The 225,720-nt window shown below is 52.5% G+C and overlaps 20 protein-coding genes, 1 long non-coding RNA gene and 1 pseudogene across 45 annotated transcripts; 13 read left to right on the top strand and 9 right to left on the bottom strand.

Moving 5' to 3' along the window:
• Positions 1 to 18,639: 18,639 nt before the first annotated feature.
• Positions 18,640 to 29,529, top strand: TMEM219 (transmembrane protein 219). Of its 6 annotated transcripts, none has more exons than XM_019754659.2 (6): positions 18,640 to 18,789; positions 19,825 to 20,023; positions 20,111 to 20,300; positions 26,338 to 26,567; positions 28,298 to 28,467; positions 29,426 to 29,529. In XM_019754659.2, the coding sequence occupies exons 2-5, from the start codon at positions 19,859 to 19,861 to the stop codon at positions 28,433 to 28,435; spliced, it is 723 nt and encodes a 240-aa protein (XP_019610218.2). In that variant the 5' UTR covers positions 18,640 to 18,789; positions 19,825 to 19,858; the 3' UTR covers positions 28,436 to 28,467; positions 29,426 to 29,529. The 6 variants fall into 6 exon arrangements, with proteins under 6 accessions (XP_019610218.2, XP_019610217.2, XP_019610220.2 ...); XM_019754658.2 differs by having other exon boundaries at positions 18,657 to 18,789; positions 19,822 to 20,023; XM_019754661.2 differs by lacking the exon at positions 18,640 to 18,789 and adding an exon at positions 18,796 to 19,234 and having other exon boundaries at positions 19,822 to 20,023.
• A 4,572-nt stretch (positions 29,530 to 34,101) lies between these two features.
• TAOK2 (TAO kinase 2) lies at positions 34,102 to 48,535 on the top strand. Of its 3 annotated transcripts, XM_019754652.2 has the most exons (18): positions 34,102 to 34,235; positions 34,405 to 34,476; positions 34,570 to 34,671; positions 35,192 to 35,237; positions 35,369 to 35,465; positions 35,615 to 35,728; positions 35,835 to 35,926; positions 37,872 to 37,965; positions 38,067 to 38,148; positions 38,942 to 39,109; positions 39,245 to 39,505; positions 39,609 to 39,767; positions 41,201 to 41,566; positions 41,647 to 41,850; positions 42,066 to 42,305; positions 45,419 to 45,631; positions 47,053 to 47,235; positions 47,320 to 48,535. In XM_019754652.2, the coding sequence occupies exons 1-18, from the start codon at positions 34,104 to 34,106 to the stop codon at positions 47,839 to 47,841; spliced, it is 3,147 nt and encodes a 1,048-aa protein (XP_019610211.2). In that variant the 5' UTR covers positions 34,102 to 34,103; the 3' UTR covers positions 47,842 to 48,535. The 3 variants fall into 3 exon arrangements, with proteins under 3 accessions (XP_019610211.2, XP_019610212.2, XP_074178987.1); XM_019754653.2 differs by lacking the exons at positions 47,053 to 47,235; positions 47,320 to 48,535 and adding an exon at positions 46,813 to 47,013; XM_074322886.1 differs by lacking the exons at positions 45,419 to 45,631; positions 47,053 to 47,235; positions 47,320 to 48,535 and having other exon boundaries at positions 42,066 to 44,222.
• Positions 48,536 to 49,304: 769 nt separating this feature from the next.
• On the bottom strand, positions 49,305 to 52,309 carry HIRIP3 (HIRA interacting protein 3). Its single transcript, XM_019754654.2, has 7 exons — positions 51,802 to 52,309; positions 51,604 to 51,724; positions 51,371 to 51,488; positions 50,224 to 51,134; positions 49,952 to 50,123; positions 49,772 to 49,870; positions 49,305 to 49,692 (listed from the first exon to the last, which is right to left on the bottom strand). Exons 1-7 carry the CDS (start codon positions 51,864 to 51,866, stop codon positions 49,532 to 49,534), a joined length of 1,647 nt encoding a protein of 548 aa, XP_019610213.2. The 5' UTR covers positions 51,867 to 52,309; the 3' UTR covers positions 49,305 to 49,531.
• A 71-nt stretch (positions 52,310 to 52,380) lies between these two features.
• On the top strand, positions 52,381 to 61,259 carry INO80E (INO80 complex subunit E). 4 transcript variants are annotated; one of them, XM_019754667.2, is made up of 8 exons: positions 52,381 to 52,621; positions 52,776 to 52,846; positions 53,053 to 53,105; positions 56,548 to 56,626; positions 56,720 to 56,831; positions 57,179 to 57,295; positions 60,091 to 60,181; positions 60,691 to 60,828. In XM_019754667.2, the coding sequence occupies exons 1-7, from the start codon at positions 52,541 to 52,543 to the stop codon at positions 60,160 to 60,162; spliced, it is 585 nt and encodes a 194-aa protein (XP_019610226.2). In that variant the 5' UTR covers positions 52,381 to 52,540; the 3' UTR covers positions 60,163 to 60,181; positions 60,691 to 60,828. The 4 variants fall into 4 exon arrangements, with proteins under 4 accessions (XP_019610226.2, XP_074179016.1, XP_019610223.2 ...); XM_074322915.1 differs by lacking the exon at positions 60,091 to 60,181 and having other exon boundaries at positions 57,230 to 57,295; positions 60,691 to 61,259; XM_019754664.2 differs by lacking the exon at positions 60,091 to 60,181 and having other exon boundaries at positions 60,691 to 61,259.
• DOC2A (double C2 domain alpha) lies at positions 60,943 to 66,734 on the bottom strand. The gene is made up of 12 exons (XM_074322901.1): positions 66,550 to 66,734; positions 66,138 to 66,249; positions 65,216 to 65,489; positions 64,797 to 64,876; positions 64,519 to 64,593; positions 64,286 to 64,395; positions 62,680 to 62,806; positions 62,532 to 62,591; positions 62,295 to 62,458; positions 62,086 to 62,167; positions 61,909 to 62,005; positions 60,943 to 61,815 (listed from the first exon to the last, which is right to left on the bottom strand). Exons 3-12 carry the CDS (start codon positions 65,478 to 65,480, stop codon positions 61,670 to 61,672), a joined length of 1,206 nt encoding a protein of 401 aa, XP_074179002.1. The 5' UTR covers positions 65,481 to 65,489; positions 66,138 to 66,249; positions 66,550 to 66,734; the 3' UTR covers positions 60,943 to 61,669.
• Positions 66,735 to 71,248: 4,514 nt separating this feature from the next.
• LG18H16orf92 (linkage group 18 C16orf92 homolog) lies at positions 71,249 to 73,020 on the top strand. Its single transcript, XM_074322920.1, has 2 exons — positions 71,249 to 72,230; positions 72,512 to 73,020. Exons 1-2 carry the CDS (start codon positions 72,173 to 72,175, stop codon positions 72,865 to 72,867), a joined length of 414 nt encoding a protein of 137 aa, XP_074179021.1. The 5' UTR covers positions 71,249 to 72,172; the 3' UTR covers positions 72,868 to 73,020.
• Positions 73,021 to 73,161: 141 nt separating this feature from the next.
• TLCD3B (TLC domain containing 3B) lies at positions 73,162 to 79,861 on the bottom strand. The gene is made up of 5 exons (XM_019754766.2): positions 78,994 to 79,861; positions 78,006 to 78,089; positions 75,131 to 75,365; positions 74,582 to 74,677; positions 73,162 to 74,275 (listed from the first exon to the last, which is right to left on the bottom strand). The coding sequence occupies exons 1-5, from the start codon at positions 79,116 to 79,118 to the stop codon at positions 73,988 to 73,990; spliced, it is 828 nt and encodes a 275-aa protein (XP_019610325.1). The 5' UTR covers positions 79,119 to 79,861; the 3' UTR covers positions 73,162 to 73,987.
• Positions 74,677 to 89,420, top strand: LOC109459868 (uncharacterized). 2 transcript variants are annotated; one of them, XR_002139448.2, is made up of 4 exons: positions 74,677 to 74,857; positions 81,766 to 82,471; positions 82,880 to 82,947; positions 85,037 to 89,420. It is a non-coding gene; the product is annotated as an uncharacterized LOC109459868 (long non-coding RNA). The 2 variants fall into 2 exon arrangements; XR_002139447.2 differs by lacking the exon at positions 85,037 to 89,420 and having other exon boundaries at positions 82,880 to 83,050.
• A 174-nt stretch (positions 89,421 to 89,594) lies between these two features.
• On the top strand, positions 89,595 to 96,582 carry LOC141569484 (uncharacterized). The gene is made up of 6 exons (XM_074322917.1): positions 89,595 to 90,518; positions 90,761 to 90,797; positions 91,608 to 91,751; positions 92,002 to 92,157; positions 95,759 to 96,168; positions 96,430 to 96,582. Exons 2-5 carry the CDS (start codon positions 90,792 to 90,794, stop codon positions 95,870 to 95,872), a joined length of 420 nt encoding a protein of 139 aa, XP_074179018.1. The 5' UTR covers positions 89,595 to 90,518; positions 90,761 to 90,791; the 3' UTR covers positions 95,873 to 96,168; positions 96,430 to 96,582.
• Positions 96,583 to 96,668: 86 nt separating this feature from the next.
• Positions 96,669 to 101,777, top strand: ALDOA (aldolase, fructose-bisphosphate A). 2 transcript variants are annotated; one of them, XM_019754747.2, is made up of 9 exons: positions 96,669 to 96,809; positions 99,137 to 99,263; positions 99,350 to 99,561; positions 99,998 to 100,052; positions 100,156 to 100,316; positions 100,666 to 100,749; positions 100,849 to 101,023; positions 101,186 to 101,385; positions 101,475 to 101,777. In XM_019754747.2, the coding sequence occupies exons 2-9, from the start codon at positions 99,152 to 99,154 to the stop codon at positions 101,568 to 101,570; spliced, it is 1,095 nt and encodes a 364-aa protein (XP_019610306.1). In that variant the 5' UTR covers positions 96,669 to 96,809; positions 99,137 to 99,151; the 3' UTR covers positions 101,571 to 101,777. The 2 variants fall into 2 exon arrangements, with proteins under 2 accessions (XP_019610306.1, XP_019610307.1); XM_019754748.2 differs by lacking the exon at positions 96,669 to 96,809 and adding an exon at positions 97,656 to 97,820.
• A 2,121-nt stretch (positions 101,778 to 103,898) lies between these two features.
• PPP4C (protein phosphatase 4 catalytic subunit) lies at positions 103,899 to 111,511 on the top strand. Its single transcript, XM_074322905.1, has 9 exons — positions 103,899 to 104,010; positions 104,220 to 104,381; positions 108,178 to 108,229; positions 108,718 to 108,768; positions 108,966 to 109,067; positions 109,659 to 109,832; positions 109,922 to 110,048; positions 110,791 to 110,980; positions 111,059 to 111,511. Exons 2-9 carry the CDS (start codon positions 104,284 to 104,286, stop codon positions 111,186 to 111,188), a joined length of 924 nt encoding a protein of 307 aa, XP_074179006.1. The 5' UTR covers positions 103,899 to 104,010; positions 104,220 to 104,283; the 3' UTR covers positions 111,189 to 111,511.
• A 445-nt stretch (positions 111,512 to 111,956) lies between these two features.
• TBX6 (T-box transcription factor 6) lies at positions 111,957 to 116,179 on the bottom strand. The gene is given in 8 exon segments (XM_019754650.2): positions 111,957 to 112,514; positions 112,597 to 112,780; positions 112,859 to 112,932; positions 114,109 to 114,179; positions 114,257 to 114,403; positions 114,485 to 114,752; positions 115,632 to 115,902; positions 115,905 to 116,179. Coding segments are annotated over 8 exon segments (1,380 nt in total). The 5' UTR covers positions 116,059 to 116,179; the 3' UTR covers positions 111,957 to 112,303.
• A 1,497-nt stretch (positions 116,180 to 117,676) lies between these two features.
• Positions 117,677 to 120,930, bottom strand: YPEL3 (yippee like 3). 3 transcript variants are annotated; one of them, XM_019754685.2, is made up of 6 exons: positions 120,771 to 120,917; positions 120,266 to 120,410; positions 119,925 to 120,107; positions 119,778 to 119,821; positions 119,471 to 119,579; positions 117,677 to 118,162 (listed from the first exon to the last, which is right to left on the bottom strand). In XM_019754685.2, exons 3-6 carry the CDS (start codon positions 120,039 to 120,041, stop codon positions 118,073 to 118,075), a joined length of 360 nt encoding a protein of 119 aa, XP_019610244.1. In that variant the 5' UTR covers positions 120,042 to 120,107; positions 120,266 to 120,410; positions 120,771 to 120,917; the 3' UTR covers positions 117,677 to 118,072. The 3 variants fall into 3 exon arrangements, with proteins under 3 accessions (XP_019610244.1, XP_019610245.1, XP_074179020.1); XM_019754686.2 differs by having other exon boundaries at positions 120,360 to 120,410; XM_074322919.1 differs by lacking the exon at positions 120,266 to 120,410 and having other exon boundaries at positions 120,771 to 120,930.
• A 1,182-nt stretch (positions 120,931 to 122,112) lies between these two features.
• On the bottom strand, positions 122,113 to 127,367 carry GDPD3 (glycerophosphodiester phosphodiesterase domain containing 3). 4 transcript variants are annotated; one of them, XR_012493184.1, is made up of 11 exons: positions 127,005 to 127,367; positions 126,713 to 126,755; positions 126,360 to 126,495; positions 126,229 to 126,274; positions 125,988 to 126,106; positions 125,819 to 125,908; positions 125,364 to 125,497; positions 124,039 to 124,098; positions 123,878 to 123,929; positions 123,218 to 123,425; positions 122,113 to 122,293 (listed from the first exon to the last, which is right to left on the bottom strand). XR_012493184.1 is itself a non-coding variant. In XM_019754677.2 (10 exons), the coding sequence occupies exons 1-10, from the start codon at positions 127,141 to 127,143 to the stop codon at positions 122,168 to 122,170; spliced, it is 945 nt and encodes a 314-aa protein (XP_019610236.1). In that variant the 5' UTR covers positions 127,144 to 127,361; the 3' UTR covers positions 122,113 to 122,167. The 4 variants fall into 4 exon arrangements, 3 of the variants coding, with proteins under 3 accessions (XP_019610236.1, XP_074179005.1, XP_019610238.2); XM_019754677.2 differs by lacking the exon at positions 123,218 to 123,425 and having other exon boundaries at positions 127,005 to 127,361; XM_074322904.1 differs by lacking the exon at positions 123,218 to 123,425 and having other exon boundaries at positions 126,616 to 126,755; positions 127,005 to 127,109.
• Positions 127,368 to 127,788: 421 nt separating this feature from the next.
• MAPK3 (mitogen-activated protein kinase 3) lies at positions 127,789 to 134,283 on the bottom strand. The gene is made up of 9 exons (XM_074322902.1): positions 134,096 to 134,283; positions 132,901 to 133,083; positions 130,903 to 131,092; positions 130,611 to 130,727; positions 130,238 to 130,352; positions 129,716 to 129,847; positions 129,473 to 129,582; positions 129,230 to 129,384; positions 127,789 to 128,353 (listed from the first exon to the last, which is right to left on the bottom strand). The coding sequence occupies exons 1-8, from the start codon at positions 134,263 to 134,265 to the stop codon at positions 129,262 to 129,264; spliced, it is 1,140 nt and encodes a 379-aa protein (XP_074179003.1). The 5' UTR covers positions 134,266 to 134,283; the 3' UTR covers positions 127,789 to 128,353; positions 129,230 to 129,261.
• A 21,976-nt stretch (positions 134,284 to 156,259) lies between these two features.
• Positions 156,260 to 161,671, top strand: CORO1A (coronin 1A). Its single transcript, XM_019754676.2, has 11 exons — positions 156,260 to 156,419; positions 157,882 to 158,080; positions 159,220 to 159,342; positions 159,437 to 159,566; positions 159,650 to 159,834; positions 160,003 to 160,122; positions 160,360 to 160,464; positions 160,563 to 160,708; positions 160,824 to 160,881; positions 160,992 to 161,207; positions 161,455 to 161,671. Exons 2-11 carry the CDS (start codon positions 157,883 to 157,885, stop codon positions 161,557 to 161,559), a joined length of 1,386 nt encoding a protein of 461 aa, XP_019610235.1. The 5' UTR covers positions 156,260 to 156,419; position 157,882; the 3' UTR covers positions 161,560 to 161,671.
• A 2,132-nt stretch (positions 161,672 to 163,803) lies between these two features.
• On the bottom strand, positions 163,804 to 164,665 carry BOLA2B (bolA family member 2B). Its single transcript, XM_019754687.2, has 3 exons — positions 164,442 to 164,665; positions 164,256 to 164,353; positions 163,804 to 163,946 (listed from the first exon to the last, which is right to left on the bottom strand). Exons 1-3 carry the CDS (start codon positions 164,502 to 164,504, stop codon positions 163,847 to 163,849), a joined length of 261 nt encoding a protein of 86 aa, XP_019610246.1. The 5' UTR covers positions 164,505 to 164,665; the 3' UTR covers positions 163,804 to 163,846.
• A 17-nt stretch (positions 164,666 to 164,682) lies between these two features.
• SLX1A (SLX1 homolog A, structure-specific endonuclease subunit) lies at positions 164,683 to 169,696 on the top strand. Of its 4 annotated transcripts, none has more exons than XM_074322903.1 (7): positions 164,683 to 165,155; positions 165,622 to 165,673; positions 165,778 to 166,116; positions 168,007 to 168,134; positions 168,304 to 168,391; positions 168,474 to 168,552; positions 169,520 to 169,696. In XM_074322903.1, the coding sequence occupies exons 1-6, from the start codon at positions 164,683 to 164,685 to the stop codon at positions 168,501 to 168,503; spliced, it is 1,110 nt and encodes a 369-aa protein (XP_074179004.1). In that variant the 3' UTR covers positions 168,504 to 168,552; positions 169,520 to 169,696. The 4 variants fall into 4 exon arrangements, with proteins under 4 accessions (XP_074179004.1, XP_019610240.2, XP_019610239.2 ...); XM_019754681.2 differs by having other exon boundaries at positions 169,431 to 169,696; XM_019754680.2 differs by lacking the exon at positions 169,520 to 169,696 and having other exon boundaries at positions 168,474 to 168,605.
• Positions 169,697 to 170,099: 403 nt separating this feature from the next.
• On the top strand, positions 170,100 to 174,699 carry LOC109459870 (sulfotransferase 1A1). 4 transcript variants are annotated; one of them, XM_074322908.1, is made up of 8 exons: positions 170,100 to 170,693; positions 171,296 to 171,511; positions 171,611 to 171,736; positions 171,823 to 171,920; positions 172,401 to 172,527; positions 172,627 to 172,721; positions 173,182 to 173,362; positions 173,504 to 174,699. In XM_074322908.1, the coding sequence occupies exons 2-8, from the start codon at positions 171,364 to 171,366 to the stop codon at positions 173,614 to 173,616; spliced, it is 888 nt and encodes a 295-aa protein (XP_074179009.1). In that variant the 5' UTR covers positions 170,100 to 170,693; positions 171,296 to 171,363; the 3' UTR covers positions 173,617 to 174,699. The 4 variants fall into 4 exon arrangements, with proteins under 4 accessions (XP_074179009.1, XP_074179011.1, XP_074179008.1 ...); XM_074322910.1 differs by having other exon boundaries at positions 170,101 to 170,693; positions 171,440 to 171,511; XM_074322907.1 differs by having other exon boundaries at positions 170,101 to 170,693; positions 171,306 to 171,511.
• A 168-nt stretch (positions 174,700 to 174,867) lies between these two features.
• Positions 174,868 to 191,805, bottom strand: SGF29 (SAGA complex associated factor 29). Its single transcript, XM_019754760.2, has 10 exons — positions 191,743 to 191,805; positions 182,956 to 183,031; positions 182,375 to 182,464; positions 182,141 to 182,213; positions 177,615 to 177,679; positions 176,391 to 176,520; positions 176,176 to 176,322; positions 176,039 to 176,074; positions 175,782 to 175,944; positions 174,868 to 175,072 (listed from the first exon to the last, which is right to left on the bottom strand). The coding sequence occupies exons 2-10, from the start codon at positions 182,972 to 182,974 to the stop codon at positions 174,956 to 174,958; spliced, it is 840 nt and encodes a 279-aa protein (XP_019610319.2). The 5' UTR covers positions 182,975 to 183,031; positions 191,743 to 191,805; the 3' UTR covers positions 174,868 to 174,955.
• Positions 191,806 to 208,544: 16,739 nt separating this feature from the next.
• Positions 208,545 to 208,725, top strand: LOC141569485 (translation machinery-associated protein 7-like; annotated as a pseudogene).
• A 5,997-nt stretch (positions 208,726 to 214,722) lies between these two features.
• On the top strand, positions 214,723 to 216,155 carry NUPR1 (nuclear protein 1, transcriptional regulator). Of its 2 annotated transcripts, XM_074322918.1 has the most exons (4): positions 214,723 to 214,980; positions 215,113 to 215,248; positions 215,380 to 215,529; positions 215,864 to 216,155. In XM_074322918.1, exons 1-4 carry the CDS (start codon positions 214,869 to 214,871, stop codon positions 215,865 to 215,867), a joined length of 402 nt encoding a protein of 133 aa, XP_074179019.1. In that variant the 5' UTR covers positions 214,723 to 214,868; the 3' UTR covers positions 215,868 to 216,155. The 2 variants fall into 2 exon arrangements, with proteins under 2 accessions (XP_074179019.1, XP_019610208.1); XM_019754649.2 differs by lacking the exon at positions 215,113 to 215,248 and having other exon boundaries at positions 214,774 to 214,980.
• The last annotated feature ends 9,565 nt before the right edge of the window (positions 216,156 to 225,720 follow it).

Here is a 225,720-nt window from a genome sequence, read left to right as displayed (position 1 = left end):
GGCCGCGTCCCATCCAGCAGACAGAAAGGCGCTCCTCGAGCTGTGGACAAGAAAAAGTTTTAAAATCAAAGGCCGACAGCCAGCGGAAGAAAAGGGAAATTCTTAGCAAAAAATGTGTGGCTTCAGGCAAGGTTGCCCTCCTAAGGGGGCCGAAGGAAGGGGGCTATGAGGCGGGTTACCCCACGCGTGCCTACCGGCTCATTCCATGCCTTTAAAAAAAAACAAAACATTTTGGGAACTCTGTTTTTATTTATTTATTTAATTTAATTATTAATTTGGGGAAGGGGAACAGGACTTTATTGGGGAACAGTGTGTACTTCCAGGACTTTTTCCAAGTCAAGTTGTTGTCCTTTCAGTCTTAGTTGTGGAGAGTGCAGCTCAGCTCCAGGTCCAGTTGCCGTTTTCTAGTTGCAGGGGGCGCAGCCCACCATCCCTTGCAGGAGTTGAACCAGCAACCTTGTGGTTGAGAGGATGCGCTCCAACCAACTGAGCCATCTGGGAGCTCAGCGGCAGCTCAGCGGCAGCTCAGCTCAAGGTGCCGTGTTCAATCTTAGTTGCAGGGGGCAGAGCCCACCATCCCTTGTGGGACTCGAGGAATTGAACTGGCAACGTTGTGGTTGAGAGCCCACTGGCCCCGTGGGAATCGAACCGGCAGCCTTCGGAGTTAGGAGCATGGAGCTCTAGCCTCCTGAGCCACTGGGCTGGCCCTGTTTCTTTTTAAGAAGGCCAAAGGGGGTGGCCTCCCAGGGCAGATGGCAATAGTGCTAGGGCACGCTGGCTGTAAGTAAGGTCGTCAAGGAGGGCCTCTCTGAGGAGATGGTACTGAGCTGAAGCTGAGAAGAAGAGGCCACATGGAGGGGTGAGGGCAGAGTTCCGGGCAGAGGGAAGGGCCAATACAAAAATGCTCAGGCAAGAAAAGGCTTGGTGAATTGAAAGAGCAGAAAGAAGGCCAAGGATGGCTGGAGCAGCTCAACAAAGGTCTTAACATCCTGGCTAATGTGAGATACCCAACCTGGAAAGAAAGAAGAAACAAGATAGACACACTGTTGATGAGAAAGTGTTGATGTAGCGCCCTGGCTCAGTGTCTAGCAGGGGGATTTGCTGGAGTGAAAGCTGAACACAGAGTTGTGGAATGGTGGGGGATCCGTGGTGGTTGCTCATTTTTGTGGTTTGGACAATGTGTTCAGACATGATTATGGAATAGGTGTTCTCTCAATCCGTTAGAGAGGACTTGGTCGGATGTTGGAAATTGTTTCTGCTCAACAGGACAACCTCAGGTGTTACGAGTTCCCTGGATGATCCTGGGCAAGTCACTTGTCTCTGGGCTTCTATGGTTCCTTTACTGCTTACTGAGGGGCATGAATTTGAATGTCTGCAGGCAGCAAGTAGGAGTGTAAATGAGTGGGGTGGGCCAGTTGTTAGATAAGAGGAGGCCTGTGGTGACCTGTGAAGAACTCATGTTGTACCAAGAGGGGTTGCCAATTTTGATTTTTCAAGTGTAGTTGGTTAAAAAGAGAAGCCGCTTGTGGCCTCTGGGAGTTGATTAGCCCTCTCCCTCTAGAAACCTTGGTGTTGCTAGCAGTCTGCCTGATACTTACAGCTAGGCTGCTGTGTTGTCCTGTCAAGCAGAAACAGTTTCCAACATCAAACAAAGTCACTCTGGTGAATTGAAAGACCATCCCACAACCATGTCTGCACACATTGTCCAAACCATGAAAATGACGAAACATAACCCCCGCCCCAAGTCAGAATGACTGCTGCGTATTTATAATACCAAGTAGAGCTTTAGCCCTGATCCATGCCTCCTCCTGACTTGTAGGTAAGAATTATTAAGATAACCGAAAAGAATTATCCCCACCCCCTGACAGCAGCCAACCTGGAGAAAATCTCCCCTTTCTCAAACCCCCCTGGAGAATAACCTAACACAAGCCCAAATCCTACACTAAGTCTTTCTAACACGTGCTTGCTGAGATGCCCAAGATGGGTTCCCCATGCTGTATGCTCTACCTTGTTCAACTGCAGATGTGTTCCTGGTGGCCTTTGGCTGGAGGGCCTTGTCTGAAACGGGGGCTCCACGGAGATGAGCTGAAGCCCTCACTGCTGGGACTCTCATAATAATGGGTACATCTGAGACCACCTTGTGTCTAACTGGGGTGCCGTCCTGCCCATGATTTGGAGGGAAGCCTGATGTTTTGTTGAGACCCTTAAGCATTGGAATTATTTTCTTTGTTAGCCTTGGAATAACGTTCTGGAGCTTTTGGTTATTCAGTTTCTCCTTGGTAAAATTGTTTTCTGGCCTTCCACACGTGCGCCTATGGTCCATTCTCTAGTGTGTTGAATGTGTTTGTCTGTAAGAGAAAGAGGCGAGAGCGGAAGGATGACTGTGCAGCCACGGATATCTGAGGGCATCACAAACCTGTTACTGCTCAATCTCTAGTGCTGAACACTACTTCTCAATCTAAAGAGTTGGGAACGCCAAACCGCTTGGCAGTCCTGTTACCAGGTAGCATGCTGGTGTCTCTTTTGTTAACAGAATTGACCAGGCAAATTTCTGTGTCAACCAAGGCCTGATAAGTGTGTCCTACAACCAGCCCCAAAGACTGGAATTCAGAACCTATCCTCAGATTCATGTGCTTTGGATACACTTTGCCTTGAGTCACCATTTCAAACCTTTATGAGGACTTCTTCCTGGGTTTCGTCTGTGTCCCTGAGAACTGTTTTGTTTCGTTTCTTCTGCCCAAAATCAGGACATTTCCTCTGGCCCCTGATCAATGACAGTTGGCCTTTGGCCAAGTTCTGGAGATAGAGGTTTACATGGCACCGTCCTATGGCTCCTCGTACCAACTAAACCTGGGCCAAATACCTGCTTCCTTCACTTTTTATTACTATTACTCTAACTGTAACCCTTATCTCTCTAACTGACACCATTTTACTAGGGACCATTTAGAATTGTGTTGGCCATTTTGGGGAACTGTTGACAAGAATAAGATTGTTTATTTCAGGGGTACCTCAGAACAAAAGGGGAAAAAACTCTCATTGAGGAGATTGTCTTGCTTGTCAAAAAGAGAGATTATTTTAACATAGGCAATATTTCACTTCTGTACTTTGTAGATTAATAAATGCTGCTTTTTAATTGTATGACTGTATTAAATTGTCGTTATTTTTAAGATAAGCTGGAAGGCCACTCTTTTTGTGCATGCGTGTATATGCCAAAATCTGTTTTTCTACGTTTAAATTGTCTTCCCTTTGCTTGCAGAGGGAACACTGATTAGCTTTTTAGAGTGTAATTTCATATTTCTCTGAAGTAGCTCCCTCTCATCTTTTTTGCTGTCCCTTTCCCTCTCTTGGCAAACTTTAAAGATTGGCTATCGAAACCTATTCTATTGTATGTGCACACTCTAGGAATAACCAGTCCACTTAAACAGTTAAAAATGTCTTGAAGAATTATTCAACTATGTATGTTTCCTTTGTGGGCACAGAAAAGTGTATTTGTGTCATAGGCTTTGTTATTATAGTTACAAGATAAGAAAAGGCCTTAGTTCCAAGATAAAAGAAGAACTTTTTAAATTTGCCATGAAATGTCTTTAAATTTGCCATGAAAAATAATGCCAGCACAATATTTTGGTCTGTACAAGATTGGGGTTAATTTTCAAATGATTTAAACTTTTAAAAACCTTTAAAATTTTTATATTGATTTTATAAGTTAGGTAAGTTATCATGTATTTTGTATATTCATCCCCAGATCTTATTTATAATTGGAAATTTATACACACACACACACACACACACACACACACACACACACACTGGGGGTGCCAAAAAAATGATACACACATTTTAAGAGTGTATATCATTTTGTTTGGCACCCTCTGTGTGTGTGTGTATTTGTGTGTGTGTGTGTATTTGTGTGTGTGTGTATGTGTGTGTGTGTATGTATGTTCATATATAACTGGAAGTTTGTACCACCTTCACCCATTTCCCCCAAAGACCACTCCCCCCACCTCTGGCAACCATCTATCTGTTCTCTGTTTTTGAGTTCAGTTGTTTTAGATTCTACATATAAGTGATATCATCTGGTATTTGTCTTTCTCTGTTTGACTTATTTCACTTAGCGTAATGCCCTCAAGGTCCATCCATGTTATCACAAATGACAGGATTTCTTCCTCTTTTGTGGCTTCTGTATGTGTATATATCACATTTTCTTCACTGATTCATCAGTTTATTTCCATGCCTTGGCTATTGTAAATAATACTGCAGTGAACATGAGGGTGTACATATCTCTTTGAGATAGTGATTTCGTTTCCTTCAGGCAGTGGAATTGCTGGATCATATGGTAGTTTTATTTTTAATTTTTTGAGGAACCTCCATACTATTTTCCAAGGTGGCTGCACCAGTTTACATTCCCTCTTTCCCCACATCCTCACCAAACCTTGTTATCTCTTGTCTTTTTGATAACAGCCATTCTGACAGGTGTGAGGTGATGTCTCACTGTGGTTTTGATTTGCATTTCCCTGGTGGTTAGTGATGTTGAGCATCTTTTAATGTACCTGTTGGCCATGTGTATGTCTTTAGAAAAATGTCTATGCAGTTCTTCTGCCCTCTTTTTAATCGGATTGTTTTTCTGCTATTGAGTTGTATGAGTTCCTTATATACTTTGGATATTAACCCCTTATCAGATATATGATTTACAGATATTTCTCCCGTTCCACAGGTCGCCTTTTCATTCTGTTGATGGTTTCATTTGCTGTACAGGAGCTTTTTAGTCTGATGTCATCCCGCTTGTTTCTTTTTGCTTTTGTTGCCTTTGCTTTTGGTGTCAAATCTAAAAAATCATTTCCAAGACTTATGTCAAGGAGCTTACAGCCTATGTTTTCTTCTAAGAGTTTTATGATTTGAGGTCTTACATTCAAGATGTTAATCCATTTTTGAGTTGATTTTTGTGTATAAGATAGAGGTCCATTTCCATTCTTTTGCATGTGGCTGTCCAGTTTTCCCAGCATCACTTATTGAAGCGACTGTCTTTTCCCCATCGTATATGAGGCCAGACAATTAAGTTTGTGAACTTGCCACTATGCGCTTACATTGGCAGCTCTGTACAAACAGCTCGGTAAGGTTTCATAACCTTGGTATATCAGTGTCTCACAGCTGTGTTCGTGTCGACTTGTGGCGGTGTCTTGCTGAGTGGCATTCATTATTGTTGTTGCATGTGTTTGTGTGCCATCATGAGAATGTGTGAGCTTGATTAGTGCAATGAACAAACGTTAAATTTCTTGTTAAACTTGGCAAGAGTGGAAGTGAAATCAGGGACATGTTGGTCCAAGTTTATGGGGATAATGCCAGGAAGAAAACAACAGGGTCCAAATCGATTAAACATTTTTGTAACGGGAGAGAACGCGTCACTGATGAAGAGAGGGCACGGTGGCCAGTAACAAGCAGAACTGATGAAAACATTGCAAAAATACATCTAATTGTGCTTCAGAATTGTTGGCTGACTGTGAGAAGCACAGCAGACCAAGTAAACGTCGATATAGACACAGTTAGGAAAATCTTAATTGAAAATCTTGGCATGAGAAAAGTGTGTGCAAAAATGGTCCTGAAGGGGCCGGCCTGGTGGCTCAGGCGGTTAGAGCTCCATGCTCCTAACTCCGAAGGCTACCGGTTTGATTCCCACATGGGCCAGTGGGCTCTCAACCACAAGGCTGCCAGTTCAATTCCTCGAGTCCCGCAAGGGATGGTGGGCAGCGCCCCCTGCAACTAAGATTGAACAGGGCACCTTGAGCTGAGCTGCTGCTGAGCTCCTGCTGAGCTCCCAGATGGCTCAGTTGGTTGGAGAGCATCCTCTCAACCACAAGGTTGCTGGTCCGACTCCCTCAAGGGATGGTGGGCTTTGCCCCCTGCAACTAGAAATGGCAACTGGACCTGGAGCTGAGCTGCGCCCTCCACAACTAAGACTGAAAGGACAACAACTTGAAGCTGAACGGCACCCTCCACAACTAAGATTGAAAGGACAACAACTTGACTTGGAAAAAAGACCTGGAAGTACACACTGTTCCCCAATAAAGTCCTGTTCCCCTTCCCCAATAAAAAAATCTGGAAAAAAAAAAGAAAACATCCTGAAGGACCTCACCAATGAACAAAAGCAAAGGACAGTTGAAATTTGCCAAGACCTTTTGGAGAGACAAGACAATGTTTTGGGCCATGTTATCATTGGTGATGAAACACGAGTGTACCAATATGACCCTGAAACAGTCAAAGTGCACAATGGAAGTCAGCCACTTCTCCACAACCAAAAAATTTCCATCAGTCCAAATCAGGAGTCAAAATGATGTTGCTAACCTTTTTTTATATAAAAGGAATTATTCATTATGAATTTGTACCAACTGGACAAACAATTAACCAAGGTTACTATTTGGAAATGCTGAAAAGGCTGCGTGAAAAAGACAAAAACAACCTGAACTTTTCCCCAATAATTCATGGTTCTTGCATCACGACAATGCACCAGCTCATACGGCACTGTCTGTGAGGGAGTTTTTAACCAATAAATAAATAACTGTATTGGAACACTCTTCCTACTCACCTGATCTGGCCCCCAGTGACTTCTTTCTTTACCCAAAGATAAAGAAAATATTGAAAGGAAGACATTTTGATGACATTCAGGACATCAAGGGTAATATGACGACATCTCTGATGGCCATTCCAGAAAAAGAGTTCCAAAATTGCTTTGAAGGGTGGACCCTGGCTTTGGTGCATAGTTTCCCAAAGGGAGTACTTTGAAGGTGACCGTAGTGATATTCAGCAATGTGGTATGTAGCACTTTTTCTAGGATGAGTTCACGAACTTAATTGTCACACTTCATATGGCAATTTCTATCAAATAAAAACATTATGGTGTGTCCTCATCCACCTTATTCAGCAGATCTGGCACTGTGTGACTTCTGACTGTTCCCCAAAGTCAAAATGACCATAAAAGCTAAACGTTTTGAATCAATTCAGGACATCGAGGCAGCCACCACAGTGCAACCAAAGACACTCACGAAAGAGGACTTCCAGAACTGCTTCAGAAAGTGGCAAGAACAATGGGATAAGTGTGTTCGAAGTGAGGGGGAGTATTTTGAGGGGGATTAATGGCAATGTGTCTTTTACTGTAATGATTCTTTTAAATTTAAATAATCACCATATTTTTTATCACACCTCTCATACATATCAAAATAAAAATAAGACCACTCTGTCATCACCTCTGAATACAGACAAAAACAAGCGCATTATCCGAACAACAGAATTGACCACCTATCCCTACCCTGACTAATATAAATGACTTCTGCTTCTTTATCAAAGATACCAAATCATAAAACTATCCCATTTCCTAACAGCACAAAGCCAGAGCAGAGCCCCTTTCCTTGAAGCCTCCCCAGAAACCTAACACAAGTTCAAGTCCTATGAGAAGTCGTTTATAACATCCTCTCACCGAGATGCCCCCCAGTTTCCCATATTGTGTGATCCCTCTCATTGCACTGAGTCAATACGCCTGACTTTGTTCAATTACAGGTGTGTTGTGGTAGTTTTGATGGGAAGACACTTGTTGTCACACAGCAGTCTAGCAGACTGTCCCCCCGTGTCTTTTCTTAAGGAAAGAAGAGTCTGTGAGACTGCATCCCTGGGACTGTATATTTCTCTCTATTTAGTCTCCAAAAGAGGGTTTGCAGCCAATGACAAGTAAGATCCCCCACGGGGGGGGTGGGTGATAACTTAAGCCAGGTGGAACCCCGTGGAGACCCCCGATGAGCTGCCTTAAAAAGATTTGGGAAGGGGCCTTGTCTCCCCTTCCTTCTGCCTGAGAAAAGCGGCTGCTGGCTCTGCCTTTTCCCTCTCACCTAATTGGGAGAAAAGTCTTGAGAGTGATAAGATTAAACTCTCTCTGCTCAGCTCTGTGAAACAATTTCAACATGTGATATATGTCCCTTAAAAGAGGTACATACCTCACCTCAAGGACTTTCTGCTCCAGCTGTTTGAAGATCAACATAATTGGTTTGGGTTGTTTCTATAACGTGATAAGTGAGTCTCACAAACCATGCCAAAAACACTGCTACTCCCTTGTATACTTATCAATAAAAACCTCCAGTCGGCTCAAATCTGGGCTCCAGTCTTTCAGAACTGTGAGACCCCTGGCCTTCTGAGATTTAAACTGCGTTAGGTCTCTGTTTCTTTCTTTCTTAAAAACTTAACCCAAAGCCGCCCCTTCTCTCACCCTCACTGCCCGTGTTGCGCTGGACATGACAGGCACTGACCCTGGAAATTGGATTTTTTTTACTGAAAGATACTGGTGTTTTTAAAGGTGACTCAAAACAAGTTTTCAACATTCTGAAATGATATGAAACAGGTGCATAGGTTCAATGTGGCCTGAGGGCCACCAGTTTTCAACCTTGTGGTTGGATGATTTTCTTATCAGACGTAAAGGTTAATGCTGTTATGAATGGTTAACAGCTATTCCGTACCTAAGCTGAACCGGGGGTTAGAACACATGTAGTGTTTTAGTTAATGTTCTTTGCTACTGAAGTCATCCAGAGCTCTCTGAACTCTGTTCCTGCTGTGCCATTTGCAAGGTTCCCTGCTTCATGTTTGTCTATAAACCAGGTCAAATTCCTTTTTATGGGAAGATGCTGATGTACCCCCATTTCCTTCTCACGGTGAGCCTGTAGCCATAGGAACTGTGACCGAGTACACAATAACACCTGCACGGACAAATCCTCAGGGAACAAAGTCCATTTTTAACGAAGCTGGCCTGACCACAGCGGAGTCTGCCGGACTTCCTGGGCGTCTCAGCTTCGTGTTCTGGAGGAGGAGAAAGTGAGCCATCTCAGGTATGGGTTTCTTCCTGGGAGCTGGGACTTGGGCCAGGCTGAGAAGGGCTATGGGAGAAATTCTTCCAGGCCTGCTTCTCCCGAGGAGAAAGTAGAAGGGCCTTGTACACCAGTTCTCACAGTCTCCGAGAGCTTTGCGAGGTATGAGACTGTGTGAATGGAGCCCAGCATATGGAGGATTCTAGCATGGCCCAGGGCACGGGACCCTTTAGCCCTAGAATCACAGGAGCAGAGGCTTTAATTCTGTGATCGGTGCCTTGGCCTGTGAAGATGGAGGGAACAGGAGAAGCATTAGGCTAAGCGATGGAGTTCCTGCCTCACCAATTCCCTTCCTGCATCCTGCCGTGTCCCACACAATATGGCATTCACTCCGTTCTCCCCAAAGCCCAGGCACCGCTCCTCTGATGGCCTGAGATGATCTCCGGAACCCTTATGCCCACCAAACCCATCTTTCCCCTTTCCTCTGCTCTGTAAACCAAGGTTTCTGCCTCAGTTTCCTTGCATGACTAAACAATTTCCCTGGGACTGGAGCCATCCCTGACCCTGTGGCGTCACAGAGAAGACAGTCTCCTATGCTCAGTGTCAGGCAGGGCCTTGCTGTGGGAGAAACCGATTCCTCGGAACGTCCATTCTGCATGTAGCCACTCCAGGGAATCTCTGAGTGCATCTCGTGAACTAGATGGAACTTACTTAGCAGCCTGAGTGAAGATGCTTTGACATGGTCCAGTGGGCCCTGGCCACACCTGTCAACGGGTTGCTCTGTGGCAAGATCACGTTTCCATTCCAGCTCTCCAGTCTGGTCCCCGTCCTCACTAAACCATCCTCCTGAGATCCCAGGGTGCTTCTCTGGCCCAACTACTCATTTTGAAAGACGTGATCAAAAAAGATAGGTGAGAGAAAAAGAGAGACAGAGGCAGGCAGACAGAGACAGAGAGAGAGACAGCAGACAGATAGGCAGACATTGAGGACAGCCTCCTAAAAAAGATCTGACATTTTTCTGTCAATTAATCAATCACCTAAGTTATAATGGAGGGCTAAATCTCTTCCCCATCCCTGCCTAATGGGCACCTTTGAGGCTTCTTTTATGATTTAAAATTTTTTAATTATTGAAAAGGTAATATACATGATTGAAAAATTCAAACAGTAAGAGTATAGAGTGTGAAATAAGTTGTTCCCCCACCTTGACTACTAGTATTCCAGTTCTGTCTAAAAGCAGCAGTTGCCCAGTTTCTTGTTTATCTTTCCAAAACATTCTATGCATATATTAGCATGTGTGTATCTAATCTCCACCCTTTTGTAAAACACTAATATTAGCATACTATATATGTTTTGCTATATTATACTGTTATCACTTGATATGTCTTGCAGCTTATTCCATGTTTGTACATGTAGATGTCTCATCTTATTTAGCAGCTGCGTACTATTTTATTACAATTATACATAAGTTAAGGCCCTAATGATGAAACGATTAGGTTGTCTTGTGTCCTTTTATTATAAACAATGCTGCAACTAATGTCTTTTCAATACTTCGTGGAATACATAAATGAGTAGGTTTGTCAGATAAATTCCTAAAAGTAGAATTTCTAGGTCAAAGGTTATATTCAGCTTGATAGATATTTTTACTTTGTCCTGCAGAGAGCTCAAATCCGTCTACACTCCCAGTAACACTGTGGGTGGGCCTGTTTTCCCACAGCCTCCCCAGCAGAGTATTCCTAGACTTTTGGTTTTGGTGTGGTTTCAGAGTATATTCATCAAAACGATTCACGTGTATTATGTGCCAGGCCCTGAACTGAGCACAAGGAGTGTAGACGTGAATCGGACAGGTCCTGACCTTCGGCCCCGTAATCTAGACATGCAAACTGCAATATTATCTAGAAAATGCAATGCTGGTACAAGGTACAAAGGTAGCACAGAGACCAGAGGGGTTCATTTCCTCTGTTTGTTCATAACAGGGGAAAACTTTGTGACGAGCTGATATCTGAGATTAGTTCTGAGGAATTCCTTTATTTAACAAATATGTGTTAAGTACCTGCTATGTGCCAGATACTGTTCTGGTATTTAGGATACATTAGTGACAAAACAAAGATCCCTGCCCTCACGAAGCTTCTAGTCTAATGAGGGGGTGGTCACTGAACAGTAGCTATAATAAATAAGTGAATGATACGGTATGTGCCAAGGTGATGAACACTACGGGAAAACAAAAAGCAGAGGAGGGCAGGGCTCAGCAGTGCCTGTGATGGAGGGGAGGTGAAGAGCAATTTTAAGTAGGGTCGTCAGGTAGGCCTCCTTGAAAAGGTGGCTTTTGAGCAAAGACTTGAAGAAAGCGAGCGAGTTAGCCAAGCGGATAGCTAAGAACAAGCTTTCCAGGCACTGAGAGCAGCCAGCACAGAGGTTCTAGGGTGAACGTGGGCCTGACACCTTGGCAGAGCAGCAAGGAGGCCAGTGGACTGACGGAGGGAGAGGCTAGTGGGAGATGGAGTCAGACTGATGATGGGGGCCAGAGCTTGGAAGGCTTTACAGGCCATTGAGGCAGCTTCGGCTTTTATTCCAGGTAAAATTGCACAGTTTTAAGCAGAAGAATACAATGATCTTCCTTTTCTCTTTAAAGTCACTCTGGCTGCCATATTTAGAACAGATTATAGTGGAGGACCAGGGTGGAAGCAGAGAGACCAGCAAGTCAGGTGTGAGATGATGACAGCTTGGAGGAGTGGAGGTGGTAAGAAGTGATTTTGGATATGTTTTAAAGGCAGAGCCATAGAATTGGAAGTGGCCTGAGAGAGGAAGAAGGGGTTCAAAATGACCTCAGGGTTTTTGGCTTGAGCTGCTGAACAAAATGGGAGTTGCCATCAACTGAAATAAGAAACCTAAAGGTACAGGACATTTCAGGGGGCAAGATCAAGCATTCAGTGTTGGACATGTTATGTTTCTGAGACCCATTAGACATCCAAGGGGCGGAGTCAAGTAGGCAGTGAGATGTATGAGTCCGGAGTTTGAGAGAGGTCAAGACCAGAAATACAAATTCAGCACGTCAGTGATAAATAGGAATTTGTCAGGCAGAGGAGGGTGGGAGCCATCCAGGTGAAAGAAACCGCCTGAGAACAGGCACAAGTATTTGAAACCGCTGCTTCTGTTTGGGGAACTATCGTTCAGCTTTCATTGGAGGGTGAGAGCAGGAAGGGAAGATCCTGCAGAGGGCAGCTGGGATCTGACCACCCAGGGCTTCATGGGTCAAACCAAGAAACTTCCACTTTACGAGGAAAGCAGTGGGAGACGAAGGACCAAACGGAGTCCTCTGAATGATCATTCTGCATCTGAGAAAAGGAATTCTGGGCAACGGCTTGGAGATGGTTTCAACGGTCTGGGCAAGGGAAATGTGGAGGGTCTGCAGACGGGCAATGGCCGTGGAAAAGGAGAGGAAAGAATGGACTTGAGAAGCATCCGTCAGGCCGTGAAGTTTCCGTGACTGCCTGGGTCTGAGGGATCAGGAGTCAGGGAAGGCAGGAAGGTCCTGGGGTGGAGGTGAGGGTGAGCGGGCGTCTGATGCTGTCAACCAAGATGCGGCCGCGGAGTGGGAAGCAGCCACTGCAGCGGGGACGTGGCTCGCCGAGCCACCTGACTCCGCCGAGGTGGACGTGACCGTAGCCGGTGCACCAGGCAGCTGGATACATTAGCCAGAAGGTTCGCTCCAGCGGTTGGGAATCCATTGTCATTAGTCGGAGGAGGATAGTTAAAAATGTGGGTATGAGTGTGTTTTGGAGAAAGGAAAGGAAGCAGTAGAGAAGCAGCCTTGGTCTCTCCCTTTCCCTCCATCGCTGAGTCCTGTTGGTTCTGGTATCTTCACTTCATCCACTTTTCTCCAACCCCGTGTGATGACCCTGGGCCTTGCCCATCTTATCCACCCCACACTATGGGAATTGTTTCCAATTAATTTCCCCTTTCTCACTTTTGCCCCCTTTCAGCCTATTCACCATCTAGTAGTCAGAGGGATTGCTTTAAAAATGCATATATTATCACGTCATCCTGCTCCTTGTAAATGTCCATTAGTCAATGCACATTTGACTGATGGACATTTCTAATAAACTCCAACCTCTTTACCATCCTTTACCAGGCCCTGGCCCTGGAGGAGCTCTCCAACCTCTCTTCACACCACCCTTCCCTCACTCATGTTCCGTCACCCTGGTGCCCTACAAGCCAGTCCTTTCCACTCTGGATCTTTGCCCTGCTGTTCCTTCTACGTGGAATCCTCCTCCCCCAGAGTATCATACAGAAAACGCATTGACATCCCTCAGGCATCAGCTCCAATGTCACCTCCACACAAAAATAAATACAAATCTCTGACCTCCTGAAAGTGACCTGTCTCTTATTCCCTATGTCTTCATATTCTTTTCCTTCATGTGCATTTCAGCATCACTTGTTAATTATCTGTCTTTCTCATGACAATGGGAGCTGTATGAACTATGGAATATCTAACTCATCGCCAGTGTAATCCCAGCCTCCAAGCACATAGAGTTGCTCTGTAAATATCTGTTGAATGGATACAGGTGGAAAAGGAGAAAAGGATGATGGAGGAAGCCCTGAAGAGACGAGAGAGGATCTGAAGCACAGTAAAAGAATTGGCCTTGAGCTGTGAACAGAGGCGAGGAGGAAAGTTTGGATGGGTATGCGGGGAAGTGTGCGTGTGGGGTGCAGGGTGTGTGGCAAGGTCAGGAAGTACAAGGACTTCATGGGTGATGGCCTCTTTCTGGTGAGGTCGTCTGCTGACAGTTCAGATGGAAGTTTCAGAGGTTGGGTAAAGGATTGGAGGGGAAGGAGAGAGATTTACGGTGTTTCCCCGAAAATAAGACCTAGTCGGACCATCATCTCTAATGTGTCTTTTGGAGCAAAAATTAATGTAAGACCTGGTCTTATTTTAATATAATAAGATAACAATAATATAATACCCAGTCTTATTTTAATATAAGATCGGGTCTTATGATATGATATGATATGATATGATATAAATATAATAATACAATACCAGGTCTTATATTAATGTTTGCTCCAAAAGACACATTAGAGCTGATGGTCCGGCTAGGTCTTATTTTCGGGGAAACACGGTAGGACAGTTGCTAAGGGGAATGGGAGAGGAAACTCATCAATATTTTGAGGTTACCACGTGCCAGGTACTGTGTTGAATGCTGAGGTTATAGAGATGAGGAGGATGTGACACTGTCGTTGCTTTTCAGGAATTCACAACCTAAAGGAAATAGACTTTCTCCAAGAAAGGTGAACATGTAGGGTGCTCTGTACTGTAATGGATGGAGTGTTGCAGAGGCATGATGGAGGCTCAATTCTGAGAGTAGGGGACCATTACAGAGGCTGTGACCTTTGAGGGTGGGGTTGAAGAAAGAGAATGTGTGCATAAGGTAGAAGTACGTGCGTTCCACAAAGAGAGAATGATGGTACCCCCAAAGATGGTGGTGTGGAATGGCTAGAACTGCAACACGTTTGTGTAGCTGCAGTGAAAAATGGGAGATGATGCTAGAAAGGAGGGTTGAGGTGAGGTAGTGAAGGATCTCAGATGTATCAGGAATTGGAACATTCTCCTGAAGTCAGCAGAGCAGCAGATTCTTGACATAGCTTCTCAAGAAGCTAACTCAGTAGGTGACGTGGATGATGGACTGAAGGGAAGAGAAACGGCGCAGTGGGCAGGGTTAGGAGATGGCTGTAGAAGTCCTGAGGAGCGGTCATGAGAACCTGAAGTAATGGAAGGCAGTAGGCGTGGAGAGGAGGGGAAGGCTTCCAAAGAGAGTTCTGATGATGGATGGGGTGAGGCGAGAGGGTGGCGTTCACACTGCCTCCGGCTTCTTGCTTGGGAGCCCGGGTGGATGGTGATACTGTTACCAGAGATGAAAATACAGTATGAAGAGTATATATCAAGGAAAAGGAATAAACTCAGTTTTTTAAAAAATTGTGGTAAAAGACACATAACATATAATTTACCATTTAAACCACTTTAAAGAGCACAATTTAGTGACATTAAGTACATTCAGAATGTTGTGCAATCATCACCTTTATCTAGTTCCAACATATTTTCATCACCCCAAAGGAAACCGCAGTTCCATTCAGCACTTCTTCCCTAGTCCCTGTTCCATCCATCTCCAGGCAACCACGAATCTGCTTTCTGTCTCTGGATTTGCCTGTTCTGGACATTTCATATTGATGGAGTAATACAGTATGTGACCTTTTGTGCCTGGCCTCTTTCACTTAGCGTAATGTTTTTTTGGGGGTTCATCCATGGCGTAGCCCGTATCAGTATTTCATTCTTTTTTAATCCATTTTTTTATAGTAGTAAAATATACATAACAGAATTTCCCATTTTCACTATCTTTACGTGCCTAGTTCAGTGGCATTACATACATTTATATCATGCAGCCATCACACGATTATCGTTTGCCCCAGGTGGCACTGGCTCGTTCACTTAGCTTTTACTATTTTCTAGGAACGGCCTTCATGGAGCTGCTTCTCTGCCCTGACAGTGTTCTGAGTGAGGCATCAGGCCTGCAGGGAACCCATTCGGAAGTCAAAACAGGCCCCGCTCTGTTCCCTCTGGGACTATGTACCCACCCTAAGAACACAAACTGCTGTATTTCAGACCGCCCTGTGCCACAAGGGAGACGGAGCAAGGCGTCCATGAGAACAGCACAAAGCCCTCCCTGTTTCTGTGACCTTTCTCTTGGTTAAGCATTCACCTGTAAACTTTTAACTGTCTTCCAAAGTTCTGGTACGTATGTTCACTCTGACAGTTTTTGCCAGGTTTTTTGACACTTCTGGCAATGGAGCGGCTGCTAGCAGTCCCTACTCTGCCCTTTTCACCGATGTCACCAAGAGCTCAGTTGGGAACAAGCAGGATGCCTGTAGGACACCAAGTGTGGGCAGGGTGATAAACTCTTGAGGCCAGAGACCTGTCTGCCATGTTCACCACTGGGTCCTGGCACTTAAAACAGTCCATGGCACACACAGGACACACAACAAATGTTTGTTGAGTGAATGGAGCTTGTCAGTAGACCTTTGAAAATAGGAACCTTAAACTTGATTTCAGTGTATGGCCTAGGTAATAGGGATTTTTGCATCATCAGGGTACAGATGATAATTGAAGCCATTGATGAAGAAGAACTTGTTTTCAGATTATGTTAGGAATAAATAAATTCCTTTTTAGGACAAAGCAGAATTATTGCTGCCACCTGCCCCCCTCAAGTTAATGACTGGCCCTGTGTGTTCTTCCAGACCATTTACTATCTATTTTTACTATATATGTATATGATTAAAATTTTATATACGAATACGAAGGCCAGACAATTATGTTCGCGAACTTTCCACCGTGAACTTACGTGATGGAAAGTTCGTGAACTTAATTGTCCATTCTTCCGTATACACATATAATTTTTTTACTGATAGCTTTTTAATATATACGTATAGTGGAAATCTTTCCATATCAATAAAAATCTATACATAGTCATTAATATAGCCAAGATATTATCCTGAACACAATATACTATGGAACTTAAAAGCACAGACTGCCTTAGTTTAAATGCTTGCTCCACCACTTATCAGATGTGTAACTTTTGCAAAGTACTCTCACTTTCTTCATCTATAAAGTGGAGCAGTGATAATAAACAGCGTGTTTCTTGTGGCATTTTTATTTGAGATTTAAATAAAATAATCCCTGTAAAGCCCATAGCACCATGTAAGCACATAAAACTCATGGAAAGCTTTCATTAGAAGTTGACTATTTGGAATGAGCAATCCAAAAAGGAAATTAGGAAAACAATGCCATTTACAATAGCATCAAAAAGAATAAAATACTTACGAATAAGTTTAACCAAGGAGGTGTATACAACTTTTACATTGAAAACTACAAAACATTGGTGAAGGAAATTAAAGAAGACCTAAATAAATAGAAAGACATCCTATGTTCATGGATTGGAAAACCTAACATTGTTAAGATAACAATACTAATCAAAGAGGTCTCCATATTCAATGCAATCTCTGTTACATCCCAATGGTATATTTTTAAGTGGAGAGGCCAATCCTCAAATTCAGGTAGAATCGCAAGGGACCCCAAAGAGCCAAAAGAATCTTGAAGAACAAAGTTGGAAGACTCATACTCCCTGATTTTAAAACCTCCTGCAAAGCCACAATAATCAAGACAGTGTGAAACTGGCATAAGGATGGACATATAGGCCAAAAGAATAGAATTAAGAACTCAGAAACAAACCTCTGCGTCTATGGCCAACTGATTTTTCTCACACTGTCCAACTTTTTATTTTTGTATGTTTTACACAATAAAGAATGCATTAGTAGTGCAATATCATAGAAACTTTACAAGTAAATAAATATGTACATATCAATTGTATAGGCTCAAAAGTTCTTCCTGGTAGAAGTGTCCAGTAAAAAAGATTTGGACATTGCTGCTGGCAAGGTTGTTCTCATAGGAGGAATTCAAGGTTGCTTGTTTTCACATTGTTAATGAAGAGAGATACATATTTCTATGTAAATTAAATGAAGCCAGTGAGAAACAGGAAAGACAAGAAAAGACTTTCTTGGATTAAAAAAAAAAAAAGTTTCTGAAAAATGATTAGATCCATATTTTGCAAGTCTTGAACACTGTGCATTGGCCACATTTTGGTTGGTCAGTTGATTTTTGACAACGGTGTCAAGACCATTCAATGAGAAAATAATAGTCTCTTCAAGAAATGGTGTTGGGAAAACTGGATATCCATAGACAAAAGAATTAAGTTCGACCCTTACCGTATACCATATACAAAAGTTAATTGAAAATGGATAGGGTAATACGATGACAGCTCTGATGGCCATTCCAGAAGAAGTTCCAGAATTGCTTTGGCTGGTGGATTAGGCGCTGGCATTGATGCATTGCTTCCCAAGGGGAGTACTTCGAAGGTGAGCATAGTGATACTCAGCAATGAGGTATGTAGCGCTTTTTCTGGGATAGTTCTCGGACTTAATTGTCAGACCTCATAAATGACATGCTCTCTGCCTTAAGGAAGCCTCAGTAGAATTGAATACTCAAATTCAGTTTCAAACAGTATTTCTAGAACGCTGGTTGTGTGTGTAGTGAGCACTGGGCCCACGTTTTCCCACACTCTAAGCTTCCCATCCAACCAGTGAGGTATGTTGGCTGATCCTCTTTCACAGGGGAGTAAGTCTCCAGAAAAGAACGGGTATGGCTAATACAGCGGCAGGGACAGAGTCAGGATTTGACCCAGGGTTCCTGGCTCTGTGTGTCCTGCTCATTTCAGATAAGATGAACCTCTGTGTTCTCATCTCTCAAACGCGGGCAGAAGGGGAATGAGATGGTATCTATTGAGCAGCCTTGTAGCTTGTAGGACCCTATGCATTTTTCAAGGAGTTGCTAAAAGCCAGGGGCCAGGCGTCAGGTGTAGACAGTAAACAGGATTAGGCTGCAGAGAACAGCGCAGCACCACGACCAGCACAGCTAGCGTTCTAGGCTGGAGCCCCACCCGGAGCCGACCCAAAGCCGGTACCCGGAACCTAGGCGCGGCTGGGCTGTGCTATCGGCGCGGGTGGGAGCCGAGCAACAGAAAAAGGCTTGCGACGAGAATCTCGTTGAAATGTCCCCTCGGTCTCCGCGGAGGGAGAGTTCACAGTTCTAGTAACGTCTCTAGGACTAGCTCCCTCGTCTCTCTCCCTTTTCCTCACCTCCCGCGGAGTTCTTTCTTCCCCGTGGCCCCTCCATGGGCTTTCCCCTTGGTACGCCCTCCCCCGGATTCGAGGCCAGGCGACCGCCCGCTTGGACACTGCGCATGCGCATCCCCTGCCGCGGGAGTGGGGGTGGGGAACACGGACCCCGCCCCTTCGCGGCTCCACGCGTGACGTCGCGGGGGGCGCCGGCCTCCGCCCGGCTCCGAGCGGTGAGAGCGAGCGGTTGGCGGACTCGACGCCGCTAGACCGGGAAGGATGCGGGTGTAGAGTTCCTGCAGGGGGTCCTGGGGCCGGGGGGTGGGGAGGCCCAGGGGCACCACCAGCCGCTGACCCTCTGGCTCTGCCCTCTCCCTTCCTGCCTTTTCCCCATTTCTAGAGGTGCTGGGACGGGAGGCAGGGCAGGGACTGAGCACTTGTGACACCTGCGTTTCCCTGGAGCCCTCCTCCCCCACCCCCCTTCCAGGTGCCCTCTACATCAGGCTGGGAAGAGGGCACCCCACCTGGAAGTAGGAGATAGATGGCTTTCAGACCTCGGCCCTACCGTTCCTATGCTAAAGTACACGAGCCTCAGTCCCCCTTCCCCCCAGTATTTTTGCCTTGCCTCATCTGGTTTTGAAGATCAATATGGCACAGAAAACTAGAAAGGAAATGGAGGTTTGTTGAGTTCCTGCAAGGTCAAGTTATGCAGACTGCTTTCTTGGCCACACGTAGTCCTCATTCCGCGGTGTTCTTAGAACTCCCATTTCACAGATTGTTAAACGCACAACGCTTGGCCGCTTTGCTGTTTCTCACATAGCCAGTAAGTGGCAGAGGATTCAGCTTGAGCAGTTGAACTCCAAAGTGGATTTTCTTTCGTCAGACACTTCCTTTGGGCTAGTGGTTGGAGCTGTTCTGCAGCCAAACCCGAGCCCCAGCACAGCTGTTTCCTGACTTTTCTACCCTTGAGAATTCTCGTTTTTCAGGTTCCTTTTTCCAGCGCAGTGTGCTCTGCTCTGCTTCCGCCTTGATTACTTCAGGAATGAAACGCAGCAAACATTTGAGTGGTGTAGGGAAATGGTACTGGGAGTCCAGAGCCTTGGATCCCCGTCCTGGCTCTGCCACTAACTGTGGCTTTGGGCAAGTCCCTTGTCTTCTTGGTATTCAAAAGCTTCTCGTATTAAAAGCTTCCGTTTGAATACGATGGGTAAGTGTCTTCTGACAGGTGGCAAGCTGTTGTCCACTTCTCCCTCCCTGTCCTCCAGCAGGCTCTCCGTGGAGGCCCGGACCCCTCTACTCCCCATGGGCAGCTGCCAGGCAGGGCACAACCTGCATTTCTGTCTGGCCCACCACCCCCCTCTGGTCTGTGCCACTCTGATCCTGCTGCTTCTGGGCCTTTCTGGCCTGGGCCTTGGTGGTTACCTGCTCACCCCTAGGACGACCCTGCGTAGCCCTGACATTCCACAGGTGAGTGCCCTGCTGCTCGTCCTTCCCACGCAGGCCTGCTCTTGCTGCTGACCTCTCATTTCTCTCCCACCTTCCTTCTGCACACAGGACTGGGTCACCTTCTTGAGGTCTTTCAGCCAGCTGACCCTGTGCCCTGTGACTGAGCCAGTCACAGGCCAGTGGCATGGGTCTCACGTCGTGGGCTTGGTGACCACCTTGAATTTTGGAGATGGTCCAGACAGCAACAAGACCCAGACATTCCAAGCCCAGGTCCAGGGTAGTCAGATGGGATTGAAAGGTGAGATCAAGGGAGATGGTGGGGTTAGACGTGAAGACACTCGGGGGCGGGCCTGCCTCTGACCTCACCACCCTGGTGACTTGGGCACATCCCTGGTCCTTAGTCACGTCTGCTGTAATAAGAATTAGATACTTAGGGTGAAGATGGTACCCCCTGTGCAGGCTCTTTATAAGTGTTTTCTCTCTCCCCTTCCAGCTCTGAGGCTCTTTGATTCTATCCTTGGAGGTGTGAAGAGATGGGCTAGATTTGACCTAATGGTCTCTCTCATCCATGCGGCCTTCTCAGAGAGGCCCCTTCTTTTCCCCTGGGGAATCTGAGAAGCATGTTCTGTTCAGCTAAACTAGTGTTTTTGGTGCCTACCACGTGCTTGGCACAGCTCTATCTGCCGTGAAGGATACAGAGAAATAAAGACATCATCCATTCCCAAAGCACTTAGAGTGTTCTGGGAAAATGATGAGAGAGAGGCAGTGGGTTCCATATATTCATTCCTGTGTGAGATTTGGCCCCGGGTTCCTTATCTAAAAAATTGAGAGATGAAGAGGGAGGACAGACAGGTAAAATTCTCTGACTCCTGAGGTCGTTTTCAACAGTGTCTAAGATTTCCCTGTTAATCACATATGTTTATGTGTGTAGAGGGGGGTAGGTCTCTGTATCCGGGTGTACATGTGTGATCGAAGAGCAAGAATAAAGGACTGTGTCTGATACATAACAGTTTTGTTTTGTTTTTAAAGATTTTATTGGGGAAGGGGAACAGGACTTTATTGGGGAACAGTGTGTACTTCAGGACTTTTTTTTTTTTTTTCAAGTCAAGTTGTCCTTTCAATCTTAGTTGTGGAGGGTTCTGTTCAGCTTCAAGTTGTTGTTCTTTCAGTCTTAGTTGTGGAGGGCGCAGCTCAGCTCCAGGTCCAGTTGCCGTTTTCTAGTTGCAGGGGGCACAGCCCACCATCCCTTGCGGGAGTCGGACCGGCAATCTTGTGGTTGAGAGGGCATGCTCCAACCAACTAAGCCATCGGGAGCTCAGCAGCAGCTCAGCTCAAGGTGCCGTGTTCAATCTTAGTTGCAGGGGGCGCTGCCCACCATCCCTTGCGGGACTCGAGGAATTGAACTGGCAACCTTGTGGTTGAGAGCCTGTGCTCCAACCAACAACTGAGCCATCCGGGAGACAGCTCAGCTCAAGGTGCCGTGTTCAATCTTAGTTGCAGGGGGCGCTGCCCACCATCCAACTCGAGGGATTGAACTGGCAACCTTGTGGTTGAGAGCCCACTGGCCTATGTGGGAATCGAACCGGCAGCCTTCGGAGTTAGGAGCATGGAGCTCTAACCGCCTGAGCCACCGGGCCGGCCCCTGATATATAACAGTTTTATTGAGATATGATTCCCATGCCGTAAAACTCACCTATTTAAAATGTACAGCTCAATGGCTTTTCTTATATTCACGAAAGTGTGCAAGTATCATCACAGTCAATTTTAGAACATTTTCATGACCAGTCAAAGAAATCCTGTACCCATTAGCAGTCACTCCCCTTTTTCTCCTAATCTCCTAGCTCTAGACAACCACTAATTTACTTCCGGTCTCTGTAGATTTGCTTATTCTGGACATGTCATGTAATATGTGGTCTTTTGTGGCTGGCTTCTTTCACTTAGCATAGTGTTTTCAAGGTTCATGTGTGTTGTAGCACTTACCAGTACTTCGTTTCTTTTTATTCCTTAATAGTAGTCACTGTGTGAATATTCCACATTTTGTCCATTCATCATTTGATTGACATTTAGATTGTTTCCACGTTTTGGCTATTATAAATGATGCAGTTATGAACAGTAGTATACAAGTTTCTGTGTCATCATGTGTTTTCATTTCACTTGGGTATGTAACTAGGAGTGGAATTGCTGGGTCATATGGAAACTCTATGTTTAAACTTCTGAAGAATTAACAGACTGTATTGAAAGTGGCCGTACCATTTTATATTCCTACCAGCAGTGTAGGAGAGTGCGAATTTCTCCACGTCCTCACCAACACTTGTTCTTATCTGTCTTTCTGATTACAGCTGTCCTAGTCAAAGTGAAGTGGCATGTCACTGTGATTCTGATTCACATTTTCCTGATGGCTAATGATATTGAGCATTTTTTATGTGTTTATTGGCCATTTGGAGAAATGTATATTCAGAGTCTTTGCCCATTTTTAAAATGGGGTAATTTGTCTTAATTATTGAGTTGTAAGAGTTCTTTATGTTTTCTAGATACAAGTCTCTTATCTGATGTATGATTTGAAAATATTCTCTCCCATCTTCTGGGTTCTTTTTGTTGATGGCATGCTTTGAAACACATTTTAGGTGAAGTCCAGCTTATCTAATTTTTTCCCTTGTTGCTTATGATTTTAGTATCATATCTAAGAAGACTTTGCCTAAGCCAAGGTTACTAAAATATATTTTCTTCTAAGAATTTTGTAGTTTTAGCTCTTACACTTACGTCTATGACCCATTTTGAGTTAATTTTTGTGTATGGTGTGAGGATGTCCAACTTCATTCTTTGGCAGGTGGTTATTCAGTTGTTCCATCACGTTTTGTTGAAAAGACTATTCTTTTCCCATTGAATGGTCTTGGTTGAATAGTCTTGGCACCCTTATTAAATATCTGCCCCATGTGGGAATTAAACCAGCGACCTCGGCATTAAGAGCCACTGGGCCCTACCACATCATTTTAAGAGCCACTGGACCCTACCACGTCATTTTGATCACTGTAGTTTTGTAGTAAGTTTTGCAATCAGAAAATGCAAATCTTCCAACTTTGCTCTTTTTTTAACATTTGAATTTCCATATGAATTTTAGGATCAGCTTTTCAATTTCTGCTTCTGCAAAGAAGCCCTGTGTTTTTGTTTTTGTTTTTAATAATGGTTAGAAACAAAGTAATAACATCAACGATTATTTTATTTTGACCAAAATAAAAAATGAGCACCTATTGTGTACCAAGCATGGGGACCCCGCATATCCGGAAGACATGGGCCTCAAGTTGCCGGTAGTCTAGCAAGGATACAGATGTGAACAGAAATAAACACCTTTCAATGTGTGACGTAGAACACAAGGTATCGTGGGAATACTCAGAGGTCAGTCGGGAATAGTGAAAACAGGCTTTTCATGCCTGAACTGTGGCTTGAGGGAGGCTCAGGAGTGTTCTCTTCCAACCAGAGGGAAGAGCATATGCAGAGGTACGCAATTGGGGATCATGATGGCATGTTTAGGAAACTCCAGGGGTTACGTTGACTGGCTCAGGGGAAGGATTGTTGAATGAGTGGCAGGTAGTGACCTGAAGAGGCAGGCAGAATGCCGTGGATGGTCTTGTGTGCCAAGCCAAGGTAGTCAGAGTTTATACAGTGCATTGGGCAAACTCAGATATTTTTTTTTTTTTTTTTTTAAGATTTTATTGGGGAAGGGGAACAGGACTTTATTGGGGAACAGTGTGTACTTCCAGGCCTTTTTTCCAAGTCAAGTTGTTGTTCTTTCAATCTCAGTTGTGGAGGGTGCTGTTCAGCTTCAAGTTGTTGTCCTTCAGTCTTAGTTGGGGCGCAGCTCAGCTCCAGGTCCAGTTGCCGGGGGCACAGCCCGCCATCCCTTGTGGGAGTCGAACTGGCAACCTTGTGGTTGAGAGGACACGCTCCAACCAACTGAGCCATCCAGGAGCTCAGCGGCAGCTCAGCTCAAGGTGCCGTGTTCAATCTTAGTTGCAGGGGGCAGAGCCCACCATCCCTTGCGGGACTCGAGGAATTGAACTGGCAACCTTGTGGTTGAGAGCCCACTGGCCCATGTGGGAATCGAACCAGCAGCCTTCGGAGTTAGGAGCACGGAGCTCTAACCGCCTGAGCCACCGGGCCGGCTGGACATGGACCCTTTTTTAATAGACAAATTCCTTTTGTTGTGGATTCAGATCACACAGAAGTACACAAAGCAGATGTAAACGTCCTCCTCCCTCACTTGCAGAATCTACAGTTTATTGAGCATCCTCTTCGTCCCTCTCTGCACCCATTTAAAATTACAACAGGTACAGCGAGATTTCCTTCTAGAACGTGTCGCCAATTGAGAGTGCACATTTCCCCACATCTTCAACAACTCTTGTTACTATCATTTCTTTTCATTTTTTACAAATTTAATGGGCAAAGGAATTGCCTGATTGTTTCAATTTACTTTTTCCTATTGCTAGTGGGGTTGGGCATCTTCTTACAAGCTTATTGGCCGTTTTCATGTCGTCTCTGAATTTCCTGTTCATATTCATTATTTTTCTTTTAAGCTATTGTCTTTATTTTCTTGATTTTTAGAAGATCTTTATACATTCTGGAGAGTAAACCTCTTTGCCAATTAAATCTGTTACAGGTATTTTCAACCAGTCTGTTACTTGTTTTTTTAAACTTACCTTTTATTGTACATAGAAGTCTTTCATTTGTTACGAGGTTAAGTTTGTTGTTCTTGTCCTTTGCTCAAGCTTTTAGATTTTGTGTCTTTTTAACGAAGGCCTTCCCCACTTTAAAATTAGAAAATATTCTTCTGTATTTTCTTTTAATACTTGCTTAGGTTTTCGTTTTGTTTTGTTTTAGTTGGTTTGTATGGCTCTTTAATACATCTGGACTTTATGGTGTGAGATAAGAGTCTAACTTTTTTTCCCAAGTGGAAATTGTCCCAAGGCCATGGACTGAATAGGCCATCCTTTTCCCACTAATTTGAAATGGGGTGTGAACCTTTTCATCGATTTTTGGTACCTAGTAGAAACTGCTTTCTTAAAAAAGGACGAACTACCGTATTTTGCCCTGCATAATGCATACTTTTTTGCCCAAATTTGTGAGGGGAAAATAAGGATGTGCATTATACATGGGTAATATTAATTCCATATCTATATAAAATTTTAATTCTTTTATTTATGTTTATGAGTGAAAAGTGTAACTTTAGAAATCAATAATGATATCCCTATGCAAAATAATACCCTGGAATAGAATGATCGGTTTTGTTGAACTTTCGACAAACTTGGAATTACAAGGAGTTCTTGGCCCTCTATGATGTGTAAATATCGTAAATTTGTTACTGGTACATAAAACTTCTTGTACCTTGTATCTATTCTTGTGTTTTGTAATTATTTGTTACATAAAATTTCTTGTACCATAATATGTTAAAAAAATAAATGCTGAAATTCATTTGTAATACAAAAAACAAGAACTTGAATGTAAACAAATAAAAATTTGAATTAAAAAATTAGGTTTTTTTCCCCCTGAAAGTTTTAGCCAAAAACGTGGGGGGCTGGTCCAGTGGCTCAGGTGGTTGGATCCCCGTGCTCCTAATGCCGAGAGGTGGCTGGTTCGGTTCCCACATGGGCCAGTGAGCTGTGCCCTCTACAGCTAAGATTGTGAACAACAGCTCTCCCTGGAGCTGGGCTGCTGTGAGCAGCTGGAGGTTGGCGTGAGCAGCCGTGGGCTGCTGTGTACTGCCATGAGCAGCCGGTGGCCAGAGTGAGTGGCCAGCAGCTGGCAAGAACTGCCATGAGCTTCTGTGAGTGGCCGACTGACAACTGGAGACTGAATGCCTCAGCTGGGGGTGGGGCGCAAGGCTCATAATACCAGCATGGGCCAGGGAGCTGTGTCCTACACAACTAGACTGAGAAACAAGGGCTTGAACCAGAGTGGGGGGGGAGGCAGGAGAAAGTGGGGGAAACATGGGTGCGCATTATACCCTGGAGCGCATTGTACACGGTAAAATACGGTGGTTTATACAAACTGCCTCGGCAGTGTGTATCTACCCCAGTTTCACTGCGCCTTGCGAATGAATATTGGTGTGTTTGTCTTATTGATTGTAAGCTAATTTAAATTGATGTTTGTTTATATCGGTACACAGTTATTTTCATTTCTCAATGATGTAAATGATGGTATGTAGAGTACTTCACTGAGTAGAATCAGTGCCAAAACAGCTGGTACTGTAGGAAGCCTTCGAAATGAATAGAAGTCTGAAGATAGATGGCTCCCGCCCAACCTTTCATTCTCCTCCATCTCCTCTCCTGTGCCTCTCATAGGGTCTTCTGCAGAAGAGCTGGTCCTCGTTACAGCCCGGGTGACCACAGAAAAGACCCCCAAAACCTGCCTGTATTTCAGTGCTGATCCAGACCTCCTGCCCTCCAGCCAGCCACCCATCTCCTGCTCAGAGGAGGGAGTTGGAAATGTCACCCTGAGCCGTAGGATGGCCGAGGAGTGTGTCAGCGTCCGGAGCCAGGAAGGCCTTGTGCTCACCAAGCTGCTCACCTCGGTAAGAGCCTCAGGTTACCATGGTTTCATAGATGGCCATGCTGCATGCTGTGTCTCCAAGGCAATTTTACCTAGTAGCTAAAATGCTGGCTTTATAATCCTGACTAGGAGTCTGTGTGACCTTGAACAAGCACCTGAGTGTCTGAGCCTCAGTTTCCTCATCTGTAAAACGGAAAACATGATACTATCTCCTAATTCCAACAGATAAATGAGAATGAATGGAAAGTGCCCAGGGTGATTCCTGGTACATAATAGAGATTTGGTAAATGACAGCTATTACTATTAACTGTTTTCTTTAAATGCAATAAAACGCGATCTCTACCTCACAGGAATTCAGAAGCTGGACTAAGGCAGGTTAGGCTAATTGCTGTCACAGAGATGTGAGCAGAGTGTTACCCAAGCACAGTAAGGAGCAGTGAACTCTTGAACTCTTAACTTGAACATTTATGGAGACTGTTTTACAGCGATTGTGGCACTTAAGAAAGGGAATTATGGGGGGCCGGCCCGGTGGCTCAGGCGGTTGGAGCTCCGTGCTCCTAACTCCGAAGGCTGTCAGTTCGATTCCCACATGGGCCAGTGGGCTCTCAGCCACAAAGTTGCCGGTTCAACTCCTCCAATCCCGCAAGGGATGGTGGGTTGTGCCCCCTGCAACTACAATGGCAACTGGACCTGGAGCTGAGCTGTGCCCTCCACAACTAAGATTGAAAAGACAACAACTTGACTTGGAGAAAAGTCCTGGAAATACACACTGTTCCCCAATAAAGTCCTGTTCCCCTTCCCCAATAAAATCTTAAAAAAAAAAAAAAAGGAATGTGTGTAGTAGTTTATAGTGTACAAAGTGCTTTCAGAGTCATTATCTCATTTGATCTTAAAATAACCTTTGGAGGTAGTTGTTATTTATCCCATTTTACAGATGAGGAAACAAGTTTAGAGACAGGGAGTGAATTGTGCAAGGCCACTGGTTAAGTGGCATTTCAGGATTGCAACCTGGGCTTTCCAACTCTGAGTCCCAGGCTTGTTCCGCCCTGTCAGGATGATCCCTGAAGAATGAGGAACATTTGGGCAGTGAATGCAGTAGAGGGGGTTCAAGAAAGGAAATAGCATTCCAGGCAGAGTGGCCAGCATGAGCAGAGGCCTAGAGGTTGAAAAGTGTTCAGCCTTTGGGGACAGTCCGTGGGGCGGGGCTTAGGAATGGCTTAAAGGAAGAGGCAGGAAAGATGCAGGAATATCTGATGGGGGGGCCTGCGATGCCAGGCTAAGACGGTACGACTTGACACTGCGGGCCACAGGGGCCACTGGTGCTGGGTGGAAGATACTGGCCTCGTGGGGGAAGAGACCGGTGAGCACGCTGCTGCATACTCTTCCCGCGCATTTGCAGAGGCTGAGGAGGAGCACCACCCGGGCGCTTGGAATCAGAGAAGATGTCGGTTTCCAGACGTGGCCCTGCTTGCACATCTTTAAAACAAGGAGAATAGTGAACTCTCGTAGAGTCATTGTTAGGGGGTTTAGTTTGATGGTTGGGCCAGAAAGCAGTGTGTAGACCATCGAGACGGCGCATTTGTATAGAAGTAACATTTCCCCTTTAGCTGCTCCCTGGATGTGGAGAGCCCTCTCCCCCCATGGGTGCTTCTCTCTATCGCCTTGGGCTGGGGTGAGATGTCTTCCTAAGGGAAGATTCTGCATTCTTCCCATCTCATTTATTTCTCCTTCCTTCCTGTGCCCACCCCCTAGGAGGAGCTGGCTCTGTGTGGCTCCAGGCTGCTGGTTTTAGGCTTCTTCCTGCTTCTTATTTGTGGCCTTCTCTGCCTTCTCTCTGCTGTTTGCTTCCATCCGCGCCGGGAGTCCCACTGGTCTAGAACCCGGCTTTGAGAGCACTGGCCTACATCCTCTCGTGTTCTCAGGTAAGGTTCTTTGCCCCAGTCCTGTGGGAATGGGGGTTTGGTGGGGGTGGCAATTGTAACTGAGACAGAATCATTCCTAAACAATATGGTTTGGTTGTACTTATTTTTTTTAACTTTATATAGATGGAATCATACATATTCTTTTGTGACTGACTTCTTTCGGTTGACATTCTGATTTTAAGATTCATTCACAGCTCTAGTTCACATCCAAGAAGATTTTTGGTAACAGTGGTGAATTAAGAGGGTTCAAAATTGATGATGTGTCCTGAATATGAATCATGTATGTCTTGCTTTTGTCCTGAAATTCTGATACTCAGTTTTATGACACAAATTTTATAAAATTCATCTTGAACAGCTCAAAAGAATTGATTGATGATGCCCATTTACTGGGCATATACTGTGTGCCCAAGCCCTTTCCATGTACTTTCTCTTTTCCATTAGCCATTATTGCCTTTAGAAAAAGTTGATTCTGCTATTAGGGTCTTTGGAGCCTCATAAAAGTAGCAGTAGGTGGGGGATGTAGTGGCTAAGTAGTTTCTGTGTCAGCTCATTAAGGAAAAAATATTTTTGTAAAAAATTCCGAGTCAGGAGGATCTCATTCAATATGTGCACCCAGCTCTTAAATTGTTTTCAGCTTCCGCTGTGCCCTAGAAAATAATTGTGGAAGTGGAAACATAACCGTGGAAGTTTAGGCCCAGGGAAGGGCCAGAGGAACTAGACATTCACGATCAACCAACTTCTTGAGACAGGAAATGGTGGGACCCACTCAGCCTTTCTTAGATCTGAGCAGGCTGGGAAGGAATACTTTTTGGCCTCAGGTAAATCCTGGAGTCCTAAGGCCATCCCAGTTGGAATGAGTACCTGTACCTACCTCTAGTTTTCATTTCCTCTTTTTCTGCAGCCATCCCAGAGCTTCCCCCAAGGACCCTTTGACCTGCCCTGTATTTTTTTTCTCCAGGTATGAATCAACTTCTTGGGCCTTAGTTCTGAGTTGGAAGAGATGTGACAAAAAGTGGAGAGCTGGAATGTGGGGGGAAATAAAAGGCTGTTTTGCCCAGTGTTGCCCAGGGTGTTTATTGGGGATTGCATTGAGGTGGGAATTTTAAGGTAGACAGGCTGTGTAGGTTTGGAGGATTTTTGTTTTTGACTCTTTAGTTTGGGGTACAGGTTGGCCATAGACATGGATTACTACAGCTCTTCCCATGGTTGTACCTTGGCTTTGGAAAACACCTGGTTTTAATCCCAGTTCTGCCACTTTATGTCTTGTTTTCGTCTATGAAATAAAATCAATAATTTCATCCAGTTGAGAGTCAGGTGGGTATGGTCATGGCAGTGCCTTGACATAATGCAGTATGACCTTGGGCAGGTCATACAACTGTAAAAGGCCTCAGTTGGCTGAAGGGATTTGACAGATTGAGTTTACCCAGCAAAGATTCCTCGAATTTAGGAGCCCATGTCCAGGCTGTCTGGTTACTAACCAGAGCGGTCCATTTTCCCGCCTTTTCTGCGCCCAGCATCAGCCTTCCCTTACCCCTCCCAACCTCTACCCTGTACGCACGCGCAGATCACAGCTGCTTTCTTTCCACCAGCGCCCCCTCAAAGCTTCCCCTAGCAACAAGCGCCGGCTCACCGCTAAGGCGGGGCGAGCGCATGCGCCGCAGCCCTCTCAACCGCCAGTTGGACCGTACGCTGGGCTCCGCCTCCTCCCTCCCAGGGTCCGCGTGGCGGGGCGCGCGCGCACTCTGGCTCCGTGGCTGCCGGCCTCGCTAGCCGCGGCAGTAAGGAAGAGGGGCGGGGCTGTTCCTTGGGGGCCACGCCCCCTTTGGCCCGGCGTCCCTACAGCGCCTGCGCGCTCCCGCCCGGTCTCCATCTTGGAATTGGGAGGAAGAGGGAGAGGGAGACCGGGACGAGACCCGGGTTGTGGTGCGGAGAGGCTGAGCCTGAGAAGAGGACAGGGAGAGAGGGCGCCGGGACCGCCCTTAGCTGCAGTCTTTCAGCTCCCCTCACGAGAGAGAAGGGGAAAGGGAGGAGGCCGGGGCGGGAGTGGGGGCTGTCACCCTCGTACCCTGACGTGAGAGGGGCCGTTTGGCCGGACGTCCTAGGGGTGGGTCCCCTATCGGTGCCCGAAGACCTGGGGTTCAGGCCCTTCGGTTCCGAATTTCCGGGCTTGACCCCTCGTTTCTCAAATACCCGGTTATCAGCCCCACAGATTCCAGATATCCGGGACCCGGGTCCCAATCTCTCTAAAGCTGGGGCTCTGTTTTATAGGATTTCAAATATCTGGGGTTCAGGCCCCTGCGTGCACGAGTATCCGGGGTTCATTCCCCCACGCGTTCAAATATCAGAGCCAGCCTCCCCCCCTTTCAAATATCTGGGGTTCAGACCCCACAATCAGAAATCCGGGATTCAGCAACTGTCGCCCTCGAGGAGGAGGAGGAGGACTGGACCGCGAGGTCAGATCAGGTTGTCACCCCCTCCCCTCCAGGGGAGGCTTCCCGGGCCCACCTCTGAGGAAGGGCAAAAGCCGAGGAAGAGGTGGCAAGGGGAAAGGTCTCCTTGCCCCTCTCCCTGCGTGGCAGAGCCGCTGGAGGACCCCAGGAGGAGTCGGAAGCGCTGGGGCCACCATAGTGACTCCTACCAGGTGAGACACGGGGTGCAGGGGCGCGGGTCCCTGTGTCTAGCATTGAGAAGAAAGGGTGCTGGGCCTTGGGAGGCCCTCTCAGGATGGGGAAGCCCAGCTGGGCCAGTGGTCAGCCTTTGGCTAGCTCTGCCTGCTGCGGCCACCCTCTTCCCCTTTCTCTTCCCTTCATTAAGTCTGGTTGAGGAGGCACCTCAGGTGACAGGGTCTCTGATGTCACCGGGGGTCACGCCCTAGGTGCTTGAGCTAACCAAATGGTTTGCACCAGTCTGATCTCCGCTGCCCACTTTACCCTCAGAGCTACCTCTTCCCTATGATTATAACCCTTTTTCCTGATTGCTCTGGTGTGTTGATTCCCCTGCCTCTGATCCCCATGGTGGGTCAGTGTATCTGTTTTTTAGGCATGGTCTTGTTGGGTTTCCTGCCCTTTCAAGGAAATGTGTGTGTGCATTTGTGTTTGGGGGTGCCTGGCAATGTTTCCTCCCTGCTATATAAATACCTTCCAATCTCTTGCTGTGATGATATAAATAGTCTCATACGTTTGTCAATTGACCTATCATTTACAAAATGCTTTACATCCACTTCTCTCATGTGCCCCCCCCCCCCGCCCAGTCATTCATCCTGTGGTGGGGGGGCTCTTTTATTGCTATCTTCCCATTTTACAGTTGAGAAGATTGAGGCCCAGGGAGGTTACCCAAGGTCACTCACTGACAGAATCAGGATTTGAGTTGGAGTGAGGTTTAAGAAGGGGTGGAGAAGAGCTTCCTTTTTAGGAGGGCTATGCTCGGGCTTTTCCTGATAGGAGGTTCTGGCTCCTGTCTTCTGCCTCGTGGATTTTTCTCTCTGTTGTGACCTTCATCTTTACCGTGATCCCAGCTTTTGGCCTGGGTTCCTGAGAGGGCTCTGTCTTCTGACAAATGATAGCCACAGTGGCTGGTGTCTCTTCACAGTTAAAGCCAAGCTGTTGGGGTAGGCTGATCCCCAAAGTAGTAAAGCGTTGTGGGGACCCTGGAGGCCAGGAAGGAGAAATCCCTATGCTGAGTGTCTACGTAGTGCTCCTAAGTGCGGGCTCCCCTTAAAAATCTCACAGCAGTCCAGTGCTGTTATCCGTTTCACTGAGGAGAAGACCAAGGAACTTGCTCAAAGCCCTGTTGCTGTGCGTTGCTGATGAAATGTGCTCTGGGCAGTGTAACAGGGACAGACACACTTGGATTTCCTCTCTGCAGGATGGAGATAACATTGTCCATTTTGGAAGGTGCTCATGGTTTAGTGCAGACCTTGGTGATCTCTCAAATGTTAGTTCTTATTTGAGGAAGAGGCCCCATGTGACGTTTGGCTGGTATCTTTCACATGTGGCCTGGGGTCCTGGGTTGACATTTGTGGCTGAGTGCTGGTACAGAGGTCTGGAACGTTCCTTTTGCAATTGTGGGCACCTGCCTTTCTGTGTGGGTGTGTGGTGGGGGTGAGGGGTGCTTGGCAGGGTTGCTGGCAGGGGAATGGAGAAAGGGGCCTGCTCTGAGCAGCCTGGGAGCTGTTGAGGGCAATCAATCTCCAAGGCTATTCTGAGTCCTCTGCGCCCTGGGGGCCCACTAGTGAGCCGGGCCTGCTCCTGGCCCTCCCGCTTTCAGTTGGGCTGAGGAGACAAAATTAACAACACAATCCGAAACAATGCACGACAGAATATAATTACATGCTAGATTGTTAGGCGCTTTTATGGAGCTAGAACTCTGCCCTGGGAGGCCAGTTCTGTTGAAGGTTCCTTTGTGCCTGAATTCCAACAAGTGCTTAGTCAGGAGCCTGGCCTGGAACCCCCTCAGGGTCTTGGCTCTGCTGTACTGCAGGGGCTTCTCTGGGGTTTTTGGCCCGGTGCTTGAAGAGCTCTCCCCTAGCCCCACAGTGGTCAGAGGAGCCTCCCTGCAGGAGGGGACTGAGCTGGTGGTGAATTGATGAGAGAGGAACGAGCACACAGGCCTGACTGGCGAGGAGAAGGTCCTGGTCTCTGACCTTGGAGAATTCCTCGTCCCTTTCTCTGCCCCAGTGATCTCGTCTGTGAAATGGTGATCGCGATGCTGCCCTGCTTGTTGCATCGGGCTGTTCTGAAAGCACAGGGGTTGAGGACCAGCTCTGGGCAAATCTCTTAACCTTTCTGAGCCCGTTTCCTCATCTGCAACATGGGGGTAATAGCAGTAACCTCCTGAGGTTCTGGTGAGGATCGAAAGAGAGAGAATGCATGGAAGGTGCTTGCTCTACAAGCCCAGCAGTGTGATCTGTCCACTGCAAACGTCCTGTCCCTGTGTGTGACGCGTATGCAGTTGGGACTGGACCAGCCAGGAGGCCCAGGTCACAGAGAGGCCCCCAGAGCCAGATGCCCTTCTATCCCTGGCCTTCCTGTCCTCGGTCTCCCCCCTGCCACCGTGTCCCCAGCCCTTTTGGAGAGCAAGTCTGCTGGCCCCTCTGGGCCAGTACCCACTTCTAACAATGGCCGGATTTCCACTGCCTCCGGCCTGGCCATTTCCTGCTCTCTTCCAGGGTGTGAGAGGTTGAGGGAGGAGGGGGCCTCCACGCCAAGGGGACAAGAAGATGCCTGGAAATGTTTGGGGTATGGGACGTGGGACAGGACACTTGGGGAACCTGGGTTGTGGCTGGGAGGCAGAATCTTTTCCTCTTGCGGGGAGATGCAAGGGGTGCAGGGAAGTGAGGGCTGCGGATGGAGGTGAGGGTGCTTAGCTCACAGGCTTCCCGGCACTTTTAGGGACTCTGGGGACTCGGCCCCCGTGCTCTGGTTGCCAGGGCAACTTCATTTTTTTTGGATCTTTGATGTTGTTCCTAATCCCCCCCTGCCCTTCCTCAGCTGTGCCTCCCCCTCACCAGGGAACGAGGGGAGAAGGCAAAAACTTGAGGGGCCTCTTCCTCTCTCTCGAGGGCCCCATCCTTGCTCTAAGGGTCCCATCTCCATTCTCCAGGTCAGGCCCCACTCTCAGGGCCCTCAGGGGCCACCATGCCAGCTGGGGGCCGGGCCGGGAGCCTGAAGGACCCTGATGTGGCTGAGCTCTTTTTCAAGGATGACCCCGAAAAGCTCTTTTCTGACCTCCGGGAAATTGGTCATGGCAGCTTTGGAGCCGTGTACTTTGTGAGTTGGGGCTTGGGAGGGTGGGGTAGGGTGGGGACTGCGTTCTTCCCCTCTTTGGGCCTCCAGACAGCCCTCTGCACTCTCCACGCACCAGCCCTTTCTGCCCCCTGTTGTGCCCGCTGCTTGGTTCTCATGGAGGGTCTCCCCCACCCCTGGTCTGGTCCTCTAGGCCCGGGATGTCCGGAATAGTGAGGTGGTGGCCATCAAGAAGATGTCCTACAGTGGAAAGCAGTCAAACGAGGTGGGTCAGGCTTGACAAGACCAGGTTGGGGGGCAGGAGACCCGTCTCAGGATGCAGGCTGAGTGAGCCTCTCCTCCCCCGGCTGCCCCCCAGAAGTGGCAGGACATCATCAAGGAGGTTCGGTTCCTACAGAAGCTTCGGCACCCCAATACTATCCAGTACCGGGGCTGTTACCTGAGGGAGCACACGGCCTGGGTGAGCGCCCCACCCCCACCCCCACTGCGGCCCGGCCGTTGCCCCTGCTCAGGCCCATCCATACCCTGGTCTGGTCTCCTGGGCGGGCCCTGGGGACAGCGTGGTGGGGGGATCTTGGGAAGGAGGAAGTCTCCCTGCTGCTTTAGTTCTCGGACAAAGCCATGAGCGGCAGTGTCCGTCCAGAGGAGTGAGATGCTGGTGTGAGGAGTGAGTGCCATAGACTCTTAGCAGTTGGAAAGGGGCACGTACACGGGCTGGAGGAGAGGGAGATTGAGCAGGGCTCTGAGGGGATTCCCATGGCAGTGGCGGCACTACTGTGGGCTCTTTCTAGGGGAAGCCGTGGCTCTAGGGCCTCTCCCGCCACCCCCTCGCTTTCTCAGCTGCCTTTCTGCCAGTCATTACCCTGGGGGCATGGGCTGAGTGGAGGCTAGAGCAGGAAGCCTCTGTTTCGGATCTTTGCCCAAGGGCCATGGCCGGGGTGGCCAGTTCTGCTGACCTCTGACCCTTGACCCTTCCTTAGCTGGTGATGGAATATTGCCTGGGCTCGGCTTCTGACCTTCTGGAAGGTAAGTAATCCTTTGTCCAACAATTGAGAGAAGGGAGAAAAGCAGAGAAGCTGTAGGGAAGGGGGAAGGGGAGCTTGTTCCAGTCCCAGCCTTGAGCTCCCTCAGTTTACTATGTTTCCCTCCCTCCCCAGTACACAAGAAGCCCCTCCAAGAGGTGGAGATCGCTGCCGTGACCCACGGGGCTCTTCAGGGCCTGGCTTACCTGCACTCCCACAATATGATCCACAGGTACAAGCTGCTGTGATGATGGTGGGCGGGGGGCTCTCTCCACCGCCCCTCATTCAGCTGGGCTACAACCTTCTTGTAAACGTGGTGCTGGAGCCCCCGCCCAGCCTTCCTGAGATGCGCGTCTCATCCCTGTGCTTTGCTTCTGGCAGGGATGTGAAGGCTGGAAACATCTTGCTGTCAGAGCCAGGCTTGGTGAAGCTGGGGGACTTCGGTTCCGCATCCATCATGGCACCTGCCAACTCCTTTGTGGGCACCCCATACTGGTGAGTGGGCATGGCGGTGAGTAGGGCGAGGCTGCAGCATGTTGGGAGGAGGAGTTGGGAGGGTCTGGGCAGGTGGGTAGCCTCTTTATCCCAACCGTTCTCCCAGGATGGCTCCGGAGGTGATCCTGGCAATGGATGAGGGGCAGTACGACGGCAAGGTGGATGTCTGGTCCCTGGGGATCACCTGCATCGAGCTGGGTGAGCGCTCCCTCCCTTCTCCCTCCTCCTCTTCTCGCCACTGTCCCCAGACCAGGCCGTCCTTCAAGGTCTCCGAGCTCTTACCCATTTTGACTCGACCCTTCGTCTCCAAGTCAGGCAGTTGTCAAACCCGCTCGTTCTTGGAGCTAAGACTTCATAGCACTCGTCTCTCCTGCCCAGCACTCTAGTTCTAAACCTTTTCTGAGTGCCGGTCGTGTGCCATGTGCTGTACTGGTAGTTTCTGGGGGTACAGCAGTGAACAAGGTGCCTGCCCTCGTGGAACTTAGATTCCACTTGGGCAAACAGGCCTGTTTTCTTCAATGTGATAAATACTGAATGAGGGAGTTAAAGGGATCGGACAGCCCTGACACAAGGGACTTGGCCTAGTTCAGAGACTGGGGAAGATGTCTCAACGGGAGCCCCAGACAAGGGAGAGGCAGCTGTTGGAAGGCTGTCAGCGGGGAAGAGCACACCAGACAGGGAAGAGCAGGCCGGGAAGCCAGGGCGAGCTTAAGCTGTTTGGAGTATGGCAGTAATGCGAGGGGCAGAGTGATAAGGCCAGGGGGTTAGGCTCCAGTGAGTTCACGAGGCCCCAAGCCTTCGAATGCCTCGTCTTTGCAGCCTGCACTACTGACCCCCCTGTTTAGTGAGAGATGTCCGCAAGGCCAGCACAGCTGTCCTGCAGGAGGTGCTGGAGTTCCTCTGACCAAAGGCAGTGGTCTTTCCTCCCGACTACTGTAGTCTGTCCTCGCACCGAGACCTACCCCAGCTCTGTGCTGTGGCTTCTGCCCCCCCCCCCCCCCCCCCCCGCCGAGCCATCGTGGTTCCCCACTGCCCTTCGAGACAAGCCGTCTCCACCTTTCCTTACACCCGGAGGCTCTGCTTCCTATAGGCTGCCTGGCATCTTCGTGAGCTCCGCCCCGAGTGTGCCATGAACCTTCCCACTTTCTTGCCTTGGTTTGTATTGTGTCCTCTGCCAAGGGCAGAATGCCAGGCACGCCCCTTTGCTCCATCTCTGCGTGTCTGCCTTCACCATTTGGGGCGCAGCCAGACAGGTGACGCACATGTGTGAAGCAGGCCAGGTATGAGAAAAATCTAGATCTGTCCATTTGATTCCTCGTGTTTGGTAGACACCTGGAGAAAGGAAGTATTTTTCTACTATAAAAAAAAAAAAAAAATCTCTCAATCCTGGTAGTAAATGGCAACTGGTGCTCAGGATCAGAGATCAGTACAGAGAAGACTGGTCCATTGTTCCACAGGAATGGGGGCTCCGGCTTGCCAGAGCTTATTTTTTGAGACTGGAGGTTTCGATTATTATTCAATTGTCATGTTGGAATTTAATTATAAAATCACTGTTCAGGCCAAAACATAAATGACACAAAACATTTATCTGGGCCGCAGGGGGCTCCTGGCTTGCAGCTTCTAATCTGAGGCCTTGCTCCTCCCTAAGTCCCCTGCGAACGTACCAGCGTGAAGGCCACGCACACCCAGTGTCCCCGCCATTTACCTCTTGTGCCAGCTCACAGTTTGAACTTGTTATTACTTGATCAGTCTATTTAATCTTTCCTGTTGGACTAGAAGTTCCTTGAGGGCCCGGTCTGTCTCTTCTTTATCTTCCTCGTAACAGTTGGCAAGGTTTTTGTTCTCATTTGGCGCCTAATAAATATTGGGCTGATAACTGCTTCCTTCTACCTTCCTTGGTGTTTTTGCGTATATGTTATTTTCTTTGCTCCCTTTCTTTGCTCCCTGCGGTGCAGGGGGCAACAACTAAAATGCAATTCCTGTGCATTTCACAGAGGAATACGTCGAGGTTGTCCGTTGCTCAGGATCACGCAGCAAGGAAGCCCGGGAGCCGGAATGTGAACCCAGGTCTTCTGATTTCCATTCCGGTCTCCTCTTCGCACCTGCCACCTCTCACTTTCTTCCCTCTGACCTTTCTCTGCAGCGGAACGGAAACCACCGCTGTTCAACATGAATGCAATGAGTGCCTTATACCACATTGCACAGAATGAGTCCCCTGTGCTCCAGTCGGGACACTGGTAAGGACTGGGGCTCCTGGGTCCCAGGTTTTGGCCACAGGCTGAGGCTGAGGCTTCTGGGCTCAAGCCCTGCAAACCTTTCCTGACCCTGTGACTTCCAGGTCTGAGTACTTCCGGAATTTTGTTGACTCCTGTCTGCAGAAAATCCCTCAAGACAGACCAACCTCAGAGGTTCTTCTGAAGGTGAGGGCTCACTGGCCCAGCATTCTCCTAGGTAGCTTGTTAGAGCTGCAAGAAACCCCTCCATGAAATTAGCGATTCCCAGTTCTCCTTCACCAAGCACTTCATGTATGAATTCCCACCCCCATCCCAGTGCCCCGGGCACTCTGAGTTTTGCAAGATTCTGTCTTACCAGCCTGCCTTTATTTATTAAGTGATAAATTGTTTTCCCATCTTTTATTAATCAAAGATGTGTAATATTGCCAGCCAGAGCTTCTGGTCAGCGTGCGATAACCAGGGTTACCGCACTGATCTGGTGTAATTCAAGCCAAAAGCCTGTGTAGCCTTGTCATGGGTAAACATATGATTTCCCTTAGGTGTTTTTTTGAGTTATCAAAAGTAGAAGGGCCCCCAATCCCTTCACAGATCCTTGGGGGGCCAACAGAGGCCTAGTTGGGGCCTGACGTAGATTGTCTAGTTGGACCTGCTTGTTTTATCATTGTGGGATCCCCTGTGAGTTGCAGAGAGCCCTGGGGACACGTCCAGGGGCACATAACACTTTGATGGAGAACCTGAACTAGAATCCAGACCCCCTGACTGCTCTTGCCTGTCAGCCATGCCTGCGGGAACAAGAGCCTGCGCAGTAGAGATGGGAGGTGAAAATGAATGTGGGAGGAGGGGTCGGGACAAGGCCAGCATCAGCCTGTGCTGGGCACGGGCCCCGCGGGAGAGCCTCAGGCCAGAGAGAATTCCAGGACCCAGAGGGCACCGAGGGGCAGGGGCGCTTGGCGGGGGCCTCAGCGTTCTCGTCCCCCAGCACCGCTTTGTGCTCCGGGAGCGGCCACCCACCGTCATCATGGACCTGATTCAGAGGACCAAGGACGCCGTGCGGGAGCTGGACAACCTGCAGTACCGCAAGATGAAGAAGATCCTGTTCCAGGAGGCGCCCAACGGCCCTGGCGCTGAGGCCCCAGACGAGGAGGAGGTGACTGACCGCTGGCTCTGCCACCCTCCTTACCACAGGCCATGCCTGCCTCCGGGCTGTGCTCGGGCCTCCCCAGCCCTCCTCACACCCCCTGCCCTTCCCTTTCCCTGCCCAACGCCTGTGCCCTGTCCACAGGAGGCAGAGCCCTACATGCACCGGACTGGCACACTGACCAGTCTGGAGAGCAGCCACTCCGTGCCCAGCATGTCCATCAGCGCCTCCAGCCAAAGCAGCTCAGTCAACAGCCTGGCAGACGCCTCAGACAATGAGGAGGAGGAGGAGGAAGAAGAGGAGGAGGAAGAGGAGGAGGAAGGCCCTGAAGCCCGGGAGATGGCCATGATGCAGGAGGGGGAGCACACGGTCACCTCACACAGCTCCATCATCCACCGGCTGCCGGTACGCAGCGCGCCCTGGGGAGGCAGCTGATGGGTCTCCGGGGGACTCCCTTGGGGCCCAGTGGCCTGAGCCTGGGGCATCCTTTCCACCGTCCCTGCTCTAGGGCTCAGATAACCTGTATGATGACCCCTACCAGCCAGAGCTGACCACGGGCCCCCTCCAGCTGCCCGCAGCCCCCGCCCCCACCCCCGCCTCTTCCACCCGTCGCCGGGCCTACTGCCGCAACCGGGACCACTTTGCCACCATCCGCACCGCCTCCCTGGTAAGTGCCACCGGCGCCCTGGGCCTGGAGCCTCAAGCTCTCTTCCTATGTCCCGAGTGATTTTCTCCTCGGTCCCACCCTCAATGCCGGTCACTGTCTCTCCTTCTCCTCACCTCCACCCTCCCTCCTCCCTTCTCCCAACAGTCTGTTATGGTCACACTGCCCAAAACAGTTGTTCCTCACTTTACGGACTCACTCCACTTTCGGGGCTGGGCTTACATAGCACCTGCTGGGCGCCTTCCCAGGCTCCTGGCCGGCCAGGTGCTTCCCACCTGTGTGGTGTGGCGCTCCTGAGCAGCATATGACAGGTGCGCCAGGTCCTGTGCTCCTGGAGGGCAGGCGTGGTGTTCAGGTGCCCCCCCCCCATGCTCCTGACGGGCTTGCAGACCCCGCCACACCTGCACTTAATTCTTCCCGCCCCTGAGGGGACGACCCCCTCTGAGGTGTGCAGCTGTGACTCGTGCAGCTGTCTGCCCAGGCACCTTAGGTGGTTCTCAGATGCTGTAGCAGGATCTTGGCCCTTTTTTTAAAGTGAAGTCATAGCAGTGTTTTTCTCAGTTGACAGGAAAAAGTGGGTAGACTTGCCATGAAACATAGTTTTTCACGCACACCTGTAATAAACCTTTAGATTGCATTCCTGCCAGGCTGTCAGCACCGACAGTCCCCTTAGCGGCTACTGGTTGGTCACGTATGTCCTTGTGGTCTCTGCTTGAGCTGCTTGTTCTGCTCAAACAGCTTTTCAGACCCTGTGATGCTTGTTGCTTTGTAATTCTGTGCTAGGAGGTTTGTGACTTCCCGGGGACTGGCCCCTGGACTAATTTGTTGTCCACTGACCTAGCCCCTTGACAGTGGGACCTGAGCTCATCCTCAGACGAAGCTATCCAGGCCCAGTGTTCTTGTCATTCTAGCATCTCATGGCCCCGATCCCGCTCCATGCGCAGGCTGTAAGGGGTCCACACTTACAGGGTTAGAGTGTTCTAGACACTATTACATGTGTATGTGTCAGACTTCATCTCCACAGTCCCCTATGAGGCGGGATTATTGCCCCATTTAACAGATGAGGGAACTGAGGCATAGCGACCTTAACTTGCTTACAGTCACTTGCAGGTCAGTAAGTGGTAGAGTTGGGGTCCGGCCCAGGTCTGTCTGGTTCCTTTCCTCCTTGGAACTAATCTGAACTGTCCCTACTTGTATGCCAGGGCCTGTGCTCAGCGCCTTTTATATCTCACTCAGGCACATCAGCCTGTGAAGTAGATTATGTCCCCACTATCCCATTGAGGTGGGTGGCCCCGAGAGGTTACATGTGAGGAAGGAACCAAATGAGGATTGAACCCCCGAGTCTCAAGCCCGTACTCTCTGTCCACGGAGCATGGAGACCGTGTGTTACCAAAGCGGGGCCCTGGCTGAGCCCTGGTCGCCCTCTGTCCGCCCAGGTCAGCCGCCAAATCCAGGAGCACGCACAGGACTCAGCGCTGCGGGAGCAGCTCAGCGGCTATAAGCGGATGCGGCGGCAGCACCAGAAGCAGCTGCTGGCCCTGGAGTCTCGGCTGCGGGGGGAGCGAGAGGAGCACAGTGCACGGCTGCAGCGGGAGTTGGAGGCACAGCGGGCTGGCTTTGGCGCCGAGGCGGAGAAGCTGGCACGGCGGCACCAGGCCATCGGTGAGAAGGAGGCACGTGCTGCCCAGGCCGAGGAGCGTAAGTTCCAGCAGCACATTCTCGGGCAGCAGAAAAAGGAGCTGGCTGCCCTGCTGGAGGCACAGAAGCGAACCTACAAACTGCGGAAGGAGCAGCTGAAGGAGGTAGGCAGGTGGCACAGTGGGTGGAGCCCTGTGGTGGGCAGGCGGGCCCTGACGGCCTGCTGTCCCCCGCGCTCGCCCAGGAGCTCCAGGAGAACCCCAGCACGCCCAAGCGGGAGAAGGCCGAGTGGCTGCTGCGGCAGAAGGAGCAGCTGCAGCAGTGCCAGGCGGAGGAGGAGGCGGGGCTGCTGCGGCGCCAGCGTCAGTACTTCGAGCTGCAGTGTCGCCAGTACAAGCGCAAGATGCTGCTGGCTCGGCACAGCCTGGACCAGGACCTGCTGCGAGAGGTCGGCCTCCCCCAGACACCTACCCGCTCCCCACCCCACCCTCCTTCCTGTTGGGGCTCAGCGTCCTGGACACTGCTCTAGCGTCTCGTGCCCTTCAGACCCTGCTCGCGTTCCCTCTGTCCGCCAGGAGCTTGGCTTCTCCTGCCGAGGGGTCGTGGGGCACTCACTTGCCGACACCAGGGCCCCTGACGCTGGGCCTTCCCTCCTCTGCTCAGGACTTGAACAAGAAGCAGACACAGAAGGACTTGGAGTGTGCGCTGCTGCTGCGGCAGCACGAGGCCACGCGGGAGCTGGAGCTGCGGCAGCTGCAGGCCGTGCAGCGCACGCGGGCGGAGCTCACCCGCCTGCAGCACCAGACGGAGCTGGGCAACCAGCTGGAGTACAACAAGCGGCGGGAGCAGGAGCTGCGGCAGAAGCACGCGGCCCAGGTTCGCCAGCAGCCCAAGAGCCTCAAAGTACGTGCAGGCCAGCGTCCCCCCAGCCTCTCGCTCCCTGATCCTGGGGCTCTGGGAGCACCCAGCGCAGGCACCCCTAGAGAGGAGCAGCCCTGCCCATCGGGCCAGGAGGCAGCCCTGGACCCAAGAATTCTGGGAGAGGAGGAGGAAGCAGTTCCAGAGAGGAGGATTCTGGGACAGGAGGGGGCCACCTTGGAAGCCGAAGAGCAGAGAATGCTGGGGGGAGAAGCAGGAGCCCCTAGTCCCAGCCCACAAAGTCATAGGCATTGGGTTGATGAGGAAATCTGGGGTCTTCATGACGAGGACATGGAGGAGTTTAGAGTCCCATCGCTGGCACCTCAGGAGAGGAGCATTGTGGGCCAGGAGGGGATTGGGGCATGGAGATTGTGGGGGAAGGAGGAGGGATGCCTCCTGGGGGAGGAGTTCGAGTTTGGCTGGGTCCAGGGCCCACCACTGACACCAGTCCCTGAGGAGGAGGAGGAGGAAGATGAGGGCTCTCCAATTAGGACCCCACGGGATCCTGGCGATGGCTGTCCCTCACCAGATATCCCCCCTGAACCCCCTCCCACACATCCGAGGCCTGGCCCTGCTAGCCAGTTTTCTGGACTCCTGTCCCATGGCCTCCTGGCCGGCCTCTCCTTTGCAGTGGGGTCGTCCTCTGGCCTCCTGCCCCTGCTACTTCTGCTACTGCTCCCCCTGCTGGCGGCCCAGGGTGGGGGTGGCCTGCAGGCCTCGCTGCTGGCCCTGGAGGTGGGGCTGGTGGGCCTGGGGGCCTCCTACCTACTTCTTTGTACAGCTCTGCACCTGCCCCCCAGTCTGTTCCTGCTCTTGGCCCAGGGCACTGCCCTGGGGGCTGTCCTGGGTCTGAGCTGGCGCCGAGGCCTTCTGGGTGTCCCTCTGGGCCTTGGGGCCGCCTGGCTTCTCGCCTGGCCAGGCCTGGTTCTCCCTCTGGCAGCTGTGGCCGCCGGGGGCAAGTGGGTGCGGCAGCAGGGCCCTCGGATGCGCCGGGGCATCTCGCGACTCTGGTTGCGGGCTCTGCTGCGTCTGTCGCCCCTGGCCTTTCGGGCCCTGCAGGGCTGTGGGGCAGTGGGGGACCGGGGTCTGTTTGCGCTCTACCCCAAGACCAACAAGGATGGCTTCCGCAGCCGCCTGCCTGTCCCTGGGCCTCGGCGGGGTAATTCCCGCGCTGCCCGACACCCGCTAGCCCTGTTGGCAAGGTTCTGGGCCCTGTGCAAGGGCTGGAACTGGCGCCTGGCGCGGGCCAGCCAGGGCTTGGCCTCCCACCTGCCTCCCTGGGCCATCCACACGCTGGCCAGCTGGGGCCTACTTCGCGGGGAACGGCCCAGCCGTATCCCCAGGCTGCTACCACGCAGCCAGCGCCGGGCAGGGTCCCTTGCCTCCCGCCAGCCACCACCAGGGACTCTAGCCGGGCGGAGAGCCCGAACCCGCCAGTCGCGGGCCCTGCCTCCCTGGAGGTGAGCGACTCGCTCTTCCCAGCCCAAACCGAAAGCATCGAGCACTTTATCTCCCACCACTCAGTGACATGGTCCAGACCCGGGCCTCTCCTCCCTCTCACCCTTCCTTCCTCAGTATGCTTCCCACCGCCCCCCACCCCAGCCCTGGGCACCTCTAGACAGGCAGCTTCCTCCACTGTGGCGTCCGGAGGTTGCACTTCGTGTGCTCCTGACTCCCCTCCCTCCCCCTAAGTTATTGCTGTTCTCCCGCTGTGTGTGTGCTCATCCTCACCCTCATTGACTCGGGCCTGGGGCCAGGGGCCGTGGGAGGGGGTGGGGGGGACAGTCATGTTTTTTTTTCTCTCTTTGATTTTGTTTTTCTGTCTCCCTTCCAACCTGTCCCCTTTCCCCCACCAAAAAAAGAAAAAGACAAACACAAATAAAATATCTGAGCGGAACTGTACCTTTGGCCCAGGCTGCCTCTGTCTGCTTTGTCCTGCCGCCTAGCCTCCCCGGTATGCCCCCAGCCTGGACGCTTGGTCCCCAGTTCCATGACCTCTTCACCCACCTCCGTTATCTCAACCCCTTTCACTCAGCCTCATCCTCTCTGCCTTCATAGCTCCGTTGCCTCATGACCACCACCAGCTCAGGGGACCCCGTTGAACTTCCACAGCACTTGTTGGTCCCGCTAGTTGCCCTGTGTGTGGATTCCTTCCAGAGAGTCCTTGGGTTCTGGGTCCTTTTGTTCTGATCCCCTGCTTTGTCTCCCAACTTCTTCCGTGTGGTTCACTTCTTCCTGGGAGCGGAATTTCTCTCCTGACATCAGGCATTACCTTAGAGGACTGGGGGATGGGACTAGAAACCCTCCACAGTAGGGGGTGGTGAGTTTGGGGACCAGGCAGAGAATGTGGGGGCCATGGAAATGGGATTGGTCGTGGGCTTGGCGTGGGAGCTGAGTGCATAAGGGGAAGGCTGGAATGTGGAGACCTAATCAGGATGGCAGCTGCTGGCCCACTGAACTTGTCAGGCCCTTTCTGGCCACCTCCTTTGTCCCTTTCCCTTCTGTGGCCCGAGACGGGGCCACCCCTTCTTATCCATTTCTCAGCTCAGTGCTTATCCTCCTTCCCTCCCTCCCACCCTGAGGTGCGGAACCTGGGCCTTCCTGTCCAGCTGTGGTGTTCTCTTCTGTGGGTGTGTTGTCTGACTTGATTTTCTCACTCACTCTTGTGCACGTCCTTTGTCTGCTCACAGGCTTCTTTCTCTAGTCATACTTCTCCCTCTTTGCATGGTCAGACTTCTCGTGTGCACTCCGTGCTCTATAAAGAGTCTCAGCTTCCTGTCCGTGAACTCCTGCTGTTCTCTTGTGAGTTTTCCACCCGACTCTGAATGTGCTCTTGGAACCTATCTTGTTTTTCTTGCATCTCTTGCCCATCAAGAATCTTCCTGACGTCTCTCAACACAGTCCCATCTCTGCGTGTCTGTCTGTATACAGCTCCCCCCGCCCCCTCTGTCTAACATGTTTTCTGTTTCTCTCCCTCTCCCTGTCTCTGCTCTGTCTCCTCCTCCTCCTCTCTCTCTTCTCCCCCTCCGCCCTGGTCGTTCCTCCTCCTCCTCCTCCCCCCCCCACCCCCATCTCCCCTCGGTCCATCCACTGCACAGTCTAAGGAGCTGCAGATCAAGAAGCAGTTCCAGGAGACGTGTAAGATCCAGACCCGGCAGTACAAGGCTCTGCGGGCTCACCTCCTGGAGACCACGCCCAAAGCCCAGCACAAGAGCCTCCTCAAGCGGCTCAAGGAAGAGCAGACCCGCAAGCTGGCCATCCTAGCCGAGCAGTACGACCAGTCCATCTCGGAGATGCTCAGCTCACAGGCGGTGAGGCCTGGGGGGTCCAGGGAGGGAGCGAGGAGGAGGCCGCCTCTGCACTTCTGTCCTAGTTCCCGGCAGTGGGAGGGGGGGTGGCGGGGGGGGGGTGGACAGAGACAGGGCTTTTTGTTGCTGGGAAACTCAGAGACCCCCACTATTAGTGTTCTCCACAATGCTTTTATTCTGTTTCTTAAGTGTTTTCTTAAGGTCTTGACAAAGCCAGCCTGCCTACTCTACCGAGAACCACCAAGGCAATAGTGGCTACAATTTTTTTCTTTTTTTTCCCCCTCTTCTTCCGCCTCGCCCCCACTCTCTGGTTCAAGCCATTGTTTCTCAGTCTAGTTGTGTAGGACGCAGCTCCCTGGCGGGTGCTGGTGTTACGAGCCTTGCGCTCCCCCCAGCTGAGGCAGTCAGTCACTGGTTGTCGGTCGGCCATTCACAGCAGCTCAGGGCAGCTCTGGCTGGGCCGGCTGCCGGCCACTCACCGGCCACTCACTCCTGCCACCGGCCGCTCCTGGCAGCGCACAGTAGCCTATGGCAACATACAGCAGTCCACACCCACCTCCGGCTGCTCAGAGCCGCCCAGCTCCAGGGAGAGGGAGAGCTGTTGTTCACAATCTTAGCTGTAGAGGGCGCAGCTCACTGGCCCCTGTGGGAATCGAGCCGCGACCTTGACTTTAGGAGCACTGCACTCCAACCACCTGAGCCACGGGCCCGCCCATAATTTTTTTCTTGAGCTTGAGTTAATGTAATGTGTGAACAGGGAGCAAATCAAAATGCTTGTAGCCCTCAAGCCGATTTACTCAGACTTCTGGAGGATTTTGAAAGTTGCTGTTGTAAAAATGATCACGTATAATACTGGAATGGGCCACTTAAAATACACACATGGTGTGAAAAGTACAAGTACCCTGTTCGCTGTCATTTTCTCACCCAGTCCCACCTCTCAGAGGTAACTGTTGTTAATTCATTGTACTAGACTTTTTTCTTTACACATTTGAAAAGTTATATAAAATTTTTTAAGTAAAAAATGGTATCATACTTTACGTACTGTTCTCTTTTTTTTCCACCTAGTATTTCTTGGACGTCTTTCCATGTCAGTACACTATCTTATTTTTTTTAACAGTGTAGAATTTTCCATGGTATGGATGCACCATGTATATTTAACCCATCCCTTATTGGTGGACATTTAGGTTTCCAGCATTTTGCTGTTACAACGCTTCAGTGAGCACCTTCGAGCACATGTGCTAGTATACCTGGGGCATAAATTCCTGGAAGTGTAATTGCTGTGTCACAGGGTATGACGACCTTTCATTTTCATAGATGTTGAGACTGGCTGCTGCTTGAAACCTTAGGGCCCAGGCCTACCTGGGGCAGGGGAGGATTGTAGGGGCGGGGGAGAGGCCCCTGAAACGCGTCCCTCCTCTTCCCAGCTGCGGCTTGATGAGACCCAAGAGGCAGAGTTCCAGGCGCTTCGGCAGCAGCTTCAGCAGGAGCTGGAGCTGCTCAATGCCTACCAGAGCAAGATCAAGATCCGCACGGAGAGTCAGCACGAGCGGGAGCTGCGGGAGCTGGAGCAGAGGGTGGCTCTGCGGCGGGCGCTGCTGGAGCAGCGGGTAAGGGGCTCTGCCTCCAGGACGGGCTGGGGAGGGCGGGGCCCCCGCCCGCACCGGACTCTGCTCTCTCTTCCGGGCGCCCAGGTAGAAGAGGAACTGCTGGCCCTGCAGACGGGGCGCTCTGAGCGGATCCGGAGTTTGCTCGAGCGGCAGGCCCGTGAGATCGAGGCTTTCGATGCCGAGAGCATGAGGCTGGGCTTCTCCAGCATGGCTCTGGGGGGCATCCCAGCCGAGGCTGCCGCCCAGGGCTATCCTGCCCCGCCCCCTGCCCCTGCCTGGCCCTCTCGTCCTGTTCCCCGGTCTGGGGCACACTGGAGCCACGGCCCTCCTCCACCAGGCATGCCCCCCCCAGCCTGGCGTCAGCCCGCTCTGCTGGCTCCCCCAGGTCCCCCAAACTGGTTGGGGCCCCCAGCACAGAGTGGGACGCCCCGTGGTGGAGCCCTGCTGCTGCTGAGAAACAGCCCCCAGCCCCTGCGGCGGGCAGCCTCGGGGGGCAGTGGCAGCGACGCCGTGGGCCCCCCCGCTGCCGCTGTGCCCGGGCCTCTGAGCCGCAGCACCAGTGTCGCTTCCCATATCCTCAATGGCTCCTCCCACTTCTACTCCTGAGGTGCCAGGGGGACCAGCAGATGAACGGGGCAGGGGTGGGTGGAGCCTGATCCGAGGGCTGTAAGCTTTAGGCCCACCCATGGGGGGTGGGGGGCCAGGAGGTTGGTTCCAGCTCCCCACAAACGTCCTCATCTCATGAGCTTCTTGGGCTGGCCAGTGGCCCGGGGTCAGCTTGGGCGTAGGTGCCTCAAGGCTGACCAGGAGCCCCGGCCCGCCCACCATGGTGCCAGGGTCTCTCTCCACCACAGCCTGGGAAAGGAGGGAGACAGCGTGCGTGTCAAATATTCATCTAGTCCCCTGGGGTGGGGAAGGGTGGGTCTAGATACATTATATTCAGAGAACTATACTACCCTCTGCAATGGGGCCGCGGACCCCTGGACTGGGGTCACCAGGCCCCCCGGACCTGGGGTGGGGAGAACAGGAGGAAAGGCCTGCCTAGGAGAGGGAGCAGGAGGGGGTCTTGGGGTCGGGATGCCTGGGCCCCTTCATTCCCTTCGCCGTCTGACGTCCTGTGCCGTCTCGTCTTTTTTTTTTTTATTATTATTTTTTTTTATGGAGATCAGAGCTGGGGCAGGGGAACAAGGAGAGGGGCTGCTCCCAGGTCTGGGGGCAGTCATGGGAGTCCCTCCCAGCTCTGGGGCTAGCACAGAGCCCCATGGCAAGCTTTTAATAAACTGTTGGTTATTCTAACAGACCCAGGACTCACCCTTTCTGCCTGAGGTGTATATGAAGGGCTGTTACGTGGCTGGTGATACTGTTAGCATGTATTAAAGAAGAGAATTTACTGGGCTGTGTAACTGAAAATTGCAGTGATTTTAGTGGCTTCAGGCATGACTGGATCCAGAGCGTCAAAGGAGGTGATCAGTCTTTTGACCTCTGCTTCCCTTTGCTTTGGCTTCAAAGATTTTCAGAAAGTTTACTTCATGCCCAGGCCCCTGGCATCTCCAAGCTTACATCCTGCCACAACCTCAACAGCAAGAATCACCAAGACCTGAAGACACTCCACTGGCCCCACCTGTAGCCAGAGGCCTGGGGTGGTGCTGATTGGCCAGGTGTAGGTCCTAGACCCACACCTTAAGGCCGAGGCAGTGGCCCATGGATGAAGTGGCTTTTCTGTAAAAAACGGGAAGGAAGACAAACACCAGCTGTCCCCAAGTTATTTCCTTTTTGTGCTTCACATTGTTCTGAAGGCCAGGTATTCAGATCCTCTTCACAACCAGGCGTTAGGTTATCAGATAAGCTAAAAGCAGGGGGATCAGAGGGGCCTGCAGGTCAGGCTGGAGGAAGGATAAGAGCCACCTTCTCTGGCAGCCTTGTGGCAGAAGGGATGGCAGGGTCTGAGGGCTGGGACTTCTCTGGAGAACCTGGAGATTACAGGGAACCAGATGGGGACAGGCAGCCGGGTACTGGCCCCTCCTCGGCTTCCTGGCCCCAAGCACAGGGGAATGAGAATGGGAGACTGGTTTCGATGAGGTGATTCAAATACTCCTTTATTGAGTCTCAAAATAGAAACCCCTGTAAACATTTTAAACTGAGAAGTAGGATCCCAACAACTGCGTTCCTGAGGGTTGCGTCTTGGAGGAAGCCACTGCTCTGTACAGGCAGAGGTGGGGGTACGGGGGGGTGCTCTATGTATACATATATATGTGCTTTCTACAAGTGAAAGTCCCTCCTGGGGGATGGGGGAAGCTCAGTTACTCTCGCCATCACTGCTGATGATACCACGCATGTGTGACCAGTCCGGGGGTGGGCGGCGGGGCCGCTCTTCGTCTGAGTCCAGGGTTCGGCGGTACAGCTCCCCAGGTGTGACTGCTTCTGAAGGGTTCCAGGCCGTGCATCTGCGTGGTCGACCTGGGGGGAAGGAATGGGCCAGTCATCGTCTGGGAAAGCCCAAGCCCCACGTGTCCCTGGGGAGTGTGAGAAGCCTCACCTGAACCACTGATGATGTTGGAGACGTCCAAGGCGGCTACCTCGGCTGCCTCCTCACGCTGCACCTTCAGGGCCCGACACTTCTCTAAAGAAGGGTTACCTGGGGCAGAAGAGGCTCATGAGCCTCTTCCCCAGCAGCCGAGGCCCTGTCCTGCAGCCCCCCAGCCACACTCGACCTCACCCTTCATGCCCAGAGCTTCCAACTCTGCCCGCAGGACACTCAGGCACTCCTTGCGTGAGCAGCAGGAGCCCAGCAGCTTCTTGTAGTTGCGATAGGCACCACAGGCTCGGATGTAGCGCTTTAGCCTCATCACAGCAGGGTGGTCTTCACTTTGGCGACCAGAGCCCCTGGCCTGGCAAGGGGACAGCAGCTGAGGCCAGGCCTTCTGGGCTCCCATCAAGGTCCCTCCTCCTGTGCCTGTGGCCCCCCAGCCCACCTCCGTTCACCCTCACCTTCCTGCCTCTGAGTTCTGGGCTGCTGTCTGCGGAAGAGGAGCTGCGCGTCCTGCTTCTCTTGGAGCTCTTCCTGGACGAGTGGCTCTTCCTATCCCCCTGGGGGCTCCCCCCTGCCTCACTGTCACTCAGCTCCCTCTCCGAGTCACTGGCCTCACCACTGGCTGTCTTTCCAGTACCTTTAGCAGCTGGTGTCAACCTCTTCTCTCTGTCTTCTTCGTCCTCGCTGCTTCCACTCTGCTTTTTGTCCCGCTCCCACTTGGTCCTGTCCTTGCTCTTTCTCTGCCCTAAGGGCTGGTCGTCTCCCTCACTGTCGTCACCACTGCCTGCTGCTGCTTTTTCCTCCTCTCCCTCTCCATCCCCACAGTCTCCCTGCAGGCTCGCTGTCCTGCTTCTCTGCTTAGCACTCCTCTCCTCCCAAGCGGACGCTTCCTCTCTGTTCTCTTTCTTCCTGGCTAGGGTCTTCTCCTCCTCGCTCTCCTGGTGGCTCTCAGCGCCTTTGCTTCCCGTCCTCTGAGCAGGCTCCTCCTCGCTGCTCTCACTCTCCTCCGTGGACTGCCTCCTGCTGCGTGAGGCCATGCCTGGGGCCTGCTCGTTCTTTGTCACAGATTTCCTCTGAGTCCTGCCTTTGGACTCCTTTCCCTCATCCTCTTCCTCGCTGTTCTCTTCCTTCCAGACCCTGCCGGTTCTAGCAGAGCCCTCCTCCTCCTCCTCACCCCTCTTCTGAACTGCCTCCCTCTCTAATCCAATCTTTGCAGTCTGGTCCCTCTGCTGTTCTTCCTCCTCGTTGCTCTCAACTGCCTTCTTGGAGGCTCGCTTTGGACTCTCCTTCGCCGGAATGATGGCTGCTGCCATTCCGTTCTTTGCTGGGGGGCCGAAGCAGTCTGGACTGGAGGCTGCAGAGCTGGGCTCTGGAATGTGGAAAGAGAAGGTTGGGACAAGTTGTTCCTGTCCCTTCTCCCTCCATTTGGGATAGGTTTTCTCGAGTCCTGCTGTGACAGATGGAGGGAAGGACAGCAGGAAACACAGCTGTCAGTCCACCCTGCTCCTGGTTCCTGACGCCTCACGCCCTCAATCAGTGCCTTGGGATATAACACATGCACAAGAAGTACTTCTGGAATAAATCAACTATGTCAAAGGCACTAACCTGACTCCGAATTGAAACGGGACCTTTTTCTCTGTGGGTCACGGCAGGGAGTGGTGGGAGCCCTCTTTGCCTTTTTGGCACGGCGTAGCCCTTCTTTCTTGGCACCTTCTTCATCCACCTGTGTGCACAGCAAGAGAGCAAAACGGGTATCAAGGTGGAGGTCTGCCCCACCCCCTCTCGGGCCCCTCTCGGCAACAAACCCCGCTGCCCGCGGCCCAGGCTCGCGGCCACACCTGCATCTTCAGCAGCTCCTCCTCCACTAGCCGCTTCAGTGCCTGCTTCTCTTCGGGTTCTAGGTGGTCGCGGCCCGCGTGAGACAAAAACCTCCGCCGCACGATGGAGTGCGTGAGCGTGCTGCAGAGACACTTGTCAAGGCAGAGTCCCCGTCCCGCCCCTGCCCTTTCCAGCCCCAACCCCAGCCTGCAGGGCACCTGAGGTCCGGGCGGCCGCGGAAGAAGCTGCGGGTGAACTCCTGCATCTCCTTCTCCCGCGCCATTTTGCAACGACAGGAATTGATGGCTCCCGCCTTTTTTTATCCGGGGCCTCCCGTCAGCCCGTTTGACGAGCCTGCGCGCGCGTGGCGTCACGGCGCGGTCAGGAGGGCCGGTGGGCGGCGGCCCGCGAGCAAACTGCCAGACGCAAGCACTTGCTTTCCCGGCAGTTGGGGCGGGGGGACGCGGCTCCTTCCCTTTCTTAGAACGAATCGTTTTTAAAGTTTCGTTGGAAACCGACTCGGCGCCGACAATCTTTGGGTGTAACGTAATAAACCCGCGACGCTGACTCGGCGGTGACTTTGAAAGACAGAAGAAAAGGGACACACTCGCCTAAAGACTAGAAATCCCCTGGGGGAAACCTTGTCGCTTCCAAACGCTAAGCACAGTTCGAATAAGGAAGAGCGCCCTCCAGCGTCCGCCATCTTTGTGACATCATCGCGTCGCTGCGACGCCACCTTCGGTGTAACCGCTCGAAGTAACTTTCTTTTCCCAGTATTCCCTGAGAGGGCAGCCAGTGCGGTTACGATTCCTGGGCGCGGGGCACGCCGGGAGTTGTAGTCCCCGTGGACACAGACTTACCCAGTCTCCGGAAGTGGAGGCGTGAGAGGCGGGGCGGAGCCGGCTTGGAGGGTCGCGGCTCTGGGCAGGCGTTGGGGCGCTGCTCCGAGGCCCGGTCATGAACGGGCCGGCGGACAGCGAAGTGGACTACAAGAAGAAATACCGGAACCTGAAGCGGAAGCTCAAGTTCCTCATCTACGTGAGTGCTGGGGTGGCTGGGTTGTGGGGGGTGAGGCCTGGCGCTCGTAGGACCTCCGTGTCCCCACGGGTCCAGAATGGGATGGGCTGTCGCCGGCTTCCGGGCCCCTGGACCGACCGCGGTCGACTCAGCGCGCACCTTGGCTGTGATGCAGGAACACGAGTGCTTCCAGGAGGAACTGAGGAAGGCACAGAGGAAATTGCTGAAGGTGTCCCGGGACAAGAGGTGAAAGAGGCTGCGGGGAGAGGAGCGAGGGAGGCCTGCGGGTGATGTGGCTCCGTGGACCCCATCCTGTAATGGGGCCACCCATGCATGGTGCCTGTGTGGGGCTGTGTGCGGATCCCTCGGGCCGGTTAGAAGGGACAGGGGCCGCGGAGAACGTGGCCAAGGGGGGGAATGAGCGCTCTTGTTCTCCCTGCCTCTTCCCTCAGTTTCCTCCTAGATCGACTTCTGCAGTACGAGAACGTGGATGAAGACTCTTCTGGTGAGCAAGGGCATGAAACATGAGTGGAGGTCAGGGTCCCCGACACTTCAGCAGGCTTCCCGCGCCCCTCTTTTAGGCTGTGGAGGCTGACACAGCTGGTGGTGGTTCTTAAGCCTAGTTACTTGCCCTTCCACCTGTACCATTCATTTGTTCACTCACATATTTACTGAACACTTGCTGTGTTTCAGGCACAGTGATAACCAAGAGGGACAAAGTCTCTTGGAATTTGTATTCTAGTCAGGGACAATAAGTAAGCAAGCCCTTAGAATTTCAGATTTGAAAGGGATAAAATCGGGGTTATGTGGTAGTGGTTGGAGTAGCCCAGAGGTTGATAAACTTTTTCTGTAAAGGGCTAGATAACAAATATATTGGGCTTCGCAGAAGGTCTGGTCTTTGTCACAGCTACTCAGTTCTGCTGTCATAGGGCAAAAGCAATCCCAGGTGATACGGAAATAAATGAGCATGGCTTTGTTTCGATAAAACTTTATTTGTGGACACAGAAATTTGAATTTCGTATAATGTTCACGTCATGAAATATTATTTTCTTTTGATTTTTTTTATCCCAACCATTTAAAAATGTAAAAGCCATTATTCGTTTGCAGACCATACAAAAGCAGATGGCAGGCAATGTCTCAATAGAGTGTTCGAGAAAGGTCTCTTTCAGGAATAGTGTTAGAACTGGAACCTAGATAAGGAGAAGAGACCAATCTTGTGAAAATACAAGTGAGAGGTTTCCAGGCAGAGGGAATAATAAATCCAGATACTCTGAAGTGAGAACAGACCAGGTTGTGTGAAGAGCAGAAAGGCTAAAGCATATAAAGCAGTGTTTTCAAACTTTTTTCTGAGCACTATTTACAATCAATTTATTTTACATCACGACCGAGTCCCCACTTACGTACTTACTTATAAAACAAAATTGAGTGAAACAATGTTAAGACTGCAAATACAATTTTTTTCTGATACCGTGTTTCCCCGAAAATAAGACCTAGCCAGACAGCTTGAATGCGTCTTTTGGAGCAAAAATCAATATAAGACCTGGTCTTATAGTAAAATAAGTTATATATGACTTATTTTATGTATAGTAATGTAAGTTTATACATATATAATATTTTATATATAGTAATATAAGTTATATGAGACCCGGTCTTATATAACATGATACAATTAATATAATATAATACTGTGTCTTACATTAATTTTTGCTCCAAAAGATGCATTAGAGCTGATTGTCTGGCTAGGTCTTATTTTTGGGGAAACATAGTAGTTTTTGTTTTTCAATTTTATTGCGGAATATTGGGGAACGGTGTGTTTCTCCAGGGCCCATCAGCTCCAAGTCATTAGCCTTTAATCTAGTTGTGGAGGACGCAGCTCAGCTCCAAGGCCACTCACCGTTTTCAGTCTTTAGTAGGGGCGCAGCCCACTGTCCCATGTGGGAATTGAACCTGCAACCTATTGTTGAGAGCTCAATTTCTAACCAGCTGAGCCATCCAGCTGCCCTTTTCTGATACTTTTTTTAACTGCTTTATCTTTTTTCTTTGAATGCTGGTTGCAAACTAATGAATTGACTTCATAACCTACTAATGAGTTGAGACCCCCCAGATTGAAAAAACCCTAAGGTTGACCTTTGTGCCCCTGTTCAAGCATGGAGCCCTCATAAGCCATGTCACATACGATCCCGTCTCTGTGGTGCCTTTATACACTGGTCTAGAGCAGAGTCAGCAAACAGCCAGGCTGCTTGTTTCTGTAAATAAGCTTTTATTGGAACACACAGCGTTCGTTCGTTTGTGTATCACAGGAGGATAGTAGATGATAGATGAGGTCAGAGAACCAGGTAGGAGCCAGCTCGCGCAGGTTGTGACAGAACATTGGGCTTTTATTCTGGCTTCTCATTACCCGCCTCTTCCTTCCCTGAGGTCCCCCAGTTAACTCCCTGCTCGAGGGCGACTTCAGGGTAGGAGACATGAGAACCAGGAGGCTCGTGGTCAGAGGGGGTTTAATCTAAGGAGCATGAGCCGGAGACAGAAGCTCCCATTCGCAGCCTGGAGAAGCTCCTCGTCTGGTCAGGGAGACGCCCACACATGACACATCTTAGTACAGTGTGAGGAGAGCTGTGACAGGGATAGTAGAGAGTTCTGGAAGAGCCAGCGATGAACAGGGCCTGAGGGATTCCAGAAGACTTCTCAGGTGGCATTTAATTTTCTTTTTTTTTTTCTTTTTCTTTTTTAAAGTGGTGTGGGGTGTTTTTTGTTTGTTTTTAAGGTTTTATTGGGGAAAGGGAACAGGACTTTCTTGGGGAACAGTGTATACTTCTTTCGATCGTAGTTGTGGAGGGCACAGTTCAGCTCCAGGTCCAGTTGCCGTTGTTAGTTGCAGGGGACAGAGCCCACCATCCCTTGTGGGACTCGAGGAGTTGAACTGGCCCATGTGGGAATCTTACCGGCAGCCTTTGGCATTAGGAGCACGGAGCTCCAACCACCTGAGCCACTGGGCTGGACTGCTTTTTTTTCAATTACAGTTGACATACAATATTAGTTTTAGGTGTACAATGTAGTGATTAGACATTTATATTAATTTGCTTCTTAAAGAATACCTGAGCTGAGAGATTGAGAAAGACATGTATCACACGTAGCAGTTATTTGTTAAATGAACACTGGGCCTTCTAGGTCAAGCCACAGATCTAGGTAAGAAATTTCTTTTTTGAAGAAATTGATGGGCATGGTGTGAAGAGTACTGTTTGGTTGAGAGACCAGAAAGGTCGAGGCACATTGAGCAGCATGTCGAATGCTCGCAGGCAGGCCGTGGGGCATCGTCAGAAAGGTTTACGTTTTAGGTCATTCTGGAGTCAGAGTGGACAATGGGCTGCAAGAAAGCTGAGACTGCCCAGTTGATTTTGACAGGGTGGTGGCTTGACCTGTGGCAGTTGGACTGGGGGCAGTGGATCAAGATAGAGATTTGCGAGGTAGGTTAAGAGGACCCTGGAGAGGGAGTGGAGCAGAGGCAGGAGCCAAACGCACCTTAGAGGTGCATAAGGAGAGGGTGACGTAAAACGGTCAAGGAGTCAGACCCCTGGGTTCAAATCCAGCCCCACAGCTTACGCTCAGCTTCAGTGGCCCTCAGTGACCTCATCTGGGACGCGGAGGTGAGGCCCTAAACCTTCCTCCTTGGATGGTTATGAAGACAAGGGGAGGCGAATGTAAAGTGCCCGGTCAGAGGGCCAGAGCCCAGCATGTGCTCGGCAGGTGTGTTACCACGGAGGAGCCCGGGCGGGAAGTCGGGCATAAAGGCCCTTGTAAGAAGCTGGGGCATTTGTGGGCTCCCCAGAACAGCCTGTGCATGCCGACTGGGGGGTCAGATCCCGGAGCCCTTCCACAGAGCTGAGATTGTACCCCTGAGGTAGACAGGACCCCCAGCCACTCCACTAACCAGCCCTCCGCCCTCCCAGACTCAGATGCCACTGCATCTTCCGATAACAGCGAGACAGAGGGGACACCTAAGTTGTCGGACACACCAGCCCCCAAGAGGTGAGAAGAAGTCATCATTTGGGGAGGCGGTGGGGGGGTGGGGGGAGCACGGGTCTCCTGGCTGCTCTGACCTCTTCCCTGTCCTTTCTCCAGGAAGAGAAGCCCGCCACTGGGGGGCGCCCCCTCCCCCTCCAGCCTCTCCCTGCCTCCTTCCACAGGGTTTCCCCTTCAGGCCTCTGGGGCCCCCTCCCCATACCTGAGCTCGGTGAGTTGGGCCCAAGGCTGGGAAGTGGGCGTCCTTGGGGCAGAGGGTCCAGGCTTCAGGGTGAAGCCGGCCTGCTCGGGGACCTCAGTCTGGGTGTGGCCCGCGAGCATCCCTCGGAGGGGTGTGAGTCGGGGCTGCCCAGTTCTCTGTGGTGCAGGAATGGGGGACAGATGCGACTGAGGAGAGCAGCCCCCAGGACAGAGTCCTGCTGCTGTCCCACCCCCTTCTGTTCTCAGGAGCCACACTCATCACCATCTCTTGTTTTCCCATTCTTCCTTTTGCATTTCTTCCTTTCACCCCCCACCCATCTATTCCATTCCCATTTCCACCCCCCACTCCTGCTGCAGCTGGCTTCCCCCACCTACCCCCCTTTCCCTTCTGACTACCTGGCCCTGCAGCTGCCCGAGCCCAGCCCCCTGAGGCCCAAGCGGGAGAAACGGCCCCGCCTGCCCCGGAAACTCAAGGTACCCTGATTTGGGGACATTAGGGAGGGGCCAGGCGGCAGGAGGACAGCCTGTTGAGGGAGGTTCAAGGTGGGCTGGGGCCTGTCCAAGAACTTTGAAGGACTGACTTGGGGCTGCTGGGGGCCCAGCCCAGGGCCAGGTACTAAGGGTTGGGTCAGAGAAGTCCAGGGTCACAGGCTGTATGTGGGACCGGACCCGCCTTGGGGATCAGAGTGGAAATGCCGTGGGTCCTGCCCTCACTGCCACAGTGGTGCTGGGGCCAGGCAGCCTCGAGGAGGGCCGGAGTTCTGGGATCGGGAACCAAGTCAGGGCTGCACCAGCTAAGACGAGGGGACCTGGGTCTCAGCTTCTGTGTTTGTAAAGTGAGCGATCAAACCACGTGTGATGGGCAAGTGTTTCCGGAGTGTCTACTACGTCCCAGGCATTGTCCGGGTGCTGCAAATACAGTTGTGAACAAAACGGACAAACCTCTGCCATGGCGGGGCTCGCGTTCTAGAGAGATAGTTGGAAAATAAAGGAGATAAATAGGTACCAGTATAGGAAAACGGAGTCAGGGAAAGAGGATGTAAGCACCAGGGTGGGTGGGGGTGATACCGGTGGTAGGTGGTCTGGGAAGTCACTTGGTCAGAGACTTAAGGGAAATGAGAACAAATCACGTGGCTCTCTGGAAAAGCATCTCAGTCAGGAACAGACTGTGCAAAGGCCCGGGGGCCGGGAGGGGAGGAAGGAGGTCAGTGTGATGGGAGGAAGGTGAGGCGGGGAGAATGATCAGAGCAGATCAGAGAAATAACTGTAGGGCCTTCCAGTGTGAGAAAGACTTGGGCTTGTGCTGTGGATGAACGGGGCGCCCTCAGAGAGGTGGGGCCGAGTGGAATCTGATGTGACTGACGAGTTAACAAGATCGGGGACACACCTGTGTGGAGAATAGACTGGGGGGAGGGGCTGGAGTGGGGATACAGTGAGGAGGCGTTGCCGTCAACCAAGCAGCAATAGAGAGGGTGGAAGGTGAACCACCAGTCTGTTGCAAAGAATGAGCCCCATAGACCGCTGGGGGCTGAGAGAAGGGGAGTCAAGGAGACTCCAGGGCCTTTGGCCTGAGCAACGGCAGGGTGAGGACTGGGAGGGAAGATGAGGCGTTTGATTGTGGACACGCTGAGGTGCTGTTGGCAGTGCCGGAGAGACCACTGGATCATGGGAGCCTGGGGCTCGTGGGTGCGTACGTGGAAATCACCAGCACGGAGGTGAGAGCGTGGATGGAGAGGGCGAGAGGTCTGCACCCCAAGCCCACACGTGATGGGGACCCAGGCACAGTGCCATCCAGCTCTGAGCCGGAGTGGACAGCCCTCTGGTGGGTGGACTGCAGACATGGCCCTGGCCGGAGTGAGATGGGAAGCCACGCGTGTGGAGGTTAGGAGCGTGGGTTCTGGAGTTCATCCCACTCGGCCACTTCCTCCCTGTGAGTTGGGCCTGTCAACCTGAAAACAGGGAGGTAGTGGGCCCTTTGCGCTACCTAGCGGGGGTTGGCTTCCGGCGTGTAGGGTAGGGTGGTGGGAAAGCAAGGGTCAGAGACGCCGCCTGACACAGACGGGTGGATGTGTGGCATGGCGTGGCGTGGCCATGGAGGGCAGTCGGAGGCTTCCGGAGGTGCTGGGTCCGGAAGTAGAGGAGTGTCAGCAAGCTCCATTCTGGACACGCGGGAGAAGGTCATCTGGGAGGAGGCCGGGGGGAAGGGGCTCACCGGGGGAGGCCTCAAAGCAGAGGTCACGAGTGAGCCCAGGTGAGGGAGGCAGAGTGGATGGAGTCAGGGACGTGGCCGGTGCCGTCTGGGCTGTAGCAGGAGTGACAAGACCTTGCTGTCCAGTATGGGGAGTGGGGGCCACTGATGTGTCTGGGTGACGTGCGGGGGAAACGGGAGGAGACGAGGGGAAGCTGTGGCGACAGCAAGTCAGCAGAGAGCCCGGCCTCCAGGGGACTTGGCTGGGTCTGGGTCCCAGCTCGTCCTGTGCCGGAAGTCCGAGCCTCAGCTGCTTCTCTGCTCATAGGCTCCCTGAGGATAAACTGAGTCCAGGGAGGGAAAACACTTCGCCCAGTGCTGTCTGGTCTCTAGTGAGACCTAGATGCTCCTTAGCTGCCATCGGTCACCAGAGTAGGTTCAGGCAGGGTTAGGATGCGGGGGTTGCAAGGATGGGGACAGTCCTGTGCCACTGTCCTTCTCAGTCATGCCTGTGGATGCAGGTGGGTGCCGGGTCCTGCGTGCAAGGTGCTGTTGAGAGCTGGGCCTCCTGGCCCACTCCTGTACCCCGAGGTAAAAGCCCCTCTTGCCCCCCAGGAGCAGCAGTGGGGGGGGCTCCTTGAGAAGCAGAGAGTAGACCATGAGCGCCGAATGGGCTAAGACAATCAGAAGGGCCACTGAAGACCTCACAGCTTTCCTGCCACCCCCGCCCCAGGGACAGATAGGACACTGCCCCGTGCGGACCGGGCAGTCTGTGTTCTCCTCGGACCCGTGACCTCTCCCTTCCAGCGCGGTCCGGACGCCCATTAGTAGGCACTCAGTCTGTGCCCACAGGCAAAGCGCGAGGCCCACAGAGCTCCGTGGGGAGGATTAAAGGACAGGGGGGGGAGCTGCAGGCGGGGGCAGGACAGAGGCCACTGCCCAGCCACAGAGCACAAGCAGGGCTTTTGACAAACAGCAAAGGACACTCGCTCCCAGTGGAGGGACTGGCCTGTCCCAGGGCAGCCAGGAGCCTGAGCCCGCCCTCGGGTGCACGAGTGACACGCTCAGGTCTGTGTTGTAGAGAGCTCAGTCCGGCTGCAGTTTGGAGGAGGAGCTGGATCTGGGAGAGGCTGGAGGCAGGGAGCCCAGTTAGGAGGCTGGTCCTAGCCCAGGTGAGCTGAGCGGAGGCGGGCATCCCAAGGACGGGCCCCTCCCGCTGTGAGAAGCCTCCCGTGGTGGGGGGCGAGGACCTAGCACACCTTCCACTGAGCCAGTGAGTCCCACGGCAGGAGGGCCAGGACCAAGGGGTATGTGAGGTGCCCTGAGGCGGGCGGGCGGGCAGGCAGGCCGGCGTCCAGGCTGACTGGCTCTCGCAGCAGTCTCGGGCTGCTGAGGGCCGGGCCCAGCCTTTCCCTCCTGGTCTCCTGTAAGCGCCCCCCACCATCACCTCCTCCATCGCTGCCCCTCACCCCCAGGCACTTGCTGCTTTAACGCTGAAGAGGCTGAGGTGGGGCAGGCCCCGATTCCAGCTTGGCTGCCCGGCTGGGTCCACTTCCCCTCCAACGAGCCTTTGCCCCTTCCCCACCCCCCAGAGCTGCCCTAAGGGGCAGTGCCACCCTCCTGGATGTCCCAGGCCTCCCTGACAAGCCCTCCCTGTGTTTCTTCTCCCCTCCTGCTGCAGATGGCGGTGGGACCCCCCGACTGCCCTGTGGGGGGGCCGCTGACCTTCCCTGGCAGGGCTTCTGGGGCCGGGGTGGGGGCCGCCCTGGCCCCCTTGCCCCCCCCCAAGTTGCCCCCGCCCACGATCCTGAGCGCAGTCCCTCGGCAGATGTTCAGCGATGCCGGCAGCGGGGACGATGCCCTGGACGGGGACGACGACCTGGTGATTGACATCCCGGAGTGACGCCCTCTGCCCAGCGCACGAGCCCCCAGCTTCCGCAGAAACGTTTATTGATGCCCAGTTGCCATGCTGTGGCCACTGACACAATCAGAAAAGGCATAAACATGCATAAATGTCCCCTGGGAGGTGGACCCCTGACCAGGGAGGGCAGGGACCTACCCTCATGTCCCGGGCCCAGCCAGGGGACAGTTACGTGAGTGGCGGGGGCATCACCTCAGAGGCAGAGACCCTGCAGTCTGGGCCCCCCGCCCCCCCAAATCCCACCCCCGCCATTCAAAAGGGCAGCTGACCAGGGCTAGGTGGTGTGGTTTTTTTGAACTGAAGATTCTGTATTAAAGGAGTGAGTGGCTCTTTTTTGTTCTTTGTCCTTTTCTTTTATGGAAACTCGCTCCTCCTCCGAACCCCCCCTAATCCGACCTCCTCCCTGTGGGTGGAGGGCCGGGCAGCCTGGAGAGGGTGGAGAGAGCAGCAGCAGCTGGGGCCTTGGGGGAGGGGCACTGGCAGGACCCCAGGTGTGCACAGGATGGGTGTTTGCATATTTGGGGTGTAGCAGCGAGTCAGGCAGAGGAAGTTTGCATATGTGAGTACAGATCCCCATAGCCCTCACAAGCAGACAGACCCACGGCCACAGAGACCTCACAAAATAAGACAGGTAGTGCGGGGCAGGGCATCCACCCCGTGTAAACGTGCAACACACTCGTGCGAAGGTTGGGTGCTAGACCCGGCCCGAGGGGCCTGTGCTGGGCAGCAGCTGTGCGGCTCAGGCCGAGGGCAGGGCCCCAGCTGCAGGGGGCAGCTCGCTGGTCAGCGTGTGCCAGCGCTCCAGCGCCGTGTCTGGCTGCTGCAGACAGTCGCTCCAGTGCCTGCGGGCCTCTCCCCTGGCGCCTGGCCCCAGGGACACACCACCTGTGGAGCGGCAGAGGCAGCATCAGGGCCCAGCCCAGGGCCACGGAGTCCCCCACCCCCACCCATCAGTCCCACCAGCAGCCGCTCCCTCACCGATGAAGTCGTTGGACTTGCCGATGTCGTAGTCCCAGACTGTGACTTCCAGCGTCTTGGTGGCCAGAGCAGAGAGCTCCATCTCATAGAAAAACTCCTGGGACAGGTCAAGCCACACTGTGAAGTGCCAGCCCCCAGCCCTCGCTCCCCTCCATTTCTGGTCCCGGCTGCATTTACCTCATTAAATTCAGGGTTGAGAGTCTTCTTCTTCACACCTGTTTTATGCTTGGATTTCTTATCTGCGTCTGGTCTCAGGTACCTGCAGAGAAGGTGGGGCGAGGCTGGGAGTGGGGTGGGGGGAGATAGGCTGGGCCCCAGGGGGACAGGGCAGGGATCAGGCTCCCTAGGGAGGGGAGGGTGGGCCTTGGCGCAGGGCAAGGGCTCACGTCTTGACATAGGGGTCCGAGTAGCCGTTGACGTCCATGGCAGCTAGGTGGGCACAGCGCACAATGCCCACCAGCAGCCCCCGGCGTGGAGAGCTGTAGCTGAGACTGAGCAGGATGCGTCCACGCTCCTCCAGCAGCCCAGGCCCCTGTTCCGCCTGCTCCAGCTTGGGGCAGACACAGGGGTCAGTCTGCATCCCCACCACCGCCCACCAGACTGGTCCCTGGGCGGCAGCTCACCTCCTTCAGGTAACAGGAGATGCCCCTCAGTGCTGCCGACATGGAAGAGGGTGAAGCCAGCTGGGGTGGGGGGCACAAAGAAGATTCTGAAAACCTGGCCTGTGCAGGGAGCCCTCCCTGGGCACCCTACCGCCCCACACGCACGGACCGGGACCTGGCGTTCGAGGCAGATATTAAAATGCTTCTTCTGTGAAGGCTTGAGGCGGCGCAGGGGTATGCGGGTCTCCCCGATGAATTCGTTGTGGCTCAGCTTGTCCTCGTCACACACGGAGATCCTGGCAGGGAACGCAAGGTCAGGGCCCCCTCGTGTGGGAGAAAGGGCGGGAGAAAGGGCGTCTGCTGGACCCTGAGCCCCTGGGGCTACTCCCAGCTCTGCCCCCAACACGCCGCACCTCACCTGTAAAATGGGCCGTCTCAGGCTGGTGAGCCCAGGCCTGGCGCCTGAGAAGCACGTGTTCACTCATGCTGTTCCTCTGGCCCCCCCTTTCCAGCTGCCCAGGCCCATGAGGACCCGCTCTGCTACTTCCGGAAGCCCTCCCACCTCGGGGACTCTCTTCACCCCCGCCTCCATGTAGGGCCTGGGGATGGATCCAGCTAACAGTGCACAGGGTGTGCACTGGCGGATGTGGGTCATGGGTTCAGGGTGTGAGAGCCAGAAGGGCCTGGAGGGGCCCTGGACCAGCGGACAAGGAACCCACACCTCCCCTGGAGCTCCTGTCCTGCAGGGGGCGGGGAGCCAGCCCGGGAGAGATGCGGGAGCCCAGAGAGACAGGACTGCTTTGACTTCTGCCTTCCCCTTCTGCACTTCCTGCCGCTGTGACACTCCTGAGTAGCTGTCATGTGTGGCTGTTCAAGTCCCAGCTCTGCCACTTCCAAGCAACTGTGTGACCAAGTCACCGCCCTAAGCCTCGATTCCCACGTCTGAAATGGGGGGAGGACTACCCTCCTACAGATCTTACGAGGACCCAGTGAGGATCCAGTGAAGGGAAGAAACGGGAGCACGCAAAGCGCAGGGCCGCGCACTGGTGAGCACTCAGTGGTGTAGGCCGCGTTCTCTAACATCTGAAACACGGGCAGCCTTTTTGGTTTCCCCCTCTGCCTCCCCTCCAGCCCGCCCCCCACCCAGCACCAAGGTGACCTCTGGGAAACAGCCCTGAGCCGCCCCGCGTGCCTCTGCCCCGATGACTCCCTACTGCCCAAAAACAAAGGAGACATTCTCCCAGGAGCCTGGGTCTTGCTGCCCTTCACTCCTCGCCTGGGAGGACGCTCCACAGCTCCACCTCCTGGGATGACGGAGCAAGTTTCCTGTCCCCTAAGATGTCACTCCTTAGAGACGTTGGGGGAACAGAGGCAACAGAATGGACAGGAGTCCGCTGCCTAGGTCTGGCTTAAGTCCGGGGCTCTGAGAAGGGGTGTCAGTGACCAGGGAAAGCTTTCAGGAGGCAGTGCCTCAAATGATGAGGGGAGTTTAGGGTGACAGAAAGAGGGGATGCGGGAGCGCTTTCCAGGTAGAAGAGACAACAGGCACAGGTCAGGAGTAATGGACCCCCATCAATCGGGAGAGGGCAGCCCTCTGTTAGAGGCAGAGCAGGAGATGTGGGGGGCGGGTAGGAAGGCCAGGGGAGTCGTCTGGCCTGTGCCGCCGACGGGGATGGGGGCCTCTAGCTGAGAGGGGCTCATGGGAGGTGGGTTAACCAAAGGCTCCGAGGACAGCGGTCTGGGGGGTGCCGACCAGCAGGGGGCCAGGCCCTCACCTGAGCACCTTGTGGGTGATGTCGTCCTCTGTGATCCCGCTGTACATCAGGTCCTCGTTCCACACGGGATTCAGTGTGTTCCTCTGCGTCTTGGTTTTCAGCTTATTGGCCTGAGGTGTGGGGACAACGAGTTCTCAGAACATGTCCCCTAGAGCCACAGAGGCTGAAAGCAAAGGAAGGCTGGGGACAGACCCAGCAGCTGGGTCAGGCTAGGGGAAGGCAGAAGCCGTTACCTTGCAGGCTCCAGGTAGGAGGTGCAGCTTGACGTAGGGGTCGGCCAGGCCATTGAAATCCATGGGCTTGAGGCCCTGGGGGTTGGGGGGAGGCTGTGAGCTCCCAGTGCCCCCCTCCCTCTGCAGAGTGTGGAGAGCCAAGAAGAAGGGTTCTGGGGTTGTGGGGATGCGTGGAAAGGGGAGCAGGGGTCCAGCGTGGAGAAGGGAAAGGAGGATGGAAACCCACCCCTCCTGGGTGGGGAGCAAACCGAGCTGGGGCTGCGAGGTCAGGCACTCACCTTGGCCCTAAGGATACTACAGTGCAGGGTGCAGGAGGCCTGGTCGTAGAGAAGGTCAAATTCCAGTGTGCCCAGGGCAGCTGGAGAAGAGGGAAGAGGTGGCGTGAGGCAGTGTCACACAGGTGTGTGTGAGAGACCGGTGGGCAGGCTGGCCGTGTGTGCGGGGCTCTGTGTCTGGCCGCCCGCGAGTGTGTGCGTCTGGGTCCCTGGTTGGGCTGCCGCTGGGGCTGTGTGGGTGGTGGAGTGTCTCAGCAGAAATATTGAATCTTGAGCCTTGCTGAAGCTGTAATCTCCACAGTGACTGCAGCTGTGACAACGCCCGCTGCTGCTTCCCCCTCACACACCCAGCAGGGCCTGTCCCCTTCCCACCAGCCAGGAGGCCCCCATAGCACCCTGGGGCCTTCAAGCCCCAGACTCACTAGTATCATCCGAATCATAGCTGTCCATCTCGGTTCCATCTTCGGGCGTGGTGGCCCCCAGGAGCGCTGCAGGGGGTGCCAGGGCCAGGGGGGCCAGCCCGGCAGGGACCTCCCCAAAGCCCCGGCCGCCCCCTTCGGGTCCAGGTCCCCGGCGGGGGAAGTAGTCGGAGATCTGGCGAATGGGCCGGATGGGCCCCGGGCACACGTTGATGGCCATGTGCTCTTGGATGTTGATGCTCATGCGATCACCCCTGCGGCCCCTCATGCAGCACCCCTGGGGGGCGGGGGGGAGGTTCAAGTCCAGAGAGCGGGAGCCAGTCCACTGCCCACTGCTTATACCCACAGTCTGCCGGTGGAGGGCCAGGCAGCAACCTCCCTGGTCTGTGGCCTCCCCTCCTAGGTGTCCAGAGAGAGGTCAGCCTGTGCCAGCTGATGGGCAGGCAGGAGGCTTGGGGCCTCCAGAACCCCAGCCTTGCTCCACTCCCCCCAGATGGGTCCTGGCTGCATCTCAGCCTTGCCCACTTATCTCTAGATTGTCCCTTTGTCGTCTTCCTAGCTCCTGCCCCTCATTCTGGCCTTAGGTCTGCCCCTGGGCCCTGCCTACTCCCTGAAGCCCCTCCTCTGTCTCTCTGAGGCTCTATCCATGCTTCTGCACCAGGCGCCTGTCTGGTCCGGGTGTCGCCCACCCCTCTAGACATTCACTCCCCACTGTCCAATCTGCCCCAGGAGCTGCGTGCGTGCCTGGTCCCCCACCCACTGCAGCCCAAGGTGAGACCTCCCCCCTCAGATGCCTCCTCCTGAGACTGGCTCTCTAGAGCCAGAAATTACAGCCTCGGGAGAGGTTAAAAGCCCCGTGGGCACACGCAGACTAACGCACACACTCCCCTCCCCCTCATGCCCCCGGCGGCCCAGCCCCCTGCACCTGTCTCTGTGCCTCCAACAGGTGCGCAAGCACTGGGGGGACGGCGGGTGCAGGCTGGGCGGTGGCGGCCAGTGATTCCCAGGGTAGCCAGCGAGAAGAGTGCGGAGTCCGGCTGTGCGCGGAGAGGGAGGGAGAGGAGAAAAGTGCGGGAGGAGGGGGTGAGCGAGGTGGAGGCGCTGAGGCTGCGGGCGCGGGAGGCGAGGGGCGGGGAGGGGCAGCCGGGGCGGGGGAGCGGGCGGGATTCTCCGGCCGGCGCCCCCCGGCCACACTTAGAAGCGCACACGAGTGCACGCACACACGGGCACGCAGGCTGGCACCCGCATCTTGCACGGGCACTCGCGCCCACACGCCTGTGCCCACGTGCGCACGCTCACACACATGCACAAACCCAGACACGCGCTGACACACTCACCCCGGGAAACTTGACACACACAGGAGCTCCCGGAGCCACCGGGAACCTGCAGTGATAATTGCCGGGTGTTCCCCAACTCCTCCCCAGAAACCCAGCCCCCACCCCTGCCCCGCGCCGAGCCCACGGCCCCCTCCCTCGCTTTCTCTTTGGTTCCCTATAGAGTCTCCAAGACCCGGCCACCCGCCTAGTTGCCGTGGCGACGCAGGCTGCCCCCCTTTCTCCCCCTGTGCATCCTCACGCTCCCACCCGCAGAGAGCTTGCGGAGGAGGGAGGAGGGCGTCCGGCCCTCGGGTCCTCAAACCTGTGGGTAGGCCCGTGGGTGGGGCGGAGCTTGGAGGTCCGCAGTGACCCCGGCGCAGTGATCCGCCTGCAATCGATCGCTGACCTGGATCTCAGGGTCGCTGAGCCCAGCTGGGGAACCTCACAGTCTGAGCGAGGAGGCAGAGGTCCGAGGCTGTGCGTTTCCCACGCCTCCTTCCTTCCTTTGGCTGTTCAGGCGTCTCTCCTAGTGACCCAACCCAGCCCCCAAGGGCCGGTGTCCCTTTCACAGGGATGGCATCTCCTTTGCAAATCCACCCTCCCTTGACCCCCCCCCCCCCCCCGCTCCAGTTCTGTCCCTCAGGTGGGGAGGGGAGTCAGGCTTTGCTCAGTATTCCTCCCTCAGCTGTCTCCTTTTCTCACCGGAACCCTGCCACCTGTCAGTCTAACTCCAGCTCTTCTTTGCCCCAAACTTGCTATCCCCGAAAGGCGTCCATCCTCACAGGGGCCGCCAAGGCCCTTCTGCCCAACACCCGGACTTCTGTGAGCTCATCACCCCTGCTCCTGGCGCCGGCTCTCAGGAACGTTCCTTGCAGTTCCTAGAACACACCTGGATCTCTTTATTGCGTTTTTCTTTCTTTCTTTTTTAAGGAGGGCGCAACATACAGTGGCCCATGCGGGGATCGAACCCGCAACCTTGGTGCTACCAGCACCACGCTCTAACCAACCGGCCACCCCCACACCTGGATCTGTCAGGCCTCTGGGCCTTCACTCACATCAGCTCCTTCTCCTGGAGGCCTTCCCTTCCTTCAAGGTTCACGTGAGTCCCCTCTTTCTAGGAGCCTTCCGGTAGCATTCCCAGTATGCCCCCAGCTTCCAGTGCTACCTCAGGCTCAGCTCTGGTGACACTTGTTTGTCATGCCTGCTTCCATTTCTATCTCTCCCCCCACCCCCAGCCCCCCACCAGGGAGCAGAGACTGCCCCAAACTGGGCCGGCACTAAGTTAGCATCACTAAAAACTGTGATTTAAAAGTAAGGAAATGCAGTTGTACAACAATGTGAATATACTTTACTGAACCGAATGCTTGAAAATAGTTAAGATATATGTTTTATATGTTTTTGTTTTTGTTTTAAGATTTTATTGAGGAAGGGGAACAGGACTTTATTGGGGAACAGTGTGTACTTCCAGGACTTTTTTTTTTTTTCCAAGTCAAGTTGTTGTCCTTTCAATCTTAGTTGTGGAGGGTGCAGCTCAGCTCCAGGTCCAGTTGCCATTGCTAGTTGCAGGGGGCGCAGCCCACCATCCCTTGCGGGAGTCGAGGAGTCGAACTGGCAACCTTGTGGTTGAGAGCCCACTGGCCCATGTGGGAATCGAACTGGCAGCCTTCGGAGTTAGGAGCATGGAGCTCTAACCACCTGAGCCACCGGGCCAGCCCCAAGATATATGTTTTTAAAAAGACATGCAACATCAAATGACACTGAGAAAGCACTCGTCATCTATCAAATGACAAAATTCCAAGCATCTGGTAACACACAATGTGGGTGAAGTTATGGGTAAATGGAGACCAACTCTTCAGAGGCCAGTCTGACCATGGATCCCAAGATGACAAACACATACTCGCAGACTTGTTGACTCCAAAATGCCTCTTCTAGGATTTTATCCTATAAACATATCGGCCCATGAGCAGAATAATAAAAGTTCAAGTTTATTTGCAGTGACAAAAGATTGGAACCAACCTACATGTCCATGAGTAAGGGACCGGTTCAATCAGTTATGACAGTTTCATACAATGAAATGCTATGCAGCCGTGACAAAGAAAGAGTCCCTTTATGTACTGAAAAAAGTGAGGTATAGAGCAGCATGTGTCAAATGCTGCCATTTGAGTGGGGCCAAAAGAGTTTATACGTGTTTGTTTATTTGTGCATAAGTTATTTCTGGAAGGCTGCACCAGAAAGTGGTAACTGTGGCGACCTCTGAGGAGGTAGCTGTGAGGCAGGGTAAGGCAGAAACAAGAGTGATTTTTCAAGGTACACACTTTGTATCTTTTGAATTGTGGACCATGTGCCTATGTTACCTATTCAAAAGAATATATTATTTTAACTAAAGGCAACCATTAGGTTTCCTTCGGGGCTCTCCAGGATAAGGAAGGAGTCGGGACTAAGGGAGAGGCCATCCACAACCGGAGCTGGTGGCTTTGGTGAGAGGCAGACCTGGGCCTGCAGTGAGGGGAGGGGCAGGCTGGGCCAGAGGCTTACAGCTGGGCATCCTCTGCTGTGGTCTTCCTAAGGGGCTTGGCTCAGGCCCAGTAATGCCCCCCAGAGATCCTTGTCAGAGGTGAAGGGGAGCTGGAGCTCAAGCCAGTTGTAGGGGAACACAGACAGTGGTGAGGCCGGGGTATATCAGCAGGTGGAAAGGCTTTCTGTCCATCCGTCCATCCACTAAGTCAATAAATATGTATTGACTACCTACTATCTCTCGTGCTTCGACTCTGATGAACCAAGGTGAACACTCTCTAGCTTCACAGCCTTGTAGGGAGACAGACAATATGCAGTGAGACTGAGGCGGTAACCTCGGCTGGTCACAAGGTGTGGAAGCGCAGGCATACTCCCCACCCCCGGAAGTGTTGTCTCTGTGGCAGAGAGGAGACAGCCCGGTCAAGTGTGGGCAGCGGTGTCCTGGGCAGAGGTGTATGCCAAGGTTGGAGCGTGCCGACGAAGGAAGAGCCTGGAAAGAGCTGAGGAGGGTAGGTAGACAGGGCTGGGCAAGAGTCTTACAGGTCAGGCTAAGACGTTCAGAACTCACACGGAAGCCATGGGAAGCCATTGGAGGGTTTTCAGTAGCGAATCTGCGTTTTCTGGTTTGTTCTCCCTAGGGGAAGAGTGAATAGAGGGGTTACCCAGTCTGCAGACTGTTGCAGTAATAAGCGGGGTGAGACATGGGCTTGGCTTGAACAAGGGGGGCAGCACTGGAGGGGCCAGGGAGTGGATGAATTTGAGATTGCTATTGGAAACTGAGCCAACAGGTCTTGATAATGAGTTTGTCAGGAGAGAGACAAGAAGAGATCTGAGATGATTCCTGGGCTTTTGTGTTGAATGAAGCATCTAGAGACCATTTGCTGCGATGGAAAGAAGAAGCAGGTTTGGGGTAGGAGAATCCAGAGCTCCGTTTGGGGTCTGTTAAATTCCAGATGTTTGTGGACATGAAACGGGAAGTTGGGTGGAGAAATCTGGAGCTCAGAGGAGAGGGCAGGGCTAGAAATATACATTTGTGAGTCATCAGCTTATAGATGGTATTTAAAGCCATGAGACTGGATGAGATCACCTAGGGAGAGAGAATATAGATAGAAAAGAGAAAGGTCCAAGGCTGAGCTGGTTAGAGAAAATTGGCGAGCATGGCTCTGGAGGCTGCAGGCAGGCTCAGAAAGCTGAGGCAGAATGAACCGAGAAGTAACCATTACGTTTGGCAAGTTATGAGGTCATTGGTGGATTTGGCAAAAGTGGCTTCAGGAGAGTGATGGGGATGAAGCCAGGTCTGAAGGGGCTGAAAAATGCATTCAAAGTGAAGGAGAAGAGACAGCATACATAGCAGTTGCTTAGAGGTTGTTGGTCTGCACTGTAGTGGTACGTACCCAGGAGTTCTCTCCCGAGTGCCCAAGGGCAGAGAGCAGGCCCTGCAGATTCTGTCTAAGCCACCACGGAGCCCAGCACATAGAAGGAGCTCAGCACATTTATTTAATAGTTGGGTGAATAAATGAATGGATATTTCACTGCTTGAGTCAAAAGAGCCTTTTTTGGGAGAGAGGACAGCTGTATTCTGAGGGAACTGCAAACCACGGCAAAGGCTAAAGGCTCCGAACCCCTTCTCCCAGCTAAACCCCAGGAGCAGCTGCACAGGGGCTGGGACTAGAGCACTGGCCCAGAGCCAGGAAGCAGGTGAGTCCCTGCTGCCCCTCACAGGCCTGTGACTTTGGATAATTCACTTCCTCTTTCTTAGAAGAGGTAAGTGTAAGGAGGTGAGGCCCATCTGAGCCAGTCCCCAAGATGTTAGGTTAAGTTCCCTCTTCTTTCCTCCTTTTCTCTCTGGGCGTTTTTCTTATTTGGGAAGCTTGACCGTGGCAAGCGCCTCCCAGTGTTACTGTGAGAATGGGTGGGTGGTCCCTGAGGACAGGAAAGATGAGGGATGGGGAGCCAGCAGAGGAGGGAGCCTCCATCCGTAGGGCTGGCGACCTCACACACACTACAGACACATGTCTGGCTCAGGGGAAGTCATGTAACTGGGACTGTCAGAGGCTGCCGAACAGGCATCTGTGTAGTAAAACCAAGGAGACCCTGGAGTGTCCTTGGGCTTGGGTAGGGCGGGACACACCTGTGACAGACAGGCCTACCTACCAATCACAGGGGAACTAACTCTTTGAAGCTGAAGGAGGCTGCAGGAGTGAAAGTGGCTGTTGGGAAGTGACACAAAAGAGAAAATCGGAGACTAGGAAGGGAAAATGCGATGGCCTGTGGGAGAACCCACCCAGAGAGGGGAGGGAGCCTGCGAAAGCTCTGGGCCTGACCAAAAGACCTGCCTTGAGAGACGGGCCAGAGGGCTTCCTCTGATAACCCCTATACCTGCCATTCCCTGGCAATACTTCCTCCTGAAGCACGTGATGCAACTTGGGGCAAGAGGGCGGTGAAGGGCCAGGAGTTGGGGAGCAGTGTCTTTCTGGGGCAGGACGAAGGGAAACACTGCTGCCACCTAGTGGGAAAAGCCTGTTATTTCTCCTGTTCCCAGCCCCAGGGTCAGCAGCTGGTCATTGAGAGACCCAGTTTGGGGATAGGGGAGTCCCCGAGGCGCCTGTATTAGGGGCCACAAGGCCAGAGGGAGCCTCAGGGAGGAAAATCCACATCCCTGGGAAGTGTGCTTTGCTCACATCACTTTGCCCGTCTGTGCCTTGGTTCCCTCTTTTGTGTAGTGGAGGCTGGAGGACCGACCTCATAGCATTATAATGCCCGTTAGGCGAGTCAATCTATGTAAAGTACTCGGCTTAGTAATAAGTGCTCAATAAATGCTCCTGTGGTCGATCCAAGGGGTAACGAAAGGTGTTTAACCTTGCCCCCCCTAAAAATCCCCATACCTTCTATACAAATGCATATCCTTTAGTGCCACCAAGTTTCTCCTGTTTCTAAATTCTGGGGCTGCCACTGTTCATCCCAAAGGATGAGGCTCTGTGTGTCCCAACCTCTCCCCTTGATTCCAGTGGGGTTGGGGGGAAGGGTCCAGCTCTAGCACCTTCTGTCTCCCTTCCTCTCAGTGTGGGATCAGAATGGCTCGAGGCTGTGACATCACAGAGCTCCCATCTGTCACAGGCGTGGAGGGGTCATGAGGCTGTGGCAGTGGACATGGGTGTGGCTGGTTGGGCTGGGGGCCGTAGAAACAGGTGGGAAGTGGTCCTGGGAGCAGTGGGGAGGCAGAAGCCTTGGGGGGAAGGTTCCCTTAGGGGCCCAGAGGCCAAGCCTCTGCCTTTCTCTTTGCTGTCTGCACTTCTCTCCCATCCTCCCCGTCCAGATGGGCCTTCTCGTGGAGAGCTCAGCTGACCTCTGAGAAGTTCCTGGAACAATTTCAAGCCCCTTTACAGCCACACTAAGGCTGTGTGGCGTCTTGGGGTGGGAGGCAGGGGTCTGCTTGGCCCTTGTCGTAGACTCTGTTCTGGGTCCCCAGCACCCGGCCCGGAGAGTGCCAAGTCCTTGGCCCTGGGGGCAGAGTCTCCACGCTTCATAGACAGATCTGACTTCTTTGATTACTCAGATTCAGACCAAGCAAGGCTCCTGGCCGTGGCACAGTTTATTGGAGAGAAACCTGTCATCTTTGTTAACTCAGGTATGAACCAGCTTAAGAAGGGGGCCTCCTCCTTGCCAGGGCCTGGAGGAGAGCAGCCCCAGGAGACCAGTCCAGGGTCCCCATTTCCGCTTCCTTGTCTGGCAGGTTCCAACCCTGGGCTCTTCCACCACATCCTGGTGGGTGCTCTGGTGGTGGCCTTCTTCTTCCTCCTTTTCCAGTTCTGCACACACATGTAAGGCCTGTCCCCTCGCCCCTTGCCTTGGGAGAGGCTGAAGGACCCAGTGGTGGCCTCCCACCTCTGATTTCCATACCCCATAGGAGCTGCCAGAAAGGGGCCTAAAGAGCCAGACAAGGGCCGTGGAAGCCACCCTGAGTGTCCAGACCCACCCTCGTCTCCTGCTGATGAATAAAAGTGCTTCCTTTTCTCGTCCCTGACTGCTCAGTGACCTGCCAGGAGACCCTGCTCCGTGCTGTGGAGGCGCATGCTTTCCATCCCCAGCCCCAAAGAACTGGGCTAGCAGGGCCTTGGCGGCGTTCAGGCAGGCTGTCTTTATTAGCGGTCTGTAAAGCACCTCCCAGGGCCCCCGACCCCAGACTGGAGGAAGCCTTGAGAGGTCTGTAGCACCAGGGACATGCCAGGGCCCGAGGGCGAGGTGTGCAGCCTAATGGGGAAGGGACTGGGTGCCGCCCCACCTGCCCCACCGGGGATTGCTCAGCACTGGGAACGCTGGGGGATAGCAGCCACCTCCCTCCCCCCACCCCAACAATCCAGTGTGAATTTGGGTGAATAAATAAGTAAGATTCCTCAGGCTGGCTCCCCCTGGAGAGAAGCTGCGGGGGCAACCAGCATTGAGGGAGGCCCACCCGGTGAGTTAGGGTGTCCCCTCCCTCCCAGATGTGAGGAGCTGAGAGGAGTTTGCAGCAGGGGGACTAGGACGGCCTTGGCAGCAGGGCCTCCACCACATTCTTTGACTCCTTGTCCCCTGGAGTCTCCGCCAGCCTCCCCACAGCCCTCAAGCCCTAAGCGGATGAAAAATGGTTCCCCTTCCTCTGCCCCTCACTCTCCAGGGCCCCGCGGTTGTGATAGAAGAAGGGGGTATACAGGAAGGGGTTCGCTACACTCGGCTCCGCCGGCCGGCCGTGGAGAGAAGAGGTCCCCTATCCCTGACTCCCACTTCGCCTGGTCCCTGCCCCTCAGCGCCAGCGGGGATCTGTCCCCACCCCTTCGGAGTCCATCTGTCAGTCCTGGGGCTGTCAAGGCCAGAGGCCCCTGGCTCCCAACCCCCACACGACAGCCCCAGAGCCCTGTACCTGCGGGGATAGGGAGGAGGGTGGGGAGGGTCCCCGGGCCCCCCCTCAGTCCTGGGTCTCAGAGGGAGAGGGCGGCGGGGAGCTCCGGGGCCGGAAGAGGCGGCAGGCCCCGCGGCAGATGAGAAAGAACCAGTAGAGCTGGGGGGCGAGCAGCAGCGCGGCGCCCAGGTTGACGTGGGCCGGGATGGCGAGGGGCACGGCGAGCAGCGGCAGGCCGGCGTGCCGCCCGTAGGCCCAGTACAGGTAGGGGAAGAGCAGCACCCGGCAGCAGAGGAAGCTGAGCAGCATCAGGGCCCCGTTCACCTTGTGAAGCAGCGTATGTTGCTGCTTGTACTGCGGCGGGGGCAGGGGAGAGGGAGGGGGAGGGGGTGAGAGGCGGTGGGTCATGCCCCGCCCACTGACCACGCCCCCGCCCAGGCCCCGCCTCCTCCGCCCGCCCGTGTCCCCGCCTTCCCTTCCCCTCTCTGGACAGGGGCCTGGCTAACGGCCCCAGAACTCGCCTCCCCTCTACCCCAGCCTATAATCACTCCCAGATCTGACACTTCACCTGTGCTTTAAAGAATCCCTGAAGGTCCTTGAAGGTGCCTGCCCTTCCCGTGCCCTCCCGGCAGGCTCATATACCCTCAGGTGCCCTCTCACCTGGATGAGGATCTTGCCAAGGCAGACGAAGGGCGTGCTGACCTCTGCCATCAGCAAGCAGCCTAGAAAGAAATCTCCCTTGCCCTGACGCCACACCTGAGAGGAGAGGGAGGAAACAGCCCCGGCCTCAGCCTGGATTCCCCGGCTGCACCTGCTCTCTCTCTTGCTCTCCCGTGGGTCACTTTTGGGGATACTGAACTCTGAAAGTCGGAACGTGACACAGTAGCAAAGCAGCTGGGAGCATCACTTCACTGTGTCCCTCCAACAATCCCGCAGGTAAGATGGACGCCGTATGTTACATGTGAGGAAGCTGAGGCTCAGAGACGCGCAACAGCAGCCCTAAAGCGCCGCCTGGGGGGTGGCCCTGCCAGGCCAGGCTGACCCACCGCCCTCTGGCTGTCTGGGCTGGTCCGGTGCTCAGTGAACCCTCCGCGGGGCCCGTCCACCCTGAGCCTGCCCTACTGCTGGGACCTGGACCCGGGGCTCCCCGCGCTCCTCCGTGCTGGCATGAGCAGGACAGGGGGCCCTGGCTGGCAGCCGCGGACTCACCACAGACAGCGGGAAGCACACGAGCACCATGGCGGCGTGGTGCAGCACCATCAGGAACTCCTTTTGTAGGTAGCCTCGCGCCACAGCCCAGATGCCGCCCGGGGCGCGGGCCCCCCCTTCGTCTCCTCCGTGCCCCTTGACCTGGTGCTTGTGCCAGTGACAGAGAAACATGGCGTAGATGTCGTAGATGAAGTAGGGCACTGCGAATTGCGTGTAGGCGGAGGAAAGCCAGTGTCTGTGGGGCAGAAAGAGGGGTTGGTCAGGGGGCCGGAGATGGACGGAGCAGCGGTCCCGGGCTGGGGTCGGTGCTGGACGCAGCACGTGAGTCAGATCGCAGCTGACACTCACAACCACCCTGAGAGGGGAGTGACTCTAGAGCTACATGACGGGACCCCAGGTCAAACTTGCCCAAAGTCATGTGGTCACACAGCTGGTAAGGGGTAGGGATGGGATTCAAGCCCCACCCATTTTTCATATTCATTCATTCCCCCTCCCTCCCTCTGTGCAATATGGTAGGAGAAAAAGGAAGAGAAAGAGATCAAAAGACAGCACAAACCAAAGGGCAGAGATAGAGTGAGAAACAAGCTCAAGCAAGGGATGAGACAGCTGAGGTTAGGACAAACAGCAGGAGAGCTCAGAGTGATGGGGAGAGACCTTACTGGCTGACATTGATTAGTTATTACATGTAGGCACTGTTCTAATAGTCTAAAATCTTTTACGTGCATAAATTTATTTACTCGCCCACAAAAACCCTATAAAACATAGGTACAGTTATCACCCCCATTTTACAGATGAGGAAACTGCGACTCTAGGTAATCTAGATAAGGAATAAACATGTGAAGTCTGTCTCCACAGCCCTCACTCTCAGCCCCACTGCGCCCCCCTGGAAGAGTCAAGACAAGTGTCAGAGAACAGGCCCCGTTGGGGAGTTAGTTGGTCATGCTGTCGGTGCTGCTTGTTCTGCCTGAATGTGGCCCAATCGCTCATTTTTTTCAGGTACAGCCAAACATTAAGGAGAAAGCGCTGAGTACAAGGAGCCAAGAGCAGAGCAAGTTCTATGTACTCTGAGAGTAAACAAAAATGAAAAGTGCATGAATATGCAATATTGCATTTTCTGCTCGAGTCAGCACATTGAGTGAGCCCTTTCTCTTAAATCCTACAGTCCTGTGACAGGTCTGGGGGGTGGGGAGGGTCAAAGAGGCAGGCCCAAGGGAACTCACCCAGCAAGGTAGAGGGACAAAAGCAAAGTCAGTCAGGAAGTGACACAGAAAAAAAGCTGCGACCAAATGTGAGTCGCTGCTAAAGGAGAAGTGAGAGAGACCTGGGGGGAGGCCAGGAAGTAAGCTGGGGGTAGACCAGGGTGAGCTGGAAGGAGAAGGAAGGCTGGCCCGAACTAACCGGGAGAGGCAGCCCACGCTAGCGGGGTGATTTCAGGAGAAGAGCAGCTGAGACCTGTGCCGGCGCCTGTGACCAGGAGGGGGAGACAGAGGACAGAGAGCAGGGGCCCAGGTCAGAGACAGAGGGCAGGAAAGTGGAAAGGGGTCCAAAGGCCCCAGAGAAGTTAGAGCAGGAATGTCCGGAGAGCTGGCCAACAGCAGACCTGGTAGGAGGTGGGACTGCTGGCTCATAAGGGTCCAGGACCACCCACCAGGACTTGGGCTGCGATGCAAAAGGTTAAAACCAGACCCACCCTCTGAGCAATGAGGTGTTCAGAAGTAGGAACAGCTGTTGCCCCTAGATTAACCCTGAGCCTCCTCCCCCACCTGAGGATTAAAAGGGGGAGGGACAAGAACAGAGCTGGAGCGGGGTGGGAACATGAGTTGGAAGGTGACCTCTGTAAGAAGGCGAGAGGAGGAAATGTGTGGGGATCCAGGCTCATTTGGGACCCAGGGGCGGGGAAGAGGGGGAGCAGGCAAGAGGAAGCCAAGTTATGGGAGCGGAGTCTGAAGACAGAGTTAAGTAGCCACTGTGTGAACCAGAGCTGTTCTAGGCATTGGACACACACAACTCACTTCCTCCTCGCAGCTGCCCTTCCAGGCAGGTGTGGCCCTCAATCCACAGATAAGGGAGCTCATCTGCAGGGAAAGAGGGGGTGCCTCTAGGTCAGGCTCATCCAGACAATGTCCCTGGGGCTCAACAGCCCCCAGAGAAGGGGAGCAGGGCCAGCAGTTAAGTGTGGGGTGTTATCCGCACCCTTAAAGGGAACTCTGCTGCAGCCCACGGGTCACCTAGAGCTGTCCCGTCAGCACCACGGACAGGGCCCCTCTCCTTCCTCCTCCTGCCCCACCTCTCAGGCCTGGCTTTTTTGGCAAGCGCCAGGCACTGCAGCAGCTGCCAGTGCCAAATTTTGGCCTACACACACACACACACACACACACACACACACACACACACACACACACACCATTAGTAGCTAGTAGCCTTGTTTGTGTCATCTCTGTACTCTCATCTCCCTGGTGCCTGAGGCTGGGTCTGGACTCCCAGATTCCGGGAGGAGGTGAGCTGTGGGCTCAGCATGAGGAGGAGGGCACCCAGGTACGGGTTGGAAATGGGGTCTGAGGGGTGTAAGGGTGGGAGGAGGGAAAGGAGGAAACCACACTCAGAGCCTGACATGAGACAAGAGGCCAGGAAGCCAGGAGCTGCTTTGAGAACCCTCTTTGAGCCCCACTCCCGCTCCTGCTGGTTCTGACCTTTAAGGGCAGGACACGGATAAATTTATTCCTGGGTGTTGAGTTGCAGCTATTGCAGTTAACTTTCTCAGGCCCAAGTGAAGGCAGGGCTTGGGGACCACTGAAGGAGTCCGTGGGAGATCTCAGGGGTCACACATACACACAAGCTGCTGGAACTTGGGCAAAGGTGATTCCGTGGCACTTACTGGTCATCGATGATGTGTTTGCAGGAGGTGGAGACGATGTAGCCAGCTGTGGAGGCCATGACAGCTTGGACAGAAGACACTAGCCTAGGGAGGGAGAGGGAACAGTGGCGGAGAGAGGAGACACACCCCTTGGTTTCTCCTCTTTCCTGTCGGTTCCCATGCTCTGGATTCGGTCACCTCTCAGGCCACTCCCTGCCCATCTTTTCCCAAGTCTGCCTTGCCTGGGGCTCACCCCACCACCTCGGGCTCCAGGGCTTGCCCAGCTGCCACTCCTCAGTTTGCCCCACTCCTCGCTGCCAACTTCCTTCTCTCAGTTGTGGCCACTGAGGCGCCTTGCTCTCTGTCTTCCTGAGGTGAGACCAGGATGACAATGTGTGGCTGATAACAACGCCCCTTCCTGGGGAGGCCAGGGAGGGGACAGCATGGGGTGGCAAGGGGAAGCCCTGCGCCTGTTCTTGCACCCCTCAGCCACCCAATCATCATGCTGGCCATCAACTAGCCCCTCCGCGACCCCAAGTTCCTCCTGGCCACTTTCACCACTGTCCCCATAACTGCCACCACACTCCCCTCCCCAACTCTGGCCCTTATCCCAGGGTGGTACAGAGTTCTACCTTTCACTCCTCTGTCCCTGTCCCCCCCAAACATATGCCCTGAATAAGACACAGCTCTCTGCCCTTTGCCTTGTTCCCTGATATCTTATAAGAATGTTTCAGTCCCATGCTGGCCCTGTTTTGCAGGGTGGTAGGGTGAATGGGGAAAGGAAAGGAAAGCAGTCTGCATACAAGTAGACCAGATGGCTGGGTTTGGATGAGGTCTCCTGGGAGAGAGTAAGGCAGCCAGGAGAGAAGGAAGCTTGGAGGTAAAGCCCACTGACCTTTCAGGAGCCCCCAAGCCCCACTGGACCAAGGGCCAAAGAAGGGCTGGGTCCCATCTGTCCCCATAAAGACTGAAAAGGGGAGAGGGGCTGAGGGGAAAGGATGCAGTTTACCTGGCTGAGACAATGACCGCGTCGGCCTCCTCCCAGCGCAGCTGGGGCAGCCGCTGGAGCGTGTTCTTGGAGAGGAGGAAGAGTCCGGGGAACACCACCCCCCCAGCCATCATTGGGGTCAGCATGGTGGCTCAGACCTCAGGCAGGGAGAGGAGCCGCCGTGAAGGGCCAGGAAGGCCGAGGTGAAGGGAGTTAGAGGTGGAGAAAAGACGCAAAGCCAGAGAAGGGGAGAGAAAAAGAGAAAGGGGCACAAAAGGGACAGGGCGGGAAGGGAGGGGGCAGGGGAGTCAGACCACAGGAAGGGGGAAAGGGAGTTAGATGAGCCGGGGAAAGGGGAGAGACCAGGGAGAGGGAGGATCCGAGAAAGGGAGAAGGAGAAAGCCAGCCAGAGGGAGGGAGAGAGATTAGGAGGGGAGGACTTAGGAGAGGACAGAGAGGGAGAGGGTTCAGGAGGAGGAGGATGCAGATGGGGGAGGAGAGGCAGACGAGGCAGGTGGGGGGGGCTTACGTGGAGAGGTTGGGAGGGCCCAAGGAGGCGGGGTGGGGGGTGGGGGTGGGGCTGTGGTGCTAGCCCTGAGAGGGAGGGAGGGAGGGCGGGAGGGGCGCGAGGCAGAGGAGTGGCCGGCAAGTGGTCAGCGGTCGGCAGTGCTCTCCCGCCTCTGGCTGCTGCCACAGTCCCCGCTGCCCAGTACAAACGCTGCATGGGGCGTTATAGAGAGTTTGTGCCCAGCCCCCTGCCCCCTCGGTGGGGAGGGGGGAGGGGGAGGGGGAGTCACCAGCTTGAGGAGGGCGGGGGAGGGGTGGGGAAAGGATGGCACCGACCAGACACCGGGAAACCGGACCTGCAGCGGCGGCGTCTCCCCATGCAGCTCTGAGCCACAGCCGCGGCTGCGACAGCGATGGGGGGAGCAGAGAAAGAGGGAGGGGGAGGCCCTTAAAGAGACAGCAGCTGCGGTGGGGGGGGGCTACTGGGGCCAAGGGCCAAGGGAGGGGAGGGTCTCCTCTTGGAAGGAAGGTGGCCCAGGGCTCCTTGGCCCGCGGGGAGGAAAGCCTGAGCCCCCAGATGGGCCTGAGCCTGTTTCTCACCAGCGTTTTTGCCAATGCCTGCCACTTCCTCCTGTGCCAGTGTCTCCCGGCACATGTCCTTCACGGGCCTACTGGGGGTCCCAGCTTAGGGGTGCCCCCTCCAGCAGGCATGAAATAAAAACACCCCAACACACTGTCCTCCAGGCTCGGAGACCCCGGGGCCTTCATGGGGGCCGGGGGGAGGAAACTCTCCAGGTGAAACATACGGGGTGCCTCTAGGTCCTGACTCTGCTGCGCACTGTCCCATGGTCTCGTCTCACTGTTGTATCATCAGTGAGTTAACAGCACTTGTCCCCCTTTTTATAGGTCGAGAAATGGTCCCCAGGCCTTCTGACCCTCCCCAAGGACATATAGTTGAGAAGAGGCAGGAACCCTCTTCCACGAGGTGTCTGAGTGGCTGCAGCGTTTGAAGAGGGTGGGGAAATGCGGCCTCCTCTCAGAAAACCCCCCTCGAGCCCCTGGGATGCTCCCGCCCCTGTCCCGCTGCTGTCAGGTCTCCCTGAAGCTCCAGCCCCTCTTTTGCTCCGGGCTCCCCTTCCTCTGCGACTTCACAGAACAGCGTAGTTTCCGAGTGGGAAAGGACCCGGGCATTGACGGGTTCAAGCCCCTCATTTATCCATAAGGAAACCGAGGCCCAGGGACTCGGCCAGGATCACACAGCAGGTCAGAAGTCCAGCCAGAACCACACTGGCCCCTGCCTTGGCGCTGCTGCTCACGCTTTTGTGCGGCCTTCCTGTTCTGAACCCAACAATCCTGTGGACCTGTGGGACCTGCTACCCAAACCTGTGGTTTCCAGGCCTGCCCCAAAATACGCCGCAAGAGGCAGCCCTACAACTTGTCTTAGCCTGGCCAAAGCGCCTTACTCCGTCTCCTCCCCAAGAAAAGTCAAAGGGCTGGGATTCACAATTGCGCACTGCCCTCTAGTGGCAGGATGCGGGAACAGCCTCTGAGTGGTCTCGTCTTGGACAGACCGAGGAAGGGACAATTTTAGAGTTAATGGTGGACTTAGCTTCCTGACCTCAGGAGGAACCTTGGCGGGGTGGGGGTTGGGGGTGGGAAGGGACCCAATTTCCTGTGTATTTACTACATGCTGGGCACGGGGCAAGATGATTTATATTCATTCTTATTTAATCTTCCCAGGTGGTAGTACCCCTGTTTTACAGACAAGAAACAGGCTTAGAGATTTAAAAAAAACAAAAGACAAAACACTTGCCCAAGATAACACAGCATGAGTATTAGCAAAGCTGGATTTCAAACCTATGTTTGCACAACTCTAAAGAGGAGCGAAGCTACAAAAAGGCACAGAGTTGGGGGGAGGGTGGACGATGGCAGCCGTGGTGACTGCCCAGCAGAGGACCGTCAGGGAGTTGTGGCTTCACTTGGGATGATGTGGGTGAAAGGAGGCAGTTTTCTGTCTTCCAGAAACTCACCCACACACCCAGGGAAATTCTGCCCTTCTGCCCTCTCCCTCACCTACCTAAGTTTTGATGATAGCTGACACGTGTAGTAAGCTTTGTCAAATAAGTCAGAAATTGGCAGCACAGGGACCCAATCCAGCTTGCAAACATGTTTTCGTTGATCAGTATGGTGTTGCCAGTATACTATTTCTTTAAATTCTAAGTTATTTGTCAGTGTTTGAAAATTAGGAGATTTCACCTAATAGCGCAACTTTTTTTTTTTTTTAAGGACAGTGTAGCTCACAGTGGTCCATGCGGGGATCGAACCGGCAACCTTGGCGTTATTAGCACCACACTCTAACCAACTGAGCTCATGGGTCACCCCAAACCTCAACTTCTTTTAAGAAAGAACCAGAAGATCAGACAACATTGGACCTACATTCTAACTCCGTAATGTCTGGCTACAGTTGAGCAGCTGCTGCCCCCATTGAATGGGGTGAACAAACACCAGTTCTGCAACTCACGAAGTCCCCACCAAGCCCCCATGCCTCCGGTGACTTGCAGGAGTTTGCAAACGTACTTTATAAATGTGAATTCCCAGACTCTCACATCTCCATGAAGAATGCCACGTGGGTATTCTTATTAAGACCACTTACAAATGAAGTCTCCAAAATTCAGAGATGCTAAATGACTTGCAAAAGATGCCATAACCGGTGTTGACTTTTGAATCTCCCCGTCCCCACCACCACCACCATGCTGTGTCTGCTCTTACCACTATTTTTCTTGAAAGTAAGAAGTCAGCTCCATCAGCCCTGGCCCCAGGAAAGATGCCCTCACCCCGTCCTCTTACTTGGATGCCACCAAAACAGCCTCCGGTCTCTCCATCCTCAGGGCAGAGTGATTCTGCAGGCACCAGCAGAACAGAGCAAAGATCAACGGGAAGAAGATGCAGCCCAGTACAAAGAGCAGGGTCATTCCTGTCTGGGTGTGAAAAGGTGAGAAAAGACGGCCATGAGAATACCTCAGCATAGTGTTCCTCAGACGCAGAGACCCCCTTCACCCCAATAGCTCAGTGACCCATGGGATCCATCCACCTGTAACAATCAAAAGATACCAGGCATAGCTCTTCCCTAATCTCTTTGGGATCCTTACCATACTTTAAATATTCCTTGTCCGGGGTAGCTAGGCATCCGATTTTTTGTTATCAACCCAATTCCAAAAATTTTGTTTTTCCTCCAACCCCTGATACTGGTCTACACCTCCCCGCCCACCTCACACCTTAAAATTCCTTCTTTCTGCTTCCACCCTGCTGCTGTGCCTGCTCTTCCAAACTCCACCCCACCCCATCCTCTACAACCCCACCACCCAAAGCTCTTCATGGCACCTCTCCCTTCTTCTCCTAGGTCCTCACCTCTGAGGTGCAAGCGGAAGCTAGAGAGGGAGGCTGGTTCTCATCAGCATCCAGAACTCGGTAAAAGGGGATGGGGGTGGTGTTCAAATTGTAAAAATATTTGAAATTTAAAAGTAATATTTCTTTTAAAAGAAAGGACAAAAATAAAGCATTATCCCATTTATGCTGGTAGCACCAAGGTTGCTGGTTCTATCCCCGCATGGGCCACTGTGAGCTGTGCCCTCCTTAAAAAAAAAAAAAAAATTATATATATATATATCCCCTGAAAACATATATTTGCATATGTTATTTTGTCAGGAAAAGCCTCACCTCCTGTCCACTCCAGGGAGGGGAGGAGTGGGGAGGGCCCAGGAGGGATGTAGGGAGTTGGAGCCTGCCATCCTGCACTCTTTAAGTGTCTTTGACAGGAAGTCCTGAGGATACAAGTAAGGTGTCAAACTGCAAAGGCACAAGGCCTAGACTGCTCTGCAGAGATAGTTGGGAAGGGCGGGAACATCACCCTTCCATTGGTGGACTGGCGGCAGGTTTGGATTATGCCATCCTCCCATTGGCCCACCTCTTGACAAGGGTGCCCTATCATATGCTTCCTGGCAGAGGGGCATGCTCTGGCGGGGGACCTTCCAGTGCAGAATTGGCCAATTAGAATTTGTTGAAGGCTTGATGGACAGCATTTCAGGGGCGGAGCTGAAAGAGGGGAAAGGAAGAGGAGGGAGGAGAAAAATAAGAACAGTGTAAGTAGTTGTTGCTTTAAAAGGCAGTGTAGGGTAATAGCTTAGGCGGCAGTTTCCAGGGTGGGACCATCTGGGCTTCAAATTCAGACTCTGCAGATAATAAAAGAAACATTCTGTATGGCTCCATTTGGATGAAGTTCAAAACAGGCAAACTATCTTCAGTGAAAAATCAAAACAGCATTTAAGTTGGAGGAAGGTATTGCCTGAGAGGAGACCCTAGGGAGCCTTCTGAGCCTAATATAAAGAAATGCCCTTTTATTGATCATGGATGTATGGATACGTAAATGTTCTCAAGACATACTCTTAAAATATATGCATTTTATTTAAAGTCAGCTAGGATTTTTTTCAATGCTAAAGAAGTGTAACTTCTCCCATTCCCTGAATGATGGTAGGCCAATCTCTATCGGCCTCAATTCTTCATCTATGAAGTTGGAGAAATAATAACATTAAATGCTCCTTATATAGCATTTGCTGTGGGCCAGACCCTGCTCTGAGAGCTTCAAAACATTAAGTCATTTCCTCAAAACACCATTGTGGGTAAAGATTATTATTGTATCCATTTTACAGATGAGAAAACAGAGGCATGGAGAGGTTTGGTAATTTGTCCATGGTTACAGAGTCAGAAAGTGAATGAGGTAGGATTTTTTGCCCATCATTTTTCCCCATCCCACCAATACTAGAGAATGTGTTGGTTTCTATAATATTAAACAGATATAGAAAACTCATAAATTCATTTTCCTAAAGGACTGAAAGGTTAAAAAAATAAAATAAAAAAAGGGAAACAAAACATCATTGAATACACATGTCAGTCACATTTTCAGAGCTTATTTCTGTTAATAGTTCTTGCTTCCTTAGCTATTCCATTCCTCCCTCCCCCCATAGGACTCTGAAAATTAAATTAAAGGTTGTAATAAGATTGTTGAAGATGAGGCCTCTAGTTGCCTAACCAGTATCTGTTCTCACTGTCTTCCTTATTTTGTTGGGGACTGAAATGTGCCTATTTAAAAAACAAACTATATTTCCCAGCCTCCCTTGCTGTTAGAGGTCTGGCCAATATGATGTAAGCAGAAGTCATTATGTGGGGTGCTGAGGCAAAGCTCCTTTTTGAAAGGGAGTCAATGCTGTCACAAAGAAATATAGATATGCTTAAATATAGGAAAAGATACTGAACTGAGGTTTGAAACCAGGCATTCTGTCTGGTGTCTGCCCTGTTACCTTCCCAGCTCCTGTGGAGGCTCATTTCAAGGATTAAACTGAGATAATGTGCACAGACTAGTTTGCACAGGGTTCTCAGCCTGTTAGGTATTATTGTTGTGAGCACCTGCAGTAGAGAAGGTACTAAAATGCTAATACACTTCATATACATTCTCTTGTTTGAGGAGCACTGCAATCTTATGACTAATCTTTCCATTATACAGTTGAGAAAACTGAGGCTCAGAGAAGTGAGACGACTTGCCCAAGATCGCATAGGAAAAGGCAGACGTAGGACTCAGATTGTGTCAACCAACCTACTGCTGCCTTCTGAGTTGGGAGAAGAAAGGAGAGGAAGAAAGGGAGAAACAGAGGAAGGAATGAAAAGGGGCAGCGGGAGTGGGAGACTCTCCCTGTCTGGTGCCGAGGGCGTCATTTTCCTCTGTGCCCCTGGCTTACCCTGGAATATAGGAGGAGGAGGGACAGAGGCTGGGAAAGGGCAGGACCCAGTTTCCTTGGAATCTGGACTCTCTCCTACATTTCCTTCCTTCGTTACCAGTTTTGTCCACCAGTCCAGTCCTACGCGGTCTTGTCTGAGAGAGAAAGGATCAGGGGAGAAAAAGAAAAGTAGTTGTTTAGAGCGATGGCTTTCAAGGTTTTCTCACAGTGACTCCCAAGGGGTACATTTTGTGTCCTGACTCAGCAGGTGCACCCACATTTTCACACACGAGTTACTGACCTTTCTGTGCAGTGCATTGTGGCATTTTCTGTATCACTCTTTTCTCCCCAAATCCATGAAGCCACGTTCACAACTCATTGTGGGTAACAAACCAAGTTGGAAAAAAACCTTGGTTTAGAGCAGCGTTTCTCAACATTTTTTTTTTTCATTATTGCTCTCCTAAGGAAACTTTTTTAGACATTCTGTTTCCTAATCCCCATTCCTCGTGAAATTTTGATGACACAGATATACTGTGCTTGATATATTAAAAAAGTAAGATTTTTTTTGCTCGCCCCCACCCAAGAACCAATTTTTGCCCCCTTGGGTGCAATAGTATCTCTGTTGAGAATGCATTAGAGACATACTGAGTCATCTTCTGAGCCTTTATATACCATCCCAACACCCAAGGAGATGGTATTAAACCCATTCTGCAGATGAATAAACTAGGACTGAGAGGTTACATGAATTATTGAGGATTGAAATCGCTAGTAAATGGATTGGGAATCCAGAGACCTACCAAGATCCTAGCTTAGCTGCTTAATTATCTTTTCCAAAGCTTTGTTTTCTCACGTGGAAAATAGTGGGATTGATCCAAAGATGTATTCTCTGTTGTGTTGGTTTTTCTCTGTTTGACCTAACAATAGTGAATATTTTATATAGTGCTTCCTAGATGTCACGCACCAATCTATACCCTTTACATATCTTAACCAATGCAATCCTCACAATAACCTATGAGGGAGACGCCATTATGAGTTTCCTTTTACAGATGAGGGAACTGAGGCATACAGACAGGTTGTGTAGCTTGCCCAAAGTCACACAGGTAGTAAGTAGCACAGCTGGGATTTGAACCTAGTAATCTGATTTCCAGAGTACCTGCTTTTAACCATGTACTTTTAAAAAGGAAACTTTTTATCACTGTTGAAACTAGAAAAGCAGTATCACTTGTTGTAAATGGGAGGTGACAAAAAATAAGTAAAATGAAAAAAAAAAACTTGTTCTAACATTCTAGCTAGATACTATCTATTGCCTGCTCCAAAGTGTGTCAGCTGTAGGCCTGCTCTCCGTTAAAAGAAAAAGACAAGATAAGCAAGGATAGAGAGGTGTTAAAGGGCTTTTGGCAGCAAAATGAGACTTTCTCCTGGAATAATCAGAAGTGTTGAAAGAGAGTTGGAAAGAATAGCTTTTGTGTGTGCGTGCGTGCTTTCTTGCTGATCCACGTACCACCTAAAATAATCCCAAAACGGCCTGCCTTCTGCACAGCGCGCTCCCTTGTCCGGGCGTTCTAAGAGTATCGGAATATCCCCCGGGCAAGGGAGACAGGACGGCCAGTTTGGCGCCGGGACGCAGCCCCTCGCTCCACCTGCCAGCGGTAAGCAGGCTGCAGCGTCCGCGTGGAGAGGGGTGCCGTGGGGGTGGCGCAGCCCAAATGCCCATCCAGGCTTGCACTGTGGCAGCCTGTCTTCCCGCCCCAGCCTGGTTCCCCAGGTGGGTCTCTCACCCCAACGCGGGCCTCACACCTATCACACAATTCACCCTGGGCCTGAGGTTTACCGTTTCCTGCTACTTCAGGCTCCTCGGTCCAAATGCTGTCTTGTGCATCTTTTTTACCTGGTGCAGCGCCGCTGGGGCCCGGCAGCGGTGTGCAGGTGTGATATCATCGAAAACTGTGAACAAGTAAACAATAAGCAGCCAGAAGTGGCCTGTTTCCCACATGATACCCAGGGAGGGGTCCAATTCCCCCTCCGTGCTCTGGGGAGAGTCCTGGCCAGCGTGCCAGAGCATCTATTATTTAGCGCTTTAATTGTACCTGTCCCAGGTTAGGTGCTGTTCAAAACAAGTCCAGTCCCACCTTTTAGCTGCACAATAGAAAAAGCCAAGGGGCACAACAGGTGACTTGAAGTCAGAAAATGTAAGGTCCAGGCCCTGTTTTTCTCCCATCGATTGGCTGTGTGACCTTGGTCAGGTATCAGAACCTCTCTGAGCCTTAGTTGTCTACACATAAAGTCCCATTGCCCAGGCTCAAATCCTAGTTCTGTCACTCACTAGCCAAGAGAACTTGTGCAAGTGATTTAAAGCCTCTGAGCCTTAGGGTTCTTATCTACAAAAATGGGGACAAGGACAGTACCTCTACATAAGGCTGCTGGGATGGCTGATGAGATATGTGCAAAGCTCTGCTCTTATGTTAATGTAGTGACTACTCCTTGTAATAGTCATTAAGAGCTGTTGTTGTTGTTACACTTTTTAATGAGCCCTTGTTCTATGCCAGGTATTCTACCTACATTTTCTTTAATCTTCACAATAAGCCCTGACAATTGCTTATGGAATTCCCACTTTCCAGATGAGGAAGACTGAGGCTTAGGGAGCTCCATGGACTTGCCCAAGGTCACACAGACACACAGTGGCAGAACGAGAATAAATCAAGATCTTACCCAGCTCTAAAATTCTTTTTCAACTGGACCGTAATTCTTTATCATCTATAAAATGGGAAAAAAAAAAAAGGTTTCTGCCACTCAGGTCTACTGTCAAGATTAAATAAAGATAAAGTCTGTAGAGAGGCCTCTCGCTGCTGCTTGCTGGAGCTCAGCTCAGCTTAGCTTCTTATTCCCCCAGGGTTATTAGCTAAGCACAAGCCTTTCATTTTCATAATGAGGAGGCTGCGGAACTTCGTCTTGTCTCTGGGAGGCAACATTGTCTAATGTCCACAAGAGGGGCTGAAAGTGAGAGATCAGATCGGAACTGCCTGGATTCCTTTCCCACAGCCAACCCCAGGCCTGCTAAGGCTTTTTTCATCTTCTGGGCTTTCCATCATCTCAGGTCTCCCACCCACCCTGTGACGACTGGGAGTCCATACCCCTTTTCCCAGGGGGCAGTGCCAAACCACGTGATGATATCTGTCGTCTCCAGCTTTGAACTCTAGGTAGAGGGAGACCTGATAGTAATCCGGCTATTGCGAAGTCAGTGTCTCCCTGCCTCCGACACAGGGTGTGATGTGGGAAGAAGTGGGGCCCTGGAAAAGTGGGGTGTATACATCACTCCTCTTATTGGCTTGCCTTGCGATGAGCAGGCCTGGTGCACTGTCCACTCTCCTGCATAATGTATGAGCCCATGGTAGGAACAAAATACCATCAGTGTTGAGTCTGACCAGTGCAGGCCGTGGACGTGGCTAGAGCCTCGCCAACACTCACGGCTGGGTGTTGGCAGGAGCTGAAGAGGGGAGGGAGTTGGTGTCACCTGAGGCCTTTCCTGGGGCTGGCCTCAACTTGGGCCTTGGGATTCTGCAAAGAAGATAGGGGTAGACAAGAAGACAGCCTCACAAGGCAATCCCGACCCTGCCTTAGAATCAATCAGTGATGGTAACACTGCGGCAGCTAGACTCCTGTGTTCTGAGCTTGAAGCCCCCTCTAAGGGGGCTGCGGGTGGCATTGGAGGTGGCTGGGACCTTCCAGTGTGGTTGAAGGTGAGAGGGGAGATGTGGGACACAGACCGTGGCAATTTCTGTGGCTGTCTCATGGTGAAAGCCACCTCCAGGGGCGGCAGCCGAGGTGAGGTACACCCAGGTGTAGGACGTGGGCCAAAGCAGGTCTATGGCTGCAGTGCTTTCCGGGGAAAATGCAAGCATGTCTGTGTCAAAGCAAAAAGGTCAGGAACGAACGCAGGAGTTCTGAGTACCTTGGCTGCCTGCGAGCCCCAGGACCTAGGGCATCTGGATAACGACACTTCGTGGCTGGAGAGAGTTGGATTCGACTCATTCATAGATCAGTGAGTACTCACTGGAGGCCCCAAGGCCAGGCCCAGGGGTAGGATTTAGGATATGGAGGTGAATCCAACCCAGACCCTTGCAGTCTTATCGGAGAGCCAGGCACTGAAGTGGAGAATTCAGATACTTTGTGGTAAAGGGCCAGAAACGCAGTATGTATAAGGGCCCTGAGGTTGGGGGGGTGGGGGGGAGACCTCCCTGAGGCAAAACTGAGCAGATGCCTGAAGGATGAGGAAGGAAGAGTGTGTGTGTGTGTGGAGGGGGGAGGCTGGACCAGAACCGTGTTCTAGGCAGAGGGAACAGCATCTGTGAAGGTGTGAGCTGTGAAACCCTACGCACTGATGCAGGAACCTTGAGCAGACCCTCGGTGGAAGCTTGAAAGAACCACGATGGGGCAGAAAACAACCTTATCTGTTTACATATTATCTGATTGCCTCTCCCCCAACACGAGGGAGGACCTTTGTCGGCCTTATTCTCTGCTAGGGACCCCAGGGCCTAGGGCAGTGCCTGGGAGGTGTTTGGGGCGGCATCGGAGGAAATTAGGCAGGGCCCAGGCTGAAAGGTGTTGGCAGTCAGCTAAAGCGCGTGGGCTTTACCCTGGAGTCCGTGGGGGAGCCTTCCAACGTTTAAAAATAGCAAAGGAACAAGATCTGTGGGTGGCAGGAAATCACTTGACAAGGATGTGAAGGTTGGAGAAATCAGAAGATGAAGCCTTCAATTAGGGCCCTGGCAATAAAAATGAGTGGGATCCAGTTAAAAAATAAAAAAGTCGAGGATAATTCCCGACAATTAACACGGAGCTTTGAGTTTTACACTATCCCTAAGGCAGGGGGGTCAGCCTTATACAGAGGAGGAAATGGACTCGGCCAGGCTCAGTGACTCGGCGGAAGTCACACGGCGAGCGAATGGTGGCCCCCGGGGGTTCAGTCTTCCTTTTGAGGCGCCGCAGGAGCCGACCCAGGCGGGTGGCGGCGGGAATTCGCCATTTCGGTTCAGTAACGGCGGGAATGCCGGCGGACGGCGACTGAGAAGCGCTGGTGGCCGCAGGGGACCCGCAGAGAAAGCGAGGCGGTGAGAAGGAATTTGGGTCTCGGCGGCCGCCGTAGGAGCGGCGCCCCGTCCCCATGGCAACAGCAGGAAGCCGCGGGAGGTTTCTGGACTGTGCAGCCGCCGCCTCGGATTGGACCCAACGCGGCGCGGAATCCTGAACTTGCCCTCGGCCCTGAGGGTGCAGGTGATGCGGTTGGGTCGATGGAGGAGGGGCCGGGATGGGGGGACAGCTGAGGGGTGTGGCCTGGGTCAGTCTGGGGCCTGCGAGGGACGCGCCGTCCTCTAATCCAGGATCCCAAGTGTCTGGACTAGGGGCCATCGCTGGGCCTCAGTTTCCCCAAACGGGAAGTGGGAGGAAGAGAGTGGGCACCCCAGTCCAAGGGGCCGTCTCATCCTCTGAGCCCCGGGACTTTCTCTCCTCTGCAGCTCCTGAACTGGCTGGCGCTGCCCTGCCCCCATGGACGTGAGTCCTAGACCCCCTAACCCTTTCCGGAACGGCCCTCTCAGCGCCCCAAACTCACTCTGACTGCCTGCCTTCGGGACGAACTGGAGAGGCGGCTCTTTCCTCAACATAGAGCCTTCCAGCTCAGGAGAAGAGCTTTGAGAAACAATGCCAGGGACGGACTTCCCAGGGGAGGGCACATCCCCCCCCCCCCCCCGACTAGATGAGGGATTTGCCAAATAAGGAGAAAAGGCACTCCAAGCAGAGGGAACAGCCTGGGCAGAGACCTCGGGGTGAGGGAGGGGATAGGGCATTTGGGGACCTTCTGGGACTAAAGTATGGCTGGAGCGTAGAGGGAGAGGAAGGCAGGGCTAGACCCGGGCCTTGGCCACTGAGATGAGAAGTATGGATTGAGTCACTGGGAGCCGTTGGTGGACTGTAAGGAAGGGAGTGATTGCACAAGGACAGTGTGTATGGGAAGGGGCGAAACTGCGGGCTGAAAGACAGTTAAGGGGCAGTCATGTTGACCGACGTTTGAGAGAGAGTCAGAAACAATAGGTCCATTTGGAGAGACATTCTGAAAAGAAGTTCAGGAAGTCTTCGTAAAGTCTAGAACACACACCGTTTATGGTGCTGAAATGGGGATGCGGGGCGGGGGTTGGGGGGAGGCAGGTTTGGGGGACCAGAGGAATGTAGTCCCATTCCGTTGAGTGTCCCCGCCGGCCGTGGCTGCTCCGCCCCTTTTCCCAGCCCCCTCGTGTCCTTCCTGGTATTTCTTTGTCCCTGCAGCCCCTCCCACCGCCTGTCACCCCTTCCTCCTGTGTCATTTAGGTCTCCTCTAGCCTGCGGAATCTACCCCCAGCTCCCGTCAGCAGCCCTTCCCTGCTGCTCCCCACCCCCGCCATCGTCTTCATCGCGGTGGGCGTCTATTTGTTGCTGCTGGGCCTCGTGCTGCTGACTAGGCACTGCCTGCTGGTGAGGGGCCTCGTGGGGCCGAGGGTGGGCTCTAAGGGAAGACGAACTGTGTCATCTGTGCCCTCACCTGCAGGCTCTGACCCTGAGACTCCTTTGCCATTTAGTTCCCGCATCTGTCCCTTCCGTGGGACCAGAAACTTCCTTCTCTGCTGTCCCCTTCCAAACTTCCTCCTGCCCCTCCACCCAAAACCTAACCGTGGCTGTCCCTACCTGCCACCTGGCCCAGAGCGTGAGCCCTGCCATCTTCTAGGCCCAGGGCTGCTGCACCGACTGCAGCGCCCCCTGCAGGAAGCGAGGCGCCTCCAGGCCCCAAGACTGTTGCTGGACTTGTGCAGAAGCCTGCGACTTCCCCCTGCCCAGCTCAGCCCACTGCCTGGATGCCTGCTGCCCCCAGCCCACGGAAGCTGTGAGTTCTAAGCCTGTCGCCTGTGCCCTGATATAGCCACTATCTGTGCATTCATTTTGTGATCCAACATTTATTGTTCAGCACCTGTTCTACACCAGGCCCAATTCCAGGCCATAAACAACATATCAGATACTTTCTAATGATGGAAGCAGGGTGAAAGGAAAACAGGGTGGCAGCTGGAGAAAGGTGATGCATGTAACATGGAGGGCATATAATCACTTCTGAAGACGGTAGTTAAAAACCCAGAACCTCTCGCAGAGCTTTAGTCTGTTTGTTGAGTGAATGCTGTGTTCCAGATACTGTGCTACTTGATTGACATTATTTTCTCAACAACCCTGAGAACTGGGTATTTAAGAAACATATATATATATATATATATATATATATATATATATATATACACACATATATATACATATATATATATATATATATGTTTGTTTTTTCTGATTACAAAAAGCATTGATTACAAAGTGTGCATGTAGAAATGCACAGAAAGCACAAGGCACTTTATAAAGCAGTTCCCTGACCGAGGCTGCTACATTTTGTGTATGTCCCTTGTCTACTAACACACAGCACTATCACCGCTGTTTTACTTGGTAAACGGGTATACCACATCTACTATGTCATCACAACTGCTGCGTGCCCTTTATAACTTGACGTCACATATCCATGCCGGACCATGTAGATAGGTAAGTATTCTTACCCTCCTTTTGCAGGGGAATACGTTGGCTTAGGGACGTTTAATCACTTCTCCAGTGTGATGCCATAGAGTCTGGCAAATGGTTCCATAGTGGTATTGGAGCAGAGTCCTCAGGGAGAAGCCAGGCCCACAGAGGACAGGCCAGTTTTGCATTTGTGGGTTTAAGGACGTGCCATGTGATCGACCACCTTCCTGGGCCATCATTATTTTGGGTTCAGAGATTTAGATAGCAAAGCTGCTGCCCTTGAAGTGATGACCTTCCCAGGAGAGAAGGGTGAGGATAAAAGACCAAGCACATTCATGGTTTGGGCTGGCTGTAGTTGGTGTGTTCAAGTGTCCGTTCTCCAGTTTCCTTCGTAACAGTGACAACCACAAATATTACAATGCTCTCGCTTCCTTCACCGCTGTAGAAACAGAAGCTTACAGAGGCTTGAGTGATTGTCTGAGGCCTGTGCCAGGACACAAATCCAGGCTTCTCTTCCTCTCTGGGGGAGAAACCTGCCCAATCCTGCTTCTTTCACGTGCCTGTCACGAGGATCTAATTCACTCATTCACTTAGTGATTCACTGAACCAAAGATTTGTGGAGTCATTGTTGAGGCACTGTGCTGGGTCCGGGGGGCGGGGCTCAGCAGAAACAAGATGAGACATAGTCCCAAACCTCGCAGGGCTTACAATCCAGTGAAGGACAGAGAGAAATAAGTTGGCAATTATAATAGAGTGTGAGAAATGATATGATGTAGTGCCATGGTTTGTTCTCTCCCTGCATGTGATCAGAAGCAGGTATGAGGCTTAAACAGAAAGCCAGGCATCCAGGCCCCACACTCAGTAGGTCTGGGATGGGATTGGGACTTTTTAACAAGTTCTCACGTGATCCTGCCCCTCACCAGGGTAAAGGACCACTGCTAAGAGGAAAGCTGCGATGACAAGAACAGCTCCCTTTCACTGACAGCTCACTATGTACCAGGCATCGTGCTTAGTTCTTTCCACCGATTCCCCACAATGACCTTATAAATGAGTTCTGAGACAAGGCAATCAAGGCTCAAAATGTGAATGAGCCAAACCTGGGTCTGAGTTCGGTTCAAAGCTGGGCCTGAGCTCTAACCAGTAAAGATGGCTGGCCTTCACAGAATCAAAGCGAAAGAAATCCAAGTGAAAAACTGCAGAGCCGAGAAACATAAGGGTTAACAGCCTTGTGGTGTCGTGTTTAATGTACTTAAACAGCAAATTCCTTCCAGAAGCCACCTGGCTGCCTGTGAGAGTCGGGAAATACATTAGCCAGTTATTAAACCCTTCCAATGGACAGAGCCAAGGAATGCTTTTAATGTCCCCTTCTCTGAGGTGAGGGCAGTGGACAGTGTGGTCCTCCAGAAACCCAGAGCCCAGCTCATCCCTAGACTGGGACTCCCTAGAGACGCCCCAAACCATACCTTCGTCCAACACAAAGAAACCACTCTGTTCCCTCTCCCTTCCACCATGACACATCTAGCCTCCTCCTTGGGAGCCCATTCTGTTGCCACAGAAGCTCCAGCCTAACGGAGACCTGTTTCCCCGAAGAGGCAAGCTCCCCACCTTTCACTAGAGGCCCCCGGGTGATATCTGATCTCACCAATCACCTGACACCGCATTCCACTGGGAAACCTCAGCTGTTCAAAAGGTCATTCCCCTATTCCTGGCTTGGCCAGGCGACTGAGCTGTGTTACTGTGATGTCACTAGCTCAGCCTCAGGCCTCAAGGAGCCAAGCTTCTGTCACACTTCCCGGGCATTCCCCAGCCCAGCCACTTGGCCTGACTCCAGTTCATGCCTGAAGTAGTCTCAGATCATCTCTGCCCCGGTCCCAGGGCAGGAGAGGAGTGGGTTGGTATGGGCCACTCTCCCCATTCCGGCCTCTAAGGACACGCTATTCCTATTCCCTAAGAGACAGACCTGTTTCCTCTGGGCACCGAGGAGCTCTCTTCTTTCTTTGCCTAAAGAGGGGAAAAGTGATGGGCTTTGGTTCATCTATTCGTTGACCATTCATTCATTGCTTAGCATGAGTCCCTGTGCTAGCTCAGTGGAGACGTGAGCTGAACTGCCCTTTCCCTTGCAGACCTAGAAAGAAGCAGAGGCAGTGGGGGGAGGGGCTCAGGACTGAAAGCAGGAGGGCTGGCCAGCCATCTCAGCAGCCTCCCTAGTTGTAATCCTCAGGCAGTCACTTCCCCCTCTGAGCCTCCATCTCCTCTCTTGTAAAGAGGCCCCCTACTCAAGGTTCGGATAATTTAAAGAGATGTAACTTTTTAAGACGTTAAAAACTTTTTAAATATGCAAATGACCAATTCAAAGAAAACTAGAAAGATTTTAAGAACTCGTTTATGAATGCAGCCTGTGCCGTGCACAGAGTAGGTGCCCAGAAATTAATGATGGATGAGCTCCTGCAGTTTGGGCTCATGCCAAGGAAGAAATCTACAAAACCGACAAGTTATTTTCATCATGGTACAGAAAATACATGTGTGCTTTCTCTGCCTACTGACTTTCAATTTCATTTGCACGGGGCCATGAGGATGTCGTAAAACCATTCTTGAGCTGAACATTGGGACCCCCAAATTCTAGGTGGGACCAGGGACAGTCACTCCCTGGTCCCCAGCCTTCTCACCCATTAAATGGGGAGAACGAGAGAACCCCTTGAATAACTTCTACCTGCTCCTGAACTCAGTTGTTTGCAACATTGCCTGCTTGCTGATTTCTCAACACCACAGGGAATTGACTTGTTCCCAGGAAGAGTGGATGGTTCCCTCTGTTCCACTGGGCACGGCACTTTCCAGGCCTCTCTGTTCCCCTCTCCCCTGAGAGGGCAACAGCCTTGGGCTCTGGTCCCCCATCCTGCTGCCCACCTCCCTCACTTCTCTTTCCTCTCCCTCAGGATTGGGCCTCTCACTGCCCTCGGTGCTGCCCACTCTGCGACTGTGCCTGCACGTGCCAACTTCCCGACTGCCAAAGCCTCAACTGTCTCTGCTTTGAGATCAAGCTCCGATGAGGACCCAGAGTTCCTGCCCTCCGGGAGCGGCCAGCCCCCACGGGGCCCACATGCCCTTTTTCCTGAGGGGCCTCAGGACACCTTGTTCCAGGCCACTGGGACCACACATGGCCTGCCTGGCTCACTGGCTTGGGAACCAGCAGTGGAGAGCTTGGCTCCGGGCAGAGCAGGACTCAGAGAACCCTTGGCCAGCCAGACGGCAGCCCCTTTGTAGGGCCGAGAGAGAGGGGGGCTGGTGCTCTGGCAGGTGCCCCCTGCCCACCTCTCCTCCTCCCCAAGTAAACTCATATTTGAAGGTGAGGGTGGGGACACTGCTGACAGCAGTATGGGAGGAACTTGGGCCTTGAGTATCAGGATGTAGGCATACCCCGCACATCTGGTCCATGGGCTCTTGGTTATTTTGGGGTGCGAGTGCATGCTTACATCTGCTTTCCCTCTAAACAAATGGGCTCCAGGGAATTAAAACAGCCCCCATCGGAGCCCAGCCAGGGGAGAATTTCAGAGGAGGAGGCGGGGAGGGCCACAAGGGCTGAGTTCCTTTCCCCGTCTCTCCACAGATCCCTGTCCAAAGATTTATTTCTCTTGACTACCATTTGAGGGCCTCAGTCTAGATTTCCAAGGAAGAAATTTCCTCTGAAGTACCGGTGAGTGGGCAAGGGGCCCTCCCTCCACCCTCAAAATAGGGCAGGCCCACAGCTCCCTTCCTCTGCCTTATTTAGGCCCCCCGCTGGCATGAATGTCAGGAGCTTCAGGTTTCCCTAAATATAGGTCCCTGCCAGGGGATCCGTGGCAAGGAAAGGGCAGGGGTCACTGGAGAAGGTTGGGGACATTGGTTGGGGGGAGGGCAGGAGCTGCCTTATAACCCAGCCCGGTGTGGCCTGGCTCACTCGCTGCTGACCAGGCTCTGCCCGCTCCTTCGGCCTCCTCCTCCTCGCAGGTGGGCACCATCAGGACCGAGCTGGGGTGGGGTTGGGCTGAAGGGGTCCGGATTAGGAGGGGAGGCCGAGGATGGACGGACTCAGAATGTATATAAAGGCTGAGCAGCGCGGGATGGGTTTTATTCTGGAGTGGGTCAGGTCATGGGAGACGTCTCGCAGGGACTCTGGCACCGCAGCCCCAGACTTGCTAGGGCTGAGGTGGGCGGCCCCTTTCTGCGTGGTCGGGCTTTGCAAGGCGGCCGGGGCTTCAGGCCCGGTTGGGGCACCCCGGAACCGTTGCCCTCTGCCGCCTGCCAGCCCGGCTGCCTCCCTGCGCTCTGTGTACGTCCACTCGCCGCCCTAGTCGCCGCTGCTTACGCCTGGGCTAGTGACACAGGAAGAGGAGGCTCTGCGGGCGAGGCCGGCAGACGCCCGAGCTCTGGATTTAGTGACAAAATGACACGCTGCATCAGCGCAGGCCGGAAGCTGGGGTGGGGAGGGGAAATTGAGCCTCGGTCCTCCCGTGCTCGGCCGCTCGCCCCGCTTCCACCTTCTCCGGTGCCCAAAACTGGCTGAGTCAGGGCGCATCGGAGCGCGCCAGGCGGGAGAAAAGGGAGAGGGAGGGCCGGGGACCCGCGGGATGTGGCCCGAGTCACGTCCGAGGGGGTTCCGGGAAGGGCTCGTGCTCTCGCAGCCCCGTCCCCGCCCAAGAGCCGCCTCCGGGCTTCGCCTTTCGGGGGCGGCCGCTCCCACAGTTCCTCGCCTGCGATTGGACGCCGGGCAGCCTCCAGCCCCGGCAAAGGAAAAAACCCAGCGGAGGGAGGAGCGATGTCCTTATAAGGCCGGGCACCACCTCCCTCCGGCCCGCCCGCAGGGCCGCCCCCTCGGGAACTGAATAGGCTGCGTTCCTCTGGAACGCACCGCAGAACCAGGGTGCTGGTGACGACCGCTGCGTTCGCTCCCTCGGTCCACTCGCCAGCCCGCCGCCCTCCACCGCCGCGCGCGGCAAACTTGCCCCTCGACTGCGCCAGGTGAGCGCCCTTCGCCACGTGCGAAGCTTAGGAACCATAGAGAGGGGGCTTGGCGGGTCGGGCGTCGGTGCAGAACCCCCTCCCCACTCCCGCCACCCGCCCCAGCACCCCCACCCCCACCACCACACACAAGCCCCTAGCCGGAGCTCCCTCGGTTTACTGCGCAATGTGGCCGCTCTGCGCGCTGAGTCATGCGGGGGAGGAAGCAGGAGGAAATGCAGGGCCATTCCCTCGCCCCTTTTCTTGCGGGGACGCCTGGTTAAAGGATTATGGCCTCTTTGCCTCTGCAGGGAACCCAAGAGGCAGCAAGGGGTGGGGGCCAGCTCATATACCACCTCAGGGTTCCAGAAGACCGGTGGTTGGTCCCTGCCCTGGGAAACGGGCACCTCTGGCGAGGAGGGGACCCCCTCCTTTGGCAGCGGCTGGTGCCCATTAACGCTTTCCCTGGCTTTCCTTATCGGGTGACCTTGATTCTGAGCCTGGAACAGCTGCAGCCGTGTGAGCAGACAGGAGCATTTTTTAGGGGACGGGGTGGGGCGTTTGCCTCTCCTCAACACTCCCTTATCCTTCAGGAGCAGTGAGATCGGCAAACCTCACCCCATGCTTCTGCCTGGAGCTGGGCTCCCTCTGCTGCCATTTTCTGGGCTTCTCTTTATCTTCTACCGTTTCCTTGACACTCTTTTCCTAAGGCTCTCCCCCGACCCGGGAGGGAGAAGCCTGACCTTGGGGTGTCCTTGAGGCATTGGTGCCCATCCCCGCTCTGGGCTCTTGGGTGGATTGGCAGGATCACCCCTACGGCAGTCAGAAGACCTGGGTTCTAATCTCAGCTCTGACCTGTGGGTTGCTGTGTGACTTGGAGCACAGACCTTTCTTTTCTCTGGGTCTTTTCAGATGAGGAGGTTGGGCCTGTTGCTTTAGGCATGACCTCTAAATTCTAAACTACTCTGGTTCGGTTTTGCTTCTAGGCAAGGTGACCCCATGGCAAGGAGCAAGCCAGAAGGGTCCAGCTTCTGCATGAGCCAACTGTCCATGGCTCTGGCCTATTCCTTTATCCCAGATGCCAGTATGCAACCCCACCCTCAGCTGGGCAACACCCAGCAACAAACAGAGTTAGGAAAGGTACAGGAGGCAGGCCTAGCATAGGGAAGTTGGGTGTAAGGGAGAGCTGGGGACAGGAAGTGCCTCAAGACCTGCTGGGTTTGGGGCAGGGGAGGTAGGGAACCTTTGCTCAGACCTCCACGCAAGGGCCCTGCTCATTGGGAGAGCCCGGGAAGACTCAGCTAACCAATCCTCCCCCATCTGTCTCCTCTGCCCAGGAACTGACTGGCACCATGCCCTACCAATACCCAGCGCTGACCCCAGAGCAGAAGAAGGAGCTGTCTGACATTGCCCATCGCATCGTGGCTCCGGGGAAGGGCATCCTGGCTGCAGATGAGTCCACTGGTGCGGATGAGACCACAGTGGGAGGAGGGCCCAGGGTCGGGGGTGACAGGCTGATCCCCTTATTCCCATGGGACGCTCCCTTCCAGGGAGCATCGCCAAGCGGCTGCAGTCCATCGGCACTGAGAACACCGAGGAGAACCGGCGCTTCTACCGCCAGCTGCTGCTGACCGCTGACGACCGTGTGAATCCCTGCATTGGGGGCGTGATCCTCTTCCACGAGACCCTCTATCAGAAGACAGATGATGGGCGTCCCTTCCCCCAAGTTATCAAATCCAAGGGCGGTGTTGTGGGCATCAAGGTGAGGAGGCTGGGCCGCAGGGTGAGACGAGATGGGTCTGGGGGGAAGACATCCAGAGGAATAGGCTGGGCGACTTGGACGGCGTCTGCCCCAGATCACGTATAAGGAGAGCTAGAAACTGGGCCCTGCTTGGCGTTTGTAATCATCGCAGTTCTAAGAGCTTCAAGCTGTTACGCTCATGGTACAGATGAAAAACCAGAAGCTCAACACAGCACACTGTTTTGCTCACAGAGTTAGGAAGTGGTAGGAGCCCAGGCTCTCTGTCAAATAATAGCCCATGTCCTGTCTCCTAGGATCAGATACTGTAACTAATGAAAACGTTTGCAGACCAGGAGGAGCCACTCGAGAGATTAGGTTGGCGGCAGGGCAGGGTCTCGAGAAGAAAAGGGTACTAGAGATGGCTTCTCCCATCTTCTGTTGTTGCCCCACCCAACAGGTAGACAAGGGTGTGGTACCCCTGGCAGGAACCAACGGTGAGACCACCACCCAAGGTGAGAACTGTTTTGCTCCCTGCTCTACCAACCAACCCACGCAGGTGGGTGTGGGAGCCTGTTGCTCCCTCCTGCCATGCTGACTTCTCCGTCCCCTTCTCAGGGCTGGATGGGCTGTCTGAACGCTGTGCCCAGTACAAGAAGGATGGAGCTGACTTTGCCAAATGGCGCTGTGTGCTCAAGATTGGGGAACATACCCCCTCATCCCTTGCCATCAAGGAAAACGCCAATGTTCTGGCCCGTTATGCCAGCATCTGCCAGCAGGTGGGCCGGCCCCTCCCTGACAGGTTAGCTCCCACCGCGTTCGGTTCCAGGGCATCTGCTAGCCTGCCACCATCTGCCAGGATACATACAGCCTTTCGGGATCTGCACCAAGTGTCAGACTTGGGCCCGTGGAGGACACTCGAGGGCTCTGTGAGCAGAGGGGCTGGCCAGGGCCCGTGTGGGTGGATCTGACATCCTGTCTCCAGCAGCCCTACCACGCTGGGCTGTTGAGGGCTCTGAAGCCCTGAGCCTCTGTCTCCATGGAGATAAGCCCTTGGCCCGTGGCTGCGGGGCTGTAGGTGGGGCTGCAGGTTAGGCGGCCTCACTGCTACCGTCTCTCACTCCACAGAACGGCATCGTGCCCATTGTGGAGCCTGAGATCCTCCCCGATGGGGACCACGACCTGAAGCGCTGTCAGTATGTGACCGAAAAGGTAGGTGGCCGGCCTGCCTGGGCAGTGTGGGGCGTTCGGCCGCTGGGCTGGGGCCCGAGGGCTGACTCCTGTCCCCCGACCCCACTTCGGGTGCTCTAGGTGCTGGCGGCGGTCTACAAGGCTCTGAGTGACCATCACATCTACCTGGAAGGCACTTTGCTGAAGCCCAACATGGTCACCCCAGGCCACGCCTGCACCCAGAAATTCTCTAATGAGGAGATCGCCATGGCAACCGTCACTGCGCTGCGCCGCACGGTGCCCCCGGCTGTCCCTGGTGAGCCCCACACCCTCACCTCGCCCCCTGGGAGACACACAAACTGTCCCCACAATCTGTAGGCCCATTGGCCTGACTTCCAGGTCAGCTTCTCAGGACTCCTACCTGTCCCCAGGGCCTCTGACTACAAGCCCTGCCCCCGTTTTCCTCCTTGTTGTACAGGGATCACCTTCCTATCTGGAGGCCAGAGCGAGGAGGAGGCATCCATCAACCTGAATGCTATCAACAAATGCCCCCTGCTGAAGCCGTGGGCCCTGACCTTCTCCTACGGCCGAGCCCTGCAGGCCTCTGCCCTGAAGGCCTGGGGTGGGAAGAAGGAGAACCTGAAGACTGCCCAGGAGGAATATGTCAAGCGAGCACTGGTGAGGAGGGGGCAGGAGGCGGGCAGAGTGCTGGGGTGGATGGCATCCTGAGAACAGACCTTCTCACTCTGGCTCCTCTCCCCTCTTAGGCCAACAGCCTCGCCTGCCAAGGAAAGTACACCCCAAGCGGCCAGGCCGGGGCTGCAGCCAGCCAGTCCCTCTTCATCTCTAACCATGCCTACTAAGTGGAGGTGTTCTAAGGCTGCCCCCTTCAACACTCCAGGCCGTGTCCCGTCCCACACTCTTGAAGAGGAGGCCTCATTCGGGGCTCCAGGCTGCTCTTTCCCATCACTCTTGCCTCCCTTGTGACACTGGTGCGTGGTGTGGTCTGTGTGTGCTAACTCCATCGCCCTTTCCGGCCCACTGCCAATAAACAGCTATTTAAGGGGGAATTTGTTGTCCCTGTCTGTAGTGTCTGGGCCACGGGTGGGCCTGGGCAGGTGGCAGAGCCCAGAAGAAAGGGCCCTTGTTTAATGTTCTTCCTTCTTGAGTAAGACAAAGGTGAAGGGCGTGGGGTGGGACCTTCCTGCTTTGTTTTATAATTGCCCAGGGCCTCAAGGAGAGTTTGTGAAAGGTTCTTCCAACCACCAAGGGCTCTTACCCCTTTGACCAGCATCATCAGATAAGGCTCATGGTAGGGGCATGCGGGCTGGAGACTGCAGGCTCAGCCTCTTTTGGGCCCAGAACCCACGGGTGCAGAAGGCCCCTGTGACAAACAGCCACTAACAAAAGCCAAGACTTCCTGAGTTTATGAGCCAGGTAACGTAAGTGTCCTAAATGCGGAGGTGCTGTTAACTCGCCCAAGACTACTGGAGACCGCACTGTTTCTCGGTAGAAACGAGACGATTAATCTATCTCTCTACACCGTCAACCTTCTGTCTTCCCACCTTCATAGGAAATGGGATTAGAACTGGCTTCCTAGTCTTCTTGGGCTGTGGAACCCGTCGGAGGACCTGGAATCCTCTCTAATACTCCCTCAACAATGCAGACACATACAGAGAATGGAGTTCAGGTTTCAGGTTAAGAACTGAGCCTCGAGCTGCCGTCTTCCACGAAGCCAGAATGAGGGCTCTGCATTTACCTCAAACCCTTCCCCAGTCACCCAGGCTGGGGTGTAGCCGTAAATACACCAGGTCTCAGCTGTTCAAGATCCTAATCATAGACCTGCCATTTCCCAAACTTCCTGATACGGGCTCTTTCCTGTTTGAGCTCCCTTCTAGGGAGAGAAAAGAAATAACCTTGACCTTTCTGATCTCCACACCTACTACATGCCTGTAGTGACCTGCATAGAACTGACTAACCTAGGACCTTATCAGAGTTGAAGAACTTGGTCCTCTTTGTACGTTGCCTACGTACAAAACCAAACTTCCTAGTTTCCCTCCAAACTTTGGCTCGCACATCTGTGCTTACCCTCAACTCAAACAAAATCTGAAGTAAAGCGAACAGAAATTGAAGTCAATTAGAGATAGTGAAAAGGACATTCCAGAAGGGAGTAGTGTGTACAAAGGTTCAGACACAAAGTTTGCTTAAGGACCAATGGCTTCCTCTGGCAGCAAAAGAGTAGGGAAACAGGGGAACTCAAATACCAGTTTGGGGAATTTTGGACTTCTTATACCGTGTTTCCCCGAAAATAAGACCGGGTCTTATATTAAGGTTTGCTCCAAAAGATGCATTGGGGCTTATGTTCAGGGGATGTCATCCTGAAAAATCATGCTAGGACTTATTTTCCGGTGAGGTCTTATTTTTGGGGAAACACGGTAATGACTAAGTTCCAGATAGTGGTGTGAGAAATGGAGAAACTAAAACACCTTTCCTGGGTTCAATTTTCAACCTTGATTCAAACCCCAAATACTTAGCTATGCAACCACGAGCAGGTGACTTACCCTCTCTGAGCCAGTTTCCTCTTTAAAAAAAAAAAAAGGAATAAAACTGGCAGACAACAGAAACTGACAGGGGTGTCAAGGGGATCATTCTGGAATCAGGGAGGTCATGTGGACAGGCATAGGCTTGCTGTGGCGAAGGGGACTCCTTTCTGCCTCTAACTTCCGAGGTCGCCCATGGCAGAGATTTCTCTGTGGCCGTGGAACTAGATTCAGGCTGGTGGGATTCCTTCATCCATTGAACGAATACTGACGTCTGCCTACTGTGCCAGGCCCAGTTCCAAGCACAGGGGCTGCGAGAGTGAACCCAAGTTCTATCCCTCAGGGATTGTAATGGGGGAAGACAACTAAAACAAATTAAAAAAAAAAAAAAAAGCTAAAATTACCAGGCAAGCCCCCCCCCCCAGCTCAGCTCAGTTTCCCTGGCAGGTGGCAGAGGAGCTGGCGGGCTTCTCGCGCAGCCCTCGCAGCCCCGATCGGCCTGGCGCACGACGACTTCCGCGCGCACGTAGCTGACATCCGGTTCCTTCGGCTCATTTTCCACCCTCCGGCTCGCGAGCGGGGGTTCAGGGCGTTGCGTGTGGGGGGGGGGACGCGCGCGCGGGTGTGTATGACGCAACTTCCGGCGCACGACGGAAGTGGCTTCCCTTTGCTTCCGCGGCGGGGCCGGAAGTAGAAGCGGCCCGAAGCGGAGGGAAGGAGGCAGGCGAGGAGCTCGAGAGCCCCAGTCGAAGTCGCAGCGGCGGTAATCGTCGGGGACCCCCCCTAGGCCACCGTCCCTAGCGCGGGATCGCGGGGTTCGACGGGAGTTAGCCGGGGGCGGCCAGGGCCGTGGGGCGATGTGAGGGGAGGTGGGGGGGGGCCGAGCCAGCTCCAGGATGGAGTTGATCCCCCCCCCCCGACGCCTGGCGCCCCCTACGGACACTGATTTGGGCTCGTCTTCGCCTTTCCCAGGAGACCCCTGTGCGGTGCGGAGGGGGCGGCGGCCCCGGCTCTGACCCGCGCCGGGGGGTGGGCCATGGCGGAGATCAGCGACCTGGACCGGCAGATCGAGCAGCTGCGGCGCTGCGAGCTCATCAAGGAGAGCGAAGTCAAGGCCTTGTGCGCTAAGGCCAGGTGAGCCCGCTGGTCCCGGGCCGGGGGACCCCGCCGCTGCCCACGGTTCCGGCCTGGGGCAGACCTAGCGGAGCACTTGGGGCCTGGCCCATCCCGGAACCGTCTCTCCTCGAGGAGCAATCTGCCTGTGGGGGGGTGGGGGCGATGGAGACAGACCTGGATAAAGACCCTGAAAGTACTTGATGTGTTTTCAGTGGAGTTAGCGAGTTCTAGAAAGTCCTTTGGAAGCGCAGGGAAACAGCCCTATCTGTTGGGGGGACAGAGAAGGCTTCTTGGAGGAGCTGAACTTTGGGGAAGGCCATGAAGAATAAGATGACAAAAGGGAGCGTCTGCCAGAACAGAAGTTCAAAGGCAGAAAGGCTCAAGAGTCTGTGGTTTGTGAAATTCTTTACAATTCCGACAGCAGCCCTTCCAGTTGGGTGGTGGTGTCCCCGTTTTACAGGTGAGGACTCAAGTTCAAAGTCAACCAGCAAGTCAGGGATGGAGTTTGAAGCCAGTTCTCTGTGTCCTGTCCCTTTTCAGGCCATAATGCACGAAGGTGGAGTTGGATCACGCATGTTCTGTGTGGGAGCCTAAGAAACGGTAGTAGATAAGTCAGAGTATGAATATAATCCAGCGTAGGAAGGCAGGCCCAACTCTGAGGTCGGTGGGAAGTGGGATATGTAGTAGTTAAGAGGCCAGGCATTGGAATGATGGCTGTAGGTTGGAGTCTGCCCCTGACTAGCTGTACTGGAGATCTCAGTTTTTTGACCTGTAAAGTGGGGATAATAGGACTTAATAAGGTGGTTGTGAGCAGTCAGTAAGTTGCTGTGTGGGAGGAGCTTAGCATCACGTGTTAGTAGGATGTAAGCGCGCAGCGATCCTTCGGTGGTGTTACTGTGTGGGACGAGGGCAGTGCTGGTTGGACTGAAGTGGTCGGGGAAGGCTTCTAAGAGAAGGGGGCCTTGGAAGATAAGAAGAATTTGGCCAGCCGATGGCAGCAGGCCTGGTGAGGGAGGCATCCTAAGCCGGCTGAGAGTAGGCGTGGAGGCGCCGTCACGTGTCCCCAGTGAGGAGACCAGTTACCTGCCTCCTCTGAGGTACTGTTTGATGGGCTCCCACCATGCTGGAGAATTGTGGGGGAAGAGCCGGCAGAGTGAACAACAGGCCACTCTTAGCCTGGCCTTGTACTAGCAAAGCATTTATATCCATTTCCACAGCCATCTCATGAGGTTGGAATTACCTCCTCCACTGTGTAGAACAGGAGTCCATGACTCCGAGAGGCTTCATGACTTGGCCGAGGTCACCCAGAGAGAAAGTGGCAGAGCTGGGCTCCGACCTTATGGCCATGAGGCTCTTTGCGTGGCTCAGCCCCACGCAGACAGATGCGTAGCAGCCAGAGAGAGCCTGCGTGGCTTTGGCGAGTGGGCAAAGCCCCTTTTTAAATGCTTGTCTGTAGCTCTTTCATGTTTTGCGTGCTTCCTCAGTCTTGACTGGCATTTTTAGGAGTTAAAACTGATTGCTGCCTGGCACTAATCTTTACCCCATAAGTCTTACCTCCCCCCATAGGACCTTAATTTGGTAGTGATAATAGCTGATGCTTGGGTAGCACGGTGGAGTTTCTAGGATAACAGAAGTTACATACTGTCTTCACTGTCCTTTGCCCACTGGCATAGGCAGGGCTGGGGTGTGTAGTTCACAGAAGAGAAAACCGAGCCTCAGGGAAGCTAATGTCTCCCCCAGGACTCACAGCTGGTTGGAGGGGCGCTGGGTTTTGGAGGCAGGTCTTTGTGCTCTAAGCTTGTGAACAGCCAGGCGGACACATGTAGACTGTCAGAGAGGCAGCAGGGAGCTGAGGAGAACTGAGAGGTGGGAGGGTCCAGCCCAGCTGAAACTGAGATGGAGCTCGGAGGGTCTTGCCTGAGGCCTGAGCTGACCACTGTCATTCCAGGCACGGTCTGAGGAAGGGCCAGCTCTAGCACCTAGGGACCCACCCGGTGCCCAGACCAGCAGTGTCAAGAGCTTCGGATCACTTCGAGGGTGTGTAGGCTCAAACCTGTGGGGTTACAGCGGCCTGATGTGTACGAGCTGAACTTGGTCCTGCTAAAAGTGAGCATAGGGGCGGCCGGTTAGCTCAGTTGGTTAGAGCATGGTGTTGGTAACATCAAGGTTGCCGGTTCAATCCCCACATGGGCCACTGTGAACTGCGCCCTCCTTAAAAAAAAAAAAAAAAAAAAAAGTCAGCATATTCGAAGAGCAGAGGGTTTTGAATCAGGTGGTCTTCAGTACGAATCCCAGCTTTGTCACCTGTAAATCACGTGACCCTGGTCAAGTCCCTTTACCTCTGCAAGTCTTTGAAATCCTTAGGATTCTCAAACGAGATTCTGCAAATCCTGCAAATCCGAGGACAGGCCCTGGCACTTTGATGAGCGTGTACAAAAGGCAGTGTTAGTTGTGGGAGGAAAGGTGAGCAGATGTGAACCCTGAGAGGGCGGGTCGTGTGCTGTAAGTGTCAGGGCTGGGGTGGGAAGCTGGGCCTGGTGCCCAGACCTTGCTGGGGTGCTGCTAACACTGAGGCTGGGTTTTGACTCACAGTCTGGCAGAAATTCTCAGAAAGTTGGGCTCCTGGGTTCCAGCTCAGGCTCTCTCCAGTTTTGTGACCTTGACCCTGCCCCTTTTTTCTCTAAGCCTTGGTTTCTTTATCTGTCAGATGAGGATGAAAAGAACCTCCCCGAGTCAGTCGCAAAGGTCGTTGTAAGCGCTTGATGTGGAAGGATGTTGAGCGCAGGTGCAGTACAGGTGGGAGAGCCTGGTAGCTGCATGGCCCCCGGGATCACAGCCAGCACCTCCTCCCATGCCCAGAAAGCCAGGGCACACCTCCAGGAGCTGCCTGTGTCGTACACAGTACCCCAAAGGACCTCCAGGGAACCCTGAGGAGCTCGGGGAGCCCCAGTCTGGTGGGAAGAGACAGGCAGGAAGAGGGCGGGCGGAGCAGGAGCTTGAGAAAAGCCAGACCCTGGAGCCTGCTGCCTTGGTTGCAGTCCTGCGGGGGTCACTGCAGCTGTTCATTCGAGCAGGGGAACCACCTTTGAGGGTGGTGATTTGATTGAGTGTGTCCTCCATGCAACGCTCTTCCTGCAGTCATAGCGCAAGGTGAGAACTGGAACGCTCACCTCTGCAGCTGTCACCAGGATGCAACCTGGAAGCAGGGTGCTCCTTAAATTGGGTGCCTGTCCACCTGACATGCCCACTCAAGTGGAAGGAGACCACTGCAAGGAGGGATGAAAGAACAAAGTCCTCGCTTCATCTAAATAATGAAAAAGAAACGACGTATCACTTTGAAGATCACGCTGGTGCCGACCTTCCCAGGGCACCGGGCTGCGCCTGGGAGAAGGCCCCTGTGATGGGCAGAGGGCCTCTGAGCTCAGCCCGGGGCACAGGCTCGGAGCACCAGGTGGGGGGCGCGGGAGCAGAGGGCTCTGGTGGAGAGGAGATCTGTTTCTTGGGGTGCTGGATGTGTGAAAGGGAACGGCAGGGAGGGGCAGAACTGGGAAAGTGACAGCCTGCCTGGAAAGGCTTTGAAAACTGGAACAAGAGCTTGACCTTTGGCCTGTTGGCAGCGGGGAGCCAGCAAGGGTGTCCAGCAGTGGTCAGTCTCTTTCCTGGGGAGATCGCACACCTCACTCCTGCCCCCTAGAGGTTCAAGGACCACCTCATATTTCCTCCCCCTGCACCCCGCCCCCCGCCCAAAAAAAAAAAAGGTCAGGAATTGGGTTGGGCTGGCCTGGCTGTGGTGACCTTGGTCTTCTTTCTCCAGAGAGATCTTGGTAGAGGAGAGCAACGTACAGAGGGTGGACTCGCCAGTCACAGTGAGTAGCCCTTGTCCCTCCAGAGCCTGGCTTGGTCTTTGGGCTCCAGAGATCTGCCCCTCATCTTGGGGAGCCCCATCTTCAAGGGAGTCTCACTATAAGAAATGGATGTCATGGGAAGGGTCTTTTGATTTGTTGGAGGGATACACTTGACCAGGGCAGAAGGACTCTTAATTTGGTGAGTGATTCTACCTGTGTTTCTGTGTGTTGTGTGTTATTAGTAACTTTATTCCAGATACTTTGAGGGGAGTAGGGTGAGGAGGGGGTCAGGTCCTCCAGGAGCTGCAAGTCTAGCTCTTGCCCCCAGAATAGTTGGCACTCTGTGTGGGATGGAGGTGGACTCCAGGCCAGGCTAACTCGGGGTGGGAGAGATTTGGGGCCCCGAGGAGAATGATAAGGATCTACTAAAGCAGTGGGTGATTTCAAGATAGCCCCTGGGAGCAGAGGCCTTCGGACTGTGAGTTCCCACCCACCTTCTCACTGCCCAGGTGTGCGGCGACATCCATGGACAGTTCTACGATCTGAAGGAGCTGTTCAGAGTGAGTGTGGGGAGCACGGGGCGGGGATGACCCGGGGTCACAGGGAACCTTTGCGTCTGGTGAGTGGAGTGGGGGGGCAAGAGGCCTCTGGTTAGGGGGGCCCTTGGAAAGAAGCGCCTCAGTGTGACTGGAAATGGGCTACCCCAGTGGCTAGAGGACAGTTGAGGACAACGCAGAATGTTTCTCCCTCCCTGTAGGTGGGTGGCGATGTCCCTGAGACCAACTACCTCTTCATGGGGGACTTTGTGGACCGTGGTTTCTACAGCGTTGAAACGTTCCTCCTGCTGCTGGCACTTAAGGTGGGGACCACTGGCGTGTGGAGCCCACCCCTGGGCCCCCTCAGGCCTCACCTGTGGGCATCGTCTCTGCCCTCCTGTCCCACTCCACCCACCCCAAGCTCTGAGCTGTGCTGGTGGTGCTGGCAGGTTCTGCTGGGTGGGGTGGTCAGAGAAGCTTCCTTGGCTTGGGGGTACCTGACTCGGTCCCTGAAGGATGAGGTTAGAAGGGTGGCCTCATAGGGGAAGCAGTGGAGGTCCGCTGTGTTCCAGAAGTGGCAGGGAGCTGAGTTCAGCTGGATGCAGTGTCCACTGGTGGGAGACAGGTGTACAGGGCCAGGGGACAGTGCTGTGAATGTCATCTTAAGGACCGGTCTCTACCTGACAGGTGAAAGAGGAGCCATTGGGTCTGTAGTTGATTGGGGGTCGGGGGTCAGCTTTGTGTCCTCCGGAGGAGGGGCTGGGGGCCTTTGGAGTCAGGGTGCATTCAGGCAAGAGGTGACTGGTAGGAATCTGGGCCGGGGGTGGTGACAAGGATGGAATGGGCCCAGCAGGTGTGAGGGGATCGAGGACAGGGGCAGAACCTTGATCGCGGCCCTGCGTGGTTCCCTGCAGGTCCGCTATCCTGACCGAATCACCCTGATCCGAGGCAACCACGAGAGCCGCCAGATCACCCAGGTCTACGGCTTCTACGACGAGTGCCTGCGCAAATATGGCTCGGTGACCGTGTGGCGCTACTGCACCGAGATCTTTGACTACCTCAGCCTGTCGGCCATCATCGACGGCAAGGTGCGCCGGCCCGGCTCCACGGGGCTGGTGGGAGGGGAGGGCGGGGGGGCTGGGGCTTAGCCTCCCTCCTCTCCTTGCTCTCCCTGTAGATCTTCTGCGTGCATGGCGGCCTCTCCCCCTCCATCCAGACCCTGGACCAGATCCGGACAATTGACCGGAAGCAAGAGGTGCCTCATGATGGGCCCATGTGTGACCTGCTTTGGTCCGACCCTGAAGGTGAGGGCGGGCAGGCGGGGCACGGGCAGCCGGGCAGCAAGAGACTCACGGGGTCCTCTGGTTAAAGCCAAGTGCCATGAAGGGAGAATCAGGCTGGTTGAGTTTGGGGAAGAGCAGAGCGTGCTGGTCTTCACCGACATCTGAGCTTGACTTGTAGACCCCCTGCACCCTTGATCAGGAGCGAGGGAAGCTGGGTGCTTTGCGCTCCGAGAGGGAATCGGGGCTCATATCAGAGGCTTGTTTAGGACAAAAGCAATGGTTCCCTGAACGTGAAGGGGCTTCTGCAGAGGTCAGGTACCTGAGAAACCGTCATCGTGGGGTTCCCCAGCCAGCACACAGCAGAGCTGAGACTGAAAGCCAGGTCTCCTACGTACCAGTCCCGGCTTCTTCTGCTGCAGCGCACAGCCTCCGCCTTCCTGCCAGGCATCCTTGTGCCTGACTGTCCCGTTACCGCTGCTAGACCAGCCGTGTGACAATCCTTGTTCACACCTGCTGTACCCGCCTACATGGTTCTTGTGCTTTCGTGTGTACCTGTTACACGGTCACTCTGGGTATGAGGCGGCTCCTGCTCGCAGGAAAGTCTGTCTCTGGAGCTTGTCTGCGTCAGCATTTGCTGTACCACCGCCCGGACCCCCAGAACACGTTCAGTCCCTGTGCTCTTGCCCCACAGGCCCGATTGGGGGAGGGGGCCCGGATATTCTCCTTTGAGGACACCCGCTCCCCAACCCTCCCTCTGCCTCAGACACGACTGGCTGGGGTGTGAGCCCCCGTGGGGCTGGCTACCTGTTTGGCAGTGACGTGGTGGCCCAGTTCAACGCTGCCAATGACATTGACATGATCTGCCGTGCCCACCAGCTGGTGATGGAAGGTTACAAGTGGCACTTCAACGAGACAGTGCTCACTGTGTGGTCAGCACCCAACTACTGCTACCGGTGAGCTGCCCCGGCCAGAGGTCAGGGTGGGGTGGGGGCTGGGCACACACACTCTCACTGCCGCCCTCTGCCCTCCAGCTGCGGGAATGTGGCTGCCATCTTGGAGCTAGACGAGCATCTCCAGAAAGATTTTATCATCTTCGAGGCCGCTCCCCAAGAGACACGGGGCATCCCTTCCAAGAAGCCCGTGGCCGACTACTTCCTGTGACGCCATCGGCACCTGCCCCCTCCAGCCCCTCTGGCCCTTGGACCACTGTGACTGCCCTCTTCTCCAGACAGGCTAGGCGGGGGGGCTGTCCCCAGCTCTGCTGTCCCCCCAGCGAGGGCACTTCAAGGGTGAGGACTTTTCTCTGGAGAGGCTCAGAGCCTCGACTCCATGCTCCTCCGCTCCTTTCTCCCCACTTGAACCATGAAGTTTCCAATAACTTTTTTGTTTTTCTTTTTTCCTTTTTTTTTTTTTTGTTGTTTTGTTTTTAGATAAAAATTTTGAGAAAAAAACAAAAACATTCTAATAAAAGAAAAAAAAATGGTCGTTGGCTCTGTGTCAGATTTGACTGGGGATGAGCAGCGACGCCGGCCTGGGGCTTGGGGTGGACGTTACAGGCTTCACTGGCCCAGAGCCCCGATCCCACCAGGAAGGTGAGAGGCTCCTGGTCCCCAGCCGCTGACAGCTACCCCTCTTCCTGTGTGCCCTGTAGAGGCCTGGGTTCTCAGAGACAGCCCTGTTTCATTCTCAAAACAGTAAGCGTCAGGACACTGATTCCCCATTTTCCTGAAGAGGAAGCAGGCCCAGAACAGGTGGGTTTACGTGTACGAGGCCAAGCAGCAGGAAAGGGCCAGTCTCAGTCGGGCTGGAGTCTCCCCACAAAACCTGTGCTCACCCAGAACCTCCCAGGACCAAACACCATTCGCCCAATGTTTCCAGAGCACTGATGTCTTTTGAGTTTTATTAACAAAAATACTCTGGTCCTGAGAATAGGCTGGTGTGGCTCCCACTGGGGTGAGGGTAAGGCCCAGGAGTGGGCAATGCTGGTCCCAGGCCCCATTTGGCCAGGCAGGGCCTCCCTCCATTCACACCGAGGTGAGAGCAGGGAAGGGGAAGCTGGCCCCAGCTGGACTCCAGCAGCTTAGCCAGAGCTTTGAAGCCAGAGGGGGTGGGAGTGAAATCAAAGTGTGAAGTGGGGTGGGAGAGGCCCAAGGCAGCCATTTGGTGTGGGGGATGGGGCCAGTGGAAGTGAGGGGGCTACAGGCCTGGGGGAAGGGAACTGGAAATTTGTGATGGAGCACCAGGCGAGGAGGAGAGGCAGCGGGGCCCAGCAATGGTCAGTACATTGGTTTGGAGCCCACATCCAGGTAGGCCCCAGGCCCAGGGTAAGGGAGGGAGAAGGGGCCCCCTTGGAGGAAGTGCGAGGCAAAGGGTGCTGGGGGTGCAGTCGGGTACCCTGAGCCGCCTGGCCCAGACTGTAGTTCCAGGAAAGCAGCTGAGTAGGGAGCCGGGCGCCCAGAGTCTGGAGCCTCAGGAAAGCTGGGGTTCCTGAGGTGGAGAAAGGGGTCAGCACAGGAGTGGGGTTCTCCACACCTGGACTAGCCCAGCCCTGTGCCCTCATCCTACTCACCTGGTTGGAAGGTGACTGGGGGCCCCATGGAAAGCTGCAGGATGCAGAAGGTACGCCTCTGCACTGGGCCCACCGCAGGGAGGCGCTGGGACCGCGGCAGCTTCCTGGGGCGCCGGGGCCTGTTCTGGATCTGACTCACGAATGTCCCCACCCAGTGTGGAGTCGCAGGGACCACCTGGGGCCTCTGGGGAGGCAGAAGAGAGGCTGGCTAAGGAGAACCAGCCCCCCAGGCCTGGCCCATCACCACTGGGGCTACACTCACCTCCACTCCCATAGGCCTCTGTGGCTACTGGCTCTGGGCCCCGAAGTTTCCTCTTCACGCGGGCGTCTCGCTCCCTGGGGAATATGATGGTGGTGGTGGTGGTGATGGTGATAGCACTTACCAGGGGCCAGGCACGCACCCTCCCAGGGACCCTTTCAGGTAGGTGCCACTATTACACCCATTTTACAGATGAAGGAACTGAAGGCCAGATCATTACATACCAGACAGGAGCAGCAGAGCTGGGATTTATTTGCCCCTGAACACTTTCTAGTGGTTTCCTATTGCATTTCAAATCCATAGAAACTTCTTCCCAAGCTCCCAGGCTCATCCCACCTTGCTCGCTCTGGCCGTCTCCACTCGCTAGTGGCCTTTCTGCTCTTTCTCCCCCTCACCTGGTTAACTCATCCTTCTTGTCTCAGCTCAGGCATAACTTCCTCAAGGAAACCCTCCGATCTCCCACAGCCCCACACACCCTCCCTGATAACATTTGTCAAGTTACGCTGTCACATTTGTCAGGGTGATCCTTTGATTCACGTCTGTCTCTTCTACCTTAAGGGCGAGGGCCAGCTCTGAGAGACTGTACTCAGAACAGAAGCCAAAGGCTTAACGAAACCTTTGCTGTCCAGCATAATCTGTCTGGCTGCCCATCCCCTCTCTCACTGCCCTCCAGCCACACACCAGAGGCATGTCCCCACCTAAGGGCCCTCACACACGCTGACCCCACTCCCTGGCATACTGTTCCCAGGTAGCCACACGGCTCTCTCCTGCAATTCCTCCAGGTCTTTTCTCAAACGTCTCTTCTCAGTGAGGCCTTTCCAGGCCTCTTACCCAATAAATCCCTCACTCCAGTTCTTCCTATCTTCCTTCCTTCCTTCCTTCCTTCCTTCCTTCCTTCCTTCCTTCCTTCCTTCCTCCCTCCCTCCCTCCCTCCCTCCCTCCCTCCCTCCCTCCTTCCCTCCCTCTCTCTTTCTTTCTTTCACCTTTAGACCTCATCCCTCACAGACATCATTTCTCTCATTTAGGTGTCTGCTCTGGCCACCAGAGTGTCAGTTCCATGAGGGCAGGGCTTTGGCTTGTTCGTCTCCAGTGCCTAGAACTGTGCCTGGCACACAAGCAGGTGCGACAAAAGGATTTGTCGAGTCAGTGTTTTTACTTACCGTGAGGTTCCTGGCATCCAGCATGGTGCTGGCACACAGTGGGTGATTAAGAAACATTTGTTCAGTGAACGAGTGAGAATGAACGGTGCCCACCTCTTACAGTTTCTGCCATTCTCCCGGAAACCCTTGGCAAAGGGGTTGGCTGCAATCTTCAGTTGTGTGATCTGGGGGCACACATCCATAGTCAAAGCTCCTGTAGCCTGGGCAGGGTGCCACCACCCCCTCAAGCACGGTCACTCACCCGTGGGTTCTGGTAAGCTGTCACAGAGATGAATGTGGTCTCAGGGAAGCGGAAGGAGGCCACGCCCCCCCAGTGTTGGCTGCAAAGCTGGGCGGCCCGTACCAGGTGGATTCGGGGCTGATACTTGTGCATGGAGTGCAAGATCAGCTGGGAGGCAAGAAACAGGAGTGACCCCCAGCCCTGCGCCCCACTCCCACCCCCATCCCGGGGTCCCAGCCTGGGCCTCACGTGGCCATGGGGGTCCAGTGTACTATTGGTGAGCTTGACACGATGGAAAGACACAGGTTGCCGCATCCAGTGGGCACCGGTGGCAGGGGAGTCGGGGTGAATGTAGACCCGGTCAGGGAGGCGGGGCTCTGCCTTGCCACTGGGCTCCCAGCGCCTGCCCTGCCAGCGGTAGCGAGCCCCGTCCACTGGCACGACATCCAGAAGGAACAGGTAACGGGCCTCGGGGTCCAGACCGGTGACAGACACTCGGCAAGCAGGGAACATGCGCCTGGATGGGAGAGAGGATGAAAGAGGCCTGAAGCTACCCACCCGCCAGAGGCGGGCACAGCACCGGCAAGCGGGCAGAGACACCAGCTCACGAAGTTCTGTCGGAGAACATTCGAGGTGGAGTTAGAACTAAGGGCAGGGTCTGGAAGCTTGTTTTTCTCCTTTTTACAGGTAGGAAATAGCACAGACAAGTTAGGTGATCTGACCAGGGTCACGCAGCAGGTTGGAGCGGAGCTCGGACTCCTGACGCCTGGCCCCTCAAAATCCATGTGCAGAAACAGGGGTGACACACTTTTCTCCCAGAAATCTTGCCAGGAGCCTCTTTGCTCTCCACCCTGGTCTCTTCACCTGATCTCCAGCACCAGAATCTATAACTGCTGGACAAACTTGCTTCAGGGAAAAAAAAAAAAAAGCCCTGCCTTCAGTGGGGCAGAAGACCCCTAAGCTCCTGGCTTCGATAAGAACCCCCATGAGCCCACACACTGACTATATCCCTGCCTGCAGAGTGACCGGGGCCCTAGTAGTGTACTGACAAACTCTAACCCTAATCCCGATCCTAGCCAGATGTCCCTGATGGTCACTGGCTGGCCCTTGACCCTTCTCATGGTCTGAACCCCAGCTCCAGTCACAGACTGACCCCTTGCTCTAGGCCACATACTAACCTATGACCCATCCAGACTTACGACCCTGCCCCAGCACGACCCCGATCCAGTCACTGAGTGACCCCTGAACCAGGCCACAATCACACTCTGAACTTAGGCAGAGCTATCGCCCTCCCCTACGAGCCCCCAAACCTAGCCCCATCCCCAGGATCTGCCTTTTCCAAGAGACCCCCCCACCAGGAGCTCTCAGGGTCCTCGGGCCTGGCCCCGCCCCTCACCTCCCAGCTTTGGTGATGATCATCTCAGTTCCCACGGAATTGAACTCTTTCCACAGCTCCCGATTCTCCAGGCTCAGGCTGACTCCAGGGAGTGAATGAAGGGCCTCTGCAGCTGTGGGGGCCGGCTCAGTGCCCAGGACTGGGGGCAGAGGTGGCGGAGCGGCCAGGGTGCGGGGGGCAGCCTCAATCCCAGAGAGGAAGCAATCCAATTTGGGCGTGTCAAGATCTGGAGATGGGGAGACAATGAGGAGGCATCCCAGGTCCACAGCACTTCCCAATCCCCACACGGGAGCTCATCCCAAAGCTCACCAGGGTAGCGGTAGCCCTCTGCCAGGGCTGGCGGGAAGCTGGAATCAGCCCCTGGCTGGGGGGGCCCAAGGCGGTAGCTGGTCCCCAGGGAGGGGTACAGCTCCCGTGGATGGTACATGGAGTAATCCTTGTCTGGCCTCAGGTCACGCTGCCTAGAGTCCCCCGGTGTTGTGAGATGCCCCCTTTATAGCTCACAGCTCAGCCCCTTCCAGACCCAGGATCACAGCCCCTCCCTCTTTGGGGCCCTGGAGTTGGGCTGGGGTGGAGACCCCTGGGGCCTGGAAGGGGTCCAAGAGGGGGCCGGATACCTGGGTACCCTCCCCTTCTCCCCTCCCCCCCCAGGTTTCATTAGCCCCAACCCCCTGCCCCCTCATTACATAATTAACTCCTCGGCCTGATTGATCCCCAGGGCTTGGACAGGGATGCAGTTTGGCGCTTCCGGCCAGCTGGTCCCCGTTCCCACGGGGGGAGCCCCAGCTAAGGATAAGCTACAGAGGGGCGGGGCTTGGACCCTGGGATGGAGTCTGGAGTCCTGGGGCAGACCTTGCCGCTCCAGACTTTTCTGGCAGGCGACACCCCCTCCCCCCCCACACACCCCGTTCACTTGGAGGACAGGGTTTTGGAGGAACGAAGCATTACTGGAGGGAAAAGCTGGGCTGGAGGGAGGCAGCCTGAGCTTATCTGTTATTCAGGGCACTGGAGTCGGCAGCTGAGGGCTGAACCCTGGAGTCCTTCCTGGCTCCCATTCTGAAAAACCTCCATTCTCATTGTAGGGACAGAGTCCCAGAGAGCGGTTTCCAGGCTCTCGGCCTCACGTGGAAAGGTGCTGGCTCGGGTAGTAGATGGCCATCAGCTGTGATTAGTTGGCCATCAGCTGTTACCGGTTAGCCATTAGCTACTGATATAACTGCCATAGCTAAGCTAACGAGCATGGATTGTGGGTTGCGGATTGCAGAGAGGCAGATTGCAGTTACCAACTGAGGCTGGTTGGTAGGCAGAGAGGTGGACGGTTGGTAGGCAGAGAGGTGGACGGCAGATTGCAGATCGTGTGGATCCTACTTCGTGTGTCTCCAACCCAGTGGCCAGCGAGACTATATATAGTGGTATGACTCCCCTATCTATGGCTCCCTCGGTGTTCCGTTTTGGCCTCACCATATCCTGTGTTCTTACGTGGGGAGCGGGACCAGCGACCCTGTATGACACCTTGCATGACTTTCATCCAAGTCTCAAAAGTTCAGAGGTTCCCACAGCTCTACAGTCTGACCCTTGGGCTCATGGGTTTCCCAGAAGGTCCCGGCTGGGGAACCCTGGGAACTACACTTCCCAGCAGGCCCAGCGCCCATTTCGGCGCGGAGAAGACAGACAGATGTCGCTGGGACCGCTGGAAGTTGTAGTTGGAACAAGAAGGGCAGCGGGCTGGTTGCCTCCCAGGAGAGCTGCGCCCCCACCACCCCGGCGGCGGCGGCGGCGGCGGCGGCGGCAAACCGCTAAGGCGGAGAAGACGCACATTAGCAGAGGTCAAGGCCTAAGGCGCCAGAGTGGGCTGGGGAATCACGGGCAGTGAGACCTGTTCTGGGTTCTAGAGACGGCTGAAGCCAGGCCCGAGGAGGGCAGGCTCCCCCATCTTTGATCGCTGTGCCTACCCGCTGCCGCATTGGGGCTCAGAAGCGAACAGGTCTGTAGAGGCAGGAATGTGCATTTGAGTCCCCACTTCCCGATTCCACATGAACCTGGGGCTGTCTCCACTCCATTGTTTTATTATGTACAAACGCTACAGAACAAGGGGAGCAGACACGCGTGCTGTACGAGGGGCCCAGTGGGAGGAGTTCACAGGGCAGACGGTGCCCTGGGGCTAAGAGCGCAGCACACAGGCCATATCTATAGGGTAGGCAGGGCAGGAAGAGGTTAAAAACGAGATCCAAGCCAGCCAGATCGCAGGGAGGTGCGGGGGTGTCGTCCACCTTCTGATCTCCCCCCAAGGTCACAGTGCATGCAATAAAATATATGTACAGGAGCTGGATCCTTCCTCTGCAGGGGCTCTGAGGGTCCAGAGCTCCCTTTGGGCGGAGGGAAGCCAGTGGCGCCCCCTGGCGGCCAGGCCGGGCTGGAGCCACATGTGGCAAGAACAGAGGTCAGTCCCAGCCGTTGTCTTTGATCATGTGGTTGAGCTCAATGATGTACTTCCCCTCTTTGTACTTCTGGCTGCTCTCGAAGGCCTGTTCCTGAAAGGAGGGGAGAGGCCGTCATCCCTGGAGCAAGGGCCTTATCAACAGGGATAGGGGCTGAAGCGTGGATATGACTGGCCCCACTTCACCTATGAGAAACCAAGCCACTGCCCAGACACAGAGCTGGTAAGTGTCAGGGCCAAATTTCTCACTAACAGGAGATAGACGGAGCTCTAAAAATCATGGGTACTTTTAAACTCATGTTGGCTCCAACAATGAGAATATGAAAGTTTCTAAAAGATCCAGGGATTACAAACTTGTAGTCCGAGGGCCAGTTTTGGCCTACATGTTGTGTTTCGTTTGGCCAGCAGAGATGAATAAAAATAACTTTGAAATACTAAAACATAGGCAGCCCACGCTCACTCCAGGTTGCCAGACTGCCCCTTCCCTTGCCCCGGGATCCACAGGATTTGCTTGGCTCTGCAAGCACTTGCATTTTTGACCTCTAAATTAGGCCACCTCTTTATTTCAGAGATCCAAAAGGGCCAAACCACCTGTCCAGAGACACAAAGCAAGTGTGTGACAGGGTCAGGGGTGAAGTCAGGTCAGGGCTGTCGCCTGCCTCTGCCTGGGGCATCCACAGCTCCAAGGGCCTGCAGTTTCCCAAGAATATCTTCTGCTGCATCTAATCTAATCCTGGTAACAATCTTGGGTGCCAGGGGGGGGCTTTCCTTATCCTCCACTGCCAGATAAGGAAGTGAGACTCAGAGTAGTGAAATCAGACTCTGGACAGCAGCAGTGGTAATGGGGGCAGTGGAAAAGCAGGCACATGGACCCAAGTTCCACTTTGCTGTGGGGTCTTGGGCAACTTCTCTGATCCTCTGACTAGAAGCTGGGGTCAAGAGTTTGGAGTTAAAAAAACAAAACAAAAGTAGGATTCTGATCCCTATTCTGTTACTTACCAGTTGGTTGTCTGACCTTGGACAAGGGACCTAACATCTCTGGGCCTTCCTTTCGTCTTCTGCAAAGTGGACATGATAATAGACTCTACCTACAGGGTTGCTGTAATGATTGAATGAGATACTATATGCCAAGCATATAACTGCATGGCAATCAGCATAGAATAAAGGGGAATTCTGATTGTATCCTCATGGCAAAAAGGGGGATGCTGTGCCAGTGAGGAGAGTTAAGAGAAAAATTCGAAAAACTCCTGCAGGATATGAGAGAAGAGAACATTCACAGGGGATGAAAAGACAGTCTGACTTGTGTGAGCGGGGCTGATACACTCTGAACGATGGCCAGATGACTGCTCGTGATGTGAGGTCAGGTCAAAGGCTAGCCTGGGGTCAGAGGGCACTGACTCACATATTTCCAGCCCAGAGTGGTCTTGCAGTTCTCGCAGTGGATGTCAGCGACAGCATGAAGGCCTGTCAGCAGCACCCGTTCCTCGGCTGGCCCGCAGCCCACGTTCACCCTGTGGGGACATGGGGGGCAGTCCCAGGGAGGGTCCCGCCATCACAAAGCCCCCCTCTAGCTTGCATCCAACTGTGTTTGTCTTTAGCATCCAAGAGAAGGGCCATCATAACCTTTTGCTGGGAGTCTCAGCATGATGCCAGCAGTCACAGGTCACAACAGAGGTCAGGGACAGAAATAAGGGAGGCCAAATACTCACACGGAGTTGAAGAGGTAGGCACGGCCCTGGCTTCCCTGGAAAGACTAAAGAGTGGGAGGGAGAGAGGAGGGGGTCAGGGCTGTGGGTGGGGAGCTGACAAGAAACCCCTGTAGCCTTCTATTCCAGCTCCAACTGTGACCTGGTTACCTTAGAGATGAGGTCGTCGTGGTTGGCCAGGTGAGCGCGGCAGTGGGCACAGCTATACCTCCGGTGACAATCATCCAAGTAGGCCTGAAACGTCTTGGGCTTTGAAATCCGCACCATGGCGGGGGCCAGGGGCAGTGGCCCCACGCGGGGAGCGGCCCACGGGGAGCAGAGGGAGCCCAGTGCCTGCGAAGAGGGAGTGAGTGGACTGTCAGAACCCGGGCCACACACACGCAGGCACACCCAGGGCCACAGGGACTCTCTCTGTCACACTTGGCTACTGTCTCCTCTCCCCAGAGCCAGCAGCCTCTCCAGGGGCCAGAGATGTCTCAGTTTTGACTCACTGAAGAGGCCTCAAGTTGTATCAGGTGGGGAAACTGAGGCTAGGAGGAGCCCAAGATGAGTCACCCATCTGCTTTCCGCCTCACCCCTGCTGACCTGGCAATTGAAGCTGGAAGAAGGGGCTTTAGCGTGGATGAGCTGTCAGTGCTGTTTAGGGAGAGCACGGAGGAGTTAGGAATGTGTTCCTCAACCGCGGGGGTAGGGAGGGTCGGGGGCGACTTCACTTAACGTACAGGGAGTCCACCTGGGGCGAGGGTCCGTCACCTGGAGAAGGCTGGAGGTTTCAATGAAGGTGGAGGGTCCCCTAGGAGGGGAGGGGCTCTTACCTGGGGACGCTGAGGCCACGTCTATGCCAAGAGACTCTTACCTGCATCGCGGAGCCTTACCTGAGACCCCGGGGCTCACCTGGGGCGCGGGATGGGGGACGGGCGCCGGGGGAAGGGGACAGTCCTCGCTGGCGGGGCGGGGGCGCGGGGCGACGCGCAGCCCTGACCATGCGGGCCTCACCTCGCCTGGGCGCGCGGGGGCCCGGTCCGCCGGGGTGGCCTGGCCTGGGAATGGGGGGCGCTCCTGGTGGGCGCCGTGCCCCCCGGCCCGGGTTCGTAGCCGCCGCGACTTGTTTACACCGAGACCAGCTGCTGCCGCCGCTGCGACGGGAGGGGGAGGGGACAGGCCCCTGGTCCCGGCGGTCGCCGTGGCCAATCGGTGCGCAGCATGCAAATGAGGGGGCGCGTCACACAGCGGCCAGCGCAGGCCTGGGCTGCCCTTCCCCCCGCTCCCCGCTCCGGCCAGCCCGGAAATGCGGCTGCAGCTCGCAACCCAGTCAGCCGCCCCTCTGGCCTCCCGCGGTCCTTGAAGGGGCAAGGATCAGAGGTACCACTGACCTAGTGTGGGGTTCGGAGGGGGACGGCGTCCGGATGCACGCCCTCGGGATATAAGAGTCACGATCATCTGTGTACTTACCACCCTGCCCCGCTCTTTTAACCCCCGCGCCAATCCTATCAGGCAGCTTCTGCTATTGTTCCCGTTTTGCCCGGAACTCAGGTCCAAAGAGGGCTGGCAGCTCCCTCGCGGTTCCCCAGTCGGCAGGCGAAGCTGCAATGCTCTTTGGTCTGACTGCACGGCCTTTGCCGCGGCAGCAGGGACAGGCTCTTGGGACGCAAGAGCTAAAGGGGTCCTTCGGTGTAGACTTCCGGGAGCCGGAGCCTGGGAACGAGCCTATCCCTACTGCTGGGCATCCCCGCCTCGGACGCCTCTGCCGCCGCAGGCCGAGTAGGTGCCTGCGTGGGCGTCCCCTTCTTTCCCTTCCTCACCTTGGACTGTCTGTTCAAACGCGTCTGCCGTACTGAACTCGGCTGGTTCCCTGCGGTAGCCCCAGTACCCGGCCTGGCCTAGGGTCGTCACTACGCGATTGTGAACTATGTGTCTTGTGAAATGAATGAGGTACTGGGGCTAGAGAGGGCTGAGGAATTCAGGGAGCTTCTGGAGTAGGAAACGTGGGAGGGGAAGGTTGAAGGGCTGAGGCAGCAGCTGAGTGGCGCCATGAACACAGCTGTCCCAGCCTTGCCCGCTCAGCAGCCAGGCAGGAGGCCCGCGGGGGCTCAAGTCCCTTGCTGTGTACCCCTCAGGAGAATGGAACCATTATCTGTGGCTCATTCCTAAGGAGAGTGGAGACCAGGTTGGCACAGGGTGTGGCCTTACTCTGGGTCTGGAATGTGGTGTAACCAGTAGGTCAGGTTGATTGGGGGCAGGGAGGAGGGGCCTCCAGCCTCTTCTGTCCTAAGCTGCCATTTTCAGTTTTCCAGGATGTCCAACCACTCTTCCCCTCCCCCAAACACAAAGGCGTGACTGAAAAGGAATTATTTATTGGGGCAGAGAAAGAGAGGAGAGCGAGGGCTTCGGACTCAGGAGGCCCCGTGGTTGTCCAGGTAGCGTCTCAGGGCTGTAGGGTAATCGGTCATGACGCCGCTGGCCCCCAGGCTGTAGGCCACTTCAAAATCCGACTCTTCATTAAGGCACCAGAATACCACCTGAGTGGGGAAGGAGGGGCTTGTAGTTTCCAGACAACTTTACCTGGAAACCCGCCCCACCCCTGCATTTACATAGTGGGGCTCTCCTCTGTGGAGACCTGGCGGTGGTGTTCTGGGGAGCTTTAATTTTCAGGAATTTTGCAAACTGGTTTTAAGCACAGCCATCATTATTACATGAATTTGCAATTCAATAAATTATATTAAAAACAAAGGTAATAAATACTAAAAAACTCATCCCTTCCTAACAGTGTTGCTACCTATGACCTGGAGGCCACATATGTCTGTCGAATGTGTTCGATGTAAACACTCTATGATGCTACCTCACATCTCTTCCCAACTCCGTGTTCAGTGACTTCATGTTGGGAGCCTGAAACTGGCCAGGGTGGAATGAAGTCTATACACCTGAGAAATTATCCAGGGCCCCTTTTCCCTTGGTGAGCTGGTTGTGGACTGTTTCACCAGCCTGCCAGTGCCTCACAGCTTGCCCGCACCTGCTGCTGCCTCTGGAGTTCTCTCTTGTGGGCACTGAGGTAGGTGGAGATGGTTTTTGTACCCTGGGCAAATCACTGGCCCTCTAGGTTTCTTAATGTGACAGCTGAGAGTTATGGGCCAGACTCCCAGAGTTGTGGAGAAGCAGCCCGGAATGGGAGGGCTCATCTGAAGGAGCCGGGTCATCCCCATGCCGCCCTCGGGCCCACATCCAATCAGTGGCCGTCTGTCTGTGAGTTAACTCTCCCATCCATCCCCACTGCGGCCACCTGAGGCCCAGTCCCGACAGCCTTCTCACGACTCTGCTTCCACAGTGGCCCCCACAAGCACTTCTCCACATAGTGACCCTCACTCCACAAACCTTGGCTCAGGTCTGTCCCCTGCTTCACCCCTCAGAGCGCCCCTTCCCTTTGGGCAGAAGTCCAGGCTCCTTACTGGGGTCCAGGGCTGACTGCCTCCGCCTCTGCTTCCTGCTGGAGCTCCCCATTCCACTTCCTCCAGGCTGCAGCCTGGTGGCTCGGCCCTCGGTTCCTCAGGCTGCGAGGCCTCTGGCTCCTACGGGCCGTCCCACATGCCTGCCTCCTGCCTGAGACGCACTCCCTTGAGCGGGCTCCTCACTCCTTCCAGGACGCCTTCTCTGAGCCTGCAGACCACCGCACTGTTTCCTGTCTGTCTCGCTGCCCTTGCCATGGCCTGCTTCACTTCCTTCCTCTGCCCTTGCTGATAAGCTCCCTGCTCCGTCCCCAGAACCATAATGCCTGGAACATATTCTCAACAAAGGTGTTAATTCAACAACCAGGGGCTGCCCTGGGAGCAGCGGGCTGGGCTGGTTTTCCCTTCTCTGCTCTTTGCCCAGCCCCCTCGTCAGGGATCAGGACAGTTCAGTGTATCATAAAGGTTAGCGTTCATCAAGCCCGTACTAAGGGCGTTACATCTACAGAAGAGTTAACTGTACCATTACCCCCATTTTACACATGAGGAAACCAAGACTCAGAAGGTGACCTGCCCAAGCTACCCAGATAGTGATTGCAACGCTGTGGCTAGGCCCACGCTGTGAACCACCCACTCGCTGAGGGGGTGGGGGTCAGGCCTCACCTGCACCCCTCGCTGTTCCAGGTGTTGGATCAGACTTTTCCTCATGATGAGCCTGGCGGGGAGGGGAATGGCAAAGCCTGTGATGAGAGGAACTAAGCAGAAGGGCAGAGGCAGGTCTCCATGGGGACACCCCCCTCCCCCAGCCTTCTCGCCCACCTCACCATTTAGTAACCACGGCCACCAGCTGGTTCAGCCCAGAGCAGGAGAATGGAAAGTAGGTCCTGCAGAGAGGTGGTGTCAGCCCATGGGTCTCTCTCTGTCGCTGGGGTGGGGAGGAGGGGTGGTAGTGACCCCTGACCAGTGAAACCTGAAACCCGCCCCCTCTAGAAGAACCTCTGTGCAGCCCCGATGAAAACTGTTCAGTGAGATCCTACTCCTGCATCCCTGGCTCCTTGAGGGCGTGGCCTCTCACCATTTTATAGAAGAGGAAACTGAATCTTGGAGACCTCCAGTGACTTGCCCCAGGTCACACAGCAGGTTCATAGTGGGGCCGGGACCAGAACCCAGCTGGATTCCCAAGCTGGACATGCAACCTGGAGGTCCTCCTACTTGGGCCTGAGCAACTTCCTGACACGAGACAGCGTTTAGTGGGTCGGCTACTTGCCCCACTCCAGGGGTGACTCAAGAAGCCCTTCACAATATCCTGGGGCAGGCTTTGGAGTCAGACCCAAGGCAAACTGGGCTCTGTATTTCCAGCTGTGTGACCTTAAGCAAATTACAGAACCTCTCTGAGCCTCACATTCTCCACAGATACGATGGGGTCATGACTCCTGTACCTCCAGGGGGTGCTGCAAGGTAAAACTCAACTAAAGGAAAGGCTGTGAAAAAGCTGTAAATCCTGGATAAAAAGTTCAGTGTACAGAGTCCTATAGTTTAATGATGTCTCTTTGTAGCAGGGATTGTGGGTGCTGGCAGGGAGCTTCCCTCAGGACAACAGAGGGGAGCAGAAAGCACTGGGGGGCCGCCACACAAGTTCTCTCTAAAGCAAAGGGAGGAGCCAGGCCTGAGAACTGATGGAGTGTCCAAATTCCTGATACTTTACCCAGCTGTTACTTTGTTAATCCTTGTCTCCCAGTGGGAAAACACTTGCTTTTCCTTTTGAGAATCAGAGAGTGATTAACATCTGTCTCCCTAGCCAGGTGGTAAGCTCACTTACTGCACCCCAATTGGCCTCACTTATCTGTGTAACTGCCCCTGGAATACAGTAGGTGCTCAATAAATATTTGTTCGGTGAATGGATGAAAAAACACACACTTTGTCCTAAAACTCCATCGACATGAACACATGTGCATAGAATTTCAGGGGGGTTGTGGCCCCCTTAGTATTCCTGAATGCTGGGTGAGAACCACTGTCTTCAAAGCACACTGGGGTGTGCGAGCTGGGGACTGTATGCAATGGGGCGTGAGGGGGGCGTGTCTCTCTGAGGAGAGAAGCTGCTGGGGGCCCGGGGGAGGAGAGAGAAGGGAGATGGGGACCCTGTGGGTACCTGTTGATGATGGTGGGCATGAAACACAAGAGAAACTTCTCAGAGATTGGGATGAAGGGCAGCAGGCCCAAGTAATAGAGCAGAATCAGCCAGATTCCTCGGCTTATCGTGAAGGAGCGTGGCATCTCCGGGTTCTGGGAGGGGCAGAGAGGGGAGGGATGGAAGGGGGGTCAGTGTGCTCCCAGGGAAGCAGAGCGGAAGCCTGGGCTTCAGGGGAAACCGTTTTGGACATTCAGGAAGCCCTTGTACCTGCAGGATCAGAGGCACATCTTGGCCCAGAATTCAAGGCTTAAATGCAGCCCTATTCCCACCAGCACATCTTTACTCACACACTTTCCCCGCCACCTCACCTCTCCAAATCCTCCCAGAACTGCCCCCCCCAGGCCCATCAGGCTGGACTGGGCCCCAGCTCCTGGGAGGAGGGGCCCCTGGAACAGGGGGGCATGGGGACTCACAGCTGCCTTGCATTTCTTCATGACTGAGTTCTTCTCCGAGGCCCAGATAGTGATTTCACTGCGGCCAAAGCGCCTCACCAGGCTGGCTATCTGGGAGGAGGGGGAGGAAGAGATGATGGGGAGGGGCCTGGCCCCCAGCCCCAGCCCCCCAGCCCGCCTGCAGGATTACCTCCTGAATGAGCTTATCGTTCTCCACTTTGACCTCCACACTCATGGGCGTCCGGGGGAACCTCTGGAACATATCCTCCAGACGCACCATGTGCCGGTCTGACCCGTGAGCGAAGTGGCCTGGGTCGGGGTGGTGGGAAGAGAGATGGGTAAGAACCCAGGGAAAGAGGGGTGAGTCCCAGAGGAGGAGATGGCGGCAGAGGCTGAGGCCATGACCTCCCTCGGGCTGGCCATGCTCTTACCAGGTGAGAAGTAAACTTCCAGCTCTTCCTTGTAGAGGGGCAGCTCCTACGGAGAGTGGGGAGCGGGGAGCATGTCTCCAGGAGGCCCATTGGAGGATTTCTGGGGAGGTGTGGGGCTGGGCAAAGCTCACCTCAAAGTCCAGGCTGCCCACATCCTTGTCCACGCCTGATTGGCGGGACAGGTTGTCGTCGTGGGACACCACCACCACACCGTCCCGTGTCAGTTGGCAGTCCAGCTCCAGGAGGTTGGCTCGCTGAGCTATGGAGCTGTGGGAGCGCAGGGCAGGGTGGGGGCGGGGCAGGGCCAGGTGGCGGGGTGGGAGGTTTGGGGGAGGGTGGGGCAGAGTGTAGGGCCCAATATGCAGGCTGTGCCTGTGCGCTGCATACCTCAGGGGCTCTAGGAATTCAGTGGCACCCCTTGGCATTATGCAATGCACAAGCAGCACGACCTTACCCAGCAGCTCGGCTAGGCAGGTGCACTCACTTCTCTATGGCTTCCATGGTGTTCTCCAGCTTCTCCCCAGATCCTGTGGGGCAGCCGCGGTGGGTCGCTGGGGCCTGGCCCCCCTCCTCCCTCCTCCTGCCTCTCTCCACGCCTCAGCACCCGTCTGCCCAGGTTGAACGGCCTCCTCCTCTTCATTCCACATCCGGTGCCACCAGGCCGCTCTTCTCCTGCCTTGGTCTCTGCCCTCTTCCTACCGTCCGGTCCCTTAGAAGTACCCCTCTGTGCTGTCCACTGTGGCACCTAGCTCACCCCCCACCCCCATCCAGCTTACCTCCCCGGTGGGCCACCAGGCGGGCATAGAAGGCTGGAGCGCAGGGTGTGTGCAGCAGGCGAGGCCGGCGCAGGAAGAAGATGGACAGCATGACGTAGCTGCCCAGGGCGGGCACGGCGTAGTACAGCAGGGGGCTCATGGCCGCCGCCTGTCCGGCTCTGCGTGCCCTGAGCTCCGCTGGCCTGATGAATTGTGCTGTCTTGGTGTAGGCTGGTTCCACACTGGCCGACACCACGCCCCCTAGGACCTGCTGAGCCTGCTGCTGGCCCAGGGCCAGGCTGCAGGGCTCAGCTAGGGATGGAGTGGAGGCAGGGGAGAGGCCGGGCAGCTGCGGCCCTCACACCCCCAGACCCCCCAGACCCCTGCTCCTGTCTCGCCTTGGCTGCCCCTCTCGCCTCGGCCGCCCCTCTCGCCTTGGCCGTGTGTGGTGCAGTCCTTCCCCCTCCCCCTTCTCCCTGGTGCATGTGGCAGCGGACACAACTCACTACCTCTTGCCATTTCCAGAGAATCCGGGGGTGTGTAGGGCGCCCCTGAGTCACCCCCTCATCACCCCAGCCAGTCAGACAGGAAGCCATTAGAGAGGGGAGAGGACAGTGACTAAAGGGAAAATTGACCCCACTCTTCCAGGAGTCTGGGGCTCCTTCCACTCCCACATGCCAGCCAGGGAGTCAAAGGTCAGGAGGGCTGGGAAAGCCACTGCTGGGAAGTGGCTGGGCTGGCGTGTCTGTTCTCCAGCTGCAACGGTTGGGGGCACGGCATCGGCAAACACAGACAGAGCCAGGGCCATCATATACACATCTCTGTATTTATATATTAGATACAGGCACGGGGTGGGTAGGGGCACTGGGCCCCCCCACCTCCACTTCCGGTCACCCACACACAGAAGCAGCAGGGGCATTAGATGTGGCAGCTTGGGGGGAAGGGGGTTCAGGCCTGGGTCGTACTCCTCTGCTAGATACTAGCCCTTGAGCCTAAGGAATGTTCCTTCAGGGAAAATGGGTGGGGTTTTAATGAGGTGAGTGGGGCAGGGCTGGCCCTGAGTCCCTACTCAGTGTCCCATGGGGCAGCCAGAGCCCTTTGATTCCAGAACTGCCAGAGACTGGGAAAGCTGGGGGACAGGAAGGCAGAGCAGCTGAGGGGAACTGGCTTTGGGGCCTCCTGAGGCCCTCAGGTCCTGGGACTGGGGCGGGATGGAGGGAGCCTTGGCCTGCTGCACGCAGGAGGCCTGAGCAAAGCAAGGGAAGGTGGCCAGGCCCGCCCTCTGCCTCGACTGGGCGGCCGGGGTCTGGCTGGGCACAATGTCCATTTTCTAACAGTCCGGCAGGGGAGGGGCAGGCAGGAGACAGGGCCTAAACAAAAAGGCAGGAAGGAAAGGAACCATTAGCACCCATGGGAGCACCTGCAGAGCCCTGCCCTCAGCTTCTCTCATTTCATCCTCACAGTTGGGTGGGATGTGCCTCAGTTTCCTGATCGGTAAATGGGGAAAGATGAGGACGTACATAGCTCACTGTACTGCTGTCACAATTAAGTGAGTTCACACTCATAAGCCTCTTAGAACAATGCTTAGGGCTTTGCAAGTGCTTCTTTCATTATCAGGACTGTCCCCCGGAAACTGAGGCGCCGAGGCGAGCTCCCTGACACAACATCACACAGCTTTTACGACAGGTCAGAGCTGGGGTTTGAACCCAGGTGTGCCTGCCTGCCTTCTATCAGGCTGCAGCTGGCAGAAAGACAGAAAGGAGACTGCGGAGGGAAGAAGGCAGCATGGGTTGGGGGCAGGCCCCCCAGGGTCTCCCAAAGGTGTGTGAGTGGCTGCCCTGGCTGGCACCAGGTATGAGAAAGCTTGGCATCTCCGTCAGGCTGGGCGCTGCTGGCTCCTCCCAAAGCAATTACTGCCTCATCTGCCTATCTGCCCATAGTTGGAGAGGCCAAGCCCAGCTCCATTCCTCAGGTGGGTGAGGGGTATCTCGGTGACGGCTGAGGGCCTGGAAGGGCTACTGGGGCTGGAGTGTGCCGAGGGTGACAGGTGGGAGACACCTGGGGCTGAGGGAAAGGAAGACGGACACAAAGGCTGCTGGACCATGGGTCTGTGGCCTGGGCAGGCTCTTGCCCTGCTGTCACCAGCATCCACGTGGGTCATGGACATGGGCTAGCTTTTGAACGTAGGGTGTCCTGGGTACCCGGTATCAGGGTGAATCTGTGCATGGGTGGTGGGGAGCACTCACCGGGCCCCAGGGAGCAGAGCAATCTGTCCAGATTAGGGGGCCTCCAGCACCCCAGGCTGGAAGCGGGCTGTCTCCTGGAAGATGAGCTCCTTCAGCCGCTCCTTGGGTAGGTCATCCAGCTCCATGTCGAAGGTGAAAGGCTCCTCGGCCACTGGCTGGGGTGGCAAAGAAGTGGGGCTCAGGCCAGGTACTGAGCGATGCCTGCCCCACCTGTGTCCCTGCCAGCCTGGCTGCTTGGCTCACCTCATCCGTTGGGTCATAGTACTGCTCCAGGTAGGGGTGAGCCAGGGCTTCTTCCACTGTGATCCGTTTATTGGGGTTAAAGGTCAACATCCGGTCCAGCAGGTCAAGGGCTAGGGAAAGGCAGGGGTCAGGGGTCATGGTTCCCACCATGGCTTTGCTTCTCTGGGCCCAGGGGGCTTATCTACTCAGGCCCCCCTTTGCACCCAGTTTTTATCCCACACCAGCCCCCCATGTCGCTCTCACCTTTGGAGTCCGACTTGGGAAAAAGCTTGGCCCAGGCCACCTTGGTCTTGGAGGGCAGAGACTGTAGGTAGTTTCGGGCCTTCATGTTGATGATACAATTCAGGTCCTCCTGGGAGGGGGAGCCCAGGATACCTGTGGGCAGGGCAGGTGCCTTGGTGAGAGATCTTCCCTCCCTTCCCGGAACAGAAGGAGCCAAGAATAAGATCCCCCACCACCCACTCAAGGCCCTGACAGGTATCACCCAGCCAGCACAATGATGGTGAAGCAAAGGGCGTGGATTCAGGCAGCCCAGGTTCAAGTCCCAGCTCCAGCACTCCCTAAGTGTGGGGCGTAGCCTCACTTTTCCCATCTATCAAGTGGGGACAGTATCTACCTCATTGAAATACCGTGAGATGCTGAAGGGGCTCCACACATGGTGGTACCCCTGATCCGACTGCTGCAGACTCACCAACCCTGAACCTCAGGACAGCTCACCTCCAATAAGCTAATCTCCCTTCCACTCAGTTGGCCAGGCCCCCTCACCCAGAATATGATTGAGCTGGTCCAGGTAGTGCTTGCCAGGGAAGATGGGCCGGTTGGAGAGCATCTCTGCCAGAATGCAGCCCACAGACCAGATATCAATGGACTTGGTATAGCCCTGGGGAGGAGGAGAAAGAGGTGGGTTCCTGGGCCAGCCTCAGCAGCCTCACCCCCAACCTAGATTCCGTGCAGAGCGCTGAAGCCTCGAGAAGAAGCTAATGCTCAGCTTCTTTCCAGATGTCAAGGGCCAGAGCAATGTGACACGGCACAGGTGGTAGACTTCCTGCATCATGGTGGTCAGTGCCTGGCTCCGAGGTGGCTCCGGGGCCTCCTGGGAGCTAGCCCCTTCCCTTTGGGGGGAGGGTGGCACCCCTACCTTGGAGTTAAGCATGATCTCTGGGGCCCGGTACCAGCGTGTGGCCACATATTCCGTCAGGAATCCGGTGTGGTCGTGCTCAGGGTCGGCGATGCGGGCCAGGCCAAAATCACAGATCTGGAATCCAACCCAGGCTGCTGAGCTCGGGGCTCAAAGCCTCCCCAGCCCCTGCTGTTCCCTTTGCTTGCGATGCCCTCATATTCCAGGGGACTACTGGGCGCCCGCCCGGAAGCCCCAGGCCCTGGGGAAGGGAGGGGTGACGGGGAGGGAAACGGGCACTCAGTGCTCTGACCTTAAGGTCGCAGGTGGTGTTGATAAGCAGGTTGGAGGGCTTTAAATCCCGGTGGAGCACGTTGGCTGAGTGGATGTACTTGAGGCCCCGCAGGATCTGGTACAGAAAGTAGCAGACGTGGTCGTTGCTCAGCTGCTGGCTTTTGAGCAACTTGTACAGGTCTGTCTCCATGAGGTCCTGCACGATGTAGCTGAGGATGGCGCCGGAGACCCCCGGGGGCGGGGGTAGCAGGAGGCACTTGGTTAAGAAGAACGGGCTCTGGTGACTGGGTTTCACCCCACCTCCAGCTGGCACCCCCAGGACTCAACATCTGCCAACCCATATCGCGAGCTGGGCAGGGCCCCTTCTCAGCAACTGGACTCAGGGCTTCTGCTGCTTCTCAGCTGGTGACCCTGAGCAAACACACTTCAGTGCTGGGGCCTCAGTTTCCCTCCTGGGAAATGGGGACAATAAACGGCGGGAGGCAGGAGAACTTCACGGTTAAGAGCAGCGGCTCTGGGGTTCACCTGCTGGTGTCTGAAACCCCCAGTCCACTGCTCATTTGTGACTTCAACTTGCCTCCATCTCTATTTCCTCATCTGTCAAGTAGGGGAGAGAATGGTTCTTTCAAGAGCGGTTGTGACGATACGAGATGAGATAACCCATATAAAGTAGCCAGCCCGGAGCTTGGCACGTAGTAAGTGTTCAGCAAACATGAACTAGCATTGCTATTATAAATGCCTGAGCCACATGGCTGTTGAGAGGGTTAAATGAGATAACGTATGAACACCATCTGGCATGCAATAAATGTTTGCTTAAAAATAAATGCCTGCCTTATGGGAATGGTTTGTGCAAGACAAATGAGAAATTCCCAACAGTACACTCCTACTGAAAGAGCACTTGGCTATACATCCGAAGGTAGGGGAGTAAATGTCCTTTTGTATTTTACAATTAAACATACATACATGAATGTCACTTGGTTTGTCTCTGCAAGAATATGTCAGGACTGTCTTTGAGAATCAGCCTCAAAAGGGCCTTCTGAGAACATCTGGACCAACCCAGCTCTTTTATAGACAAGGAGGCCCAGCAGGATGCAGTGACTTGTTTAAGGTCACACAGCAAGCTGGAGGTGAGTGGGGAGGTTTCCTGCCCACAGCCTGTGGTGGGGGCTGCAGACACTGCAGTGCAAACCCCCAGGCTTGGGTGGAGAACTGGGACTGACTGGGGATGGGTGGGGTGGGAGAGTGGTGACGGGTGTGTTACAAGCTGCTAACAGAGCCAGACAGGAAGTGGACAACACACTAGGAAAGTGATATGGGGGGAGGGTAACAGCGGCATGGCTGTCACTCCCCGGGCAAGGTACAAGTCCACTGGTGACTGGGGTGGGGCTGAGCAGGAAGCCTGGAGAGAGCAGGACAGGGTTTCACCTGGGGGACGGGGGAGGCACCAACAGAAGTGCTGATTTTAGGCTTCTGAGCCTCTATTTCCTCATCTGTGAAATGGAGCTGAGAAGTCCCAGCTCCTAGGGGGCAGTTGGGAGATAGAATTAGAAATGCCAAAGCCCTGCACATGCCCTGTACCTGACTCTAGTAGGCCCTCCCAAAAGGGCCGTTTTCTTCCTGCCTGCCTGCCTGCCTGCCTTCCAGTCTGAGGGCCCAGAGAGGAAAGAATCCTCGTCTGTTCAACCAGACCTGTCTGTGGGCAGAGGCTGGATCGCGTCACAGAATTACACTGTCAGAGATGATGCCTCCATAGAGACCATCTCGCCAGCCCCTCACAGAGGCACAGCGTGGAGAACAGACTTGCCCAAGGCCATGCCACCTGGCTGCAGCAGGTCACACGGATTCACCTGAGGCCTCCAGGGCCCCTTATACTCTGTGGCCTCTTTTCTGCTAGAAAGTTTCTTTTACTGGGTTTGTTTTGGAGGGTGACAGGGAAGAAGGAAAAAGCAAGCCCATGTGCTCCCAGCCCAGCTGTGAGGCTGTGTCTAGCCAGCCACCTGGCCAAGGTGAAGGATACACGTCCCTCATGGCTTCCAGGGTGGGTGCCCGAAGAATGTCCCGGATGCCGATGACATTCTCATGGCGGAAGCGCAGCAATATCTGGATCTCCCGCAGTGTGCGCTGGCAGTAGGTCTGATGCTCAAAGGGGCTGATTTTCTTGATGGCCACGCGTGTCTTGCGCACGTGGTCGAAAGCTGAGCTGAGAGGGCCAGAGAGATGTTGTTGATGTGGTCCTCCAAAGGGGGAGTCCAGGCCTGGCGGCCCCACCCAGGCCCTGGCAGGGAGGGGAGGGAGCCAGAGAGGGTTCTGGCCAAGTCATAAACAATGCTGGTTCCTTCCTGCTGTGAAGGCCTGGGACCTCCAGGGAAAAAGCTGGGGACCAGCCAGGCAGCCCTTCAGTGACTTCACAAACAGAGGAAGAGACCGACCGTTCACCGACTTCCCGGTCCTCAACCCTTTCCATTCTAGTTGCCCTGACCCCTCCTCCTCCCCTTCCCATGATGGGCTCCCTCCACCCAAGACAGGTTCAGGGGCTGGGAGATGCGTGGAGGACAAACAGTGAGGCAAACATAGTGAGGAGGGAGTCACAGGAGGGAGGGAAAAGGCAGGCAGGGGTGTCAGGGCGAGGCACCTGGGCAGCAGGGCTGTTCCCATTAGAACAAAGGCTCAGAGCACACAGTGGGGATGGGTGAACCCACAGACCCCTCCTCACAGCTGCAGGGAGGCACTCCTGGACCCCCTCCGGCTCACTGGGCCGCCGGCGCCAGGCCCAAAGCCCTGCCCCACCCTGAGCTCCACTCTCCTCTCCCAACTCCTTGGCAGGCCTCGCTGGGGGAATCCAGTGCAGCCTCTCCCCACAGAAAGGTCCTTCACTCCTGTTCACCAAGAATGTTACCTCCCCAAGCATACTGGTTTCACTTCGCCCGGGTCTATAGGCTCCCCACAGTTCCCCGCCGCACACCCAGGTGCCCCTCTCTTCACTAGAGGAGGGTCGCTCCCAACCCTCCCAGCCCCTCTCCCTCGAACGCACGCAGGGCCCCCTCCCCCAGAAAGCACTCAGAGGCCTGTCCCCGGGACGCTCCCCAGCCTCCTCAAGCCTCTGCCTCTTCAGGACGCGGGGATCTGCACGGCCCAGAAAGCACTCAGCACCGCTCCCTGTCCCCCCAGCCCCCTCGCCCTAGGACGCCCCCTGCCCCGGAACGCCCCCTCACCTGACCATGCCATAGGCGCCCTCGCCGATGTACTGCAGTTGCGAGTAGCGCGGGCCCACGTCGAACGGCTGCCCCTTCACTATCTCCACTTCCCCCGGGACCCCCGGGCCGACCCCATCAGCTCCCCGGGGCTCCCCGCCCCCGCCCCCTTGAGCCGCCGCCGCCGCCATCTCCACTCCTCCCCTCCCGCCCGCCCGCCTCCCCCTACGGCCCCGCCCGCGGCCCCGCCCCTTCCCGCCCGCCTTGTCACCGGCGGAGCCGCGCGCGCCGGGCCCCCCTCCCCGCGCGCCCCGCGCTCGTCACGTGACCCCGCGGGCGCGCGCCTGGCTTTTCCACCGCTCTGGCTCTGGACCCTGTCAATCGCCTGCTCTCTCCGCTTTAGTCAACCGAGGGTTTCCCCAGGGCTGTCGGTCTTGAGAAGGTTTATACCTTCCCGCTGAATGCAGAACAGCCAGTAGGGCCGCTCGGTGACCTTACCTGGAGCTACCCAGCCAGTGTGTGCTGGGGCTGGGACCGGGACCTGGTCTCCCCGCGTCTCCTGGCCCCAACAGAGCCTCTGAAGCCAGAGTTCGGCCCGGGGCTGGAGATGGGATACCTTAAGGGAACCCTCACCAGCCCTCTAGACTTGGCCTCCCCGGGCCAGGCTCAGCCAGATGCTGAGTGATCCCGTCCATATTTCACAGTAGCAATGGGAGGCCTGTCTCACAGATGTGACCTGTCTCTCAGATGCGGAAACTGAAGCCTAATTGGGGTTGGTGACTTGGAGCCACTCACACAATTGAGGGCTGCAGAACTCAGGGGTCCAGACTCACAGCCTGATGGCTTTCCAACAAAGACCTGCAGGAATGGGCTAGGGACCCGGCCTCTGCCACAAAACCTGCAGTACCCATACAGCAAGGACAGATAACCTCAGCCCACCTTTACGGCGACCAAAGGGGAAAGGCGAGAAAGCTGCATGCAGTGTTGACTGGGTTTGGTGAAAAATATACCATTAGGCTTTCCTCAAAAACAGCAAAACAGGTCATGTTTTTGTTGTCATGGATTTGGCAAAACAGGGGTTCTGTCAAGATCATCCTCTTTTGAGTCTGTAATCGACTTCGTAGTTCACACAATTATTTGACCACTTTCATTTCTTCCTTAAGACAACCAAACCCACAATATAGGTGTCCTCTGATTTTCTTAGCTGGATGAGCAGGGGCCGGATCTGTCTTGTCCCTTCCTGTCCAGCGCCTGGCACTTGTACTCTGAAAAATTTTTGAATGGATGAGTCAGGTTTTACAGGTGGGGAATCTGGGAGTTGGGGAGCTGAGCCTGAAAATGATATCTTCTGACACAGAGGCAGAGGCTCCTTTTAATTCCATTGTCTCCCAGAATCATAGACTGTGAAAACTGAAGAGGGCCCTCAGAGACCATCTAGTCCGCCCCCCTCACTGCAGTGAAAATGTGAGCTGGAAGCTTCAGAAAAACCCATTCCCTAGGCTTCAATAAGCAAGCATGTTTTTTTCTCCCTTAGAAGCTGGGCGTAGGTCCTTATATGCATTATAGATCAAGAGACAAACTGGAACAGTCATTGTGATTCTGAAATGGCTCATAATCAGATCTATGGCCAGGCATTCTAGATCAGATTAACGAGACTAAGTTGCTGGTTCCCAGTAGCCCACAAGTCAGTGAAATTTCAAGAGGTGCTAATTAGATTGATTTTCCCCCCAAACTTACGCATTTGATAAGCTATCGAATGTCACTGTGTGCAAAGCTTTGAGCTAGGCACTGTGGCTGATGAAAGATTACTAGTGTGAATTAGTGGTTAGGAGCAGGAGGTCTCAGAAGCAGGTCACCCAAATTAGAATTCTGGGGCCCGCCCAGTGGCTCAGGCGGTTGGAGCTCCACGCTCCTAATGCCGAGGACTGCCGGTTCGATTCCCACATGGGCCAGTGGGCTTTCAACCACAAGGTTGCCGGTTCGATTCCCACAAGAGATGGTGGGCTGTGCCCCCTGTAACTAACAACGGCAACTGGACCTAGAGCTGGGCTGCGCTCTCTACACTAGGATTGAAGGGACAACAACTGGACTTGGAAAAAATCCTGGAAATACACACTGTTCCCCAATAAAGTCCTGTACCCTTCCCCAATAAAAATCTTAAAAAAAAAAATTCCATCTGTCTTTGCCTCTCACTCGCTGGGTTACCCTTAGGCGGGTTCCCCACTGGCCTCTCTACTTGTGAAGTTTCTAATCTATTGAAAAGAAAGAAATGATGCACATACATACATCAATTTAATATAAACTAGATGATGTAATATACGGTGTCTGAGCTCAGGGATGGGTGAGATTGCTTTTTCTAGAGACGAGGAGGCAGTAATGGAAGATGTGGCATTTGCGTCATTGAGAAAGAAATAGGGTTTCAGATGGTCGGGATGGAGGAAAGGCACCAAGAAGGAGCAACATGGTACAGAGGCAGGACCGTGATCTGTCCAGGGTGGCTGCAGCATTAGGGATTAAGGGGAGTTCAGGCTGGAGAGGTAGGTTGGGGCCAGGTTGGGGAAGGCCCTGGAGTCTGGCAAGGAGTTTACAATGGTACTCAGTAAGGAGTAAAAACCTTTTCTCAGATCATTTTGCAACTGCAGGAGAATATAGTGACTCAGAGAAAACACCATGGAGTTCAGCATGCAGCCAGGTTTCCTGAGTGGGAGTGAGTTTCCTGGTTTAGGAAAGGCGGGTGTATCCGGAGGGGTGCCTTTCACCTCTGGCTATCTTAGTATCTCTTATATGCGTGTGACGGAGCTCTCCCTCTAGTGGCCGAAGTTGGTACTTCCAAGGAGATTGGACTGGGATTTGTCTAGGAGTCCGACAATTAAGTTCGCGAACTCATTCCAGAAAAAGAGCTACGTACCTCATTGCTGAATATCGCTATGGTCACGTTCGAAGGACTCCCCTTGGGAAGCTACGCACCGGCGCCGGCGCCTAGTCCACCCTTCAAAGCAATTCTGGAACTCTTTCTGGAATGGCCATCAGAGCTGTCATCGTATTACCCTTGATGTCCTGAATGTCATCAAAACATCTTCCTTTCAATATTTTCTTTATCTCCAGGTAAAGAAAGAAGTCATTGGGGGCCAGACCAGGTGAGTAGGGAGGGTGTTCCAAAACAGGTATTTGTTTCCTGGCTAAAAACTCCCTCACAGACAGTGCCCTGTGAGCTGGTGCATTGTCGTGATGCAAGAGCCATGAATTATTGGCGAAAAGTTCAGGTCGTCTAACTCTTTCACGCAGCCTTTTCAGCACTTCCAAAGAGTCAACTTGGTTAACTGTCCAGTTGGTACAAATTCATAATGAATAATCCCTCTGATATAAAAAAAGGTTAGCAACATCGTTGCCACAAGTTCGCGAACTTGTCAGACCTCTAATTTCATAGATTTGTATTCCTCAAATATAGGCTATACATCTGTTGTATGCCAGGCACTTTATGTCCTAGCATCCTCGCAGCAGCCATATGAAGTAGATACTGTGAACATTTAACAGGACAATAAAACCGAAGCTTACTGAACTACAGAGGAAGAAGGAGCTTGAGAAATTTTCTCCATCAGGTAACCCGTTACCTCACAGTTCACTGCATTGTTTGAGTTTTTCAAAGAGCTGCTAGTTGGCTTATTTCTCTCCTGTTAGATCTACCCAGACTAAGTCTCAAACCAGTTCTTACTTGTTTGTGACGTCGCAGTCACAGGAGAGGCCAGTGGGTACTTTATTTGCCCAGGGCAACACAAGTGAAGAGTGCCAATGACCATTCCCATTTCAACGAACTCAGCTAGCTAGCACCAACTGAGAAAACAGCAACCGTGCAGGGATAGAGCTCAGAACACAGTTAATACTTTATTAAGATTTAAGTACGGAGTGTTCTTTATTTTCAATTTTTCCTTCTAACAGTTTTATTAGGGTTAGCTCTTACATTTATTTAGGTCTTTCATCCATGTTGATGAAAAAACTATTCTTTTCCTATTGGATGGTCTTGGCATTACGTTGAAAATACATTGGCCATAGACATATGGGTTTATTTCTGGATTCTCAGCTCTATTGCATCGATCTATATGTCTTTGCTTATTACCGTACCATACCATTTTGATTATTATAGCTTTGTGGTAAAATTTGAAATTGGAAAACGTGAATTTTTTTTTTTTTCAGTTAAATTTTTTATTCAAATAAGGTCTAATCTATTATTATTCTACTGACCATTTTTTTTAAATCCTAAAATCTTCTGTTATAGTTTTCTTGTGACAATTCTTCATATATTAGAGATTAGCTGTGACCAAACATCTCACCTCTGCTATCAGCATTCTTCAGGTGATCTCGTCTCTGAAATCTTTGTGGTCAGCTCTGCCTGCATCCCCCACCTCCCTGGGCTCCTTGCCGGGGCTGTCCTTCTCTCTCCATAGTGTCTCCCTTCGTTTTATCATATTCCTGTGGTGTTGACTTTTTCCTTTATGTAAAATCTCTGAACTTAGCCATTGCTCTTCTGCCTGGTTCCAAAGTTTCAGTGTTTGCTAATACAGCTTCACCTGGAGGCTAGCCGGTACATACAATACAGCAGTCCATCCAAGGTCGTCCTTTTTATTCCCAAGTCTGTTTCTCTTCCAGACTCTGTTTACTTCAGTATCGCTGCCATTCTCTCGGAGTTGAACCCTGTTATTTTCTCATATTTTTCTTTCTCTCCACATCTAGGCAACTCCTTGCCATTTTATGACTGTAGTATTTCCCAGAGCCATCCCCTCTACCAGTGATCAAACCCTAATTTCATGTTTTTATTTTTTACGTTTTAACTTTCAAAATAATTTCAGAACTTACCAAAAAGTTGCAAAAATAATTCAAAGAATTTCTGTATACCCTTCATCAATACCCTCTAGACGTTAACATGTTATATAAACACAGTGCAATTATTAAAATCAAAATGTTAACGTTAAAGAGTTAATCTATAGATCTGTTTCAAATTTTTCCAGTTTTCCCACCAATCTCCATTTTTGGGTTTAGGATACAATTCAGGATGACATGTTGCATTTAGTTGTTATGATTCCTTCATTTCTTTTAATCTGGAATAGTTCCTTGGTTTGGTTGGTTGTTTTGTTGTTGTTGTTTTTGTCTTTTATGACCTTGACACTTTTGAAGATTACAGGCCAGTTATTTTGTAGAATGTCCCTTAGTTTGGGTTTGCCTGGTGTTTCCTTGTGATTCCTCATTTCACTTTGCATTTACTATCTTATTGTACCGTTAACTACTGTACTGACTAGTCCTTCCTTTCCTCAGTCTCCTTTCTCCTCCGATACAGCTGAGAGGAGGTCTGTATGAAGCAGGAATCTTTCAGCAATGAGAGGTCAAAGGCCCAGCTCAAACTGACTTAAACAAGGTAGGACACTTATTGTCTCACTCATAAAAAAGTTAGAGGTAGGTGTAAGGCACAGCTGGCTCCAGGAACTCAAACAATGTCATTAGGACTTTGGTCCCATCTCTGAGCTGTGCTTTCTTCTGAGTCGGTTCCATTCTCAGGGGGTTCCTCTCATGGTGGCAAGGTGGCTCCCAGTACTTGCAGATTCTCACGTCCACCTTTTTTCTAGTAACTCCAGCAGGGGTAAAAGCTCATCTCTGTCTGTCTGTCTGTCTGTGTCTCCCTGTCTCCTTGTAACTAAACCTCAGATGTGACTCCCTTTGGTCATTGGTCTGTTTGGAGCCTGTAAGAATCCCTGAACCAATCAGTGTGGAATTGGGTGTGTACTTATGTCTACGGGCCTCATGTGAACTGGCCTGGGGCGGGGGTTTCCCCAGAAAGTGTGGAGCAGGCAAAACTGCAGTGGCCATCACAAAGTTTCTGTTTTAGGAACGCCAAATTCTTCCCATTCACGACCAAATGAAGTTCAGATTGCTTTACCAACATCCAACACTCTGCTCGCTTTGATCCAAATGCATCCCTGAAGGCTCGTTTTCTGGATGAGCCTTTCACTCTAGCCAAGCTGAAGTTCTCAAGGGTTTGCCTAGCATACACAGGCCTGCCTCTGTACCTTAGCTCATGCTCCCTTACGTGGCATAGGTTGCTCGATGATAGGAACCCTTTCCACCTCCAGGATGAGCTCAAATACCGTCCCCTTCAGGAGGTGTCTCAGGTATCCTCCAGCTGTACCTGTGCTTTTTGGTCTTAGAGAGAATGTCAGGCTTGCATTATCTTTAATCTGGGTACGCATCTAGCCCTCCCTCCTGGACTGTAACATTTTCTGAAGTCCATATGCTGTCTTCACTTTGAAACCCTCTCCCGTATCAAGTGGTGTTTTACATTCAATAAATATTGTTGAGCGAGGGAGGTGAATATTTATGGAATGGTCTCCACACCCTCTATCAGCCGGGATGTGCTTTTCAGGATGAGCTCAGAGCTGACTGTGTTCCTGTGAAAATGCAGCATCCCAAATAGAATGACTTTTTCTATATGTAGTCTGAGCAGTGGGAGTACTGCTTCCCTGGTACTGGCCGAATATTTTATTCACCTCCACACAGAGTCTTTCCCTGAGCCCCCAGTCTCAACTATATGGTGCTCATATGCCTCCCTCCCTGAGTCCTTTTCTTTCATGCATCTTATCACAGTTTGTTGTTATAGATTCACTGATCTATACGTGAATAGTACACACCTATCAATCTTGGATTATATCATTTCAACATTTTCAAGCACCTTTATGTCAGGTCGGCAATGGCTGAACTGGAAGGGGAAACAGTGCCTCCCAAGAGCTAGATTTTTGGGGAGTACATGATCTTATTTGATTTTCACGCTAGCCTTGTGAAGCAGACATCAGCCTCTTTTCACACGTAGGGAAGCTGAGGTGGAAAGGGTGGGATCACACATTTCATAAGTGTCAGGCCCGGGACTCAAACCCATGTCTGCCTGAGTCTCAAGTGGAGGCTGTAAGCAGGATCCACCTTCAGGTGTACGTGCATTGACTGTGTTATTTCGCTTTCCCTTAGTTTGAAAACCCAAAGAGAAACACAAATACAGGCTCTGGAATCAGACTCCCTGAATTTGAATCCTGTTACCACCTAAGACGTAGTTTAACGTCTTCCTTAGTTTTCTCATCTGAAAAAGAGGAGATAGTACTTACTTCCTAGGGAAGTTCAGATGTAGATGCCTTTATCTGTGAACATGGGTGGGTGACACCACTTTTCTAAACTTTACTTTATTAAGTGCAAATCTGTGATAATACAACGGATTCTGTCTACTTCACAAAGTTGGCAGGTGTAGTAAAGTTTGGAGATTGTTGCTTTTCTGTTCCTTATGCTTTTCTGTATTTTGTAGCAGAACTGGCAGCTATAAACACCAAAGTGAAACTAGATGTAGAGTTTTGGTCAGGAGAGCTATCGGATTAAAACAAACTGTAACTTTAGTTTGGTGAAGCTGTGACTAGGTTTCTCTGAATTTTTTTCAAGGTTGTTAGAGCTTGTGGGGGCAGAGCCCCAGAAAGTAGTTTCCAGGCTCTTGGCCTCACATAGACAGGTGCTGGCTCAGGTAGTAAATGGCCATCAACTGTGATTGCATGGCCATCAGCTGTGGCTAGTTGGCCGTCAGCTGTAACCAGTGAGCCATTGGCCACTAATATAACTGCTGTGGCTACGCTTAGCAGAGAGAGAGAAAAAAATGGGGGCTAGAGAGAAAATGGTGGCTGGGCTGGCAAGCGTGGATGGCGGTTAGCGGACAGTGTGGATCCAGCCTCCAGTGAGAGTATAGTGCCGCCAGAGAGAATATAGTGGTATGACTCCCCCATCTATGGCTCCGTGGGTGTTCCTTTTTGGCCTCACCATATCCTGCGTTCTTGTGTGGGGAGCGGGAGCAGAGACCCCGCAGGCCTCCCCGCACGACAAATGGCGCAGCGAGCAGGGTTCCCCGCATGACAGAGCTCTCAGCCAAGACATGGTAGCCAAGAATTCAAGGCCCTGAGTCTCTCTGGTATAACTCCTACCGAGATTGATTTTCACTGTATTTGTTGAAAAATTTCGTAAGAATCCTCTTAAGTAGGAGGATGTTGCAGGGAAAAGTTTTCAATCCCAGGTTGTTTGTACGCTGCTTTCAACAGGCAGTGACTGTTACTTATTGTCCATCTAGAGCAGAGAGGTCCAGTACAAATGTCACACAAGCCGTGGGTGTGATTCTACCCATTATTGAGAATGAGGTATGGAAATATCCAACTATAACTATTGAATTTACTATTTTCCTCCTCGGTTCTGTCAGAATTTGTTTCACATATTTTGGGGCTCCGTTGTTAGGTGCCTATATGATTATAATTGTTATATCTTCCTGATGGTTGACTTTTTTATTATAAAATTGTCCCTCTTGAGTAACACTTTTTTGTATTAAAGTCAATTTTGTCTGATATTAGTAATAGCTACTCCAACTTTCTTAATGTTACTTTCATGATATATTTTTTTCCCATCTTGTTACTTTCTTTTTTTAAAAAATTTATTGGGGTGACAATTGTTAGTGAAATTACATAGATTTCAGGTGTACAATTCTGTATTACATCATCTATAAATCCCATTGTGTGTTCACCACCCAGAGTCAGTTCTCCTTCCATCACCATATATTTGATCCCCCTTACCCTCATCTCCCACCCCCATCTTGTTACTTCAACGCATTTGTATCTTTTAATCTACAGTGTGTCTCCTATAGATTGTCCAGTTTGACAATCTCTGCCTTTTCATTGCATTTTTTAATTCATTCATATGTAATATTAATATAGTTGTACTTTCATCTGTTATTTTTAATTTGTGTTTTCACATATGTCTCATATCTTCTTTCTTTTTCCTTTATTGCTTTCTTTTGCATTAACTACATATTTTCTTGTGTCATATTTTCTTCTAATTATTATTTTAAACTTTTATTATTATTATTTAAATTTTTTATTGGGGTGTGTGTTTCTTCAGGGCCCATCAGCTCCAAGTCGTTGTCCTTCAGTCTAGTTGTGGAGGGCGCAGCTCAGCTCCAAGTCTAGTTGCTGTTTTCAATCTTAGTTGCAGGGGGCGCAGCCCTCTATCCCATGTGGGAATTGAACCGGCAACCTTGTTGTTGAGAACTCCTGCTCTAACCAACTGAGCCATCCGGCCGCCCCTCCGGCAGCTCAGCAGCAGCTGGTTGTCTTCAATCTAGTTGTGGAGGGCGCAGCTCACTGGCCCATGTGGGAATCGAACCAGCAACCTTGTGGTTAAGAGTACCATGCTCTAACCAACTGAGGTAACCGGCCGCCCCCTATAGAATTTTTAAAAAGTTGATTCTGATCATTTTTTGCAGTTTTTTTTCAATTGCTTTTATGTGGGAGTGAATTTTCATAGGTCCTTCCTCTGCTGTTTTTGCTGATATCCCCCAAATCAACATTTAATTACTATTAATGTTCAAACTTCAATACACCCACCAAATTCATGTACTTGTGCTCAGGTTTCTTTATATGATCTGAAAGACTGTTTCTTTCTTGACGTCAAGGCAGAAAGCAAGTAAAGTCCTAAAAGTTCCCTGTCTAACAGTGTTGTAACTGTTGTAACACTCTGGGAAAGGGAAATGAGGTTTAATTAGCATGAGTAGTTCTCACCGCTCCCACAAGTCACCTGAAGAATGTAGAGTCTAGAACTTTGTCAGGGTGACTACTATCCAAATCATTGGTGAATAGTTTTATAAATTACGCTTTAAAATTTCTTGAAATTCAGAATGGTACTCGCCTATCCCCAGTACTTCTCCTATTTTCTAAAATTTCTCAGAGTTTGTCTACAACGGTTCCAAAACCATATCTCCGGTTTCTTTCAGCATTTGGGGATATGGATTGCATCCAGATCTGGGGTCTTGAACATTTCAATTGCGTGAGTGTTCTCTTATCACTCTTCACTTCTTTGGGGGCCTTGATTTCCTCCTAACTACATGTTATTTATTTATGTATTTATTTATTTATTTATTTATTTATTAAACTTTTATTTATTTTTTTCCTCAGCTCCAAGTCAAGGAGTTGTTTCAGTCTAGTTGTGGAGGGTGCAGCCCACAGTGGCCCATGTGGGGATCGAACCGGCAACCTTGTTAAGAGCACCGCGCTCTAACCAACTGAGCTAACCGGCCGACCCCCTTGAACCATTTTAATTTTGAGCACCATCCTCTTTGTAGAAAACAAACCAAATGAAAGTTGAGAGGTTCTCCTTTCTCGGTCATCTGTTAAGATTACACCATCTACACTGAGCAATGGGCCCATTTCTTCCTTTTTTCTCCTTGCTCCAAATATAGCTATAAAAGCCCTTTTTGTTGTGTATAGCATGTTGCACAATCTCAGTTGCACTCGAATTACAGCCATCTTGACTGTTCTTATAGGTTTTTGCCAGTCTTCCGTGTTTCTCCTTGAGTAGGTAGCTTCTTCCATTCTCTATCATGGTTTCCTGTGCAGCCACTTTAGTTCCTTTAAACACCCCTCCCATTGCTTCTTTGTCAGGATCTAAAAGGGATGAAGGAGTGACTGGTTTTGGTTTTGGTTTTTGCTTGGATATTCTTAAAATTATCCTGAAAATTACACATATTAGTTTAGTATTGGAACAGAAAGAGATAAATACTTAGATAAATAAATATTAGAGATAAATACTAAATAAATAAATACTTAGAGATAAATAAATCAGATCACTATTCCTTCATTTAGCATCCAATAATTAATGTATGCACCAATTCAGCACTCAGTGACTAGTTCCGCATTGTGATAGCCATGGGAATTGCCTCGTTCACACTGAGTACATTAATACATAAACACATTCTGCTTTTCCCCTCAACTTTTGTTTCACTGAAGTCTTTCACTGTGTAACATAATAGGCCATCCCAATATTTCGTGGCATAAATTTGTTTTTTTAAATGCTCATTGATTCTGTGGGTCAGGAATTTGGAAAAGGCATATCAGGAAATGCTGTATTCTGTTCCCTGATATCTGACCCTCACCTCAGATGACTTGAACAGCTGAGGGTGACTCCAATGGCTGAGGTTGGAATAGTGGGGGCTGGGGAAGCCACTTGCAAGATGGCTTCTTCAGTTGGACAACTGTTGCCGGGGTTGGGATGGCTAAAGGCCAGGCTCAACCATAACGTCTAGAGGCATCTTTACCAGCATGGTTGAGGTAGGGTAGCTGGACTTCTTACATGGGAGTTCCAGACTCTAGGAATGAGTGTTCCAGGGAACATGGGGAAAATTGCATGGCTTTTGGTAACCCCTCCTTGGAAGGCACATAGCATCACTTCCACCACACTCGATTAATTGAAGGAGTGACAACCAGCCCAGATTAAGGGGAGGGGACATAGACCCCCCACCTTGATGGGAGGCGTGTTAAAGGATTTATGGCTCAGAAGAACTGCTCAGCCAACCCACAGAATTATGAGCTTCATAAAATGGTTATTGCTTTGTGCCATTAAAAAAAGAAAATTATGGCTATTTTTAAAAACTGCCTCAGCTTTACAAATAATCATTTATAAAGGTGAAGGTTATGTCCCTGGCTGGAAGGTTGCCGAACCAGTGACCCGAAATATTTATTTTCAACCAATTTCTTCTTTTGACCAAGTAAAACATCTTTGCATAAAAAATAAATACATGTTTCTTGCAAAACTGCAGACACACAGAACGTGGGAAAATTCTCCACCTCAATTGGGTTTATTTATTTTCCAATGTTACATATACACATATTTAGAAATTCTGTGAGGCTTGTTATGAAAACTGGGGCTCCCCCATCACTCATTTCCTGTTCCCCAGAGGCACTACGTTCAACCCCTTTAGCTAATTCTTCATATATCTGAATAGCACCCTCATGTTGCTACTTCTTGATTTTTTGGTTGTAGGCAATATCTGTTATCATTTCAGAAGTCAATGCTTTATCTCTTTCATCTTTCACATACTTTCTGTCTTCATCCCCACCCCACCCCAGTTACTGTATCATACATAATTGTGGCTACATAGATATTCAGAGTTTACATCCGGGTAACTAAGTACACAATGCCCATAGATGAACCATGTAGTTACTATGACTGCTTTTCCCCCACTTTTTGTCCCCCCTCTCCACTGAGTTAATAATTGTGTCCTGTTTTTGTTGTTTTATTTGTTTGCTTTGTATGTATAATACTAATTCAAGCCTAAACTCTGCCTTGAGGGTGAGCTGTATCGTTGCATTCAAAAACGTTAGATTTTCCAATGGCTTAATTTTCTTAAGGACTCCTCTCTGTAGCCTTCTGACCTGCCTCCACCTGGAGTGGTTCTTCTCCAGACCTGCCGCATGCTCGTAGCTGTCTCCTTGAGAGCTCCTTGCATCTGCTGTGACTTCATGTCTTGTTTTATTTATTTATTTTTTTAATCAGGAGGGCACAGCTCATAGTGGCCCATGTGGGATCAAAACTGCAACCTTGGTATTTTCAGCACCATGCTCTAACCAACTGAGCTAACCAGCCATCCTCCAGAATCTTTTTATCACCCCAGGAAAAAACTCCATACTCAAAAGCAGTCATTCACCACCCCACGTTCCTGGAAACCACTAATATAATTTTTTTTTTTTTTTTTTAAAGTGATCAGGGTATTTTGTTTAAAATTTTTTTGTTGGGAAATATTGGGGAACAGTGTGTTTTTCCAGGACCCCATCAGCTCCAAGTCAAGTTGTTTTTCAATCTAGTTGTGGGGGGCGCAGCTCACTGGCCCATGTGGGACTCAAACTGGCGACCTTGGTGTTATGAGCACTGTGCTCTAACCAACTGAGCCAACCAGCTGCCCTAATATAATTTCTGTCTATAGAGTTGCCTATCCTGGACAGGCTACATGTAAAGTTTTTGTTTAATCTCATTAAATTCTGGGTTCTATTTTACACATAGCTTTTCCTGTTAGCAAAATGAAAAAATAAAAAAATAAAACACAGTAACTGACACCAAAAAAGTTATTTTAGGTCTTTTAGGTTGAAGTGATTTATTTTAGCTTCCATTTCATTAAAGCCAATTTCTTTTTAGACACCTTGGGGACATTGCTACTAACCTTACAGAAATAAAAAGGATTATGAAGGAATACTGTTAGGACAATTGTATGCCAGTAAACTAGATAAATTAGATGGAATGGGAGAAAAAAATCTCAGGAAGACAAAAACTATCCAAATTTCAAGCAGAAATAGGAAATCTGAATAGAGCTATAAAGAGTTAAGAAATTGAATTTGTAAAAAAGAAAGAAAGAAAGAAAGAAAGAAAGAAAGAAAGAAAGAAAGAAAGAAAGAAAGAAAGAAAACTTTCCACAAAGAAAAGCCCAGGCCCAGATAGCTTCACTGGTGAATTTGACCAAACATTTAAAGAAGAATTAATACCAATTCTTCATAAACTTTTCCAAGAAATAGAAGAGGAGGGAACACTTGCCAACTCTTTCTATGAGGCCAGTATTACCCTGATACCAAAATTAGACAAAGACCAGACAAGAAAAAAAAACACCTAAAAAAACTATAGATCAATATATCTTATGAATTTAGAGGCAAAACTCCCAACAAATACTGACAAACAGCCACTGTAAAAAGGGTAATAGACTATGACCAAGTGAGATTTATCTCAGGAATGCAAGGTTGGTTTAACATCTGAAAATAAATGAATTTATATTCATATTATTAGAATAAAGGAAAAAACGCATAATCATCTTAACATATGCAGAAAAAGCCTTTGACAAAATCCAACACCCTTTCATGATAAAAACATGCAATAAACTAGAAGTAGAAGTGGACCTCCTCTACCTCATGAATGGCATCTATGAAAAACCCACAGCTAACATTATACTTGACGTTCATCTCACCGTGACTGGGAAAGCCTGGGATGTACCTGGCTTCATGCAGAACTAGATCAAGGGCTCAACAAAGTCATCAACTCAATCTCCGTCTCTCTCTTTCCCCATTCCTCACTCCCACTTGATTTTGATCTGTTGGCTTCATTTGCAGGAAGGTTTTTCCCACATAATGACAGAAATGGCTCCAGAAAAAGACATTGATTGGTGCTGCTTCCACCCCTGGACCAGCTATGCTGGACAGACACATTAGATTCATTAACCCAGTCCATGGAGGTTTTTTTGTTTTTTATTCTAAGGAATAAAGGAGGAATCTTGAAATAGGATTGACATGGTCAGGTCTGTGCATCAGGGAGACGGAGTCTGGCTGAGGATCAGGGGTTGGGGGGCAGTGAAGGAGACTGGAGTTGAGGAAATTGGTTAACAGCTCTTGGAATCATTCTGGGCAGAAATGAGGAGACGTTGAATGAGGCTAATGGCAGTGGGAAATGGTGAAGGAAGACTGTAAGTGTTGGTGGTTGCTTAGCAGTGTTGGGAAAGAAGCACTTATGTTTATTGAATTCCACCCATGTGCTGGGCCCTGTGCAACAGGGGAACTAAAACTCAGTCCGGTAGAGGAGCTGGACCTGTAAGCAATTGCTATCCAGTATCCTAATTACCATGCTAGAGGGATGCACTGAGTCCACTAGCACAGGGGAGAAAAAAAATGATTTGAGGAGTGGCTGTGTGTGTGTGTGTGTGTTGGGGGGGGGGTTCAGGGAAGACTTCACAGGGAAGACATTTTTTCCTGAATCTTAAAGGACAAGTAGAGTATGTAAGAGTTTGGTAGCAAAAAGGAATCTGAGATTTTAGGCCTGTGCCAAGGGCAAAGAACAGAGTTCCAAAAAACGGTGGGCCAGAAAAAGCACATCCAAACCAAAGACATATTTAGTTTTGCTCCTAGAACATTTTTGGAAAATTTTTAATTAGTTGCCAACATTGGAAGATCTGAACGTTCATATAAAAATCCATATTTCTAGCTGGTCTTGAAAAACCAGGTTTAGCTACAACAAGGCCCACAGTCCCACATGGCGACCAGAGGCTAGTTCAGCCACAGTCCTTATACTCTGTGTTGTAGTTCACCTGGCCCACATCGACTGCCCGTGTGTCATGGGGGGACTCTGGTCCCGCTCCCCACATAAGGACGCAGGACATGGTGAGGCCAAAAAGGAACACCCACGGAGCCATGGATGGGGGGTTCATACCGCTATAGTCTCGCTGGCGGCTGGGTGAGACGCACACAGGAAGTAGGATCCACACGATCCACAATCCGCCGTCCACTTTTCTGCCTGCCAACCAACTCACCAACCAACGCAGTCATGGCAGTTATATTAGTGGCCAATGGCTAACTGGTTACAGCTGATGGCCAACTAGTCACAGCTGATGGCCATCTACTACCCAAGTCAGCACCTTTCCACGTGAGGCCGAGAGCCTGGAACCTGCTCTCTGGGACTCCATCCCCACAGAACTCTTTCAACCCTCCGCCCCCACCAGCAAGAGCACCTCCATCTCCTCTCAACAGCCACGGACTTTGATCACCAAGGAAGTGTCTTCCTTGGGCCTGAGGCTGATTCCTCCTTCTCGGGACACATTCCTTCCCTTGTCCTTGGTGAGCTCACTGTATCACTTAAGCCCTTTCTGCTGTACTGCCAAGTTCTCCTTTTCACAGACCCTCTCTCTTCCATATATAAAAACGAACTTACATCCCCTGCGTCTCTGGGATAATTTCTCTCAACTTGGCAACCTCAAACCACTTCCCTATCGCACTCTTACCGTTCACAGTCGTTTCTTGAAAGAGCTGTTTACGCTCACTGTCTCCGCTTCCTCATTTCCTACTTACTTTTCCACTGACATGAGTCTGGCTTCAGCTCCCACCTTTCCATGCAGACTTGTCCCTGGCGAGGCCGCCAATAAGCTTGATCGATCATAGGAGCACATTTTGGTCATCGGCTGCGACTGCCTGCTCCCTCCCTCTGGCATCTTTCCTTTCTTTGGCACCTGGCCCCTCTCTCTCCTGGTTCCCCTCGCCCTACAGCTCACTCTCTCTCTCTCTCTCTCTGTCTCTCTGTCTCCCTGTCTCTCCCCCCACTCCCCATGCAGTGTCTCTCCCTTTGCCTAACACAATAGGTGCAGGGTGATCCCCAGGACTCCACCTCGTCTAATTGCGCCCAAATTCCCCACATTCTCTCCCCCACATCACAGCTTCAGCTACACATTCTGACAACCTCAGCTTGTCTCTGTGGCCCAAACCTGCTGCCATGGCTCCCTCGTTCTCACTGCCAACTACATGGCTCCAATTACATGACCCTTCAACACCTCCACCTCTGGGAGGGCCTCACAGAGGAGGAAGTCTTGACCTTGACTCTTTCCATGCCTACCACCCCTGCCTGAGTTGTGTTGCTTGGTCCATTGTGCTAACTCTCTAACTAATCACCTTCTTTCCGATTCATCTTTTATTGCATTGCTAGAGCCCCCTTCCTGGTCATAGTATGGCCACCTTACAAAACGTTACCAGCTCAATTCCTCTAGGAAAAAGCTGCAGCTGCCTTGGCATGGCACACAAGGCCCTTCCTGACCTGTCTCCACCCACCTTTCTGGCCTTGCTGCAACTCAGTATCCAAACTCAACATGCTCCCTCATTCCTCTGGTCCACAGGGGAAGAGTGGAGGCTGGTGTTCTTGTTACCTGTCGTGGAATAAACCACTCCAAAACTTCGTGTCTTAAAAGGACAACCACTCCCTTCTCTCTCATTATCTCAGGGGTCAAGGCAGGTAACATGGTGTGGGGTTAGAGTCCCTGAGAGCAGTTTCCGGGCTCTTGACCTCACGTGGAAAGGTGCTGGCTCAGGTAGTACATGGCCATCAGCTGTGACTGGTTAGCCATTGGCCACTGATATAACTGCCATGACTGCGTTGGTTGGTGGGTTGGTTGTCAGGCAGAAAAGTCGACGGTGGATTGTGGATCATGTGGATCCTACTTCCTGTGTGCATCTCATGCAGCTGCCAGTGAGACTGGGGTGTGGGGGACGCCTTGTTGGGGTACTGGTGGATGTTTGCTCCCTGTGTCTCCAACCCAGCCGCCAGCGAGAATATAGTGGTATGACTCCCCTACCTATGGCTCCGTGGGTGTTCCTGTTTGGCCTCACCGTGTCCTGCGTTCTTATGTGGGGGGGTGGGAGCTGAGACCCCACATAACACCTTGCATGACAAGTTCTCACCTCTTTTCTGCATAAAATAGGAGCAGGGATCATCTCGTGCAGGTGAGGAAGGCGGCCTGAGCAGATGGCTACTGATGGCCTGGCCGGGTGGACTTAGGCCTGGGCCAGTGGCCATGGCGTCCTTACGTGCCTCCTGCTTATGGCTGTGATTGGTTCCTGGCGTGAGTCAGGGCTGAGCCTGCAGGTGGGTGGAAGCCCGCAGGTGTGAGAAGGCCCTTAGCCTCTTGCAATGCGACCCTGTCACCTCTTTACTTAGAACCTTGTGTGGGCTTTTCCTTGTAAACTCCTTGAGAAGACACAGGGTGGGGTCCATCATGATCTGTCTCCTGCTGATTTCCCAGCGTTACGCCTTTCTCCTTCATCCCAAGTACCTGAGGGTCCATGGTGAAGGGCACACCATTCCCTAAAATGTCCTCTTTCTTTCTTTCTTTCTTTCTTTCTTTCTTTCTTTCTTTCTTTCTTTCTTTCTTTCTTTCTTTCTTTCTTTCTTTCTTTCAAGATTTTATTGGGGAAGGGGAACAGGACTTTATTGGGGAACAGTGTGTACTTCCACGCCTTTTTTCCAAGTCCAGTTGTTGTCCTTTCAATCTTAGTTGTGGAGGGTGCCGTTCAGCTTCAAGTTGTTGTCCTTTCAGTCTTAGTTGTGGAGGGCACAGCTCAGCTCCACGTCCAGTTGCCGTTTCTAGTTGCAGTGGGCACAGCCCACCATCCCTTGCGGGAGTCAAACCAGCAACCTTGTGGTTGAGAGGACGCGCTCCAACCAACTGAGCCATCTGGGAGGCAGCTCAGCTCAAGGTGCTGTGTTCAATCTCAGTTGCAGGGGGCGCAGCCCACCATCCCTTGCGGGACTCGAGGAGTTGAACCAGCAACCTTGTGGTTGAGAGCCTACTGGCCCATGTGGGAATCGAACCGGCAGCCTTCGGAGTTAGGACTCCTGTTGACAAGTGACAGAATCTAATTTCTAAAATCTCCTCTTACAGTTATTGTTTGAATCAGATTTCAAAGAAAGTCCACATATTGTTGTGGGTTGATATGTTTCTGAAGACTCTTAATATGTATCCTTCCTTTTCTTTTAATGCTATTTATTTGTTGAAGCTAGATCATTTGTCCTATAAAATTTTCCACATTCTAGATTTACATAATTGCTTCCTTGGGGTGTTAGTCAGCCTTTTCTTCTGTCTCCCATATTTATTATAAACTAGTAGTTAGATCTAGAGGCTTGATCAGATTCAAGATGATGATGGTGATACTGATTTTGGCAAGAATACTACAAAGGTGCTGCATCATTTTATCGGAGGCTCATAAGGTCCTAATTTTTGGGATATTAAGAATGACCTCTGGGTTTTGTTTTTTTTTGTAGGCAATCATGGAAATTGAACATAACTTGGGTATTAGATGATGTTAAGAAATTCTTGCTTAATTTTTTAGGTGTAGTTATGTATTACATAATGGTATTGGGTTTAGGTAAAATAAAAATCCTTAGTTGACATGCAATAACATGGACGAATCTCAACACATGCTGAGTGAAGGGCCTCAGGCGGTTAGAGCTCCGTGCTCCTAACTCCGAAGGCTGCCGGTTCGATTCCCATATGGGCCAGTGGGCTCTCAACCACAAGTTTGCCAGTTCAATTCCTCGAGTCCCGCAAGGGATGGTGGGCTCTGCCCCCTGCAACTAAGATTGAACACGGCACCTTGAGCTGAGCTGCCTCCCGGATGGCTCAGTTGGTTGGAGCGTGTCCTCTCAACCACAAGGTTGCCGGTTCGACTCCCGCAAGGGATGGTGGGCTGTGCCCCCTGCAACGGCAACTGGACCTGGAGCTGAGCTGCGCCCTCCACAACTAAGACTGAAAGAACAACAACTTGAAGCTGAACAGAACCCTCCACAACTAAGATTGAAAGGACAACAACTTGACTTGGAGAAAATGGAAGTGCACAATGTTCCCCAATAAAGTCCTGTTCCCCTTCCCCGATAAAATCTTTAAAAAAAAACAAAAAAAAACATGCTGAGTGAAAAGAGCCAGACCTATTATATAGGATTTCATTTGTATGGAACATTCTAGAACAGGAAAAACTAATCTATACTGACAGAAAGCAGATCAGTAATTGCCTGGGACTGAGGGTGAGGACTGATTGTGGAAGAGCATGAGAGAACTTTTTAGAAATATTTCATATTTTGAGTATGGTGGTAATTACATGGATATATATATATACATTTGTCAAAACTAATTGAACCATGGGCTTAAACTGAGTGTGTTTTATTGTATGGAAATAAAGTTGATTTTAAAAGGAAACAAAACTAGAATAAAAAGAACCCATTCAAAATAGTCACAAAATTATACGTACGGGGAAAACAATCTAATATTATACAACACCTTTAAAATTCTAAAGGGTTTTTAAAAAGTCTTTATCTGTTAGAGGTAAATACTGAAGTATTTAAGTTGGAAGGCTATGCTGTCTGGGATTTGTTTAATAGATTCCAAGAAAATACCGTGGAAGAAGAAATGAATCAATACTGGCTGTGTGTTGGTAACTGTGGAAGCCCAGTGATGGGTACACACTCCAGAAAGGGAGCAGAGCTGGGCACCTTGTAAGGTGTGGAAACAGCACTAGGCCAGATGACAGGAGATGGAGACACTACGGGGCTCCAGATCTGTCTGACTCCACCATTCTCTACAGCCTCTTTAGGGTGGGACAGACCAGAGAAGGTCTTGGCAGCCTTGCTAAGGAGATGGGGTTTTATCCCGTGTTCAGCATTCAGTCCCTCTTTACTGTATGAATCTGGCACCTGGGAGGGGCCGCCGGTCCAGCCTCCCTGCATGGCGGGGTACCAGTCCGAATTCTTTCAGTTGCAAGCACCAGAAAGCCATCTCAAACTTACTGTCTTATGTAGAAAAAGGAACTTACGCCTTATGTCACCAAAAGGTTAAGGGTTTAGACAGCTCCATCCAGATACTCAAATGACGTCGTGGACATGTGTGTCTTCATATCTCTCCTCTGCTGTCCTCTGTGTGAGTTCGTTCCAGCCACGTTTTCCTACGTGGCGACAAAGTCATCGCTACTACTGCTGGGCTTACAGCCTGTCAACTTACTCACCCCCAGTGAAAAGTGGGGCTTCTTTTTTCCAGCAGCTCCAATAAATCTGCTTCTCATTTTGTAGACTCAAGTCAAATGCCCATCCATGAACCAGTCAAGAAAGGTTGCTCTGGCTGAGGAAGCATGGGCCTACCCTCGACCTCCTCTTGAACCTCAGGGATTGTCAGTGAGGAAAGTTTGGTTTCCCAGAGGAAAATCCAGAGGCAGCTGCCAGGAAAGAGGGGATGGTAAGATACCGGGCCAGCAGCACGCTGCAGGACCACCCTCCAACACCCCTCACTGGAAGGCATGAGCCCCACGGCAGGGCCATCCCCACCTGTCACTGAATTAACTCTCACTCTCCTATTCATGGGACATGGCTTCCCCATCACTTCCACCGCCTGCCTTGCATCTGTCCCCTGCAGCCGTCTCCCTCCCTGTCTGCTCCCAACCCCATGCTCCTCAACCCTTTCCCTTTCCAGGCCTGTCAGGCTCATTGCTTTTGTGGGCCTGGTTTTCAGGTCCCTCACCAATGTGCTTGCGTTTGGCTTGGAAATGAGGTGCTTCAGGGCTGGAGGCGGTGAGTGCCTCAGTTTCCTCTCTGTAAAATGGAGCTGGTAGCAGTGTCATGAGGATTAAACGACACTGTCGTGAGGATTAAACAAATGTAGCGTGGTTTCAATGTTTAGAACACTGCCCGGCACATAGTAGGCACTCGGTAAACGCCAGCTGTTATTCTTATCATGCAGCTAGAGATTGCACATCACATCCCTGCCCAGCTCTGTCCAGGCCAGTCCAGTTGCAGGCTCTCAGGTACAACACAACCCATTGGTTTTTACAACAGAACAATCTATAGAACACTTCCACATACATTGCCTCATTTGAGCCTCACAGCTTTGGGAGGTGGGCAGGACAAATCATACTTATCCCCCATGTACAGATGAAGAAACTGAGGTTCAGAGAGGTTAGACCTCTTCTTGCCCAAGATCACTCAGCTGGTCCGTGGTGGAGGCAGGATTCGAATAAGTCCCTTGAAAAATCATGTTACAGCTCAGGCTGTCCCCGCAGCCTGCAAGACCTTCTCTAGCCAGGCCTGTTGGCTTTTTCTCATCCTTCCAGGTCTAGCCTAATTCTGGAAACAGTATTAAGAGCTAACATTTATTAAGCACTTGCTACAGTCCAGATATGGTGCAGCAGGCTTTCCTTTCCCCATAACCTACGAGGTAGGTATGACTGTCACAGAGGGAGAAACTGAGGCTGCAAGAGGTTAAATAACCTGCCCAAGGTCAGGCAAGAAGTGTGAGCCAGGAGTCAAACTCATAAGGCCCTCTGATTCTCACCCTCTGCCTTGCTTCCTCCAGGGACCCTTCTCTAAATCCAAGAGGAGGCACGAGTCCCTCCTTCTGAGTCTGGAGCCCCTGCCTCGCTCCCTTAAAGCTGGTGTTTGCTCCTGTCCTTCCAGCAGGCTGAGAGCTCCCCGGGGGAAGGGGCTCGACTCCTTCCCCTTCCGAGCCCCTGCACAAACCCTATGTCAATTATTTCCTTCATTGGGCATGAGGCAGACCGGGCAGAGGTGCTCCTAGATGAAGACATGAGACCCCAGACGCTAAGTGACTCTCCCCAGGCAGGAGCCTGCACAAGACCCCGGGTCTCGGGGTGCACATGGGCGCAGGGCTCTTCCTGCTCCTCTCCCGGTCCTCCGCTCTGCTCCCTGTCTGTAGTGGGCAGAGAAGGCAGCCTTAGCTCAGCTGGTCGTGGGGGGCTGTACAAAGGCCCGATGGGCCGATACCAGGGAAAGGATGGCGCTACTGTAGGCTGGGAGTGGACGGCAGGAGGGAAGAAGGAACCGGGTATTTTTGCATTTTGACATTAAAAAGTGCAGATTCGATTGTCAGCGACTGGCCAGCAGCATCTGTTTGGGTTCGGAATTGGCAGCGTCGGGCGCTGAGCTTCTGGGCGGAGGGAGGGGAAGGACGCTGCGGGCTGATGGGGCGAGGCGGTGCCTCCTCGGAGGGAAGGGCTCTCCCCTTTAAGAGCTCCGCCCAAAGGGGCGCTGCCACCCCCAAGGAGGTGGGCGGCCGCTGCTTCTCATTCATTGTCTTGACAAGAGCATCCTCAGCGGGCAGTCTCTGGTTCCTCCAGCGCCTTCCTCCTCCGCCTTTCCCTCCTCCATTTGGAGGTCTCAGCAGCAGGTAAGCAGGGGTCCCCGGGGAAGGGACAAGGCATCGCTGCCCCGGGCCACCTGTGGGGCAGGCGTGAGCTTGGCAGAAGCTGGCTTTTGGGGAAGGACAGACTGTCAGAGCGGGCTGGCGCTGAGATGAGGACAGAGCCCGTGCACGCCCTGCGTGGAGGGGACTCGCATGAGGGTGTGGGTGCACGTGGGAGGGTCCATCTGTGCGTCCAGGAGCGCCGAGAAGAGGCGAAGGTAAGGGGCCACGGCAGCCAAGATGGAGATGGGCTAGTCTGGGATCAGGACCCATGCCGGCCCTGACTAGCCCCAGAACGGGAGTCTTTGGGGTGGGGGTGGGGGCAGGGTGGGGTGAGCCGAGCAGCTGCCCTGAGCTGGGAGACAGGAAGGGGTTGAGAGCAAAACAAGAAAAGATCAAGTTCCCCTTTCCGTGGTTTCCGGGCCTGGTACCTGCGGTGGGGGAGGAGGCAGGGTGGGGCGATGGCTTCCTGTCCCCCAACCTCCAGTTTGGGGCTCCCTGATCCCCAGACCCAGGCTTCTCACCTGGGACTGACCCCCTGCCCCCAGACTGCTTCTCCTCACATATTCCCAAGCTCCTCACTGGAGCCGCCTGGGGATTCCCGGGGTGAACCAGCAGGGCTAGAGGCCCCAGTGAGAAGGGCCAGGCCATAAGCAGGGTAATGGGTGAAGCCAGGAGGTGGAGTAGAGGCCCTGGGCAGGGTGCCCTCCCAGCAGGCAGCACTCCCCAGGCACCTCAGTCCTGGTGCCTGGGAGCCAGAGGCAGTCCCCTGGTCTTCGCTTGCTCTCTGCCCAGCCATTTGGGGGAAACCGTCCTAGCTGGACCTCAGAGAAGTCAGCACCCGCCTCTCCCTTCCTGTGTAGAGTTCCAGTGGGGGTGGAGATGGCACTTAGGGCACCTGCTTACATGGAGGCGAGAGGCAGAGTGGGGAGGAGAAACCAGACTGGAGCCATCCGCACGAGCCATCTGCCTGTTTGCGGTGCCCAGAGTCCAACTGGGAGAGCTGCTGGGATTGAGCCCCTGGGCAAGCCCAAGCGCCACTTCCCTCGAGGTGTCCATCCCGGCCCCTGCTTTAGGCAGTTCCCCATGTAGGTGTGAGGGTCATGAAGTTACGACCCTGAGATGAGCGGAACCCCCTCCACGCTGTCTGCGCTGGAACCCCCGAGTGTGGCCCACTGGGGAGCAGGGTTGTACTGCCAACAGCAGGCCTGCTGTAGAGGCCCCGGGTACAGAAGCGAGGCCTGAGGGGCCGTGGAGAAGGTGGGCCCTGCAGATGAGCTGCAGTGAGGGCTGGGGGAAGGTGAGAAGACAGTGAGGGTAGCAGGTTGTCAGTGCTGGCAAAGTCAGCTGAGACCTTAAACGCCAGGCTGAGGGGGTGTCCTGGGGGAGACGGGGGAACTGAAGGGAGAGAAGCTCTCAACCCGTGTGTCCCCACCCCCACCCCCAGAATGAGCCGGCAGGTGGTCCGCTCCAGCAAGTTCCGCCATGTGTTTGGACAACCGGCCAAGGCTGACCAGTGCTATGAGGATGTACGAGTCTCACAAACCACCTGGGACAGTGGCTTCTGTGCTGTCAACCCCAAGTTCGTGGCCTTGATCTGCGAGGCCAGCGGGGGAGGGGCCTTCCTGGTACTGCCCCTGGGCAAGGTGAGCCTCTGGAGCCTTGGCGAGTGGCCCTCTGCCTAAGGTGACCTCTAGCCATCCAGTGGCCCCCTCGGGGTCCTCATTAGGTGAATGTCACCAAGCCTTCCTGGGCGCACAGGGCTGTCATCTGTAAGACTGAGCCTTCAGCTTTCTTCAGTTATATGGAAACTGAAGCTCAGAGTGGACATGACAGGAGAAAGATCACACAGTGAGTCCTGAGACCCAGGGTCTCCCCAGTTTCAGCCTGGGGCTTTCTCCCCTCGGGAGCACAGGGGGCTGGGCTGGGCATCTGGGCAGGCCCAGCGGTGCTCTCAGGATTGGGAGGGCCTTGTCAGAGCCTTGGGGACCCAGCAAGCTCTGGCCCCTAGCTCACAGGCAAGGATGAGGTAGGAGGCCCTCTCCGCTGCCCCCGTGCCCCCTTGCTGTCTGCTGACCACCCCCCAGCACACTCCTGTTCTCTTGGGGGGTGAGACAGGAAGGGGAGATGGGCCCTAAGTTGTTACCTTAAAAGGGCTGATGGAAGCAAAGAGAAGAGGAAGTGGTTGTCGGGGTGAGAGCTGAGCTCAGAGCTGGGCTCGTTCTTCACGCGGGAAGCCCTTCTGTGGCAGCTCTCCCCGGAAGTGGCCATTTCCAAACCTCTGCTCCTGCCTGGGGGCCAGTACTGATGGACTTCCCCGATCCCTCTCCTTTTTGAAGGACCCATGCCCACAGCCTCCCACCCCGCATTCACACACACTTCCCTGGAGAATCCTAACCCCAATACAACAAACCCCCTACCCCTGCCTGTGCCTGGGAAGGGCTTCAGTCTATGTGCCATGGAAGCCTCACTCAGGGAAGGTGGGGTGGGGATGTGGGCCCTCAGGGCACGAATGAGAAACTGAGATAGAGATGGCAGGACCGAGGCCAGGGTCTGACCGGGAAGCAGGAGGTGGAGCGCCCCCGCCTGTTGCAGCCGGCCCTCCCGCGTTTGCCTGACAGCTCTGGCCTCTGGCACACAGGACCAAAGCTGCCCACCCGGCGCCCTGCTCCGCCCCGGGGATGCTGCAGCCTTCCTCTGTGGCTGAAGGGATGTGGAGGAGGGGGTTGGATTGGCTTTGGAGGGGCACAAACACCTTCCTCAAGGGCCCTTCTGTGCCCGCCAGACTGGACGTGTGGACAAGAATGTACCCACGGTCTGTGGTCACACCGCCCCCGTGCTGGACATCGCCTGGTGCCCGCACAATGACAATGTCATCGCCAGTGGCTCCGAGGACTGCACAGTCATGGTGAGTGGTGGTGGGGACACGGGCAAGGAGGGGCTCCAGGACGGGATGTGACACCATTGGGAGACCCCCAGGCCCACTTGCCCCTTCTCTGCAGGTGTGGGAGATCCCTGATGGGGGCCTGACGCTGCCTCTGCGGGAGCCCGTTGTCACCCTGGAGGGCCACACCAAGCGCGTGGGCATCGTGGCCTGGCACCCCACGGCCCAGAATGTGCTGCTCAGTGCAGGTGCCTGGGGAGGACGTGGGGGGCTGGTCACCTGACGGCGAGGGGGCAGGCTCATGGCTTCTGACACTGGGGTCATCACCCAGGTTGTGACAACGTGATCCTGGTGTGGGACGTGGGCACCGGGGCTGCCGTGCTGACTCTGGGCACAGACGTGCACCCGGACACCATCTACAGTGTGGACTGGAGCCGAGACGGCGCCCTCATCTGCACCTCCTGCCGTGACAAGCGCGTGCGCATCATTGAACCCCGCAAAGGCACTGTTGTAGCTGTGAGTTGCCAGTGAACCATGACCTTGACCCTGGGACCCTCACCCCTGGTCCCCACCACCTACCAGGCCCCTAGATGCTGCCCTCTCTTGCTGCCCCGCTCCCCCCGCTGGGGTCTGGCCTCAGGGTGTGTGTGGGGCGCCTGACCCACCGCTTTCCTTTCTTTCCAGGAGAAGGACCGCCCTCACGAGGGGACCCGGCCTGTGCGTGCGGTGTTTGTATCGGATGGAAAAATCCTGACCACGGGCTTCAGCCGCATGAGCGAGCGGCAGGTGGCGCTGTGGGACACAGTGAGTGTGGCAGGGAGCCGAGAATCACCCTGGAGGCTTAGCCCCTGCCCTGCCTGCCACCTGGCTGGCCGAATGCCCGCGGGCCTGTTTACCCACCATGAGATGGGGGGCCCACTGGTTGGTTTGTGAGGGTGTCCCCCACCCTGGGACACTGCCCAGTGAAGAGCTCCCCCCATCCCACCCCCCGCTGGGCCTGACCTAGCCCAGCTCATCACTACCTCCCACCGGTCCCTACAGAAGCACCTGGAGGAGCCGCTGTCCCTGCAGGAGCTGGACACGAGCAGCGGCGTCCTGCTGCCCTTCTTTGACCCTGACACCAACATTGTCTACCTCTGTGGCAAGGTGGCCCAGTGGGCAGGGGGTCCGGGGAGGGGGCTGGGAAAGGACCACGGCGAGAGGCGCCCGTCGGCGTGACCACCCCTTGCGCCCACCACCTGCAGGGGGACAGTTCTATCCGGTACTTCGAGATCACTTCCGAGGCCCCCTTCCTGCACTATCTCTCCATGTTCAGCTCCAAGGAGTCCCAGCGTGGCATGGGTTACATGCCCAAACGTGGCCTGGAGGTGAACAAGTGTGAGATTGCCAGGTGACTGACCCCTGCCCCTGCCCCTCGCATGCCCCTCGCCAGCACTGATCTTCTGCTGACTTTCAGTACCAGCCTGCCTGTGCTGGGGGCACTGCTCACCTTTCTGTTCCCACAGATTCTACAAGCTGCATGAGCGGAAATGTGAGCCCATTGCCATGACGGTGCCTAGAAAGGTGAGGCTCCCACGCCTGTCCTGGGGCTCTGGGCAGGGCACTCGGCTCAGAGCCGAAGGGTGGTGGTGTGGCCTCAGTGCTCTCTTAACCAGCCTTGCCCTTGCCCACAGTCGGACCTGTTCCAGGAGGACCTGTACCCGCCCACTGCAGGGCCCGATGCTGCCCTCACGGCTGAGGAGTGGCTGGGGGGTCGGGATGCTGGCCCCCTCCTCATTTCCCTCAAGGACGGCTACGTGCCCCCAAAGAGCCGGGAGCTGAGGGTCAGCCGGGGCCTGGACACCAGCCGTAGGAGGACAATGCCAGAGGCCAGTGGCGCTCCCAGCTCGGTGAGAGGCGGACAGGAGCCTGGGTGTCAGGCTGGGAATACCACTGATGTGGTCGGTGACCCGGGGAAGAGGCTGCCCACACCCACGAGGGGGCTGGGAGTGGGGGACCCTGAGGCCTCAGCAAACAGTCTCCAGGCCTGCAGCTGGCTGAGACAGAAGGGGCCAAGGCCTGGGGCTCCTGGGAGGGGTGCCAGGGTAAGGGGAGCCCAGGGTGGAGCTGGGCCTAACGCAGCACTGGGCCCCACAGGATGCCGTATCCCGGCTGGAGGAGGAGATGAAGAAGCTCCAGGCCACGGTGCAGGAGCTACAGAAGCGCCTGCAAAGCCTGGAGGACACCGTCCAGGCCAAGTAGAGGAGCCCGGGCCTTCAGCTGGGGCCCATGGCATCATCTTCCTCCCTTCCACACTCCCACCCTTCAGGCCACAGTGGTGGATAAACTAATAAAATGGCTTTATTTTCTGGTACCTCTCAGACTGATGACTGGCTACGTGAACGCCGGATCGGCGGACCTCCCCTACCCTTCAGCTTCCCCCTCAGTAGCCCTGACAGGACTGACCCACTGCAGGGGCTGGGGCTGCCTTCGCGTGCCCTAGGCCACAGAAGGGTGGGAGCCACCCATGCTGTGGGTTGGGGGCCTGCTGTTTTCCAGCTGGCAGGTCTGAGCGACTCAAGGCCCTGGCCTGGGGCCTCAGTCATTCCCATGTTTCCCAAATCTGCCTACGTCAACCGCATCAGGTTGTATTAGCGGCTGGCACTGTTGCTTATGGGGAAATGAAACAACTGGCACTTAACGTTTTTTAAATTGTAGGCCCCAGGGATCAAAATAAGGGGTCCTGAGGGCGGCCGGTTAGCTCAGCTGGTTAGAATGCGGTGCTCTTAACAACAAGGTTGCCAGTTCGATCCCCACAAGGGCCAGTGTGAGCTGAGCCCTCCACTAGATTGAAACAACTACTTGACTTGGAGCTGACGGGTCCTGGAAAAAACACACTTAAAATAAAAAAGTTTAAAAAAAATAAAAATAAAAAAACAAAATAAGGGGTCCTTTTGCAAGAGACCAACCCGAGTTTACAGGTAAAGGGCACATCTTGAGTTGACCTAAGTCTTCCCTTCGATTTGAGAGCTTTTCCTGCAGTCCTGGGCTTGTACTGTGGGTCCCACCTGGGCCTGGCCTCTGAGAGGGACCTGACTAATCTGTTGGGCCCCATCAAGTAGGGGGCTTGGAAGTGGGTTTCTCATGTCCAGCTTGGTGAGTTACCCCGAGCTGGGACACAGGGCTATTAGGGATGGGTGTCCTGGCCTCAGCGGGGCTTGGTTCACCCCACACAGAGACCACAGCAAGGACCAAATGCCCCATTTGCTGTCTGCTCCTCCCTCTTCAGCACGCCAGAGAAAAAAACCCACCTGGGTGGAGAGCCGTGGGGCTGTCCATTTGGGTCTCAACCTCTATGTAAGTCATGTGACGGTGGGCAGGTCACTTTTTTCCAGGCCTCACTTGCTCATCTACAAACTGAGGGATGCCATCACAGCTGTGATGCAGTGGGTCGATCCAATCAGGGCCTTGGTAAAGAGAATCAGAAAATCAGGAGCCGGCCTGTGACAGGTGGGGTTCCTTCTGTGAACCTCTCCTGCATGAGGGGGATGGGCCCTCTGGGGCCCTTCTGAATAGGCTGTCACTAGCTCTCCTGGCCCAGAGCTGAAGGTTCAGGAAACACTCCCTGGAACCCAGAAGGGTTAACCTCTCACCACCGTGACTTCCAGCTTTACTAACCCATTCTCCCTGATAGGAACAAGAGGGAGACGGGGATGGGGGTGGGGTGGGATGATAGAAAAGTGAAATTCCGTGCTCCCTAAGAGCCCTTGCCACAAGTGGGTCTCAGGACCTCAACTGCGCAAGGCTTAGCAATCCTGGAACCTGTGTGGAAGCTGATACTAGACGCATCACCTATTCTGATTTTGTGATTCAGGTCGGCCTTGTTTCCCTCCTTTATCCCTACCCCCACCCGCATCTCCATTCCTGAAAACCTCCTGGTCTCCCCAGGGGCATCTGTGGCCACATCAAGCCCAAGGCTAAAAGGTCACTGGGGCTTCTCCAGTGGCCAAAAACCATCAGCAATCCAGCTGTCTGGAGGCCCCTGTAGGGGTACCATGTCCCTGAGGCTGGGAAGGGCTGGGGAACCTGCAGGGGCAGTGTGCAGTGCTTTATTATGCTTCTGACATTGGGGTGATGCTGGGAGAGGGAAAGGTTTGTTAAATTGGCCAGGACCCCGAAACCCTGAGCACTTTCTCATCTGTGCATCTTGAAGGCTGGCAGAGGGCAGGAATCCCCAGCAATGGCCAATACAAGGGTGGGTTGATTGGGACGTGGAAGTACCCCTAGGGGTTTACCAAGAATTAGAGAAAAGGCCTGTGAGGCCCACGCTGAAAGGGACTTTAAGGATTAAATTTTCATTTTATAATCGGGGGAACACAGAAGCCTGTGTGAAGACAGACTTGCCCAGAGTAAAACAGCGGAGAGGGGTGGGGCAGGGAGCAGCTAGGCTCTCCCAGCCTCAGCGCCCCTCCCACTCCCCCACACACAACACACCGACACAGAAAATGGCCCTGATTCATAATTTAATCGCTGTGCAGATCCCGGTCCCTTATTTCTGCCGCTCACGGGCCCACTGCTCTGGAGTCAGGGTTTTCTGCTCAAAGGCATGGATGTGCGGGAGCTCTTCTGCTAGGCACGTGTTCACCAGCCTGGGGACGAGATGGAGTTTAGGAAAGGGCAGGCCTGGGCCTGAGTCACAGTCCCTGAAGCTAGGGTGGCCCAGCCCAGGAGGCGGAAAGTGTCCCCCAGGTTGCAGTCCCCTGGACCGGGGAACAAGAGAGGCGGAGGGCCTAAGTGTTAATACTGGAAGCAGGGGCCTAAAAGGCGGGGTCCTTGGACGCGCGATCCGCGGTGCCGGGCTGCATGGGTGGGGGTAAGGAAGTCAGGTTGCGGGTAGTGGCCAGGCTTGCGACGCCGGCGCTGGGACCGCGCTGAGCGAGGTGTTCTCCGGGCCTCACCGATGTCTCTGAAGCAGCGGCTTCCCCTCGAACTTGGACGACACCACCAGGACTCGGAAGCTGGACGCGCAACGGTTGGGAGTCGTGTCCTCCACTTCCTACGGAGCAGAATGGTGTGCATGGTACCAAACGGCCCGCCAAGACCCCTTTTCCCCTCGCTGGGCGAATCCAGGCCGCTCAACTCACCACGTGCTGTGCCTCCATGCCCCGCTGCAGCTTCTCTCGGAGGTACTCGGCGCTGAGTTCCATGGCGGCAGCCCAGCGGGGGCGACAGCCCAGCGGGGACACAACCCCAGCTCGGACTCGGCGAACACTACTTCCACCCTTATTGGTACCACTTCCGGGGAGGCCTCAACTTCCGCCCTTACTAAGGCCTCCGTAAACCCAGCACTTCCGCCCTCACACAAGCCCCGCTTTCCAGCTGTCCATGGTTTTCGCGCTTACCGTCAGTCAGCCAATCAGAATCTGCATAAGGACGGAATCGGCCCGAGCCGAGGCTAATCGGTGCTCGCCAGCCGCACAACAGCCAGGGTTCTGGGGCCGGTTTGGAAACCCTAGCTCCAGCCAGGAGGGTGCAGGAACCCGCGTTGCCGTAGACCCTAGAGTACCTCGGATCGCCCCCAAGCGCTTTTTCCTAGACGAGCATCTTGCGGCCCTGGCAAACCAACCCTCCTCGAGGTCAGAGGCCACAGCAATCAACCCGCCAGTTCCGATGGGCCCCACGGGGGACTCGGCGAGGCTCGGGCGCTTCTTCGGCGTGTACCTGCTTTATTGCCTGAACCCTCGGTACCAGGGCCGCGTCTACGTGGGGTTCACCGTCAACCCTGCCCGTCGGGTCCTGCAGCACAACCGGGGCCGCAAAAAGGGCGGGGCTTGGCGGACCAGCGGGCGAGGGCCCTGGTAAGAGGGGGCGGGTCACGGTTAGAAGGAGGCGGGGCCCGGCGTGGGAGTGACCGGTAACACTGGGCGGGGGCGGGCCCACCAGGGGAGGAGCCTGAGGGGGAGGGGGAGCCCTGTGAGAATCAGCTGCGGGACTCAGAGATGGGGCTGGGTAGGAAGGGGCCTGCCGATTTAGGCTTGGTCCGCCAACAGTGGGTTGGTGAACGGGGCTGGGATGGAAGATGGAAAGCCTGGATGGGAGAGGAAGTGAGGAGGGCCATTAAGTCCCTGTGACTTGAGGCGGTGCCCGAGGTTGGCAGGTGCGAGGGGACGGACCTCCACGAAGGGGGCAGGGCCTCGTGGGCGAAGTTTGAGGCCGGCTAGGGGCGCTCCACGCTTGGGCAGGACTGGAGGCGAACCGTGAGGAGGGGATTCGGGTTGACACGGGGTGGGACGTCACAGGCCACGCCGGCATTCTCTTCTCCAGGGAGATGGTGCTTATAGTGCACGGCTTCCCTTCCGCGGTGGCCGCCCTTCGGGTAAGGAAGGAGACGGGGCGGCGGGAAGACGGGCTGGGACTTGGGGCGCTTCCCGGGTGGCCCCCTTCCCCGCGCGGCCCTGAAGCTCTCACTCCTGCCCGCAGTTCGAGTGGGCCTGGCAGCACCCGCGAGCCTCCCGCCGCTTGGCGCACGTGGCTCCGCGCCTGCGCGGCGAGGCAGCTTTCGCTTTCCACCTGCGCGTGCTGGCGCACATGCTGCGCGCGGCGCCCTGGGTTCGCCTCCCGCTCACCCTGCGCTGGCTGCGCGCCGATTTCTGCCGTGAGCTCTGCCCGCCGCCGCCGCCGCACATACCGCTGGCCTTCGGGCCTCCGCCTCCCCGGGCGTCGGACCCCAGGCGCCGCGCCAATCCCTTTGCTGACACTGAGTCCCAGCCGGACCAGGACGCCGTGACCCCCTGCTCCCTGTGCGAGCGCGCGCTCCAGGTGCGATGCTCCACCTGGTCTCCGGGTCTGGGCGGGTCTAGAGTTCAGACGACTTAGGACCAAGCTGTTTATTGAGGGGCAGGGCAGCCCACCCACAACCTTTGGCCACTCTGCTCCCACCTCTAAAATGAAGATAATACCGTAGTGCTTCTAGTACTCTCCTGCGCAGGCCCTTTGCTCTTCCACTTTCTAAGTTCTTTCCTAGACCTACAGTCCTGATAAAATGTCATTTCTTTTCGGGGAGGTCTTCCTTGGCTCCATATCTAAAAGTGCAACGTTCTTGCCTACTTCCCTGCCTGCTACGTTTTTTTGTTTGTTTTTTTTAAAGGAGGGTGCAGATCACAGTGGCCCATGCGGGGACTGAACCGGCAACCTTGGTGTTATTAGCACCTCTCTCTAAATCAACTGTGCTAACCGGCTACACGCCTCCCTCCTCCTCTCTCCCAACTCCGGTTCAAGCCAGTTGTTTCTCAGTCTAGTTGTGTAGGACACAGCTCCCTGGCCCATGCTGGTATTATGAGCCTTGCCCTCCCCCTGGGTGGGGCAGTCAGTTGCGAGTCATTGGTCAGCGGGCTGCACTGGGCAGCCCATGGCTGCCCAGCTCCAGGGAGAGCTGTTGTTCACAATCTTAGCTATAGAGGGCGCAGCTCACTGGCTCATGTGGGAATCAAACTGGTGACCTCGGTGTTAGGAACATGGTGCTCCAACCACTTGAGCCACCGGGCTGGGCTGGCCTTTTTTTTCTTGTCTTAGCACTTACTGTCTGACATACCATATACAGTTGACCCTTGAACAACATGGGGGTTAGGGGCGCTGACCCCATGCAATTGAAAATCTACATATAACTCCCCCCAAAGTTAACTACAACCCTCCCTCCATACCTGCAGGGGCTTGGGACCCCCACCCCCTCACACGTGCAAGTCCCTTCTATAAAATGGTGTCGAACAATGCATACAGTCAGCCCTCTACTTCTGGGGATTTCCAGCCCTGGATCAAAAATAACTGTTTTCAGTCTGAGGTTGGTTGAATCCAGGGATGCAAAACCTGGGGATTTGGAGGGCTGACTGTATGTTTACTGGGGAAGAAAACCCTCACGCATGAGTAGGTCTGTGCAGTTAAAAACCACCTTCTTCAAGGGGCAACTGTATTTTATTTGTCTTGACCATGGTTCCCTGGTTAAGGGTCTTACATTAGTTTTACATTAAGTTTTGCTCCAAAAGACGCATTAGGGCTTATGTTCAGGGGATGTTATCCTGAAAAATCACGCTAAGGCTTATTTTCTGGTTAGGTCTTATTTTCGGGGAAACACGGTATTATCAGTCTCTCCCACCCCCCTATACTAAACTCCACAAGGGCAGTCTTGTTTACGTCAGTCTTGTACAGGGCAGATGGCCAGTAAATATTTAATACATGAATTGAGATGACAGTAAACGTAAGTAAATTGAGTACAGTCATGTGCTGCATAATGACGAAATACATTCTGAGAAACGCATCCTTAGACAATTTCGTGGTGCATACACCTCTGTCGTACACGTGGTTGGTCTTTGACTGAAATGTTATGTGGCACGTGACTGCGCTTGCCTTGCAGAGATGAAGCGACCCACCTGAGAGAGATCACTTGTAAGGAACTCTGGGTCTAGCTGCCGTGGCCATGCTGTTATAGAATCACTGCTAATAGAGCAAACTGGCCAGCTTAGTCCCTGTGGGCAAATATTTTAACCCCTCTACCTCAGTTATCTCGTCTATAACATGCAAATAAGGGTAGTATGTGCCTCATATGGTGGTTTTATGTCAAGCCCTTGGAACAACGTCTGGTCCACAGAAATTCTTCGAGTCTTAGCTACGTCCTTACTCCCCATTTTTCTCTTCCTGGCCTGCCACCTCTGACAGGATGAAGAGGGCCCCTTGTGCTGCCCCCACCCTGGCTGCCCCCTGAGGGCCCACGTGATCTGCTTGGCAGAGGAGTTTCTACAGGAGGAGCCAGGGCAGCTTCTGCCCCTAGAGGGCCAGTGCCCTGGGTGAGTTCAGCACTCCTACCCCGCCTGGTTTACCTCTGGGCAGACGGTGCCTAGTTGTCCAAGTCCAGGCCCAGGGCAGCTGGGTCCTCGCCTTGGCTCCCAGGGCCTCACCTGCAGGAGGCGTGTGATCCTGACTCTGTATCTCCCACCAACTGCACCCCCTTGGTAGCTGTAAGAACTCGCTGCTGTGGGGAGATCTGATCTGGCTGTGCCAGATGGGCACCGAGGAGGAAGAGGAGGACCTGGAATTAGAAGAGGTGAGAGGTGGCTTTAGCCCCTCCCCCACCCATCCCCTAGGTTGCCTTTGACCTTTGACCACCACCCTTCTTGTCTCCACAGGAACACTGGACAGACATGCTGGAGACCTGACCCCCAGTATCCCCAACCCTCTACTCACTCCTTTTCTGTGCGCCACCCTGTAGGTGTGGGCTGTTTTTACTTGAGTACAGTAAAAAGTCTGACTTAAGGGTATCTTCTGGTGTTTGCTGGGGTGTGTGTGTGAGTGTGTGTGTGTGTGTGTGTGTGTGTGTGTGTGTGTGTGTCGGAGGCAGAAGCCCTACCAGTCACTGGGGCCTCAGGAGAACAGGAGAGGAGGGAGGGGCTGCTGACTCCAGCATGGAGCAGCCTGTCCTCGGCCTGGCAACCCCTCTGCCTCAGCTTTCCCCAGCCTGCCTCTGAATCTCCATTCTGGACGGCTTGGGAGACACACCTCCAGTGCCCAGCTTGACTCTGGATTCAATCCAAATAGCAAGGACAAAGGCCAAGCCCCCTTTAAACCCAGGGAAAGAAAAGCGCCTTCTGGGGGTCGTTGTTCTTTTGTGAATGAGGCCCCCACAGGAGCCGTCCAGCTGGGCTCAATCGCAGGGTTATTAGACTGGAGCATTCTTGCTCTTTCCTATCCTATGCAGCTTCCAAAAGAGCCTGCCCTGCCCTGCCCCAAATCCTGTCACGCTGCTTCCCGCCCACATTGCTCTGGACCGACCTTGTGGTCAGAGCCAGAAGTTCCTGAAATGGTTGGCTGCCCCTGACCTGAACCCTTGGTGTCTTCATGTAAGGGTGAAATTCGGTAAATCAATAACGTAATCAGACTTAGCTCGTTTGCAGTTTGACTCACTGCAGAGCTTGCTATCTAGCCACTTGGAGTTAGACTTAGTTTGCAATTTGATCCACTCTGATATTTAGCTATTTCCTTTGTTCCTCCCCTCACTGATTAACTGAAGAACTGCTACCCAAACCTCATTAATCCATTTAATCAATGGAATCCTAACCAGAAAAGGGCAATTTCTTCACCCTCAGGCGCCCAGACACTGGAATATACATAAAGCCCCAGGTCTCAGTGGTCCAGTCCGAGTCTGGAGTCCAGAGACAACATTATCTTTTAACAGACCCCACCGCAGGAAGGATGTCAGCCCTTGGACCTGCCTGACCGACTCCCCCTTTCCTTTGTTCTTGTGCACCCATAAAACCTGCCCGGTCTAGGAATGGGGAGGTGGCCTTTGGACAGGAGACGCCATCCTCCCAGATGCCGGCATTTGGAATAAACCTACTTTTCTTTCCATCAACCATGTCTCTCGATTTTTAACTTTTTCAAGCTGCAGGCAGCCAGACCTTAGTGTGGTACCATTCTGACTGGACTGAGGTCAGCAGGAAGGTGAATGTGTCAGCTTCCCCTGCAGTCCTCTGTCCTCTCTACACCGCGTTCACTAGAAAAAGCTGTCTGGTGGCCCAGCCCGCACTCGGGAACCAGGATCAGCTCAAAACAAACCAAACCAAAAAAAAAACCCAAAACACAACTGTCATGCAGGGTGTCATGCGGGGTCTCTGGTCCCGCTCCCCACATAAGAACACAGGACATGGTGAGGCCAAAAAGGAGCACCCACAGAGCCATAGATAGGGGAGTCATACCACTATAGTCTCACTGGCAGCTGGGTTGGAGACACAGAAAGCAGGAGCCACACACCGTCTGCTTCTCTGCCAACCAACCTCACTTGCTAACTAATCCGCCTCTCTGCAATCCACAATCCACACTTGTTAGTGTAGCCACGGCAGTTACCTTAGTGGCCAACGGCTCACTGGTTACAGCTGACGGCCAACTAGCCACAGCTGATGGCCATTTACTACCCGAGTGAGCACCTTTCCACGTGAGGGCGAGAGCCTGGAAACTGCACTCCTGGCTCTGTCCCCACAACAACCAAGAAAACTATTGGGCCCTTTTGTCTAGTTTTGTTACGGACCAAGCCGGAGCGGCTAGAATTCCGTTTTCCTAGAGGCTTGGGTTCGGTCGCCAGTGTGGAAACCAAGCCCGGACATCGTGCCGAGAAGGGCCTGCACTCGGTAACAGTTTCAGTCTTATTTTCTACACACTAAACCCAGTTAGCTGGGGTGTTAAGGAAGGGAGCACAGAAGGCCCCATCCCAATCTAAACTCCACCCTTTCCTTCTTGGAGGACAGCCTCCAGATCCCTCCCACTTTGGATCCATAAAACTTCCAGCTCTGGGCAGTTCTGTGACTCACACTGAGCCACAGCACTAGGAAGTAGTCACAAGGCCACGGTCAGAGGTGAGGTGAGGGCTAGGATGGGGGTGGGCTGGGCCAGACCTCCCTTCCCCTGCACCAATCAGCTCCTGTCCTATCGCTTGCTTGATCTCTGTGCCTACCTCTGCCTGACCCATGGAAATCCCAGCTCAAACTGCCAACCCCACCTGGCCGGAATCCCCTTCTCAGCTGCTCAGTTTATCCCCGAGCAAAGACGGAGTGTGGCTGGGCAAGTGGCTCACAGGCCCAGCTGGCTTTTGGGGGTTTCCACCTGTGAGGGTCCTTGGGAGTGCAAGGAGGGGAGGGTTGGGAGGGGCCCATTGGGAGGGAACCAGGAGCCGCAGCAGGAAAACACTGGCAGAGCCCAAGAGTAGTTTTCTCAAGTGCGTGCTGCAATCTCCTGGAGAGAGCTTCCAAAAAACAGATACCTGGGTCCTAGCACCAGAGAGTGTGATTTAATTGGCTTGGGGTAGCCTGCATACTGGGAGTTTTAAAAGCTCTGTAGGTAAATCATGGCCCACTGCGGTAGCGTTAGACCTGACTGTGAATCCAGCCCCAGAATTCACTAGCTCTGAGTGTGGGCAGTTCGCTCAGCCTCCCAGCCTGTTTCCTTAAAACAAAACAAGAATTCAACAGATGGCAGTGCTGCGATGTTAAGGGAAGTGAGCCCAACCCTGCCCCCTGACGCAACAGCATGGAGCTGGTCCAGGACACCTCCCGCCCGCCACTGGAGTACGTGAAGGGGGTCCCTCTCATCAAGTACTTTGCAGAGGCACTGGGACCACTGCAGAACCTGCAACCCAGGTCCGATGACCTGCTCATCAGCACCTACCCCAAATCCGGTAGGTGGGGAGGGCCACCCACCCCTCTCTGGCTGCAGACCCCCCTGGGGCCATCAGACGCATGCAGCCCTTAGCCCTCCTCACCGTCTCCCTCTCCAGGCACCACCTGGGTGAGCGAGGTCCTGGACATGATCTACCAAGGAGGGGACCTGAAGAAGTGTCACAGGGCTACCATCATGGACCGGGTGCCCTTCCTTGAGTTCAAGAGCCCAGGGTGTCCCACAGGTGTGTGACAGGGTGCTGGGGGCAGTGGGGCGCAGGGAGGTAGGACCTGGGCTCCAGCTCCAGCCCTTTCCCTACCCACGGCTTAGGTATGGAGGTTCTGAAAGACATACCAGCCCCACGGCTCCTCAAGACACACCTGCCCCTGGCCCTGCTCCCCCAGGCCCTGCTGGATCAGAAGGTCAAGGTGAGCGGCGAAGGAAGCCAGGGAAAGAGACCCCTGGCCATCCCAGCGTTGGCTGTATCTTCTGGGAAGGTCTTCCTTCCTCCAGCCTGCTCTCATCTTAAAGGGGCAGAGGTCATTGACCTCATGCTCTTGTCTGGTGGGGTCAGACAGCCAGTGAAAGTGAGACTCTTCACAGGCCCATGGAGGAGGGGGCTGGCGGGGACTCTGCATTGCGTGGCTTGGGTTGGTATAAAACACAGTTCCTGGGACCAGTCAAGACTTCAGCCAAGAGCAGGGCTCTAATCCCAGCCCAGACGCACATATCATGGGAACTCCAAGTAAGTCGGCTTCTAAGCCTGTTTCCTTCTCGGCCAAATCGCGAGAATCTGCCTTGCGGGGATGCTGTGAAGGGCGGACTGTCTAGTGCTTGGGGACATGTCTAGTGCCTGGCACGCTGTGTGCTGATGATGCCAAGACTGGGGCGGTCTTCTGCCTTGCCAGGTGGTTTATGTCGCCCGCAATGCAAAGGATGTGGCCGTGTCCGCTTACCACTTCTACCGCATGCTGAAGGTGCACCCTGACCCTGGCACCTGGGACAGCTTCCTGGACAAGTTCATGGCTGGGGAAGGTGGGCCTGACTTTGGCGGAAGGAAGGGGGTAGGGTTAAGGGGCAGCCAGCTAAAACGAATACCAACCTCTGTGTCCGTGTCCCTGCCCATGTCCCCAGTGTCCTATGGGTTCTGGCACAAGCACGTGCAGGAGTGGTGGGAGCTGAGTTGCACCCACCCTGTTCTCTACCTCTTCTATGAGGACATGCTGGAGGTGAGCCCCCTGTGCCACCTCCCTCCGTGTTGTATGTGGGGAGGCAGGAACGTCATGGGGACCTGTCACGGCCTTCTAAGCGCCCTCCCCTGTGGCAACCCCACAGCAGCCCTGGGTCCCCCACCCCACCTTCCCTGCCCAGGACTCAGAGCCACAATACCCCTGGGCAGCGGCGCTCTGGACAGCTCTGATCACTGAGCATCTCCTCAGCCAGCATCAGGTGTAGTTACCAATCATCCGATCGATGACTGCCATTGCTTCTCCCCGGGGCCACTGTCTGTCACCAGAGAGGACTGTCCCTGCCGCCACCCACCCAGGAAGCAGACGCAGCTTATTCACAGGTCACAGTGCAGAGGGCAGTTAATTTTGCCCCAGGGACAGAGTACCAGGGTGAAGAAGCAGGGTCGGAAGTGGCCACCGGTTAGGGGGCCTCCCCTGAAGAGCCCCTCTGCTGCTGCAGAACCCCAAACGGGAGATTCGGAAGATTGTGGAGTTTGTGGGGCGCCCCCTGCCGGAGGAGACCTTGGATAGCATCGTGCGGCACACGTCGTTCCGGAAGATGAAGAAGAACCCCATGACGAATTACAGCAACCTACCTGAAACCTTCCTGGACTACAGCACTTCCTCCTTCATGAGGAAAGGTGGGTGCCCGCCGGACGGGCGCTGGGGACGGGCGCTGGGGAGGGCGGGCGGGGGCAGCGGCAGGGCTGGGCCCGGGGTCCCGGAGCCCAGCCCTGCAGCCGGGACCTCGGGCCTCCTTCTTTCCCTCCCCACCGCCCCAGGCACCGTGGGTGACTGGAAAAACACCTTCACTGTGGCCCAGAACGAGCGCTTTGACGCCGACTACTCAGAGAAGATGGCAGGCTGCAGCCTCCACTTCCGCTACGAGCTGTGAGCGCCGCTCTCTCGGGAATCGCTCCAGCGGGAGGGGCGTTAAACCGGCCTGGGTCATGGCCTCAACAATAAACTATGACTGGTGTGGCCCACCCCCTGCGCCACACACCTGCAACTGGTATAAATCATACAGAACGTCAAGTATAACTAAGAAAATACATAGTCACGGGATGTCAAGTACAGCAGAGGGAATGGAGCCAAGGGTATTGCAATAGTTATGTCCGGTGTCAGAGGGGCAGCAGGCTTGAGGGGTCTCACTCTGTGAGGGGTGTAATTGTCTACTATGTTGTTTTGTACACCTGAAACTAAAAAAAAAAGACAAACCTACTACGAGGAGTTATATACTCTGAAAATGATCATTTTCAGGTAGGCACGTAGAATGCCTTTTAGTACATTTAATTACTGTGTTCTAAATATACCTAATGAACTGAAGTCATTTGATTGTCACTCATGCATTCACACCAAGACATCTAAGCTCTATATGCTTAATGCTTGAAAACAAGACTATTTAGATTTTTCTTAATAAGCAATGTCTGTGTCATGATAGGTGTATAAAATAATAAAATCAGTCATCCATAAAAATATTATTTGACTCAGGCCGGCCCGGTGGCTCAGGCGGTTGGAGCTCCATGCTCCTAACTCCGAAGGCTGCCGGTTTGATTCCCACATGGGCCAGTGGGCTCTCAGCCACAAGGTTGCCAGTTCAACTCCTCGAGTCCCGCAAGGGATGGTGGGTAGTGCCCCCTGCAACTAAGATTGAACACGGCACCTTGAGCTGAGCTGCCTCCCAAATGGCTCAGTTGGTTGGAGCGCGTCCTCACAACCACAAGGTTGCCAGTTCAATTCCTGCAAGGGACAGTGGGCTGCGCCCCCTGCAACTAGACACGGCAACTGGACCTGGAGCTGAGCTGCGCCCTCCACAACTAAGATTGAGAGGACAACAACTTGACTTGGAAAAAAGGCCTGGAAGGACACACTGTTCCCCAATAAAGTCCTGTTGCCCTTCCCCCCCAAAAAAAAATTATTTGATTCGATTAAAAATAAAGATCAAGAATGCAAACATTTAAAAAAATACAGCGTGTGTTGCATGGAGAGACTCTATCGGAAGCACAGAGCACATCTGAGCCAAGAAAGCAAATGTCCACAGGGACAAAATGAGGCCACCTGCCCCTGAGGCCTCCGGGCCCCCAACGTGCCCTATATGAGGAGGGGGAAGAAGGGTCTGGAAAAGGACCACCCAGGAGACACAGGCAAAGGGGAGGAATATTTATTTGTCACAGTCTTTCGTTGTGTTCCAGCTGGAGGGTGGCAGGGGGTAGGTACCTGTCTGCCAACTTGCGTCACTTTTTCTTGGGCTCCTTACAAGCCACCACGTACCTCTGGGCCACGTTGAGAGGAGGGGAGTAGCCGTCTGCATAGGAGGTGTCTTCAAACAGGACCGAGTAGTCATCCTGGGGCTGCAGCAGGGGGCAGACAGGAGGGGCCCCCCAGGTCAGACCGGTGGCACCCTCTGGTGTGGGTGCCGCTAGCCTCTCCTGTCCTCGTCTTCACCCAAGAAGTCTGGATGTTTGAGCCCCGTGCCTGCTACTAACTGCAGAGCTCTTCACAACCAAGGGCCAGGGGCAGGGTACGAAGAGCAGGGAAAGGGGCCTCACTGCCGACACAGGCGGCTCATACCGAAGGGGCTGGTGCCTTTCGGGGACCGTATCTTAAGGGCAGCATGCAGGGGTCCTGGAGGAAGAGGGGAGACAGCCTTTAAACTGCCATGGGTGCTGGGTAAGCAGGGTACCAGCTACATCACAAGCACGAGGAAAAGCAGCCTTGGGCAAGGAAAGGGCAGTGGCCCAGGAGTGGGCTGGAAGACAGGTCCTGGGTTTGGTGCTTCCCATCTCAAGGCAAAAGCGGGGTCAGGCTAGAGGACACGCATCAGGGCCACTCCACTCAGCTGCTAAGGCTCTGCCGTCAGAGAGAAGAGGTCGGCTGGCACTGCCCAGAGGACAGAGCTGGAGAGGGTTGACACGGCAGACCGTAAGCAGAAGAGAGGGGGCAGCTCAGAGGCCGTCAAGTGAGGACACAGAGGGGAAGGAAGTGGGAAGACAGCCCATGCCCTGTCAGTCAGCCTGCCGCTGGTGCTGGGGATGGCCTCTCCCAGGGGGGCTGCCTTACCCGTTGTGGGGGCGTGTGGATCAGGGCACGGTAGAAGCACGTGGTCTGGGGATACAGGGCCAGCACGAGCTGTTCCTTCTGGAATAAGGCTTCGGGGTCCGTCTCAGGGTTGGCCTTCCACTGGGGCAGTGGGATGATACGCCGCCGGCTCAGGGTGTGTCTCCTGGGGGGGATGCTCAGGTCACCCACGGCGGGTGGGGGTCCCTCCCGCCGCCTGACTGTCCCCGGCCCCACGCCTCCCCAGCCAGCATACTTACTCTTTGCCTTCTTCATCAATGTCGTCTACCTCATACCTGCAGGGGAATAAGGAGAACGGGATGCAGAGGGATTGAGGAGGAAGGTGGGCAGGGGAGCGGCCCCAGGAGCCCACCCCCCAGGCCAGGGCGTCACTCACTTGTTGGTGGCATGGCTGTAACTGACCACCTCGGCCAGGATCCACTGCTCATCCCCGTCCACGGCCTTCACCCGGGCCGCCACCTTGTCCCCAGGTTTGGCCACGTAGTCCCCAGACGCCGGAATGGCCCCACAGAGCGGGGGTGGCCTGAGATTGGAAGAGAGTGTGAGTCTCGGCCCCTCTGTCACCAGCTCCCCCCGTGTGCCTGCCCTCACTTGTCACCGGGCTTCCCGATCCACAGGGGCAGGGTCATGGCTGACTGCTGCAGCAGGGTCATCAGCACCCCCCTTCGCATGGTCTTCCGAGGGGGCTCAGAGTCGTTGTACAGGCCTGCAATCTTGGCAGCTGTGGGAAGGAAGTGAGCCCTGAGACACCGGGGGCAGGTGTGTGCCCCCCCCAGGGACAGGTGTCTGAGCCCCTCCCAGGCACCGGGGACAGGTATCTGAGCCCCCCAGGCGCCGGGACAGGTGTCTGAGTCCCCCGCCACTTCCCCCACCCTGGCACCGGGGACAGGTGTGTGCCCCCTGAGGTGCCGGGGACAGGTGTCTGCCCCCAGACCTAGCCAGCACGCCTGCACTGAGTGTCAGAGGAGCTCAGCCCCAAGGGCCCCCATATGACCCTTCCACTAGGTGCCCGTGGTGACACTGCTAGGCTGTACTAACAGATGGGTGAGACAGCAGGTTAGGGGGCACCCTTGGGGAAAGGAACTAGAAAGGGCAAAAGGGGGGTTCTGAGGTGCTGGTCACATCCTGTTTCTTGATCTAGGTGCTGATTGCAGCCTTTTCTTTCATTAGCGAAAATTTTATAGAGCTGGAAGTACACTTATGTGTACTTTTCTAACAGTATATTGCAATTCAATAAAGTTAAACAACTATCAAATGTGGACAAACCCATGACTTCCTCAGACATGGCTGAACATCCCCAGTCAACCTCAAACCCAGCTGTCCGAGTGACAACATTTGTCCTGATGGGCAAGGGGTCTGCCCACTGTGGGTTCACTGAGGGGCGACAGAGACGTGGGAAAGCCAAGGTGGTCTGAAGGCATCTGCGCGCCCGCATCCTGTGCAAACACCCTCTGACACATTGGCTTCAAGTCATCCAGGGTGTGGCTCTCAAAAAACAGCCAGGCTGTCACCACAGGAAGAAATGGGAGGGGGGTGGTGGGGAGGAGGCTGGCGACTGCCCCAGGCAGTAGAGAGGGAGCAGAGCAAACCATCACGGTGCAGAGGCGCACGGGGAGACCCTGCCTGAGCCCTGGGAATGACCGCCACCCCCTTCCCAGTCCCAGGCTGCCCTGGTGCTTCTGTCAGAGGCCCATGGTCCGGTGACACCAGGCTGAGGTTACAGGTCCCCCCACGGGAAGACACGGCTGCTGCTCTCAGGAAGCCCCACTCCGCCTGGGCAAGGAATGCAGAGCTGACGTGTCATCTCTAACTCACCGATCCGCCTCTCTTCCAACAGTGACTTGATTTCCGCAATCTTATCTAGGGCTTTTCGGAGGATGCTGAGGGAGAGAAGAGGTTCACATGAAGACCAAAGCACAGATTTCCTTTTCTGGTTACGGCAGGCAGGCTGGCTAGTAATTCAGACCAACCCTTCTGCAGAAAACTCTAAGCCCCACGTAGGTGGTTTTTCATCTTTAAAGCATAAAAATCTGATGAGACAGTAGGCCGTAGCAGGTCCAAAAACCTAAGAGGATCCCGGAGAGTAAGTAAGCAAAGCAGAGAGAGCTGCCTTTGCCTGACTGCTTTTGAAAATCCCGAAGACAAGCTGCTGAGTGCGGGCAACCTCTAACAACTGCTTGAGATTCAGAAGCCAGAAGGAAAACTCAGGGTCTGCCCAAGGTGGGATACGGGCAGGAGACTCCAGGACTCTGGGGAGTTGTCAGCTCAGAGCAAGGCGGAGTTAAAGAACTTACTGCAGAACTCAGCAGAGCTGTTATTCATACATACATTAATATGCATTGTGAATCTCTAGGAGAGGAATGTAATATCATCTCCTAAAGTTACTGTTGTTCTACCGCAGAGGTTTGAGGAAACAATGTTTTGAGGTCATTTACTATTTAAAAAGCAGTTTTTTCTGGATCTGACACTTCTCATCTCAGAACCATAAAAGCTTCAGGTCATCTAGTATGACCTCCCAGGCAAAGCATGGTTCCCTACGTTCTGACAGGCAGGTAGCCCGCCTCATGGATGGTGCCAAGAGGCCCACTGCACGTGTGCCAGCTGAGGAAGGGCTCTTTCTGGTTGGCATTCTGTTGAATGTAGCTAAGAGCCCTGAGCCCGCACCATCCTCCCCCCAACCTCAGCACCTCCCCGCAGACCATTAGCAAGGGGCTAAAATAGTACAGCACCCTTTAAAATATCCAGTATTGCTGCATACAAATTCACAGCGTAATTATTTGAACTAGGCGCAAAGCAGCTAAGCCAGGGGGCGCTGTACAGGTGGGACTGGTGGGGCAGCCCACTCACAGCCCCCTCTCCTCCACCCATCAAGAAGGAACCTGCAGGAGCCCTCAGGGCCTGGCTGCCCTGTGTGTGTGTGGGGTGCGGGGGGGGGGGGACTGAAACAGGAGGGCGAAGGTAACAGATGTCAGCGTCTCATGCACATGGCTTCTTTGCACAGCTCTAAATGGTCTGTTTCGGGGTGAGGAGGGAGAGCTGACACATCCTGTGGTGTATGAGGATTAACCACAGCGTCACCTCCGGTCAGCAGGTGCCCACCAGCAAGTAGACCGCCGTCCAGGTCCCAGTGAAAGATGGTCCAGGCACCCAGGCAGCCAATCCTTCTCTCTTCCTGGCAGGCTCCTGACATTGGAGCCCGTGACTCACTCCCCGCTTGGAAAGCTAAACCATACCTGTGTCTGCACTCCTTAAACAACCTCCTGTAGTGGCAACTTGGGAGTGACTGTGGGGGCAGAGCCCCAGAAAGTAGTTTCCAGGCTCTCGGCCTCACATAGACAAGTGCTAGCTCAGATAGTAAATGGCCATCAACTGTGATTGCATGGCCATCAGCTGTGGCTAGTTGGCCGTCAGCTGTAACCAGTGAGCCATTAGCCACTAATATAACTGCTGTGGCTACGCTAGGAGAGAGAGGAAAGAGAGAGAAAAGAATGGGGGCTAGCAAGAAGATGGCGGCTGGGCTGGCAAGCGTGGATGGCGGTTTGCGGACAGTGTGGATCCAGCCTCCAGTGAGAGTATAGTGCCGCCAGCGAGAATATACTAGTATGACTCCCCTACCTATGGCTCTGTGGGTGTTCCTTTTTGGCCTCACCATATCCTGCGTTCTTGTGCGGGGAGCGGGAGCAGAGACCCCGCCTGGCACCCCGCACGACAAATGGCGCGGCGAGCAGGGTCTCCCGCATGACAGTGACTGAGGCTGTCCACTGTCTGTGGCCAAAGTGTCACTGAGGACACAGTTCCTGATACTGCTTGCTGTGCCCTTCCAAACCCGCATCTTGAGAAATGCCTTTAGAACTAACATTACAAAAGAACTGGTTCCCACCTGGGAATGGACTCGTCCTCCCCTGGAATATGGAAAATTAGATCTATGAGCTTGTTTCCCTGTGACTCCTGCTGCCAGGCCTTTTTTAAAAAGAGGTGATTGTTAAATGAAGACACAGGCGTTCCTTTCCATTTTCTGCAAAGCAGGTGGAGGTTTAAAAGCAGCCGGGGTGCAGTGGGGGCGTACACAGCACAAAGACCAGCAGCGCCTCCCGGGAGCCAGGCTAGTTCCTGAACAGGCTCTTGGCACCTCCTCAGTTTCCAGAGGGTCCCAGTGCACCTACTCAGCAGGTGAGCCGATGTGAGCAGCACCTGGATGAGTGCTACAGGGACACACAGCATTGCGTCCCCTCCCAGCCTCGGAGCTCCGTGCCGGCATCTCTACGCCACCCGCGGTCCCACGCCCAGCAGGGCATTTTGGTGCTGAGGTGGCTTCACTCAGGGTTGAGCAAATGAACGCATGCACGTGCGACCGTTTGAAAAAGTGAGATAGCAGAAGAACTGCAAGAAGTCGGGACTTGTAGTTATGACACAAGCTTAACTCTGGGTGAGTCAATGCCAGAGAAGAGCCCACACCACACTGGTCTTAGAAGCTGTCGCCTCACTTTGCCAGCAGTTAAGCTGGGAAGGCACAGTTTGTCTTTTACATGCAAATGAGGGCGGGTGACTCTGACTTACGGAAGTCAAGCTCCAGCCCGGGTGACTGGGAGAGGGCCTGAGTACGGGCAGGTGAGAAATCTGCCAGTCAGGGAGGGAGAAGACGGGGGTGGGGAAGGAGGGGGCAAGAAGGCAACACCTCCAATCTAAGTTCACTATGTCTCCCCCCCAAGTCAGCCCCACCCTTCTGTTCTGCTCCCTAACGTGTGGCACAGGGATCCCCATTGGGTCCCTCTGTCCAAGTAAAAACCTTGCAATCTTCAACTTCTCTGCTTCCAACTCGTCCCCAATTTGACCTCAGAAATGACCCCTGCACCCACCTTTGCTTCTCCATTCCCTCTGCCACTGTCTCAGCTCAACTTCAGTGTCTCTTGCCTGGCGTCCTCACTAGCCTTCAGTCTCCCCCAGGCTGCTCTCCACGTGGCAGCCAAAGGTTTCTCTCCTCTTCTACAGCTTCGTGGGTTCCGTGGCCTCCAGGACAAATTCCAGTACTGGGGGTCCCCCACATTCCTGCCTTCCCCTCCCCCAGCCATACAGGACTAGTTCTCACTCCCCAAATGCCTGAGCCCTGGACCGTGTCCTGTCTGCCTACCTGCCGATCCCCACTCAAGACTCTCCCCCTCTCTGACGCCGTCCATCTCTGCTGGCTCGCCAACCATACTGTCCTATACACGTTTTTTCTTTTTTTTAGGGTGTCTCTCCATTTTGGGCTGCTTGAGCTCAAACGCGGGAGCCTCACTACCCTGTGTGTCTAGATAAGGACTGCCCAGGCTGAACGCAGGGATGGCACCAGCAAAGGTTTGCAGAATGACTGACAGCAGGCAAAGAGAATATGGGATTCCCAGCGCCGGAAAGAGCCTGAGGAGAGCCAGACGGAAGGACAGGAAGTGCCCTGGAGCCACCAGTAATGCTTGGGGTGCTGCCTCGGGCGCATGGCTGTCACCTGCCGCGCACACATGCAAGGCAGTGTTTTGTAAAATGTTGGCTGACTCATTATTGAGTCATGAAATTAATTTCTTGGGTAACAACATTTAAACAACAGACTACACATTGTAACAGTAAAAACTGTAATTCTTGTTCCAATTCTGTGATAATACACACACATAAAACCAATGTGTGTGTGTGTGTGTGTGTGTGTGTGTGTGTGTGCTGTGAAAAGGCTTCATTGTATCATTCTAGCATGGGATTAAAGAATATTGACTTTGGGTTTGAAATTGGCCTCCCCCACTTACTAGCCGTGTGACTTTGACTGTGGAAGATTACACAACCCCTTGGAATTTCAATTTCCTCATCTGTTGTATGGGGGTAACATCCATTTTAGAATTGTTCTGAGGATTCAGTGAGGTAAATATACAAAGTACTTAGCATAGTACCCAGCACACAGTGAGGCACACAGCGTTTTTGTTGTTGTTGTTGTTATTATTAGGCCACAACAGAGAATGTATCTCCTAATACCTGTTATGGTCAAAAGAGTTGAAGAAACTGGTCTTAGACATTTTATATGCCTGATCTCATTTTATGTTGACAACTCTATAGGTAGCTATTATCCCTTTTTAATGACAGAGCAACTGAGTCTCAGGGGAAGTGACCTCCCAAGGCCACGTGACTAGTACAGGGCAGCAGCTGGGATTTGCCCCCTGCCATGCTGCCAGCTGTGAAACAGCAGGGCTCGGGCAGAGGGGGGCCTAGATGTGATTCTAGGGAAGGAGGGTTCCTGGGAGAGGCTGGGGTGTTGGAATCTGCTCATCCGCAGCAGCACGGGCGAGGGAGGAGAGCCGGGGGCAGGGCGAGGGGGTCACACTCACTTGCACTCGGCCTCTGCATCGGCTTTGGCGGTTGTGTAGAGGCCACGCAGCTTTGTCCGGTAATAGGGAGAGACTGCAGAAGAAGCACAGGAGGAGGAGGTGTGGGCGAGGGGCAGCTGACAGTCACGTGGCTCTGCTTCCAGGACAGTGGGCTCAGACCCTGGGTGAGGTACCAGCTCTCCTAGCTCAGAAGTGCTCCCGGGGGCACTGGGACCCCAGGTACAAGGAGCTCACATTGCCATAGGGTACAAATGCCTTCACCACATCTAACAGAGGACCTCTTATCTTCGCCACAGCACGACACCCGCAGAAAAGATGTCTCAGCTCGCGGGAAAGCAGAAAATGTTCTCAAAGCTGCTCAGAGGTGGAGAGCACAGCCCAGGAGCCTGACCCTCTGAGGGCCTCTTCGGGGGGGCCCCCCCCCGGGGGGGGCAGCTCTCTCTCCAGGGAAACCCCGAGAACTGAGCTGTGTGTGCTCTAAGGCATTTCCCTAGATTTTCTCACTTTCCTGAGAAGCCTCATTCCCAGGGCAGCCTCATTTACCTGACTTTCTAGTCCCTAGAGCTGGGGGATTTTAAGGTTCCTCAGTGCCAGGCAGCCGTCTGTCACCTGTCTCCTGGGTCACCTTAGGTCACCCAGCCTAAGGGAAAACTGTCCCTCTGGCCTGAGGAGCAGCTCACTTTGGACGATACAGTTTGCAGATACAGGAAAAGTCCCTTTTGGAAAAGAGAGCAGCCCCGCCCCCAATCTTGGCCCCGCCCACAGTCTTGGCCCCACCCCCCATCCCTGCTCTCTCCCGAGCCCTGGAGACTCACTCTTGTTCTCGGTCTGCATGCGCTCGTGGGTCTTCTGAATATTCACTAAGTTGTGTTCGCTCCGCGAACGCTCTTCCTGCAAGGAGGAGGTCGACAGAACATGAGGGAAGCCCTTCGTCCTGCGGGGCGGGGGTGGGGGGCGGCACCCTGCGTCCTAGGCCAGGCGCTCCACACACATGGCCAGCACTTTCTACATCCAAACTCAGGATCAGTTCAAAAGGACTTTTTCCCTGACTAATGCAAACGCATTACAAAAGGCATCAAAGTTAAATTATAAATTATACATTTAATGACTTTCCTTCATCAAAAAAGACAAACTGATCTGCAGATTCAATGCAATCCCCATCAAAATTCCAGCGGACGTCTTTATAGAAATTGACACGCTTATTCTAAAATTCACATGGAAATTCAAGTGACCCAGAATAGCCAAAACCACCTTGAAAAAGAACAAAAACAACATTGGAGGACTCAACATTCCCTGATTTCCACATTTCCTACAAAGCTATTGTAGTCACATGGTGTGACTGGTACATAGGGCACAGAAATAGAGTTGAGTCCAGAAATGAACAGGGACACCTGTGATCAGTTTACCTGGGGAAGAGGGGATGGGGAAGGATGCTGGTGCCACTCTCCCCCATATCAGTGGTCCTGGGACCGGGGCAACTGAAGATGCCGGAAGCAGGGATGATTCCTACCTACCATGTTTCCCCGAAAATAGACCGGGTCTTACATTAATTTTTGCTCCAAAAGATGCATTAGGGCTTATGTTCAAGGGATGTCATTCTGAAAAACCATGCTAGGGCTTATTTTCCGGTTAGGTCTTATTTTCAGGGAAACACAGTAAGACACTGTAACTGTACCTTTTAACCTTGAAGTCAGAATTTCTAAGTGCCTGAGGGGGTGGGTTGTATCTTCACCCCATCAGGCAAAATGGGGTTAGAGGTGAACGCAGCTATACTGCCCTGTGGTCAAAACAGCCCACTAGCTCTGTACCTACCATAACCCTACGTGAGTGGGAATGATGGGGTCGGGGGAGGGCGCAGGACGGGACACTCGCTAGACTAGTGCTGCTAACAACTTAGCAGTCTGGACCAGCACAGGGGCTGAACCTAACGTCCTTCCAACACAGAAAAGTCTGAGTAAAAATCAGTGACGAATGGAGAACAGGGAGAAATAGCCGATGGGTAAAAGAATGAATGGGTCATGCAACGTGCTAACTTCAGGATTGCATTAACGCCTGGAGAGGCTCAGAGCAGGAGAATGATACTGGTCTTCCCTCAGCTATGCCAGATGCCCCAAAGGGTGCAGCCATCCATCTGCCAAGCCCAGCCCTGCGTTTAGAACCTAACAAAAGCACATGGAAGCACGCACACCTGGGCAGCAGCCCTCTGAGAGAGACATTCTGGTCACGTGGCATGATGACACACTGGGCTAACAGCTGACGAGGGAGTGGAATTCTAGCAAGTACTAGGGCCTTCTTTAGCTTTAAAATTGTATTAATAGTTTTCGAGCAGTTTTAGGGTTCCAGAAAAATTGAACAGACAGTAGAGAGTTCCTATGTAGTTGCTTTGCCTGCAGTTTGAGTAACATCTTGCATGAGCATATTTGTTACAGTTAATAAATCAATATTGATAATTAACTAAAGTCCATAGGTTACATTAAGGTTCACTTTTTGTGTTGTACATTCTACGGGTTTTGACAGAAGCGTAACATATTGTACCCACCATTCCAGTATCATACAGAAGAGTCTCACCTCCCTGAAAATCCCGCTTCCCTAGTCATTCCTCCTTCCCTTCCGCCCTCCGGGCCGCTGCAATCACTTAGCTTTTCACTCTCTCATTTCGCCTTTCCCAGAATGTAACATAGTCAGCATCCCACAGTACATAACCTTCCAGACTGGGTTCTTTCACTTAGCAATATGTGTGCCAGCTTCTTCTGACTCTTAGTTTTCAGGTTACATCCCACTACAAAGCGTGTCACTGGAAGGAATTCCTGGGATCCTCTCAATCCTGGGCCACTGGACTGAGTGCTGCACGGCTCTGAGCGGATAGATTGTTGTGGAACTATGAACCTGGATGATGGCCTGATGAGAAAGGTCCCTGGACAAAATATAGCAGCCCAGGCTTGACATGTGTAATCATGAGCGGGGAAAAGAGGGGAGACATGCTAACGAGGACCCAGTCAATTTATTTGGAAACATACAATAGCAAAAGTCAAAGGCAATCAGAAAATGTGCAATGACAGAAGGTAAAGGCAGGTAAGACTAAACTATACACATTAATAACAATGTTGTGCCAAAGAAGCTCACAAACCGGGGGGAGACAACACGGGAAAGGTCGGGAACCCAAAAAGACCTCATCAGGTTCATGGCTAGAGACTGGGACGTCCCCCAATGCTGCAAGCTGCATGCAAGTTCCAATTTCCAATTTCCAAGTTCTAAGTTCCAATTTACTGCCAATTGAGGTCTGTCTTATGTATCTCTTCAGAGGCACGTCAGAGCCAATTTTCTTGTTCCTGTCTCCCCCTCAGGGAATGGCCAGTTCTGTGAGGGTTCTGCAGCTAATGTGATAAAGATATTGTTTATCTGGCTGAAGGGCCAGTTCATCCAGACAAACAATCTGCTGTTCCGGGCTGGGACCATCGGCTCAAGGCCATTTAGGGCTTGGCAACGTGCCTGTCACGTCATTCTTCACCTCATATCTCCTCTACTGGGGATTAGATGAGGGAAAAACAGACAAAAAGAAACAATAAATCACATCAGCCAATGAAGGCAAATTTTCCTAACATCTGCCCCACAACATACTGCAGCCTGCTATGCACAAACATGTATCACCCTTGATTTGGGGGAATGGAAAGCTATTATAAAGAACAGGGAGAAAATGGGTGTGGGGGCAGAGCCCCAGAAAGTAGTTTCCAGGCTCAGCCTCACATAGACAGGTGCTGGCTCAGGTAGTAAATGGCCATCAACTGTGATTGGATGGCCATCAGCTGTGGCTAGTTGGCCGTCAGCTGTAACCAGTGAGCCATTGGCCACTAATATAACTGCTGTGGCTACGCTAGGAGAGAGAGAAGAATGGGGGCTAGCAAGAAGATGGCGGCTGGGCTGGCAAGTGTGGATGGCGGTTTGCGGACAGTGTGGATCCAGCCTCCAGTGAGAGTACAGTGCCGCCAGAGAGAATATAGTGGTATGACTCCCCTACCTATGGCTCCATGGGTGTTCCTTTTTGGCCTCACCATATCCTGCGTTCTTATGTGCGGGAGCAGAGACCCCACCGGACGCCCTGCACGACAAATGGCGCAGCGAGCAGGGTATGGTGCCGGCCAAAGCTCTCCAAAGGACGGTGGAGCAGTTTGTGCGTATGAACACTCAGTCTCTGGGAGACCAGGAGGAGCAGCTGCTGGAGAGCTGGACCCCGTGGAGGGGTGGAAAGATGTGGACGGTTCCCCAACCAGCACAGGCCGGAGAAAGCGAAGGTCGTTGCAGCCTTGTGGGCCGGGAAGTTCCTGCTCAGGCAGCCCGGATGCAGGACTTATAGTCCCAGGAGGTAACGCTTGCTGAGTCCTCCGTGGGAGATGAGGGTGAGGTCAAGGTCATCCTTCACCCCAGGACAGCCCTGGAGAAATGACTATGGACTATGGGGAATTGCCTTCCATCCCTAATTTAATGGACAGCTTGACTGTTTGTTTGGGAACTGTTGTTAGTGGAACTGGGGATATTTGCTTTTGTGTCTTGACTGGCCGCCATTGAGAATATGTAAGCACCTTGATTGTGAGTCGCTGTTGTTCCAGCAGGGTACCCTGAGAGGCACAGAGAGAGTGGCAGTGCCCTGAGAGCCCTGGCTGAGTCCAGGAAGTCTGGCTGAGCCCTGAGATACCCTGGCGGTGCCCAGGAAGTCGGGCTGTTCCCAGAGAGAGTGGCAGTGCCCTGAGAGCCCTGGCTGAGTCCAGGAAGTCTGGCTGAGCCCTGAGATACCCTGGCTGTGCCCAGGAAGTCGGGCTGTTCCCAGAGAGAGTGGCAGTGCCCTGAGAGCCCTGGCTGAGTCCAGGAAGTCTGGCTGAGCCCTGAGATACCCTGGCGGTGCCCAGGAAGTCAGGCTGTTCCCAGAGAGAGTGGCAGTGCCCTGAGAAACCCTGGCTGTGTCCGGGAAGACAGGTGGTACCCTAAGAAGTCCAGGAAGTCTGGCTGCAATCACTTAGCTTTTCACTCTCTCATTTCGCCTTTCCCAGAATGTAACATAGTCAGCATCCCACAGTACATAACCTTCCAGACTGGGTTCTTTCACTTAGCAATATGTGTGCCAGCTTCTTCTGACTCTTAGTTTTCAGGTTACATCCCACTACAAAGCGTGTCACTGGAAGGAATTCCTGGGATCCTCTCAATCCTGGGCCACTGGACTGAGTGCTGCACGGCTCTGAGCGGACAGATTGTTGTGGAACTATGAACATGGATGATGGCCTGATGAGAAAGGTCCCTGGACAAAATATAGCAGCCCAGGCTTGACATGTGTAATCATGAGCGGGGAAAAGAAAGGGAGACCCGCTAACGAGGACCCAATCAATTTATTTGGAAACATACAATAGCAAAAGTCAAAGGCAATCAGAAAATGTGCAATGACAGAAGGTAAAGGCAGGTAAGACTAAACTATACACATTAATAACAATGTTGTGCCAAAGAAGCTCACAAACCGGGGGGAGACAACACGGGAAAGGTCGGGAACCCAAAAAGACCTCATCAGGTTCATGGCTAGAGACTGGGACGTCCCCCAATGCTGCAAGCTGCATGCAAGTTCCAATTTCCAATTTCCAAGTTCTAAGTTCCAATTTACTGCCAATTGAGGTCTGTCTTATGTATCTCTTCAGAGGCACGTCAGAGCCAATTTTCTTGTTCCTGTCTCCCCCTCAGGGAATGGCCAGTTCTGTGAGGGTTCTGCAGCTAATGTGATAAAGATATTGTTTATCTGGCTGAAGGGCCAGTTCATCCAGACAAACAATCTGCTGTTCCGGGCTGGGACCATCGGCTCAAGGCCATTTAGGGCTTGGCAACGTGCCTGTCACGTCATTCTTCACCTCATATCTCCTCTACTGGGGATTAGATGAGGGAAAAACAGACAAAAAGAAACAATAAATCACATCAGCCAATGAAGGCAAATTTTCCTAACATCTGCCCCACAACATACTGCAGCCTGCTATGCACAAACATGTATCACCCTTGATTTGGGGGAATGGAAAGCTATTATAAAGAACAGGGAGAAAATGGGTGTGGGGGCAGAGCCCCAGAAAGTAGTTTCCAGGCTCTCAGCCTCACATAGACAGGTGCTGGTTCAGGTAGTAAATGGCCATCAACTGTGATTGCATGGCCATCAGCTGTGGCTAGTTGGCCGTCAGCTGTAACAGTGAGCCATTGGCCACTAATATAACTGCTGTGGCTACGAGAGAGGAGAAAGAGAAAGAATGGGGGCTAGCAAGAAGATGGCGGCTGGGCTGGCAAGTGCGGATGGCGGTTTGCGGACAGTGTGGATCCAGCCTCCAGTGAGAGTATAGTGCCGCCAGAGAGAATATAGTGGTATGACTCCTGTGGGGACAGAGCCCCAGAAAGTAGTTTACAGGCTCTCGGCCTCACGTGGAGGGGTGCTGGCTTGGGTGGATTGGCCGTCGGCTGTGGCCAGTTAGCCAATCAGCCGCCAATATAACTGCTGTGGCTACGGAGGATTGCCGAGGAGCCGAGGAGCCGAGCAGAGCCGAGGAAAGCGGAAGAGGAGAGCCAAGAGAGAGGAACAGAGTTGACAGAGTGGAGAAGAGTCGTCAGTCGGTCGGTTGGCGGAAAGGCGGACGGCAGGTCGGCGTCCGGTGGGCCCAGCCTCCAGTGAGACCACAGTGGTATGACTCCCCTACCTATGGCTCCGTGGGTGTTCCTTTTCGGCCTCACCATATCCTGCGTTCTTATGTGGGGAGCAGGACAGAGACCCCGCCAGACGCCCCGCACGACAAATGGTGCAGCGAGCAGGGTCTCCCGCACGACAATGGGTTTCTGACAGGATTAAAGCAGTAGGTCCCACAGGGTGGGTCCAAAGGCCCCCCCCTGAGATGAGGAGGGTTTAGAAAGGCCGTAGGATACAGTAGTCAGGCTAAGTTACATCCAGTAACTTAGATATGACGACCACTCACCTAACCCTAGTGGGGCACCCAACATTTCTGGGTACAAAATATGTATTTTAACTGCACCTGGGCCGTTAGGACACAACAGCAACATAATGCATGGCACAGTGAGCAACGTTGGACTCGAGACAGAAGAGGGTGTGGGCTGTGGGACACGCTGAATTCACTTTCCATGAGAAGCAGGAATCGAGGGGAAAAGATTCGTTCGTGAGAAGAAACAGGCTGAAGTGAGCTCTCTTACAGGAGGAAGGAAAGGGATGAGTCAGCTGGAAAGATGATGATGCTTTAGTGAGTGGTCCAGGCCAAGCCAACAAGCGGTGCCGGGTGATTCGAGGACCGATCTGTTGTTGGGAAAGGGCTGCACCCTTGATATGGGAACCCCCTTGATACAGGCCAAACGAAAGGACTCTTTCTTGCTACAGAAAACTCTTAAGTTTTCTTTCTTTAGTGTTTTAACTCCATTAGTGTCTTAATCATAAATAATAGATTGTTTTTAACCTGAATCATAGAAATCTCCTACCTCCTGCTTTAGATAATTACCCTAAAACTTGTGATTCATACTTGTTGATTGTAATCATTGAAGCCTAATGTTCTCTCCTATCCTTTCCGGGCCTAACTCCTAGACAATTAACGACACCCAAATGATTGGTTGAATGGTCACAGGCTCTATAGAGCTAATGGATTTATTAATTAAAATCCATTTTTCCTCATTCAGGGGCTTTGGGGATACAGAGGATACCCCAGCAAGATCACCAGTCCCAACCAAAGAAGCTGTGGGGACAGAGTCCCAGAGAGCAGGTTCCAGGCTCTCGGCCTCACATGGAAAGGTGCTGGCTCGGGTAGTAGACGGATATCAGCTGTGACTAGTTGGCCGTCAGCTGTAACCAGTGAGCCATTGGCCACTGATGTAACAGCCGTGGCTACGCTGGGCGGTAGGTTGGTTAGTAGGGAAGCGGACGGCGGAGTGCGACTAGCAAGTGGGGTTAGGAAGCGGATTGTAGATCACGAATCGTGTTGATCCTACTTCCTGTGTCTCACCTGGCCGCCAGCGAGATTGGGGTGCAGGAAGACCCCTTGTTAGGGTGCTGGCGGATGTTTGCTTTTGTGTCTCGACCAGCCACCAGCAAGAATATACTGGTATGACTCCCGTATCTATGGCTCCCTGGGTGTTCCTTTTTGGCCTCACCATGTCCTGCATTCTGGTGCGGGGAGCAGGACCAGAGACCTTGCATGACATACACAGTGGCAACCAGTCTCGGTACAGGCCTTTCAGCTGAGTCAGGGTGACCGGCTTTATCCCCAATGGACCTGGAACTCGGAAATTGAATTATGGCCAACTGTAATCAAGTCTGTCCACAAGAATAGCTGGTAAATGGACAGGACCAATTCAGTTGGGAATATGTAAGAAATAGCTCTGTAACTCTTTCTTACTTGTTCTATGAGGAAAGTGAATTTTACAATGGCCGTACTTCAATAAGGTGTCACACTGGCCTTGTTGGTAAGACCTAACTACCTTATGCAAATAAGTCATGTGGTCATACTGAGACCGCCGATCAAATGCACCGGGAGACCGAGTCAAAGCCTTATCAGAATGTAATACTCACGGAAAATGAGTGGCCTGAAGAAGAACTGGGTTTAGCTAACCACCAGCTAATTTCTATGCTAAACAGTTCTACCCAAATTTATCATAAGGTCCAAATAGCGGTAGATGAAGGGGGGAAATGAGCCAAGTTAGCACGACCACAGGAAACGTACAATGGCTCTCTAGGACAGATCTGTCAGTTCTTCAAGTCCACCCCCCCACACACACTGGCTCCTTCAAACATCAGGCGTATTCATACGGACACTATCACTGTATCTGTAATATAAACGCCATGCTGAAATGAGACGCTCAGATATGCTCATTCTGCTGTACGAGAGGCGAGGCCAGGCGCCAGCGGCGTGGCTTGTAGTTGAAGATGAACTAAGCAGGCCTGGGTTTTCAAACGCTACCCATTCCACAGAAGGCTTGGCCCCTGACCAACTTCTGAGAGATGACCTCTAACTAAGCCCCTTGGACTATCTTGCCTGATAAGAGCATCTTTGTTTACTTGGGGTGAAGGGGTGGAGGAAAAAGGAGTGACAGCTATTGGGTGCAGGGCGCTTCTGTTAAGCAATGAGATGGTCTGAAATTGATCATGGTGATGGTTGCACAACGCTCGGAATATACTGAAAACCACTGAATTGGCTGTGTGTGTGTGTGTTATTTTGAGTTAGACCAACAGCTTTATTGAAGGATGAGGACAGCCGAGCCCTCTACCCCCTCCCGCAGCCCCCTGGACCAGCCGCATCAGCCTCAGGCTTGGGGCCCCCGGAGACTGAATTGTACACTTTAAATGGGTGAACTGTATGGCATATGAATTACATCTCGATACACTGTTATTAAACAAAAAGAATCATAAGATCCTGCACATGGCAGACAATCCAACAGGAACGGCAGCCATGCCCCACGTTCCCTTCCTCCTCTCACCTTCATCACATCGTCTCGGTTCCCACATGTCCCATCTCACTGAACAAAACCTGCTCCGACCCCTCTAGGGCTCAGTGTCACAGGCCATGTCCCCCGAGGAGTGGAGGGCTGAGCCCTTTTACCTGCGTCTGTTTGATCAGCTGATGGAGCTCTGTGAGGAGCTCTGCGATGCGGGAATCAGCAGACACGAGTCATAAAACAGTTACTTTTTTATTATAGAAGGAAGAGAAATTACTAAAAAAAAAAAATCTGACTTAAGGAAAGATGATGTATTCTGATGAAAATGAAATGTAATTGGAAAAAGAACAAAAGACAATAAAGGTAATTAAAAGAGTAAGTTATAACTAGGTAAAAAGGGACATAAGGCCAAAGATAAAGGAAGGTTGGGAAAAAATGAGAGGAAAATTGTTAGGGTGTGCTGAAATTTTCCATGCTACCCTCTCTTCCAGAAAAGTTGTTCCATGAACACATCTGCATACCCACAGGGACAGATACACAGTGAATAGAGCAAACCCCCTCCACTAATAAATTGTAAACTCCATGTCTTTAAATAGTTGTATCTTCTTAAAATCTCTGCTTCTGGTTATTAAGAAAGTAATATACAACCTAGGAACAAAGGGGAACTTTCTCCACCTGATGAAGGGTACCTATGAACGCCCACAGCTAACATCATACTTAATGGTGAAAGACTAAAAGATTTCCCCCCCTAACATCAGGAAGACGTTAACATTGTTCCTGGAGGTGCTAGCACGCAAATAGGCAATAAAACGAAATATTAATAAAAGAATCCATATTGGAAGGGAAGAAGTAAAACTATCTCTATTTGCAGATGACACGACCTTGGAATAGAAAATCCTAATCCACTCCATCCACTAAACAACTGTTAGAACTAACAAAAAGGTTAGAATAGTAAGGTTGCAGGATACGAGATCAACAGACAAAAATCAATTGCATTTCTATTCACCTGTAATGAACAATCCAAAACAAATTAAGGAAGCAATTTTATTTCCAATAGCATCAAAAAGAATAAAATACTTAGGGACAAATTTAATCAGGAAAGTGCAGTTTTTACTCTGAAAACTATAAAACATTGTTAAAAGAAATTAGGAAACCTAAATCGGAAAGACAGTGCACGTTCACGGATCAGAACACTTCATATTGTTAAGGTAGCAACACTCCCCAAGTTGATCTATAGTTTTAATGTAATCCCTATTGAAATCCCAGCTGGCTTTTTTTGCAGAAATTAACACTCATCCTAAAATTCATACAGAAAGTCAAGGGATCCAGAATAGCCAACACAATCTTGAAAATGAAAAGCAAAGTTTCCCCAAGTATAAAACGTACTACGAAGAAGCTACAGTCATCAAAACGGTGTGGCGCTGGCATAAGGATAGACTTAAAGATCCATGGAACAGAACCGGGAGACCAGAAACAAACCCTCAGGTGCACAGTCAACTAATTTTCAACAAGACAACTTAATGGGGAAAGAATATAGTCTTTTTGAGAAACGGTGCTGAGACAATTGGACATTCACATGTAAAAGAATGAATTTGAACCCCTACCTCAGATCATATACAAAAATTATCTGAATCACCAGTTCTCTGAATATGTACAAATGGCCAACACATGAAAAGACGCTCAATATCATTAGCCATCAAGGAAACGCAAATCAAAACTGCAAGGAGACAGCATGTCATGCTCACTAGGATGGCTGTATCAAAACGAGATGTAAGTGTTGGTGAGGACATGGAGAACTTGTATGAATAAATGAATGAAGCAAGAGTGGTATCATCCATACAGTGGACAGGAATGACAATAAAAAGGAGTGAAGTACTAACACAGGCTGCCACGTGGATGAACCTTGAAAACATGACACTGAGTGAAAGAAGCCAGGCACAAAGGACCACAGCGTATGGCTGCATTTCTTTGAAATCTCCAGAATGGGCAGATCCATAGGAAGCTGGGGGTGGGGGCGGCTGAGGGAAAATGGGGAGTGACTGTTAGAGTGTGGGGCTTTTGGGCCAGGAGATGAAATGTTCTAAAACTGTGGTGATGGCTGTGTAACTCTGAAGATACTAAAACCACCGAATTGTACATTTTGAACAGATGTCTACCTCCATCCCCCCAGCCCTGGGCAAACACTAATTTACTTTCTGTCTCTATAGATTTGCCTATTCTGCATTTCATTTCTTTTGGCTGGTGAAGAACAGTCTATCGCTTCGGATAGACCACAGGTTGTAGATCAATTCATCAACTGATGGACATGTGGGTTGTGTCCACTTTTTGGCTATTACAAATAATGCTGCTATGACCACTCTTTTACAAGGTTTTGTGTGGACGTGTTTTCATTTTCTGGGAATATACCTAGTAGGAGCGGAACTGCTGGGTCATATGACAACTGTGTTTACTTTCTGAGGAACTGCCAGACGGTTTCCATTTTACATTCCCATCAGCAATTAACAAGGGCTCCTATATCTGTAGCAGCACGCTGTTAATGTCTGTCTTTTTCATGACAGGCACCCTAGTGGGTGCGAAGTGGGAAGTAGTGGTTTTGATTTGCATTTCCCAGAAAGTTGATGATGTTGAACAGCTTTTCATGTGCTTCCTGTCCATATGTGTATCTTCTTTGGAAAACTGCCCTTTGTCCATTTTTATTGGGTTGGCTGTCTTTTTTTATTATCGAATTATGTCCTCGAAGCACGTTTTTAATTTTTATGAAGTCTAATTTATTTTTCCTTGATTGCTTGTGACATTGATCTGTTTTTTTGTCACAGATACCATACTATTTTTACCACCACAGCTTTATATAATGATTTTAACATAAAGAAAAAAAGAGGAAAAACTAGACTTAAAAAAGTCAAGATGCATTAGCTAGAACCACATGAAATAAAGGATCTAGAGTTTAGAGAATGGAAGTGGATGAATTTGAGAACGATCAGCATTAGGTTACTGCTAAAGTCTTGGGAAATTATCTGCCGAGTGAGAAAAGAGCAGGAAAGGGCCCCACTGAACTACAGCAAAAGTGAAGGTGTGCATCTAAGAGGAGAGTTCAGAGGAAAGATCCTGTGAAAGAATGGATTAGCCTGGAAAAAGGTTGTTCTCTCCTGCTAAATAAAGCAGGATCCTGGTTGGAACCACCGCCTTCTACAGGCCCACACCTGTGTATATTCAAACTGGGAAGCCCCACACTGGGCAGGTGGGTGTACTTGATGTTGCACCCTCACAGACAGACAGCGGGCACCCCTCTACGCAGCCAGGTAATACAGCTAGCCTTCCCTGATGACTCTGTCTGACAATCCAAACCTCCTCTCCCCTCGATATCTTTGCTCCTGCCCTCAGACCCGGGTCTCAGCCTCCTTAAGCTGATGTGTGAGGTTCCTACTTTGCTCAGAAGAGAAGCCAGAGACTTTCTCACCAACCCAATGAGGAGCACGTCTGCTTACCCCTAGAGAGAAGGGCTGTTCCTGTACGTACTGAGGACCAACCCCTCCTCTGTACTCGGAAACCCTCTCCTCTTGGACCACCTTCTCAATGCTTTAGGAGCAAACAAGCATATTGCAGGAGAGCGTACCTTAACACGTTGTGTATGGCGGGGTTTAAATCCCTCATAAAAATCTGCTCAGAAAAAAGGAAGATTCTCGTGAGCCGTACGCAACGTGTTAAGAAAAGGTAAGAGCTTCCGAAGCCCACACTCACCTCCTGCTCCTGTCATGCGGGAGACCCTGCTCGCTGTGCCATTTGTCATGCCGGACGACCTGCGGGGTCTCTGCTCCCGCTCCCCACATAACGCAGGATATGGTGAGGCCAAAAAGGAACACCCACGGAGCCATAGGTAGGGGAGTCATACCACTATATTCTCTCTGGTGGCACTATACTCGCACTGGAGGCTGGATCCACACTTGCCAGCCCAGCCACCATTTTCTTGCTAGCCCCCATTCTTTCTCTCTCTGCTAGCATAGCCACAGCAGTTATATTAGTGGCCAATGGCTCACTGGTTACAGCTGACGGCCAACTAGCCACAGCTGATGGCCATGCAATCACAGTTGATGGCCATTTACTACCTGAGCCAGGCACCTGTCTATGTGAGGCCGAGAGCCTGGAAACTGCTTTCTGGGGCTCTGTCCCCACACTCCACCCCTACAGGCTCTCGCCTCACAATCTACGCGACAAGCGTCTTCCGCGAGGGGCCCTGTGCGAGGAGCCTGGAGGTGAATGCAATATCCTGGACACAACTAGGCTCTCTGGGCACAGCCAGGGTTTCTCAGGGCACCACCAGTACTTCTGGGCACGGCCAGACTTCCTGGACTTCTTAGGGTACCACCTGTCTTCCCGGACACAGCCAGGGTTTCTCAGGCACCTGTCTATGTGAGGCCGAGAGCCTGGAAACTACTTTCTGGGGCTCTGCCCCCGCAGACTCCCAAATCTGTCTCCCGCCCAGATGGCTTCCCTAAGATTCAGAATCCCAGTCTCATGTTGCCGGACGCTCTACCAGAGACGACCCTAAATCACTATGCCTGACTCAGACGTTCCTTCTGTGAGTCTATTTCTGTATGCTAGAAATTTTCCGTAACAAAAACAATTTTTAAAAAATCAATGTGTCCAGAAAATATTCAAAAATTAGATTATGATAACGGTTGCACAACTCTGAATATACTAAAAAAAACCCCACTAACTGTACACTTTAATTGGGTGAATTGTATGCTATGTGAATTGTATCTCAATTAATCTGTTAGACAAAAACCAGTATGCCCCATAGCAAGCTCATCCCTCCCTAACCACCTCACACCCATGTGGTAACATGCCCCTTCTCTGCTGGTGTGACCACCACCCCTCAGCCACTGTGGGGACAGAGTCCCAGACAGCAGTTTCCAGGCTCTCGGCCTCACGTGGAAAGGTGCTGGCTCAGGTAGTAGATGGCATCAGCTTGGTCATCAGCTGTAACCAGTTAGCCATTGGCCACTGATATAACTGCCGTGGCTGAGCTAGCAAGCGCGGATTGCAGTTAGCAAGTGAGGGTGGTTGGCAGAGAAGCGGAGGGAAGGCTGTGGATCGTGTGGCTCCTGCTTCCTGTGTCTAGCCCGGCCGCCAGCGAGACTGCGGTGCAGGAAGACCCCCTGTTGGGGGACTGGCAAATGTTTGCTTTTGTGTCTCAACTGGCCGCCATCGAGACTATAGTGGTATGACTCCCCTACCTATGGCTCCATGGGTGTTCCTTTTTGGCCTCACCGTGTCCTGCGTCCTTATGCGGGGAGCAGCACCAGAGACCATGTCTGACAGCCACCTATGCTGGAAACTGAGTTGTCACCTCCCCCCACCCCCTCAGTCCCCATGTCGGGTTGACTTATCGCCCCCATATTTCAGGACTCTGTCTACTCCGTTTTGTACTTCGCTCCGTCTCAGGCCCTAGCAAGGTCAGTCCCCCTGGAACTCACACAGCAGCCTCCTAAGCGGTCTTCCTCTGTCAGATCCACCCTCTACATAGCCCTAGAACCTTCCATCTATAAGACAAGTGCGGTCATTTCATTCCAGCCTCCTGCCTCCGGGATAAGTCCTCGACACAGGACACAGAGCTCCACGAAGAGGCTTCCGTCTCGTCTCTCCCCCGACCCCACCACCTCTCATCACTGTCTGCTCCTCATTTTCTGTGCCAGCAATCCTGACCTGTGCCGCTTCTGACCACACGCCACGTAATTTCTTATCTCCATGCCCCCTGCACATGCTGTTCCCTCTATCCGGGATGTTCCCACAGCCAGATGGCCCCTAATCCTCAGCCTGATTTAACTACATATTCTCTAAGACCTGGCTTACTACCAAGGCACCGTCTCCATCAATCACAGACGGAGACCCCAGTCTCCGAGGCTGGGCTCACTTACCTTTCTCAGTGTCACCATGATGCCCTGTGCCTCTCTCTACCACAGTGCCTATCAAACCATATTAAAGTTCTCGTGGTGTGTATTTGTCTCCTCCCCTCGCCTGTCCAATCCCTGGGGAGCGTGGGGATCACTCTGTCCTGCATTCCTAGCACAGAGCTGGCACACAGTACCCGTCGTCCTTGCATTTCCGTTCACTCCTCAACTCCTCGCAGTCTGGTTCTCTCTCAGTCCCAATATCTCCTGCCTGCTCCTGGAACTTTCCACTGCACTGAACACCTGACCACACACCACTTCCCAAAGCTCTGCTCCCTGGGTTTCCAGGCTTCCAACGGCCCCAATTTCTCTAACCACCCTGCACCGTCTTTCTGCTGCCCTCCTCCGCCACTGCAGTGGAAGAGCACCCCGGGGCCCCCTTCTCATTCTCTGAGCGTTCTCACTGGCTTCAAGCCCCCATATTCTGAAGCTTCCGAATCAACGTCATCAGCCCTGTCCTCTCTCCAGGGCTCCCAACTCAGATTTCCAGGGGCCACCTGAGTAGCTCTACCAAAAGGCCCCTCAAATACCTCACATTTCCTGCACTGCTCTGCCTCGCAGATATGGGTTGATGGCGTCCATCACTGTGCAGCCAGCTTCCCAAGCTGGTCATCTCCAACCCCCAACCTCCGTGAGCAAACGCCATTTAAATTCTATTGGTTTTGCCTCAGAAATTTACCTCCGATACAGCTCCCTCTCTCCCACCACACCTGCCACTGTCTTCATTTAGGTTCTTATCATAGTATCACAATATCATCCCATCTCTGTCTCACTGGACCTGGACACAAAGTCTGTTTCGCTTCAGGAGGGAAAGATTTTGAGTAGATAATATAATGCACATAGTAAAACAATGCAAACAATTCAAGAAGTACAATACCTCCCACCCCGAGAGGCAACCACTATTGTTTCTTGGGTATTTCTCCAGCGATAGCCCATGTACAAGGGAAAAAAAGGTATGGATCTCTTAAAACCTTTTGCAAATCGTAGATGCAGAGACAGAAAGACGCGTGACTAAGGGTGAAACCTCCAGCAAACCAAAGTGGAAAAGCTGACCCACGTGGTCTGAAGGGGAAGGAGCAGAGGAAATACCAAACCAGGCGGGGCCTAACCCCACAACCAACAGGCAGCAGTGGGAAAGGAGGGCCCCATTTTTGAAAAGATCTGTCTAACCCCTCCGACTCTCAGCCCGTAGACCCATTTAGGGCTTCTCGCACATAAACAGTGGCTTGGGACTGCTTTCATCTCGCCTCGTCTCTATCCAGTGTGAAACGATTCTGAAGTGCTGAGGCGAGTGGCAAGGTTCTGTAAGATCACTGGCCTCCTGGGTTGGGCCCGGCCTAGGAGAACCACCTCCTTTTACGATTTTACAACAAACGACTGCTATCTCCAGATCCAGTCAGTTAGGAACTTGAATTTCCCCGGAAAACACACTCTAAGTAGAGGCAAAGGTTTCTCAGGCTCTCTACTCTGAGAACGCCATGCCTGCTGGTGCAAAGCAAGTGGGAAGGAGGCACCAGGTATTGTGAAACCACACCTGCCCCAGAACCATGCCTGACCAAAAGAGCCAAGCAGCTCCCAGCCGGCAGGAAAGCTTGCAGCCCAAGCTACCTGTTACCTGAGTCCAAGGTTCCAGGTGACCTTATCACTATGCTTGAACCATGAGAGGCTTGGCAATTCCTGCCAGGTTCTAGGTATTCAGATGAATTTCCAGGCAAGGCTCAGCACTCTGCACTTTTTGGCGCCTGGCCCTCTTCACTAACTTAGAAGGCCACACCTCCTGTTTCTACCCACAGAAGGAACCACTGTTCTGACAGTTTTCATTGTAGTATAGATTAGTTTTGCATGTTCCAGATCATGTAATTATTTTCTTTTATGGTTATTGTTCTCTGTGTCCCCAGGTCACAAAGATACTCTTCTGTTTCCTTCCAGAAGTGTTATAGTTTTAGCTTTTAAGTTTATAATAAGGGCAAGGTCAGTGGTCTTTCTTATCCATACAATATCTAGCTGTTCCAATCGGCTCTTAAACCATCTAGCAAAGTCTTCATTTTAGGTGTTGGATTTTTTTTGGTTCTAGAATTTCCATTTCTCTTTTATAGTTTCTCTTTCTCTGCTGAGATTTCTTGTCTGTCCATTTGTTACAAGCATATTTTCCTGTACATACCTGAGCATAGTTTTCAGAAGTGCTTTAAAATTCTTGTGGGGCCGGTCCAGTGTCTCAGGCGGTTAGAGCTCCATGCTCCTAACTCCGGAGGCTACCGGTTCGATTCCCACATGGGCCAGTGGGCTTTCAACCACAAGGTTGCCGGTTCAATTCCTCAAGTTCCGCAAGGGATGGTGGGCTCTGCCCCCTGCAACTAAGATTGAACATGGCACCTTGAGCTGAGCTACCTCCTGAATGGCTCAGTTGGTTGGAGGGCGTCCTCTCAACCATGAGGTTGCCAGTTCGACTCCCGCAAGGGATGGTGGGCTGCGCCCCCTGCAACTAGCAACGGCCACTGGACCTGGAGCTGAGCTGCGCCCTCCACAACTAAGACTGAAAGGACAACAACTTGAAGCTGAACCGCCCCCTCCACAACTAAGATTGAAAGAACAACAACTTGACTTGGAAAAAAGTCCTGGAAGTACACACTGTTACCCAGTAAAGTCCTGTTCCCCTTCCCCAATAAAATCTTAAAAAAAAAAAAGTTTGGCTGATTTGTAAAATGAACAGCTTAATTCAGATATAATTCACATACCACATAACTCACTCTTTTACAGTGTTCAATTCAGTGGTTTTCTTGGTAACTTCACAAGACTGTGCAACTATCACCACTATCTTAGAATATTTCGACCACCCCAATGAGAAACCTTGTACCCATCAGCCATCACTCCCCATTCTCTCCTCCCCTCTGCCATTGGCAACCATTTTTCTACTTTCCATCTCGATGGATCTGTCTATTCTAGACAGTTCATATAAAAAGAATCATATACTAGGCAGCCTTTTGTGTCTGGCTTCTTTCACTCAGCATAATGTTTTCAAGGTTCATTCCTATGGCAGCCTGTATTAGTACTTCATTCCTTTTATGGCCAAATAATATTCCATTGCATAGATACAACTCATTTTGTTTATGCAATCATTAGTTGATGGGCATTTAGGTTTGTCTACTCTTTGGCTATTAGAATAATACTGCTATTAGCATGTGTGTACAGGTTTTTGTGTGAAGTTGTATGTAAAGTGCTTTCCTACTTTTATATGAAGAATCTACAATTCCTTCTCTGTGGCTATCTTCTTTCCACGATGGGCCTTTGTCATATGCCCACAGGCATTAAAAACAACGACGACAAACACATAGGGAACTCACTAGTGCAATTCTTCTGGGGGTCAACTCCTATCCAGTTACTGCCTGCTTCTGATTTTTCTCTAGTACCTTTAGGTAGTGGTTTATTTCATTTTTTTGTGTGTGTGCAGTTTATAGTCATTATTTGTGGGAGGGCTGGCCTGGTATGAACTACTCCACCACTGCCGAACCAACCTCTGAGTGTCTTGCCTGGCACCTTTTCTCCATTTTGGTAACAGCACTACAATTTCCTTTTGGGAAACTACCCTTCACTTTGGCTCTAAGGATGGGTACACGGCCTGGGCCATTGCAAGTATTACATTCTCCCTGACCACCATGACTTGTCTAACCAAAATCAAGTTCAGATCCTGTGCTGAAGCTATCTGCAAAGAGACATCCTCTTTCAGCTCTTGCTTAAGAGAGTGTCATGGAAGCCTGGAAGCAATAGAGGCTTTTGCCTGCGAGAGAGAGAGAGAGAGAGAGAGAGAGAGAGAGAGAGAGAGAGAGAGAGAGAGAGACATGGAGGAAAGAAGAGCTGAAAGACACAGAAAATACTAGTGACATAATTTAGTCTTCTGAATATAGCCATTCCTGAAGCTGGTATACCCAGGACTCCTCAATTAGAGTCGATAAATATCCCTTTTCTGCTTAGGCTAGTGTTTGGGTTAGCTTTTTCTTATCTGCAACTGAGAAGTTTAACTACTAAGAGGTCATTCTTAGGGACAAAGGTTGCAGGGTAGAAGCATATATTATTATTATATTAGCTGCCAAACACCCTGCCTAAAACAGCACTCTGGCTTCTCTACTAGTAGCCAAGGCCTCACACAAATTCAAACACCCTATACTTAAACCACTCTAAAATGAATCCTATGGGCCTTAAGACAATACGAGCTTTGTTCTGAGTCAAAGGGAAGCAAAGCAAACCCTACCCTCAGATCCCATACCCTCAATCCGGCCACCATCAAGAATCTACATTCCCTAATTGGTTTTAATAAAAAACGAGAAAATGACAATTTCCCCCCCTAGTACCTCCCATGCTTCGGTACTAGAGCTTACACAGGTGATTCTCATTTAAACCTTGCCATCCTAAACGCACAGCCTCTTTATCGCTGGGAAAACGGACGTTCAGAGAGGTTAAGTTATGTGGGCAACTCAGGAAATCCAGGCAGTTGAGCTGGGACTGCGATACCCAAACTCTAAAATCTATGCTCTTCCTTCCAATTGCACGTTTTGTCAGCACATCACACAGTCAATAGCAAAACAGATCATGGAAGTTGAAGCATTTGTCTACTGTAAACTGCCAGTCCGCTGGTTAGCATACTTTCGATTACACCAAAATTATCGCTAATAGGATGGTGACTTATGTGGCATCTGAAAAAGAAAGGTAGGAAAACGAAGGTAGTCATGACAGCTGTTCCTTACTGAATACCTACTATGTGCTAAGGAAGCACTTTTACGTACACTATCCTATTTAGCCCTCCTAACCATCCTGCAAGGCAAGTCCTATTCTTTAGCTCTTTCACTGCGTTAATTGATTTCAAGTTTTTTCCCCAAAATGTGTCAAAAATCCACAAAAAATAAAAAGTTGATACTTTGACTATTTTACGCATTTAATAACATTTTGAGTTGCTTTGTACGTAAATGACATTATTTTTATTTTAAACCTGTTAATGGTAATACATTTACCATTATATTGAATTTTAGCAAAAAATATTCAAAACGTACTAAGTGGCATCAATGAGATTTAAGTATAGATTTAAGTATAGACAAATTAGAACCTAATGGCATTGATGACATAAAAATTTTATTACAAAATGTTACACAATATGGCATACAAAACACATCTTTGTTGTTGATAGGGCAAGCCACAGGAAAATATATCCAAATGTCGCAGCAAAAGAGTTAGTATTGTGGTAACTTGCATCTTGGACAAATAAATGATTTTAGCAAGGTCATGCAAGTAACAAGTGGCAGAGGAAGGATCCAAATCCAGATTTGTCTGACACTACACCTAAGCTTTCAGGACTCAAACAGCCTTTAATATCAACGTGTAACTCCTGGTTCACGTTCCACTTCATGGATACAGTGACCACAAATCCTGAAGTGACATACATTAAACATTTGTTTCCAATGCAGATAGTTCATCAAACCTCTAAATGAGATTCATATTTTAAACCTTCATAAGAATCTTTGTATACAAACTAAGAAATCAGAAAACATGGCCTGTGACTTATGTCTCCACTTCCAGCTTCAGAAAATTGGTGGCTAAACCTACGGACTGTAAATGGACCTACCCACTGAGAACAGGGTGCCTTGTGGTTGGGCCAGGTATTTAGAAAACGGACACTCTGGTTTCCAAAACACTTTCAAGGCATTTGCTTCAGAGCCTGGGCAACAGCTCTCAAACAGTCCTGTCCTACTGGTCCTACTGTACAAGTCCAGTGCCTCCAGCCCAAACAAGCAGACTTGCATGCTTCTGTTACGCCTGCCCAAACTGGTATGCCTGCCAGAGATGCCCTTTAATCCTTCCCTTTCTTCTCCTCTGGGTCTCTCCAATTTACTCATCTTTCCAGGTCCAAATCAAACAGCAGCAATGTTAACACTGTTACAGCGGTACTTGCCACCCTTTTTCACACCATGGCACACAGAGCACGTGGTATTTGTACGGCACGCTGAGGTAAAAGAACAAAGCTGCTTACTCCAGAAAAGAAGGGCAGAAGGGTCTGACCGCCCCAGGCCCCTCGCATCTGCCCCATTGCCAAGGGCAATCAAACCTTCCAAAGCACCGTACACACACTTTCATTCTTGCACTTGTCACATACACACCAAGAGACTAATTGTTTTACTTGTCTCTCCTGCCAAACCATGAGCTCTTATAAGAGTGAGATGTAGTTTTATTCATTTTACATTCCTAGCAACTACTAGGTCCTCAAAACAGATTGCTGAACTGAATCTTGGAAACCTCTTAAAACAGTCTTTCAAGTTATAAACGATTCTGAAGCTGGGCTATTCAATATCTTTTCCCTGACCCCCGAAAACAATGACTTGCTACCTACATACTGTAAGAGGGATTGTCTACTTCCCACCTATGGAGAAGAGGTACTTCCCCTTTTCTAAATTCATTTACTTAATAATATTTACTAAGCACCTACTCTCTGCCAGCAGTGAGAGACACCCAGTTCCTGCTTTGCTCTAAGGAAACTTCCAGCCAAGGAAGGAACACAGATATTAAACAAACAGTTCCATATACTTACCTACAGGTGAAAGAAACACTCTAAAAGGGACATATAGGACAGAATATAGATGAATGGATCCATCTCAATAATGACAGAGAATGTCAACGAACCGAAAACACAAATTTAAGGCAGAAAGGACTAACCAAGTGCCAAAGAAAATATCGACAGTGAAACACCCAGTAGTAAAACTTCAAAACTTCAGGGATAAAATATGTGCTAATCTATGGATGGAGTAGGGGAGAGGAGAAGCAAAAGACACCAAGAATAACTCAAGGTGTTTGGCCTGAGCAACTGAAAGAACAGGAAGACCGGGGAAGGGGATGGGGAAAACTCAAAATGTCAGTCATTTAAGGGATGTCACGTGAGAGCTGCATATAAGAACCTGGAGTTCAAGGTACAGCACTGGGTTGAAGACGGAAACTTCAGCGTTGGCACAACAGATGGTATTGGTATTTAAAGCCTTGAAATGGGTGACTGCTAGGAAGCGAACGCAAAGATTAGGGTGAGGCGTGGGGGCAGTGCAACCAGTGAAGGCGGAGGGGCAGGAACCGGCAGAGGCCAGAGGGAGCCGAGGCTAAGGACGAGAATGCTCCCCAAGCCAAACGAAGACGGCGATTCAAGTACTGCAGTGGGGCGGAGAATGAACTTAACCCTGAATGCGGCGACTTAGAGAGCATTGGCGGCTTTGACAAATGGTGGGGACAAGGCCTGACTGGAGGGGGTTAAAAAGAGACTCGGAAAAGGGTGCTAGTGAGGAAAGACGGAAGCGTGGGCTGCAAACAGGCAGCGAGATGAGGGACGGCACCTGGAAGCACATGGAGGGGGCATGAGGTTGTTTTGTGAAGGGCACACCTTGAGCATGTAATAAACCTGCGGGAGTGCGGGGCCCATCATCAAACCCCGCCTTCTCGCACCTGGGCTAAGCATCCCACCTTGGCCGGCCTCCGCGACAAGCTCCGCCAGCTGCGCTTCCCAGGGTCGCGGGACTGAGGGGCGCACGCGCAGACCCCGCCTCCCGGAGCCCCACCTCTCCCCCGGGGGACCAGGGCGCGTGCGCAGAGCCCAGGCCGCGAGGCCCGGAAACCGGCCCGCTGACGGTGGATCCCGGTCCTGCGCTCCCGCTCTCCTCCTGGGGCTCCAGATCGCGACCCATCCCCACCTACCGAGTCACGGCTGGAGCAAGCGCGTCGCGCTGGAAACTGCGACTCTCTCCACGCTTTTCAACGACAGCGGGTAGTAACGCGCTTGCGCTCGAAGATTCGCGGCAGGTCCAGAACCACACTTTTCCCTTTTTATGAGCTAAGTCGCAGCTCCCAGGACTCCCCCTCTACGCGTGCGCCGTCTATCCTCAGTGATGTGCAGCGCTGCCTGTTGGGAAATGTAGTTTTTACTTTGCACACTTCCCGACTCGAAAGCTGAACCTTATTTTAACAAACCAGGGTCCCTGTGTGTTTTCAGTATCCTCTCCCATTCCCCCAGAGCCTCTGTAAAATAAGTTTTTAAAAAACGAAAATAAGCAGATTGTTGATTGAGGGGGATCAGTGGGTATATGAGAACTCTTGCCTCAATTTTGCTGTGAACGTCAAACGGCTCTAAAGTCTATTTAAAAATTAAAAAAAAAAAAAAGTAAAAAAACAAGCAAATCTACTGACCCGGAAATCGCGCTTTTAGGGAACCTCCCCAGGAACATGTTAAGATGTGAGCATTTAGCTATAGTTTACATGCTAGTATCTTATAATTTCTTACATGACCCCTACCAAAATTTATGATTATATGTTTATTTGCTTGATTACGTGATACACTGGCCAACCCAGGTTAAGATTGTCTGTTTTGTTCACCTACGTATTCCCAGCACCTAGCACAGAGTCTGGCACATAACAGAACCCCAATATTTTTGTATTCATTAGAAGAATCTCAAATTTCAATACAAACCGTTTCAGCCGGAAACTTCACACATCATTTTCGTTCATCAAGCTTGCTTTTCTGTCTGTGGCGTCTATCTCAATGAATGGCACAAGCATTCCCCCCGTCTTGGCTCTATATCCTGCATTTTATGTGTATGAGGCTTATTCTATAATAGCAGGGGTCTCACAAAGTTTGCATTTGTAAAGCTCTCAGGAGCCATTTCTCCTGAATATCAAATATCACCCTTAGTTGCTCCACAGGAGAGATTTGGGGGTCACAACCTCTTGTTTGAATTTATCTGTAATTTCTGATGTTTCTACAATAAATACGTATTACTCGATTCATTTTTTAAAAATGTTTTAGATATCGTCCATATGTAAGGAATAGCTCTGTCTTCCCCTTCACATCCAAATTCCTCGAAAAGAGTTGTCCTCACGTTTCATTTTCTCACTTCCCACTGTGCGACAATGGCACGAAAGCACCTGGGAGTTGTCTTTGACGTCACCCCTTGTCTCCCCTCCTATATTTCACCCATCGCTAAGTGTCTGCAATGTAAAAATAAGAACAGCTCACATTTGTGGGCACTTAACTATGTTGGCACTGATGAACTGTTTTACATGAATTCATTCATATCACATAGTCCATCCACTTTTAATCTCCACCACATCCACCCTAGACCAAGGTGCTTCTGTTCTTGCCTGAACAACTGCAAAAGCTTTTTTATTTTCTTAAATCCCAAATGCAGAGGTTGAGTTACCCATTGCTCACTTTATAGCATACTATCATCATTGGAGTCTGCACGGCCTCTCTCTTGTTTTATGTATGTGTGGCCTTTTATCTCTTTTCTCCACGCCTGCCACCTTCCCCGGTGGTGTGTGTGTCTTTGGAAACGTGTGTTGTTTAGTGTGCACGTATTTTTAATTTACCTGTATGGTACTGTGTTATAAACCTCACTCTATTTCTTACTCTTTCCACACAGCACCATGCTTTTAAGACCTGTTCTTGTTGCTGTGTGTATGCATAGTCTGTTACTTAGAACAATTGTGCAACGTTTCATAATGGGCACCACATTTTAGTTGTTCAGAACCACAGGACCTGAAAATTGCCTCCATCTGCTGGTTACTACAAACAATGCCGCAGTGGACGCCTCATGCATGCCCCCTTGTGGCCTGTGTGGGGATTTTTCTGGGGTGTATACCCCATAATGGGACGGAGGAATAATAGCCTCTTAAATTGTCTCCCCTCAACCATTCTGGCCACAGAGATCTTCTTAAAATGCAAATGTGTTTATACTCTGACACCCCTGTCTTTTGCCACGCCTCCTTCTCTTCCAATCCCTTTCAGCCTCTCCAGTCCAGGTCTCTCATACCTGCCACGTCCATCCTCCCGCAGCCTCTGCAAAGGCTGCTGGGAGCACTTCTTCCTCCCCTCTGTCCCTCCGTATCTCCTCCTCATCTTCAGATCTCCCTGAACGCACCAAATCCTTCTGTGACAGTCTCTCGAAGCAAGTGTAGACCTCCTGGAATTGTGACAATTTTACATTTGTTTGTGTCATAATTTGATTCGTGTCTGTCCTACCCCTCCTCCCGGACGTAACAAATTCCATGAAGACTGGGCTCAGCTCTGTTTATGCTCATCACTGTCTTTACCACTTAGCCTAGTGCCTGTCCAATAATATAAAGATTTGTTAGATGAAAGAGTAAATAAAGATGTCATCTCTGCTCAGGGAGGGCCATTGAGGGGACAGCATCTTGCTGGGGTGACTGCTACAGAACTGGGTCTGCAATTCTGCAGGACCAGAAATTCCATTCTGTCAGCAACCTCTTAGGATAGACTTGCACTGATGCAACTCACAAGAGACTGAGGTATAAACCAGGGCTCTGCCGAGTCACATGGGGAGAGTTAGAGGTGAGGAGCTGACTAGACACTTTCTTTGGGGGGGGGGGGGCAGCACCGTCCCTTCCCGTGAGCGAGCCACAGCCTGTCAAAGAAACCTGGGGCTTCCTGGTCTATTAAGGCTCATCGCTTCAGATCATCACATCTGCAATGCTTTTTCAAAGAGCATTGAGAAGTCACAGGGGTCTTTACTAAAGGTCTCTCCAGGACACACGGAGGGAGTTACATTGCACAACTTCCTAAGATTCCCTTTTCAAGTCCCTCCCTTCACGGAGCTCCACGGCTGAGGGCAATACTCACGTCTCTCCCTCCTCTCCCTTCAGAATTGGCTTTTTGCGTGGGGGCTTCAGGCACCCTCTACATAAAGCCAGCTTCCCATCTCTCTGCTTGTTCCTGTTCATACCCATCCATTATCCACTTGAGCAAAACAGAGAAGCCTCTAGAGAAGCCTCTTCCTTAGCATCTGCCTCCCATGGCAGGTAGATGGGGAAAAGTGTAACCATTCACATTTAATGGTATTTGTCCCCAACACACAGAAGAAGCCCTATCAGAAGGTGGCATAGTATGCATGGACCCCCATGGAGGATGGGATGAAATAAATTAACTTTTGAAAATTGCTTTTTGGCTTCTGGTGGCAGGGTCTGGGGAAGGGGTGGCAGGGGCCATGTCTGGATGAGAAGGCGGCAAGAAGAAACCCCTGAAGTAGCCCAAGGGGAAGGACTAGGAAGGACTAGAAGGCATTCAAGCAGAAACAAAAAGAGGAGAAGAACATTGAGCCGGAAGTGAAGGCTTTGGGGAAGGTCCCTCTGACCACAGGTGGAATTAAGAAATCTGGCCCAAAGTGAGCTGTTCCTTGTGCCTGGAACAATGGTGACCCTTAATTCCACTCTTGTTTCAAGATTTGGATTCCCTGCCATAACACCTTTTGCCACCTATGGCTAGAACGAAGTATTGCTTTGGAGCCTTTTATACATTGAAGAATAAACTTTTGCGAAAAAAACAATTGTTCCTCCCCCTTCTAAAATAGGTATACACAGTGAATAAGTCAAACATTGCAGAGATCTAGAATCTATAATGGAGAAAGTGAAAATTCTCCACAATCCCCATCCCAGATATAACCACTATGGAGAGCTGGGTACACATCCCATTGCCCTCACCCCCAGCTGTGCCCCACTCTCCCACCACCTGCTCAACCTGCAAGGAGCTGGCCATCCCCAGCAAGAGATTATTTGAATAGATTTTCCTCTGTAAGCATGGAGTAATATTTTAGATTGAATAAAGCACCAAGCAGCGCTTAAAGCTCACCCTGATGCACCCCAGGCATTCTCTTGTCATTCCCCAGGATGCCACCTTTGAAGATGGGTACTGCACAGGGGGCCCCAGAGGTACATCACCATCCAGGTGTGTTCCACAGAAAGTCAGCCAGATTGTATGAAACCTGGATTGGCATTTATACATACAGTCAAGGACTGTTACCTGTCCAGGAGACCTTCATCAAAATTTAGTATGATATTGACATACAGCAGGATATTTACAACTCCTTGGTGTTTTTTCCACCAAGCACATGCCAGACTGCCCAGCAGAGAAGGGCAGTGAGGACTGGTCCTAGTGACCCTGTAAACATCGGACATCAGACGCCAGTGGCCCCGGCTGGAAATGGATTTGAGACTTGAGGAGATGAGACTCTTCATTGAGACTCTTCCTAAAACATTATATTCTTAGGAAGATAAATGTTGAGGTTTTTTATTTTCTTAATATAAATGTTATTGGGGAATATTGGGGAACAGTGTGTTCCTTCTCCAGGGCCCATTAGCTCCAAGTCATTGTCCTTCAATCTAGTTCAGGAGGGCGCAGCTCAGCTCCAAGTCCAGTCATTGTTTCCAATCTTTAGTTGCAGGGGGCACAGCCCACCATCCCAGGCGGGAATTGAACTGGCAACCTTGTTGTTGAGAACTCACACTCTAACCAACTGAGCTATGGGGCTGCCCCTCCGGAAGCTCAGCGGCAGCTTGTTGTCTTCATTCTGGTTGTGGAAGGCACAGCTCACTGGCCCATGTGGGAATCAAACTGGCCACCCTGTTGTTCAGAGCTCGTGTTCTACCCAACTGAGCCATCCGGCTGCCCCTGTTGGGAGTTTTTTGTATGTATGTATTTTTGATTACTCAAGCTATGTTTACCATTGGAAATTGAATGGAGACTGTATGGTTATATGAGCTGAATAGATGGCTAATATGGATACTTCAGATATTTTTAAAGTCCATTTCTTTCTGTTCTTTACTTGTGTACAGGTGTATACTAAGTGCCCTAGGAACCGAAGGGGTGAGGGGTCTGTAGGAGCAGTTTGCCAAGGCGGGAGGCATATTTTATTAATGACATTGTTGAGAATTGATGTGATAATAAAAAGCAGATGATTTTGGCTAATTTACAGAAAATGACCCATTTTGGGGCCTGCGTTAGAGTGTTGGGTTGCTCCCCCTGCCCTCCTCCCGCTACTGACAAAATGACCCCTTAAAGTCCCTTCCAGATGTAAGACCTCTAGGGCATGACCCAATTGATATAAACATTTTAGCTTAAATGGAAATCTATACTGTGAAGTGATTATTCCTCTAAAGAGATATTTTAAGCAGCAGGGTTTGGAAAACCTTAATGTCTGTACCTGGGTAAGCACAAGCCACGTATGCTTCCTCTTGCCTATGCCAGAATATCGCTAGATGTGCTGAGTCATCACATATTGGTCTATCGACCTAGAGAGACAGGTACCTAGTATTTTAATTATAGTGAAACCAGAGGGCAACCGAGTCCAGGGTTCAAGCTGCCTGCTGCTCAGCCAATAGCCCGACACAGGAACTGGGCTATTTGGAATAAGTGTTTATTTTCAGAGCGCCGGTACTCGGAGGAGGCAGCAGGTTAACGCCTCCAAACTGCCTTAACGTTCTCAGACCGGCTTGGGGGTATTTAAAAGGAAATCAGGGCTTTCTCCCAGAGACGCATGACAGTCTGTTCTTCGCAGTGCCTCTCTCTGTCATTGTAACGCTTTGGTGGCATCTGCGATCTGGGAATGGTGATGGGAGTAGCCTGGGAAGAGTGCTGAGCAATCGGGTTTGCAATTAACAAGGATACAGGCATTAATTACGAGCCCGGATGAGGGCAGGGCATCCCAGAGGCATCCAGAGCTCAAGCCACAGGCTCAGGAAAAGGGAAGCCAGGGACACAGCCGGCTCCTATTGCAGGGTCCCCGCTGGGCCCCTGCTTCAGTCGCACTGAATTAGGGGACAAGAGACTATGGTCTCCTGAATCCAGGAGTAGAATTCCCCGTACTCCAACTCCTTTGATTAACTAAATGCACTATGCATTTCCTCTCCTTGGCCTTCCCGGGACACTGTTTCATGACCTCCTGGTCTATCTGGCTTCTGCTCATCTCTCCCAGGTCAGCTCACACATGACCTTCTCTGGGAGTTGCTCACAAGCCTGGGTTAGGTGCACCTTGCAATTGAACACGCACCACCAGCCGATGGCCTGTCGTGAGCCCCTCGAGTACGCGTGTCATGTTCTGCTTACTTTTATAACCCAGCACCGAGCAAGTGTCTGCTTTATGGTGAGTTCCCTGAACACCTGTAGAGTGGAGAATGCTAGCCTCTCTGGTCCTTACTTCCTCATCTGTTAAATGGGGGTCCATTTGCTGATCTCTGGGGAGACTTCCAGTAATAAAATGTACTACTCTAGATTCTTCTAGCATTGTTTCATCGGGCCATCATCTATCTTCCTTAGTAACCAGGAGAAATGGGTGACACCCTTACTATGCTGAAAACAATGTATTACAGTTATGTCTTATTTCAATACATTTAATGCAAAAACTAGGATTATAGTGTACGTAACGTTCTTCAACATGCTTTTTTCATTCAACGATGTATTATGGACAACTTTCTCTTCAGAGCTAGAGACATTATTCTTTTTAATGGCTACAGAGTATTTCACAGAAGGAGGCTGATCAGTCACCTACTGATGGACACTTAGGGTGTCATACCACCATATTCTCGCTGGCGGCTGGGTTGGAGATACAAAAACAAACATCTGCCAGTACCCCAACAAGGGGAATCTTCCTGCACCCCAGTCTCACTGGCAGCTGGGTGAGACACAGGAAGGAGGAACCACATGATCTGCAATCTGCCGTACGCTTTTCTGCCTACCAACCAACCAACCAGCACAGTCACAATAGTTGTATCAGTGGCTAATGGCCAACCAGTCACAGCTGATGGCCAATTAGTCACAGCTGATGGCCATCTACTAATCGAGCCAGCACCTTTCCATGTGAGGCTGAGAGCCTGGGAAGTGCTCTCTGGGACACTGTCCCCACACCCAGTTTTTGAACGTAATACATTCCAGAAGACCGTTCGAGTTCTGAAACTTTGGAAAACAGCAGACAGCTAGGCCTCAGGATCTTGCACTCAGCGGAATCCGCATGACACCTTCGACTTCGGAGGTATGTTCGAAAACCGAAGCATTTACTTCTGGTTTTATGGGGTTCGTAAACCAAAATGTTCAACCAACACGTTGGAAAACTGAGGTACTACTGTAACATCAGGGGGATGGGGTATAGGATAAGTGGGTGTGTTATATTCTGGACAGGCATGCACACTGATTTGCTAAATATCCCTCCCCCATGGCGCGGAGCTCACCGATCCCACGTGGTACTCAGTTCTGTGCGTCCTCTGCTCCCCAGGTGGTCCAAAGCAGGGACTGTTCTACAGGAATTCTTGACAGGTGGCCTCCACACACAGCTGCCAAACCCGTGCCAGTGTTTGGCCAGCTGTGTTGACTTAGAACGAGCCCGGAAACAGATCAGGTAGACTGGGGGAGGGTTCCTTCCCCACGCACCAGCCGCCTGACCTTGAGCAAGCTGCTCTCCCAGCGTTGGGTTTCCTTCTTTGAAGAACGTGTGGGGGGGTGGCATTGCGGTACCCCACGTGCCCGACTGTGGGCAAAGCCCTGTCACACACTGAGCCCTGTCGTTATCCTGCCTTTACAGAGGAACAAACTCAGAAGTGGGCCCAGATGTCATTAGGAACCTCCGGTCCCAGTGGCGAAGCGAATGCGTGAAAGACCGCCCTCTAGGGGCAGCTCGGGAATTTGTGGGATTTCTTGGTTGTCACAAAGGAGGCAGAACAAGACAGTTGCACACAGAATTGTCTCACGTCCAGCACAACATCTGACGGTCCTGCTAGACATTCATGAAGCGAAAAAACTGAGCCTAGAACCTACCCCGTCCGATGTCATGACGGAATTATTTGCTACTGAGTGATAAAGCCACTACTTGGCAAGAACACAGTATTTCCTAATTGTCTCCACCTTAACTTGTCTCGGTGTGCTATCTTTGTTTAAATTAAGGTTATTTTTCTCCTTAACATCTGTTCTGTTATTATTATCCCAGCTCTGTTTTTATTCCTGTCCTCCTGTCTTTTCATTTCTTGGATATTAAAGAACTTACAGATCACCCAAATCTGGAAAACAAAAGCTAAATTGAATTCCGGCTCAGGCCAGGGAGACATGCCAGCCGAATGCCACTTCTCCTTAAACAGAGGACAAAACTGGGTTGTTATAGAGCTTGGGGAAGGATGGGGTTTAGGTAAGTTTAAGATGGAATAGTGTTTCAATAGGCTCACAGCTGAGTGGGGGGTGTGAGCAGAGAATGAACTTCTGGGCTGGGCTGACAGGGTCAGGTTGTGTTGGAAACCACAGAGTTTAAAAGGAAAAAGAAGACGAAAAAAGCTTCCTTCCCTGCCCCCGACCGTGGGAGCTGGGAGCTGGTACAGACGCCTCCGCTGAGGCTTGAGTGGGCAACTGAGGGTGTGGCTTCCGTGGGGCCACAGGACCCACAGGCAGAGCCTTCCGGCAAGAGTGGAAAATTCCACTTTCACGTGTTTCTTATCCGAACCCCTTCCTTTAATTCATTATTAAAGGGGTACAAACATCGGCTTACTTCATAATGCCTTCTACTTCGGTATATCGGTGTTTTGAAATAGATATTATTTTATTATATATTAATTTCCTTTTCTGTCTCCTTTACATTACAGGGAGGGCATTCCACTGAGTTGTTTGGAAATTATGCAATTAACTCTTACATAGCACAGCTTACACTGTACCAGGCACTGTTGCCAGGGCCTTTCCATGTAGTATCTCATTTGATCCTCTCACCCACTCTGGGAGGTGGATACAAGTATTAGCAGCCTCATTTTACAGAGGAGAAAACTGAGGCACAGAGAGGTGAAGTGACTTTTCTGGGGTCACACAGGAAGTAGTGGGTCAGGGGCTTCAGATCTGGCTTTGGGATCTGCACTTTTAACCCCTCTGCTGGCCTCCCTCTCAGATGAGGAAAATGACCCAGGGGCCCAGTTCAGGATAGTAAGGGGGCTTTCCAAGATATTTCTTATAAAAAGGAGTGTTGGGTGTGACAGGGAGAAGAACCACTGACCTAGCACATAGTATGTTGCTATCCTCTCCCCATAGCCTTCCCTCCAGACTCTGCCACCACGGTCCTGAATCTGAGCCAGAATTATGGTGGAAGTGAGGGTCAGCTGTGTGGCCATGACCCCAAGCGTGGAGGGGGCACGTGGCAGAGGGCAGGAGATGGACAGGAATGGGTGGGCCAGGTGAGGCCCTTGGTCTCGCTGACCAGGATCCCTGGTCGTTTTCCTCCTGCTCCCTGAGGGGTGGGGATCTCCTCTGTGGAAAATACCAGCTGGACAGCCCCAGTGAGAGGGAGGAGGCAAGGGGGGCTGAGACTCACTCTTTTTTCCTCTCGTGACTGGTTCTGGGAAAGGGCCAGATTGCATCAGGCAGGACCTGAGGGGTTGGAGCCAAACTGCAGGCTGAGGAAGAGACGTGGCCTTATAAATTGGATCAAGTGAACCGTCAGGAGATCAGACACAAACAAAGCTTTAGAAGGCTAGAGAGAGAGAGAGAGAGAGACAGTGAGAGTAAGCCAGACCTGATGGCCACCTTCCCCAAAGCAGCCAGCCCATCCCAGCAGCCCCCAGGCTCTGAGGACGAAGACCCCAGCCTGGATGAGTACGACCTCTACAGCCTGGCTCATTCTTACCTGGGTAAGGCCTGGCCCTGCCATCTTCCTGGTCCTTCCACTTCTGACGCCCACTCCCTACAAATGGTCTGACACCCCCCACCCTTCACATTACGACCCCTCCTTGGACTTCTCCCCACCCCTCACCCTTTTCCAGCCTGTTCCCTGGACCCCTCATCCACTCAGCATGGGGCCTCACACATGCCTAGAAAGTTGGAGAAACAACAGATCACCTGGGGGCCCTCATTTCTCAGATGGGGAAAGAAGGACGATGACTGCCCCAGAGCTATGTGGTGACCACCCTGCAACTCCCTACCCCAACCCAAGTGCTTTCCACTGCTGCACCCTGAACCCCCACCTCTCCTCTGAGGCTTCTCATCACGCCTCCAGCCACCTCACCTCTGGCTCTTGCCTTTGTTCCCAGGAGCGGGAGGCCGGAAAGGTCGTACCAAGAGAGAAGCTGCTGCCCACACCAACCACCCCAGCCCTGGTGGGCACGAGAGGAAGCTGGTGACCAAGCTTCAGAATACGGAGCGGAAAAAGCAGAAGGCACAGCTCTGAGACAGAGCTGGAGGTAAGGGCTCCAGGGCTCAGAGGACCTGTGGGGGAGCCTCTCCCTCCAAAGGCCAGGGCTGAGTGTGCGTGGTCGGGTAGGGAGGAGGCATCAAAAAAGGGTTGTCTCAACATAGAATAAAACGCGACATACATTTGACTCTGAGTTTCTTAGTGACCAGAGCAAAGGGGAGAACTGCAGACCCTTTCTTACTGGAGGGAAATCTGGTTTACAGAGAGGGAAACGGGCCCCGAGAGGGGAGGGTCTTTCTCTGGAGTCACAGAACAAGTGAGGAGGAGAGGCAGAATTGGAAACCAGGCCTCTGTCCCTTTCACTACCTGCTTTCCTTCCCCAGATGAGGCCGGAGCACGGACCCCACACAGCGATGGAGGCACGACCACGCAGGAACAAGCCCCTTGGGGGGGTCCAGGCCTGCTTGCCCCCAACTACATCCCCAGGACTTACCCCACGGAGACTCTGAGGGGCCACCAAGGAAGTGCCCCCCAGCCCCAGAAAAAGGGCAAAATGGGGAGCAACAGGCAGGGAGTAGAGAGGCAGAGTCACGAAGGTGCGCCCCAAAAGAAAGACACCGAAGAAACCGGAGCTCCTTGGGGTGGCAGCGACAATAAACAAAGCACAGAGCTGCAGCTTGCTTTGTCCTCGTGTGTGGTTTTGTTTGTACACAGTTTTGTGTGGGTCTGCTGTGCAGCGACCAGTGAGCATCTTCTGTTAGCGTCTGCATTTGATTCTGTACCTGGGAGGGGGGACTTCTGGTTTTGTGGGAGCGTGTAGAGGTGTGTGTGTGTTTGCATGTTTGCTCCAATACGCACGTCTTTGGGTGCATACATTTCTGTGGTCTTTTATGGGATGCAGGGGAATTCCTCTGCTGCTTTGTGATGCGGCCCAGGAAACAAGCACCCTCCCCAGCTCTTCGCCATTTTCAGAGTAATGATCTTGTTGGTTATGTCGTATTCATAGAAAACCAGCTTTTGGAGTAAATGTTTCTTACCAGTGCCCATCTGTAAAATAGAGAAAACTGAGTCTTAAAACTTTAAGGGACTTGCCCCAACTTCCTCAGGGCTGAGTTTGGGTGTGAGGTAGGTGCCTTTGCCCAGGGGGCTGCCAGGACAGCGGTCTGGGAGGTCAGCTGAGGGAGGCAGATTCTTACCTGGTGTGTTATCAATCTCGGAAGCATCCTTTGAGGAAAACATGGGGCAAATAAGAGGTGTGATTGGAGCTAAGAGAATGCACTGAGATATAAATCTGGGCCGCTGTAATGAAGACTCAAAACGGGATAGGAAGTTATCCCTCTGTCACATAATAACAGCTCCAAGGCAAGGACTCCTGGACTAAAATGGCAACTCCACTGTGTCAGGGACCCCACTGTTGTAGCTCATGGTTCTGCCACCCTCAAAGCATGGCTCCCACTTGGAGGTCCAAGCTAGCTGCTCCAGTACCTGCCATCACATCTGCATCCCAGCCTGCAGAAAGAGAGCAGGGAAGGACCAGTGGAGGCCATACCAACTCAGTTTTAAGGCCATAACCTAAAAGTAAAACATAGCACAGCTGCTCAGAATTTAATTACATGGCCGCACCCAACTGCAAGAGAAGTTTGGAAAATGTATTTAGCTGCTTCACCACATGTTAGCGAAATTTGGCAAGGGCAAGGTTTTAGTATTACAGGAAACAGGGAAGAGTGAACACTGGATAAAACTAGCAAGAAGCATTTTCCACAGACAGACTCAACATCAATAGGGGGAGAAAAACCCTAATTCTGGCCCTGGGCAGAGCCTTTTTATAGATCTTCAGTTTCCTCACCCGTCAGATGGTGAGACCACCCCCTTCTCTGTCTACTTCAAAGGAGAAAACAGGCTGGGAAGTGCTGTATCCCTCATTGGCTATGGCCACTCCCTGGGTACTGGGTCCTATAACACTTGCCAGAAGGCCTCAGAGGCTCTCCCTCACTCCTGGCCTCTGATTGGCTTTCCCTGGCCCCGCCCTTCCCTGGTACAGCCTGTGCTCCTGAGGCTTTTAAGTAGTTGGTCCCGGAACCAGACAGCTCATGGAAATTTACAGATTATGTGATCAGAAAGGATCCTGGGAGTTAGAGTCCCACTCTTTCAAGGCCTGGGGTGGGTGTCAGGGGCCAGGGTCAGGGACTGGCTTAAACTCACATGAGGACAAGTGACTCAGGACAAGAACCCACTCTTTTTTTTTTTTTAAAGAGGATAGTTTGAGGCTGGAGAAGAGGTTGCAGCTCCCGAGCGGGAGGGGGTCCCCAATGGGGGTGCCCAGTGACTGAGGCAAAAGCTCTTACTTTTATTCCTTCCCTTGCCTGTTTGGGGAAGGGGGCTGGAGCCTTCTAATTGAATCCATCTATCAGGTTTGTCCCGTTTGCCCTGAAGGGATTAACGAAATAACCCATTCCTATCAGATCTGTTCCTTTAGAACCCACTCTTGGCTCTATCCTTCCAGAACCTCCCTGTTCTGTTCCTACACCCTTTCTTTTTCATCTGTTGGCCTGTAACCCCAATTTCTTGGGTTCCCCCTGAGAACTAGAGAGATAGATAACTGACATCTCTCCCCTCTCAGGGGCTAACACAAACAGGTTGCAACAAGGAATTCAAGCTCCTGGCAGAGAACCAGGAAACTTACCTGGTCTTTATTTGCTTCACAAACTCCCTGGTTCTCTTTCTGCCACTCCTTTCTCAAAGGCCAGCTTTCAGATGTATATTTTTTAAATTTCAGAATGACCCAAAGTTGAGTTTTCACAGCAGTGGAGCAATTGTGAAAGGTAATACTATGCTACCATTACTGACAATCGGCCTCGGGGTTTTCCCAGCCTCCTCTTTCCCACAGCATTTCCGTGATTGCCCTGTGTACCTTCGAGCTCTCCCATTATTTACGTAGAATTCCAAAAATTACCTCTACCTCCTTACCTTTTTACTCAAATGTATTAAAAAGGAAACTGCAGAACCACCAAAAAATGGAAATCAACCACCACGTGTCACAGTTAGAAGATAACTGTTCAAAGAAACACCTAACTCCAACTTTTTAAGTCCCCCTGTGCGTTTAGTTATGACCCTGGGTATGAACAGTCCTAGGTGTTCACACCTGGAGTAGCACTGGTTCTGCACTCGGCCAGGTGCTCCACCACGTGGGAGAAAGCTTCACTGTAACCACCTGGGAGTTACAGAAACTACTGCTGCCCGGGTCCCACTTCACAGATGCTGATTTCACCGCTCTAGGGTGTAACTTGGATACTGGGACTTTGAAACGTGACTTCGACATGCTGTGAAATTTGAGGACCATGGATGCAGTGGGGTTTTGTCTCAGAGTACGTTTACCAGAGAGCGTCACAGCAAGAGTTCCCATCCCACAGGCTCTCCTTATGGTGTGGCCTTGAACCCTTCCACCCAACAGGGGCAGGGGACCGTGTCCCTTCCCTTTGAAAGTGCAAGGATCTTTGCTGCTGCCTGACTAACAGAGGAGGGTGGAGGTGGTATGCTCAGAAAATGCCATGCCCCTCCAGCTTTCTCCCTGGGGTTCTTGGGACCCCGCCACCCTGCTGCGTGGATGTCCAGCACCGCACACATGGAGAGATACCATAGAAAGGCCACACGTTGGCATTCGGGCTTTCAGCCCAGCTGGACTCCCAGCTGGAAGCCCTCCTCTAGCTCCAGTGGGAGTGAAGGGAGCCCAAAGACGGTTCCAGCCCCAGCTGTGAAGTCCCCTCCAGTTGGATGACTCCAATTGAGTCTTCCTAGAGGAGGGAGGCCTGAGATGGTGTCGTGCGGGGAGGCCTGCGGGGTCTCTGCTCCCGCTCCCCATACAAGAACGCAGGATATGGTGAGGCCAAAAAGGAACACCCACGGAGACATAGGTAGGGGAGTCATACCACTATATTCTCTCTGGCGGCACTATACTCTCACTGGAGGCTGGATCCACACTGTCCGCAAACCGCCATCCACACTTGCCAGCCCAGCCACCATCTTCTTGCTAGCCCCCATTCTCTCTCTCTCCCTCTGCTAGCACAGCCACAGCAGTTATATTAGTGGCCAATGGCTCACTGGTTACAGCTGACGGCCAACTAGCCACAGCTGATGGCCATGCAATCACAGTTGGCCATTTACTACCTGAGCCAACACCTTTCTATGTGAGGCCGAGAGCCTGGAAACTACTTTCTGGGGCTCCGCCCCCACAGATGGTTAGAGCAGAGACAAGCCATATCCAATTTCTGACCTGCAGGACCCGGGAGCGTCACAAAATGGTTGTTTCACAGCACTGCGTTTGGGGATGGTTTGTTATGCAGCCTTAGTGGGTGAAAGCCCTCAGAGTCTCCCAGACCCATGATCAGACCCTGCCTGCAAACTTGGTTATGACCTTGCATCTCGATTTCCGTATCTGGAAACAGGAGATGAAAAGTACACGCACCTTCTGGAATTGTTGCGACAACACAAGGAAACTGTTTTACAAGCGCTTAGCGCAGGGGTGCCCAAACTGCGGCTCGCAGGCCAACTGCGGCCCATGATCCATTGTTAACTGGCCCGCAGCAAATTCCAAAAATATATTTAGTTTACTTAAATAAACCAGGTGAGGCAATACATACTTCACCTCGAGTGAGTGGCCCGGCTATTTGTGTATTTTACCGCATAGGGCCCTTGGTGAAAAACATTGAAAAAAGTTTGGACACCCCTGGCTTAGCGGATTACCTGACCCAGAAAAAGAACTCAAGGAGGTAACAGAATAGCAACGAACAGCCTGGGCTGTGGACCCAAGCTCTGTGGGTTCAGGTTCCCGCTCTCTTACTTTGTGACTGTGGGTCAGTCACCTGACCTTATTATTGTCACACTGAATGTTTACCAAAGCCCTGCGGTGAGAGAAAACATCTGTGTCCTCCCATCACCACCGGTCATAGGCTGAGCCAGCAGTAGACCAGGTGTGCTGCCACCCGTGCCCAAACCTTCTAGAGAGCTCTGTGGCCTCCAGGAAGTGCCAGAGGGGAGCAAGCAAAGAAGCAAGAGCACCCTAATCTCTGAGTTCCTGTGCAAGCAGCCAGCCTTGACAGAGGAGACCTCTCTGGCTAGACAAGATCCCAGGTTTCCGTCAACCGGAAGCACTTGCTTTTCTTTGTAAAACAAGGTTTTCTTTGCTTTTCTGATTACAAACGCAGTTCATGCTGTGGCATCAGAAGAATACCCCAACATCTGTTCAGCCCTCCTGACTGAACACTCCCTCCCTCCAACTTGTGCAAAACACTAATGTTATAAAATTAAAGTTCATTTGTAATCACTTCACGGACCGTTCACACCAGCTCTGTGCAGACTTATGCCGTCTCTTTTTTCTGGAGAACTGGTTTGGAGAGTTTTGTTTTGTTTCGAACTGTTGGTGGAAATAATTATCCATTCAGCACATATTCATTGGCCAGGGAATATTCTAGAAGCTATGGGGACAGTGGTCAACTAGTTCTTTCCTCACGAGCTTACATTCTCGCAGGACAGACGAGCTATTACAAGGGAAGGAACAGAAACAAGAATTTCAGCTTGGCTTGTGTGATTGAAAATGCCTCACGGCGGCGAGGTGGCATGTCAGCGAAGGCCAGGAGGACGTTAGGAAGTGATTCACGCTGAAATTCCTGTTTATTTCCTTCAGAGCACCTAGGACCATCTGACAAACTATACGTTTCACTTGTTAATTTATTGTCCGGGGTTAGGGGAGACAACAACTAGCAGCTGAGTAGCCGGAGGCGATGAGAAGGGCTGAGGCTGAGTGACCACAGGCAGAGAGCGGGGCTGGGGCGGCCGTGGGGTTCAGGCAGGAAGGCCTCAGTGTTCTCTCTTTTGCACAGGCCTAAACCATCCCCCCAAGTCAGGCGCTGCACCCTGCTCCTTGGAGGAGACGCACCGTCTGTCAGAGCCTCCCCCCCCCCCCCGCCCCGCACTTGTCCTGGGGCTCAGCCTGTCTGTCATCATCCTTCCTGACATGGCTCCTCACTGCCCGTCTGACACAGCCCCTATTCTTGAGCGTAACATTCCAGGACCTCACCCTCCTGCCCCTTAGTCTAAGTGCCTTCTGCTTTCTCTTCCTCAGGGCTGGTGCCTGGCACAAAGTCGGTGCACAATAAATATTCAAGAATGATGTGGCAGAAATAGTCTCGCTTCAAACCATCCTTTTTGCTGGGGTCCTGTCTCCTCGCCCCTCTACTCGTCAGAATCCCACTGATTCTGAACACTAACCCCTTTCCGTGCATGCTGCCTTTCCACTTCACAGAGTTTCCCCTGTCGGGCCATCCCGCAGATCTGACCCATAATCTCATCAGGTAATAGCATCATCATCCCTATTTTACAGACACGAGAACTGAGGCTCAAAGGGAAAATGAGTTGCTAGGAGCTGTCAGCTGTTTGAGGCACAGGTGGACGTGGAGCCCCTAAGCCAGGAGCTCCTTCCGCGTCTGGGTCAGAGCGTCTACACAGGAAGCTTCCTCAGACTCCTGCCAGGAACTGCCTGCTCCTCTCACTGAGCGCCAGGCCCTTTGCACCTCTCCCTGCGGTCCAGCCTCCTGTGGGGCTGTCTGCTTCCCCTGAGAATGAGGACAAAGTGAAGGGGAGCCCGTATAAGTTTGCTGTTTCTGAGTTGGCCGGGCCTGCTCTGCTCTTCTCCTCCAGCACCAGGTGGATGTTCCGTGGCTCAGGCCAGAAAGGACAGTGACGAGGGCACAGAGATCCTTACTAACCAACCAGCTCCGTGCAAGGGATCCCGGTGAGCAGGGCTGGTGTACACCTGAAATCTCACCTGCCCAGGTGAGTGTGAGCCAAGATGGGGCCGAGGAGGTGGACAAGGGGAGCCTGACATAACTCCGGCTTCTGACCTCTACCCCAGCTCCCGCTCTGGCAGCAAGGTCCCCTGCCTCTTGGTTCCTGAGCACTTCCTATTTCCTGAGAAAGCTTGGAATGCATATTCCTCTTCCTGGACAGGTGAGCAAGTCCTGAATTGGGGGAAATAGCCGTGAGATTCCTGGTGGGGGAATGTGTGGAGCCCCTGGCGGCGGGAGACTTTCTGGGTTCCACTCTCTGACTGGCCAGTTCTTTCCTCTGCCCTCTCACTGTGTCTCTCTGTTCCCTGTGTTCTTGTGACTTGTGCTGTCACCATACTCACCAAGGTGTGATCCTCAGTGTGGTGATTGGACCGTGGGGGGCGGGGCCGGGCAGGTAGGGCTGTCACATGCTCAGTGAATGCAGGAGGGGTCATGGCTTTATCAAGAACCTGGTGGCCATTTGGAGGCACGGGGTGGGGTGGGGGGTGTCCTCAGGGCTAGGCCCCTTGCTGTCCTTCACCTCTGGGTCTGGTTTCTGTTTTCTGGCCCCTCTTCACTCCTTTGTTCGTTCATTAGAAGTGGTATGTACTAGTGATTAAGAGTATGGACTTGCGTGACTATGGTTAATTATACTATATTGTGTAATTGGAATTTGCTAAGAGAGTAGAACTTAAATGTTCTCACCAAAAATCATAATAATAGTAAGAAGAATGGGAGGTAATGGGTGTGCGAACTAACTGGTTGGGGAATCTTTTCACGGAGTATCCATATATCAGATTATCACATTATATACTTTAAATAACTTATACTTTTACTTGCCAATTATATCTCAGTGAAGTTGAGGGGCAAAAAGAGTATGGATTCTCGAGTCCTATCCTTTTAGTTCAAATTTCTGTTCTGCTATTGTTGTTTAATCTCAGTTTCCTCCTCTGTAAAATGGGTTGTTTTGAGGATGACATGAGTTTATGTATATAAAGCTGTTAGAACAGTGTCTGGTATACAGAAAAGGCTCAGTTAATGCTAACGGCTACACTAGGCAGCACAGTACAGTGACTGAGAAAACTAGATGTCCTGGGTTCAAATCCCAGGGCTGCCATTTACTAGCTCTGTAACTTTGGGCACAAAGCCTGAACCTCTCTGGGCCTCAGTTTCCTCTTCTTTTAAATAAACACAAATAACAATACCTACAACATGGGGTTATTATGAGGATGAGATGAGTCAAAAGTTGAAAAGTTCCTGGCACTTATCAGCATTTGGTTAAATTATAGTTATAATTTTAATTTTATTCCATTCAGTATAAGCTCCATGAAGGCAGAACTTTCTGTTGGCTTCCTTCACTGCTCTATCTCTAATGCCTAGAACGGAGCCTGAGACATACAGAGTTGGTGCTCAGTAAATACCAACCAAGCACCTATTCTTTTTCCACACTGTTCTGTCTGAAATGCTATCTTTAGTGGCTTCTGACACAGAGCCCTTTCTATTACATGATACAATTTGATTTTATCACGATTTGAAACATCTAGTATGTGATTTTTGACATTGGAAATCAATTGTGAAGGTAGATCAAAGCAGGAGAATGGACGTGTGCTACAAGAGGCAGAAACACAAGCTTAAGCTTGTGAAATGGAACATTTCAGATCGAACTGCTTCAGGAATAGCTGGATCCAGGAGCTCAAAGTAAATAATAACAGGGTTCTCGTCTCCCTCACTAGCTCTCAGCTCTGCCTTCCCAGGTATTGGCTCCAGTCTGCGGTAGGCTCTTCCCTCTCGGCAGCGCCCAGCAGAATCAGGTGCACGTACCACCAGATGAGCAGTCTCTGCAGAGGGAAAGGCTTCACAGCACGTCCTGGGACTGACTTTCAGGGTGTCATGTCCCTATCCTTGAAACATTCACTGCAGCGTGGGGCAGGCTGGGCCTGGGTCATGGGCCATCATGGGAGGGCCAGCCTCGGAGAGAGAGGATGGACACTGCCCCAAAGGAAAATCCAGAGGCTTTTTAAAAAATGTATGCAAAAAGAAGAATGGGTGGGCAGGTGGAAACGACAGACTGCAACTGCTTCCAAGCAATGAATACTCTTCTCTGCTCGTCCTTTTATCAGCAGACCAGGTGACAATCTTTGCTTTAAAAACTCTCAATACAGAGGGTGCCAAAAAAAAATGTACACGCATTTTAAGAAAGGAAAACACTGTTAAAGTTACACTGATGGGAACCACGTTGAGCACCTCTTGTCATTGCAGAAATCAAGCGTGACTTGTATTCATCTTTTGTTATCGGTATATATTATCACAATTACGATCTTTGTTATTGGTACATATATGGAGTATTACTATTTTAATATAGTTTTTTTCTTTCTGAAAATGTGTATCCGTTTTTCTGGTACCCTCTGTACATTACTAGCACTGTCCAGTGTCTAAAGCACCAGAAGCCAGGCTCACGTGCTCTCCTTTCTCTGTGAGGAAAGTAGTGCTTTGCCCATTCTCCACATGAAGAAACGGTGTGGCTTCATGCGTCTCCCAGTAAATTACAAACTGCCCTGCTGTGTCCTGTTCTCTGGTTTCACATGTTCACCCCGTCTTCTCAGATGGGTGGCCAGGGCCCCCCACCTCTGCATTCAACCCCTGAGTCTGTCTCCCCCGCTCCTACCTAGAGGCCCTGGCCACCCATCTGAGAAGACGGGGTGAACATGTGAAACCAGAGAACAGGACATATATGGAGTATTACTATTGACGCCCACCTCAATGCAGGACCATGGAAGGGGTGGGAGCTATTTGTGTCATCATTGCTCACAGGACCCAGACGTCTGATGAGGTGGGTGGGGGCTCAAGGTCTGGAGAAGACCCTGTGGATTTGAGACGGGCCCAGAAGGTCAGAAAAATCGAAAGGCTGAGACTAACATCTAGATCTTAGGTTGTGTACAGTGTCTTAGTGTGGGAATGGGGTGGGTCAACCCTCAGAGCCACAGAGAGAAGAAGGCGTGTATGAGCAGGTGAGACCGGAAGGAGAAGCGTGCTCTGGGCAGAGGGAGCAGCAGGCACAAAGGAACCCCCCACCCCCACCCCCACCTCCCCATCCCCCCATCTTCCCCCCCCCTCCACCCCCCACCCCCCCAGGCCCCCTGCAGGAGTGCGGGCAGGTAGGAGGGAGGGAGAGCACAGAAGAGTCAGTGGGAGGGGTCAGTGCTTTTACTCAGAGTGAAATGAGGAGCCATGGGATTCAGTGACTCCGCGGTCCAGAGAGCCTATGGGGACCCAGGGCCAAAGTTGAGGCAGGAGGAAGAAAAGTGGGTGGGCAGAAATTCACACGTGGTATACATTCTTTTGCACGAATCAGATAGTACATAAAAACAGAAGCAGTGAGTGTGTCCCATTCCTGGGGAGTGAACTGTCCACTCACCTGG

Source organism: Rhinolophus sinicus, linkage group LG18 (assembly GCF_036562045.2).
Source record: "Rhinolophus sinicus isolate RSC01 linkage group LG18, ASM3656204v1, whole genome shotgun sequence".
Taxonomy (NCBI): Eukaryota; Metazoa; Chordata; class Mammalia; order Chiroptera; family Rhinolophidae; genus Rhinolophus; species Rhinolophus sinicus.
The sequence above is the reverse complement of the archived record's forward strand: the minus strand, read 5'-3'. Positions and strand labels throughout refer to the sequence as shown.

Bases quoted from the DNA above. Each gene is read 5' to 3' on its own strand.
- TMEM219 (XM_019754657.2), top strand. From the start codon at position 19,760: ATGGGTAAGTGTCTTCTGACAGGTGGCAAGCTGTTGTCCACTTCTCCC. The intron at 20,024-20,110 runs GTGAGTGCCCTG...TTCTGCACACAG, and splicing joins GTAGCCCTGACATTCCACAG to GACTGGGTCACCTTCTTGAG. The intron at 20,301-26,337 runs GTGAGATCAAGG...TGCCTCTCATAG, and splicing joins TAGTCAGATGGGATTGAAAG to GGTCTTCTGCAGAAGAGCTG.
- TAOK2 (XM_074322886.1), top strand. From the start codon at position 34,104: ATGCCAGCTGGGGGCCGGGCCGGGAGCCTGAAGGACCCTGATGTGGCT. The intron at 34,672-35,191 runs GTGAGCGCCCCA...ACCCTTCCTTAG, and splicing joins TGAGGGAGCACACGGCCTGG to CTGGTGATGGAATATTGCCT. The intron at 35,729-35,834 runs GTGAGTGGGCAT...CCGTTCTCCCAG, and splicing joins TTTGTGGGCACCCCATACTG to GATGGCTCCGGAGGTGATCC.
- HIRIP3 (XM_019754654.2), bottom strand. From the start codon at position 51,866: ATGGCGCGGGAGAAGGAGATGCAGGAGTTCACCCGCAGCTTCTTCCGC. The intron at 51,489-51,603 runs GTGTGGCCGCGA...CTGTGCACACAG, and splicing joins AGGAGCTGCTGAAGATGCAG to GTGGATGAAGAAGGTGCCAA. The intron at 49,871-49,951 runs GTGAGGTCGAGT...CTTCTGCCCCAG, and splicing joins GGAAGCTCTGGGCATGAAGG to GTAACCCTTCTTTAGAGAAG.
- INO80E (XM_019754664.2), top strand. From the start codon at position 52,541: ATGAACGGGCCGGCGGACAGCGAAGTGGACTACAAGAAGAAATACCGG. The intron at 52,622-52,775 runs GTGAGTGCTGGG...GCTGTGATGCAG, and splicing joins AGCTCAAGTTCCTCATCTAC to GAACACGAGTGCTTCCAGGA. The intron at 56,627-56,719 runs GTGAGAAGAAGT...TCCTTTCTCCAG, and splicing joins GACACACCAGCCCCCAAGAG to GAAGAGAAGCCCGCCACTGG.
- DOC2A (XM_074322901.1), bottom strand. From the start codon at position 65,480: ATGAGGGGCCGCAGGGGTGATCGCATGAGCATCAACATCCAAGAGCAC. The intron at 62,592-62,679 runs GTCCGTGCGTGT...CCCCCACCCCAG, and splicing joins GCCTCGAACGCCAGGTCCCG to CTGGCTTCACCCTCTTCCAT. The intron at 61,816-61,908 runs GTGAGGGAGCGG...GCCGCTCCACAG, and splicing joins CAAGTCCAACGACTTCATCG to GTGGTGTGTCCCTGGGGCCA.
- LG18H16orf92 (XM_074322920.1), top strand. From the start codon at position 72,173: ATGAGGCTGTGGCAGTGGACATGGGTGTGGCTGGTTGGGCTGGGGGCC. The intron at 72,231-72,511 runs GTGGGAAGTGGT...CTGGGTCCCCAG, and splicing joins GCTGGGGGCCGTAGAAACAG to CACCCGGCCCGGAGAGTGCC.
- TLCD3B (XM_019754766.2), bottom strand. From the start codon at position 79,118: ATGCTGACCCCAATGATGGCTGGGGGGGTGGTGTTCCCCGGACTCTTC. The intron at 78,090-78,993 runs GTAAACTGCATC...CTCCCTCCCTAG, and splicing joins GCGGTCATTGTCTCAGCCAG to GCTAGTGTCTTCTGTCCAAG. The intron at 74,678-75,130 runs GTGAGTCCGCGG...CTCTCCTCTCAG, and splicing joins TGTGCTTCCCGCTGTCTGTG to GTGTGGCGTCAGGGCAAGGG.
- LOC141569484 (XM_074322917.1), top strand. The intron at 91,752-92,001 runs GTGAGGGGCCTC...GCCATCTTCTAG, and splicing joins TGACTAGGCACTGCCTGCTG to GCCCAGGGCTGCTGCACCGA. The intron at 92,158-95,758 runs GTGAGTTCTAAG...CCTCTCCCTCAG, and splicing joins GCCCCCAGCCCACGGAAGCT to GATTGGGCCTCTCACTGCCC.
- ALDOA (XM_019754747.2), top strand. From the start codon at position 99,152: ATGCCCTACCAATACCCAGCGCTGACCCCAGAGCAGAAGAAGGAGCTG. The intron at 99,264-99,349 runs GTGCGGATGAGA...GCTCCCTTCCAG, and splicing joins GGCTGCAGATGAGTCCACTG to GGAGCATCGCCAAGCGGCTG. The intron at 100,750-100,848 runs GTAGGTGGCCGG...CGGGTGCTCTAG, and splicing joins GTCAGTATGTGACCGAAAAG to GTGCTGGCGGCGGTCTACAA.
- PPP4C (XM_074322905.1), top strand. From the start codon at position 104,284: ATGGCGGAGATCAGCGACCTGGACCGGCAGATCGAGCAGCTGCGGCGC. The intron at 108,230-108,717 runs GTGAGTAGCCCT...CTCACTGCCCAG, and splicing joins GGGTGGACTCGCCAGTCACA to GTGTGCGGCGACATCCATGG. The intron at 109,068-109,658 runs GTGGGGACCACT...GGTTCCCTGCAG, and splicing joins TCCTGCTGCTGGCACTTAAG to GTCCGCTATCCTGACCGAAT.
- YPEL3 (XM_074322919.1), bottom strand. From the start codon at position 120,041: ATGGTGCGGATTTCAAAGCCCAAGACGTTTCAGGCCTACTTGGATGAT. The intron at 119,822-119,924 runs GTAACCAGGTCA...CCCACTCTTTAG, and splicing joins ACGACGACCTCATCTCTAAG to TCTTTCCAGGGAAGCCAGGG. The intron at 119,580-119,777 runs GTGAGTATTTGG...ATGTCCCCACAG, and splicing joins GCCTACCTCTTCAACTCCGT to GGTGAACGTGGGCTGCGGGC.
- GDPD3 (XM_019754677.2), bottom strand. From the start codon at position 127,143: ATGAGCCCCCTGCTGTACTACGCCGTGCCCGCCCTGGGCAGCTACGTC. The intron at 123,930-124,038 runs GTGAGGTGGGCG...CCTCCCCGCCAG, and splicing joins GTGGCCGTGGTTACTAAATG to GCTCATCATGAGGAAAAGTC. The intron at 122,294-123,877 runs GTGAGGCCTGAC...TTCCCCACTCAG, and splicing joins TGGAACAGCGAGGGGTGCAG to GTGGTATTCTGGTGCCTTAA.
- MAPK3 (XM_074322902.1), bottom strand. From the start codon at position 134,265: ATGGCGGCGGCGGCGGCTCAAGGGGGCGGGGGCGGGGAGCCCCGGGGA. The intron at 133,084-134,095 runs GTGAGGGGGCGT...TGGCCCTCTCAG, and splicing joins GGCGCCTATGGCATGGTCAG to CTCAGCTTTCGACCACGTGC. The intron at 129,385-129,472 runs GTGAGCCAAGCA...TTGCCACCCCAG, and splicing joins ACTATGACCCAACGGATGAG to CCAGTGGCCGAGGAGCCTTT.
- CORO1A (XM_019754676.2), top strand. From the start codon at position 157,883: ATGAGCCGGCAGGTGGTCCGCTCCAGCAAGTTCCGCCATGTGTTTGGA. The intron at 159,567-159,649 runs GTGCCTGGGGAG...GTCATCACCCAG, and splicing joins GAATGTGCTGCTCAGTGCAG to GTTGTGACAACGTGATCCTG. The intron at 160,465-160,562 runs GTGGCCCAGTGG...CACCACCTGCAG, and splicing joins TTGTCTACCTCTGTGGCAAG to GGGGACAGTTCTATCCGGTA.
- BOLA2B (XM_019754687.2), bottom strand. From the start codon at position 164,504: ATGGAACTCAGCGCCGAGTACCTCCGAGAGAAGCTGCAGCGGGGCATG. The intron at 164,354-164,441 runs GTGAGTTGAGCG...TCTGCTCCGTAG, and splicing joins GCATGGAGGCACAGCACGTG to GAAGTGGAGGACACGACTCC. The intron at 163,947-164,255 runs GTGAGGCCCGGA...TCTCGTCCCCAG, and splicing joins CCGCTGCTTCAGAGACATCG to GCTGGTGAACACGTGCCTAG.
- SLX1A (XM_074322903.1), top strand. From the start codon at position 164,683: ATGGTTTTCGCGCTTACCGTCAGTCAGCCAATCAGAATCTGCATAAGG. The intron at 165,674-165,777 runs GTAAGGAAGGAG...TCCTGCCCGCAG, and splicing joins CCGCGGTGGCCGCCCTTCGG to TTCGAGTGGGCCTGGCAGCA. The intron at 166,117-168,006 runs GTGCGATGCTCC...CACCTCTGACAG, and splicing joins TGTGCGAGCGCGCGCTCCAG to GATGAAGAGGGCCCCTTGTG.
- LOC109459870 (XM_074322908.1), top strand. From the start codon at position 171,364: ATGGAGCTGGTCCAGGACACCTCCCGCCCGCCACTGGAGTACGTGAAG. The intron at 171,737-171,822 runs GTGTGTGACAGG...CCCACGGCTTAG, and splicing joins GAGCCCAGGGTGTCCCACAG to GTATGGAGGTTCTGAAAGAC. The intron at 172,528-172,626 runs GTGGGCCTGACT...CCATGTCCCCAG, and splicing joins CAAGTTCATGGCTGGGGAAG to TGTCCTATGGGTTCTGGCAC.
- SGF29 (XM_019754760.2), bottom strand. The intron at 175,945-176,038 runs GTAAGTATGCTG...CATCCCCCCCAG, and splicing joins ATTGATGAAGAAGGCAAAGA to GAGACACACCCTGAGCCGGC. The intron at 175,073-175,781 runs GTAAGGCAGCCC...CCCCTGCTGCAG, and splicing joins TCCACACGCCCCCACAACGG to CCCCAGGATGACTACTCGGT.
- NUPR1 (XM_074322918.1), top strand. From the start codon at position 214,869: ATGGCCACCTTCCCCAAAGCAGCCAGCCCATCCCAGCAGCCCCCAGGC. The intron at 214,981-215,112 runs GTAAGGCCTGGC...ACCCTTTTCCAG, and splicing joins CCTGGCTCATTCTTACCTGG to CCTGTTCCCTGGACCCCTCA. The intron at 215,249-215,379 runs GTGACCACCCTG...CTTTGTTCCCAG, and splicing joins GACTGCCCCAGAGCTATGTG to GAGCGGGAGGCCGGAAAGGT.